We start from the raw sequence: 281,461 nt of genomic DNA on the forward strand, positions 1-281,461 counted from the left end.
TGACAAAACTAACTGCGCATCTGAGGCGCGAAAATAGGTCCCGCCCATCTCACTCGATGTTACCTCAGCCTTAATGAACTGCACCAGAGCAGTTATAACTAGCCATGTGGGTTCTAAGACCCAAAAGTTAAGCCATGTGTGCCCTTAATAAAGTTGCCCAAAACTTTTATTGCCCACAAAAACGTTAAAGCACTCCCAATCAAAAAACATTTGCTCATAAACATTTGCCATTCAGTGTCAACTATATTAGTAATTGGCCCCATATGCAAGCTAAGTAATGCCCTTCCTTTAGCTCTAGGATTACTGCTTACCCTCCTGGGTATAATGTCAGCCTTTCTGAAATACACAGTCTCTCCAGAAAAATATGACTGAACATACCTCATTGCTGCATAGCATGAAACCGTTCCTTACACTGAAGTTTCCTGTACTCCTCAGTCTCTGTGGGAACAGCAATGGACCTTAGTTACAAATGCTAAGATCATCATCCTCCAGGCAGCAGTCTTTATCCATCTGCTGCCTGAGAGTAAATAGTACACACCGGTACCATTTAAAATAACCAACTCTTGCTTGAAGAAATTAAAAACTAATATTTTATCGCCTCTTTCACTTTACCCTTCCTAGTACTTAGAGTAGGCAAAGAGAATGACTGGGGGTGGAGCTAAGGGAGGAGCTATATAGACAGCTCTGCTGTGGTGCTTTTTGCCACTTCCTGTAGGGAAGGATAATATCCCACAAGTAAAGCATGAATCCGTGGACTCGTCTTACCTTTATAGAAGAAATTTAGAAGAGGAGGAAAGACCAAGTTGCCAAACTTGCAAATCTGTTCCAAGGAGGCATACATTTTGAAGGCCCAAGAAGTACATATAGATCTAGTATAATGAGCAGTTACTCGTTTTGAAGGTAGTTTTCCTGTAACCAAGTAAGCCTTACAAATAATCTGCTTCAGCCATGATGCCAAGGCCACCCCTGTAGCCTTTTGACCCTTTCTGGAACCTGAAAAATGGACAAATAGGCTAGAAGTCTGTCTAAAATCTTTAGTAGTCTGAAGATAAAATTATAAGGCTCTGACCATATCCAAATTAAGTAGCAAGCGTTCCTTAGAATTAGAAGGATTTGGACATAGTGAAGGAACAACAATATCCTGATTAATATATTTTGACAACACTACCTTCGGAAGAAAAACAAAATTTATGCTTACCTGATAAATTTATTTCTCTTGTGGTGTATCCAGTCCACGGGTTCATCCATTACTTGTGGGATATTCTCCTTCCCAACAGGAAGTTGCAAGAGGACACCCACAGCAGAGCTGTCTATATAGCTCCTCCCCTAACTGCCACCCCCAGTCATTCGACCGAAGACAAGCAAGAAAAAAGGAGAAAATATAGGGTGCAGTGGTTACTGTAGTTTAAAAATAAAAAACACCTGCCTAAAAATGACAGGGCGGGCCGTGGACTGGATACACCACAAGAGAAATAAATTTATCAGGTAAGCATAAAATTTGTTTTCTCTTGTAAAGGTGTATCCAGTTGTGGGATACCAATACCAAAGCTTTAGGACACGGATGAAGGGAGGGACAAGGCAGGAACTTAAACGGAGAGCACCACTGCCTGTAAGACCTTTCTCCCAAAAATAGCCTCCGAAGAAGCAAAAGTATCGAATTTGTAGAATTTAGAAAAAGTATGAAGCGAAGACCAAGTCGCCGCCTTACAAATCTGTTCAACAGAGGCCTCATTTTTAAAAGCCCATGTGGAAGCCACCGCTCTAGTGGAATGAACTGTAATTCTTTCAGGAGGCTGCTGGCCAGCAGTCTCATAAGCTAAGCGGATTATGCTTCTTAGCCAAAAAGAAAGAGAAGTTGCCGAAGCCTTTTGGCCTCTCCTCTGTCCAGAGTAGACCACAAACAAAGCAGATGTTTGACGAAAATCCTTAGTAGCTTGTAAATAAAACTTTAAAGCACGAATCACATCAAGATTGTGTAAAAGACGTTCCTTCTTTGAGGAAGGATTAGGACATAATGAAGGAACAACAATCTCCTGATTGATATTCTTATTAGATACTACCTTAGGAAGAAACCCAGGTTTGGTACGCAAAACTACCTTATCTGCATGGAAAATCAAATAAGGGGAATCGCACTGTAAAGCAGATAACTCCGAAACTCTTCGAGCCGAGGAAATAGCTACTAAAAACAGAACTTTCCAAGATAAAAGTTTAATATCTATGGAATGCAAAGGTTCAAACGGAACCCCTTGAAGAACTTTAAGAACTAAATTTAAACTCCATGGCGGAGCAACAGGTTTAAACACAGGCTTGATTCTAACTAAAGCCTGAACGTCTGGAAACTCAGCCAGACGTTTGTGCAAAAGAATAGACAGAGCAGAAATCTGTCCCTTTAAGGAACTAGCAGATAATCCTTTCTCCAATCCCTCTTGGAGAAAGGATAAGATTCTAGGAATCCTGACTTTACTCCATGAGTAACCCTTGGATTCACACCAGTGAAGATATTTACACCATATCTTATGTTAGATTTTCCTGGTGACAGGCTTTCGAGCCTGAATTAAGGTATCAATGACCGAATCGGAAAAACCACACTTCAACAGAATCAAGCGTTCAATCTCCAAGCAGTCAGATGCAGAGAATTTAGATTTGGATGTTTGAAAGGACCTTGAAGTAGAAGGTCCTGCCTTAGCGGCAGAGTCCATGGTGGAAAGGATGACATTTCCACCAGATCTGCATACCAAGTCCTGCGTGGCCACGCAGGAGCGATCAAAATCACCGGAGCTCTCTCCTGCTTGATCTTGGCAATCAGCCGAGGGAGCAGAGGAAACGGTGGAAACACATAAGCCAGGCTGAAGGACCAGGGCGCTGCTAGAGCATCTATCAGTGCTGCCTTCGGGTCCCTGGACCTGGACCCGTAACGAGGAAGCTTGGCGTTCTGATGAGACGCCATGAGATCCAGTTCTGGTTTGCCCCATAGTTGAATCAACTGGGCAAATACCTCCGGATGGAGCTCCCACTCCCCCGGATGAAAAGTCTGCCGACTTAAAAAATCTGCCTCTACTCCTGGGATATGGATAGCTGAAAGATGGCAAGAGTGAACCTCTGCCCATAGAATTATCTTTGAAACCTCCAACATTGCCAGGGGGCTCCTTGTTCCCCCCTGATGGTTGATATAGGCCACAGTCGTGATATTGTCCGACTGAAATCTGATGAACCTGACCTCCGCTAGCTGAGGCCAAGCCTGAAGAGCATTGAATATCGCTCTTAGTTCCAGAATGTTTATCGGAAGGAGGGCCTCCTCCTGAGTCCACGAGCCCTGAGCCTTCAGGGAGTTCCAGACTGCGCCCCAGCCCAGAAGGCTGGCATCTGTCGTCACTATAGTCCATTCTGGCCTGCGGAAGTTCATTCCCCTGGACAGATGGACCTGAGATAGCCACCAGAGAAGAGAATCCCTGGTATCCTGATCCAGATTTAGCAGTGGGGACAAGTCTGTGTAATCCCCATTCCACTGACTGAACATGCAAAGTTGCAGCGGTCTGAGATGTAGGCGGGCAAACGGAACTATGTCCATTGCTGCTACCATTAAGCCGATTACTTCCATACACTGAGCCACTGACGGCTGAGAAGTGGAATAAAGAGCACGGCAGGAAGTTAGAAGTTTTGACAACCTGACTTCTGTCCGAAAAATCTTCATTTCTACTGAATCTATCAGAGTTCCTAGGAAGGAAACTCTTGTGAGAGGAGAGAGAGAACTCTTTTCTTCGTTCACCTTCACCCGTGAGACCTCAGGAATGCAAGAACAATGTCCGTATGGTACTTGGCGATTTGAAAAGTCGACGCCTGAATCAGAATGTCGTCTAGGTAAGGAGCCACCGCTATGCCTCGTGGCCTTAGAACCGCCAGTAGGGACCCTAGAACCTTCGTAAAGATTCTTGGTGCCGTGGCTAACCCGAAGGGAAGAGCCATAAACTGGTAATGCCTGTCTAGGAAGGCAAACCTGAGAAACCGATGATGATCTCTGTGTATCGGAATGTGGAGATAAGCATCCTTTAGATCCACGGTAGTCATATATTGACCCTCCTGGATCATAGGTAGGATGGTTCGAATAGTCTCCATCTTGAAGGATGGGACCCTGAGAAATTTGTTTAGGATCTTGAGATCCAAGATTGGTCTGAAAGTTCCCTCTTTTTTGGGAACTATGAACAGATTTGAATAGAATCCCTGCCCCTGTTCCTCCCTTGGAACTGGGTGGATCACTCTAATGACCAGAAGGACTTGAACACAACGTAAGAATGCCTCTCTCTTTATCTGGTTTACAGATAATTATGAGAGATGAAATCTCCCCTTTGGAGACGAGGCTTTGAAATCCAGAAGATATCCCTGGGAAACAATCTCCAGAGCCCAGGGATCCTGGACGTTTCTTGCCCAAGCCTGGGCGAAGAGAGAATGTCTGCCCCCAACTAGATCCGGTCCCGGATCGGGGGCTACTCCTTCATGCTGTCTTAGAGGCAGCAGCAGGTTTTTTGGCCTGCTTTCCCTTGTTCCAAGCCTGATTAGGTCTCAAGACTGGCTTGGACTGGGCAAAATTTCCTTCTTGTTTTGCAGCAGAGGAAGTTGAAGCTGCGCCACTCTTGAAGTTTCGAAAGGAACGAAAATTGGTCTGTTTGGTCCTTGATTTGTTGGACCTATCCTGGGGAAGGGCGTGGCCTTTTCCTCCAGTAATATCAGAAATGATCTCCTTCAATCCAGGCCCGAATAGGGTCTGCCCTTTGAAGGGGATGTTAAGAAGCTTAGACTTTGAAGTAACGTCAGCTGACCAGGATTTAAGCCATAGCGCCCTACACGCCTGAATGGCAAAACCTGAATTCTTAGCCGTTAGCTTTTTTAAATGAAAAACGGCGTCAGAAATAAATGAATTGGCTAACTTAAGAGTTTTAAGCCTGTCTAGGATATCATCCAACGGTGTCTCCACCTGTAGAGCCTCTTCAAGAGCCACTGAGCCAGAAAGCCGCTGCAGTTGTGACTGGGGCAATGCATGCAAGAGGCTGGAGAATAAAACCTTGTTGTATAAAGATTTTCTTAAGGAAACCCTCTAGATTTTTATCCATTGAATCTAGGAAAGCACAACTGTCCTCGACGGGAATAGTTGTACGTTTAGCTAGGGTAGAGACTGCTCACTCCACCTTAGGGACCGTCTGCCACGAGTCCCGTGTAGCGGCATCTATGGGAAACATCTTTTTAAAGGCAGGAGGGGGAGAGAACAGTACACCTGGTCTATCCCATTCCTTCGTAATAATTTCTGAAAACCTCTTAGGGATTGGAAAAACATCAGTGTAAACAGGCACATCAAAGTATTTGTCCATTTTACACAACTTCTCTGGGACTACAATGGTGTCACAGTCATTGAGAGTCGCTAAAACCTCCCTGAGCAACACGCGGAGGTGTTCAAGTTTAAATGCTGTCATTTCAGAGTCAGACTGAAGTAGCACCTTCCCTGAATCCGAAATGTCACCCACAGATAGAAGCTCTACTGCTTCGGCTTCTGTACATTGTGAAGGTATATCAGACATAGCTACTAAAGCGTCAGAAAGCTCTGTATTTATTCTAGCCCCAGAGCTGTCTCGCTTTCCTTGTAACCCTGGCAGTTTGGACAATACCTCTGTGAGAGTATGATTCATAACTGCCGCCATGTCCTGTAAACGCATTGGACGCACCAGATGTACTTGGCGTCACTTGAGCGGGAGTTATAGGTTCTGACACATGGGGATAGTTAGATGGCATAATCTCCCTTTTGTCAGTCTGAGAAACCTCTGGTGATAAATCTTTAAAAGCCATAATATGGTCTTTATAACTTATAGAAAGGTCAATGCATTTGGTACACATTCTAATAGGGGGTTCCACAATGGCTTCTAAACATAATGAACAAGGAGTTTCTTCTATGTCAGACATGTTTAACAGACTAGTAATGAGACCAGCAAGCTTGGAAAACACTTTAATAAATGTGAAAAGCAATTAAACAAAAACGGTACTGTACCTTTAAGAGAAAAAAACTACCATATAAATTGCAAATCAGTGTTAAAAAGCAGTAAACTCTACGAAATTGGGCCTAATAAAAGGGCGAATTGTCACCAAGACTTCCACAAACGTTTTAACATCAGATGGCATCTTTGACTCCCTCTAGTGGCCAGGAGTTGAATCCCAGGAGCAATGGGTCATGGACTCTCACAGTGAGAGTCTCACTACCTTATGAAAGAAAGCATGTTTATTATAAGCAATATTTTAAAGCATCAGTGCTTCCAAAGTGAGTGAATACATTCTTTTATCATGGCCTTAATCATTTTTAAATATATATATATGCACACACATGTTAGTCCCTTGGCTGAGAGAATAGCATTAGTTTACTAGAAGCAACTGGGTATAATTATGCTCTGAAGCAAATTATGACATAAAACTATGGGCAACAAGTAGTGAACTGATTTATATAATTATTATATAATTATTTATTTTCCATCATTGATTTTTCAGAAGATTTTAACTCCATTCTTATAGTGTTACAAAAGGTGAGTGCTTTCCTGGAGTTGTTTCACTTATTGAGTAACAGCATTTTTAAACATAATATCAATATAGGTCTACATTTATACATTATTTTTCACATAAATTACAAAATTTCTGTTTTATTTACAAACATAAAACTTGACACAGAGTCAAGACTTTTTTCACAGCTGCCACAAGATAAAACCCAACACAGAAAATGTTCCACCCTGTTTTCTTACTTATTCTTGACATCCGACTAATTACTCCCAGGTAATATTGTTTATATTTTATCTGACCTTGTCTAGCCAGAAACTGATAAACCGTTAAGCATTTCAGGAAAAAGATTGTATCCAAGAGATTCACTTGTCAATCTACAACCTTAGGCGTTTGATGTCTTCACTGCGGAAGTCAATTCGTAGGGCTAATACCTGCCTGACTTCTGCAGGTTTGAGTCTCCAGGTCAAGGGCCCGGAATTAGATCCCCAATAATCCAGGATTTCTGTGACCTGTAGAGGCAGCACATGAGAATAAGTCTAGAGGTACACATTGAAACCACATGTAGTCACAGCTATTAAGCAATATAATAGTTTTACGGTAACTTGGTGCTTTGATAGATTAAGAGGATAAACTAGAATTCCTTTACACTGGATCAAACATACAACACGAGGAAAGTCACACACACTGAGTTTCTTTACAAATTGCTACCGGGCTGGTACCTTTCTCCATGGGTAGATTCAGTGTCTCCAAAAAACAATCTCTAATAAACTAACACACCTATTCCCTATTTAAACCCTAAAAAGTGCTCAAATATCCGGTCAGTCAAACTAATGCGATCTCGCTATGTCACTAATGCCGTGCATATATTATAAGAATACAAGCGCATGGCTAATTACCATAACCACTCCTCTAGTGACAAACATCAAACTACGTCACCATCGGCTCTATTAGCTAAAGCGTAGATACGCCACTGACTGACTGATCCCTGGATGTTCTAATTTAAAAAGACAAAACACACTTATTCTTAGTGAGTTAAAATTATGCAGATATTCCACTGGTATGTTACACAAGCCGCTAAATTAAGCTAGCTATTCAACTTGACAGTACCTACATCCTTTCATGCCTAATGTAATATGGCAGAAACTTTTATTGGCAGAGCACACTCATTTGTTGAGCCCCCCCAAGAGAGTAATATATCGAAAATGGCAATGTGGCCATCCTTATTAATTCCAGAGGTGGTAACCTAGTATCCTTATATTGCCAGAAGTGACCTAGATCGTCCAATCATAGCCAAGACCAGCTATATGAACACATTATAATCCAATTGGATATTTAAACCTCTAGGAGTGACTGTAACAATAAATCCATGAAGCCTCAACTTGTAGTTCCGCCAATAAAGTTTCTGCCATAGTTTAATAGCTTGCTTAATTTAGCGGCTTGTGTAAAATACCAGTGGAATATCTGCATTATTTTAACTGGCAAAGAATAAGTGTGTTTTGTCTTTTTAAATTAGAACATCAGTCAGTCCGTGGCGTATCTACGCTTTAGCTAATAGAGCCGATGGTGACGTAGTTTGATGTTCGTCACAAGAGGAGTGGTTATGGTAATTAGCCATGCGTTCGTATTTTTATAATATATGCACGGCATTAGTTACGTAGCGAGATCACATTGGTTTGACTGACCGGTTATTTGAGCACGTTTTAGAGTTTAAATAGGGAATAGGTGTGTTAGTTTATTAGAGATTGTTTTTTGGAGACACTGAATCTACCCATGGAGAAAGGTACCAGCCCGGTACCGAAACGTCTGGGGGTAATATGTGCTACGATGAATTGATGTGAATAAACGACAATATTATTCAGACCGGTGAGTGCAGCATTTTTATTCTGTATGAATAATTGAACTTGGCTTATATGTGTTACGCAGCACCCTGGCAGTTGCTCGCATGCTCTTAGGGAGTGCAGCTGGAATTGGATTGGTGTGTGTATATATATATATATATATATATATATATATACACACACACACACACAGGCACGCCACTCTTAAGGATTGTATATACAGAAAAAACTCACCCTCTCCAGGTTGAGAATTGTTCCCATTTGTGAGAGTCGTGCAAATTTGTCCCTTATAGTCCAGGTGGTCACCGTGGTGAGATAAGCAATAAGAGATCGCAGCTCCTTGTCAAACTGCAGTCCACCAAGCTGTGAACATATGAGACACTAAAAACAGCTGTATGAGGGTCCAAAATAGGAACTCTGTTATATTATTTTTAAAGGTTATTTAATTTGGATTTGTTAGCTGAAATTGTGAGCTACCAAGCTAAAAATGTAAATCATGTATTGAAAATGAATTAAAAGAACACAAAACTAAAATGTGGATGAATGCATTTTAGTTTTGACGCAAAGCATTTTTTGCTATACACACATATTAGCAACAATGCTTATTATAAAGTATAACCACTGCTTTTAATGTGCACAGATTGTACATGCACCAAACAATGTACCTGCACAGAGAGCATGCCACTGCCAACCTTCTGAGCAGGTATGTTGATTAAATGAGGATGCACAGTAAATATGCACATATGCTCAGCACACAGTAAACATATATTATTTACCAGAGCATTTTTTTTTGTGCTAATACAAATGTATTGGAAAAATGCCTTAATATGCATTCCAGTTTTTAATTTTATGCCCCTTCAACCTAGTTATTTAAATTTAGTCATTTTTAGCTTAAGTATATTAAGAGCGGAAATTCACCAGTACTCTTTATTATACATTGGGTTCCATTCTTACCCTGCTGAAAGTTGACTTTAAAATCACTTTCTCCAACTCTATAGCGATCAGACTGGTCAATAAGCTGGTAAGATTTTCATAGATAACTGGGGACAGTCCAGTCTGAAAAGACAGAATAGTGATGGTTGCCACCAGCAAAAAGTGGATTTTGATGTAAGAAGGGGAAATAGCTTATATTTAGATTTAAATGACACATTCCCAACTAGAGAGAAAAGAAAGAGAAGAAAAAGAGAGGTGTAAAAAAGAGTCAAGATGAGACTAGGCACTAGCATGTGCATTGTCTTTTGCAGTCACTTCAAATATGAAGAAATTAATATATTAATATTAGTAAAAATGCGTTAATTTTTAGTTTCCTGGCAGCATATTCTCTGCTTTTAAAGCAGTACCTAAGAAAAGTGGGGTTATTTTGGGAGTGCATATAGTGGGTAAGTTAGTGTACTCAAAAACAGAGAATGTGCTGTGGCAAAAATCTAGAATAAACCAACAAGATAAATTGGTATTCGAAGGGACATGAAACCTAAATTTTATATTTAATTAATCAGATAGAGAATGCAAATTTAACTTTTTCAATTTACTTCTATTATTATATTTGCTTTATTCTCTTGGTATCCTTTGTTAAAACATAAATTATGCTTGCCAGATCATTTCCTTTCCTTCTGTATGGGAAGAGTCCACAGTTGCATTCCTTACTTGTGGGAAATACTGAACCTGGCCACTAGGTGGAGGCAAAGACACCCCAGCCAAAGGCTTAAATAACTCCCCCACTTCCTCAAAACCCCAGTCATTCTGCCGAGGGAACAAGGAACAGTAGGAGAAATATCAGGGTGAAAAAAGGTGCCAGAAGAATACATTTTAATTTAGGGCTGCCCTTTGGAGAACAAAGACTCTTCCCATACAGAAGGAAAGAAAATTATCTGGCAAGCATAATTTATGTTTTCCTTCTTAATATGGGAAGAGTCCACAGCTGCATTCCTTACTTGTGGGAAACATATACTCAAGCTCTAGAGTACACGGAATGCTAACGGGAGGGAAAAAAGAGAGGCCGACCCTAATCTGAGGGCACCACAGCCTGCAAAACCTCTCTCCCGAAGGCTGCTTCAGCAGAAGCATAAACATCAAACTTGTAAAATTTGGAAAAAGTATGTAAGGAGGACCAGGTAGCCGCCTTACAAATCTGATCCATAGAGGCCTCCTTTTTGAAGACCCAAGAGGAAACCACTGCTCTCGTAAAATGAGCCGTAATCCTCAGAGGAGGCTTATGTCCCACTGTCTCTATGCTAAACGGATGACACTCCTCAGCCAAAAAAATAAGGAAGTCGAAGAGTCCCTCTGACCCCTACGCTTCCCGGAAAAGAGAACAAACAGAGAAAGAAGTTTGCCTAAATTCCTTTGTGGCCTGAAGATAGAACTTTAAGGCACAAATCACATCCAGAATTAAGTTGTAAACTTTCCTTCGACGAAGAAGGATTAGGACATAAGAAAGGAACCACAATCTCTTGATTGATGTTGCTATTGACGCAACCTTAGGAAGAATACATAACTTGGTTCATAGAACAGCCTTATCAGCATGGAAAGACATATAAGGAGGGACACTTTGCAAGGCAGCAATCTGCACGCAGGAGCAATAGCCAGTAGAATGGAACCTTCCAAGACAACAATTTAATGTCTACTTCATGCATAGGCTCTAACGGAGCTCATTGCAAAACTTTAAGAACAAGACTTAAACTCCAAGGAGGAGGATTAGATATAAACACAGGTCTGATCCTAGCAGAGCCTTAACGAATGACTGTACATCTGGAAGCTCAGAGAACCTCTTGTGCAATAACCCAGACAGGGCCGAAATATGTCCCTATGATAGATGCGACAAGCAACCAGCTTACAAGCTTGAATGAGAGTAAAAATAACTCTCAGAAAACCCTCTCTTCGCAAGGACTAAGTGTTCAATCTCCACGCAGTCAGCCTCAGAGAATCTAGACAATAATGAACAAAAAGACCTTGGTCAACAGATCCCTGCGACAAGGTAACTTCCACAGAGATGATGACATCCCCACTAGATCCGCAAACCATATCCTTCACGGCCAAGACGGAGCAATCAGTATCACTGACGCCTGGTTCATTCGAGCCACTACACTTGGAAGTAGTGTAAAAGGGTGGAAAAGATAAATTGGATTGAACCTCCAAGGCTCCGCTAATGCATCTGCTATTTCCGCCTGAGGATCCCTGTACCTCAACCCATATCTGGGTCGCTTGGTATTGAGACGTCATAAGATCTTCCTTTGGCAAATCTCCTCAAACACTCGGGATGGAGAGACCATTTCCCCGGATGAAAGGATTGTCTGCTGAGGAAATCCGTTTCACATTTGTCCACACCAGGAATGTGGATTGCTGAAAGCGAACAAATGTTGGTCTCCGCCCACTTCAGAATCCGAGATACTTCCCTCATAGCTAGGGAGCTTCTCGTTCCCCCCTGATGGATGATGTAAGCCACCAAGGTTATATTGTCTGATTGGAATCAGATAAACTAGGGCGAACCCAGCAGAGGCCAAGCCTTCAGAGCATTGTATATTGCCCGAAGATCCAAAATGAGATCGGGAGGGAGCTTTCCTCCTGAGTCCACAGGCCCTGTGCCTTCCTGGCACCCCAAACAGCTCCCCATCCTGACAGACTCGCAACCGTAGTCACAATCACCCAGGATAGACTTTAAGACGGACGTCCCTCGGGACAAGTGATCCGGACAAAACCACAAAGAGAGGGATTCTCTCGATTGGTTGTCCAGAGAAATCTGTTGAGACAGATCTGAATGATAACCATTCCACTACTTTAGCATGTGCAGTTGCAACAGTCTGAGGTGAAACCTGGCAAAAGAAATTATGTCCCTGCTGGATACCATGAAACCAATCACCTCCATACACTGAGTCACAGATGGCCTTAAGGAGGTCTGGAGGGCAAGACATGTTAAAGCTAGCTTTTAACGTCTCTGGTCTGGTTAGAAATATTCTCATGTCTATGGAGTCTATTATAGTACCCGTGAATTCTACCCTGGTACTTGATAGAAGCGAACTCTCTCTAGATTTATCTTCCATCCATGGGATCGAAGAAGACAGAGGAGAGATTCCGAATAGTCCACTCTTCGAAAAATTTCTTGGAGCCGTGGCTAGACCAAACAGAAGTGCAATAGACTGGAAGTGCTGGTCCAGGAACGCAAACCTTAGGAACTGGAAGTGGTCCTTGAGGATTGGTACGTAAAGGGAGCATCCTTCAGATCTATCGTGGTCATGAACTGCCCTTCTCGAACAATGGGAAGAATGGACCCTATTGTCTCCATCTTGAACGAGGGGACATTTAAAAACTTGTTTAAGCACTTTAGGTCCAGAATTGGAAGGAAAGTTCCCTCCTTTGGGACCACGAAAAGGTTTAAATAATATCCCAAACCTCTCACAGCGATAGGCACCAGGACAAAAACTCCTAAGAGGACAGATCCTGTACGCACCCCAGAAAGGCTTCCCTCCTTTCTGGTCAGGAAGACAGGAGGGAGAGGAGGAATCTGCCCTTGGGTGGCTGACACTTGAAACCCTTCTTGTAACCCTGAGCTATGACCTCCTCCACTTCCCTGAACCAAGTGACTGAAAAGAGCGACAGTCTGCCCCCAACAAGATCCAGAAGAGGACCGGGGACTGCCCATTCATGCCGACTTAAACTCGGCAGGCTTCTTGCTCTGCTTGGATTTATTCCAGGACTGTGCCGGCTTCCAGCATCTCTTGGTTTGCTCTGGCCTAGCCGAGGACTGCTGACATGGGCTTTATCAGAAAGAAAATTGTCCCTTAGACTAGTTCATATTCTCTTGCAGTAGGAGGGCACCCTTGCCCCTGTGATTGTGGAGATAATTGAGTCCAGGCCTGGACCAAACAAAATCATTCCCCTAAAGGGGAGGGAAAGACCTCTAGACTTAGAAGTCATAACCGCAGACCATGACCGCGGCAACAGCCTCCACCGGTTGAAACAAATATCCCGTAAATTGAAACAACAGTCTTAACAGAGTCTCCATCTTTTATCCATGGTCTCTTTAAACGAAGAGCTATCCTCAAGCGGGATAGTAGTATGTTTAGCAAGGGTGAAGATAGCGCCATCCCCTTTTAGGGACGGAACCTCACAACTCCTTAGAGAGTCCAGGACCGGGGACAATTTCTTAAAAGGAGAAGAGGGGAAAAAGGGGGAATCCAATCCTGTCCCATTCATTCTTAATAATGTTCGCCATCTAAGAGAAGCGGGGAAGGATAAGGTACCACCGTGTCCTCAAACTCTATCCAATTTATGAATCAAAGATTCTTCAGGCAATTTGGCCTCTGAAACCTCTGAATTCGCCAAAAAACTTCCTTTAGAAGAAAGCGCAAATTCCTAAAATTAAAGTCTGGTTCCTATGCAGCCAGAGGTTTAGAGGCAGCAGACTCCGACCCAGAATGTTCATACTCTGAAGTCTCAGAAAAACTTCATCCTCGGATAACCCTATCGGTTAAATCCAATAAATTATCTAATGTACTCTGGGAAGGAGTGCAATATGTAACCTTTCGCTTGTGCTTAGCAGGGTGAGGTAAAGCATTAAAGGCCGCAGACACCGCCGTCTGAACTGCGCAGTAACGTCTGGTGAACAAAAGGCCCCCTCCAGATGGGGGATCAGCAATGCTATGGGAAACTGCATGTGTAGAGGGATAAGAATGTAGGGTACGCACCTCACTGGACGACAACTCCTCAGAGGTGGACGGCTCAGTGGTATCAAACATGTTTGATATTATCACATTATCAAGGCATATGGAACATAATTGAGAGGGCGGATCTAAGGCCTCCTCACAATATAAACAGGAATTACTCTTTAGGAATAGAGGGAGTACCCTCCAAAGTAACAGAATCCTCCATAGCTAGTGCAATAACTGGAGAACTATAGAAATAAAACAATCTTATTTTATTAAAAAAAATGGCACTTTTATACCCCAATGGCTGGGGCACTCACCACCTCCTATGACCCAGACAGTACAGAGATTTATGACTCCTCTCTGATAGACACCCGGTCAGGAAAGAGGGAATGAATCACATGGTGCACAATGCAGGACAATCTCTGCTATGAGAAAAAACATAATTTATGTAAGAACTTACCTGATAAATTCATTTCTTTCATATTAGCAAGAGTCCATGAGCTAGTGACGTATGGGATATACATTCCTACCAGGAGGGGCAAAGTTTCCCAAACCTTAAAATGCCTATAAATACACCCCTCACCACACCCACAATTCAGTTTAACGAATAGCCAAGAAGTGGGGTGATAAGAAAAAAGTGCGAAAGCATATAAAATAAGGAATTGGAATAATTGTGCTTTATACAAAAAAATCATAACCACCACAAAAAAGGGCGGGCCTCATGGACTCTTGCTAATATGAAAGAAATGAATTTATCAGGTAAGTTCTTACATAAATTATGTTTTCTTTCATGTAATTAGCAAGAGTCCATGAGCTAGTGACGTATGGGATAATGACTACCCAAGATGTGGATCTTTCCACACAAGAGTCACTAGAGAGGGAGGGATAAAATAAAGACAGCCAATTCCTGCTGAAAATAATCCACACCCAAAATAAAGTTTAATGAAAAACATAAGCAGAAGATTCAAACTGAAACCGCTGCCTGAAGTACTTTTCTACCAAAAACTGCTTCAGAAGAAGAAAATACAACAAAATGGTAGAATTTGGTAAAAGTATGCAAAGAGGACCAAGTTGCTGCTTTGCAAATCTGATCAACCGAAGCTTCATTCCTAAACGCCCAGGAAGTAGAAACTGACCTAGTAGAATGAGCTGTAATCCTATGAGGCGGAGTCTTACCCGACTCAACATAGGCAAGATGAATTAAAGATTTCAACCAAGATGCCAAAGAAATGGCAGAAGTTTTCTGGCCTTTCTAAAACCGGAAAAGATAACAAATAAACTAGAAGTCTTTCGGAAAGACTTAGTAGCTTCAACATAATATTTCAAAGCTCTAATAACATCCAAAGAATGCAACGATTTCTCCTTAGAATTCTTAGGATTAGGACATAATGAAGGAACCACAATGTCTCTACTAATGTTGTTGGAATTCACAACTTAGGTAAAAATTCAAAAGAAGTTCGCAACACCGCCTTATCCTGATGAAAAATCAGAAAAGGAGACTCACAAGAAAGAGCAGATAATTCAGAAACTCTTCTGGCAGAAGAGATGGCCAAAAGGAACAAAACTTTCCAAGAAAGTAATTTAATGTCCAATGAATGCATAGGTTCAAATGGAGGAGCTTGAAGAGCCCCCAGAACCAAATTCAAACTCCAAGGAGGAGAAATTGACTTAATGACAGGCGTTATACGAACCAAAGCTTGTACAAAACAATGAATATCAGGAAGAATAGCAATCTTTCTGTGAAAAAGAACAGAAAGAGCAGAGATTTGACCTTTCAAGGAACTTGCGGACAAACCCTTATCTAAACCATCCTGAAGAAACTGTAATATTCTCGGTATTCTAAAAGAATGCCAAGAAAAATGATGAGGAAGACACCAAGAAATATAAGTCTTCCAGACTCTATAATATATCTCTCTGGATACAGATTTACGAGCCTGTAACATAGTATTAATCACAGAGTCAGAGAAACCTCTTTGACCAAGAATCAAGCGTTCATTCTCCATACCTTTAAATTTAAGGATTTCAGATCCTGATGGAAAAAAGGACCTTGAGACAAAAGGTCTGGTCTTAACGGAAGAGTCCACGGTTGGCAAGAGGCCATCCGGACAAGATCCGCATACCAAAACCTGTGAGGCCATGCCGGAGCTACCAGCAGAACAAACGAGCATTCCTTCAGAATCTTGGAGATTACTCTTGGAAGAAGAACTAGAGGCGGAAAGATATAGGCAGGATGATACTTCCAAGGAAGTGATAATGCATCCACTGCCTCCGCCTGAGGATCCCGGGATCTGGACAGATACCTGGGAAGTTTCTTGTTTAGATGAGAAGCCATCAGATCTATTTCTGGAAGTTCCCACATTTGAACAATCTGAAGAAATACCTCTGGGTGAAGAGACCATTCGCCCGGATGCAACGTTTGGCGACTGAGATAATCCGCTTTCCAATTGTCCATACCTGGGATATGAACCGCAGAGATTAGACAGGAGCTGGATTCCGCCCAAACCAAAATTCGAGATACTTCTTTCATAGCCAGAGGACTGTGAGTCCCTCCTTGATGATGATGTATGCCACAGTTGTGACATTGTCTATCTGAAAACAAATGAACAACTCTCTCTTCAGAAGAGGCCAAGACTGAAGAGCTCTGAAAATTGCACGGAGTTCCAAAATATTGATCGGAAATCTCACCTCCTGAGATTCCCAAACCCCTTGTGCCGTCAGATACCCCCACACAGCTCCCCAACCTGTAAGACTTGCATCTGTTGAGATTATAGTCCAGGTCGGAAGAACAAAGAAGCCCCCTGAACTAAACGATGGTGATCTGTCCACCATGTCAGAGAGTGTCGTAAAATCGGTTTAAAGATATTAATTGAGATATCTTTGAGTAATCCCTGCACCATTGGTTCAGCATACAGAGCTGAAGAGGTCGCATGTGAAAACGAGCAAAGGAGATCGCATCTGATGCGGCAGTCCTAAGACCCAACATTTCCATGCATAAGGCTACCAAAGGGAATGATTGTGACTGAAGGTTTTGACAAGCTGATATCAATGTTAAACTTCTCCTGTCTGACAAGGACAGAGTCATAGACACTGAATTTATCTAGAAACCTAAAAAGGTTACCCTTGTCTGAGGAATCAATGAACTGATTGGTAAATTGATCCTCCAACCATGAACTTGAAGAAACAACACAAGTCGATTCGTATGAGATTCTTCGAAAATGAGAAGACTGAGCAAGTACCAAGATATCGTCCAAATAAGGAAATACCAAAACCCTATTCTCTGATTACAGAAAGAAGGGCACCGAGAACCTTTGAAAAAAATTCTTGGAACTGAGGCTAGGCCAAACGGTAGAGCCACAAAACTGGTAATGCTTGTCTAAAAAGAGAATCTCAGACACTAAAAGTGATCTGGATGAATCGGAATATGCAGATACACATCCTGTAAATCTTATTGTAGACATATAATGCCCTTGCTAAACAAAAGGCAGGATAGTCCTACAGTAACCATCTTGAATGTTGGTATCCTAACATAACGATTCAATAATGATAGATCCGGAACTGGTCTGAAGGAATTGACCTTCTTTGGTACAATGAAGAGATAAAATAAAACCCCAGCCCCTGTTCCAGAACTGGAACTGGCATAAATACTCCAGCCAACTCTAGATCTGAAACACATTTCAGAAATGCTGAGCCTTTGCTGTGTTAACTGGGACACGGGAAAGAAAAGAATCTCTTAGCAGGAGGCCTTAACTTGAAGCCAATTCTGTACCTTTCTGAAACAATGTTTCTGAAACCAGAGATTAAGAACGGAATTGATCCAAATTTCTTTGAAGAAAACGTAATCTGCCCCATACCAGCTGAGCTGGAATAAGGGCCGCACCTTCATAGGTACTTAGGAGCTGGCTATAGGTTTCTATAAGGCTTGGATATATTCCAAACTGGAAATAGTTTCCAAACTGATACCGCTCCTGAGGATAAAGGATCAGGCTTTTGTTCCTTGTTGTGAGGAAAGGAACGAAAATTATTATTTACCCTGGAAAGAAAGGGAAAGCAAAGTTGACTTAGAAGACATGTCAGCATTCCAAGTTTAATCCATAAAGCTTTTCTAGCTAAAATAGCTAGAGACATATACCTGACATCAACTCTAATGATATCAAAAGATGGTATCACCAATAAAATTATTAGCATGTTATAGAATAATAATAATGCTATAAAATTATGATCTGTTACTTGTTGCGCTAAAGCTTCTAACCAAAAAGTTGAAGCTGCAGCAACATCCGCTAAAAATATAGCAGGTCTAAGAAGATTACCTGAACATAAGGAAGCTTTTCTTAGAAAGTATTCAATTTTCCTATCTAAAGGATCCTTAAATTAAGTACTATCTGCCGTAGGAATAGTAGTACATTAGCAGGAGTAGAGACAGCCCCATAACCTTAGGGATTTTTGTCCCAAAAAACTCTAATCTGTCAGATGGCACAGGATATAATTTGCTTAAACGTCTAGAAGGAGTAAATAAATTACCCAAATTATTCCATTCCCTGGAAATTACTTCAGAAATAGCATCAGGGAGATAAAACACTACTGGAATAACTACAGGATATTTAAAAACCTTATTTAAACGTTTACATTTAGTATCAAGAGGACCAGAATCCTCTATTTCTAATGCAAATAACACTTCTTTAAGTAAAGAACGAATAAATTCCATCTTGAACAAATACAAAGATTTATCAGCATCAACCTCTGAGACAGAAACCTCTGAACCAGAAGAACCATTATCAGTATCAGAATGATGATGTTCATTTAAAAATTCATCTGAAAAAAGAGAAGTTTTAAAAGACCTTTATGTATACTAGAAGGAGAAATAACAGACATAGCCTTCTTAATGGATTTAAAAAATAAAATCTCTTATGTTATCAGGAACACTCTGAAAATTAGATGTTGACGGAACAGCAACAGGTAATGTAACAGTACTAAAGGAAATTTTATCTGCATTAATAAGTTTGACATGACATGCAATACAAATAACAGCTGGAGAAACAGATACCAAAAGTTTATAGCAGATACACTTAGCTTGGTAGCTCCAGCACTGTGCAGTGATTTTCCTGAAGTATCTTCTGACTCAGTTGCAACGTGGAACATCTTGCAATATGTAAAAGAAAAAAACAACATATAAAGCAAAATTGATCAAATTCCTTAAATGACAGTTTCAGGAATGGGAAAAAAATGCCAGTGAACAAGCTTCTAGCAACCAGAAGCAATAAATAATGAGACTTAAATAATGTGGAGACAAAAATGACGCCCATATTTTTTAGCGCCAAAAAAGACGCCCACATTATTTGGCGCCTAAATGCTTTTGGCGCCAAAAATGACGCCACATCCGGAACGCCGACATTTTTGACGCAAAAAAACGTCAAAAAATGACGCAACTTCCGGCGACACGTATGACGCCGGAAACAGAAAAAAAGTATTTTCTGCCCCCGCGAGCCTAACAGCCCACAGGGAAAAAGTCAAAAATTTTTAAGGTAAGAAAAAATGATTGAAACAAATGCATTTATCCCAAATATGAAACTGACTGTCTGAAAAATAAGGAAAGTTGAACATTCTGAGTCAAGGCAAATAAATGTTTGAATACATATATTTAGAACTTTATAAATAAAGTGCCCAACCATAGCTTAGAGTGTCACAGAAAATAAGATTTACTTACCCCAGGACACTCATCTACATGTTTGTAGAAAGCCAAACCAGTACTGAAACGAGAATCAGTAGAGGTAATGGTATATATAAGAGTATATCGTCGATCTGAAAAGGGAGGTAAGAGATGAATCTCTACGACCGATAACAGAGAACCTATGAAATAGACCCCGTAGAAGGAGATCACTGCATTCAAATAGGCAATACTCTCCTCACATCCCTCTGACATTCACTGCACGCTGAGAGGAAAACCGGGCTCCAACTTGCTGCGGAGCGCATATCAACGTAGAATCTAGCACAAACTTACTTCACCACCTCCATCGGAGGCAAAGTTTGTAAAACTGAATTGTGGGTGTGGTGAGGGGTGTATTTATAGGCATTTTAAGGTTTGGGAAACTTTGCCCCTCCTGGTAGGAATGTATATCCCATACGTCACTAGCTCATGGACTCTTGCTAATTACATGAAAGAAAGCATGCCAAGCTTGTAAGCTGCACAGCTCTCAAAGTGAAAGTGAAACCTGTATATTCCATAACATCTCACACATAAAAGCAGCATAAAATCAAATAAACATAAGATTATTCCCCACTGTTCAATAATCCCCCTCAGGAGATATTAACCCTTGATTCTATACAGATAAAAGGAGTCACACTGTGACCCTGTCTTCTTGCGTTATCATACATGTATAAAAAAATGAAACAATCTTACCAGAATTGATGCCGTAGAACAGTAACACGGTCCTTCAAGTTTGACAGATAGTAGCGTTGCTTCTGACATGGATTTGAGTGAAGAAAGCAGGCAGTGAAACTCGTCAACGCTGATTGTTTATGGATCTGTTAATATGAGTCGGGATGGTTTCGCAGAAAGACTCTCCCTGCATCTCCGGACTTTCATCCATGCTCTCACTAAGAGGCTGAAAGGACTACTTAAAACTCCAGTCCCATCTCGAAGAGTACTACCCTCCATAAGAGTCTACTCCGAAATCTTCTTACACTTCTCTGCCAACCTCCTGTGATGAAAGGCAAAGAATGGCTGGGGTTATGAGGAAGTGGGGGAGGTATTTAAGCCTTTGGCTGGGGTGTCTTTGTCTCCTCTTTGTGGCCAGGTTAAGTATTTCCCACAAGTAAGGAATGCAGCTGTGGACGCTTCCAATATTAAGAAGGAAAAGGACATGATACCCACATGTTGAAGCATTTGAAAGTGATGCAGCATAGCTATAAATATCTCCTGAACATCTCTATGTAATAAAGGAAATTTACCTCAAACTTTCCTAAATATTCACACCCCATTGTAAAGGAACTCTAAGCAGTCAATCAGGATACTAGTCCCAGGACTTGTAGGGAAGTGTGCATCTGGCAAGTGCAGGCACTGTCATATTTTTTTTAATAAAAATTATAATATATTACAGTGCTGTGACTTTAAACAATGTGACAATAAGAAATGAAAAAAAGTATACAACACTGTGCACTGTGTTATTTAAAAAGCAGATGTATGTCCATATGATTCTTCCATGTAACCTCAAAAAAGCAAAGAGAAACTCCCAGTGTAAAACTGTTTAAAGGGACATAATACTCCTATGCTAAATCACTTGAAAGTGATTAAGCATAACCTTAAAAAGCAGACAAGAAAATATCACCTAAGCATCTCTATGTAAAAAAGGAAGATATTTTACCTCAACATTTCTTCAGCTCACTAGAGTAAGTGCTGTGAAAACTGTTATACTTCAGCTGTTGTCCAGCTGAAGTTGAACCCCCCCCCAAAAAAACAATAGCCAATCAGCATTGAAATCTCATGAGGTTTCATAGAACTTAATTAAACTGAATAGGAAAAAACAGAATTTATGCTTACCTGATAAATTACTTTCTCCAACGGTGTGTCCGGTCCACGGCGTCATCCTTACTTGTGGGATATTCTCTTCCCCAACAGGAAATGGCAAAGAGCCCAGCAAAGCTGGTCACATGATCCCTCCTAGGCTCCGCCTACCCCAGTCATTCGACCGACGTACAGGAGGAAATATGCATAGGAGAAACCATATGATACCGTGGTGACTGTAGTTAGAGAAAATAATTCATCAGACCTGATTAAAAAAACCAGGGCGGGCCGTGGACCGGACACACCGTTGGAGAAAGTAATTTATCAGGTAAGCATAAATTCTGTTTTCTCCAACATAGGTGTGTCCGGTCCACGGCGTCATCCTTACTTGTGGGAACCAATACCAAAGCTTTAGGACACGGATGAAGGGAGGGAGCAAATCAGGTCACCTAAATGGAAGGCACCACGGCTTGCAAAACCTTTCTCCCAAAAATAGCCTCTGAAGAAGCAAAAGTATCAAATTTGTAAAATTTGGCAAAAGTGTGCAGTGAAGACCAAGTCGCTGCCTTACATATCTGGTCAACAGAAGCCTCGTTCTTGAAGGCCCATGTGGAAGCCACAGCCCTAGTGGAATGAGCTGTGATTCTTTCAGGAGGCTGCCGTCCGGCAGTCTCATAAGCCAATCGGATAATGCTTTTAAGCCAAAAAGAAAGAGAGGTAGAAGTTGCTTTTTGACCTCTCCTTTTACCAGAATAAACAACAAACAAAGAAGATGTTTGTCTGAAATCTTTAGTGGCCTCTAAATAGAATTTTAGAGCACGGACTACGTCCAAATTGTGTAACAAACGTTCCTTCTTTGAAACTGGATTCGGACACAAAGAAGGTACAACTATCTCCTGGTTAATATTCTTGTTGGAAACAACTTTCGGAAGAAAACCAGGCTTAGTACGCAAAACCACCTTATCTGCATGGAACACCAGATAGGACGGAGAACACTGCAGAGCAGATAACTCAGAAACTCTTCTAGCAGAAGAAATTGCAACCAAAAACAAAACTTTCCAAGATAATAACTTAATATCTACGGAATGTAAGGGTTCAAACGGAACCCCTTGAAGAACTGAAAGAACTAGATTAAGACTCCAGGGAGGAGTCAAAGGTCTGTAAACAGGCTTGATTCTAACCAGAGCCTGAACAAACGCTTGAACGTCTGGCACAGCTGCCAGCCTTTTGTGAAGTAAAACAGATAACGCAGAGATCTGTCCCTTCAGAGAATTTGCAGATAATCCTTTCTCCAAACCTTCTTGTAGAAAGGATAGAATCTTAGGAATTTTTATCTTGTTCCATGGGAATCCTTTAGATTCACACCAACAGATATATTTTTTCCATATCTTATGGTAAATTTTTCTAGTTACAGGCTTTCTAGCCTGAATCAGAGTATCTATTACAGAATCTGAAAACCCACGCTTTGATAAAATCAAGGGTTCAATCTCCAAGCAGTCAGTTGGAGGGAAACCAGATTCGGATGTTCGAATGGACCTTGAACAAGAAGGTCCTGTCTCAAAGGTAGCTTCCATGGTGGAGCCGATGACATATTCACCAGGTCTGCATACCAAGTCCTGCGTGGCCACGCAGGAGCTATCAAGATCACCGAAGCCCTCTCCTGATTGATCCTGGCTACCAGCCTGGGAATGAGAGGAAACGGTGGGAATACATAAGCTAGGTTGAAGGTCCAAGGTGCTACTAGTGCATCTACTAGAGTCGCCTTGGGATCCCTGGATCTGGACCCGTAACAAGGAACCTTGAAGTTCTGACGAGAGGCCATCAGATCCATGTCTGGAATGCCCCATAATCGAGTTATTTGGGCAAAGATTTCCGGATGGAGTTCCCACTCCCCCGGATGGAATGTCTGACGACTCAGAAAATCCGCTTCCCAATTTTCCACTCCTGGGATGTGGATTGCAGACAAGTGGCAGGAGTGATCCTCCGCCCATTGAATTATCTTGGTCACTTCCTCCATCGCCAGGGAACTCCTTGTTCCCCCCTGATGGTTGATATATGCAACTGTCGTCATGTTGTCTGATTGAAACCTTATGAATTTGGCCTTTGCTAGATGAGGCCAAGCTTTGAGAGCATTGAATATCGCTCTCAGTTCCAGAATGTTTATCGGGAGAAGAGATTCTTCCCGAGACCATAGACCCTGAGCTTTCAGGGGTTCCCAGACCGCGCCCCAGCCCACCAGACTGGCGTCGGTCGTGACAATGACCCACTCTGGTCTGCGGAAGCTCATTCCCTGTGACAGGTTGTCCAGGATAAGCCACCAACGGAGTGAATCTCTGGTCCTTTGATCTACTTGAATCGTCGGAGACAAGTCTGTATAATCCCCATTCCACTGTCTGAGCATGCACAGTTGTAATGGCCTTAGATGAATTCGTGCAAAAGGAACTATGTCCATTGCTGCAACCATCAATCCTATTACTTCCATGCACTGCGCTATGGAAGGACGAAGAACAGAATGAAGTACTTGACAAGAACTTAGAAGTTTTTGATTTTCTGACCTCTGACCTCATTTTCTAAGGAGTCTATTATTGTTCCCAAGAAGGGAACTCTTGTTGACGGGGAAAGAGAACTTTTTTCTATGTTCACTTTCCATCCGTGAGATCTGAGAAAGGCTAGGACGATGTCCGTATGAGCCTTTGCTTTTGACAGAGACGACGCTTGAATCAGGATGTCGTCCAAGTACGGTACTACTGCAATGCCCCTTGGTCTTAGAACCGCTAGAAGGGACCCTAGTACCTTTGTGAAAATTCTCGGAGCAGTGGTTAATCCGAATGGAAGTGCCACAAACTGGTAATGCTTGTCCAGAAAAGCGAACCTTAGGAACTGATGATGTTCCTTGTGGATAGGAATATATAGGTACGCATCCTTTAAATCCACCGTGGTCATAAATTGACCTTCCTGGATGGTAGGAAGGATCGTTCGAATGGTTTCCATTTTGAACGATGGAACCCTGAGAAATTTGTTTAGGATCTTGAGATCTAAAATTGGTCTGAATGTTCCCTCTTTTTTGGGAACTATGAACAGGTTGGAGTAAAACCCCATCCCTTGTTCTCCTATTGGAACTGGATGAATTACTCCCATCTTTAACAGGTCTTCTACACAATGTAAGAATGCCTGTCTTTTTATTTGGTTTGAAGATAATTGAGACCTGTGGAACCTTCCCCTTGGGGGTAGTTCCTTGAATTCCAGGAGATAACCTTGAGAAACTATTTCTAGTGCCCAAGGATCCTGAACATCTCTTGCCCAGGCCTGAGCAAAGAGAGAAAGTCTGCCCCCCACCAGATCCGGTCCCGGATCGGGGGCCATCCCTTCATGCTGTTTTGGTAGCAGTGGCAGGCTTCTTGGCCTGCTTACCCTTGTTCCAGCCTTGCATCGGTCTCCAGGCTGGTTTGGGTTGAGAAGTATTACCCTCTTGCTTAGAGGATGTAGAAGTAGAGGCTGGTCCGTTTCTGCGAAAGGGACGAAAATTAGGCTTATTTCTAGCCTTAAAAGACCTATCCTGAGGAAGGGCGTGACCCTTTCCCCCGGTGATGTCTGAAATAATCTCTTTCAAATCAGGACCAAACAGTGTTTTGCCCTTGAAAGGGATGTTAAGCAATTTTGTCTTGGAAGACACATCCGCTGACCAAGACTTTAGCCAAAGCGCTCTGCGCGCCACGATAGCAAACCCTGAATTTTTCGCCGCTAATCTAGCTAATTGCAAAGCGGCATCTAGAATAAAAGAGTTAGCCAATTTAAGTGCTTGAACTCTGTCCATAACCTCCTCATACGAAGAGTCTTTATTGAGCGACTTTTCTAGTTCTTCGAACCAGAAACACGCTGCCGTAGTGACAGGAACAATGCATGAAATTGGTTGTAGAAGGTAACCTTGCTGAACAAACATCTTTTTAAGCAAACCCTCCAATTTTTTATCCATAGGATCTTTGAAAGCACAACTATCTTCTATGGGAATAGTAGTGCGTTTGTTTAGAGTAGAGACCGCCCCCTCGACCTTAGGGACTGTCTGCCATAAGTCCTTTCTGGGGTCGACTATAGGAAATAATTTCTTAAATATAGGGGGAGGAACAAAAGGTATGCCGGGCCTTTCCCATTCCTTATTTACTATGTCCGCCACCCGCTTGGGTATAGGAAAAACATCGGGGGGCACCGGAACCTCTAGGAACTTGTCCATCTTACATAATTTCTCTGGAATGACCAAATTGTCACAATCATCCAGAGTAGATAATACCTCCTTAAGCAGTGCGCGGAGATGTTCTAATTTAAATTTAAATGTTACAACATCAGGTTCAGCTTGTTGAGAAATTTTTCCTGAATCTGAAATTTCTCCCTCAGACAAAACCTCCCTCCTGGCCCCTTCAGATTGGTGTGAGGGTATGTCAGAAATGTTATCATCAGCGTCCTCTTGCTCTTCAGTGTTTAAAACAGAGCAATCGCGCTTTCTCTGATAAGTAGGCATTTTAGATAAAATATTTGCAATAGAATTATCCATAACAGCCGTTAATTGTTGCATGGTAATAAGTATTGGCGCACTAGATGTACTAGGGGCCTCTTGTGTGGGCAAAACTGGTGTAGACACAGAAGGGGGTGATGCAGTACCATGCTTACTCCCCTCATCTGAAGAATCATCTTAGGCACTATTATTATCTGTGGCATTATTGTCCCTACTTTGTTTGGACACTATGTCACAATTATCACATATATTTAAATGGGGAGACACATTGGCTTTCATACATATAGAACATCGCTTATCTGATGGTTCAGACATGTTAAACAGGCTTAAACTTGTCAACAAAGCACAAAAAACGTTTTAAAATAAAACCGTTACTGTCACTTTAAATTTTAAACAGAACACACTTTATTACTGAATATGCGAAAAAGCATGAAGCAATTGTTCAAAGTTCACCAAAATTTCACCACAGTGTCTTAAAGCCTTAAAAGTATTGCACACCAAATTTGAAAGCTTTAACCCTTAAAATAACGGAACCGGAGCCGTTTTTACATTTAACCCCTATACAGTCCCAGGAATCTGCTTTGCTGAGACCCAACCAAGCCCAGAGGGGAATACGATACCAAATGACGCCTTCTATAAGCTTTTTCAGTGGTTCTTAGCTCCTCACACATGCATCTGCATGCCTTGCTTTCCAAAAACAACTGCGCATTAGTGGCGCGAAAATGAGGCTCTGCCTATGACTAGAGAAGGCCCCCATCTGAAAAAGGTGTCCATACAGTGCCTGCCGTTTTTTTAACAACAATCCCCAAGATTATAATAACTATAAAGAGTTATAATCTGCCAAATATGCTTAGCAAAGTAATCGTTTTAGCCCAGAAAAAAAATGTCTACCAGTTTTTTAAACCCTTATAAAGCCCTTTATTCTTTTACTTAATCTAAGAAAATGGCTTACCGGTCCCCATAGGGAAAATGACAGCCTTCCAGCATTACAAAGTCTTGTTAGAAATGTGGCCAGTCATACCTCAGGCAGAAAAGTCTGCCAACTGCTTCCCCCAACTGAAGTTACTTCATCTCAACAGTCCTGTGTGGAAACAGCAATCGATTTTAGTAACGTTTGCTAAAATCATCTTCCTCTTACAAACAGAAATCTTCTTCTCTTTTCTGTTTCAGAGTAAATAGTACATACCAGCACTATTTTAAAATAACAAACACTTGATTGAAGAATAAAAACTACATTTAAACACCAAAAAACTCTTAGCCATCTCCGTGGAGATGTTGCCTGTGCAACGGCAAAGAGAATGACTGGGGTAGGCGGAGCCTAGGAGGGATCATGTGACCAGCTTTGCTGGGCTCTTTGCCATTTCCTGTTGGGGAAGAGAATATCCCACAAGTAAGGATGACGCCGTGGACCGGACACACCTATGTTGGAGAAATAACATGACTGTGCCTGCACATGCCAGATGCACACTCCCCAGCTTGTCATGGGACAAGCATCCTGATTGGCTGCTTAAAGTCTCTTTATAGTGGGGTGTAAATACTTAGGAAATTTAGAGGTAAACATATTCCTTTTTTATATAGAGATGTTCAGGTAATATTTTCTAGTCAGCTTTTTACAGCTATGCTGCATCAGTTTCAAGTGCTTCAACATTTGAATGTACAGGAGGATGCAAAAAAGATTTGCAGCAGAGAGAAAAAGACTGCTGGTTACTGGACTGTTTCAATACTTAGAGCCCACTGTAGAAATATACTTCAATTCAGAGCAAAAGATTTAGATATTATAAAACATCACAGACATACCCATTTACACTAAATAACTTTATTGGGAGAAAAAAGTATATATGGTAGTCCAGCAGGACTAGTACTCACGCACACACACACATACAGTTAAAACTAGCTGAAACTCAGATGAAAAAATTATCTAGAATGCACCTGTGTAATGCTAGTTGGTCACTCACAGAGGATACATATAATATGTATGTTGATACAAAAATGATTGGCCTCCAGGAGTAAACAACAAAATTTATGCTTACCTGATAAATTTATTTCTCTTGTGGTGTATCCAGTCCACGGATCATCCATTACTTGTGGGATATTCTCCTTCCCAACAGGAAGCTGCAAGAGGATCACCCACAGCAGAGCTGTCTATATAGCTCCTCCTCTAACTGCCACTACCAGTCATTCGACCGAAGACAAGCAAGAGAAAGGAGAAACCATAGGGTGCAGTGGTGACTGTAGTTTAAAAATAAAACACACCTGCCTTAAAATGACAGGGCGGGCCGTGGACTGGATACACCACAAGAGAAATAAATTGATCAGGTAAGCATAAATTTTGTTTTCTCTTGTAAGGTGTATCCAGTCCACGGATCATCCATTACTTGTGGGATACCAATACCAAAGCTATAGGACACGGATGAAGGGAGGGACAAGGCAGGTGCTTAAACGGAAGGCACCACTGCCTGCAAAACCTTTCTCCCAAAAATAGCCTCTGAAGAAGCAAAAGTATCAAATTTATAGAATTTTGAAAAGGTATGAAGCGAAGACCAAGTCGCCGCCTTACAAATCTGTTCAACAGAAGCCTCATTCTTAAAAGCCCATGTGGAAGCTACCGCTCTAGTAGAATGAGCTGTAATCCTTTCAGGAGGCTGCTGGCCAGCAGTCTCATAAGCTAAGCGTATTATACTCCTTAGCCAAAAAGAAAGAGAAGTTGCCGAAGCCTTTTGGCCTCTCCTCTGTCCAGACAACAAACAATGGAGATGTTTGACGAAAATCTTTAGTAGCTTGTAAATAAAACTTTAAAGCACGAACCACGTCAAGATTGTGTAAAAAAGACGTTCCTTCTTTGAAGAAGGATTAGGACACAGTGACGGTACAACAATCTCCTGATTTATATTTTTATTAGATACCACCTTAGGTAGAAAACCAGGTTTGGTACGTAACACTACCTTATCGGAATGAAAAATGAGATAAGGAGAATCACATTGTAAAGCAGATAACTCCGAAACTCTTCGAGCCGAGGAGATAGCTACTAAAAACAAAACTTTCCAAGATAAGAGCTTAATATCTATGGAATGCAAAGGTTCAAACGGAACCCCTTGAAGAACCTTAAGAACTAAATTTAAACTCCAAGGCGGAGCAACAGGTTTAAACACAGGCTTAATTCTGACTAAAGCCTGACAAAACGCCTGCACGTCTGGAACCTCAGCCAGACGTTTGTGCAAAAGAATAGACAGAGCAGAAATCTGTCCCTTTAAGGAACTTGCTGACAAACCCTTCTCCAATCCATCTTGGAGAAAAGATAATATCCTAGGAATCCTGACCTTACTCCATGAGTAACCCTTGGATTCACACCAATGAAGATATTTACACCTTATCTTATGATAGATTTTCCTGGTGACAGGCTTTCGCGCCTGTATTAAGGTATCAATGACCGACTCGGAGAAACCACGCTTTGATAAAATCAAGCGTTCAATCTCCAAGCAGGCAGCCGCAGAGAAATTAGATTTGGATGGTTGAAAGGACCCTGAAGTAGAAGGTCCTGCCTCAGAGGCAGAGTCCACGGTGGAAAGGATGACATGTCCACCAGATCTGCATACCAAGTCCTGCGTGGCCCCGCAGGTGCTATCAAAATCACTGATGCTCTCTCCTGCTTGACCTTGGCAATCAGACGAGGGAGCAGAGGAAACGGTGGAAACACATAAGCCAGGTTGAAGTACCAAGGCGCTGCTAGAGCATCTATCAGCGCTGCCTTGGGATCCCTGGACCTGGATCCGTACAAAGGAAGCTTGGCGTTCTGGCGAGACGCCATGAGATCCAGTTCTGGTTTGCCCCAATGTTGAATCAACTGTGCAAACTCCCCCGGATGAAAAGTCTGCCTCCCAGTTCTCTACTCCTGGAATATGGATAGCTGATAGGTGGCAAGAGTGAATCTCTGCCCAACGAATTATCTTTGAAACCTCCAACATCGCTAGGGAACTCTTTGTTCCCCCTTGATGGTTGATGTAAGCTACAGTCGTGATGTTGTCCGACTGAAATCTGATGAACCTCACTGCCGCTAGCTGAGGCCAAGCCTGAAGAGCATTGAATATCGCTCTTAGTTCCAGAATGTTTATCGGAAGGAGAGCCTCCTCATGAGTCCATGACCCCTGAGCCTTCAGAGAGTTCCAGACTGCCCCCCAGCCCAGAAGGCTGGCATCTGTTGTTACTATTGTCCAATCTGGCCTGCGGAAGGTCATACCTTTGGACAGATGGACTCGAGATAGCCACCAGAGAAGAGAATCCCTGATCTCTTGATCCAGATTTAGTAGAGGGGACAAATCTGTGTAATCCCCATTCCACTGACTGAGCATGCAGAGTTGCAGCGGTCTGAGATGTAGGCGGGCAAACGGCACTATGTCCATTGCCGCTACCATTAAGCCGATTACTTCCATACACTGAGCCACCGAAGGGCGAGAAGTATAATAAAGAACACGGCAGGAATTTAGAAGTTTTGACAACCTGGCCTCTGTCAGGTAAATCCTCATTTCTACAGAATCTATCAGAGTTCCCAGGAAGGAAACTCTTGTGAGAGGGGATAGAGAACTCTGGAATTTGGAAATTTGACGCCTGTATCAGAATGTCGTCTAAGTAAGGGGCTACTGCTATGCCCCGCGGCCTTAGGACCGCCAGAAGTGACCCCAGAACCTTCGTAAAGATTCTTGGTGCCGTAGCTAACCCAAAGGGAAGAGCCACAAACTGGTAATGCCTGTCTAGGAAGGCGAACCTGAGAAACCGATGATGATCTTTGTGTATCGGAATGTGAAGATAAGCATCCTTTAAGTCCACGGTAGTCATGTATTGACCCTCCTGGATGATAGGTAGGATGGTTCGAATAGTCTCCATCTTGAAAGATGGGACCCTGAGAAATTTGTTTAGGATCTTGAGATCTAAGATTGGTCTGAAGGTTCCCTCTTTCTTGGGAACCACAAATAGATTTGAATAGAATCCTTGCCCCTGTTCCTCCTTTGGAACTGGGTGGATCACTCCCATAACTAGGAGGTCTTGAACACAATGTAAGAATGCCTCTCTCTTTATCTGGTCTGCAGATAATTGTGAAAGATGAAAACTTCCTTTTGGGGAAGAAGCTTTGAAGTCCAGAAGATATCCCTGGGACACAATTTCCAACGCCCAGGGATCCTGGACGTCTCTTGCCCAAGCCTGGGCGAAGAGAGAAAGTCTGCCCCCTACTAGATCCGTTACGTATCGGGGGCCAATCTTTCATGCTGTCTTAGAGACAGCAGCAGGCGTCTTGGCCTGTTTACCTTTGTTCCAAGCCTGGTTAGGTCTCCAGACCGGCTTGGACTGGGCAAAATTTCCCTCTTGTTTTGTATTAGAGGAAGATGATGCCGCACTCGTCTTAAAGTTTCGAAAGGCACGAAAAATAGTTTGTTTGGTCCTTAATTTATTAGACCTATCCTGAGGAAGGGCATGACCTTTTCCTCCAGTAATATCAGAAATGATCTCCTTCAGTCCAGGACCGAATAGGGTCTGCCCCTTGAAGGGAATATTGAGAAGCTTAGACTTTGAAGTAACGTCAGCTGACCAGGATTTAAGCCATAGCACCCTACGCGCCTGAATAGTAAAACCTGAGTTCTTAGCCGTTAGTTTAGTTAAATGAACAACGGTGTCAGAAACAAATGAATTGGCTAGCTTAAGCACTTTAAGCTTGTCAAGTATATCATCCAATGGAGTTTCTACCTGTAAGGCCTCTTCCAGAGACTCAAACCAGAAGGCCGCAGCAGCAGTGACGGGGCAATGCATGCAAGAGGCTGGAGAATAAAACTTTGTTGAATAAACATTTTCTTAAGGTAACCCTCTAACTTTTTATCCATTGGATCTAGGAAAGCACAACTGTCCTCGACGGGGATAGTTGTACGCTTAGCTAGGGTAGAAACTGCTCCCTCCACCTTAGGGACCGTTTGCCATAAGTCCCGTGTAGCGGCATCTATTGGAAACATTTTCTTAAAAATAGGAGGGGGAGAGAACGGCACACCTGGTCTATCCCATTCCTTAGTAATAATTTCTGAAAACCTTTTAGGTATTGGGAAAACATCAGTGTAAACAGGCACTGCATAGTATTTATCCAATCTACACAATTTCTCTGGCACTATAATGGTGTCACAGTCATCCAGAGTAGCTAAGACCTCCCTGAGCAACACGCGGAGGTGTTCAAGCTTAAATTTAAATGTTGAAATATCAGAATCAGGTTGAAGCATCTTCCCTGAGTCAGAAAAATCACCCACAGAAAGAAGCTCTCCTGCCTCAGCTTCTGCATATTGTGAGGGGATATCAGACATAGCTACTAAAGCGTCAGAGTGCTCTGTATTTTTTCTAGCCCCAGAGCGGTCTCGCTTTCCTTGTAACCCTGGTAGTTTGGACAATACCGCTGTAAGGGTATGATCCATAACTGCCGCCATGTTTTGTAAAGTAAACGCCATGGGCTCGCTAGATGTACTTGGCGCCTCTTGAGCGGGAGTCCCTTGAGCGGGAGTCAAAGGTTCTGACACGTGGGGCGAGTTAGTCGGCATAACTTCCCCCTTGTCAGTTCCCTCTGGTGATAAATCTTTTAAAGACAGAATATGATCTTTATAACAAAGTAAAATCAGTACATTTGGTACACATTCTAAGAGGGGGTTCCACAATGGCTTCTAAACATAATGAACAAGGAGTTTCCTCTATGTCAGACATGTTTAAACAGACTAGCAATTAGACCAGCAAGCTTGGAAAACACTTTGATAAATGTAAACAAGCAAAAAATAAAAACGGTACTGTGCCTTTAAGAGAAACAAATTTTGTCAGAAATTGAAAAACAGTGATAAAAAGCAGTAAATCTTACGAAATTTTTACAGTGTGTATAATAGACTAACAGAGCATTGCACCCACTTGCAAATGGATGATTAACCCCTTAGTTTCAAAACCGGATCAAAAAAACGATATAAACGTTTTTCAACAGTCACAACAAACTGCCACAGCTCTGCTGTGGCCCTACCTGCCCATATAACGACTTTGAAAGGCATAAAAACCCTTTAGAGAGGTCCTAAGTGTTCAGGGGACTCCTTCAGGGAAACTGGATGTCTCAAGCTGCAAAATCTAATGCGCATTTAGGCGCGAAAATAGGCCCCTACCAACCTGTATTCACAGTGAGAGGGCCTAACAAAACTATCCCTAGGCAAAATCTAGCCAGCCATGTGGAAAAAACTGGGCCCCAATAAAGTTTTATCACCAATATGTATAAAAAAACGTTTAAACACTTCCAGCAAACGTTTTATTTTTCAGTAATGTGAGAAAGTCATAAGAATATTACCTTTTACAGCAAGCATGATACTAGTCGTTATTAAATCACTGTAATCAGGCTTACCTTACATAAATCCGGTATTAACAGCATTTTCTAGCATATTCATTTCTCTAGAAAAATTTAAACTGCACATACCTCATAGCAGGAGACCCTGCACGCCATTCCCCCAGCTGAAGTTACCTCTCTCTTCAGTTATGTGTGAGAACAGCAATGGATCTTAGTTACAACCTGCTAAGATCATCAAAGACCACAGGCAGACTCTTCTTCTACTTTCTGTCTGAGGCTAAAATAGTACAACTCCGGTACCATTTGAAAATAACAAACTTTTGATTGAAGATAAACTAAATAAAAACACCACATCTCTAGCTACTTCCTTTCTTGTCGAGAGCTGCAAGAGAATGACTGATAGTGGCAGTTAGAGGAGGAGCTATATAGACAGCTCTGCTGTGGGTGGTCCTCTTGCAGCTTCCTGTTGGGAAGGAGAATATCCCACAAGTAATGGATGATCCGTGGACTGGATACACCTTACAAGAGATATTTCTTATCAAGCATTGTTGGTGCTTTTCAGTACAGGTTAACTACCATATTAGACTCTTTACGCTACCACTGTTCATGGTAATTTGTTTACTCCTGGAGGCCAATCATTTTTGTATCAACATATATATTATATGTATCCTCTGTGAGTGACGAACTAGCATTACACAGGTGCATTCTAGATAATTTTATCATCTGAGTTTCAGCTAGTTTTAACTGTATGTGTGTGTGTGCGTGAGTACTAGTCCTGCTGGACTATCATATATACTTTTTTCTCCCAATAAAGTTATTTAGTGTAAATGGGTATGTCTGTGATGTTTTATAATATCTAAATCTTTTGCTCTGAATTGAAGTATATTTCTACAGTGGGCTCTAAGTATTGAAACAGTCCAGTAACCAGCAGTCTTTTTCTCTCTGCTGCAAATCTTTTTTGCATCCTCCTGTACATTTTGATGTATATTACTGCTTTAGGTTCTGGAATTTAAGGATTACAAGTAACAAATATTTTTTAATTTATCCCTTAAATTGTGACCAATAAACCCACTCAAATTATCCCTCACCTTCCTTCCCCGCTTCAACATTTGAGTAACATGTCTCTTTAAGTATAATTGAAATGCTCAGCTTGGACTTGTACTCACAAAGCAAGGAACTTCATTAGCTGTAAGATAAGTGCCTGTAATAAATGGATCCAACTCTGTGTCTTGTACACAGTTAAAATACACACTGTATTAAAAACAAATAAGATGTAACAAAGTAGTCTTTTGTAGTCACTCTGGGGTTGTCTACACTGTCCTTACAGCATTTATGCTCTCAATAGCATTAGTATGTCTTTCTGATTACTTGTATAACATTCAAGTAATGATACAGCACCTGCTACTTTCAAACAAGCGATTCTATGTTAGATCAAGTGAAACCATCCTTGTGACTTTAGAAAGACATGCTAATGCTACTGAGCGCGTAAATGGTTTGTTACATTGTATTTGTTTTTAACATTGTAATACATTTGGAACACCCTGCAAGCCGCAGAGTTGGATCAGTTTATTACTTGGCACTTATATTAGAGCTATTGAAGCTCAATGCTGTGTGAGTACCAGTCCAATCTGAGCATTTTAATAAATACGTACTTTTTAAATAACAGTGCAGTGTTGCATACTTTTTATTTTTATTTCTTACAGCCATGTTATTTCCCTATTCAGTTTAAGGAAGTTTACTGTGAAATCTCATGAGATCGCAGCAAAGCAATGCATGACCACTGCTGATTGGCTATTGTGTTTTTTCCCAACTTGTAGCTGGAGATTATTACTGTTACCAGAGCACTTACTCTTGTAAGCTGAAGAAATTTTGAGGTAAAATAATTTCCTTTTTTACATAGAAATGCTCAGGTTATATTTCCTTGTCAGCTTTTTACATTTAGGCTTCATCACTTTCAAGTGATTTAGCACGTGAGTATTATGTCCCTTTAAAGTAGCAGCAATGCACTACTGGGAGCTGGGTGAACACATCTGGTGAGCCAATGATAAGAGGTAAATATGTGTAGCCACCAATCAACAGTTAGTTCCCAGTAGTGCATGGCTGTTCCTGAGCCTATCTAGGTATGCTTTTTAATGAAGGATACCAAGAGAAGGAAGCTATTTAGATCATATGAGTAAATTGTTTAAAATTGCTTGCTATGTAGGAATCATGAAAATGTAATTTTGACTTTTCTGTTCTTTTTTCAGCAGCGAATACAGAGCTCATTTGTTGAACTGACTGCTAGCCCACAAAAATGAATTTACTAGGAAATAGCACTGCAATTTTCTTGAAAGATGAAATAAATTACAGCAAATTGTGTAAAACATAACTTAGGAAAAGAAAGTTTAACAAAGAAAAGTATAGCAAAACTAGGGAGACTATTACTTTTTGGTAAGGACTATAGATAATAATAGGTGTATACCCACCTTGAATTCTGCCATTAGCTGCTCCAGGTTCACTATAAACTGTTGCACCCAGGGGTCGTTTGCCTCATAGTCATTAAACTCCTCCTGATAAAAATAAGATTGTGACATTTACCTTTCACTAGCAGTTGACCACAATTTTGTTAATCTTCTTTTAACTGTAGTTATGAGTCACTTTGGTTTTACTAACCTCCTCAATATTGTGTGAGATAGACAAGAAAAGGTTTATCCAGGGCTTGACCTGTGGTTTTACAGCCGTACTGTTAAGCTCCCCAAGACCTTCCTATCCCAGCAGAAAAAAAACATCATCATCAGGATGTATCTCTGGTTTCCCACCTCCAGATTACAGAATTACTGCATAAGCCTTCTCACCTGCAGAAGGTCTCTAAACTTATTGGACACTGATGCCATGTCTGTCAGGCAGCTATCAATCTTTGCTTTAGCGTGATCACCACCAAGGCCTTGGTTGAATAATTTGCTACAGTCATTCTGATGGCAGTACAAGGAGAGATATGGACAAATGTAATTGGTTCACAAAAAATAATATACATACAATATTTTGAGGAATAGGATGCTGTGCAAGAGCGTTGTATTCTGTAACTCTACAGTGTGGCTAATTTGTGGAAGACTTTGCTTCTAATTATATGTTTGACATAGGCAGATGACTAGAAACCCATTTTCATAAAGCAGAACATCAATCTTCTCATTACACACCGATACTGCACAATACCAGGATTCTCACTTAGAACATCATACTTGCTTTTCACTATGAAACACTCCCATACCTCAAGATTTTTCTTCAGGGTCATTATATTCTCACTGCAAACCTCCACATTGTTCAGTGAAACCTAAAAGATGACACAATGTTAAGTCATTGAGAAAAAAAAGCCAAAACCGTTATATTAATAAAAGCCCTTCAAACTGTCTCTCACAAGGAATGATGTCTTGGCCTCATCATTGCTTTCAATGCCTTTGGTATCAAACTTGCCCTGCTGCAAACTGCTCTGCATCAGGTTGACCGCACTTGTCACTCCTCTCTGGATATCCTGGAATGTTGTAGCTGGGAAGCCCATCCGCAGCTTATTACACAGAACCTCCCTGCAGGAAACAAAGAATAAAGAGTAACAAACAGTGATTAAAACAAGAATTTACTTATAGAGAAACTTCTTTATTATTTTTAAGTTAGAGTGACAGCATTAAGCAATACATAAATGATAAGTTTATCAGTAGAGAGTTCAGGGTATCAACGCACCCAAGATACAAACACTGCAAAACGTGGCATATAAAATCCAAATGTATTAATTCATTTAAAGCAGAAAATAGGAGAATCCAGACTCCAAGATAAAAACATCCAAAACGATACAGCAGGGAAGACCGAGGCTTCATGGCAGACGCGTTTTGTGTACATGCGCACTTGATCACTGAGAGCAGTGCACAGCATCCTATTACTTGGTCCTTCTCGGTGATACTCTGAACTCTCTACTTGCTGATTGGCGTGTGACGGACACGTCATCAACGGCACCTGTTACTCACACGCCCACTCCCCATAGTGCCTGCACGTAAGAAACCCTAGGGCAAGAAATTGTGCGCTTTACCGATCTGTCTCTGTTGCCTCTAGGTTTATCAGTACCTTGAAGATTGGAGAAGCTCTGCATTTTCATACTAGATTCTCCCATCTTGTATTCTTGCTCCCTGTTCTAGAATAGTGCACACTCACAGATGAGTGACTTTGCTGTCTTTTGGACAGCTATATTGCGCACTTCAGGTTTGTAATGCACAATTCCGAGTGCAGAGTGGGAGCTACATATTTTTACAGTGACTGCATTAACCCCTTAATGACCACACCGTACCCTGTACGACTCTGGTCGTTATCCCCTTAAGGACCAGTGACGTACCCTGTATGTCGCTGCAGTCCTGGGCTTCTCTCTTCCGCAATCTCGCTCAAAATAGCGAGATTGCGCTATTTCTGCATGACCCATGAGTGGGTCACTGCAGAAATAGATTTGCAGAGTTACTGATGCATCGGACAGCGGTGGTGCTGATCGTTGCTGGGTGGGAGTGTAAAGAGGGAGACGGGTGGGCGGCCCATCGCTGGAGGGGGAAGGACTGGGTGGGACCACCATGCCACGTAACACGTAAGTGAAAAAAAAAAAAAAGAGAGAGACGGAAAGTGAGGAGGGGGAGGGGCAATGAGGGGGATCCTATGTGGGATCCATTGAGGAAAAGGGATCTGGGAGGTGGTAGGGTAATGAGGTGGGGGCAGCTACACTACAGAAAAATGGTTTATGTATTTTTTTTTTTTTTTAAATAAGTATAAATTGAGGCAAACTGGGTACTGGCAGACAGTACCTAAGATGGCAGCAAATAGGTAGGGGGGGTCAGGGAGTTTGGGGGGTAAGGGGGGATCCTACATGGCAGAAAATATAAAATATATATACATATTTAAAAACGAACAAAACCCCCCCCCAGATTTTTATTTTAGTACTGGCAGACTTTCTGCCAGTTCTTAAAGTGAAGGTAAAGTTTGAACTATCTATAAACAATATTCAATTTTTAACATCATAAATAATCTAATCGCTAACTTCTTTTCTACATGTCATCATCTATTTCCCCAATAAACATGATTTATATTATCCCTACCGTGGTGTAACGGACTCCTCCCATCAGCCATTTCCTGATGTCTGACGTATAGAGCGGTCCCACTCGCTCAATACGTCTCTCTTAGGCTCGTTTACGTGGATCACAATAAGTACGCATGCGCATAAAGGCATTTCAGCCTCTGATCTTGGTTCCCATTTGGAGAAAGAAGCCTACGTATTGCAACAATTGCAATAGGCATGCGCAAAACAGGAGCGCTTTTCTTCCAAGGAAGAGAAAAGAATAGGAACGCATGCGCATATTGTCAAACAGGGCAATGACGTTGAATGACGGCCGATGACGGCCGCCTAACGGCCAGAATCTCAATTGGCTGCTGGAAAAACGTGACCAGCAAGTAAAAAAAAATTACATGAACGGGTTGAATTTACATATTGAAATAAAGTAAGTAAAAACGGCGAAAACAGACTTTAGAATAAAATTTAAAAAAATTGATGAATGAAAGTGCCATTCATTTAGGCTGGGCTGTATAATGCAATAATGAGATATAACGAACTTTACCTTCACTTTAAGATGGGGGAGGGAAGAGAGCTGTTTGAGAGGGGTCAGGGGGGGATGATGGGAGGCTGATCTCTACACTGAAGCTAAAATTAACCCTACAAACTAATTAACCCCTTTACTGCTGGGCATAATACAGGTGTGGCGCTCAGAGGCATTTAGCTGCCTTTTAATTACCAAAAAGCAATGCCAAAGCCATATATGTCTGCTATTTCTGAACAAAGGGGATCCCAGAGAAGCATTTACAACCATTTGCGCCATGATTGCACAAGCTGTTTGTACATAATTTTAGTGAGAAACCAAAAATTGTGAAAAAGTGAACAATTTTTTTATTTGATCTCATTTGACGGTGAAATGGTGGCATGAAATATTCTAAAATGGGCATAGATAAATAATTTTGGTTGTCTATTAAAAAAATATATATATTTCTGTTTAAATGTAGTGATGGCAAAAATGCTAAAAATGCTCTGGTCTTTTGGGGAAGTTTTTGTCTGAAATGCCCAGTCCTTAAGGGGTTAATCTATATTACATTTTTAAACTGTGTTAAAAGTTATTCTGAACTTCATATACCAATTTTAAAAGCTGACAACATCACTGCTTATGTCACAGGGTGTGGGAATAGCTAATATCTACCCCCTTAAAGTGAATGTTAACACGCCATCTTAACGGCATTCTATAGACTTTTAAAAATTAGCATACGTTTAATTCATGAAATTGTTTAAATTTATTTATTTTCTTACATTTTTATCTTTTAACCGCACCGCCGATAAGTGCAGCACTCACGCCCGCCATACTGTTTAATTGAGTGACAGATGACGATTCTTCAAACAATTAGAAATATAAGAACAGAGAATTCAAGGTAAGAGTAATACAATTTTATTAAGAGCACATAATCATATGCACTTAGTAGAAGTAAATTATAAAAACGCCTTTAAAAGGAATACAGTCCGGCTCCAGGCGGCTATCCAGGCATTCGCCCTGCTCGCAACTTTTTTTTCTTAATCCTCCGCTCAAGGCAAGCAATTTTTAAAAGTTCAAATTTATTGATCACTTCTAATGTGTCCTTAATATATGACCTGGTCTGTTTAACCATTGGTTGCAGATATGATTCTATGTATATGGATAAGTTGTTAGTGATGGAATTCATCGCTAATCAGTATACCATCATTTTTTGCTTCAGATATAATTTTCAGGAGGTTTTTATACTCTAAGGTTGGATCTCTTTGTAATTTAATATAGGTGGTAGTATCTCTAAGTAATCGATTTGCCTCACCTAAATAAACCTCTCTGTTTTGGACTTCAATTCCTCATCCTTTATCTGCCTGCCTGATAGTCATTCGGTGATCATCTTTCGATTTGTTCAAAGATTTTCTCTCATTAGAGTCTAGGTTATCTCTAAATATAATTTTTTTATTATAACTCCCTGAATCGAAATAATTGTTGAATTCCTCAGTTAAAATACAGTTGAAAACTGGAATGCATTCCCCTTGAGTGTGTATAGAGTTAAATGAAGAGGGGCACTTGAATGAACTGTGTTTGATCTCATTCTCTGTGTCATGTATACTGACTTCCAAAAGATCCTCAATATCTAAATTCAGTGAATCACTCTGTTCTCTAGTGGAGTCTAGTTGTTTAAGTATCCTTAGTGTGTCTGTCTCCCTTCTCCCACCTAGTGTATTTATTATTGCTTTTAGCTCTATAATTCTTGGCATAATATCTCTTTAAATTTAATTTCCGAACAAATTTTTGCAGATCTATACAAGTTTCAAATTTGTTCGGTAGCTTCTTAGGCGCAAATTGTAAGCCCTTATTTAAAGGGACACTGAACCCAAATTTTTTCTTTTATGATTCAGATAGAGCATGCAATTATAAGCAACTTTCTAATTTACTCCTATTATCAAATTTTCTTTGTTCTCTTGCTATCTTTATTTGAAAAAGAAAGCATCTAAGCTAAGGAGCCAGCAAATTTTTGGTTCAGGACCATGGACAGTACTTTTTTATTGGTGCTGTCCAATCAGCAAGGACAAGCCAGATTGTTCACCAAAAATGGGCCGGCATCTAAACTTACATTCTTGCTTTTCAAATAAACATACTAAGAGAATTAAGAAAAATTGATAATAGGAGTAAATTAGAAAGTTGATTAAAATTGCATGCTCTATCTGAATCACAAAAGAAAAAATGTGTGTGCCTTTAATAACAACATATCAGTATCAGTCAAGTCGACATTTGACAAATTAAAAATATTCTGTTTGGCTTTAATTAATAATTGTTCCTTTCCCTATGTCTTTTTGGCTCGTTGACCCCCTCTCGTTCCTTGTTTTGTTCACATTCTTTTTGTTCCCTGGGACGTTTCCTGATTTCTCTGTCCACTACTTCTAGATCTGTCCGTTCTACTCTCTCTATGGGTCTCCACGGTGGCTGAGGTCCCTGGCCCCTGTCTAAAAAATGTGTCTCTCTCCATCCATTTTGATGGTAATCCTGATACTGTCTATTATCATCATTAAGATGATGTGTGTGATAATTATTTTGTGTCGCTCTTTGGTTCCCATGGTACTGTTTGTTAGCACCACTCTGATAGGAACCCTGCTGATAAGTCTTACCCTGTTTCGGGGGATGTATTTGCTCTTTGGGTCTGGCACCCTTCTCACCCCACTCAGGATCAATGTCTAGTGCTGAAAATCTATTGGAGGTACAGGATTCTTGTCTCTGATGACCCTCTCCTATATTAAAAATCCTTATGGTTATAATTACCGTTGTCAGTTGGGCTTAACATTTATGTTCTGCTTAATTCTACCTGTATTGTAGTAACAATTTTGTTTCTGATTATAATTTTGGTTCTGATGTAAATTTCTTGAATTATTTCTCTGATAATTTTGATTACGGTACCTCTAGTTTTATTATAATTATAAACCTGATCATTCTTATAGTCCTCAAGATCTCTTCTAAGCTTGGTAGTTTTGAGAACTATAAGTTCCTGTTCCATTTTATTCACTCTGGTTTTTATGTCATCGTGATTTATTTTCTTCCACTTATCAATTGTTTTGTAGGGCACTCATTTATCGGATAACTCTTTAATGTCAACCTTTAATTTTTGTAGTTTGAATTCACTGTATTTAATGAGAATTTTAATTAATACTATTGAACAGTCATTTGATAATCGAGGCAAGACAAAGGAATGCACTCTGTCAGCGAAGCACTTTATTACAGCATCAGACAAAGAATAGTGTCAATCAAGGGGATCAGATTAATAACATAGATTTATCACCACAAATGGTGAAGGGGCGGGATTTATTAAGAAAATGCTACATAAACATTTTAGATACTTGAAGGCAGACCCTATTTTGAGGTAAGTGATTGACGATAAGCCACATGTAGTTTAAAAAAAAAAAAAAATTGCAACCTAAAAAAAGAAAATTTATGCTTACCTGATAAATTTGTTTCTTTTTAGATACGATGAGTCAATGGATCATCATTCTTACTTGTGGGATATCGCCTCCTGGTCAGCAGGAGGAGGCAAAGAGCACCACAGCAGAGCTGTTAAATAGTTCCTCCCTTCCCTCCCACTCCAGTCATTTGACCGAAGTTAGGAAGAGAAAGGAAAAGCCAAGGTGCAGAGGTGTCTGAAGTTTACAAAAAAGAACACCCTGTCTTAAAAAGAACAGGGCGGGCCATGGACTCATCGGGTCTAAAAAGAAACAAATTTATCAGGTAAGCATACATTTTCTTTTCTTTTTAAAGACACAATGAGTCCACGGATCATCATCCTTACTTGTGGGCTTACAATACCAAAGCTAGAGTACATGGATGATAAGGGAGGGACAAAACAGGGAACCTAAATGGAAGGCACCACTGCTTGAAGAACCTTTCTCCCAAATACAGCCTCAGCCGAGGCAAAAGTATCAAATTTGTAAAATTTAGAAAAAGTGTGAAGAGAAGACCAAATAGCAGCCTTGCAAATCTGTTCCACAGAAGCTTCATTTTTGAATGCCCATGAGGAAGCAACCGCCCTAGTGGAATGAGCCGTAATTCTTTCAGGAGGCTGCTGTCCAGCAGTCTCATAGGCAAAGTGGATGATACTCCTTAACCAAAAAGGAAGAGAGGTAGAGGTAGCCGTAGCTTTCTGACCCTTACGTTTTCCAGAAAAAATTACGAACAGAGAAGAAGACTGACGAAAGTTCTTAGTTGCTTTTAAGTAAAACTTCAAAGCACGGACTACGTCCAAATTATGCAGAAGCCTTTCCTTCTGAGAAGAAGGATTAGGACACAAGGAAGGAACAACACTCTCCTGATTAATGTTCCTGTCTGAAACAACCTTAGGAAGGAACCCTAGTTTAGTACGTAAAACTACCTTCTCCGAATGGAAAATAAGGTAAGGCGAATTGTATTGCAACGCCGAAAGCTCAGACACTCTTCGAGCTGAAGAAATAGCAACAAGAAATAAAACTTTCCAAGATAACAACTTAATATCTAAGGAATGCATAGGCTCAAACGGAGCCCCTTGAAGAACCTTAAGAACAAAATTCAGACTTCATGGAGGAGTAACTGGTTTGAACACAGGCCTGATCCTAGCCAAGGCCTGACAAAAGGATTGAACATCTGGGACATCAGCCAGATAAGGCAGAGATCTGACCCTTTAGGGAACTTGCCGATAAACCCTTCTCCAATCCTTCTTGAAGAAAAGACAAATTTCTGGGAATCCTAACTCTACTCCATGAGTAGCCCTTGGATTCACACCAATAAAGATATTTACGCCATATCTTATAGTAAATCTTTCTAGTTACAGGCTTACGCGCCTGAATCAAGGTCTCTATAACCGAATCAGAAAAACCCAGCTTGGATAGAATTAAGCGTTCAATCTCCAAGCAGTCAGCTTCAGAGAAATAAGATTTGGATGAAGGAAGGGTCCTTGAATGAGAAGATCCTTCCTCAATGGCAAGGATGACGTGTTCACCAGATCGGCATACCAAATCCTGTGAGGCCACGCAGGAGCAATGAGGATCCCTGATGCCTTCTCCTGTTTGATTCGAGCAATAACCCGAGGAAGAAGAGCAAACGGGGGAAAAAGATATGCTAGGCTGAAGGACCAAGGAACTGTTAGAGCATCTATCAGTTCCGCCTGAGGATCCCTGGACCTTGACCCGTATCTCGGGAGCTTGTCTTTCTGACGAGATGCCATGAGATCTAACTCCGGCCGACCCCATTTGAGAATCAGGTTGGAGAATACTTCCGGATGGAGTTCCCACTCTCCCGGATGAAAGGTCTGCCTGCTCAGAAAGTCCGCCTCCCAGTTGTCCATTCCTGGGATTTGGATCGCTGACCGATGGCAAGAATGGGCCTCCGCCCACCGGATTATCTTGGCTACATCTGTCATCGCTAAGGAACTCCTTGTTCCTCCCTGATGATTGATGTAAGCCACTGTCATTATGTTGTCCATCTGGAATCTGATGAACTGGGCCGAACCCAACTGAGGCCAGGCCAGAAGAGCATTAAAGATCGCTCTCAGTTCCAGGATGTTTATAGGAAGAACAGACTCCGCTGGAGTCCACACTCCCTGAGCCTTTAGAGGACCCCAGACAGCTCCCCACCCTAGAAGGCTGGCATCTGTTGTCACAATCACCCAGGATGGTCTGCAAAAGCATGTTCCCTGGGATAGATGATCCAGAGACAACCACCATTGAAGTGAATCCCTTGTCTCCTACTCCAGGGTTATTCGAGGAGACAAGTCTGCATAATCTCCATTCCACAGCCTGAGAATGTTTAACTGCAGAGGTCTGAGGTGAAACCGAGCAAACGGGATGATGTCCATTGCCGCCACCATCAGTCCGATTACTTCCATGCACTGGGCCACTGACGGCCGAGGATTGGACTGAAGGGCTCGACAGGTATCTAGAATCTTTGATTTCCTGACCTCTGTCACAAAAATCCTCATGGATATAGAATCTATTACAGTTCCCAAGAAAGTCACCCTTGCTTTTGGGATTAAGGAACTTTTTTCCAGATTTACCTTCCACCCGTGAGTTCTCAGGAAGGATAGTAGAATGTCGGTATGGGACCTTGCTTGTTGACAAGATGGCGCCTGGATTAGAATATTGTCCAGATAAGGCGCCACTGCAATGCCCCATGTCTTAAAACCGCCAGCAGAGACCCCAGAACCTTTGTGAAAATTCTGGGTGCCGTGGCCAGCCCGAAAGGAAGAGCCACAAACTGAAAGTGTCTGTCCAGAAAGGCAAACCTTAGGAACTTGTGATGATCTCTGTGTATAGGAACATGTAGATATGCATCTTTTAAGTCCACTGTCGTCTTAAATTCACCCTCCTGGATCAATGGAAGAATGGTACGAATAGTTTCCATCTTGAAAGATGGAACTCTGATAAACTTGTTCAGACTCTTGAGGTCTAAAATAGGTCTGAAAGTTCCCTCCTTCTTGGGAACTACAGATTTGAATAAAAGCCCTGCCCGTGTTCCTGAACAGGAACAGGAATATCACTCCCAGGGAGGAGAGGTCTCTTACACAATGTAAGAACGCCTCTCTTTTTATCTGGTTTGCAGATAATCTTGAAAGAAGAAATCTTCCTCGAGGAGGAAAATTTTTGAACTCCAGTTTGTATCCCTGGGACACTATTTCTATAGCCCAGGGATCCTGAACGTCTCGCACCCAAGCCTGAACGAAGAAAGAAAGTCTGCCCCCCCCACCAGATCCAGTCCCGGATCAGGGGCATGCCCTTCATGCTGTTTTGGAGTCAGCAGCAGGCTTCCTGGACCTTTTACCCTTGTTCCAAGGCTGGTTGGGTGTCCAAGTAGGCTTAGATTGCGAATAGTTTCCTTCCTGTTTAGAGGAGGAAGAGAAGGAATTGCCCTTGGAATTGCGAAAAGGAACGAAAATTACTTTGTATTTCCCTTGTAAGGAATAGCTAGAAGTTTAGACTTAGATGAAACGTCCGCAGACCAAGGTTTTAAGCACAAAGCTCTGCGGGCTAGGATAGAAAACCCTGAACTCTTAGCTGCTAATTTAGTAATTTGCAGAGAAGCATCCGTAATAAAAGCATTGGCTAACTTCAGAGCTTTAATCCTATCTTGGATCTCCTCCAAAGAAGTCTCAGACTTAAGAGACTCAGACAGAGCATCAAACCAATAAGCTGCCGCACTAGTGACAGTAGCAATGCACGCAGCCGGCTGCAACAGCAGACCCTGGTGAGCACAAATCTTTTTAAGTAGACCCTACAAATTCTTGTCGATGGGGTCTTTAAAAGCACAACTATCCTTAATAGGAATAGTAGTTCGCTTGGCTAAGGTGGAGATAGCCCCATCCACCTTAGGAACTGTTTGCCAAGTTTCTTTGATAGCGTCAGCTATAGGAAACATCTTCCTGAAAATAGGAGACGGAGAGAAGGGAATACCTGGTCTCTCCCATTCCTTAGAAACAATCTCCGAAGCTCGCTTAGGAACTGGAAAAACATATGAGAAAGTCGGAACTTCGAAATATCTGTCCAATTTACTCACCTTCACAGGAGCAACTACTACTGTGGAATCACAGTCGTCTAAGGTAACAAACACCTTCCTAAGTAACAGACGGAGGTGCTCTAGTTTAAATCGGAAAGAATCTGAAATCTCGCCATCTGATAAAACCTCTATACCCTCCATCTCAGTTCTCTGGGAGGGTACCTCTGAGACTGCCACCATGGCATCAGAAACCTCACTGATAACATGCTTGTCTTTCCTCTTGCGCTTGCCTTAAAGCATAGGAAAAGCAGACAGCGCATCAGAAATTCTGGAAGACATAACCGCCGCTATGTCTTTAAAAGTAACTCCAACAGGTGCTAGAGCAGAAGTGCAGGGCACTGCTGGTGGGGGCGTTAATTTTTGGGACGCTTGGGGAGAAAGTTGCGGCATAAATTGACCCTCATCAGAAGACTCTTGGACAACATCTGCCTGAGAGGAGATTGGCTCAGTAAAAATGTTATCCCTAAAACTAAAACAGTCCTTTCAATACATGTAGGACAGAAAGGGATTGGTGGTTCCACATTTGCATCAAGACATAAAGCACATGTAACTCCTTGCACCTCATCTTGATCCATCTTTACACAAAAATATTGATATTTTGCAAAAAAATACTGGAAATAGCAATAAAATAAAATGATCAAAAACCGTTACTGTCTCTTTAAATTCAAACGTTTTTTCTTTCTCAGACAAAAACGGCCACTTTTGCTGTAGTAATATAACACTACTAAAAAAAGAAAATAAGTAAAATAAGAAATAATTAAGCCTCTGCACCACAGCAACCTGCTGAGGTGCTCGTACCTTAACCAATGCTACCGGATCCCAGAAGACAACGATCCGTTACTGCAGTCTGTCTAAAATACCGGACTAGAAACGCATCTGTGCTAAAAGCGCATGAAAAGGTGTTTACATGCTGCTCTAGCCCAGAAAAACCCCAGTACAACCCAACTGAAAACCTGCAACTGCTTGGAAATAACGCTACAAGCAGAGGCGCCAAAAAGCAGGAAGTCCCGCCCTTCGTGGGCGTGCTGCAATACTATGTTTCCCTCTTAGAGAAAAAAGTGAAACCACCGGAACCCTACATTGTAAATAAAATGAGCAACCTAACTCCAGCCCCAGTGCCTGCACCAAATCACTGCCCAAATAAGACTTATTCAGAAAGTCTGACACTGTCCCCACATAAAGGCTCCCCATTAACCCCTTATGTGCCATAGTGCTAAGTTAACCAACACTGAGACTCCTTAAATCCCAGAAAAGGTAGCACTTACCTCAAACACTGCCTGGCAGGAAGGCAGTTCCCAAGCTTGAGAGGTCCTCTCCCTCACATTGGCCTGAAAGATAAAGTCATGCTGAGTCAGAAAGAAATTCAGGCTGAAGGATATAGGGCAGCTGAAAATTGGAGGCGCAGTGAGAATTATGTCCCACAAGGTCCCATAGCTCTAAAGCCACCAAAGCTCTACTGTAGAGACTGATATGGACTACAGCTACACCCCAGAACAAAGTAGCACTCTCTGGCACCACTTTAAAAATAACAAACTCTTGATTGAAGAATCTTTTCTAACACCTCACTTTACCTCTTCCTATCACTAACGTAGGCAAAGAGAATGACTGGAGTGGGAGGGAAGGGAGGAGCTATTTAACAGCTCTGCTGCGGTGCTCTTTGCCTCCTCCTGCTGACCAGGAGGCGATATCCCACAAGGATGATGATCCGTGGACTCATTGTGTCTTTAAAAAGAAACATTTTAACACCGTCCAAATTAAAGGGACTGATATTGCACAACAAGAATAAGTCTGGCACTTTGGATCAATGGGTCACAGGCCGACCATGAACCTACAAATGTGGTTGCAGCAATTGTTGTATGTGCACATCTATTAAATCGTGATTCCATAATGAATTGGAATAATACTAAAACAGTACCCATTAGATGTAGAGGTACCTGTCACTCCACATTAGTAGTTTATGGCCTCACCTGTGGCAGAATTTATATAGAAAGAACCAAGAAAAAGATAAAGAGACGTCATTACGAGCACATTAACAATACAGAAATTGGCCTAAAGACACATAGTGTGTCTGAACATTTTAGGGTCCACCATAGACAAGATCCTAGTAACCTACGAATCAGTATTTTAGAAGTTGTCCCACCAGGTGAAAATCCACACCTAAGACTCATCACACTTAGACAGAAGTAGACTAGGTGGAATCAAGAGTTAGACAGTCTTTCCCCCCAAAGGTCTAAATATAGACTTGGAACTTCAAGCATTTATGCAGTGATATTCTTTTTAACCTTGGGGATTGATTTGAGGGCTAAGTATCAGGGTATATACACATATATGTGTGTTTATCAGTTTATGTAGAGCTGGCATGTCACAAATGCCTATATGAATCATCACTTTTAGTATAGCAGAATATATATCAGGTGTAAGGCAATACATATTTTTAAGCTATTTTTAAACATTTTGACTTATGTATTAATTTATGTATTAATATAATTATTTTAGATATGTCAAATTATTGTACAGTTCATGTGTTATTCATCTTATAATGTATTTTTACGTACAGACTTTTTAGCTATTAATGTTGACAATTAATTAAATGAGTACACATATATACATATTGGTATGCCTAGCCGGGCGATTTGTTATGAAATTTAGGCAATCATCTCCTCATCCGCTTATAGCAACTCATTAAATGAAGTATGGACTTACTAATTTATGGAAGAAATGAATGACACGGAGCTTTGTTGTCACATTACATAATAATCAGCGTAATAGGAAGAGGCGGAGTCTTGGGAGGCATTTAAGGAAGGGGATCCTCACACTCATTACAGCTGAACTGAATGTCTTGAAAAAGTCTGCATAAGACAGATGAAGTGCGTAGACAAGGTCAGTCTACAGCTAATGTGCCACTTATTAAAGGAACTTTTAAGAATTACTTGCCTGGAGCGGAGGATTAAGAAAAAACTTGCGAGCAGGGCTAAATGCCTGGATAGCCGTCTGGAGCCGGACTGTATTTATTTTAAAGATGTTTTTATCATTTACTTTTAGTAAGTGCATATGATTATGTGCTCTTAATAAAATTGTATTACTCTTACCTTGAATCGAGGATGCGCTTCTCTGTTCTTATATTTCCAGTGTCTTTTTGACTGAGTACTCCTTAGTGCTCAGAGATCGTGGAAGCTGCACCAGAGATTCGTAAAGGGAGGACTATCCTATAACGAGGAAGTAGAGACGTCACACCTGTGTGATCTATCCATACTCCCAGAGCCACGAATGTGGGGGTTTAAAAGAGGGTCTTTATTAAAAGATTTATACCTTACAGTTGATTGAAGGAGCCGCTTATTGGGACTACCATTCTGGACTGTATGTAAATAGACTCAAGACTTTATTATACATATCTTATTCACTGAGAGTATTGTATTACCCTATTTTAACTGTTTACAATTAGTACCATTCTGTGTCTATTATTGCACCTCATCCTTGTGTAGCTCTGATTTTGCTCTGTCTTCAAACAACTAACCATGGTTTCCCCCCCGGGGCGTTCAGCTCCTTTGCATAAACGTCATGACCTGGGGGGAAACCATTAGTTGTTTGAAGAATCGTCATCTGTCAATCAATTAGACAGTATGGCGAATGGGAGAGCTGTGCTTATCAGTGGTGCAGTTAAAAGATAAAAATGTAAGAAAATAAATCAATTTAAACAATTTCATGGATTCAACTTATGCTAATTTTTAAAAGTCTATAGAATGCCGTTAATATTGCATGTTAACTTTACATCCACTTTAAAGGGACACTGAACCCAAATTTTTTATTTCATGATTCAGATAGAGCATGCAATTTTAAGCAACTTTCTAATTTACTCCTATTATCCATTTTTCTTCGTTCTCTTGCTATCTTTATTTGAAAAAGAAGACATCTAAGCTTTTTTTTTAGGTTCAGAACTCTGGACAGCACTTTTTTATTGGTGGGTGAATTTATCCACCAATCAGCAAGTACAACCCAGGTTGTTTACCAAAAATGGTCCGGCATCTAAACTTACATTCTTGCATTTCAAATAAATATACCAAAAGAATGAAGAAAATTTGATAATAGGAGTAAATTAGAAAGATGCTTAAAATTTAATGCTCTATCTGAATCATGAAAGAAAAAAAATTGGGTTCTGTGTCCCTTTAACCCCTTAACGACCGAGGACGTGCAGGGTACGTCCTCTAAAGGATGTCAGTTAACGACCAAGGACGTACCCTGCACGTCCTCAGTCTGGAAAGAAGCTGGAAGCAATCCTGCTCGCTTCCAGCTGCTTTCCGGTTATTGCAGTGATGCCTCGACATCGAGGCATCCTGCAATAACACTTTCTGGCCATCCGATGCAGAGAGAGCCACTCTGTGACCCTCTCTGCGCCGGACATCGATGGCCGGTATCGTTGGTGGGTGGGAGCCGACTTGGGAGGCGGGTGGGCGGCCATCGGTGAGCTCTGCAAGGTGGAGGGGGCGGGATCGAGGGCGGAGCCTTCGGGGGCGCGCGCGTGCACGGGGGGTGGCGGGCGGGCGCGTGCACGGGGCGGGAGCGGGTGGGAACCGCTACACTACAGAAAAAAAGTTACAAGTAAAATGTAAAAAAAAAAATGAAATAAACTTTTTTTTGAAAAGCATCTAAGGGATCTGGAAGGGGTGGGGGGTTGGTATTGGGGGGGGGGAAGCTACACTACAGAAAAGGGACATTTTTTTTTTAAAAAAAGCATATTTTTCACTAAAATGGGTACTGGCAGACAGCTGCCAGTACCCAAGATGGCGCACATTAAGTCAGAGGGGGAGGGTTAGAGAGCTGTTTGGTGGGGGATCAGTGAGGTTGGGGGCTAAGGGGGATCCTACACAGAAGCATATGTAAATATGCTTAAAAAAAATGCACAAAAAGGCCCAAATTTTCCTTTTATTTTAGTACTGGCAGAGTTTCTGCCAGTACTTAAGATGGCGGGGACATTTGTGGGGTAGGGGAGGGAAGAGAGATGTTTGGGAGGCTGATCTCTACACTAAAGCTAAAATTAACCCTGCAAGCTCCCTACAAGCTACCTAATTAACCCCTTCACTGCTAGCCATAATACACGTGTGATGCGCAGCACCATTTAGCAGCATTCTAATTACCAAAAAGCAACGCCAAAGTCATATATGTCTGCTATTTCTGAACAAAGGGGATCCCAGAGAAGCATTTACAACTATTTGTGCCATAATTGCACAAGCTGTTTGTAAATGATTTCAGTGAGAAACCTAAAATTGTGAAAAATTTAACTTTTTTTTTAATTTGATCGCATTTGGCGGTGAAATGGTGGCATGAAATATACCAAAATGGGCCTAGATCAATACTTGGGGTTGTCTACTACACTAAAGCTAAAAATACCCCCAAAAGCTCCTTACATGCTCCCTAATTAACCCCTTCACTGCTGGGCATAATACACGTGTGGTGCGCAGTGGCATTTAGCGGCCTTCTAATTACCAAAAAGCAATGCCAAAGCCCTATATGTCTGCTATTTCTGAACAAAGGGGATCCCAGAGAAGAATTTACAACCATTTATGCCATAATTGCACAAGCTGTTTGTAAATAATTTCAGTGAGACACCGAACGTTTGTGAAATAATTTGTGAAAAAGTGAACGATTTTTTGTATTTCGGATGTCTACTAAAAAAAAATATATACATGTCAAGGGATATTCAGCGATTCCTGAAAGATATTAGTGTTCTAATGTAACTAGCGCTAATTTTGAAAAAAAAAATGGTTTGGAAATAGCAAAGTGCTACTTGTATTTATGGCCCTATAACTTGCAAAAAAAGCAAAGAAGATGTAAACATTGGGTATTTCTAAACTCAGGACAAAATTTAGAAACTATTTAGCATGGGTGTTTTTTGATGGTTGTAGATATGTAACAGATTTTTGGGGTCAAAGTTAGGTAAGCATAAATTATGTTTTTCTGATAAATTCCTTTCTCCTGTAGTGTAGTCAGTCCACGGGTCATCCATTACTTATGGGATTATATCTCCTCCCTAACAGGAAGTGCAAGAGGATCACCCAAGCAGAGCTGCCATATAGCTCCTCCCCTCTACGTCATACCCAGTCATTCGACCGAAACCAAACGGGAAAGGAGAAACTATAGGGTGCAGTGGTGACTGGAGTTTAATTTAAAATTTAGACCTGCCGTAAAAACAGGGCGGGCCGTGGACTGACTACACTACAGGAGAAAGGAATTTATCAGGTAAGCATAAATTATGTTTTCTCCTGTTAAGTGTAGTCAGTCCACGGGTCATCCATTACTTATGGGATACCAATACCAAAGCTAAAAGTACACGGATGACGGGAGGGACAGGCAGGATCTTTACACGGAAGGAACCACTGCCTGAAGAACCTTTCTCCCAAAAACAGCCTCCGAAGAAGCAAAAGTGTCAAATTTGTAAAATTTCGAAAAGGTGTGAAGTGAAGACCAAGTTGCAGCCTTGCAAATCTGTTCAACAGAGGCCTCATTTTTAAAGGCCCAAGTGGAAGCCACAGCTCAAGTAGAATGAGCTGTAATTCTTTCAGGAGGCTGCTGTCCAGCAGTCTCATAGGCTAAACGTATTATGCTACGAAGCCAGAAAGAGAGAGAGGTAGCCGAAGCTTTTTGACCTCTCCTCTGTCCAGAATAAACGACAAACAGGGAAGAAGTTTGGCGAAAATCTTTAGTTGCCTGCAAATAAAATTTCAGGGCACGGACGACATCCAGATTGTGCAGAAGTCGTTCCTTCTTTGAAGAAGGGTTAGGGCACAATGATGGAACAACAATCTCTTGATTGATATTCCTGTTAGTGACTACCTTAGGTAAGAACCCAGGTTTAGTACGCAGAACTACCTTGTCTGAATGAAAAATCAGATAAGGAGAATCACAATGTAAGGCCAATAACTCAGAGACTCTTCGAGCCGAGGAAATAGCCATTAAAAACAGAACTTTCCAAGATAACAGCTTGATATCAATGGAATGAAGGGGTTCAAACGGAACACCCTGTAAAACGTTAAGAACTAAGTTTAACAACCACAGTCCTCTCACACGTCCTATCTATTAGTTAGGTGCAAGAGAATGACTGGGTATGACGTAGAGGGGAGGAGCTATATGGCAGCTCTGCTTGGGTGATCCTCTTGCACTTCCTGTTAGGGAGGAGATATAATCCCATAAGTAATGGATGACCCGTGGACTGACTACACTTAACAGGAGAAAAGTGTGTTTTTTTCAATTTTTCCTCATATTTTATAAAAAAAATTATAGTAAATGATAAGATATGATGAAAATAATGGTATTTTTAGAAAGTCCATTTAATGGCGAGAAAAACGGTATATAATATGTGTGGGTACAGTAAATGAGTAAGAGGAAAATTTCAGCTAAACACAAACACCGCAGAAATGTAAAAATAGCCTTGGTCCCAAACGGACAGATAATGGAAAAGTGCTCTGGTCACTAAGGGGTTAAGTACAGGATCTGGACACACACCCTGATTAAAGTCAATATTGTGATTAGCACATCTTGACTGGCTGCACTGTCCAATGACAAGGTCTGGAAAAAATGCTTGTGCAGTGAGGTGCTGGAACAGGGGGTTAGCTCTCATGTTTAGAGGGTAAAAACATAGCACAGAAGCAGTAGAATAACAATTATTACACTATACTGTGCCAAAAACAAAGCATTTTGTATGAATCAATTCTGATTTGTGGCACAATTGCACAATACCAGTCAGCATGTAATACACAAATAAGTAGGTCACTTTGATAAACCTTGCAAAAAAATAGATCCAATTACACTATATCACACCCCTGCACTAAAGTAAAAGGTAGTTTTACAAAACATTAAGCATCCGCTCCACATGAGTCATCTGGAGAGTTCCCTGAATACCTCTGTAATTGTGTGCTTCTATATACAGCATAAATGAGAAGTGCATGCAAATTAAATTGGTTTGTATAACTTCTTATTGCAGAATTTAAAGTGCTAAAAAATATAGCTGGAGATTGGTGGTTAAACGCATATTGCTCTTGGTATATCATTGGCTCACTGTTTGTGTTCAGCTAGGTCTCATAAGTGCATTGCTGCTCTGGGGCTGACTTTAACTATGTTTAACCCTTTTGCCCAGACATATTAGAGCATTTTCTTTTTGCACTATTGTCTCTCTTTAAGGGAATATAAGCTTAGAAACCGCAATAGTACAGCACTGCTTAAGGTTCCAAAATCTGTAATAAAACAGCCTAAGAATATATTTACACACAAACAGCAGTGCTCATTACATCACTGTAGAGTTTTTTATTATTGGAGTGTAGGTGGCGCTAGAAGTACACCAAGTATACCAAGCAATGGGTTAATAAACTAATTATCTAAGTCTATGTTATTCAGCCTCCAACGATTGGTGTCCCAAATTGTGTTGGTTAAGCTAATGCCATTTAGTGAACTGGGTAGTAATAGTGAGAAATGAAAGTCTAAAACTATTTACTAAATTTCATATCAAATTTATTCGATGATTCAAAACTTAAAATTCAACAAACTCAGTCATACATGTGGCCCACGCTATTCAATCAAAACACCTTTCAGATCACAATGATAAAATCAAACTTAATCAAAATGATGAAAAATACAGCAGCTTTAAATCAGTTAGCATATACGAATAATTAAGGCAATAAAAATGTTGAGGCAATCTGGCTTGGGTTATATTTGCCTTTAAAGTCTCTAGTGTTAAATTCTGATATGAGATAGTGTTTAGTCTATAAATATATTCCTTATAGCAGTCAGAATCAGGTAAACCTTATCTCAAGTGGGTTAGGGCAAAACCCTAACCCTCTTGTAATGTGCCCTGTAATAAAGGAGATTCCGGAATTTGCTTTATATTTTTTCGGCTCTCACTTCTTTTAAAAGGATTCCCAAGTTAGAACAACAGTGAAAAAGTCTATTTCAAATAAACTCCAACGGACTACCGTGGTCCGGTATAGATGTAACTTAGCAGGGGTAACTGATATCAGCACAGACACTCTCACCTGCTTCTCCTCGTCCAAGTATGTCGGCTCCTGTATGGGTTTGCTGTTTGGATGAGTCACGGACCTCCGGGTCCCAAATCGTAACTGTCTTCACTTGCACAAGTCTTATCTCAGTTACCTCCGTATCCGGACTTACAGCCTAAAGCGGACCCGGAGGTCCGTGACTCATCCAAACAGCAAACCCATACAGGAGCCGACATACTTGGACGAGGAGAAGCAGGTGAGAGTGTCTGTGCTGATATCAGTTCCCCCTGCTAAGTTACATCTATACCGGACCACGGTAGTCCGTTGGAGTTTATTTGAAATAGACTTTTTCACTGTTGTTCTAACTTGGGAATCCTTTTAAAAGAAGTGAGAGCCGAAAAAACATAAAGCAAATTCCGGAATCTCCTTTATTACAGGGCACATTACAAGAGAGGCTTGAATCACCGGGTTTTGCCCTAACCCACTTGAGATAAGGTTTACCTGATTCTGACTGCTATAAGGAATATATTTATGGACTAAACACTATCTCATATCAGAATTTAACACTAGAGACTTTAAAGGCAAATATAACCCAAGCCAGATTGCCTCAACATTTTTATTGCCTTAATTATTCGTATATGCTAACTGATTTAAAGCTGCTGTATTTTTCATCATTTTGATTAAGTTTGATTTTATCATTGTGATCTGAAAGGTGTTTTGATTGAATAGCGTGGGCCACATGTATGACTGAGTTTGTTGAATTTTAAGTTTTGAATCATCGAATAAATTTGATATGAAATTTAGTAAATAGTTTTAGACTTTCATTTCTCACTATTACTACCCAGTTCACTAAATGGCATTAGCTTAACCAACACAATTTGGGACACCAATCGTTGGAGGCTGAATAACATAGACTTAGATAATTAGTTTATTAACCCATTGCTTGGTATACTTGGTGTACTTCTAGCGCCACCTACACTCCAATAATAAAAAATCCTTTTGAAATCAGAACTACCTAGGAAGGAGGTAGTATAAGAGGTTGGCGACGTGGGTTGAGTCCAGCGCTCCACTTCACTGTTTTACACAATCACTGTAGAGTTGACAGAGGTAACTAGCTTTATTGATGGCAGGTATTTGTTACCAATATGATTCATCTGCCCATCTCTTTCAAACTTTGGTCTAGATTTATTAATTTGCGAATGGAGAGAGTGCATGTTGTTTAAATTTCATCGCAACTTGTTGGGCGCCTTTATTCCCGCCTGCCCTGGCGCAACCAATTACGTGAGAGCAGGGCTTTTCAATCACCCCATTCGAATGAGTATGGGGTGATTTTCATCTGGCAACTCAAAGTTGGCAGAAAGTGTTTTGGAAGCAGTGGTTTAAACTAATGTTTCATAAATATCAGTTGCAGGCTCAAATGAGTGAGCCTGGAACGGATTGGTACTTTCGCATTGTGATAAATCTACCCCTGTGAGTTAATTTTCCAAACCTCATATTAAAAGTATTATAGACTATTATCTTCACTGCCTGTAGAGCCCTTAGAGGACATAGGGATTCTGTGAAGATTTGCAACCCAGGTGCATGCAGAGAATACTAGAAGTCCAGACCAGGATCAATCAATGTTCCAAGCTACTTTACTTTGGGACCACGGTTAATTAATAATCCATAGACATGCTAGAGTGTGTGAGTTGCTAATTCTTAGGGGAAGGAAAATTATTCCATGGTCTGTCACTCTGAAATATGAAAAGTGAAATATGCCAAAAGTAAGTTATGTGCACATTTTCACTCTGGAAAACTGAAGCATGCTCACCTGAAGTCAGACTCCAGCATAGTCGTGGAGAGGTTTATCATGGCACACAAACAGTCAATGCTGGAGCTGGACAGCGCACGACCAATACACTTCTTCACTATGTAAAATACATCATCCACCATGCTGGAGGTAAGCTGGCCTCTCTCAAAGGTGTCCATGGCTACTGCCTGTAAGACGAAAAAAGAATTTTAGCACCTTTCAGTGCTAGATATATTAACTGCATACATTTGCATATTTTCAGAATTATAAAATGTAATGCACAGGGAATACCTATCAGGAGTATTGGTCTTGTGCGTAAATGATTCCCTCTGTGCATGAGATAAATATTATAATTTGTCTCTTTCTACTCTAGACTCCTTTGTGATAGAAAAAAGAATGTAACACACTGTTTAAATGTACAGTTTATGCTCTGATGATAAGGTTTTAGAATTAAATCTACCAATTGGCACTCTCTAAATAAATGACTATAGCACACACATATTTTGTCATTTAAAATAGCTGATTTTGCCTGTTGAAACCACTGCCTATAATAAAAATTTGAATGCTGCAGCACTGGCTATACAAACCTATGTAAAACACGAGGCAGCAAAATACATCAACCTGCCAGATGTTGGTGGATGAAAAAGAGACTAGAATCTCGGAAAGGGCGTTCCAGCAGCTGCTTTAAATACTATGAACTCTTATGAGCTGCTTTGTCTATTTAAGCTATGGGGAAAGAATTTTGGGATGGGGTAATGTTCCAATCTATCTAGGTGACAATCTATAACAGATATTTACTTAAAATGGCCAGTGGCACAAGGCCACATTAAGGCAATGTTGTAGGGTACCATATGGCTGCTGTTCTGCCCTACCGTGGCATCTTTTAAATTGTGGCCACATTGTTTGCCCAGCCCCTAGAAGTCCCCAAAGTACGGATTTTTAGTTCCACTTTTTCCTGCTGCCACAAAAACAAAAAAAAAAAACCTATAGTATACACTATTAGTTCTGCTTTTTTCCAGGCAGCTGCAAAAATTAGTGCAGAGGGCCAAATGTGGTCCACAGGCTTAGTAAGTCTTTAAACATGATTTGTTATTTTTGTTAACCCTATTAGTGTCATAAACCCATCTGTCCTGTCATATCCTTTACTTTAGTTCTCATATTTCTAAAGTCACATCACAGACACTTTACTGCAAATCACAATCATATCTCCTTTTAGTTTTACTAATTCTCATTTCATGAAATACCTCCCCAAATCAAACCTGACAAGCAAACCAATTTATTCAGGCACACAGTAATACATTTTGAAATGTCCTCTCAGAGTTCTCCTCAAAACTAATTTAGGGCAAGATTACAAGTGGAGCGCTAATTTAACGCGGCTGGTTAATGCTACCGCGACCATGTGGTAGCACTTTGAGATAAGAAAATTAACCAGAGGTCAGACCTCTGGGTAATTAAAAAATGTCCCCCAATTGCCCCCAAAATATAGTGTATAGTGCCTTTATATAAATAAAATATATGAGCATCTTTATTTTATTAAAAAATAACTGCACAAAGCATTTATAAGGGGTTAAAGTGAGCGGATGTGGCACTGAAAAATGCCTTTACATTGCAGTTTATATATACATATATATGTATGTGTTACTATGTGTATAAACATAAATATAATGTATTTATTAATTTACATTTTTAATATGCTGCCCAACGTTGCGCAACTTATCCCCTTCCCTGCGATAGGTTCTGTGCCATGACTATAGGCATCAGAATGAGGCTCCCATTGGAACCTATGGAAGCAAGCTCTCGTGAGCGCAAAGCTTCCATGCAATGTGAACGCAAGGTAGCATTCACATTGCGCTTTCACTTCAAATACCAGCGCACGTTTGTGTGTGCTGGTATTACAAGTGGAGCACAAATATTCCTCTCGGGAAAGTGCAATTTTGCGCTCCACTAGTAATCTAGCCCTTTTTTTTTACAATAAATATACCAAATATCACAAAGAAAAAAATGTGAAATAAATGTGATAACAAAAATCATAAAAGGAAAACCAAATAAAGTTCTGAATCAAGGATATGTCTGTGTCCTCTGGATGAGTTTTTCAGCTTGTTAGCATTCCTCAGTGAGATCCCATGAAAAAGGAAACAGAAAATTGCAACATAGTGTGAATCTGTAATGGCACTTTGAGGAAGTAGTTGTTTTATAACAAATGACTACTCACATTTGTTGGAGCTTTCGACTAAGCTCAACGATATGCGCACTCCCACTTTATACTGATGGGAAAACAGTACACTAGGCAAAACTTGGATACAAATTTATTTTAAAATATATAAAAGCGTCACATAAGCCTTGATAACACCACAATGTAAGGGTACAAAAGCAGATATGCTGTAATAAATGCTTCAAATCGCCAAACTTGCAAAGAGGTAAATGGATCAGCAGGAGTGTGACCGCCGAAACCAAAACCTCTTTAGTAGCAAGACAGTAGCGCTAAGCCCCCAGGTGTCCTGGCTAGTGTAGAGACGTGATAAAACTCAATATAGAACAGTTCAGTTCCGACGTACGTTTCGCAGGTATGCTTTGTCAAGGAATTCCTTGACAAAGCATACCTGCGAAACGTACGTCGGAACTGAACTGTTCTATATTGAGTTTTATCACGTCTCTACACTAGCCAGGACACCTGGGGGCTTAGCGCTACTGTCTTGCTACTAAAGAGGTTTTGGTTTCGGCGGTCACACTCCTGCTGATCCATTTACCTCTTTGCAAGTTTGGCGATTTGAAGCATTTATTACAGCATATCTGCTTTTGTACCCTTACATTGTGGTGTTATCAAGGCTTATGTGATGCTTTTATATATTTTAAAATAAATTTGTATCCAAGTTTTGCCTAGTGTACTGTTTTCCCATCAGTATAAAGTGGGAGTGCGCATATCCTTGAGCTTAGTCGAAAGCTCCAACAAATGTGAGTAGTCATTTGTTATAAAACAACTACTTCCTCAAAGTGCCATTACAGATTCACACTATGTTGCAATTTTCTGTTTCCTTTTTCATGGGATCTCACTGAGGAATGCTAACAAGCTGAAAAACTCATCCAGAGGACACAGACATATCCTTGATTCAGAACTTTATTTGGTTTTCCTTTTATGATTTTTGTTATCACATTTATTTCACAGTAATCTAGCCCTTAATGGGCAAACCACTGGGTTGATTTTACTGATCACCTGGCTGTAGTTTAAGCCAATATTAAGATAAAATTAGCTGTTAAAAGTTTTTCAATGTATGTTGCACAAATTATCGTGAAGTGTTACTATTGCATTATCACAGGAATAGTTTTTTTAAAAAAAATAAAGGGACATAATATTAAATGTAATATAAAAGTTTAATTATGTTTAGTAAAACATGTTTGCAGTATTCTTTCATTAGTCATTTTGTGCCCTATCTAATGGGACTCTGAAGACTGTGTTTTATTCAAGTAATAGAACTGGAAATGCACACTGCAAACACGCTTACTCCTGCCACTTATCTGTCATTTATGTCCCTTTTTAACACCATGAGTAACAATGACTTCATCTTGATTTGGTTAGTGTTAAAGCACTCAGCTAAAGGGAATGGACATAAAATTGGCTTTGCAATGCATTTTCTCTTCTGGCTGCTCATAATGGGATAGTATACGGATTGGTAGACCAGGCCTCATCCCCTTGATCTGGGGAAGGGAATACCAGCAGTATAAATATTTTTTTAAATATGCTTATTTAAAAAATAATCAGTAATTTTTTTTTTTTATTTTTTTTTACAAAATGCTTAACATATGGTAAGCTGCTATTGTTTGCTCCTATTCAGACTAACCCTTCCCAAGGTATAGACAACAAAATAAACAAATAGAAACAACGTAGAATAAGGAGCGCTCAAATAAAGAGCGACAGAGTACTGGAGTATGATAACAGAATTTATTGATTCTTTCAAAACCTTTATGTTAAAATTACTAAAAAAAAGTACCATATAGTAACTACAATTAAATCAGAGAGAAATTCCTATGTTAGGAGGGACGTCTCCCTTAATTTAAATAAACAGAAAAAAATCACAATTAATAGGAATATCAATAAAATCAGTTTAAAAAGCTAAAGTTTAAGAATGAAAAACACATAAAAGCGGTAATGCGCAAATATCTCTAAATGTCGTATAGCAGCAACTCTTTGTTAAAAGTTCCCAATGTTAATATATCCTGTAGCAAATGTTCAATGAGAATTGATAATCAGTCTAGTATAGCGCTATGGCTTAACAGCAAGTGTTTATAGCGGTAGATGTTTGCAAGGTATAGCAGACCACAGAGAGGATAAATGGAAATACCTGTCCCACTCATGTGTGGATAAAGCCTTACTTGGGTAGTTGGATATATAGCAATATTCTAGATTATATAAGATCACTTTTTAAGTTTTGATAACATATGTTGGTTTTAAGATCTGTTCATATTATATGTATCTTCTCCCTATATATTATGACATAGGGATGGTTTGTTTAGGAAACTGAACATGTAACTAAGGAAACACAGGTTTAGTTTCCCACCTGTGCATGCATTGTAAATAAATCACTTTTCAACCAAGACTTATAATGGATAGATTGCATAGAAATCTAGTCCACCTTAAACGGGCATTACACCATTAAATAGGAGTTCCAAATGGACCAATGGAAGACATGGGAGGGGTATTTAAAAGCCAGACACAGAGGACCAGAATTATGTTTTGATAAAGCCCTGTACTAAGGGCGAAACGCGTCAACTGGACACACGACTACGCCAGTGCTAACACTTTCCCTGACCTGAGTAGTCTGATATACAGACGGAGGTCTGAGGAAAGAGAGACTCTGAATGGCCGTTCACCTGCATTATTTTGAAGTGCTAACACCACGCTACTAGCGTGCTACAGGATCTTCGTTTGAAATCCGATGGACCAATAGCGAAGCTACACGTCACAGGACCGTCCCACTAAGTTGAAGTGAAGAAGGAAATGCCGGAGGGCGACGCCAAGGTAAGCCGCGACTGTGACCGAGGATACTTCACTATATATCCAACTACCCAAGTAAGGCTTTATCCACACTCACAAGTGGGACAGGTATTTCCGTTTATTTATCCTCTCTGTGGTCTGCTATACCCTGCAAACATTTGCCGCTATAAACACTTGCTGTTAAGGCATAGGGCTATACTAGACTGATTATCAATTCTTATTGAACATTTGCTACAGGAGATATTCACAATGGGAACTTTTAACAAAGAATTGCTGCTATACAACATTTAGAGATATTTGCGCATTACCGCTTTTATGTGTTATTCATTCTTAAACCTTAGCTTTTTAAGCTGATTTTATTGATATTCCTACGAATTGTGATTTTGTCTGTTTATTTAAATTAAGGGAGACGTCCCTTTAACATATTAATTTCTCTCGGATTTAATTGTAGTTACTATATGGTACTTTTTTTTTTAGTAATTTAACATAAAGGTTTTAAAAGAATCAATAAATTCTGATATCATACTCCAGTACTCTGTTGCTCTTTCTTTGAGCGCTCCTTATGCTACGTTGTTTATATAAATTGCTATTGTTTGCAGCTTCTCAATTTAATGTACGTAATATCCCTTTAATCAACAGTTATGTACAGTCACATGGGATATATGAGATTATAATGTGTTTAATCAAACTATTTATTTATTTTATAACATTGCAAAACATAATATACAACTCATGCAATTTTTTGTTAGGGTATTAGATATTTCTGTTCTCTATTTCCACTCAGCTGCCATTAACTATATTAGAAATGAGCTTTCAGAGGCTGCTGGATGAATAAATGATCTAAGCAGTGCTTGATGTTTGATTTTTCAGTGCTAATGTTCCTGCTATAATCACACCTTAATGCAGTGCAGTTTATATTTCTAACAAGTACAATCTGTTCTCTGCCTCACTGCTGCTGCAACAAGGACAGGCAGTTACTCGCAAGATCAGCAGGCACAATCAGCTCCGCAGCACTGGGGTTTCAGCTGGAGCTCTAGCAGGCTTGCTAGGATTGGCTGTTCTCTCCTATTGGCTGATTAATCTTGTTCCTCAGTCAAGTGTAGGAAGCAGGACAGGGAAGAGAGAACAGATCCTGTGGTGCAGGTACCACGTGTGAAGGATCAGTTAGAACAGTTATGCCAGTACTGTAAATGTATGTATTTGTCTGTGCTTTTGTTTCATGCGTGTATGTAGGTGTATGTGTGTGGTTTTAAGATCTCAGCTTCCGTCATGTAGAACCAGAGCAGGTAAATATGATGTGCAACAGATTTTCTCATGCTTTTGGCAATGTATATATGAACTTTTATCAGTATATAGCTGTGTCTGTCAGTGCATGAGAATATTCCTCTGTACAAATGTGGGTTTTTATGTATTTGCTAATGTTTAAAGCTGCCAGCTTGTGTCGTGTATGTTTTTTTTATTAAAAGGAAGAGTAAAGTCATTATGCTCTTCTTTTTTCTTGTGATACTTCCTTTGTTTTCTCCAATAAAAAAGAATTTACAAAAAAAGGAAGAGTAAAGTGATTTTTTTATTTATCAGAAATTATTCACTGCATTGCAAAATATCTGCATGCACAATAAATGTTTTGAAAGCATCTGAAAATCTCATGAATGTTGTTTATATCACTCCCTTTGCTGTGGCCAATCAGGGACTGATATTGACAAGCCCTGCACATATCAACAAATCAAAGCACATTATGTAAGAGTCTCCGGGGTTCTGCCTTCCATAGAATAATCTCCAACCTCTGTGAGGGTAGCATAACATTAAACAACAGGAACAGCAGGAAATATAAATAATGAAGGTATATTGCAATGTTGTTTAACTGACATTTTTACAATCTCTTTAATTATCCCTGTGCATTTATGGCTGGAGTGACCAACCAGTACCAAAAACGCAGTTTCTAATTACGTATCTGGTCCCACTAGCTATTTTACATTACTCCTCTATCAGCCCCAAATTTAAACACACATAATTCAATTGTCTTTCTATATTACAAACAACAGACAGTCCTGCCAGAGCCAGCACTGGCTTATATAAGTAAAATTAAAACCCTAATGCCACATGCTGCCTATGCACCCACCTGAGTCACTCTTAATACCAACGAGCTACTGTGTGTTCTAACATTCATGTGTACAACAAGCAGCTCTCTCCTGTTACACAGGTTGCCATTTAAACCCCTCCCCCCCCCCCCCCTGGACATTTTCTGCTGATCTAAGTTATGTGTACAAGAAGGAATGACGATTTCTTCCTAAATTTTGAAGTCACTTTAAGACACAGAGAAAGAGTTCTTAGTAAATTAAAAAAAATAGTTATGTCATTGTGTAATGAGCTGACCGGATGCACAGAAAAATCAACTTAAAAGGTCCCAATTTATGCTGCTCCTGCTTTATTTGAGGGGCTGATAGAATGTGCAAGAAAATCCTTTAAGGAGGATATCTACGCTATGTCACACTAGTATTACTTTTATCGTTTGCACAGTTAACCCCTGCAATTATGGAACTATATTTCCCAAGTATCTGAAACAACACACAAGGAAACCTTTGGGAAGATTCACATTTTCAGACGTTTTACCTTATTGACAGATTCTCTCATGTAGAACTCTTCCATTGTGATGTAGTATCCAATGAGTTCCTGTACAGATCGGCTAAGCAGACAAAGCTTCAGCAGTTTGTCCAGACTTTGCTGATGTTCTAAAACAATAAAAAATTCAGTGAGAAATGTTGTTCAAGGCTAATATACCTGTACATCCCTGAGTATTGAGCAGCGATGACGTGATAAAACTCAGATGATGGCCATAAAAGTCAAGGCACTTTAATATGCATCTACTTGCAAAACATATCAAAATGACCAGACTCCTATACACAACAGGCTTTGTTCCATGTAGATTATATGCCATCTTTGCCCAAAATATATATAATATATATATTGGTGTATAACTGTAGATCACAAAATTGTGTACTGGCTATATTCTGCATCCCTTAGTAGCAATAACACTTCAACAAATGTTAAAACCTGCTTTGCATACTTAAAGCTTTAAGCAGAAAACAACTGTTTAGTACGTTTTTTGTTTGTTTGTTTTTTAAAGGGGCAATGTAATATTCAGCCCAGACCAAGCACACAGTAGATAACACTGACAAACTTCACAAAACAATACACCCACTCTCTCTAAAGTAAGGTTACCCTTGTTGTCTACAATCCCGGACAGTAGCAACTAATAGGTTTCCATCTAAAGCTTCAAGGATCAGAGAGAAAGTTGTTTCTTTCCTAACATATGGTGAGTCCACGTCATTCAATTACTAGTAAGAATATCACTCCTGGCCAGCAGGAGGAGGCAAAGAGCACCACAGCAAAGGCTGTTAAGTATCACTCCCCTACCCATAATCCCCAGTCATTATCTTTGCCTCTGTTAATGGAGGAGGTAAAGTTTGGTATCTGAAGAAATTAATTATTTTTGGATACTTTTCCCTGCAAGCAAGGATTTGGGGTTTAGCTGAGTCCACGTCAATCTCTGCAGTAAAGTAGTGGTGGCTTTTACGCAGTTAGGAAGTTGTGAGGTTGTGCTTACTTTGTTTCCTAACATATTGCTGCCCTAGGTATAGAAAGCCAGAGTTAGGGTACTCTGTTCTTTCTTTTTTCTACAGGTCTCTGTAAGGAGTATGTGTCCTTTCACGCCTTATGAGCTGTCTTCCTGCTGGACAGCTAGATTGCAGGTAAGTGCTTTTTGTCTTCTAGGTATGGAGACTTGCACTTTACAGGATTCTGCTGCTTTATTTTATTGGGACACATTTAATCCTTTAAGGATTTTTTATTTGCAGGATGCAGGCACTTTTTTGTGACTGAGACTAAGGGGATTGATCTGTTTATGTGGGGGAGGATTCCCTTTAACATATATGTATGGGGCTCATTTTGTGTTTTTGTGAGGCTAAGTGTTTTTTAAAGATACCGTTGTCTTTTTATTTTATTTTAGTTGCTTCTGTAGGTTAGTGTGCACAGTCGCTGTTGCTTTATCGCTAGAGGATTTATCAGATGTTTTTTATTCAGCTGAGAAACGCGCGTTTTTGATTTTGGCGCAGTTTGTCTTTAGCCGATCATGTGACCCGCTGCACTTCCATTCTCAGTGTATGAGCGGAGCGGCGGTGTGTTTTTCAGTCGCTCTAGGAAGAGGAAGCTTTCGATCTTCTGGATTTCAGGGTTTCTTGTTATCGCATTCTTCTGAGGGGTCAGGTAGGGCACCTCAGCATTTACTGAGGTGTAGAGGGTCTTAGATCTGTTATTTTGCCCTCTGCATTTAACGTATTTTTGCTCTGAGAGAGACAGTAGTCTTATTGTAAAGTTGTTGTTTTGTTTTGGAACTTTTATTGAAGCTATTATGGACATGGAACAAGTTTCTTGTGACAAATGTTTATTATGCCTGGAGACACATATTGTTTTGCCTATGCAATTCTGTGCTGCTTGTTTAGCTAAAACTTTGCAATGTAAAGATAAATTGTTGCCCTCTGAGCCCAGTAAAGTCTCTCAGGATGAGGCTGTTCAGGTAATGCCACGTCTTTCACCTCAAACGTCCCTTTTAAGGATCCAATGGACAAGAAGCTGGAGGCTTATTTGAAGAAGATGTATTTCATCAAGGTCTTCAATGGCAACCTGCAGTTTGTATTGCCACAGTAAAAAGTGCAGCATCTAATTGGTGTGATGCTTTGTCTGAATCTATTTTAGAAGATACTCAGTTGGAGGAAATTCAAGATAGGATTATGGCTCTTAAACTAGCTAATTCCTTTTCATCTGATGCGAACATGCAAGTTATTAGATTAGGGGCCAAGATGTCTGTTTTTTTTATCTTGGCCCGCAGGGCTTTATGGCTAAAATCATGGTCAGCTGATGTTACCTCCAAGTCTAAGCTTCTGGCGCTTCCTTACAAAAGGTAAGACTTTGTTTGGACCTGGCATGGCAGAAATAATATCTGATATTTCGGGCGGAAAAGGATCTTTTCTACCGCAAGATAAGAAGACCAAACCTAAATGACGTCAAAGTAATTTTCTTTCCTTTCGAAGCTTCAAGGGTCAAAAGTCTTCCTCTTCTGCTTCCAAGCAGGAGCAGTCCAAGTCTTCTTGGAGATCCAGTCAGTCTTGGAACAAGGGGAAGTAATTAAGAAACCCACAGCTGACTCTAAGTCAACATGAAGGGTCGGCCCTGGTCCAAGATCGGATCAAGTGGGGGGCAGACTTTCCCTGTTTTGTAAGGTGTGTTTGCGAGATGTCCCAGTCCATTCTTCCTTTGGTCCAAGAGGGTCAGTTCATGACGACCATAGACCTGAAGGATGTGTATCTTCATGTTCCCATCTACAGGGATCATCACAGATTCCTGAGATTCGCCTTTCTAGAAAAACACTTTCAGTTTGTGGATTCTCCGTTTGGCCTTGCCACAGCTCCCAGGATTATTACAAAGGTTCTGTGGGCTCTTTTGTCAGTGATCAGGTCCCGAGGCATTGCAGTGGCGCCCTACCTGGACGACATATTGGTTCAGGCGCCATATTTTCAACAAGCAAACTCTCATACAGAGATCTTGTTGTCTTTTCTACGTTCCCACGGTTGGAAAGTGAATCTGGGAAAGAGTTCCCTTATTCCAGCTACAAGGGTACTCAGACAATGAGGTGACTCTGGTTATTCTGTGGGCAGAAGTCCACAATTGTTGTCTATCTACCATACACATTCTAGGAGTGGACAACTGGGAAGCAGATTTCCTGAGCAGAGAGACATTTCATCCTGGGGAATGGGCTTTCCATCCGGAGGTGTTCTCCAGGTCAACCCTCAAATCGGGGATACCGGAGTTAAATCTGATGGTGTCTCAGCAGAACGCCAAGCTTCCAAGGTACAGTTCAAGGTCAAGAGATCCGCAGGCAGCTCTGATAGATGCTCTTGAGGTTCCTTGGGTGTTTTGTCTAGTTTATTTGTTTCCTCCGTTTGCACTTCTTCCACGAGTCATTGCTCGTATCAAACAGGAGAAAGCATCGGTAATTCTTATAGCTCCTGCATGGCCTCCCAGGATCTGGAGGTTGCCTCTGAGGAGGGACCTTCTAACTCAGGGTCCATTTCTCCATCCAAATCTCATTTCTCTGAAGTTGACTGCTTGGAGATTGAACTCTTAGTTTTGTCTAAGCGTGGTTTTTCTGAGTCAGTCATTAAGACCATGATCCAGGCTCATAAGCCTGTCACTCGAAAAATTTACTATAAAAAGGTATGGCGTAAATACCTTTATTGGTGTGAATCTAAGAGGTTCTCTTGGAGTAGGGTCAGGATTCCTAGAATTTGGTCTTTTCTCCAGGAAGGTCTGGAGAAGCTGTTGTCAGTCAGTACTCTGTTCTGTTACATAAGCGATGTTCAATCCTTTTGTCAGGCCTTGGTCAGAATTAGGCCTGTGTTTAAATCTGTTACTCCTCCTTGGGAGTCTTAACCTTGTTCTTAATGTTTTGCAGCAGGCTCCGTTTGAGCCTATGCATTCCATAGATAATAAGTTGTTATCTTGGAAGGTTCTGTTTCTTTTTGTTATCCCTTCGGCTCGGAGAGTTTCGGAACTCTCGGCTTTGCAGTGTGATTCGCCTTACCTTATCTTTCATGCGGATAAGGTGGTCCTGCGTACTAGGTTGGGATTTCTCCCTAAGGTGGTTTTGGTTAGGAATATTAATCAGGAAATTGTTGTTCCTTCTCTATGTCCTAATCCTTCTTCTCATAAGGAGCGTCTGTTGCACAACATGGATGCTGTGCGTGCTCTAAAATTCTATTTACAGGCGACTAAGGATTTTCGCCAGTCTTCTGCTCTTTTTCTTTGTTTTTCGGGAAAGCGTAAAGGTCAGAAGGCTACTGCCACTTTGCTTTCTTTTTGGCTGAGAAGTATGATTCATTTTGCTTACGAGACTGCTGGACAGCAGCCTGCTGACAGAATTACAGCTCATTCCACGAGGGCCGTCTCGTCTTCTTGGGCTTCCAAAAATGAAGCTTCTGTAGAACAAATGTGCAAGGCTGCAACTTGGTCCTCTCTGCACACTTTTTCCAAATTTTATAAATTTGATACTTTTGCCTCGGCTGAGGCTTGTTTTGGGAGAAAGGTTCTTCAAGCGGTGGTACCTTCTGTTTAGGTCTGCCTGTCTTGTTCTCCCTCCCTTTTCATTCTGTGTCCTCTAACTTGGGTATTGTTTCCCACTAATAATTGAATGATGTCGTAGACTCTCCATATCATAGGAAAGAAAACAAAATTTATGCTAACCTGATAAATTTCTTTCTTTCCGGATATGGAGAGTCCACGACCCCACCCTTATTTATGACCGTTATTTTTGACTAAACCTCAGGTACCTCTACACCTTTGTGTTATTCATTTTTTCCATTTCCCTTCGGTCGAATGACTGGGGATTATGGGTAGGGGAGTGATACTTAACAGCCTTTGCTGTGGTGCTCTTTGCCTCCTCCTGCTGGCCAGGAGTGATATTCCCACTAGTAATTGAATGACTTTGTGGACTCTCCATATCCGGAAAGAAAGAAATGTATCAGGTAAGCAAAAATTTTGTTTTTATTTGAATTAGGGTCATGCTTTCAAGGAAGGGTTTGTACTTACTACATTCTCTGCTAAGTTTGTGGTGCTTGGGCAAAACAAAGATATGTTTTATTCATGCTGCCATTGCGCAGCCAATACCCTAATAGAATATTATAAAGTAGTATGAACAAAACTAGCATGCAGCAGTTATCATGCAAGTGATGACCTGCATGTCTTGCCTGAGGCTACATAAACCAGCTTTCATCTAACAACTTTATAATAGTTTACCACTAAAAATTAAAAATAAGGATCTAGCTTGCATTAAGAAGGCAGTAATTCAACTATGTTGGAAAAATAAAAAAGCTAGAATATCATATTCAAAATTGTCCATCGCAAATGATTGGGGTGGAATGGGGCTACCTGACCTAAAATTATATAACCAGGTGTTCTTGGTTAAAATAGTACTAGCTTGGATCTCTAATAATAACAGGATCGTAGACTTAGAATTAGAAGAAAACATAGTAAAACCTTATAGTCTAAACTCTTTAATACATATAGATTACAATAGGTTGCCAGATAGGGTGAAAAAATTGGATAACATAACGAATCTTATAATAGCTTGGCAAAAAATATGCAAGATTCTTAAAATAGATTTTCATTTTTCAAATTTCTTACCGTTAATAGGGAATCCTGAGGTAATGATTAATGCTGAAGTATGTCAACGTTGGCAGGAAAGAGGTTTTACCTATTTATACCAGATAATTGATAACCAGAAGAAATGTATTTGGGACTTCAACTACTTAAAAGATACGTATGGTTGGGAGAATTTACAATTCTTCATATATCTTCAGTTGAGACACTACTGTAACTCATTAGGAAGGGTTATTTACACGAAGGACAACTGGCATAATTTGACTCCCATATTGAATATATTCTCACAAGGGAACATTAGTTGTTCAGCATTGTATAACAAACTTAACAATCAAATTAGGATAAAAACAGAATTTATGTTTACCTGATAAATTTCTTTCTCCAACGGTGTGTCCGGTCCACGGCGTCATCCTTACTTGTGGGATATTCTCTTCCCCAACAGGAAATGGCAAAGAGCCCAGCAAAGCTGGTCACATGATCCCTCCTAGGCTCCGCCTACCCCAGTCATTCGACCGACGTTAAGGAGGAATATTTGCATAGGAGAAACCATATGGTACCGTGGTGACTGTAGTTAAAGAAAATAAATTATCAGACCTGATTAAAAAACCAGGGCGGGCCGTGGACCGGACACACCGTTGGAGAAAGAAATTTATCAGGTAAACATAAATTCTGTTTTCTCCAACATTGGTGTGTCCGGTCCACGGCGTCATCCTTACTTGTGGGAACCAATACCAAAGCTTTAGGACACGGATGAAGGGAGGGAGCAAATCAGGTCACCTAAATGGAAGGCACCACGGCTTGCAAAACCTTTCTCCCAAAAATAGCCTCAGAAGAAGCAAAAGTATCAAACTTGTAAAATTTGGTAAAAGTGTGCAGTGAAGACCAAGTCGCTGCCCTACATATCTGATCAACAGAAGCCTCGTTCTTGAAGGCCCATGTGGAAGCCACAGCCCTAGTGGAATGAGCTGTGATTCTTTCGGGAGGCTGCCGTCCGGCAGTCTCGTAAGCCAATCTGATGATGCTTTTAATCCAAAAAGAGAGAGAGGTAGAAGTTGCTTTTTGACCTCTCCTTTTACCTGAATAAACAACAAACAAGGAAGATGTTTGTCTAAAATCCTTTGTAGCATCTAAATAGAATTTTAGAGCGCGAACAACATCCAAATTGTGCAACAAACGTTCCTTCTTTGAAACTGGTTTCGGACACAGAGAAGGTACGATAATCTCCTGGTTAATGTTTTTGTTAGAAACAACTTTTGGAAGAAAACCAGGTTTAGTACGTAAAACCACCTTATCTGCATGGAACACCAGATAAGGAGGAGAACACTGCAGAGCAGATAGTTCTGAGACTCTTCTAGCAGAAGAAATCGCAACTAAAAACAAAACTTTCCAAGATAATAACTTAATATCAACGGAATGTAAGGGTTCAAACGGAACCCCCTGAAGAACTGAAAGAACTAAATTGAGACTCCAAGGAGGAGTCAAAGGTTTGTAAACAGGCTTGATTCTAACCAGAGCCTGAACAAAGGCTTGAACATCTGGCACAGCTGCCAGCTTTTTGTGAAGTAATACCGACAAGGCAGAAATCTGTCCCTTCAGGGAACTTGCAGATAATCCTTTTTCCAATCCTTCTTGAAGGAAGGATAGAATCCTAGGAATCTTAACCTTGTCCCAAGGGAATCCTTTAGATTCACACCAACAGATATATTTTTTCCAAATTTTGTGGTAAATCTTTCTAGTTACAGGCTTTCTGGCCTGAACAAGAGTATTGATAACAGAATCTGAGAATCCTCGCTTCGATAAAATCAAGCGTTCAATCTCCAAGCAGTCAGCTGGAGTGAAACCAGATTCGGATGTTCGAACGGACCCTGAACAAGAAGGTCTCGTCTCAAAGGTAGCTTCCAAGGTGGAGCCGATGACATATTCACCAGATCTGCATACCAAGTCCTGCGTGGCCACGCAGGAGCTATCAAGATCACCGACGCCCTCTCCTGATTGATCCTGGCTACCAGCCTGGGGATGAGAGGAAATGGCGGGAACACATAAGCTAGTTTGAAGGTCCAAGGTGCTACTAGTGCATCCACTAGAGCCGCCTTGGGATCCCTGGATCTGGCCCCGTAGCAAGGAACTTTGAAGTTCTGACGAGAGGCCATCAGATCCATGTCTGGAATGCCCCACAGGTGAGTGACTTGGGCAAAGATTTCCGGATGGAGTTCCCACTCCCCCGGATGCAATGTCTGACGACTCAGAAAATCCGCTTCCCAATTTTCCACTCCTGGGATGTGGATAGCAGACAGGTGGCAGGAGTGAGACTCCGCCCATAGAATGATTTTGGTCACTTCTTCCATCGCTAGGGAACTCCTTGTTCCCCCCTGATGGTTGATGTACGCAACAGTTGTCATGTTGTCTGATTGAAACCGTATGAACTTGGTCCTCGCTAGCCGAGGCCAGGCCTTGAGAGCATTGAATATCGCTCTCAGTTCCAGAATATTTATCGGTAGAAGAGATTCTTCCCGAGACCAAAGACCCTGAGCTTTCAGGGATCCCCAGACCGCGCCCCAGCCCATCAGACTGGCGTCGGTCGTGACAATGACCCACTCTGGTCTGCGGAACGTCATCCCTTGAGACAGATTGTCCAGGGACAGCCACCAACGGAGTGAGTCTCTGGTCCTCTGATTTACTTGTATCTTCGGAGACAAGTCTGTATAGTCCCCATTCCACTGACTGAGCATGCACAGTTGTAATGGTCTTAGATGAATGCGCGCAAAAGGAACTATGTCCATCGCCGCTACCATCAACCCGATCACTTCCATGCACTGAGCTATGGAAGGAAGAGGAACGGAATGAAGTATCCGACAAGAGTCTAGAAGTTTTGTTTTTCTGGCCTCTGTTAGAAAGATCCTCATTTCTAAGGAGTCTATAATTGTTCCCAAGAAGGGAACCCTTGTTGACGGGGATAGAGAACTCTTTTCCACGTTCACTTTCCAGCCGTGAGATCTGAGAAAGGCCAGGACAATGTCCGTGTGAGCCTTTGCTTGAGGAAGGGACGACGCTTGAATCAGAATGTCGTCCAGGTAAGGTACTACTGCAATGCCCCTTGGTCTTAGCACCGCTAGAAGGGACCCTAGTACCTTTGTGAAAATCCTTGGAGCAGTGGCTAATCCGAAAGGAAGCGCCACGAACTGGTAATGTTTGTCCAGGAATGCAAACCTTAGGAACCGATGATGTTCCTTGTGGATAGGAATATGTAGATACGCATCCTTTAAATCCACCGTGGTCATGAATTGACCCTCCTGGATGGAAGGAAGAATAGTTCGAATGGTTTCCATCTTGAAAGATGGAACCTTGAGAAACTTGTTTAAGATCTTGAGATCTAAGATTGGTCTGAACGTTCCCTCTTTTTTGGGAACTATGAACAGATTGGAGTAGAACCCCATCCCTTGTTCTCTTATTGGAACAGGATGAATCACTCCCATTTTTAACAGGTCTTCTACACAATGTAAGAACGCCTGTCTTTTTATGTGGTCTGAAGACAACTGAGACCTGTGGAACCTCCCCCTTGGGGGAAGTCCCTTGAATTCCAGGAGATAACCCTGGGAGACTATTTCTAGCGCCCAAGGATCCAGAACATCTCTTGCCCAAGCCTGAGCGAAGAGAGAGAGTCTGCCCCCCACCAGATCCGGTCCCGGATCGGGGGCCAATATTTCATGCTGTCTTGGTAGCAGTGGCAGGCTTCTTGGCCTGCTTTCCCTTGTTCCAGCCTTGCATTGGTCTCCAAGCTGGCTTGGCTTGAGAAGTATTACCCTCTTGCTTAGAGGACGTAGCACTTTGGGCTGGTCCGTTTTTACGAAAGGGACGAAAATTAGGTCTATTTTTCGCCTTGAAAGGCCGACCCTGAGGAAGGGCGTGGCCCTTACCCCCAGTGATATCCGAGATAATCTCTTTCAAGTCAGGGCCAAACAGCGTTTTCCCCTTGAAAGGAATGTTTAGTAGCTTGTTCTTGGAAGACGCATCAGCCGACCAAGATTTCAACCAAAGCGCTCTGCGCGCCACAATAGCAAACCCAGAATTCTTAGCCGCTAACCTAGCCAATTGCAAAGTGGCGTCTAGGGTGAAAGAATTAGCCAATTTGAGAGCATTGATTCTGTCCATAATCTCCTCATAAGGAGGAGAATCACTATCGAGCGCCTTTATCAGCTCATCAAACCAGAAACATGCGGCTGTAGTGACAGGGACAATGCATGAAATTGGTTGTAGAAGGTAACCCTGCTGAACAAACATCTTTTTAAGCAAACCTTCTAATTTTTTATCCATAGGATCTTTGAAAGCACAACTATCCTCTATGGGTATAGTGGTGCGTTTGTTTAAAGTAGAAACCGCTCCCTCGACCTTGGGGACTGTCTGCCATAAGTCCTTTCTGGGGTCGACCATAGGAAACAATTTTTTAAATATGGGGGGAGGGACGAAAGGAATACCGGGCCTTTCCCATTCTTTATTAACAATGTCCGCCACCCGCTTGGGTATAGGAAAAGCTTCTGGGAGCTCCGGCACCTCTAGGAACTTGTCCATTTTACATAGTTTCTCTGGGATGACCAACTTTTCACAATCATCCAGAGTGGATAATACCTCCTTAAGCAGAATGCGGAGATGTTCCAACTTAAATTTAAATGCAATTACATCAGGTTCAGCCTGTTGAGAAATGTTCCCTGAATCAGTAATTTCTCCCTCAGACAAAACCTCCCTGGCCCCCTCAGATTGGGTTAGGGACCCTTCAGAGATATTAATATCAGCGTCGTCATGCTCTTCAGTAACTAAAACAGAGCAGCCACGCTTACGCTGACAAGGGTTCATTTTGGCTAAAATGTTTTTGACAGAATTATCCATTACAGCCGTTAATTGTTGCATAGTAAGGAGTATTGGCGCGCTAGATGTACTAGGGGCCTCCTGAGTGGGCAAGACTCGTGTAGACGAAGGAGGGAATGATGCAGTACCATGCTTACTCCCCTCACTTGAGGAATCATCTTGGGCATCATTGTCATTATCACATAAATCACATTTATTTAAATGAACAGGAATTCTGGCTTCCCCACATTCAGAACACAGTCTATCTGGTAGTTCAGACATGTTAAACAGGCATAAACTTGATAATAAAGTACAAAAAACGTTTTAAAATAAAACCGTTACTGTCACTTTAAATTTTAAACTGAACACACTTTATTACTGCAATTGCGAAAAAACATGAAGGAATTGTACAAAATTCACCAAATTTTCACCACAGTGTCTTAAAGCCTTAAAAGTATTGCACACCAAATTTGGAAGGTTTAACTCTTAAAATAACGGAACCGGAGCCGTTTTAACACTTTAACCCCTTTACAGTCCCTGGTATCTGCTTTGCTGAGACCCAACCAAACCCAAAGGGGAATACGATACCAAATGACGCCTTCAGAAAGCCTTTTCTAAGTATCAGAGCTCCTCTCACATGCGACTGCATGCCATGCCTCTCAAAAACAAGTGCGCCACACCGGCGCGAAAATGAGGCTCTGCTTATGCTTTGGGAAAGCCCCAGAGAAATAAGGTGTCTAATACAGTGCCTGCCGATATTATAATATCAATATACCCAGATAAAATGATTCCTCAAGGCTAAATATGTTTTAAAAATGAATCGATTTAGCCCAGAAAAGTCTACAATCATTAATAAGCCCTTATGAAGCCCTTATTTACCATCGTAATAAACATGGCTTACCGGATCCCATAGGGAAAAATGACAGCTTCCAGCATTACATCGTCTTGTTAGAATGTGTCATACCTCAAGCAGCAAGAGACTGCACACTGTTCCCCCAACTGAAGTTAATTGCTCTCAACAGTCCTGTGTGGAACAGCCATGGATTTTAGTTACGGTGCTAAAATCATTTTCCTCATACAAACAGAAATCTTCATCTCTTTTCTGTTTCTGAGTAAATAGTACATACCAGCACTATTTTAAAATAACAAACTCTTGATTGAATAATAAAAACTACAGTTAAACACTAAAAAACTCTAAGCCATCTCCGTGGAGATGTTGCCTGTACAACGGCAAAGAGAATGACTGGGGTAGGCGGAGCCTAGGAGGGATCATGTGACCAGCTTTGCTGGGCTCTTTGCCATTTCCTGTTGGGGAAGAGAATATCCCACAAGTAAGGATGACGCCGTGGACCGGACACACCTATGTTGGAGAAATACATATATGAATCAATCAATAAATGGCTGAGAATTTTACCAGAGCTTGAAATAACTAAGGAGGATTTAAGAGGAAGTATAAATAGAACAAAAAAAGCCACTTTACTATCTAGCTGGAGAGAGTCACAAGTTAAAATACTACATCATGTTTACCTAACCCCTTATGTGTTAGCTAAGTGGGGTAATTCCCAAAATAGTTTTTGTAAGAGATGTAGATATGAAAGAGCAGATATAGTACATTGTATGTATTCTTGCCCCAAAATTAACACTTTTTGGCTAAAAATAACTTATTGGTTGAAAAAAAAATGTAAAATTAACGTGGACATCACTCCAAAGGAAGTTCTCTTTCTAGCAAAAGGGGTAGTATACGGGTCATGCACTCGTTTATTAAATACCATAATTTTAATTGTTAGGAATATGATACTATGTGAATGGAATTCCAAAAAGAACTTAAGTATAAAGATTTTCTTAAGGCGAATACAACAGCAAATGACTTACGAGCAATTTGATACAGATAGTCAGTCGGAAAAACAAATAGCAAAATTTATGACTAAATGGGAGTTATATATAAGATCGTTAGATCCTGCAATACAACAAATTATTATTAAACCATTTGAAAATTCTATATATATTCAAGAGGAACAACTCAGGGGGAGCTGGAGGGCGTAGGAGGGGAGAGGGATGAGCTGTAAGATTAACTCTTTTTTTGTTTTTTCTTCTTCCCTTTTTTCTTTTTTTTTTTTTTTTTTTGTTGTTGTTGTTATAGTGTATGAGATATTTAATAGTCAAACACATCAAGAAAAAGGATGTGTTATTAAGGCTTTTCTTTTTTTTAGTAACCTATTTAGAGAAACAACCAAGATTAACGTAATTAAAAAAAAAGGGAAAAAGGAAAAAAAAAAAAATGAGAATAGCACTGAACTAATCCATATTAACAAGAGTATAGCGGTTCACTCTGTAGAGGTAGTAAGCTGGATGAAAGAATGAACAAAGTATATATTGGATGTAATGTGAGGAAGCTAAACATCCCTGTACCATTTATGGATGTAAGAGGGGGAAAAAAAAAAAAATGGTGTAAACAAGTTATTTAATGCTGGATGTTATACAGTAAAGTATCACTGTACCAATTGCTTTGTGAAAATTGTAACAAAACTTTTCTCAATAAAAAAAAAAAACTTTATAATAGTGATGACTGGTTAGGTTCAGCAGTCAATCAGCAGCGCTAGTTATATAGATGAGACGTTTAACTAGCGCTGCTAATTGGATCAGCTTTTACGGTGTGTTGCACCATAACACTATTATATCTGGTGCCGAAAATAGCAGAATGCTGCTACCCATGGCTATATTTCGAATTTGTTTGACAAATAATGAATTTTGCCCATACCTACTGTATTGATCATAACAAACAGCATTTTTTTTTATTTACTATTCCAACTTAAGATCTGCACCTATTGTGACTCAGTACCAATTTACCAGGATAGCACTACACACCTTGCTTCACCTCCTCAGAAGCCATGGAGTCCCCAACCTCAAAATCGGAAGTAACACGACGTTTAATGAAGCGCAAGTACAATTCTGTGCGGGCACTAATCAACGCCACCTCGGCCAGGATTGGGTCCAGGTCCCTACAGGAGTAAAACAAGTGATTGTGGTTTCTATAAAGAGATACATGCTCAATATGGGTGCTAAACTATTTTATAAACTACTTCATAACTCTGCCATCATAAAAATAGAAAGAGATTTTGATGGCAGATAAGAACCATAGGCACAATAAATCTGGCCAAAATTTCCTTAATTAATTGTAAACTTATATAGTTCGTAGGATAGCGTTATGCTTATAACAGGCATTTTTTAAATCTCCTCCAGTGTTTGTCCTTACCACCTCTAATGGAAGTTTATTATATGAATAAAAACAAAATTCAACCCTTTCTGTGAAGAAGTGCTTCCACAAAATTACTCCTAAACTTTCTACACTTTTTTTGTGAAGAATAATCACTGCCTCAACTTTACAAAGCCTCTTAATATTTTTGAAAGTTGCTATCATATTACCCTCTTCCCCTACTCTCCTCTAAGATATACATATTTAGGTCATTGAGCCTTTCTTGTAAGTTTTTTTTTTTTTAATACCATGTGCCATTTTAGTAACCCTCCTTTGAATAGATTCCAGTTTGTTTATATCCTTCTGGAGATATGGCCCCTACACACAATGTTCAAGAAGAGGGCCAACTAGTGACCTGTAAAGTGGTATAAGAACCTTACTATTTCTGCTGCAAATACCTCTACCAATACAAACCAAGCTTTCTACTGGCCTTACTCGCTGCAATACTACTTTGTTTTCTTATTTTTAAAACATCTGAAATAATAATCCCTAAGCCCTGCTGCTCTTTTGTAATGGTTAGTAAAGTTATTAAACCTGTAATTAACATTTTCATTCCTGAATGCATAATTTTGCTCTTTTGCAATGTTAAACTTTACATTCCAGTAATTTTTCCAATCCTCCATTGTTTTGATATCACTTCTCATTTGGTCCAACCCCCTGGAACATCAGCTTTATTAAAAAAAATATATAATCTCCAAACAGACAAACTCTTATAATCTCCAAACAGACAAACTCTTCCATGTATCACTTTGCTGATATCATTGATAAATAAATATGTTAAACAAAGCAGGCACCACTGCCCCATTTACTAAGACAATCTGTTGTCTATCTTTAAAGGATTCTACCCAGTTCACAATTTGTGAGTTGACCAAGGAGATACATTTTATGAACTAGTTTGTTATGTGGGATGGTGTCAGAAGTTTTACTAAAATCTAGATATGCCACATTAACTGCTCCACCCTGGTCTAACACTTTAGTTAGATAATCAAATAAGTCATTTAGATTAGTCTGACATGGTGTTGCTGAAGAAAAAAAAAATGCTCATTAGGCCCTCTAAATTTGTCTTAATTTATTTATTTTAAAAGTTTCCATTACCACTGAAGCTAAACTGACTGCCCTGTAGTTACCAGAATCTTTTACTGCCCTTCTAATGAAGAGATACTACATTTGCTATTCTCCATTCAAGTGTAACAACTCCTGTCTAAAGTGAACGGTTAAACAGATTGGTTAATGGGGCAACTAGCACAGATCAAAGTTCCTTTAAATCCCTTGGATGAATATTATCAGGACACACTAACTTTTTTTAAATGTATTTTTGATAATGCCAAGAAAATCTCATTATCTCTATAAATATAAGTGATAGTTAATTTATTTTCAAACCTGTTGATGATACCTAGGTATCCAACTGTAGGGGGCGCTATTCACATATATTAGTTAGTTAACAACATTTGATGTGCAACAAAACAATAATAAATCTCAAACCATACACTTAGTGGAAATAACTTAGCTGGATTCTTTGCCTCAGCTATGTAACATGTACTGATACTCAATATAGTCCTGAAATCTTTAAGAAATTATTTTGGTAAAGTCCTGGTATGGTTGGTAGTATGATATTCACACTTGATAGAAGGCTTGATGGGCAGCTCCTCTTATAACAAACAAAGCAACTGAACATCTGTGGAAATTAATCACAAAGTAAAGAGGGCGCCTCCTAGTGCAATATTGCATGATAATAAACAAAAAATAGAATTTGTGCAAGAAAAATACTCACAAAATAAGCAGCACCTATGTGCTGATTGGGGCAGGCTGGGGAATCACAGTGACCCAGCGATTGGATGATGGAGCTTGAATGGAAACAAATGTAGAATCTGAACAAGAAATCAAAAAAGAGATGGGGGAGCACCTCCTAGTGCAATAATGTAATATAAATGGCACAAATGGACAAACTTGAAAATTGTATACTCACAAAGGGAGCAGCACCTATGTGCTGATTGAGGCAGGCTGGGGAATCACAGTGACCCAGCTACACTGATCCTGCAGCAGGATGATGGTTACCAATATCTCCAAACAAACAATCAGGCTTAGACTTCCATAAAAATAATTTGTTTAAAAATTCAAGGGATGTGAATTGACAACACCCCAATATATAAACAATTGTTTAAAAACAGATGCAACTAGTTTCTCAGCTACAAAGGCTGTTTCCTCAGGCTACTGAGGAAACAGCCTTTGTAGCTGAGAAACTAGTTGCAACTGTTTTTAAACAATTGTTTTTATATTGGGGTGTTGTCAATTCACATCCCTTGAATTTTTTAATAAATTGTTATTTTTATGGAAGTCTAAGCCTGATCGTTTGTTTGGAGATATTGGTAACCATCATCCTGCTGCAGGATCAGTGTAGCTGGGTCACTGTGATTCCCCAGCCTGCCTCAATCAGCACTTAGGTGCTGCTCCCTTTGTGAGTATACAATCGTCAAGTTTGTCCATTTGTGCCATTTATATTACATTATTGCACTAGGAGGTGCTCCCCCATCTCTTTGATTTCTTGTTCAGATTCTACATTTGTTTCCATTCAAGCTCCATCATCCAATCGCTGGATCAGTGTAGCTGGGTCACTGTGATTCCCCAGCCTGCCCCAATCAGCACATAGGTGCTGCTTATTTTGTGAGTATTTTTCTTGCACAAATTCTATTTTTTGTTTACTATCTTGCAATATTGCACTAGGAGGCGCCCTCTTTACTTTGTGATTAATTTCCACAGATGTTCGGTTAATTTATTTTCACAATCTTTTGTGAAGACAGAACAAAAGTAATCATTGAGACAGCCTGCAATTTGCAATTATATAATAGTATTCTACCATCAAATGTTTTCAGTTTTACTATTCCTTAGTTTTTTCCTTTTGTTAATATATCTAAAGGTTTTGTCCCATATCTGACTATATATCTTCTCTTACACATGAGCTTTAGCCTTCCTAATTAACTGCTTAGGCTTTTTTTGTTAGATTCTACATATTTGCATTTCATCATCTGACTTTGTTTTTATGATCAATATTTTTGTTGTTGTTACAGTATGTGCTACTTCTATGGAAATCCATATTGGTTTCCTCTTTAAATTTTACAGACATACCTAACAAAGTGTGCGGTTGCATCTAAAATGGCAGCCTTCCTGAAAATTATTTCTTTATCCTAACCACAATGTTAAGTAGGTAAATAATTTTTAATATTTAACATTGTCATCAGACTTTAAATGTGATTTAATTGCTTTATTTTCCCTGTTATGGTGCATTTCCTTAAAGGCATACTGAACTAAAAAAAAAATGTTTTACGATTCAGATAGAGCATGCAATTTAAATATCTGAATCATGAAAGAAAAGATATGGGTTCAGTGTCCCTTTAAGGTAATGCACCATAACAGGGCAAATAAATCACCTTTAAAGTCTGAGGACAATGTTAAATATTAAAAATGATTTACCTACTTAACGTTGTAGTTAGGATAAATAAATAATTTTCAGAACTCACATTTAGTTGTATCTTTTCTTTTTAACTTATTGTACTAACATCTGCATTCCACCTGTTTGTATATTAGGTGTCTAGAGAATGACAAAAACATAAATTATGTACAAATTTACCTGATAAATTCATTTCTTTCATATTGGCAAGAGTCCATGAGCTAGTGACATATGGGATATACAATACTACCAGGAGGGGCAAAGTTTCCCAAACCTCAAAATGCCTATAAATACACCCCTCACCACACCCACAATTCAGTTTAACGAATAGCCAAGCAGTGGGGTGATAAAGAAAGGAGTAGAAAGCATCAACAAAGGAAATTTGGAAATAATTGTGCTTTATACAAAAAAATCATAACCATCATAAAAAGGGTGGGCCTCATGGACTCTTGCCAATATGAAAGAAATGAATTTATCAGGTAAATTCTTACATAAATTATGTTTTCTTTCATGTAATTGGCAAGAGTCCATGAGCTAGTGACATATGGGATATCAATACCCAAGATGTGGAGTCTTCCACTCAAGAGTCACTAGAGAGGGAGGGAATAAAACAAAAACAGCCAATTCCGCTGAGAAAATAATCCACAACCCAAAAATAAGTTTATTTTCACTTTTGAAAGAAAAAAACTTAAATCAAAAAGCAGAAGAATCAAACTGAAACAGCTGCCTGAAGAACTTTTCTACCAAAAACTGCTTCCGAAGAAGCAAATACATAAAAATGGTAGAATTTAGTAAATGTATGCAAAGAGGACCAAGTGGCTGCTTTGCAAATCTGATCAACTGAAGCTTCATTCTTAAAAGCCCATGAAGTGGAGACTGATCTAGTAGAATGAGCTGTAATTCTCTGAGGCGGGGTTTGACCCGACTCCAAATAAGCTTGATGAATCAAAAGTTTCAACCAAGAAGCCAAGGAAATAGCAGAAGCTTTCTGACCTTTCCTAGGACCAGAAAATAAAACAAATAGACTAGAAGTCTTCCTGAAATTTTTAGTAGCTTCCACATAATATTTCAAAGCTCTTACCACATCCAAAGAATGTAAGGATCTCTCCAAAGAATTCTTAGGATTAGGACATAAAGAAGGGACAACAATTTCTCTACTAATGTTGTTAGAATTCACAACCTTAGGTAAAAATTGAAAAGAAGTCCGCAAGACTGCCTTATCCTGATGAAAAATCAGAAAAGGAGACTCACAAGAAAGAGCAGATAGCTCAGAAACTCTTCTAGCAGAAGAGATAGCCAAAAGGAACAACACTTTCCAAGAAAGTAGTTTAATGTCCAAAGAATGCATAGGTTCAAATGGAGGAGCCTGTAAAGCCCTCAGAACCAAATTAAGACTCCAAGGAGGAGAAATTGACTTAATGACAGGCTTAATACGAACTAAAGCCTGTACAAAACAGTGTATATCAGGAAGTATAGCAATCTTTCTGTGAAATAAAACAGAAAGAGCGGAGATTTGTCCTTTCAAGGAACTTGCAGACAAACCCTTATCCAAACCATCCTGAAGAAACTGCAAAATTCTAGGAGTTCTAAAAGAATGCCAGGAGAATTTATGAGAACACCATGAAATGTAAGTCTTCCAAACTCTATAATAAATCTTTCTAGAGACAGATTTACGAACTTGTAACATAGTATTAATCACTGAATCAGAGAAACCTCTATGACTTAGAACTAAGTGTTCAATTTCCATACCTTCAAATTTAATGATTTGAGATCCTGATGGAAAAACGGACCTTGAGATAGTAGGTCCGGCCGTAACGGAAGTGGCCAAGGCGGGCAACTGGACATTCGAACCAGATCCGCATACCAAAACCTGTGTGGCCATGCTGGAGCCACCAGCAACACAAAAGACTGTTCCATGATGATTTTGGAAATAACTCTTGGAAGGAGAACTAGAGGCGGGAAGATGTAAGCAGGTTGATAACACCAAGGAAGTGTCAGCGCATCCACTGTTCCGCCTGAACATCCCTGGACCTGGACAGGTATCTGGGAAGTTTCTTGTTTAGATGAGAGGCCATGAGATCTATCTCTATAAGCCCCCACATCTGAACAATCTGAAAAAACACATCTGGATGGAGAGACCACTCCCCTGGATGTAAAGTCTGGCGGCTGAGATAATCCGCCTCCCAATTGTCTACACCTGGGATATGTACCGCAGAGATTAGACAGGAGCTGGATTCCGCCCAAGCAAGTATCCGAGATACTTCTTTCATAGCTTGGGGACTGAGAGTCCCACCCTGATGATTGACATAAGCCACAGTTGTGATATTGTCTGTCTGAAAACAAATGAACGGTTCTCTCTTTAGTAGAGGCCAGAACTGAAGAGCCCTGAGAATTGCACGGAGTTCTAAAATATTTATTGGTAATCTCGCCTCTTGAGATTTCCAAACCCCTTGTGCCGTCAGAGACCCCCAAACAGCTCCCCAACCTGAAAGACTCACATCTGTTGTGATCACAGTCCAGGTTGGGCGAACAAAAGAAGCCCCTTGAACCAAACGATGGTGATCTATCCACCATATCAGAGAGTGTCGTACATTGGGATTCAAGGATATTAGTTGTGATATATTTGTATAATCCCTGCACCATTGATTCAGCATACAAAGCTGTAGAGGTCTCATGTGAAAACGAGCAAAGGGGATTGCGTCCGATGCTGCAGTCATGAGACCTAAAACTTCCATGCACATAGCCACTGAAGGGAATGACTGAGACTGAAGGAGCCGACATGCTGCGACTAATTTTAAACGTCTCTTGTCTGTTAGAGACAGAGTCATGGACACTGAATCTATCTTGAAGCCTAAAAAGGTGACCCTTGTCTGAGGAATCAAGAAACTTTTTAGTAAATTGATCCTCCAACCATGTTTCCGAAGAAACAACACTAATTGATTCGTGTGAGATTCTGCAGTATGTAAAGACTGAGCTAGTACCAAGATATCGTCCAAATAAGGAAACACCGCAATACCCTGTTCTCTTATTACAGATAGTAGGGCACCCAGAACCTTTGAAAAGATTCTTGGAGCTGTTGCTAGGCCAAATGGAAGAGCAACAAATTGGTAATGCTTGTCTAGAAAAGAGAATCTCAGAAACTGATAGCGTTCTGGATGAATCGGAATATGAAGGTATGCATCCTGCAAGTCTATTGTGGACATATAATGTCCTTGCTGAACAAAAGGCAGAATAGTCCTTATAGTCACCATCTTGAAAGTTGGGACCCTTACATAACGATTCAAAATTTTTAGATCCAGAACTGGTCTGAACAAATTTTCTTTCTTTGGTACAATGAATAGGTTTGAATAAAACCCCAAACCTTGTTCCTGAGGAGGAACTGGCATGATTACCCCTGAAGACTCCAGGTCTGAAACACACTTCAGAAAAGCCTGAGCTTTTACTGGATTTACAGGAATGCGTGAGAGAAAAAATCTTCTCACAGGAGGTCTTTCTTTGAATCCTATTCGATACCCTTGAGAGACAATGCTCTGAATCCAATGATTTTGGACAGATTTTATCCAAAAATCCTTGAAAAACCTTAATCTGCCCCCTACCAGCTGAGCTGGAATAAGGGCCGCACCTTCATGCGGACTTAGGGGCAGACTTTGGTTTCCTAAATGGCTTGGATTTATTCCAATTTGAGGAAGGCTTCCAACGTATTCTGACGAAAGAAACGAAAACGGTTAGAAGCCTTAGATTTACCCTTAGGTTTTTTTATCCTGAGGCAAAAAAACTCCTTTTCCTCCAGTGATAGTTGAAATAATAGAATCCAATTGAGAACCAAATAAATTATTACCTTGGAAAGAAAGAGATAGTAATCTAGATTTAGATGTCATATCAGCATTCCAAGATTTAAGCCACAAAGCTCTTGTAGCTAATACAGCTAAAGACATGGATCTAACATCAATTTTGATAATATCAAAAATGGCATCACAAATAAAATGATTAGCATGTTGCAGTAAGCGAACAATGCTAGATATGTCAGAATCCAATTCATGTTGCGCTAAATTTTCCAACCAAAAAGTTGATGCAGCCGCAACATCACCCAAAGAAATAGCAGGTCTGAGAAGATGACCTGAATATAAATAGGCCTTCCTTAGATAAGATTCAAGCTTCCTATCTAAAGGATCCTTAAAGGAATTGCTATCTTCCATAGGAATAGTGGTACGTTTAGCAAGAGTAGAAATAGCCCCATCAACTTTGGGGATCTTTTCCCAAAACTCTATAGATTTTTCTGGTAAAGGATACAATCTCTTAAACCTTGAAGAATGAATAAAGGAAGTACCTGGCTTATTCCATTCCTTAGAAATCATATCAGAAATAGCCTCAGGAATGGGAAAAACACCTGGGAAAACCACAGGAGGTTTAAAAACAGCATTTAAACGTTTATTAGACTGAACGTCAATAGGACTGGTTACCTCAATATCCAAATTAATTAAAACTTCTTTTAATAAAGAACGCATATACTCTATTTTAAATAAATAAGTAGATTTGTCAGTGTCAAAATCTGAGGAAGGATCTTCTGTTTCAGATAGATCCTCATCAGAAGAGGATGAATTATTATGTTGTTGGTCATTTGAAATTTCATCAGCTAAATGAGAATTTTTAAAAGACCTTTTACGTTTATTAGAAGGTGGAAATGCAGACAAAGCCTTCATAATAGATTCAGATACAAATTCTTTAAAATTTACAGGTATATCATGCACATTAGAAGTTGAAGGAACTGCAACTGGCAATGTACTATTACTGATAGAAACACTATCTGCATGTAAAAGTTTATCATGACAACTATTACAAATGACATTCGGTGGAATAATTTCTACAATTTTACAACAAATGCACTTAGCTTTTGTAGAACCCATGTCAGGCAGCAATGTTCCAGCAGAAACTTCAGAGGCAGGATCAGATTGGGACATCTTGCTCAATGTAAGAGAAAAAACAACATATAAAGCAAAATTATCTATTTCCTTAAATGACAGTTTCAGGAATAGAAAAAAAAATGCAAAAGCATAGGCCTCTTGAAAGAAAAGAAAACAGGAGGCAAACAACAATGGGGTATTGAAATAATGAAGAAAATATTGGCGGCAAGTATGACGCACAACGTAACGTAAACTTTTTTGGCGCCAAAAATGACCGGAAATGACACACTTGCGTCACTAATGACGCTGCCGTGTGAAAGGTCTCGACGTCACGTATGACGCCGGAAATGACGAAGTTGCGTCAAAAACGTAATTTCCCGCGCCAAAAATGACGTAATAAAGTCTTACATTTGACGCACCCGCGGGCCTAATACCCGCAAATGCAAAAAGTAGTCAAATTGAAAAAGACTAAACCCCAGGTAAGAAATAAATTTCTTAAAGTGTTTATATTCCCAAATATGAAACTGACAGTCTGCAGAAGGAAATACATGAACCTGACTCATGGCAAATATAAGTGCAATACATATATTTAGAACTTTATATAATTTGCATAAAGTGCCAAACCATAGCTGAGAGTGTCTTAAGTAAATAAAAACATACTTACCAAAAGACACCCATCCACATAAAGCAGATAGCCAAACCAGTACTAAAACAGTTCTTAGTAGAGGTAATGGTAAATTTGAGAGTATATCGTCGATCTGAAAAGGGAGGTAGGAGATGAATCTCTACGACCAATAACAGAGAACCCATGAAAAAGACCCCCGTTAGAGAAATCATCGTATTCAATAGGTGATACTTCCTTCACGTCCCTCTGACATTCGCTGTACTCTGAGAGGAATCAGGCTTCAACAATGCTGAGAAGCGCATATCAACGTAGAAATCTTAGCACAAACTTACTTCACCACCTCCATAGGAGGCAAAGTTTGTAAAACTGAATTGTGGGTGTGGTGAGGGGTGTATTTATAGGCATTTTGAGGTTTGGGAAACTTTGCCCCTCCTGGTAGGATTGTATATCCCATATGTCACTAGCTCATGGACTCTTGCCAATTACATGAAAGAAATATATACTAAACTATACTTTTTGAAGAAAAAAAAATAATTCAGAATGGATTTTACAGATCCCATAATGACGTTTTTTGCTGTTGTTTTTTACCTGGGCTCTATCTTTTCAGAAGAGGAAGCTCGGATCATGCAGTTCTGAACCTGTTGGAACTACAAAAATAAAAATGTAAAATTAAAATTTAAAGATCTGACACCATCCTCCTTTTATAACATCAGAATTAAATAACAACCACCTATGGGTTTACTTATCTGTTGAAGTCGTCACCGCAACAAGCTTTCATTTTGCTCACCTTCCTATGATAGTCTCTCTGCTGTATAAACTTGTCCACCACCTTCTCAGCCTGCCGGTCACATTCTGCCTGCAGGTGTTTAATAAGCATGTATAGTCTCCCCGGGCCATAATAGGTCTCCAGAATTGGTTGGTGAGTTTCAACTATCCTGGCAATGCCTGCCAAGAACACAAAGTTGTAGTCTGTGAAACTGGTACTTTATACTCAAGCACTCAGATGAGACAACAAAATTCTAAGTAACAAAATGGAGGAACGTGATGTAAAGATGTAGAAATCATCTTGTGCAAGCCTCCAGTAACCTACTGATATGCAGATATGCAATGTGCCTGGACAATTTCATTCTGCTTAGACAAAGCTGAAAACTCCTTTAACGGGACAGTTAACGTAGATATTAATGTTACATAATTATGCACTATACTGTACCTTTAAATATGATTGTGTAGAACTGGTTATTTTGTCCTAAACTGAATGTTGAGTTTTTCCTTTTTGATATTTACCACTGAGTTAAAGGGACAGTTTACTCAAAAGTTTTCTCCACTTTAATTTGTTCCCAATTATCCACTTTACCTGCTGGAGTGTATTAAATTGTTTACAAGTAGCTCCTTTACCCTTATATTGGCATTTGAAATAGTTGATTTAGCATGTGGTATCCCCACCTATTCTGAAAGTTAGTGGCCGCAGGTCCAAGCTATAGATAAGCTGTGTAAACACAACCAGCAGAAGAAATTACACTCCCAGTGGGATATAGCAGAGATAAGGTAATACAATGATGATTTTCCATTATTCTCTCTAAGTACTGGTGATTGTTTTATGGACAGATATAAGATAAATAAACATGTATATGTACACAATGTGATACAGTAATGAGATCTGATTATACCTACAAGCTCAACTCATTTTATTAGGTTGTGGCTTCAAAACACAAAATCAGAGCTTTAATATACACAAAAAAACATTTTTTTTTACTCTGCAGTTGGTAAAAAAAGAAGTTGTATACACATTAATGGAAAAACTATTTTTCAGTATACTGTCCCTTTAATATTAATTTTCTTTTATCTCAGGCTTATCAAGTACTTTTATCACCTGTTTAAAATTGTTTCTCTGTCCTAGTGTGATTAACATGGTTTTACAAGTATTTCTTAGAATTTTCATAACTTTTCAATTTTACTAAATAATCTGCAAGTTTCTTATATTCAGATCTCTCTTTAGATCTAGTCAAAGTAAGATTTTCTCTTCCTGAGAACCTTATTGATTTTAATAGGTTTTTTTTTTTCAAACTATGAATAATTTAAACATTCTGCTTATATTAAAAGTGGTAGTTTATTTTGCAATATTTTCACCAGCACAGTGTCTGGTTTCTTTATCTTTCTTGAGAGATTCCTTATCTTATTTTCTATTAGGATAAGGTATTTTTTTCTGTATTTTTTAAGTCAGGATGTTGTAGTTCACTTTCTTTGCCCTATTTCAAGAGCATTTGATTTGTTCTCATCCTACATAATTATTTAAAAAAAATAAAAATGTCCACGTATGAGTCAGGCGACTACAGTTGTCCCTTTAGCTTCTTTGTTAAAGTTCTCATTAGGCATAGCTTTATGGAAGTAGGAAATATTCTTCCTGAAACTTTACAGTTTTTTTTCTACCAGATTAGTTCCACTGTTATGTAGATTGCACAGCAGCAACTTGGTCTTCTTTACTCGCTTTTATTTTGTGATAGTTGTTGACAGGAATGTTCTACAATCTTAGTGGATGGTAAAAAGATGCCTGCCTGATTGTTGTCCCACACATTTACTCATGGACTCCACAGCTTGGGTATTAGATCCCATGAGTAATGGCTTGTGGACTCTCACCACCTTATGAAAGAAAAAACGTTTAAGCTTACCCGATAAATGTATTTATTTCATGGTGGTGAGAGAGTCTACAAGACCAGCCCTTTTATATTTTCCAATTGGCGGCAGTTTTAGTAAGCAGCTACCCTGCTTTGTATTTACTTCTCTATTTTTCTCGGCTATACTATAGACTGGGATACCAGAGAGGCGAGAGGGATTAAAAGCTTGTGGGATGTTGGTTATCTTTGCCTCCTCCTAGTGACCAGGAGTAATGGCTCTTGGACTCTTACCCCCATTAAAGAAATTAATTTCCAGGTAATCATAATTTTTTTTATTTGTTTTTTTACTCCCCTTTAATGTGTTCCCAGTGATCTATTTTACATGCTGGAGTGTAATAAATTGTTTACAAATAACTCTTTTACCTTATCTTAGTATTTGAAATAGCTGTTTTTTCCTGTTGTATCCCCACCTATTCTGAAAATGTGAGTACAGGAACACTAAAGTCAAAATAAGACTTTCATGATTCACATAGAGCACAACTTTCCAAATCACTTCCCATTATCTAAATGTGCACAATCTTTTTAAAATGCACACTTTCTGAGGCACCAGCAGATCATGTACTAGAACTCACAATATACGTATATGCATTTTGGGATTTGCTCATGGCTGTCACATGATGCAGGGGGGAAGGAAATGAAACATTTGAAATTTGTTTGAAAAAAAAAAAATCTACTTTTTTGCATTGTGTCTTTATTATAAATGTGTTGATTATGCCATTCTACTGTATTTAATCGTGCTTTAAAGGGACATTATTATACACTCATTTTTTTCTTTGCATAAATGTTTTGTAGATGATCTATTTATATAGCCCATAAAGTTGTTGTTTTTTAAAAAATGTATAGTTTTGCTTATTTTTAAATAACATTGCTCTGATTTTCAGACTCCTAACCAAACCCCAAACCAAGCCCCAAAGTTTTATGAGAATACCGTCAGCTACCTACTCCAGCTTGCTCCTGTTTGTGTAAAGGGTCTTTTCCTATGCAAAAGAAGGGGGAGGGGGGGAGTGTCTTATTTCCCACTTGCAGTGGGCTTTTCGCCGGCCTTTTCAACAGAGCTTCTAAGTAAGTTTTTAAACAGTTTTAAACTGGATTTTTATATCAGTATCTGTGCATCTTATTCTTTATAGTAGTGTCTATTACATGCAGTTCTATGAAAATGAGTGTATACTGTTCCTTTAAGTAATGGTTATAGAAAAACAAGAAGGTTTAGATGAAATCATGATCCCAGTGGGAGAGAGAGAGAGAGAGAGAGATACTAAAATTTCCATTGTTATATTTAAGCATTGATCTTTGAGTAAACAATGAGAAACAAGATAAGGAGACATAGTGTAAATACAGCTCAGACCATTTTATTGAGTTGTGGTTTCAGTTAGCAGAAACAGTTATTTCCACACACAAAAATAAACCTAAAAGAACAATTTCCTATACATTTTAAACTCTGCTGCTGGTAAAACAAATAATTGGAAACACATTAAAGGGACATTTAACACCTAATGAAAATAGCTGAAACCTACTTTTTCTTATTATTAAAAACAAAATCACTGCTGCCTATTTTATCTGTTCCTCTTACCCCAAACTGTTGAAGAAGATTGTTTTGAAGTACAGCATTGATCCAGTGCTTGATTCTCCTATGTAAGCTGCCATATTGTAACGTGCGTTACAGGGACACAGTAGTCACATGGTCATGATGCAGTCACGTCACACACAGCATATTTTCTGTTACATATACTTAGAGGAATCACATCTTCCTGCAGCGTGTGAGCTGCAGTATCTAAAGATACAAATTTATTTGTCATTCAGGGTATAAATATATTTGATTTCCCAACCTATGTATATACACATATTATGTGTCAGGATTTAAATAAAATGCTCAATAAGTACTGTGTTTATGTTTTTAACTCCCCCCACAGTTTTATTTTTCAAACTGCCAACAAGTTATATGTTCTAAGTAAAACCGGCTGCATTATTTGGTAGTGTGATCGGCACCTGTCACACCCTCTGCCGAGACACAGTCACTAGAGCAGAACTCGTGTGTGATCAGGTGGTGTGACAGGAGATCATACTGCTAAATAATGCAGACGATCTTTGCTAAACGATCACTAAGCTGGTAGGTGTCAGCCCTTAGAGCTTTACATATACAGGAGGAGAGGTCAGGAAAAACATAATTTATGTAAGAACTTACCTGATAAATTCATTTCTTTCATATTAACAAGAGTCCATGAGCTAGTGACGTATGGGATATACATTCCTACCAGGAGGGGCAAAGTTTCCCAAACCTTAAAATGCCTATAAATACACCCCTCACCACACCCACAAATCAGTTTAATGAATAGCCAAGAAGTGGGGTGATAAGAAAAAAAGTGTGAAGCATATAAAATAAGGAATTGGAATAATTGTGCTTTATACAAAAAAATCATAACCACCACAAAAAAGGGTGGGCCTCATGGACTCTTGTTAATATGAAAGAAATGAATTTATCAGGTAAGTTCTTACATAAATTATGTTTTCTTTCATGTAATTAACAAGAGTCCATGAGCTAGTGACGTATGGGATAATGACTACCCAAGATGTGGATCTTTCCACACAAGAGTCACTAGAGAGGGAGGGATAAAATAAAGACAGCCAATTCCTGCTGAAAATAATCCACACCCAAAATAAAGTTTAACAAAAAACATAAGCAGAAGATTCAAACTGAAACCGCTGCCTGAAGAACTTTTCTACCAAAAACTGCTTCAGAAGAAGAAAATACATCAAAATGGTAGAATTTAGTAAAAGTATGCAAAGAGGACCAAGTTGCTGCTTTGCAGATCTGGTCAACCGAAGCTTCATTCCTAAACGCCCAGGAAGTAGATACTGACCTAGTAGAATGAGCTGTAATTCTCTGAGGCGGAATTTTACCCGACTCAACATAGGCAAGATGAATTAAAGATTTCAACCAAGATGCCAAAGAAATGGCAGAAGCTTTCTGGCCTTTCCTAGAACCGGAAAAGATAACAAATAGACTAGAAGTCTTACAGAAAGATTTCGTAGCTTCAACATAATATTTCAAAGCTCTAACAACATCCAAAGAATGCAACGATTTCTCCTTAGAATTCTTAGGATTAGGACATAATGAAGGAACCACAATTTCTCTACCAATGTTGTTGGAATTCACAACTTTAGGTAAAAATTCAAAAGAAGTTCGCAACACCGCCTTATCCTGATGAAGAATCAGAAAAGGAGACTCACAAGAAAGAGCAGATAATTCAGAAACTCTTCTGGCAGAAGAGATGGCCAAAAGGAACAAAACTTTCCAAGAAAGTAATTTAATATCCAATGAATGCATAGGTTCAAATGGAGGAGCTTGAAGAGCCCCCAGAACCAAATTCAAACTCCAAGGAGGAGAAATTGACTTAATGACAGGCTTTATACGAACCAAAGCTTGTACAAAACAATGAATATCAGGAAGAATAGCAATCTTTCTGTGAAAAAGAACAGAAAGAGCAGAGATTTGACCTTTCAAGGAACTTGCGGACAAACCCTTATCTAAACCATCCTGAAGAAATTGTAATATTCTCGGTATTCTAAAAGAATGCCAAGAAAAATGATGAGAAAGACACCAAGAAATATAAGTCTTCCAGACTCTATAATATATCTCTCTGGATACAGATTTACGAGCCTGTAACATAGTATTAATCACAGAGTCAGAGAAACCTCTTTGACTAAGAATCAAGCGTTCAATCTCCATACCTTTAAATTTAAGGATTTCAGATCCTGATGGAAAAAAGGACCTTGAGACAAAAGGTCTGGTCTTAACGGAAGAGTCCACGGTTGGCAAGAGGCCATCCGGACAAGATCCGCATACCAAAACCTGTGAGGCCATGCCGGAGCTACCAGCAGAACAAACGAGCATTCCTTCAGAATCTTGGAGATTACTCTTGGAAGAAGAACTAGAGGCGGAAAGATATAGGCAGGATGATACTTCCAAGGAAGAGATAATGCATCCACTGCCTCCGCCTGAGGATCCCGGGATCTGGACAGATACCTGGGAAGTTTCTTGTTTAGATGAGAAGCCATCAGATCTATTTCTGGAAGTTCCCACATTTGAACAATCTGAAGAAATACCTCTGGGTGAAGAGACCATTCGCCCGGATGCAACGTTTGGCGACTGAGATAATCCGCTTTCCAATTGTCCATACCTGGGATAAAAACCGCAGAGATTAGACAGGAGCTGGATTCCGCCCAAACCAAAATTCGAGATACTTCTTTCATAGCCAGAGGACTGTAAGTCCCTCCTTGATGATTGATGTATGCCACAGTTGTGACATTGTCTTATCTGAAAACAATGAACAACTCTCTCTTCAGAAGAGGCCAAGACTGAAGAGCTCTGAAAATTGCACGGAGTTCCAAAATATTGATCGGAAATCTCACCTCCTGAGATTCCCAAACCCCTTGTGCCGTCAGATACCCCCACACAGCTCCCCAACCTGTAAGACTTGTATCTGTTGAGATTATAGTCCAGGTCGGAAGAACAAAGAAGCCCCCTGAACTAAACGATGGTGATCTGTCCACCATGTCAGAGAGTGTCGTAAAATCGGTTTAAAGATATTAATTGAGATATCTTTGAGTAATCCCTGCACCATTGGTTCAGCATACAGAGCTGAAGAGGTCGCATGTGAAAACGAGCAAAGGAGATCGCATCTGATGCGGCAGTCCTAAGACCCAACATTTCCATGCATAAGGCTACCAAAGGGAATGATTGTGACTGAAGGTTTTGACAAGCTGATATCAATGTTAAACTTCTCTTGTCTGACAAGGACAGAGTCATAGACACTGAATTTATCTAGAAACCTAAAAAGGTTACCCTTGTCTGAGGAATCAATGAACTGATTGGTAAATTGATCCTCCAACCATGAACTTGAAGAAACAACACAAGTCGATTCGTATGAGATTCTTCGAAAATGAGAAGACTGAGCAAGTACCAAGATATCGTCCAAATAAGGAAATACCAAAACCCTATTCTCTGATTACAGAAAGAAGGGCACCGAGAACCTTTGAAAAAAATTCTTGGAACTGAGGCTAGGCCAAACAGTAGAGCCACAAAACTGGTAATGCTTGTCTAAAAAGAGAATCTCAGACACTAAAAATGATCTGGATGAATCGGAATATGCAGATACACATCCTGTAAATCTATTGTAGACATATAATGCCCTTGCTAAACAAAAGGCAGGATAGTCCTACAGTAACCATCTTGAATATTGGTATCCTAACATAACGATTCAATAATGATAGATCCAGAACTGGTCTGAAGGAATTGACCTTCTTTGGTACAATGAAGAGATAAAATAAAACCCCAGCCCCTGTTCCAGAACTGGAACTGGCATAAATACTCCAGCCAACTCTAGATCTGAAACACATTTCAGAAATGCTGAGCCTTGCTGTGTCAACTGGGACACGGGAAAGAAAAGAATCTCTTAGCAGGAGGCCTTAACTTGAAGCCAATTCTGTACCTTTCTGAAACAATGTTTCTGAAACCAGAGATTAAGAACGGAATTGATCCAAATTTCTTTGAAGAAAACGTAATCTGCCCTATACCAGCTGAGCTGGAATAAGGGCCGCACCTTCATAGATACTTAGGAGCTGGCTATAGGTTTCTATAAGGCTTGGATATATTCCAAACTGGAAATAGTTTCCAAACTGATACCGCTCCTGAGGATGAAGGATCAGGCTTTTGTTCCTTGTTGTGAGGAAAGGAACGAAATGATTATTTACCCTGGAAAGAAAGGGAAAGCAAAGTTGACTTAGAAGACATGTCAGCATTCCAAGTTTAATCCATAAAGCTTTTCTAGCTAAAATAGCTAGAGACATATACCTGACATCAACTCTAATGATATCAAAAGATGGTATCACCAATAAAATTATTAGCATGTTATAGAATAATAATAATGCTATAAAATTATGATCTGTTACTTGTTGCGCTAAAGCTTCTAACCAAAAAGTTGAAGCTGCAGCAACATCCGCTAAAAATATAGCAGGTCTAAGAAGATTACCTGAACATAAGTAAGCTTTTCTTAGAAAAGATTCAATTTTCCTATCTAAAGGATCCTTAAATGAAGTACTATCTGCCATAGGAATAGTAGTACATTAGCAGGAGTAGAGACAGCCCCATAACCTTAGGGATTTTTGTCCCAAAAAACTCTAATCTGTCAGATGGCACAGGATATAATTTGCTTAAACGTCTAGAAGGAGTAAATAAATTACCCAAATTATTCCATTCCCTGGAAATTACTTCAGAAATAGCATCAGGGAGATAAAACACTTCTGGAATAACTACAGGAGATTTAAAAACCTTATTTAAACGTTTACATTTAGTATCAAGAGGACCAGAATCCTCTATTTCTAATGCAAATAACACTTCTTTAAGTAAAGAACGAATAAATTCCATCTTGAACAAATACAAAGATTTATCAGCATCAACCTCTGAGACAGAAACCTCTGAACCAGAAGAACCATTATCAGTATCAGAATGATGATGTTCATTTAAAAATTCATCTGAAAAAAAGAGAAGTTTTAAAAGACTTTTATGTATACTAGAAGGAAAAATAACAGACATAGCTTTCTTAATGGATTTAAAAAATAAAATCTCTTATGTTATCAGGAACACTCTGAAAATTAGATGTTGACGGACAGCAACAGGTAATGTAACAGTACTAAAGGAAATTTTATCTGCATTAATAAGTTTGACATGACATGCAATACAAATAACAGCTGGAGAAAACAGATACCAAAAGTTTATAGCAGACTTAGCTTGGTAGCTCCAGCACTGTGCAGTGATTTTCCTGTAGTATCTTCTGACTCAGTTGCAACGTGGAACATCTTGCAATATGTAAAAGAAAAAAACAACATATAAAGCAAAATTGATCAAATTCCTTAAATGACAGTTTCAGGAATGGGAAAAAAATGCCAGTGAACAAGCTTCTAGCAACCAGAAGCAATAAATAATGAGACTTAAATAATGTGGAGACAAAAATGACGCCCATATTTTTTAGCGCCAAAAAAGACGCCCACATTATTTGGCGCCTAAATGCTTTTGGCGCCAAAAATGACGCCACATCCGGAACGCCGACATCTTTGACGCAAAATAACGTCAAAAAATGACGCAACTTCCGGCGACACGTATGACGCCGGAAACGGAAAAGAATTTTTGCGCCAAAAAAGTCCGCGCCAAGAATGACGCAATAAAATGAAGCATTTTCAGCCCCCGCGAGCCTAACAGCCCACAGGGAAAAAAGTCAAATTTTTGAGGTAAGAAAAAATATGATAATTCAATGCATAATCCCAAATATGAAACTGACTGTCTGGAAATAAGGAAAGTTGAACATTCTGAGTCAAGGCAAATAAATGTTTGAATACATATATTTAGAACTTTATAAATAAAGTGCCCAACCATAGCTTAGAGTGTCACAGAAAATAAGACTTACTTACCCCAGGACACTCATCTACATGTTTGTAGAAAGCCAAACCAGTACTGAAACGAGAATCAGTAGAGGAAATGGTAAATATAAGAGTATATCGTCGATCTGAAAAGGGAGGTAAGAGATGAATCTCTACGACCGATAACAGAGAACCTTATGAAATAGACCCCGTAGAAGGAGATCACTGCATTCAATAGGCAATACTCTCTTCACATCCCTCTGACATTCACTGCACGCTGAGAGGAAAACCGGGCTCCAACTTGCTGCGGAGCGCATATCAACGTAGAATCTAGCACAAACTTACTTCACCACCTCCCTTGGAGGCAAAGTTTGTAAAAACTGATTTGTGGGTGTGGTGAGGGGTGTATTTATAGGCATTTTAAGGTTTGGGAAACTTTGCCCCTCCTGGTAGGAATGTATATCCCATACGTCACTAGCTCATGGACTCTTGTTAATTACATGAAAGAAAGCAGAAATCTTCTGCATGGAGTATTTGCAGTGTGAGAGCTTCCCCCCTCCCTCTCCCCCTCCCAGAAGTTGTCAGTGATTTATAATGATAATAGTGCCTTAAGCCATGCACTGCAAACGGCTTTGCTTAGAACATAAAACTTGTGGGCAGTTTGAAAAATAAAACTGTGGGGGGGGGGGGAGGGGTTAAAAACATAAACACAGTACTTATAAAGCATTTTATTTAAATCCTGCCACATAATGTGTATATACATAAATTGGGAAATCAAATACACTGCTCAAAAAAATAAAGGGAACACTTAAACAACACAATGTATCTCCAAGTCAATCACACTTCTGTGAAATCAAACTGTCCACTTAGGAAGCAACACTGAGTGACAATCAATTTCACATGCTGTTGTGCAAATGGGATAGACAACAGGTGGAAATTATAGGCAATTAGCAAGACACCCCCAATAAAGGAGTGGTTCTGCAGGTGGTGACCACAGACCACTTCTCAGTTCCTATGCTTTCTGGCTGATGTTATGGTCACTTTTGAATGCTGGTGGTGCTTGCACTCTAGTGGTAGCATGAGACGGAGTCTACAACCCACACAAGTGGCTCAGGTAGTGCAGCTCATCCAGGATGGCACATCAGTGCGAGCTGTGGCAAGAAGGATTGCTGTGTCTGTCAGCGTAGTGTCCAGAGCATGGAGGCGCTACCAGGAGACAGGCCAGTACATCAGGAGACGTGGAGGAGGCCGTAGGAGGGCAACAACCCAGCAGCAGGACCGCTACCTCCGCCTTTGTGCAAGGAGGAACAGGAGGAGCACTGCCAGAGCCCTGCAAAATGACCTCCAGCAGGCCACAAATGTGCATGTGTCTGCTCAAACGGTCAGAAACAGACTCCATGAGGGTGGTATGAGGACCCAACGTCAACAGGTGGGGGTTGTGCTTACAGTCCAACACCGTGCAGGACGTTTGACATTTGCCAGAGAACACCAAGATTGGCAAATTCGCCACTGGCGCCCTGTGCTCTTCACAGATGAAAGCAGGGGCACACTGAGCACATTTGACAGACGTGACAGTCTGGAGACGCCATGGAGAACGTTCTGCTGCCTGCAACATCCTCCAGCATGGCCAGTTTGGCAGTGGGTCAGTAATGGTGTGGGGTGGCATTTCTTTGAGGGGCCGAACAGCCCTCCATGTGCTCGCCAGAGGTAGCCTGACTGCCATTAGGTATCAAGATGAGATCCTCAGACCCCTTGTGAGACCATATGCTGGTGCGGTTGGCCCTGGGTTCCTCCTAATGCAAGACAATGCTAGACCTCATGTGGCTGGAGTGTGTCAGCAGTTCCTGCAAGATGAAGGCATTGATGCTATGGACTGGCCCTCCAGTTCCCCAGACCTGAATCCAATTGAGCACATCTGGGACATCATGTCTCGCTCCATCCACCAACTTCACTTTGCACCACAGACTGTCCAGGAGTTGGTGGATGCTTTAGTCCAGGTCTGGGAGGAGATCCCTCAGGAGACCATCCGCAACCTCATCAGGAGCATGCACAGGCGTTGTAGGGAGGTCATACAGGCACGTGGAGGCCACACACACTACTGAGCCTCATTTTGACTTGTTTTAAGGACATTACATCAAAGTTGGATCTGCCTGTAGTGTGTTTTTCCACTTTAATTTTGAGTGTGACTCCAAATCCAGACCTCCATGGGTTGAAAATTTTGATTTCCATTTTTTAATTTTTGTGTGATTTTGTTGTCAGCACATTCAACTATGTAAAGAACAAAGTATTTAATTAGAATATTTTATTCATTCAGATCTAGGATGTGTTATTTTAGTGTTCCCTTTATTTTTTTGAGCAGTGTATATTTATACCCTGATTGACAAATACATATGTATCTTCAGACACTGCAGCTCACACGCTGCAGGAAGATGTGATTCTTCAAAGTACATGTAACAGACAATATGATGTGTGTCACGTGACTGGGTAACCATGTGACTACTGTGCCCCTGTAATGTATGTTACAATATGGCAGCTTACATAGGAAATCAAGCACTGGATCAACACTGTATTTAAAAAAAAATCTCATTCAACAGTTTGGGGTAAGAGGAACAGATAAAATAGACAGCAGCAATTATTTTATTTTTTCTTAATAAGTAAAAGTAGGTTTTAGGGAATATTAGAAGGCAGGTGTTAAGTGTCTCTTTAAGGGGAAACAATTTTACAGTACACTTAACCTTTAAAAGCATTATTGCAAAACTACTGCCATATAGTGATGCACACGTTTAAGTTGCTGTATGTTAAATAACATATTGTTAGACCCTATCTTGTGGAACTCTCTGCCTCGCTCCATAAGACTCTTCCCTAGTTTTCAGTTTCAAATGCTCCTTAAAGACTCTTCTGATCAGGGATGCATACAATATACTCTAACATTTTCTTACCTCAGTTCCTCCTTTATTCATCCCCTGAACCCTGTCAGCATGTGTAAGCCCAGCTATTTTGTAGATCACCTTCATGAGAGCCGATTTACAACAGTGCAATTCTTGGCACGGCCCTCTACTCATTTGTCTCCCGTAAAAGCCACCTTTGCATATCATACCTATGTTTATAGCGCTGCAGAATCTGTTTCCGCTCTACAAACAACTGAATTTATATCATGTTGGTAAGCTATGAGGATTTTATATTTGTATTTTAGTAACTTAATTGAAACGTTTCAATTTAATTTCTAAACGTATAGTCTTGCTAGGTCAACCGACTGTGCTAGATTACAAAAACAGCCATGTTTTGCCCTAAAAGTGGATTTATTTGCAATAAAGAGAGTCAGGAGCATATTTTATATTTAATATTTATTTTATATATTTTGAAAATAACTACTTTATGCTTTCACCTAAAACATTTTTTAACCTTTTGTTGGTAAATTAAGAGCTCCCAGATAAGTTAGTAGCTGTTTTTGCATGTAAAGTACTGGGAGGGAAATGCTGAGTTTACGTGCGTTTTCCAGTAATAACAGAAATCTTCCTGCTCTATCGTTAAAGGGACGGTATACACCAATTTTCATTTAACTGCATGTAGTAGACACTACTATAAAGAATAATATGCACAGATACTGATCTAAAAATCCAGTATATAACCGTCTAAAAACGTACTTAGAAGCTCCCAGTTTAGCTCTGTTAAAAAGGTTAGCTGGAACGAACAACCAATGAAAGTGGTTCTAGAGCACAAAAAAAAGCAGATACTCCCCCCTCCCTCTGCATATGAACAGACTCTTTACACAAACAGGAGCAAGCTGGAGTAGGTTTACATCGGTATTCTCCTAAAACGTTGGTTAGGAGTCTGTAAATCAGTGCAATGTTATTTAAAAATAAGCAAAACTATACATTTAGAAAAAGAAAAAAAGCTGTATGGGCTATATAAATGGATCATCTACAAAACTTTTATGCAAAAAAAATCTACTGTATAATGTCCCTTTAATGCAATTTAAATAAAATAAATAAAATCTCTCTACCACAGGACATCTCCCAGCTCACCTTCAAACAAAAGTGTAAGAGTGTCAGCGAAGAGGAGTGCTGCTCGACGCTCAGTACTTTCTGACCCCAGAGCAAGTTGCAGATTCTCCTCAGCTTTCATAGCTACCTGCAAAATAAAGTAGACCCCTGCAGTCAATGTCAGCAATTTCAGGACTGTATTGGTGTACTACATATTACATTACAGGAACTGTAAAGTCTATATCTCATAAGCTATCTCTAATTTTGATAAGATTTTTTTTTTTTACATTTCATAAGAACATCATGTACAGATAAAGACAATCCATCAGAGACACATGTTAAATGTGTTCATAAGCAAACTGTTCACTAAACTTTTGTTTGTTCTTATAGTGCAAACAAAAAATAATGAGCTGGGAACCTCGGACCGATAATGCAAGGGTAGTATTGTTAAAAAACAGAAGTGCTAATTGCCTTGAGTAGGCCAATAACCTGCGATGTTCAGTTCAGCAGAAATGTACTCTAAATGCACTCTAGCTGAACACGTGGTAATCACTTCTGCAGTTTTCCATTTTCTAGTTCTATTATATAGAGAAATAGACACTTAGTTCTTTACTGACACCGGCAAATGTGTTAAACATATTGAGGAATTGATTTTCCTTAGAGATTTGTTTGTGCTTAAATCACGTCATTTTAACATAGAATGTTTTTATTACTGTAAAAAAAAAAAAAAGTTCAAGATTCTATTTTTCCTTTTAAATTAACCCACTATTAGATGTCATAAATGCCAACTAGGCTGATTTTTACCCTTACAGTTCTAATGTGTAATGTGACTAGACCAGTACTCTAAACTATGCATCAGACATTTCATTAGTTATGCAACCTCAATGTAGCTGCCATATTTCTTATAAGAGATCAATAACATTTTTGAATGAATAATTTATTACAGAAATCTTATTACAATTTTAATTATAATAAGAAATGCTGTCAATGAGTAAAAATTGGGGCTTTTTTCTAATTTACATGAAAGAATATTTTAAGCGGAAAAGAAATTTCAAGCTCATGTGTCCCCTGTGTACGTAGCTACCTGTTTGCAGAGGTACTCTGAGAATTTGCTAATTCCCTCCTCGTGAAGACCAAGCAGAGGAAAAATCTTGAAAAACCGCTCTACTTGAGGTAGGTCACCAGCTTTCGTTGCCACCTCAAACTTTTCGCTCACCAGGACTTTCAGATGCTTTTCTGCTTCCTGAAGGAGATGTAGGTTGGCATCAATCATAGAACCTTGTTGAGCAGAAAAAACAACAACATACAATCAGTGCCTCACATTATGGTTTCTGATTTCACCACCATATGTTAGAAGATTACGACCACAACAATGATTACATTATTCCTCATTAATAATTTCATACTGAAAGTCTTTTGTTCATACAAAAAATATTTTAGACTACAATATCTCTATAAAAGTAAACTTGAAACTAGAAAAAGAAAATGCATGTTTGTGCATGACTGATAATGGTGTATACATAATCATTAGTACACAGTGACAGATCCCACAGCGGTATTGGTTCACATTATCGCACAAGTATGAAATACATATTAACCCCTTAAGGACCAAGGACGTACGCCACACGTCCTCAAAAAAAAAATAGTTAATGACCGAGGATGTGTGGCGTACGTCCTTGGTCTGGAAAGCAGCTGGAAGTGATCCTACTCGCTTCCAGCTGCTTTCCGGTTATTGCAGTGATGCCTCGATATCGAGGCATCCTGCAATAACCCCCCTTGGCCATCCGATGCAGAGAGAGCCACTCTGTGGCCCTCTCTGCACCGGACATCGGTGGCCGGTATCGTTGGTGGGTGGGAGGCCATCGGTGTGCTGGATGAAGTGGAGGGGGGCGGGAGCGCGCACGGGAGCGAGCACGTGCACGGGGGGCGGCAGCGGGAGGGAACCGCTACACTGCAGAAAAATAAATGGTAATAAAAGAAAAAAAAAAAACACATTTAAATAAATAAATAAACAATCTAAGGGATCTGGAAGGGGTGGGGGGTTGATCTGGGGGGGGGGGGGGGAAGCTGCACTACAGAAAAGGGCAATTAAATAAAAAAAATAAAAACACTTTTTTTTACTAAACTGGGTACTGGCAGACAGCTGCCAGTACCCAAGATGGCGCCCATTAAGGGGGAGGGTTAGAGATCTGTTTGGTGGGGGATCAGTGAGGTTGGGGGCTAAGGGGGGATCCTACACAGTAGCATATGTAAATATGCTAAGAAGAAAAAAACCCAAATATAGCTTTTATTTTAGTACTGGCAGAGTGTCTGCCAGTACTTAAGATGGCGGGGACAATTGTGGGGTGGGGGAGGGAAGAGAGCTGTTTGGGAGGGATCAGGGGGTCTGATGTTTCAGGTGGGAGGCTGAGCTCTACACTAAAGCTAAAATTAACCCTACAAGCTACATAAATAACCCCATCACTGCTATCCATAATACACGTGTGATGCGCAGCGGCATTTGGCGGCCTTCTAATTACCAAAAAGCAATGCCAAAGCCATATATGTCTGCTATTTCTGAACAAAGGGGATCCCAGAGAAGCATTTACAACCATTTGTGCCATAATTGCACAAGCTGTTTGTAAATGATTTCAGTGAAAAACCTAAAATTGTGAAAAATGAAACGTTTTTTTAATTTGATTGCATTTGGCGGTGAAATGGTGGCATGAAATATACCAAAATTGGCCTAGATCAATACTTGGGGTTGTGTACTACACTACACTAAAGTTAAAATTACCTCTAAAAGTTCCCTACATGCTCCCTAATTAACCCCTTCACTACTGGACATAATACACGTGTAGTGCGCAGTGGCATTTAGCAGCCTTCTAATTGCTAAAAAGCAATGCCAAAGCCATATATGTCTGCTATTTCTGAACAAAGGGGATCCCAGAGAAGAATTTACAACCATTTAAGCCATAATTGCACAAGCTGTTTGTAAATAATTTCAGTGAGAAACCAAAAGTTTGTGAAAAAATTAGTGAAAAAGTGAACGATTTTTTGTATTTAATCGCATTTGGCGGCGAAATGATGGCATGAAATATACCAAAATGGGCCTAGATCAATACTTTGGGATGTCTACTAAAAAAAATATATATACATGTCAATGGATATTCAGAGATTCCTGAAATATATTAGTGTTCTAATGTAACTAGCGCTAATTTTGAAAAATAATGGTTTGGAAATAGCAAAGTGCTATTTGTATTTATGGCCCTATAACTTACAAAAAAAGCAAAGAAGATGTAAACATTGGGTATTTCTAAGCTCAGGACAAAATTTAGAAACTATTTAGCATGGTTGTTTTTTGGTGGTTGTACATGTGTAACAGATTTTGGGGGTCAAAGTTAGAAAAAGTGTCTTTTTTTTTCCATTTTTTCCTCATATTTTATAAAAAAAATTTATAGTAAATTATAAGATATGATGAAAATAATGGTATCTTTAGAATGTCCATTTAAAGGCGAGAAAAACGGTATATAATAATATGTGTGGGTACAGTAAATGAGTAAGAGGAAAATTACAGCTAAACACAAACACAGCAGAAATGTAAAAATAGCCCTGGTCCCAAACGGACAGAAAATGGAAAAGTGCTGTGGTCATTAAGGGGTTAAATTTAATTAGCACTGTTTGTTTGTTTTTTACCAGCAACAAAAAACAGAATTAACTACTTCAATGTCTGCTTTATTATGGCTTGTGATTTATTTATTTTTTACAATTGTGAGAGGGATGGACGTCGATTTACATTACATTCTTTATAATAATCTCAAGGATGAATACCACCATGAGTAAGCGTTTCATGTTTGAATTTTCACTTTAAAAAACACATAAATTGGAATGTAGTGATGTACTGTATTCACGGATGCCACTACAATAGTAAACATTCTAAAATGCATTTGTTAAATTCTGGTCAAATTAATCACTCCTCCAAAAAGCTTAGCTTTTTTTTTGTAGTTACTATATTCCACCTCCACCTTATTACCTTCCTTCCCCTGCCTGCTGAGCTCTATCACAGATTTATCCAAACACAGGTATCGGTGTATATGTGCTGCTGCCTGTTCATATTCTTCATTCTTCAGAGAGGTCTGTACACCATCCATGCAAAACTTAAGATCCAGAATGTCATCTGCTCTCTGGATGGCCTGATAAAGCCGACTCTAAAAGAAAAGACTTTGCTTATATAAACACAATATAAACTTACAGGGCATTAGAAATGTGGGTAGCTATGCAAAGCTGCCATAATTCAGAGCTCTCACAGGCTGTTTTTACTGGCATGTAAAATGTCTGCTATCTCAAATGATTTGGATTGACCATAGGTAATAACAATTATCCCTAAACAAATTAATTCAAAAGTTTCCCTTTCAGATACTATTTACATATCCCTGCCTGGTACTATTGAGAAAAGAACATTTCTTTAAACAAGTGACTACTTGGTCCACGCATTGCCACAATTTATTTTAACATCAGATTAGCACCCTCTACATGCCCCAAGTGGTGATCTGGCAGTGAACACCTTGTAATTACAAGAGATTTCTGTTGCTTTGCTATATAATAATACATCAGCCAAGTCTGTTTTTAAAACAACTTAACATCTTTTATTGCAATTTTTCAATAGCCAAACTCCACACACCATTTGCCTTATTTTTAGGAGCCAATCTAGGCTTTAGTCAGCAGACTAACAAAAAAAGTAAACAAGCACATCTTCTGATAAAATCCTTGGCTTTCTTTTTTTTTTTTTTTTTTTTTTTTTTATATGTAAATCTTTATTTGAGGTTCAAAAGAAGGTATACATAGAATATATAATAGAGTAACATAGTAAGCATATCGTAATGTAAACAATATTGAGCAGAGCATTGTAAATTGGTGTTATGCATTACATAAAAAGGTAAAGAAGAAAAGGACTTAATATGTACATACTGTAGTATACCAAATATGCTATATACCTCCACAATGATAAATGAAGCCACTTTTGGACCTCCAGTTTATGTGACAATGTTATTGGGGGTAAGCACCAACTAAGGAGACCACTTTTGGATCTCCACTGAACAACCTCATGTTTTATCTATATTATAACATAAGCATAGTCAAATATAACCATAGTAACAGTAAGCAAAATAGCACATTCTTTAGACTCTAAGGATGCCATTATATGAAATAAGGGAGTAACTGTTAGTTACTAAGTAAACAGATATGGGAACAAATTCGCATGAAGCTTGCGAGAGACACACACACTGACCTTAAAGGACCATATAACCGGAGTGAAATTTACACGTAGAGATATATAAATATAAATGTGGCGCACTCGTGAGTAGTAATCACAAAGAGGATATGTAGATATCCTGTCTAATACTATTTGCCTATATGGTAGTTGTCAACTTTGTGAGCAGAATAATTAATATTGGCAGTGGTACGCCCAATCAAGTAAGGTTGTGTGTTGCATCCCTGCAGGGCCTCTCATGCTAGATAATACTAGTCTGTAAAGGGGTTGTAGTGGAAAACATTTGTTAGTATAGGCTATGAGCCCTTGAACTATAAACAGTATTTATGTTGGTAGCAAAAAGTTACTCCACATTAAGGAACAAACAACACACTAGCACTCCGTTCAGTAGAGCTGGCTGCTATAGAGAGTCCATGGAGTCGTAAGCCACAAGGCAGTGTTTCATGAGACCGCTGTGAGACATAAAAATTAATTTCACACCCAAATGTTCTCATATATCAATCTTCCCTATGTGAAACTGAACAGAAACACTTATATGTCCCAACATTTAGCACAAGTCATCAATAAAGGCTTCTCAGTAAGCAGTCTCCCCGCATGGGGAGACAGCCATATAGCAAACTCTTAACAATTACAACCGGAGCAGTAAAGTTGCCTCCATACCTCCCAAGTGTCCTGAATTACAGATCGTATCAATAAAGTCCAGGTCTATATGCTTTAGAAGGTTGTGTCTCTAGTATGATCAACCAGCAGGGCAGTACTAAGTATTTAGTAATTCTGTCGGCAAACAGAGTAGTGTCCCAGGCTAGAAAATCAGTCCGGTAAGAAAAGGCTCTACCCTACCCCTGTTACCGGTATTCGGCTATCTGGACGGTCTTGGTTCAACCAACGACAGGGCCATCGCCTTTGAGGAGCGCAACTTTCCAAGCTCCCTGCCTTATTTAGTGTGAGTAGCTTGTGTAGCTGAACAGTGGGATGCCATCGGTCCGGTGAGTCGCAAGGTGGGGCAGAACAGTGCAGCGTTTTTTTTTCTTGTCTACTCACGGCACTTCCAGGGATTCCCAGGCCCCTCTGTTTCAACCCCAGAACACTGCGTGTCCACTCAGGAGACCCCGAGCAGACTACAGGTCTGTATGCTTCTTCCAATGTGGGACGTTCTGCCAAAGGTTGTCGCCAGTCCCCAGAGGCATCACTCCGGTCGGTCTCTGCGACAGTTCCGTTGTCATCTGCCGCTACGGAGCCCGGCACCAGGTATATCAAGTAATCTCCACCCATTGGGTCTGCTATAGTTGCGGGAGAAGTATCATCCTGCCTGGCTGTTAGAGTAAAGTGATTTGTAGGCCGCACAGTGGGTTTTCGCTCCAATGGAGTTGTTGTATGCATCCGATTCTCTCTGATGGCTATGCATATCTGTGAAAGTGTCCCAAAGCTGTCTGCAATGAGATCCGACAAGTTCCGAAAATGCTTGTCAAGTAGATCCGCCACTGAGTTCTCAAGGTGCTGCCACTTAGGTGTCATAGTGCTGTTGTCTAGGCGGGTAATAGAAGATATGAGAGTATATCCCCTAGAGTCTATGTGCTGTTAGATAGAGAGGGAAAAGAACAGCTTTCAATATCTTTTTATAGGATCCCGTAACCCCGGTAATGGGGGGGGTAATAATGCGGCAGTCCCAGTCCTGCGTTCCGTGGTTCCCACAGCGCTTAATGTTCGTAACATGCAGCTGCTTACAATATGGCTTCCAGGCCTGTGAGAATGTCTGTCACGCAGCTGATCCCAAAGAGCATAGGCAATAATATAGTCAGAGAATCCACTCTTGAGGTAAATCTAGGCTCCAAACATACAGAAATGCAGTCTGATAAATTAAGACAAGATTTTGTAGGTTTTGGTATCAACAAACTGCCAAATAATAACTTAAACTCAGAGAGCTTCATTGAGACACATCTTGCCGCTTTGAGAGTAGACTCCGCCCCCCCATCCTTGGCTTTCTTAATCACAAATAAAATGGTATGGCTGGAAATACATCTACTATATACAATATACTCCTGATTGGTTCTCAGTGAGTCACATGTATATCATGCCACCCGGACATGGGAAAGCTTAGTGAACACGTTGATGTCTCTTAAGGGATTGGATTTTCACACTGGTGTCTATATTGCAGCAGTGTTGCTTTGAGGTAGCAACTTGGGACAATTTTCTCCACTATCAAGCCTTATGACCAATTGAGGGATACCTCGCTCCACTGCACAGCTCATGAAAAGTGAACGGTTTGCAGCGTTGAGCAACAGACCTCACAGTGTGTCTTTTTAGGCATGAGTAATATAGGAGACTGCTACTGTTATACTTTGCCAGTACTTACACTATGGAAGCTGACATACAGTTCAGTATCACATTTGGAGACGCTTGTATTATTCTGTACTTCAGTCAGCAAACTACCATGCTAGTCAAATCATAAAGTTAGTACAAAGGGCGTGTCTGACCAGCGATCAGGTGAGGTCGCATCCTTCTGAGCTCTGGCTGAGTTCTTTATATACCACCGAATAAAAGGAATCTTTTACAGCAAACCTATTTGATTTTGGCACCTGGTTAGCAGGCTAACCTGCAGCATACTTCACGCTTGACTATCCGCTGTATTCTTGAAACTGGAGGTTGGAAACCAACGATAAGGGACTTGTGCGGCGGCACTTCATAGGCAACACCACCCCCCTCAATAACACAAGGGTTCTTGCCTTACTCTGCCACAATACCAACATGGCTCCTATTAACGCAACAGAACAATAAGTGATGAGGACTAACCGAGAGGGGTGAAAGAGAACGGTTTAATAAAACGTTACAGCTAAAATGGCCCCTGCTGAGGTAACAAATTCAATGGACATTTTTGGCACTCACTGGCACAAACTAGAGTTGATATTTCAAAATCTTATTGACCGTGCCCCTTTGGATTTCTTATTGAACCTCTGCCATAAAGGAGATCTACCTGCCACAACTGATGGTGTGATCATAGAGATTAAATTTAATAACCTAAATTATCAGAAGGGAGAGCCAACATACCTGAAATCCACTTACACCGCAAAGCATAGATCTCAACTGGAAAAAGCGCCATTGATAATGTTGAGCAAAGCACCAATAAAAAAAAAAAAAAAAAAAAAAACAGCTCACTGAGATCACCGCAAACAGCCAAACAATCGCACGGCATACAAAGCAAACTATTGCGGAGGGGAAAACTTCTGGTATAAGCAATATCCACACAGAGGCTGGGGAGGACCTCCTGAGAAGACAATATCGAAAACCAGACGGGCCTCTCATCTGTAATCATAGACCTGTCGAGTACCGGCGAAACAGCCAACAGCCAGCTGATGATCAACTTGCACAGAAATTTGAAAGTTGCACAGAAATTTGTACCTTGTGGACTCATTTGGAGGGACACTAAAGACAACTAACACTGGACTTAACCATATATTGATGCAGAGTGACAACCGATTGCACGACAATATATAAACACCAAAATGGACGCTCTCCCTTCCAAAATCAAACCCAGGTGCCGGGGGAAGGAAACAAAAAACCCTATACCATGTTACCTTCATTATTAGTATTTAGGAAAGATTAGCAATATATCTAAGCTAATCCCATTTCATACTGTTAGTTAAATCATTCATAGCGTAGTTTGTTTACTTCAGTTGATTAGTGTAAATAGGTTTAATTGTTTAAAATTTTATTTCAACACTTAGCTACTACGCTGCATTACTAAACTCCACAAGCATTCATTGCAATACTGTAGGAAACCCTTGTATTTCACTGTTATACTTCTGCTGATGGAGGCACTGTTATTTTCACAATGCTATTACTTTAAATGTTTTCTTGGGGGTATGTGGGGAGACTAATTCACGCGGGAACTTGTTTCCTTCACTCATATTTATATGCTTGATAATTTTCCAAATTATCCCTCGTGGCCAGCGGCCGAGGCCGCGTGGGAGATACATGTAAGATACACCTTGCTCTTAGCAAAGAGAACTAAGCTTTTGCGAACACAAAGTATTTTAAGGGGACAATATACCCTATTACAATGATAGCTATCTTCATACACACAATCCTTCTGTGGAGTACAAAGTCAAGCTTACACAGACTAAGTACAATTGCTTATAACAAATAGATCAGGAATCTTTCTTGCTATAATATTCTCACCATGACATCTGCTATGTAATCCCTCTAGCTAATATTAAACATAGAGATTATGTTTTCTTCTGAATGTTATTAGAAGGCTTAGTTAAGGCTTTTATCTATTAAAAAAAAAAAAATCCCTATATATTTACAATTTAACATTTATAAAGATCCAAAAGTGATCCACATTCATTGTATTAGGGACTAAAATGAGGAATATCAGCTAAGATATACAACTTTGTTTTATATTAAACACCTGCATTTCTGTTCAATGTATATTCTTTTTTTTATTATTAAAGGACAAAAGATAAATGTACAGAACATATGAAACACAAGCATTACATCAAATATTTGCATCTTCATCATACTTGATGTACATCAAAATGCATGCTTGGTTACATTTGTCCTCATTTTTTACCCTCATGGTTACATTTCGATGCAAGCCACTCTTGGATCTACAACATTGTTATGTCGAAGTTGTTTCAGATCAGAGTCAAGAGTGATATAACATTGGGGGAACAAACAAGGAAAGGTGCATCATTTGTATGCCGAAGACACCCAAATCTATCTCTCTGCCCCAGAACTCCTTCCTTGCTAACCCGAGTCACTAACCGTCTCTCTCATATCTCATCTTGGATGTCCTCTCAATACCTCAAGCTAAATCTCTACAAAACTGAACTCCTTATTTTCCCCCATTCTTCCAAAATCTCCACCCCCCATGTCTCTATAACTGTTGATAACTCCGATGTCTACGGGTCATACTGGACTCAGATCTTTCTTTCACTCCTCACATTCAGTCCTTGGCTAAAGCCTGCCGTTTCCACCTTAAAAACATTGTTAAAATTAGACATTTCCTTACACAAGACACAACAAAGATTTTAATCCACTGACTCATCCTTTCCTGCCTCGACTACTGCAACTCTATTCTCTCTGGTATCCCTAGGTGCCGCCTAGCTCCTTTACAATCCATAATGAATGCCTCTGCCAGGCTCATCTTCCTTGCACGTCGCTCTTCACCTGCCCCACCCTCTCTGCCAATCTCTTCACTGGCTTCCTCTTGCCTCCAGGATTAAACACAAAATTCTCACTCTGACACACAAAGCCCTCAATTGCACTGCTCCCCCCTACATCTCAGACCTTGTCTCCAGATACTCTCCCTCCAGTCCCCTTCGCTCCACTCATGATCTCCTACTCTCCTCCTCTCTTGTTACCTCCTCACATTCCTGTCTACAAAATTTCTCCAGATTGGCTCCCATCTTATGGAACTCACTGCCTCGCTCCACAAGAATCTCCCCTAGTTTTAAAAGCTTCAAGTGCTCCCTGAACTCTACAATTCAGGGATGCTTACAACCTACACTAACCTTCCTATCTACACTGCTATCCCCTAAAACCCCATAGCATGTAAGCCTATGAGCCCAGCTGTTTGTAGTTCACCTTCATAAGAGCCGACTACAACAGTGCAACTCTCGGCAGGACCCTCTCTCCCCATTTGATCCCTGTAATCGTTTTTATATACCACCTATGTTCATAGCACTGCGGAACCTGTTGGCGCTCTACAAATACCTGATGATGATAATGATAATAATAATAATAATAATAATAATACTTATCATACTTTGTTAAAGAACAAAAACAGTTATCTTGCTCTCTTTTCCCTTTAAGAGAGCGGATGCAGTAGCCAGAACCGAATACACAACTATTTTTTAAAGATAACTCTACTCATACATTCTGAAATTGCTATATAAACAGTTTCAAACTTATATGTAAAAAAAGCAAACTTTTGAGGATTAAACTAAATCAATGGACACTTAGTGATTTCAGTTGTTTTGGTAGTTAAAATATATAGCTGTGATACTAGTGACTTAATTCCGGGAGAACCATGTGAAAATTGTTAATATTGGGGGTTTTAAGTACAGTGTTGTGATAGATCTAATTTGTATAATCAGTTCTAGGAAGTATCTGGATATAGGAGCTCACTGTTCATGCAGTATTCTTAGGGGATCAATAAGCCTTTTTCACCTCCAAGAGCGTAATGATAAGCTATGCTCGTAGTGTTATGGTCTGTCCTCTATGTGGCTTCAGCCGCTAGCCGCAGTTTGAGTAACAGGGTGTGTGTTTAGTTTCTAGTTTATTTAAGGGTGCTTAAGCTGAATATGCTGTAATCGTGGGCTTGGAATATTTGTAATTACTATTTAGGTATCTGCTCCTATACTGAGAATTTGGTACCCCAAACGGATATTTATATAAAGATATATAATCAATATAGCCATTTGTATCTTAAATATTTTCTGGGACCAGGCAAGTTACACATTATTTAACCCCACATTTAGTTTGCATATGTTCTCTGGGCTAGATTGTGGAATTTAGGTGTGTTACATGCATATCCTCTATCCACTAAATTTGCTAGTAAATATGGCAAAGTCCTGGTATCTGTAAAAGGAGAGGATCCTGAATATAGGTGGTGTCTTTTAGCAATATTTTTGGTAGGCACTTACTCCATTGTGGAACCTGCAATGTGTTAAGATTTCCTACCTACGGAATAGGGTCTAGATCAGTTGCAATACTGATTGTCAGGGGACATGAAATATTCCGGCAGCAGCGGCCCGCATGGCTGTCCGGTAGATATTGTGGTCAGTGTTGTAAGTAGAAGTGCGCCTCTCTCGTTGGTGTTAATGTGTGCCGGAATTTTTTGCGAGGCATCATTTAGAAGATCGTTCAGCATTTCCATAGGAGCCAATTTACTATATTCGGCAGTGTTTTTCCGCATCATTGCTTTTGTGTAAAATGGTTGTGGGTAGCTTGACAACCATGTCGGTCTATATCTTCTTTTGTGGTATCCTCATTATCTGGTGTCATCACAGAAAATGGTGGTTCCGTGCAGGTATTTAATGACTTGTTCTCACCATCAGATTCAGTGTCAAATCGCAAGTTCTCTGTAGGCTGTAATGTCTTGACAGGTTCATCCACCCTCCAGTGTTGCTTTGGCAGCTCAGTACCCTTTACCGGAGTGATTCTATCAATGAAGGCTTGGATGTTTTATTTGGTGGGTAGTTTATCTATCAGGGCTTGGAACATGGCTTCTATTTTTATAAAGAGAAAGTCCTGATTGACTGTGGAGCCGGCAATCCGCATGGCTGTAGGTTGATATTGCATTGTCCCTTTCTATATAATGTGCACTCCGCAGGATAATAGGTATAATTAGTAGAAGTTTGAATGAGTCTATTATGTAGCGTAGAAATTAGATGTGATCCGTTCTGGCTAATCACCCAGGGGGGGGGGTGCGCTACCTGTATGGTTGCCACCGCTACAGGCCTCAATTGTCCTACTCCGACTCCTGGGTCATGAATACAGCAGCTCAGGATGAAGGTAGCTGTAAGTATTTCTGGTTACGATGTTAGTCGTAAGGTCGTTGGGTGCTGTGATTTTTAAACAATAATCAGCGGTTTATTGTTATTTCTCCTGAAGTTCAAGAGAGATGTGACTGATCAGAGTCGCTGTGGACATGCCCCCCAATGTATATTCTTATAAAAAAAAAATTGTAATGTTCAACTCCTCAATAAAAATAAAATAAAGTTAGTACAAAATGCATTTATTTGCATTTGTTCTCAGTTAAAGCAAATTAGGGACAGATATCTAGCAGAGTTTTATTAGAAATTGTGGAGCTAAACTAAATAAAAAGGGGGCAAAATAAATTATGAAAATATATAGCCAAAATAGTTTCATTATACATAACTAAACATTTTACATAAAAATATCAAGACTAGTACACATGCATCAAGAGCTGCAAAATCTGTTGGTGCTCTACAAATAAATAACCAATAATAATCATCATCAAAAGCACACTTAAGTAGCAACTTAAGTCCCTTAGGTCATCACCAGGAGGAGAAGGTACTGCTATGATGTTGTAGGACACAGAGAGGTCAAAATATATTTATTGATAATATGCTAGGAGCCAAATAGCGTCGATTTTATAATCAGTAAAAAGTCTAAGACTGAGCAACTTATCTCATTTTACTAATAGCATATGCACACTTGTTTTCATGTGTCCCGTCTGGAATACAGCTGGTATGTATGCTCAGGTTTCACAAGCCCACAGAAAAATAACAATGTATCTCTTTGCCAAGGTGTAATTAATACAAATATTATTTTATTCAGCATTTGCTATTTAATTACTATTCTAGTAATTATTACATTGATATTACCAAAAAAAACAGTTCAAAGTGTAAGGTGACTTCTATAGTTTAAGAATTGTGATTTTCTTTATATTAAAAACTAATCATGCTCTAGTGCAGTTTTATATTTCTTCTTTAAAGACATCAGCTAATTTTACTGAGGGCATCAGATGTAATACAAGATCATGTGAAACATCAACAGGGGTCTGCATTCAGATCCTTTGTTAGGATCCAAATGCGGAAGAAAGTGGCAGCTCATGAGATTCAACTCATTTCAAAGCCACATTTATTCTTGTTAAATTGACAGTCTACACCAGAATTGTTATTGTTTAAAAAGATAGATAATCCTTTTATTACCCATTCCCCAGTTTTGCATAACCAACACAGTTATATAAATACACTTTTTTTTACCTCTGTGATTATCTTGTATCTAAGCCTCTGCAAACTGCCCACTTATTTCAGTCCTTTTGACAGACATCCATTTTAGCCAATCAGAGCTGGCTCACCTGAACTCCATGAGCACAGTGTTTTTTTTTAATATATATATATATATATATATATATATATATATATATATATATATATATATATATATATATATATATATATATATATATATATATCACACATGAACTAACATCCTCTAGTGGTGAAAACTGTCAAAATGCCCTGAGAGAAGTTATCATATGAACCTCCTATGTTTAGCTTTCAACTAAGAATAATAAAAGAACAAAGCAAAATTGGTGATAAAAATAAATTGGAAAATTGTTTAAAATCACATCACACCTGAATCATGAAAGTTTATTTTGGGCTGGACTGTCCCTTTAAAGTTCAACACACTAGGATCTGGATTTGCACAAATCCTAGTGTGTTGATCTTTCACAAGAATAAATGCGGCTCCAAAAAGAGCCGAATACCACGAGTTATTGCCTTCTTCCACATTCAGATCCTAACAAAGGATCTGAATTCACACCCCTAAACATCAACAATGTGACTAGATTGTTAGAGCCCAAACCTAATATAATACCACCTTAACTTAAAAAATAAAAAAATGTAGGAGAGACATGCATTATCTAGCTATACATGAAAAATATTAATCCCATGACCAGGTCTGCAGTTACAGAAATGATTATTTATACTCCATCTTGTCATAAATATAATTCTATTAATCAAATAAAAACTGATATAACTGCACCTAGAAACTCACTTTTGTCTATGACAGAGTCCTGATAGGAAATCTGCAGAAAAAAAAAAATCTAATAAAGTTTATTGATAATTAAGATATGGATAGGGTATTAATGGAGCCCATATCTTTCACCCTACACTGCAAAAGTTAACAATCCAAATATTGAGCGACTTCTTGTTGGTAAAAGGTATTGCCAATTGGATTTTTGCCTTTTTGGGGAATTTTGTACACTAGAGATATATACTGAGTTCATACTTTATATACAGTTTTAGCTTGTTCTTTGTTTCAGTTTTAAACCCTCACTTCCAGTTAATAGCGCAAAGAGGTTACCTTTCTTGCTATTAAAAACGTCGGTGAGATTCTTAAAGTGGTAAATTATGTGTCTTGACTCATATATGCTAGTGAGGAGATATACTGGAGCCACCTGTCTTTAAAATCCCAGTGGGGTTTATTTAAAAGGGACATTCTACTTTATTTTTGTTTTATTATCTAAAAAAATAGATAACACCTTTACTACCTCCAATTCCTAGCTTTGCATAACCAACATTATTATATTAATATACTTTTTAAACTCCAAGTTTGCCTGTTTCTAAGCCCCTGCAGACTGCCCCTTATGCCAGTGCTTTTTAATAGCTTTATAAATCTTGCACAAAAGCCAGACAGTGCTAGTTCATGTGTTCCATATAGATAACATTGTGCTTACTCCCGGGTGAATGATAATGGTTATACAAGAACCAGCACGGATTGGCTTAAATACAAGAATGTAAAAAGCACTGAGATAAGGGGCAGTCTGCAGAGGCATAGATACAGGTAACCAGAGGTAAAAAGTGTATTTAAGGGATACTGAACCCAAATTTTTTCTTTCATGATTCAGATAGAGCATGCAATTTTAATCAACTTTCTATTTTACTTCTATTATCAATTTTCTTCGTTTTCTTGCTATCTTTATTTGAAAAAGAAGGCATCTAAGCTAAAGAGCCAGCAAATATTTGGTTCAGAATCATGGACGGCACTTGTTTATTGGTGCTGTCCAATCAGCAGGGACAACCCAGGTTTTTCACCAAAAATGGGCCAGCATCTAAACTTACATTCTTGCTTTTCAAATAAACATACCAAGAGAATGAAAAATAAAAAATGCATCTACATATTATTCTCAGAATAATCTTTTCTTTGAATGCATTATTCTATCTAGCATTTATTTAGTGTTTAACGTCCCTTTAGCTATTTGCAGGCAGTCTGTAAACTAGGTAAAATATTGCACTGGATTTATCTGAATTCTAAGAAGAAAGTTTATACAGTAATTTACTACTAATATCTAGAGATATGGCATCTTAATATAACCATGTTGTCTGTGCAAAACTGGGGAATGGGTAATAAAGGGATTGTCTTTATTTTTAAACAATTACAATTTTCAAGTAGACTGACCCTTTAATTCAGAGATTGTATCCTTTAAATCATGTCACAAGAGTGAGTAACATCACAGATTTGTATTTTATTCTCAAGTGATAAGTAGAAATTGAGGTCCCTTCAAGCACACAGGTATGAAATAAAAAAAATGTAAATCTAATTAGCACAGGTTTGGTTTTTTTTGTGTTAAGATACAGAAAAGAAAAACAGAATGAACTCCTGTTTAATTTATTATTGCTTCTGTTTTGACTTTCGTGTCCCTTCTTCAAGCATGTAAGCAAGCTAAGACCCTCTCTGGGAACAATGTATAGTAACACAGTAATAAGACAATTACTACACGTTCCACTAGATGTCTTCCTAACATGCTGTAGTACACAGTACACCCATTATTTCAGTTGTAAAACCACATCACAGTTTATTATCATCCCAATAAGATCAACACAGAAAGCCAGAGAAGAGTTTAAGGAAAATACCTTGGCAAGGTCCAGTTGCCTCACTTTGCTGCTCACATTCTCTGCCAAATTACAGGTAAATGTTATCATTCCTGACAGCTGTTGTGCATCGCCTTCAATCAGTTGCAAGTTTGGGCTGATATGAAGAAAGAATGATACTTTGCTTTAATTACTGTTAAATTAACATCTCAAACCCTCTCTAACCTGCCCTGAGAGTTAAAGGTAGTAGCTGAAGTACATTAACAACACATTTAGCATGATTAGAGAAATAAAAGTAAATTATGCCAAAACCTACAATAGCTCTGTACAAATGTGATTATTGTGGCAAGCATAGACACATTACACAAACGGAAGCACAATATGATATTGAGCTGCATATCTAGACAGACATCACCACAAATAGCCGACATATAGAATACACCATCATACCAACCCCATACGTTGAAGGGCCTGCATCTTGTTTTCTACTGTACTTTGTTGGCCAAGCAGTACCTGAAGCTCTGCTTCCACCTCTTTCTACGAAATAAGACAAAAAGAGACGTTAGAATGGTGCATACACACCATATACCACAAATGTTTCATTGGGCATTCAAAAGATAACAAGTCAAGCTTCCTGCATTTAAAAATAGATATATAAATTTAAAGTGATGATAAATGTTAGCATTTTTGAAACACTAGCCTGAGTCTACAGACTAAACTAAATGGACCTTAATTCATGATTTTGAAGTGATTTTGCACTCAAAGGGATAATACACCCAAGTTTTTTATTTCATGATTCAGCATGCAATTTTAAGCAACTTTCTAATTAACTCCTCTTTGTTCTCTCGCTATCTTTATTAAAAAGCAGATCTAGCTGCTGATTGGTGCCTGTACACATTCATCTCTTGTGATTGGCTAACTGTGTTCAGCTAGCTGCCAGTAGTGCAATGGTGTTCCTTCAGCAAAGCATAACAAGATAATGAAGCAGATCTGATAATAGTAGTAAACTGGAAAGTTGTTTAAAATTGTATGTTGTATCCAAATCATGAAAGAAATTTTTTGGGGTTCCTGTCCCTTTAAGGTCCATTTAATTTAGTCCATAGATCGAGGCTAGTGTTTGAAAAAGGCTAAAATTTGCCATCACTTTAAAGGCACAAAAAAAAAAAAACAATGTACCTATATTCCATATTGTTTACAAGCTTTTTTGAAATACAGAGTTATTAACAAAAATGCTTCTAGTTAAAATGATCACTGTTTCAGATAAAGCTTACTGTGCAAGAAGCATAAAGGGACATTAAACACTAAACAAATGCTAGATAGAATGATGCATTCAAAGAAAAGATTAGTATGAGAATAATATCTAGATTTATTTTTTAAAGTTTCATGAGCTGTTTAAATATTGTCAAAATAAGTGTAAAGTTTTAGTGTCTATAAAACAACGGGAGCTCCCATGTTGTAACTTAGGTTACTTTCTCTGCTGTGGCCAATTAGGGACAGTTATAAATAGGCCACTAGAGTGTGCAGCCAATGGCTGTGTGGAATATAACCGTGTTCTGCACTTCCATTTCTAACAGGAACTGAAAAGCTAACAATTTCAGAATGGAATTACAGGAAAATGGGACAAAATAAATAATGAAAGTATATACATATGATTTATCATTTTATATTACTATCTCAAAGTGTTTAATGTCCCTTAGACAAATGTCCCTCATTGAAACACTGCACCTGATCAGTTTTATAGAAATTGTTCTTCATCTAAAAAGAAAAATATCTTATGCCCCTTTTACCATCAATTATCCGGTGGGTATTATTTTGCATAATTTCTTTTTGAATAAGCATGAGGATACACAGATGGGCTGAACATATGGACGCTAAGTGTAGGAAAATACACTTGAAAGTACACAACATTTATTTTGTAATCTTGCAGTTAGTGTATTAGTGAACTAGGGATATGATCACACAAAAAAGAAACAGTATTTGGCTAAATATGATTGTTTTTCAAAATCACGTGCATCTGTAGTACTAATCAGCATTGATGGCTAGCCCAATATTCACTTATCAGTGCCTCAATCACTGTATCTAACTCAACTGAGAGCCACAAGTCAGCATACTTACTATGCTAGGAGACAGTTACTTATATGAATATAGTTTTGAAATGTCTATACAAAATAACAAGTGCGGAGCTCAAGAAAGGAACAAATGCATATGTTTAAACTCATCCCTTGGGATTGTGACCAACCAGTGTGGACCAATTAAAAGGGACACCTTTACAGGTTGTTACATAGAGATAACTATGGAATGATTAACTATCCGCCTCCCCTCACAACACCCCACACCTCCTCGGCGCATAGCTTCTCATACGCCTCTTCTAACTCCTGTAGGTCTGTGAGTGAACGGAGCTGTTCCATACTAAGACTAGATCCCCCTGCTCCCACTGAGCTGGAACCAGCCATATTGACATTTCATGTCACATCCGGTTTTGATATATGTTTCCACATCACTTCCGGGAAGTCTTGCTTCGTCCTCTCCAGAGCTCACTCGCATACTGCCAGAGTAAAATGATTTTGGGCAAGAATTGAAATATCCGTAACCATATGCAACCACTAACTGTTTAGCGCGGACTGCGTATAAAGTAAAAGATAAGCGTTTTACGTCTTGTCTCAAAGTCAGGCAATACATTGGACAGACCTAACCCGTCCTCCCAGGACCCTGAATCAGAGGTTGTGCTGAACGCCGAAACTAAATCGTGAAATGGCGCCTTAGCGGTTATTCGGCGTTATTTTTTTATCAATATCATCGCCATCTTCCAGTATTCCTTGATTGAAGTTATTTTACTGCGGTCAATCTACTTCGAGGATTGTAATCTGGACGATATTACCGAAAGGTAGGAAGTGTGACTCACGTTATTTGCTTTTTACACGGTGAGGTTTATAAACCGTATATCTATAACCGTGCTTACATTGTTTCCAGTTCATTGCCAAATAATGGAAATATTTAAAATGTATCCCTCCAAACTATGCATATAGTATTCAATGTGATGCACGTACAGGACTTAGGCTTTTATATTTTGTATAAAGGGGACAAGTGTAACCAAGAAGGCTGATGAAAGCATTTTAGAAACATTGATTTGCCCAAATATCAAACGCACAACACTGATCTTTTATCGCAGGATTTGAAATAAAAATTTTTGCAATTCACTTCCTTTAGCAAAAATGGTTCTAGTAAGTTATTACCATTTAACTGAGGCAAACACACATATGCTGTATAGGCCCTTGGCCTTGCACCAGTATTCAGACACCATGCTCTCAGAGAGCTGGGGTTGGTGCCATACAAGTTACTGCTGGCCCACTGATGGGGTGTGATTTTTGAATACTGGTGCACGGGCCCTAACAGTATATTTGCATATGCCGTAGAAAAACAGTAATAGCTTTTACTAGAAGCATTTTTGCAAATCGAAGTATATTACAAAAATGCTTCTATTTCAAACTGAAATGCACCCATGCACATTTAAAGGGACAGGAAACCCTGAATATTTTGTTCTATTCATGTAGAATAAATCATTTTTAAACAACTTTCAAATTTACATTTATTATCAAATATGCTTCATTTTCTTGTTATCCTTTGCTGAAGGAACAGCATTGCCCTACTGGCAGCTAGCTGAACACATCTGGTTAGCCAATAACAAGAGTTAAATGTATGCAGGCTTGGTAGCTCCCAAGTAGAAATATCAGTAGCAAATATTAAACAAGAAGTTTATTTCTTCACATCAAACAGGTACAGCACATGGAATTGACGTCTGACGTGTTTCGTGCCCCCTAGTGGTGCTTCATCATAGACTGAGTTTAATATTTGCTGCTGGAATTTCTACTTGATCCCTTTACTGCAGTTGGTTTACTGCTTTTCCCGGCATTGCACTTGGCCCATGTGCGTCAATACATCTGCCGTATGGACTTGTGGCGTCTGACATCACCAGTGAGAGCTGATCAGGAGCGCCCCATGGTGAGTTCGGAGCGGCCACTTCGGAAATTTCTATTGGTAGCTCCCACTATTGTAGAATATGTGGTTATTTTTCAACAATGGATAGCAAGAAAACAAATCTCAATTGAAAATAGTGATTTTAATAGTGTCTTTGGATTCTTGCAAGTTTAATTTGGACTTTCCTATCCCTTTTGACTTTTCTGTCCCTTTAAGCTTGAGCAAGTGCACAAAACATATCCACAAAGAAGTAAATGTGAAGAAAAGAGGAAGAGCATGTATAAAATACTCACTGAGAAGTGATAGTAAATCCTAGCATTTCTGAAACGCTATGATTTAGTGGAACATGGAATTTAAACATTAAGTATTTTTATGCTTCATGACGTAAAGTTCCTTTGTTTGTATGAAGCGTTTGCCGCGCTGTGCTCCTCAGGAAGCCCACGGCAAAACACTATTTTTCAGTGAGGTGGCATTTCCACCTCTTAACCAATAGCCGAGTGGGCCAGTTGGCATTATGCTGGATAGCTAGCATGCTATTGGCTAAAATCACCTCAGTGATAAAATAGTGTTACTGTGTGGGTACTTTGAGGCGCTCAGTGAACGATACAGACAAATAAAGGAACTTTCAGCATTAAATAATTTATACTTCATGACTGAATGTCCCTTTTATTTGTTCTACTGGTAAATTCCTAGCGTTTATAAAAACGCTACAATTTACTATCACTTTAACTCTTACTAAACCTGCTAAGCCTTTTCACACCCCTTTAAGCACAATTGTAAGTCAAATTTCAGCGAGTGACCCACATACATTATATATTTTTTGTTTCAGCAGGGCAGCAGGCCCAGCAAACAGAATATACTATATTATTTATGTCATGGTACTTGAGAAGGATGCAACAAAAGATGTAAATTTAAAAAAAAAAAAAAAAAAAAAAAATTTTTTTTTTTTTTTAAGATTTTAGTAAATTTATTTTGAAAATTGTCAGATGACCACTGCTTCACCTTAGAAAATTGTCATCAAAGGTAGACACAGGTAAAATAGGGACTCATACATGCTTTTGGAGGTTATACTATAAACTAGAGGCCTCTTTATGCCTTTACTTTAAAAAAGTTTTTGGTACAGACAATTCTCATTTAAATGAGGGTCATGTAATATTAAAGAGATAGTAAAGTCATAAGTGATACTTTGAAATTCTACAACCTATTTTATGTCCCTTTAAGGAAGCAGAGCAATCATGTAAGTTTGACCATGTGTGTATTTGGGTGGCATTTTGTCTCTTGTGCAAATAGTTTTGTATACTGGTGAAGACTTATGTATTGTTTCATGTTTTGATTTTTAGCTTGTATATTGCTAAACTTTCTTTTATTGTTTAGGAATATTGGCGTCCTATCCTACTAAAAAGAAGCCTTGATCATCCTGATTGATAACATCCATCACCATCATGTTTCTCTACAACATTACCCTACAGAGAGCTACAGGCGTCAGCTTTGCTATCCATGGCAATTTTTCAGGTAAAGTAGTATTGCTACAGTGTAAATTTCTCACACTGACAAATGGGTTATAGTAGTAATATATTAACGGGATGTTATAGACCAATTTTCATATAACTGCATGTAATACACTACTATAAAGAAGAATATGCACAGATACTGATGTAAAAATCCAGTATAAAAACTTACTTAGAAGCTCCCAGCTTAGCACTGTTAAAGAGGTTTGGCTGGGACACCTAGTGAAAGGGCTTCCACCCCCCCGTGCCCTCACCTGCATATGAATGAAAAGACAGATTCACACACAGGAGGAAGCAGAAATCTGTAGACTTAAGTCTACATCTAATGTTTTGGGGCTTGGTTAGGAGTATTAAAATCAGCACAAGGTTATTAAAAAAAAAAAAAAAAATTATAATACATTGTTACAGAAACTCCCAGATGGGCTTTTATAAATTTAATAATCTACTGAACATTTATCCGAAGAAAAATCTAGTGTATCTTGTTTCTTTTAAAATCGGTAATTTGTGACGTGGTTTATAAATCATTTCACTTAAATTGTATAGGTGCAAGAATGTATTATATTAATGTGTTCACTCTAACATTAATTTTGCCTTCTGCCATACTATATAAGGGACAGACCTAAAAGTCACTTACAAGTAACTTGGACAAAACTCCTGTTAAGTTACTATTTTCAAAATGTACTAAGATTTATTGTTTTTGTTGCACAGGTACCAAGTTACAGGAGATTGTTGTTTCCAGAGGGAAAATCATAGAATTGCTCAGACCTGATGCTAATACTGGTAAAGTGCACACTCTGCTGACTGTAGAAGTGTTTGGCATCATCCGTTCCCTCATGGCTTTCCGTCTTACCGGTGGAACCAAGGATTACATAGTGGTGGGTAGTGACTCGGGCAGAATTATCATCTTAGAGTACCACCCTTCTAAGAACATGTTTGAGAAGATCCACCAGGAAACATTTGGAAAGAGTGGGTGCCGCAGGATTGTGCCTGGCCAATTCTTAGCTGTTGACCCCAAGGGCAGAGCTGTGATGATTAGTAAGTTATATTTTTATTAATGTATTTTGTTTCATTGTGAAACTTTTGTATAAAAAAGCCTTTGGTATAGGTATAGATTTAATTACTGAAGTTTTTTGTTTTTTTTTAAATAAATTGTCCCAATGCCACATTTCCTAGCAGCCTTGAATGATGATAACCTTTCATGTCTCTTCTCTGACACAGATAATGGAGAGAACATTGTTTCTGACAAGCTGCATTAATATACATATTTTAGGATATTTTGTTCCAAATGGGTTAAACACACAGTCCCTCTCAGGAGCCACAGAGACCTGCTGGTCATGAGGCTGAAGCAGCTGGTAACCGCAATCACTGCATTGTTTTTTTTCCAGCTCAGGAGCAGCAGTGCTTGTGGCTCTTGTGGGACTTTATATGTTTAATCCCATCTGCAGAGTTCCAGGGTGCGTAGTGAAATTGCATGTTAGAACAAATTAGAGCATGTTTTCCTCTACAATATCTCTTTAAAGCAGTCATTATGATTAAAGGGACACTGTACCCAAAAAATTTTCTTTTGTGATTCAGATTGAGCCTGAAATTTTAAGCAACTTTCTAATGTACTCCTATTATAAAATTTTCTTGGTATCTTTATTTGAAATGCAAGAATGTAAGTTTAGATGCTGGCCCATTTTTGGTGAACAACCTGGGTTGTCCTTGCTGATTGGTGGATAAATTCATCCACCAATAAAAAAGTGCTGTCCAGAGTACTGAAACCAAAAAAAGCTTAGATGCCTTCTTTTTCAAATAATGATAGCAAGAGAACGAAGAAAAATTGATAATAGGAGTAAATTAGAAAGTTGCTTAAAATTGCATGCTCTTTCTGAATTACAAAAGAAAAAATTTGGGTACAGTGTCCCTTTAAGGCAAATGGTGGTCATACCAATTCTAAAACAAATAACTGTGGTAACTAGTCTGTTACAATTATAACTGAGCTGTTTGTTTTCCTGCTCATTATTGTATGTTGAATTAACAGGTGCAATTGAGAAGCAGAAACTCGTGTATATTCTGAACAGAGATGCAGCTGCACGACTCACCATTTCCTCTCCACTTGAAGCTCACAAAGCTAACACTTTGGTGTACCATGTGGTGGGGGTTGATGTGGGTTTTGAGAATCCTATGTTTGCTTGCCTGGAGATGGACTATGAGGTAAGGCTTTCCCTGTTCCATTAACCTGTGGTACTTGATTATTTGTATTCAATGTTAGATAATTCTGCAGCACAGAGTGATGAGTTTTTCATGTCTCTTCTCTGAAATGCTTTGGAGAGAATCATATTTCTGATGTGCTTGTTAGGGGTTTGTAAACGATAAAAACAGAACTTCAACTAGGAGTCTTTAAGCTTGAAATGTTAATTTTCTTTTTATACAAACGAAAATGTATATAGAGCAGGATGTTTCATTGTCGCCTTTAATTTTTGAATCGTGGATACATTTAATTTAAAATGCTATTTTCTCAGTGTTGGTTTTTTGTTTTTAAAATTTTGAAGACTTTTTATTTACTTTAAAAAAAAATATATATATTATTCCTTAGGAGGCAGATAATGATCCAACTGGTGAGGCAGCAGCCAATACACAGCAGACCTTGACTTTCTATGAGTTGGACCTTGGTCTTAACCATGTTGTGCGGAAATATAGTGAACCCTTGGAGGAGCATGGAAACTTTTTAATCACAGGTTAGTATGTTTAGAAAGGATCTTAGCAAGGGTCAGATATGAGTGCGCAATTATTTTCAACCAGTCATAGGACTTTACAGAATCCTCAGGGTTTTGCAGAGAATTGCATGAGTAAGTTTATGAAATATTACATCATTTAAATTTTTTTCACTTTACCTGTAGAGGTTTTTAACAGTCAATCACAGAGTAAGCTTGTCATTGCAAATATGGGTACCATCTGGAGACAGTATATATGAGACTTCTTCCTTATCTCGGTTCACAATGCACTGCACTAGGGTGTGTGACTGAGTTAAAGGGACAGTCAAGTCCAAAAAAAACCTTTCATGATTTAAATATGGCATGTAATTTTAAACGACTTACCAATTTACTTTTGTCACCAATGTTGTTTAGTTGAAAGCTAAACCTAGGAGGTTCATATGCTAATTTCTTAGACATTGAAGACTGCCTCTAATCTGAATGCATTTTGACCACTAGAGGGCATTAGTTCATGTGTTTCATATAGATAACATTGAGCTCATGCATGTGAAGTTACCCTGGATTGAGCACTGATTGTCAAAAGAACCAAAATAAGGGTGCAGTCTGCAGAGGCATAGATACAAGGTAATCAGAGAGGTAAAAAGTGTGTTCCTATAACAGTGTTGGTTATGCAAAACTGGGGAATGGGTAATAAAGGGATTATCTCTTTAAACAACAAAAAAAAATCTAGTGTTGACTGTCCCCCTTTTTTTTTTTTTTTTTTTTTTTTTTTTTTTTATCTAAATTTAATGTTTTTGAGATTAATATTTAAGTGCATTTATAGACCTGTTTGGCATTTCTTTTCCATGCAACAAAACGTGATGAGTTTTCATGTCTCTTCTCTGATGTAAAAGCAATGGAGAAAGATATATCATTCTGATCATTTTGCTTGGATTCCAAATTTTACAGTCTCTTCTGTCTTGGTCACCTAAATGCTTGTTTTTGTAAAAGACATAGATTGATCACAGAAAGTTTAAAAGTAAATATTTCTTTCTAATGACATGGTGAGTCCACGGATCATCTCTAATTACTATTGGGAATATCACTCCTGCCCAGCAGGAGGCGGCAAAGAGCATCACAGCAAATCTGTTAAATATCCCCTCCCTTCCCTCTAACCCCAGCCATTCTCTTTGCCCACATTAAGATCAAGGAGGTGGTAAAGTTTAGGTGTCTGGAAGAAGTTTCTTCAATCAAGATTTTATTATTTTCTAGCAGTGCAAGTTTGTACTTCTCCTTCATGGGGTTTAGCCGTAGCCCATGTCAGTGTCTTCAGTAGAGCAGTGGTGGATTTTAAGCAATTGGGAACTTGTGGGTTATAATCCTCACTGTGCCTCCCAAACAGTTATTGCTGCCCTTACTTGAAAGCCTGAGTGAGATCACTCAGTCTTTTCCTCTTCTTTTTTTTTTTTTTTTTTTTTTTTTTTTTCACGGGTCCATGTTAGGGAGGATGCCTCTCAAACCTAGTGAGCTGCCCTGCTGCCAGACAGATTACATATAGATAAGTGCTAATTTTATTTTTTTAGAGAGTATACAGAAAAATATTAGCACTTTAACTAGGGATGCACCGAAATTTCGGCCACAGAAAGTTTCGGCCGAAAATTGCATTTTTGGCTATTTCGGTTTTCGTTTTTTTTGCCTGTTATTTTCGGTAAAATTATTGTGTAGCATGTTTAAAATTTGATGCTAGCCTAGAGCTGCAGTTTAAGTTTATTACTTGAATTACTGTTTTGCATATGAGTTTTCTAAGACTATACTTTATTTGGATAATTGGTAAAAAAAAAAAAAAACTGATTCTGTTACATAGAACTAAATGAAGAATAATACAGTATGTTGATATTTATAATTTTTTTTAAGCAGGGATGCACCACCAAAATTTTGGTTGCAGAAACATTTTGGCCGAAAATGGCATTTTTTGCCTTTTTTTTTTTTTTTTTTTTTTCTTGGTAAAATTGTGTAACATATTGTTTTATTTAAAGTAACACTAAAATTGGACAAAAATATCTTAAAAGTGTGGGCTTTTTTATTGTCTCTAATTATGCAAAAAAAAAAACTAAACAAAAATAATTTGAGAAAATACATTTTCATTATCAGTTTTGGTTTTCGGATTCGGTTTCGGCCCAGAATTTCCATTTTGGTGCATCACTAACTTTAACAGTTAATTCTCTTTGGACATCACTCATTTACCCTATTGTGAGGTCATAGGACAATGCGAGACAGTTTGTGCAGGCACTGGGGACGAGAGGAGCAGGGACTATAAAATCAGTGGGTTTTTTTTTTTTTTGTTTTGTTTTTTTATTCTGGTCTGAGTGGCTATGTTTGTGTTACGCCTGGTGGCTTTTCCTTCAGAGTGAAAATAAATGCCAGCCGGGAGGTTCAGATTGTGACACCCACGATGGGCAGGGCTGTTTAGAAGCGGCAAAAAAATTGCATGTTTTTTCCTTACTCATTTCCGGAGTCTCGGATGTGTCCTTCCTTGTTGCTGTTCCACTTTTCTGTTTTAGCGGTCTCTGGATACCAAGTTGAGCCGAATATCTCTAACAATATTATCTCCGGCGGTCAGCAGGACAGGTAGGGACCTCAGGTGTAGAGGCTGTCTGGGGTGCTCTTAAGACATACGTTTATTTTTTGCAAGATAAAAAATTGCTGTTTTTAAAATTTTCAAGGGACAGAAGCGTTTTTTGTGGCATAATTTAAAAGACAAGTGTTATTTTTATTTAATTTTTGGTAAAGATGGACCAAGAGGCCCTGCAGAATGTTGTTCTTTGATTTGATGCTAATGTAGAACCACCAGTTCCTTTCTGTTCCTCATGTATTGAGACAACATTAAATTACAGGGATAGAATTTTTGATTCTGAGCCAGCATTGTCTAAGGCAGATGCTGTTAAGGGGTATCCTGAAAATGTTCAAGATATGCTGCAGCTTTCTCCTCAAATGTCCCAAAATTTATCGTCCACAAATGCAGTGCCCTGCGCTTCCTCTCAAACTCCGGTTGGGGTTTCGTTGCAAGACATAGCTACCCTTATGTCTTCTGCGGTAACTGATGCGCTGTCTGCCTTTCCCATGCTGCAGGGAAAGCGCAAGAGGAAATCTAAAGATTCAGTGAGTAAGGTTTCTGACAGTCGTTGCTTTTCCAAATGTTTCTTTGCAGAAATCTGAGTAGGAAGAAACTTCGGTGGCATCTGAGGGTGAAATTTCAGACTCTGATAGTGTAATTCATTCTGATGTGGAAGTCGTATCTTTTCAGATTCAAGCTGGAACACCTCCTGTTTGTTACTTAAGGAGGTTTTGGCTACCTTGGACGACTCTGACACTACTGTCGTAGTCAATCCTAAGAAGTCTAGTAAGCTTAAACAAGTATTTTGATGTACCTTCCATGGTGGAGGTTTTCCCTGTACCAGACCGAGCTAGAGATTATTGCTAGGGAATGGTAGACCTGGTATCTCCTTTTCTCTATCCCCAATTTTTAAGAAAATGTTTCCAATAGCTGAGTCTATCAAGGAGTCTTGGCAAACAGTCTCCAAGGTGGAAGGGGCAATTTCCACTTTGGCTAAGAGAACTACTATTTTTATAGAGGCTAGCTGTTCCTTTAAGGATCTTATGGATAAGAAGTTGGAGGGGTTGCTTAAAAAGATGTATGTACACCAAGGTTTACAATGGCAACCTGCGGTGTGTATTGCTACTGTCACCAGCGTTGCGGCATACTGATTTGATGCGTTATCTGATTCTATTTAGTTGAAATAATTTTTATTGCAAAATATATAAAGAGTACATCACACCTTTTACATTTCTCATTCAATACCTTCGTCTCTTTTTCTGTTTGATAAAAGTCCATTAGTTAAGAGTCTATGATAGTTGGTATGATTCCACAATCTAAGTTTGTCAGGAGATGGATCTACCAATTGAGTAGCTGGTAATTGGTTATGTAGACCAGCAAAATCTAACAATCAGTGTGACTTAACATACAATCATTAATAGCGACAAGGATTGGGAAATGCAGCAGATCAATAACAGAAGACAAGAAATTTTCCATGGCATTCCCTTCCTCTCCGTGTCGCTTCGTTGTGTTTTCTTAAAACTTTTTTCCCTCTTCCCCCCCCACCCCCCCCTTTAAACTGTAACAATAAACTCCCCCACACACACACACACTCAATATAGCATCAAACATCAACTTGCCTGTTCATTCTCATTACCTGTCGTCGATCCGGGGAGAGAACCCCACCTCCTTCAGACATTTATAAGTGCCTACAGTCAATTGTTGTCTTTTTAATCTTCTACATGGTTCAGTTCCTGCCCCCGATCTAAAGTGATAGGAGGACTAGCTTTTCATTCTGTATCTAATTAGTGTCCACTTAGAATCCAATAATTCCAGACTTTTAAAAACTGTTCATGGTTGGCTTGTATAAATGAAGCTGATTCAGATAGCTTGTATATTGTCTCAATTTTCCCTATTACCTCTCCCCATGAGGGTATCCCTACCTTCCAGTAACGCGCCACACATATCCTAGTAGCTGTACATAAAATGTGTATGAAAATGTTTGTGGCTGAGTTGAAGGGTTTTATATGTTCATTTAACAAAGCTTGGGTCTTTGTCAGGGTAATATTTTCCGCGAGCACCTCACTCAACAATTTAGATAAGTTAACCCATATCTGTTGTACCTTAGGGCATTCCCACCACATATGGATATATGTTCCGGCCTCCTCACAGCCTCTGTAGCAATTTCTACTGCCGTTTTGAGTGTAGTGTGATGTGATCATCGGAGTAAGATACCATCTAAAAGCAGTCTTAGCGCAGATTTGAAAGAAAACTGCATTGATCATACCCTTACCCGAGTATCTGATTCTATTTAGAGTGACACTCCCCTTGAAGAAATCCAGGATAAGATCAAGGCCCTTAAGTTGGCCAATTTTATTTTATTACGGATGCTTCCCTACAGGTTAAGTTGCAAGCGTAGATTTCTGATTTTGCGGTCCTGGCCTGCAGAGCCTTATGGTTAAAATCCTGGTCTGCGAATGTGTCATCTTAGTCTAAGCTTTTGGCGATTCCCTACAAGGGTAAGACCTTGTGTGGGTCAGGCTTGGCTGAAATGATTTCCGACATTACGGGAGGAAAGGGTAATTTCCTCCCTTAGGAGAAGAGGAATAAGCAGAAAGGACGTCAGATTATTCAGTGGTCAGAGACCCACAACTGCTGTCTGTCTGCGATCCACATTCCAGGAGTGGACAATTGGGAAGTGGATTTTCTGAGCAGACAGACCTTTCACCCGGGGGAGTGGGAACTTCATCCAGAGGTATTTGCCAACTTGATTCTCAAATGGGGACAGCCGGAGCTGGATCTCATGGCATCTCGACAGAATGCCAAGGTACATGTCGAGGTCAAGGGATCCCCTGGCTGTACTGATAGATGCTCTGGCGGTTCCTTTAAATTTCAGTCTAGCATACCTATTTCCTCAGTTTGCTCTCCTTCCACGGTTTATTGCTTGAATCACACAGGAAAAGGTGTCTGTGATCCTCATTGCACCGGCGTTGCCTCGCAGGATCTGGTATGCTGACCTAGGGGAGATGTCTTCCCTTCCACCTTGGAGACTTCTACTGAGGAAGGATCTTCTACTAAAAGGGCCCTTCCTTCATCCAAATCTCATTTCTCTGAAGCTGACTGCTTGGAGATTGAACGCTTAATTTTATCTAAGCTCGGGTTTTCGGTGTCTGAGACCTTGATTCAGACTCTTAAGCCTGTAACTAGGAAAATTTACTGTAAGATATGGCATAAATATCTGTATTGGTGTGTATCAAGAAGCTATTCTTGGAGTAGAGTTCGGATTCCTAGAATTTTGTCCTTTCTCCAAGAGGGTCTGGAGAAGGGCTTATCTGCAAGTACTTTGAACGGTCAAATATCTGCTTTGTCTATTTTGTGGCATAAACGTCTGGCGGATGTACCAGACGGGCAATCTTTCTGTCAGACTTTGGTCAGAATCAGGCCTGTGTTCAAACCTGTTACTCCTCCCTGGAATCTTAACCTTTTGTTCTTAAAGTTCTTCAGCAGTCTCCGTTTGAGCCTATGCATTCCTTAGATATTAAGATGTTATCTTGGAAGGTTTTGTTTCTTGCTGCAATTTCTTCTGCTCGTAGAGTCTCAGAGCTCTCGGCATTGAAGTGTGAATCCCCTTACCTTATTTTTCATTCGTATAAGGTAGTTCTGCATTGGGATGCACCGAAATTTCGGCCGCAGAAAGTTTCGGCCGAAAATGGCATTTTTGGCTATTTTGGTTTTCGTTTTTTTTTGCCTGTTATTTTCGGTAAAATTGTGTAGCATGTTTCAAATTTGATGCTAGCCTAGAGCTGCTGTTTAAGTTTATTACTTGACTTACTGTTATGAGTTTTCTAGGACTATACTTTATTTGGATAATTGGTAATAAACAACAACTGTTAAATATGATTCTGTTACATAGAACTAAATGAAGAATAATACAGTATATTGATATTTATAATTGTTTTAAGTAGGGATGCACCAAAATTTTCGTCGCAGAAACATTTTGGCCGAAAATGGCATTTTTTGACTTTTTTTTTTTTTTCTTGGTAAAATTATTGTGTAGCATGTTATTGTTTTAAGATATTTTTGTCCAATTTTAGTGTGTTACTTTCAATAGAAGTGTGGGCTTTTTTTTATTGGCTCTAATTATGCAAAAAAAAAAAAACTAAAAAAAATTAATTTGAAAAAATACATTTTCGGTATCCGTTTCGGTTTTCGGCCAAGTGCATCCCGGATTCGGTTTCGGTCCAGAATTTCCATTTCGGTGCATCACTAGTTCTGCGTACTAAGTTAGGGTTCCTCCCTAAAGTGGTTTCGGATAGAAACATTAATCAAGAAATCGTCGTTCCTTCCTTGTGTCCTAACCCTTCTTTTAAAGAAATGCGGTGCGTGCGTTGAAATACTATTTACAAGTGACTAAGGATTTTCGCCAGTCTTCTGCTTTGTTTGTTTTTCTCTGGGAGTCACAAGGGTCAGAAAGCTACGGCTACTTCTTTGTGGCTGAAGAGTATAATTTGTTTGGCCTATGAAACTGCTGGACAGCAGCCTCCTGAGAGGGTCACGGCTCATTCCACGAGGGCTTTCCTCTAACTGGGAATTTAAAAAAATAAAGCTTCTGTGGAACAGATTTGCAAGGCTGCAACTTGGTCCTCTCTACACACTTTTTCAAAATTCTATAAATTTGATACTTTTGCCTCGGCTGAGGCTTCTTTTGGGAGAAAGGTTCAAGCAGTGGTGCCTTCTGTTTAGGTTCCCTTTCTTGTCCCTCCCTTATCTGTGTCCTCTAGCTTGGGTATTGATTCCCAATAGTAATTGGAGATGGTCCGTGGACTTGCTGTGTCATTAGAAAGAAAACAAAATTTATGCTTGCCCAATAAATGTATTTAACACGGTTAGTCCACGGCCCGCCCTGTTTGTTTAGATTTAGTTTTTTTGTTGTAAACCTCAGGCACCTTGTTGCTTCCTTTTCTCTTTTTTTACTTCGGTCGAGTGACTCGGGTGATATTTAACAGCTTTGCTTTGGTGCTCTTTGCCTCCTCCTGCTGGCCAGGAGTGATATTGCCATTAGTATTTAGAGATGATCCGTGGACTCAACGTGCCAAGAAAATACATTTATCAGTTAAGCATACATTTTTTTTTTAATTGGGGAAATAAATTGTTTAAACGGACATTGTACAATAAAAACGATTGTTTTATTAATTCCAAATCTGTAATTATTACATTCTGTTAATTTCTGTTGTTGGAGTGTAATGCATGCAGTCTTTTATTTACACTATACCTTTTTATCCTTTAGGCTCATTTATTCCCTTATATAACTGTACATTGTCCATTTTAATAAAAATTCATTTAACTTTTTCTTGATAGTTCCTGGTGGATCAGATGGCCCCAGTGGAGTGCTCATTTGCTCTGAAAACTATATAACATATAAGAACTTTGGTGATCAGCCAGATATCCGTTGCCCCATCCCTAGGAGACGGGTGAGTTTGTGTTTCTCAAGATACTAGGGGGAACCCATTAAAAACAGGTCAGATTCTTGATATCAGAACACAGAGAGCCTGAATTAAAGGGATTTGAAACCACAGAAAACATTTTTTTTTTTCATGATTCAGATAGCACATATAATTTTAAAGCGACGGTATACACCAATTCAGTATTCCCCCTGCATATGAAAAGACACATTATACAAACAGAAGCAATCGGAAGTCTGTATACATTAGCATACTTTTAAAACTTTGGGTCTTGGTTAAGTCAGCACAATGTTGTTTAAAAATAAGCAAAACTATACATTTTTACAAAAACACCCCAGGTGCTCTATATAAATGGATCTAATGAACATTTATGCAAAGAAAAATCTAAAGTAAGTCTCTTTAAGCAACTTTCCAATAAACTTTTATTTAATTGGCTTCATTTATTTGGTGTCCTTTGAAAAGCTGACCTAGGTAGGGTCAGGAGCTGGGAGCTAGCTGCTGATTGGTAGCTGCACATATATCTCTTGTTGGCTTACTGATGTGTTCAGCTAGTTCCCAGTAGTGCAATGCTGCTCCTTTAATAAAGGATACCAAGAGAATGATGCAAAATTGATCATAGTAAATTTTTAAAATTGTTTATAATTGTATGTTCTTTCTGAATCCTAAAATATATTTTTTTTTTACTATTCATACTGGCAGTGAACTATTTCTGTTCAAAGTTAATAAATGTTTAATTCTCGGCCACACCAGCAGTTTTTCATGCCTGTATATCCTGATCAAGTGGTGGTTTAGTGACTGTGGAATTAGTGCTTTGTAGCTTATATTTGCATTGAGGGAAATTCGTTTGCTTGTTGCAGAGCTCAATGTGTTATCCACATTGTAAACCATATTCTGTTTCTCTGTAGAATGACTTGGATGATCCTGAGCGAGGCATGGTGTTTGTCTGTTCAGCCACACACAAGACCAAATCCATGTTCTTTTTTCTGGCCCAGACTGAGCAGGGGGACATTTTCAAGATCACACTGGAAACTGATGAGGATATGGTAAGAGAGCTATTCCATGTGGGTGACTGAACTATTTTGTGCCTTAGAAGCTCCTGGCAGAGGTTACACCTATGATTCTATACCATGTATTCTCAAATATACCTTTTAAAAGTTGTGTTTTTTTTTTTGTTTTTTTTTTTCCTGCTTGTATTAGTATTTTTAAAATCTATTTCTTTCAGGTAACAGAAATTCGCCTGAAATATTTTGATACTGTTCCTGTGGCAACAGCTATGTGTGTACTGAAAACTGGCTTCCTCTTTGTAGCCTCAGAGTTTGGCAATCAGTAAGTAAAAATTGATTAGTATGTGTTTTGTTTTGTTTTTTGTGTGTGTGTTTTTTTTCTGTAATTATATTTGTGGTCTACTTTTCATACTTTAAGATCATACATAACAATAGATAGATAGATTCAGCTTTTATTGTAAGAAGGTCCTTAAATCAGTGGTCAACAAACACTGGCACCTTAAAATTTAGGGCTTGGCGCCTAGGTTCGCATGCCCCAAAATTCTCCACTTGCAGCTGCCAGCCGCACCTAATATTTACCCTGGTACATTTTGGCGCTTCACTTCTGGGCACTACATTTAGGGTTGCCACTTTGGCCATGTTTTCCTGGACACTTACGAGTTACACATGCTGTAGGGTGTGCAGGGAGGAACATGTATTTTGCTGTTCATTGGCACTCTTCATGTTATGTCCGGTGGCACAATTAAAAATGTTCTGCCCTGCTTACCTCTGCAGCATGTGTAACTCATAAGTGTCCAGGATAATATGGCTAAGCTGGCAACCCTAACTACTATACAAACCTGGTCTCGCGTACAGATGCCTTACAGTCTACTCCTGTTCCAAGGTGTTGTTTGATACTTTAGCATTTACCTGTACACAGGCAATCTTGGTTAATTTTGCAGTATGCACTCCAGATCTGTTGAACATGTCAAGGCTAATTGCAGAGAAAGAAGGCAACATATAGCAAATTAGAGATTTTGGGTTCTTGTTTAGTGCTCCTTTCAAATTTTTGTAGCCTAATTTAGTGACAATTTAAATGTAATCACAGATTTGGTTGAATTTAATGCTGCATTTTAAACTTTTCCATTTCTTGTGAGAATTGTTGTGTGTCTCCTTGGCAAAAACATGATGATATTTCATGTCTCTTCTCTGATACAAGCCATGGAGAAGAAAATTTGTCTGAATTGCTAGGAATATAAACGGTCAAATTTTTTAAAATTGTGTTTTCCTTGATTTATTTACACTTTCAATGCGTCTTCTCTCTCCTTTTCCTTCCAGTTACCTATACCAGATTGCTCACCTGGGTGATGACGACGACGAACCAGAGTTCTCCTCTGCCATGCCCCTAGAAGAGGGAGACACCTTCTTCTTTCAACCACGTCCTTTAAAAAATCTAGTCCTTGTTGATGAATTGGATAGTCTTTCCCCAATCATGTGCTGTCAGGTAATTGCACAGATGTAACTCAATTGTTCTTCATTAAACTTTTTTTTTTTTTTTTTTTCAAATTTTTTTATTTTATTTTTTCACTGTGCCACCAGCTTGCTTACCTACCTGTTCATATGAAGTGTTTTGTTAAACTAACTACTTTTCTAAGTTGTGAGGGCATTAAAGGGATAGTCAACACTAAAGATAAGAACGCCTTTACTACCCATTCCCAGCTTTCCACAACCAACATTGTTATATTCATATACCTTATAATTTTCTGCCTGTTTCTAAGCCACGACCGACAGCCTCTTATTGCATGTTTTTTTTTTAATTAGTTTTCACAACAGGAGACTGTTAGTTCATGTGGGCCATATAGATAACATTGTGCTAATGCCAATTGAGTTATTTAAGAGTTAGCACAACACTGTACTCATTTGCTAAAATGCAAGTCAATAGTGATTAGTAGCTGGCATAAGATGCTTAGATGGGATACAAGGTAATCACAGATATAAAAATGTATTAATATAAGTGTTGCTTATGCAAAACTGGGGAATGGGTAATAAAGGGATTATCTATCTTTTAAAACCATAACAATTCTGGTGTAGACTGTCCCTTTAAAATTATCCATTCAACTGTGACCGTACATGTTATACTTTTTCTTATATTATATTTTTTGAACACTAACTTTCAATAATACGTTTATCTTGATGTATGTGCAAAAGAAGTTCCTTCTTGAAATAAAATTGTCGCTAGGGTTTGTGTTCTGTACAAAAAAAAATATCTGACCTGCCAAAGTTATCTGTTTCCCTTTTTCAGATAGCTGACTTGGCCAATGAAGATACACCCCAGCTCTATGTTGCTTCTGGACGTGGACCACGCTCTTCTCTTAGAGTCTTGAGACATGGGCTTGAGGTAACTTCTGACTTGTATTTTAATTAGTAACTATCCTTTGAGACCTCTGATAGCCAAAATGAACAAAGCATTGTAAGTATATAACTAGCATTCTGGTGTTATTTTCTTAAATCATTGTATTGCATGCAGCTGTCAGGCACACAGCAGTTTTGTGCCTAAGAATCCTTATTTAAAATTTCCGTTGCAAGTGCATTTTCATGTTCTGTTCAGTACATATGTATGGCAAAAGCACAATGTGATGAGCTTTCATGTCTCTTCTCTGATGTTCTCCATGGAGAAGACCATCTCTCTGAGCTATTTTACTTAATTAAACAACAACATTCCTCTGTTGTTGGTCTTTTCTTATACATATTTTCTTAATTTTCCATTTTAGGTGTCTGAAATGGCCGTGTCAGAACTTCCTGGTAACCCCAATGCTGTGTGGACAGTGAGAAGACACATTGAAGGTATATTGCCTATAATTTAGCATTTTTACCTTTTTGTCAGACATAATACACTATATAAATTATTTAAATGAATGATGGAGGTTAATGTTAAATGTAATGGATACTACTTTCTTCTTACCTCTGCAACATTGGTAAAATGTTAAAACTGAATTTCTATTTTATTAAAATAAATATGCATGTACCTCACACTTTTTACCTTCATGAGGGAACGGTTTGCACTGCATTCCTGTCGTGTTGACTTTTATATTCATAAGTCTCAGTCCACCTCCATGTTAATAATTTTCCTTTTGATCCCTGTTGCTTTTCATATTATATATTGGCTGTAATTAATATAAAATGTACTCCCTTTAAAGCGATTCATTTAAAAAGATGTATGTAAAACACACACACACACACATTACAGCTATTTAGGTTTTTATTTATATTATGGTACTCCATTTCCTTTAGGAACTTAAAGGGACAGTATACACCAATATTACACACAGAAGCTTGGATTTCTTCTACTCTGATAAGTCCTTAAAACATACTCCAAATTTTCCCTCATTTCTTTGTAGGTTGATTCTTTTGTATGTTTCATGAAGTTTACCGATTTGAAATGGCTGCCAGACTCCTCCAATCTAATGCGTCAAATGCTTATTGATTTATTTATTTTTTTGTGGTGAGTCGAGCACATCTTTCCATGCTTGTTCATGGCGACTAGCGCAGGCGTTACATTTGTTTCACTCTGCGTTTTTAATTCCCAGAAGAGAGGGTCGCATTTTAATGATGGACACCACAGGGAAATATTTATTACTGAAGTGGATGTTCTACTGGATTATTTAAACAATAGTTTAAACTATTGGTGTATAGCCATTTTGATCATGTATCTGTATTTTTACTTTTGCTGTCATTGTGTATCGCACAGCAGAATATAGCATAATGACAATGCTCTTGTACTTAGTTGCATTAATAAGTGGCCAGTGATTGAAAAGAGGCTTCTAGTGGTGCACAATTAGACACTTAAAATTCACCAGTGATTGCAGGGTTATAATTTAGGGTTACAGAACGAAGTGCATGACCTGCTCACATTCTTATTAAATAATCTGGTGTCCTAGTGCTAGCTGAAACTCGTAGGCCACGGTGCTCCATACACCACCTTGCATCTTCTGCAGCATCCTTCCCTTCACGGCACACAGAAGCCGGAGTACACCCACACATACCCATACAGTTCCTCCCACCAGATGCTTGTGCCCCAGTTTTACTCTGCATCCTCCCCAACAGTATATATAGTGGTGCTGCAATTGCCCTGTGTGTCCCATGCCCTGTTTAAGACACTACTGCAAGTGTAGCGCATGGGCAAAGCAACCACCTTGGCTCCGGAGCGAGTGTTAGGGAAGCAACAAAAATCAATAAGGACATGACGTATTGCATAGTCTGGCCATTTCAAATTGGTAAACTTTGTGGGACAAGGAATTCAAACTGGTAAGTGTATTATTGGTGTACACTGTCCCTTTAAGTAAATTTTATAATTGATCTCTTTGCTGCAACATTTATTGAAGATTTAAACTTTGTAATGTTTAACTCCCCTTCCTAAATAAGTGTTGCGTTTTTTTTGTTTGTTTTAATAGTTTGTGATTCTTTTAAAGCATATAAGTAACACTTTATATAATACTGCACTTTGATAGAATTCCGAGTTTTGTAATTGTATCATTAGAGAGTGCACCTAAACTGCAATGACAATATAATACATTCAAAACTGACCACTGTTCTAGGGTTGTGTGTTTGTCACCCAAAAAAAGTTAGTTAACAAAGATATAGTCCTTAGCATTCAGGAATAGGAATCATTCTTCGTCTGGGACTTTACCATTAAATGTGACCGTGGCGAGTACATTTTCATACTAGTTCTTGACCATCTTTTAAAGGGCCATTATAGTTGAGAAACAACATCAATTTGCTAGAGCATATCATTTTAGAGGGATCTGAAACCCCAAAAAATGTTTTTCATGCTTCAGAGAGAGTATGCAATTTTAAACAACTTCTTTTTTTTTTTCCCCCCCAATGTATATTGTATCTAATTCTGTTTTGTTATGTTGGTATCCTTTTTTTAGAAAGCATGACTATGTAGGCTCAGGCGCTACTGATTGGTGGCTGCACATTTCTTATTGTCTCACCTATGTACATTGCTGTTTAACAAAGGATACCAACAGAGTGAAGCAATTTAGACCATAAAGTAAATTTGAAAGTTGTTTAAAATTGTATTCTCTATCTGAATCATGAGAGATGTTGGGTTTTTATGTCCCTTTAAGACTAGCAATTCTGCACCCCTCTTTTTAACCCCCTGCAGTGTTGTTAAACACACAGTAGAAGTAGTGTTTGGCACCTGCGAAGCACTGCTGGTCCAGAGCAGAAACTACCGCTGAAGCAATCAGCAGCGCTAGACTCGCAACTCAGCTGTCTAACTGCGCTGTTGATTCTATCAGTGGCATATTCAGATCGGCTCCAGTAGTGCTCTACAGGTGCCAACAATACTTCTACTGTGTGTTTAACCACTTCAGGGGGTTGAACACGGAGGTGAAGGGTCGCTAGTCTTAAAATTACATGCTGTAATGATTTAGAGCTTCTTTTTTTCTTTTTCTTTTTTACATCCTTTTGAATAGTACACTAATTTGGACACTTAAAATTTCAGTAAATGTATAAATCATTGTGGCACTGGTAAAGGGACATTCTGTTGTAGTAATGCTGCAATTCATTGGAGCACTTTAGTATTAAACAATTGCTAGCAATGAGTGAAAGGGACAGCTTGAGGTTTGAATATAAATGTTTAGTGATGCATGGTAAAACCACTTTGCATGATACTTTATTATTTGCCTCCCTTTCATCTAATTTAGCTCTGACAGTTGTGTATTTTCTATTTCTCAGAGCTTGTAAAGCACACTGTAGACTTCTCAAGGCTAACCCTGCTACATATACATCCATAATTGGCTATAATGGAAAACTTCAAAACAATTTTACTTTATACTAACATTGTGACATGGCTAGCCTTGTCTTGTAGACTCAAGCCCAGATTGGCTTCTATAAATAGTTTTGGGAGGCTAGTGATAAACGGTTGCAGCACATTTTTAGACTTTAATATATGCTATAGCAGCACAATATAAATGGCTTATAATTACAAGGTGTTTACTGCCCCCTTTTAAACACATAATTATAGCTGTGTTTAGGGTCCTCAATACATTACATGCCACAGTTGGTGAGCAAATCAGGAGCAGCATACGCATACATTCACCAATAGTCAGTCTCCTGTATGATTATTACACAGGTGTACTACTGGGGCTAAACACACAGCATTGGGCATTTGTTAAATATTAAAATGTTCTTTTCAATTTGCATTTTATTATGATAGACTGTCCGTTTTTACGTTTTCCAGGTTTTTTAACTGAATACTTTGTTGCTCTTGTGTGTGTTTTTGTTTTTTTTGTTTATTCTTAAGATGCATCTTGGAACTAGAATTACAATACTGTTCTCAAACTGGCTTTATCTTGAAATATTTTATTTTATGCAGTTAAGTACTATGTCCCTTTTTAAGTTTAAATTTTATTTTGAAACCATTTGACAAATTATTAAAGGGACATTGTACCCAAATTTTTTCTTTTGTAATTCAGATAGAACATGCAACTTTCTAATTTACTCCTATTATCAATTTTTCTTCGTTCTCTTGCTATCATTATTTGAAAAAGAAGGCATCTAAACTTTTTTTTGGTTTCAGTACTCTGGACAGCACCTTTTTATTGGTGGATGAATTTATCCACCAATCAGCAAGGACAACCCAGGTTGTTCACCAAAAATGGGCCTGCATCTAAACTTACATTCTTGCATTTCAAATAAAGATACAAAGAGAATGAATAAAATTTGATAATAGGAGTAAATTAGAAAGTTGCTTAAAATGTCATGCTCAATCTGAATCATGAAAGAAAAATTTTGGGTACAGTGTCCCTTTAAATTCTCATTTTTCTACATCCCCCTCCCAATAAATAATGGTCTTTTTAAATGGCATACGTTTGCTTTATATTTATTTCAAAAAAAGCCAAGGATGAAAACTGAGCATTTTATTTTCCCTCCACATTGCTGCTCTTGGGTTAAACTCCTTTTGTATTGCTGGTGATGATGGGTCCTTCACAACACCTTTCATGTCATCTGTTACATAATCTTGTGACAGCTTATACTAACTCTGGCTGGTACTTGGTGATACACACTCCCAATACCAAGCCTTTCTTTTTCTTCCACAGGTGGCTGGTGGTGGAGGAGGTGCTGATTTTTAACCCCCCTCCACACACGCAGGTGTGTATTTGAGCCATTCTCTTCTGATGTCCACAATTCTGGATTTCCTTGTACTACTTGAAGCTGAAACCTTCACACTCCCTGACTGCTTAAATAATACTGTAAATCCTCAGAGCTATTGTAAACATTCTAGAGTAACCAATTTGATTTGAATCTCATACATGTTGCACGTTTTTTTTTTTTTTTTTTTTAAATTAGTGAGTCAAGGCAATATAAAACCTCTAACCTGATGACCACGAGAGTCCAGATCATAGTGCCATGTCCAATCTGTTGGCCATTTCAAGGGAAATTTAAAACCCTACATTTTGACTACATCATATACTGTTAGATTTTTATTTTTTTCTGTTCCTTTTTGCTGAATATTCACCCACCGTGTTCTCCACAAATTTTGTTTAATGATAATTTGTGCAATAAACATTGATAAATGTTATTAGATAATTTTAGTTTAATATTGATTGAAATTTTAGCTGTGTGTTCAGTAAAATCAGCCAGGTTGTGGACCCATTTAAAAGGTCCTGAGGAGAACACTGACCCCAATATCTGTCAAGTTGGGTGCTTGGCCATATTAACTATTAGGAGCTATGCAACAGCATTATGTAAGTAGGTGGGTACTATTATATTTTTTTCCTTTTAAGTATATTTTAAATATGTCATGAACAGTGGTCTAAAATAATCATAGCAAGTTTTAAGTTCCATGTCCCTGTAAACGTCAGCTTCCTGATTTTTCTGATATATTGACTAGGCAGAACAATAGACTGTCTTCTCAGACTGTGAAAATGGTGTGCAGTGAGTAAAATTCCATTACCATTTTCTTAGAAATGGTTTACATAATTCTAGTGTCTGGTGAAAGTTCTTGCTTTAGAAATGGTTGTGTACTACTGTAGTACTGTAGTGGTTTGCATAATTGTAAAACGCCACTTAAAGGGATACTAATCCCAGATATTTAATGATTCAGATAGAGCATGCAATTTTAAGCAACTTTTTATTTTACTCCTATTATAAATTTTTCTTGTTTCTCTTGCCATCTTTATTTGAAAAACAGGAATGTAAAGCTTAGGAGCCGGACCATTTTTGGTTCAGCACCATGGATAGCGCTTGTTTATTGGTGGCTACATTTAGCCACCAATAAGCAAGCGCTATCCATGGTGCTGAACTTAAAATGGTCCGGCTCCTAAGCTTTACATTCCTGCTTTTCAAATAATAAAGATGGCAAGAAAGAAAAATTTATATTATGAGTAACATAGAGAGTTTAAAATTGCATGCTCTACCTGAATCATTAAAGAAAATATCTGGGTTTAGTATCCCTTTAACTTTTAGTGTTAAAAGTATTGCACAGCTGGTAGGATTAATGCTTAAATAGATACTGAACACACATTTTTTTCTTCCATGATTCAGATAGAGCATGCAATTTTAAGCAACTTTATAATTTACTCCTATTAATTTTTCTTCGTTCTCTTGCTATTTTTATTTGAAAGTGCAGAAACCCTGGACAGCACTTGCTTATTGGTGGATGGATTTATCCACCAATCAGCAAGAACTCGGGTCGGTTACCAAAAATGGTCCGTCATCTAAACCTACATTCTTTTCAAATAAAGATACCAAGAGAATGAATAACTTTTGCTATTAGGAGTAAATTAGAAAGTTGCTTAAAATTTCATGCTCTATCTGAATCACAAAATAAAAAAAATTGGGTTCAGTGTCCCTTTAAGCTGCTTTTAGTGTTCATTGATAATGCTGATTCTTTTCATAAATAAACTGAATTATGTCAGTAGGAATTGAGTATTTGTGGAGCCTTATCAGCCAGCAAGGCACAACTTATATCTGTGTTTTATTGTGTTATAAGCATGGTAAATCTATTATGCATTTAATGTCTCTTTAGACTTGGCCATTACAAAAATATTCATTGCTGGTGGTTGGTTTTCACACAGCACCTAGAAATTTGTAAGGGCGTAAATCATTCTAGTCTTACATTTGCCTAAGGCAGGGCATTAAAACTCTAGTCTTATAATGGGTTAATATTGATAAATTGGGTCTCCCTTCTAGAAATAGCATCTAGTGAATCTCCACTATTGATGTTAGAGCAGCACATTGTGATTAAATTTCCTGATACTTTATGGATAATATGTACCATTGTGTTTCTGTTTACAGATGAGTATGATGCTTACATCATTGTGTCCTTCGTAAATGCCACCCTGGTACTTTCTATTGGTGAGACTGTGGAAGAAGTAACAGATTCTGGTTTTCTTGGGACTACTCCAACTCTGTCCTGCTCCCTGCTGGGTGAAGATGCTTTAGTGCAGGTATGTGTGTTTTCTTCACCTATAGTCTGTTCATGGCGCAGAAAAGGTCTAGCTAAGAGGATGCTGTCTGCAGGAGGCTAGTGCACATCCTTTGTTGTAGATCGTAATTCTCCTTCAATCCTGAATAACGTTTTGTTTGTGTTTTCAACTTGTAGTGTAAAAAAAAGTATTTAAACTTGAAAATAAATATCTAGCTGGTAAATAAAGTTGTGTGGCGCAACTTTCACTTTCTGCAGGTATATCCAGATGGAATTCGACACATCCGAGCAGACAAGAGAGTAAACGAGTGGAAAACGCCTGGAAAAAAGATAATTGTGAAGTGTGCTGTTAACCAGCGTCAGGTTGTTATTGCACTGACTGGGGGAGAGCTGGTGTACTTTGAGATGGATCCAGTAAGTAGCTAAAGAATGGCACATTTAGTTTGTTTTTTACTTCTTATATTACATGTATTAAAAGTTGTTTCCCCCCCCCCCTCATTATTTGTTATAGCTATTCTTTTGTTTTAAATGTTTAATTTCTATTATGTTATGTATATTTTTATTTTATTTTTTATTATAAAGTCAGGCCAGCTGAATGAGTACACAGAGCGAAAGGAAATGTCCGCTGATGTTGTGTGTATGAGCTTGGCTAATGTTCCTCCTGGAGAGCAGCGCTCCCGTTTTCTGGCTGTCGGGCTCGTAGATAACACTGTCCGCATAATCTCCTTGGACCCATCAGTAAGTGAACAGTCATTTATTTAATAATTAACTGTAACATGTTCAATAGGTATAAAGGGATGTTAATAAATGTTAGACGTGATGTTTTATAGGCACAAATACGGCTTTGAATAATATGTAGATCTATTTTTATCATTTTGTTTAAAAATTGAAAATAAGTGTAAAGTTTTATTTTCTATAAACTAATGGAAGCTGCCATGTTCAAACAAAGCTGTGTGGGAATTCCTTTTACCTTATACTATGTTCTACACAGCCTTGTTGAAGAGTATTTCTTTCATATAATTGGCAAGAGTCCATGAGCTAGTGACGTATGGGATATACAATCCTACCAGGAGGGGCAAAGTTTCCCAAACCTCAAAATGCCTATAAATACCAGACATCCCAACTCTCCCGGAAGGTCCGGGAGTCTCCCGCACTGAAAAAGCTGCTCCCTGACACCTGCAAATGAAACATAATCTCCCGGAAATAGCGGTACCAGATAAAATCAAGTGTGCCTGCACTTTTCATTTCTACCTCTAGGTGTCACTGTTCCGTTATAGCTCAATATAAATAGTTACTGTGTTCCTCTCTAGACTTTTTCCCTCCTTCCTGATCTCTACTCTAGTGCGGTGCAAGACAGCAGCAGACCTGATATATTCATACCTCCAGGTTCCCATACTCTTAAGAGGTCAGGTGGCTGTGGAGCAGTTGATGCTGTGAGGCGTGCGGCCTGACTGGCAACAGCCGTGGAACCGGCTAAGAGACCGGAAATGACACCGGTCTAACAGATTTCAGGTTCAACCCACCTGGAAAACGGAGTGCCGTAGCTGTGGCGAAACCAAGCCACAAGTCCAAATCCAGAGTACAAGTAGTAAGCAGGCACTGCAACGAGGGTTTCTTATAAATAAAAAATATCCTTTATTGAAAAAACAAGGTTAAAAAGATTTTAACCAGCTACAAACGCTGGATAACACGCTAAAAAAGACAATGGCAGGAGTGTATGTGGAGCAACCTATGCCTGTAACAGAGAGGAGGGTGTAATGGTGAGAGAAAGGTAATCTAAAAAATGTTTTCTAGTTCAGATTTACAATTTCTGCCATGAACTGTATAAAAAAAAAAATATATATATATATTCTTTTAAAAAAAAAATATAATTTGGTCCGGTAACAATTTAAAGGAACATGAAACCACTTTTTTTTTGGGGTGGGGGGGGGGTTGAGCGCAAGCCGGTGTAACCACCTCCCTGAAATGAGTTTTTGCAGGTTGGGATGTCTGAAATGACTATTACTTCTATGATGAGTGCTTTTTAAGCATTCTGAAGCCCAATTCCTCTCACAGTACAGTGTTTGTCAGAGGGATGTGAAGAGAGTATCGCCTATTGATTTTATGCTTTCCCTTGCGGGAAATCTTTTGAAGGGTTCTCCGTTATCGGTCATAGGGATTTATCTCCTACCTCCCTTTTCAGACCGATATACTCATATACCCAATACCTCAGCTGATAGCCAAACCAGTACTGAAAACTATCTGCTTTATGTGGGTGGGTGTATTTTTGGAAGTATGCATCATTATTTAAGACACTCTCAGCTATGGTTTGGCGCTTTATGTAGTAATATAATATTTTAAATATATGTATTTTACTTATATTTGCCATGAGTCAGGTCTATGTATTTCCCTTTGCAGTCTAAACAGATTCAGTATAGGAATCATGTTTGAGAAGTTTATTTAAACTTTTTTCTTACCTGGGGTTCAGTCTTTTTCAATTTGACTTTCATTTTTTCAGGGGGGCAAATCTAGGCTTTTGAGGGTGCAAAATGCTGTTTTTTATTGCGTCGTTTTTGTCGCAAAATTTTTTGGCACAAAGTTCGTCATTTCCTGCGTCTTTGATGCTAGTTGTTTTGGCGCGTTTATGACGCAAGTAGTCATTTCCTGGTGTTAGTTTTGGGCCAAACTTTTTTTAACTTTTTGCGTAATGCTTCATTCTTGGCACCAAGTTTTAGTAGTTTTACTCCTCTCCCTCTATTGTTTGCTGTTTTCATGAACTTTGAAAGCTATTATGCCTGCTTTTTGTTTTTCTCTACTGAAACTTACTTTTTGGAAATTGAATGTTTTGCGAGATGTCTCATTCTGATCCTGACTCTGATGTTACTGTAGAAACTATGATGCCCTGGAACACAATTCTACAAAGCTAAGTGTGTTCTTTTCATTTTTTAAGCTGTTATTTCTTCAGCTCAATTATGTTGCATTTATTTGTTTTATGCTAGCAATGTTTCTACATGTACAATAGCATTTGCTGTTTTTTTTTTTTACATATTCAGTTCGTGTACTTGATGTCGTCTGCAAATATCACATGTTGCTTCGATAATAAAAGGCTATGACTGCTATTATGCCTTTAAGTAAACCTACCAGGTCTTTTCAAAATTGTTAAGATTTAATTAATTTTGTTCTGACTGACAGCATATTTAAGTTTATTCTACTGATGACTGTTTCTTTGGCTCAAAGGATCATGTATCATACAGTTTGTTAAAATTTTCCTTATTTTTCATATGAACATTTTTTTTATTTTTTTTTTGTTCTTGAAGGACGTTTTCTTTTTATAGTTTTTAGGAGTCTAGTCCTATTAACTATGTTAATAATCCTTTTCAAATCTGGATTTTAACGTTTTTGCTTTTGAGGTTTTTTCCTATTTAATATACTATCTGTATTATATTCTAGAGAATGGTTATTCTGATTCCCTCTTGGGACTGTACTACTATTTCTATGGAAATTGGTACTTTGCTTTTAGGATTCTTTAGAATTTTAAATATAACCTTAGTAGAGCATATTCATGTACTGTTTATATTTCTAGCTCAGCTTTATGTGTGGCTGACATTACTGTTCTCTCAACCTTTGTTGAACAGTTAGTTATATACTTGAGAATCTGAAACTGCTTATTCTGTTTACTTAAGATGTATTCAATTAATTATGTTTACTATATTTAGTATTTCAAATATATTTTATTATCCCTATCTTGTTAGGATAATAATTTGTTTGATTTCTATTATCTCCACTATTTCTGGAGGTTTAGAGGGTTTTTTTTTGTGCCCTACTTTTAGTCCGGTGATGTAGATCAGTTGGTGAATGTCCTGACAAACACTTGTTCTAGATCTAAGGGTCATAGATTCATTTCCTGGCAGGGTTAATACAGCCCTTTAACATTTGAGGTCAATTTATTGTATTCCATTTATTTGGGTAATAACTACTGTTTTTATCAGCTGATAATTTGGTTAACTCAGAGTGTAAGCACTGTAAAAGGCGGACAGATAGCTCAGCATGCTAATGCACTGTGGCTGAGCTCTGTAGCAACCTGAGGGTTGCAGGTTTGATTTTCGGCGAGGTCCTTTCATCCTTCCGAGGTTGATTCAATGAGCAGCGTCTTCAGTCCCTTACGGGTGATTAGACGCGCTTTACAAGTACCCAATACATACATACATATGAAAGAGCAGTATTCAAATATATGGACTTTTTCTTTTTGTGGAATCCCTCATTAATCAACTAAGTTTTGTTTCTTCAAGACATGGTTAGAGGATTTAATTTACCTAAGAGTTTTGGGATTTTTCAGATAAGGGTCACTTCTTTTTGGGTTTCTAGATGGATTCTGTGTTCATGTATTTGTCTTTATTGGACAAAAGTAAATTGTAAGTGGTGTTAGCCTGTCTAACTTACTGTCTAGAACACTTTTCAGTGGCTATGTGCATGGAAGTTTTACTGCAGCATCGGGCGTGGTTCCCTTTGCTCATTCTGAGATCTTTTTTTTTTTTTTTTTTTTTCTCATACTGAATCAATGATGCAGGGATTGTTTTTAGATATCACAGTTGATATTTTTAAATACTAACACTCTTCTCTCTCTGTTTTGGTGATTAGTCTATCATATTTTTCTGGGGCTTCCTTTTATTCATCTGTCCTTCCCAGACTGTGTTCTTAATGGATGCAAGTTTTCCAGTTTGGGGAGCTTTCTGAGGGTCTTTTGACAGCACAAGGGGTTTGGAAACTTCAAGAGGTGAGGTTTCCATTAGAACTCTGTGCTATTTTTTCAGAGCTCTTTCAGGCTTGGTCTCTTATAGGAGATAACTTTCATTTTTTGCTTTCAGACAGACAATATCACAACTGTGGAATATGTCAATCAATAGGGACTCGTAGTTCCTTAGCAATTAAGTATCTTGAATACTTGGATGGAATTCATCTCCTGTCTATTTTCTATGATTTAGGAGGTGGATTATCTCAGCCACAAGTCTTTACATCCGGGAGAGTGGTGTCTCTATACAGATGTGTTTTCTCAATTTCCCAGGTACCTTTTTCAGGTCCAGGGATCCTCAGGTGGAGATGGTGGCTGCATTAGCAGTGTCTTGGTTTTGCAACCTGACTACATCCTTTCGCCTTTTTTTTTTTTTTTTTTCCAACTGATTTCCAAGATCGTATTGGAACATTGTCATGTGTTTGATAGCATCAGCATGGCCTCTTCTGTCTGGTATGTGGATCTTGTTCAGATGTCAAAGTTGCCGTCCTTGGCCGCTTTCTTTGGCCAGCCCTCTTGTTCTAGGGTTTATTTCATTCTAATGACACGGTGAGTTCACGTATCATCTCTAATTACTATTGGGAATATCACTCCTGGCCAGCAGGAGGAGGCAAAGAGCACCACAGCAAATCTGTTAAATATCACCTCCCTTCCCTCTAACCCCAGTCATTCTCTTTGCCTGTAGTACAAGGAGGAGGTGAAGTTTGTGTCTGGTGAGAGGTTTTCTTCAAGATATTTAAAAAAATTTTTTTTTTTTTTTTTTTAGCAGTGTAAGCTTACTCTGTTCCTTTCTGGGGTCTAGCCTAGTCCACATCAGCCTCTTCAGTAGGGCAGAGGTGGCTTTTGAGAACTTGTGAGGTACAATCCTCACTGCGTTTTCTCAAGTATCTGCTGCCCTAACTAGAAAACCTGAGTAGGTTTACTCAGTTTTCCTCTCTTAACAGGTCCATGTGAGGTCCTGCACCCTCTCAAACCAGGTGAGCTGTCCTGCTGCCGGACAGCACTTTCAGGTGCCTTTTTAATTTTCTTTTCCAAGGAGATTGCTGGCACTTGTTACAGATAAAAGCGGTCTTATTTAATATGGGACTTTATATAACCTTCATGTTTGGGGTTTCTTTTAGGCAGTTTGGGCATTGAGACTGAGGTGATTTATGATGGCTCAGCTGTGGCGAGGTGCAGGGGCCTGGAGTGTCATAAAAATTGATCAAAATTGATGAAAAGTGATATATAACATAAACAAACAAGCGGAGCAATATTAAGTTAATTTGGGCGCATTTTTTATTGCTGCAAACGTTGTTTTGACTGATAACAGAAAAATTGTTGCGCTTTTATTTAAAGGCGCAGTACTCTTTTTGTCCCTCATGTACTGAAAGGGCCTTACATTGTAAAGAACAGATTTTCTTTAATGCAAATATGTCTAACGATGCTTCTCAGACTGATGAGAATCAGGGTGTGCCGCTACTTTCTCCCCAAGCGTCACAACCTTTAACGCCCACCCAAGCGACGCTGTGTTCTTCAACCGCGTCCACTTCATTTACTCTGCAGGATATGGCTGCAGTTATGTCATCTACCCTTACAGAGGTTTTATCTAAGTTGCCAGTGTTACAGGGCAAACGCAGCAGGACAGAAGCCAATCCTAATCCTGCGACTTCTGATGTTTTGATGGCTGTTTCTGATGTACCCTCACAGGGATCTGAATTGGGGGTCAGGGAACTTCTATCTGAGGGGGAACTTTCCGACTCGGGAAGTGTTACCTCAGACGATCTCGGACGTAATGTCCTTCAAATTTTAAGCTCGAACACCTCTGCCTGTTACTTCGGGAGGTTTTAGCGACTCTGGATGACTGTGACTCTATTGTGGTTCCACCAGAGAAATTGTGTAAGATGGACAAATATTTAGAGGTGCCTCTGTTTTTCGGGTTCCTAAGAGAATCTCGGAAATTATTATGCGGGAATGGGAGAGACCGGGTATCCTGTTCTCACCTACTCCTAATTTTAAGAAAATGTATCCCATAGCTGACACTGTCCGGGACTCTTGGCAAACAGTCCCTAAGGTGGAGGGAGCTATATCTACCCTGGCTAAGCGTACTACTATTCCTATTGAGGACAGTTGTGCTTTCAAAGACCCTATGGATAAAAAGTTGGAGGGTCTTCTAAAAAAGTTATTTATTCATCAGGGTTTTCTTTTACAACCGACGGCCTACATTGTGCCAGTAACAACTGCGGCGGCCTTCTGGTTTGATGCCTTAGAAGAGTCTCTTAAGACTGATACTCCTTTAGAGGATTTTTTTTTTTTTTTAATTGGAAAAAGTTTATTAAAGCCAATGAATATATACATGAGAAGCGCTGTATCAGTTATTACTTGGTCCAATAAAAGGGCAGTTAAAAGACATGAAACCCATATTTTTTTAATGATTCGGATAGAGCATGTGATTTCACACAAGTTTCCAATTCACTCCCATTAACCAATTTGCTTTGTTCTCTGGTTTTCGGCTGTTGAAAAGCATACCTAAATAGGCTCAGAGCAACAATGCAGTACTGGGAGCTAGCTGCCAATTAGTGGATGCACGTATGCCTCTCTTGCCATTGGCTTAGCGGATGTGCTCAGCTAACTCCCAGTAGTGCCTTGCTGCTCCTTCAACAAAGGATGCCAAAAGAACAAAGCAAATGTGACAAAAGGTGTAAATTGGAAAGTTTATTAAAACTGTATTCTCTATCTGAATCATTGTTGGGTTTCATGTCCCTTTAACAAAAATATCAGTTTCAAACAATGTAATATTTTTATATATATATATATATATATTTTTATATATATATATATATATATATATATATATATTTTTATATATATATATATATATATTTTTATATATATATATATATATATATATATATATTTTTATATATATATATATATATATATATATTTTTATATATATATATATATTTTTATATATTTTTATATATATATATATTTTTATATATATATATATATTTTTATATATATATATATATATTTTTATATATATATATTTATATTAATTAATATGGAGCGCAAGCTTCTCTTTTATTGTCTTCCCAATGTTAAGGTAGTAAAATAAGAGGATGTGAAGTAATGCAGTTTAAACTTTATTTTGATAACAATGGTTCATTTTAGTTACTGGAGTGTATTTAAATGTTTGCAAACAACGCATTTACCTTTATTTTGTGATTTAAAAGAGCTGATTTTGCCAATATAAACCACCACATATACTGAAGATATGAGTAACAAAAATAAAAATTCTAATACAAGACAATAACACTATTTAATCCCCGTGTGTGTGGGGTGAGAGATTTTTGTATCTGAAATAGCTGGATGAACTCCCCAAACATAATTAATATTTCAATACCTAACTATGAGGATGTTTTTTTTTTTTTGTGTTTTTTTATTAGTACATAAATATCATTAGCAGCTCAGCTCATTTATATATATATATATATATATATAATTTTTTTTTTTTGTGGGGGTGAAGTTGCAATATTTTTTAATATTTTTTTTTTTTTTTTTTTTTTTAATTTTCAAAGCTTTATTGAGAAAACAATCTGCAATACAAAGAAATAAGAAATGTAATTCCCACATGCAGTAGGATAAGTAAAGTCAAACATAAAACATCGTATTACAAGTGTAGAAAATCCCAAAATACATTAATTATATCAGGAGATACCGTGACAAACACGGTTCAAATAAGAACGAGAAGATGTTGTAGGCTGATAATAGCAATAAGGTGAAAAGAGGGAAGAAAGAAAAGAGCATGAAGAAGGAAGGGAGAGAAAAGAGACTCTTGTGTAAAGGACAAACGAGTAGGATGGGCTTAAGTTGGCCATCTAAAAATCAGACCTAGGGAGCCAATTGGGGCTAAATAAGTTAGACAAATCTTCCCCTATCATTTCGAAGAGATCGATTTTATCTAGAGTATAAAATACATCATGTTCCATAGAATTAATATAGGCCATGATGTCTAAGACAGCCGACCAACTCGGGGGAAATTGACTCTTCCATTCCCTAGTAATTTCCAATCTGGTGGCTGAGAAAAGGTACACACAAAAGTAACACTGGTACTTAGGAAAGGAGTGTAAGCCCACATGTAGAAAGGCTGTTTCCGGAGTTTTTAGGATATGTATATTTAATTTAGTTAATAGGGTGTACACCTTGTGCCATAGAGGTTTGAGTTTGGGGCAGGTCCACCAAATATGGAGGGAATCACCTGGTTTCCCACAAAGTCTCCAGCACTGGGACGTAGAGATCAGGTTAAGTTTTTAAAGAGCCTCATTGGGGTAAAGTACCAGTGGGAGAGCAATTTATAGTAGGATTCGAAGAGGGTCGTGCAGTGTATGGCTTTTGTCAATTCAAAGGCCCTAGTCCAAATAAGTTGAGGAAAGTGCACATGTAGGATATCCTCCTATTTCATAATATGTAACGCCTTATCAGGGGTTGCCCCCTCCAAAAGCCAATAGAAATGGGTTAGGGGTCTTCTAATTTTCCCGCCTGATTTCCACATAGTTTCCCAAACAGTCAAGGGGCGGGGTGTTGACGGGGTAAATCCCCAGGATCTCAAACTTTTAATGCGGGTATATTCGAAACCTAGTCTAGGAGGAGTGAACTGAGTGCCAGTAAGTTGGGTCAAGGGTAAGTATGTGTCTGGAGGGTGGGGAGATGTTAAGTCAGAGACCAAAGAAAGGCCCAAATTGGACCAAGCATTAGGGTGCGCATCCGGGAGACCCAACAACAGACCAGCGAGGGAGTGGATTGGTGAGGGATGGGGGGATACTCTCGAATAGTGTCTGTTTGTCCCAAGAGCTAAGACATTCTCTAATTATACAATTTTCGATATTGAAGGTGCGTCTTTAGAGGAAATTTTAGATAGAATTAAGGCTCTTAAGCTGACTAATTCTTTTATTACGGATGCCGCCATTCAGATTGCCAAATTGGCGGCTAAGAATGCTGGATTTGCCATTTTAGCGCGTAGTGCGTTATGGTTAAAGTCTTGGTCTGCTGATGTGTCATCCAAGTCAAAGCTTTTAGCTATTCCTTTCAAAGGAAAAACCCTATTCGGGCCTGACTTGAAATAATCATTTCTGACATTACGGGAGGTAAGGGTCATCTCCTACCTCAGGATAAAGCGGCTAAACAGAGGGGTAAACAAAATTTTCATTCCTTTCGGAATTTCAAAGGAGTCCCCGCTTCTTCTTCCGCTAAACAGGAAGGGAATTTTGCTCAAGCCAAGTCCGTCTGGAGACCCAACCAGGCTTGGAACAAAGGTAAACAACCCAAAAAGCCCGCTGCTGCTCCCAAGACAGCATGAAGGGGCGGCCCCCGATCCGGGACCGGATCTAGTAGGGGGGCAGACTTTCTCTCTTTACCCAGGCTTGGGTAAGATATGTTCAGGACCCCTGGACACTGGAAATCGTGTCCCAAGGGTATCAACTGGAATTCAAAAATTCTCTCCCAAGGGGGAACGTTCAGGCCCATTTTAGATCTCAAGAGTCTAAAGAAGTTTCTCAGAGTCCCATCCTTCTAGATGGAGACTATTCGAACAATTCTATCATTGATCCAGGAGGGTCATTATATGACTACTGTGGTCATGAAGGATGCATATCTTCATATTCCTATCTACAAGGATCATCACCAGTTCCTAAGGTTTGCCTTCCTGGACAAACCTTTTCAGTTCATGGCTCTTCCCTTCTGGTTGGCCACAGCACCCAGGATCTTCACGAAGGTTCTAGGGTCCCTTCTGGCGGTTCTCAGGCCGCGGGGTATTGCAGTGGCGCCTTATCTAGACGATATTCTGATCCAGGCGTCGTCTGACCATCTGACAAAGTCTCATACAGACATGGTTCTGTCCTTTCTGAGGACTGACGGGTGGAAGGTGAATCTAGAAAAGAGTTCACTAATTCCACAGACAAGGGTTCTCTTCTTGGGAACTGATATTCCATATCCATGAAAATTTTCTTGACAGAGGTCAGAAAGTTAAAGATTCTGAATACATGCCGAGCCCTTCAGTCCAATCCTCGGCCATCAGTGGCTCAGTGCATGGAGGTGATTGGATTGATGGTGGCGGCAATGGACATCATTCCGTTTGCTCGCTTTCATCTCAGACCACTACAACTGTGCATGCTCGGGCAGTGGAATGGAGATTATGCAAATGTATTTCCTCAGATTAATCTGGATCAGGAGACAAGAGACTCTTCTTTGGTGGTTGTCGCCGGATCATCTGTCCAAGGGACGTGCTTCCGCAGACCCTCTTGGGTAATAGTGACAACGGACGCCAGTCTACTAGGCTGGGGTGCGGTCTGGAATTCCCTGAAGGCTCAGGGGTGTGGACTCGGTCTGGGTCTCTACTTCCAATCAATATTCTGGAATTAAGAGCAATATTCAATGCGCTTCAGGCTTGGCCTCAGTTGGCTTCGGCCAAATTCATCCGATTTGTCGGACAACATCACGACTGTGGCTTACATAAATCATCGGGGAGGAACGAGGAGTTACTTAGCGATGACATAAGTATCCAAGATAATTTGGTGGGCGGAGACTCACTCTTGTTATCTGTCAGCAATCTACATCCCAGGAGTGGACATCTGGGAAGCGGACTTTTTAAGCAGACAAACGTTTCATCCGTGGCAGTGGGAGCTCCATCTGGAGGTCTTTGCCACCCTGATTCTCAGATGGGGCAGACCGGAATTGGATCTGATGGCGTCTTGTCAGAATGCCCAGCTCCCGAGATAGGGATCCTCAGGCCGAACTGATAGATGCCTTGGTCGTTCAACCTAGCTTATACGTTTCCACCGTTTGCTCTCCTTCCCCGGGTGATTGCACGGATGAAACAGGAGAGGGCTTCAGTAATTCTAATCGCGCCTGCGTTGCCTCGCAGGACTTGGTATGCCGATCTGGTGGACATGTCCTCGCTGCCGCCGTGGAAACTTCCATTGAGGCAGGACCTTTTCATTCAGGGACCCTTCCATCATCCGAATCTTGTTTCTCTGCAGCTGACTGCTTGGAGATTGAACGCTTGATTTTATCTAAGCGGGGGTTCTCTGATTCGGTCATTGATACTCTGATTCAGGCACGTAAGCCTGTCACTAGAAAGATCTACCATAAGATATGGCGTAAATATCTTTATTGGTGAGAATCCATGGGCTACTCATGGATTAGTTGGGATTCCCAGGATTTTATACTTTCTCCAAGAAAGATTGGAGAAAGAGTTATCGGCAAATTTCTGCTTTGTCAATTTTACTACACAAGCGTTTGGCAGATGTTCCCGATGTTCAGTCTTTTTGTCAGGCTCTGACTAGAATCATGCCTGTGTTTAGACCAATTGCTCCACCCTAGAGTTTGAATTTAGTTCTTAATGTTCTTCAAGGGGTTCCGTTTGAACCCATGCATTCCATAGATATTAAGTTGTTATCTTGGAAGGTTTTATTTTTGGTTGCTATTTCTTCTGCTCGTAGAGTTTCTGAGCTTTCAGTGTTACAATGTGACTCTCCTTATCTTATTTTCCATCCTAATAAGGTGGTTTTACGTACCAAACCTGGTTTTCTTCCTAAAGTTGTTTCTAATAAGAATATTAATCAGGAAATTTGTTGTTCCTTCATTGTGTCCTAATCCTTCTAAGAAGGAGCGTTTGTTGCATAGCTTGGACGTGGTCCGTGCCCTGAAGTTTTACTTGCAGGCGACTAAAGAATTTCGTCGATCATCTTCTTTATTGTTTTTCCTGGAAAACGTAGGGGCCAGAAAGCTACGGCTACCTCTTTTTGACTGAAGAGTATTATCCGTCTGGCATATGAGACTGCTGGACAGCAGCCTCCAGAAAGAATTACGGCTCATTCCACTAGGGCTGTGGCTTCTTCATGGGCATTTAAAAACAATGCTTCTGTGGAACAGATTTGCAAGGCTGCAACTTGGTCGTCTCTTCAAACTTTTTCCAAATTTGTTACTTTTGCTTCATCTGAGGCTGGTTTTGGGAGACAGGTTCTTCAAGCAGTGGTGCCTTCCGTTTAGGTTCCTGTCTTGTCCCTCCCTTTCATCCGTGTCCTATAGCTTTGGTATTGTATCCCATAAGTAAGGATGAAATCCGTGGACTCGTCATATCTTGTAAAAGAAAAGGAAATTTATGCTTACCTGATAAATTTATTTCTTTTACGATATAACGAGTCCACGGCCCACCCTGTTGGTTCTAAGACAGATATTTACTTATCTTTGTTCAACTTCAGTCACCACTGCACCTTTGGATTTTCCTTTCTCTTCCTAACTTCGGTCGAATGACTGGAGTGGGAGGGAAGGGAGGAGCTATATATATACACAGCTCTGCTGTGGTGCTCTTTGCCACTTCCTGCTGACCAGGAGGCGTAATCCCATAAGTAAGGATGAAATACGTGGACTCGACATATAATAAAAGAAATACATTTATCAGGTAAGCATAAATTTCCTTTTTCAAGATGGTTTGGATATGTTTGCTAATTTTTTGAAGGGACAAATCTCTGTTCTTTCTGTTTTATTTTCTAGAAAGCTTGTTTAAACTTCCTTATATTCACTGTTTTGTTTAGGCTTTGGTTGGTATCAAGCCTGTTCCAATTTTTTTTTATTTATTTTTTTCCCTTTTTGGAGTCTTATTTGGGTTGAAGATTATTTACTTTCTTGGAAAGTGTTGTTTCTTTTGACTATCTCTTCTGCTATAAGAGTCTGAATTTGTCAGCTATCTTGTGTGTCTCCTTATCTAATTTTTTTTTTTCATCTAGATAAGTTGTTTTGTGAGCTTCTTTTTTTCCTAAGGTAGTGAATATGTACAACATTAGTAGAGAAATTGTTATTTCTTTGTGTCCTAATCCTAAATAATTCTTTGATAGTTCTTTACATCCTTTTGGATGTGGTAAGAGCTTTATAATTCTATATTGAGGTTACTAGGATTTCAGAAGACTTCTAGTCTATCTGCTGTTTTCTGGTTCCAGAAAAGGTTAGGAAGCCTCTGCCATTTCTTTGGCATCCTGATTAAAGCTTTTGTTTTTCAAGGCTTATTTTGAGGCAGGGCGGGCTCCGCCTCAGAGTTTTACAGCTCATTCGACTAAGTTCAGTCGCCATTTCTTGGGCTTTTCCAGAATGAAGCTTAGGTTGATCAAATTTGCAAATCAGTATTTTGGTCTAATTTGCATACTTCTATTGTTTTTACCATTTTGATGTATTTGCTTCTTCTGAAGCAGTCTTTGGTAGAAAAAGTTCTTCAGACAGCTGTTTTTTTTATTCTACTGCTTTTGATTTAAGTGTTTTCAAGGGATAACTTATTGTGTGTATTTAATTTATCAGTGGAAATAGCTGTTATTTTATCCCTCCCTTTCTAGTGACTCTTCTGTGGACTTTCCACATCTTGGGTATTGCTATCCCATACGTCACTAGCTCATGGACTCTTGCCAATTACATGAAAGAAAACATAATTTATGTAAGAACTTACCTGATTCATTTCTTTCATATTCGCAAGAGTCCATGAGGCCCACCCTTTTTATGGTGGTTATGGTTTTTGTATATAAGCACAATTATTTTTCCAGTTCCTCTTTTTGTATGGTTTTTTTTTTTTGTTTTTTTTTTTTCTTTCCTCTCATTTTATCACCCCACTACTTGGCTATTAGTTAAACTGAATTGTGGGTGTGTTGAGGGGTGTATTTATAGGCATTTTGAGGTTTGGGAAACTTTGCCCCTCCTGGTAGGATTGTATATCCCATACGTCTCTAGCTCATGGACTCTTGCCAATATGAAAAATTAATTTATCGGGTAAGTTCTTACATAAATTATGTTTTTGTGCAATATGTAAGTATTTGACATTTTCAGTATAGATGGAGTTACAACAGGCAAAAGCAATTATTTGCCAAAATAAGGTAAAGGATCTATTGTAAACACCTGAATACACTCCAGCAGGTAAAATGGATCATTGGGAACACAAAGGGTAGAAAATGTTACAGTAGACTGCCCCTTTTAAAAAAAAATAAATAAATAAAAAAATCACTCATTTAGATGGTTCCCATATCCTTTATAACCACATCACAACAGAAAGAACACGTCCAAAACAAGTATAAGTCTGAGTAGTATAACATTTGAGGTGTTCATATTGTATTACTATCAATCATCGTTTTATAGTACAGGGAGAAGTGCACTTAGTTAATGTGTGTGTTTTACTGGCTAGAACAGAACATTCAGTAATTGGTACTATACTAGTTTATTGGGATGTGTGTGTGCACTCATTCTTAATATATCATATGTTTCTGATAAACCTCAATCCTAACACTCTCTCAGAAGTCTGTGTGGTGTTCTACATTTTGTTGATCAATTTTGCTACTGTACAATAGTTAACTCAAGTTTTGTTATCCATAGGACTGTCTGCAGCCACTCAGTATGCAGGCCCTGCCTGCTCAGCCAGAAGCTTTGTGTATTGTGGAAATGGGCGGTGCAGAGAGACAGGATGAGCTGGGAGAGAGAGGTTCTGTTGGATTCTTGTACCTGAACATAGGACTGCAGGTGAGTTAAATGCACCATCACTGTCTTGCTACATTAATTGTGTTTGTAAGATTCATATTCAAACACTGATATCTGTATATAAAGAATAAGCTTGAAAATGTCTAATTATCTGTTACAAGAGAACCCTTTTTTTTTTTTTTTAAATAAAGTATATCAGATACTATGGCCAGCTTGGGGACTCTGTTCTTGCACGCTCACACAATTCATCTTTTCAGAACAATATAAGTTTGTATTTTCCATATGTAGGGACCCATTGAGGGGATTTTATAGTTTATGTAAAGGACTCTGTTCACCAGTGTATGACAACTCTGCCGTTAAGGGAATTGATTTAAGGGACTATATAGATTAGGGCAGTTTAAAGTGGTGACGGATGCATATAATTGCAGGATCTGCAGGGAAAGTTTGAGGTTCCAAATTTCCAATTAACCTTCAAGTTAGACATTCTAAGGGAGGGTCCGGCTATGAGGACCCGTTTCAGCAGGGACTTTGTTCTATATCCCCAATATATAGTATGTTACGACATGCTTTTGATGCATTAGCCTTGGAAACTATACAAAATAAGTGGAACAACATTTTGGAACATGATGTAGAGCTTACTACCATTAATCATAGTATCGCAAACACTTTACAATGTACACTAGCAGTTGAATTATGCAAAGCACTATACATTTGTGCATATGGCTTATATAACTCAAAGTATATAGTAAGTGTGTCCCAGACTCCTCTGAGTGCAGAAAGTGTGGGTATTCGTCTCCCTTTTTACTTCATTTACAAGGACAGCCTTCTCCCAAAATGTTTGTTTATAAAGAGATATCAGTTTATAACTGTTATATTAATATACTTTCTAATGACATGAGTCCATGGATCATCTAATTACTATTGGGAATATCACTATTATACTATACAATATTATACTCATTGGGTATAAATTTCCCAACAGTAAGGAATGAAGCCGTGGACTCTCCTTTATATTAAGAAGGTAACAAAAAATGATAGTCGCACCATAAAGTTACCAAAATAAAGTGCTTTTATTGAGCCAAATTCCAAAAAATCAGCAACGTTTCGGACAAGTGTCCTTAATCATGCATAGTTAAACAGACACTGATTCCATTCTTAAATACCTAAACAAGTCCCACCTTCCAAACTAAAAACAGTTTTTAGTTTGGAAGGTGGGACTTGTTTAGGTATTTAAGAATGGAATCAGTGTCTAACTATGCATGATTAAGGACACTTGTCCGAAACGTTGCTGATTTTTTGGAATTTGGCTCAATAAAAGCACTTTATTTTGGTAACTTGGTGGTGCGGCTATCATTTTTTGTTACCTTTACTTGGGGGTATTGTGCAGTGCCCCTTAGTTTGCACACTGTGTGAATCCCAGGTGCTGGATCTTTGGAACTTTTTTCTTATATTAAGAAGGAAAACCTACAGAAGTGAATGAAATTATCTGGTAGCTTAATTTATAAGGACTGTTCTCTGATGGGCGTCGCCCTAAATTATATTTCTTTTTAATGACACAATGAGTCCACGGATCATCTTATTTACTAATGGGATATTCACCTCCTGGTCAGCAAGAGGCAGCAAAGCGCACCACAGCAAAGCTGTTAAATATCACCTCTCTTCCCTCCAACCCCAGTCATTCTCTTTGCCTACGTTAGAGCAAGGAAGTGGTAAAGTTAGGTGTTAGAATGAAGATTCTTCAAGCAAGATTTTATTTTTTAAGTGGTGCAAGATTGTGCTGCTTTGTTATAGGGTGTAGTCGTAGTCCATATCAGTCTCTTCAGTAGAACAATGGTGGCTTTAGAGCAATGGGAACTTGTGGGGTATAATCGTCACTGCGCTTCCCATATACTCATGCTGCCCTATTTTCTAAGCCTGAGTAAGATTATTCAGTCTTTGAATTTTTCTCTGCGGGTCCATGTGAGGAATCGTGCCTCTCAACCCAATTCTCTTACAACTTGGAGAATTTTTATTACGGGCAGTAATAGCAGGCACTAGGGACGAGGAGAAGGCTCAGAGGTGGTGTGTTTTTTTTTTGTTTGTTTTTTTTGTTTTTGTTTTTTTTAACTTAAACAACAATAAAACGGCATTACTATGATTTTGGCCTCGGAAGTTTTTTCTGGTAAAGCCCACGATGGGTAGGGCTAACGGAAGCGCCAAATTTTGTTGCGCACTTCTCCCTCATAGTTCCTGTGTTCTGTGGCAAGGAAGACTTAGTCACAGTTTTTGGCCATATTACGGCCTTCAACTGACAGATGATCCGGACTCAACCTATTTATTCTAAGTCTATACAGTCAGGCAGGTAAGCACCTCAGCAAAGTTAAGCTGAGGTGTAAAGTTGTCGAGTGCGTAATTTTTTGTTTTATTTTCTTGCTTAAAAATAGTTTTATTTTAAAAAAGTTAAAGAAACAGTAACTTTTTTTTTTTTTTTTGAGATTTTTTTTAATAAAATAGTTATCTATTTATTCAGTTTTGTGGTGAATAAAGATGAACCAAGAGGCCTTGCAAGATGTTATATGTTCTTTATGTTTTGATGCTACTGTTGAACCACCAATCCCTTTCTGTTCCTCATGTATTGAGAGAACTTTACATTATAGGGATAGACTTTTCTGAGTTAACATTATCTAAGATGGATGCTGTTCAGGAGTCTTCTGACAAAGTTCAAAATATGCCGCAGCTTTCTCCTCAAGTGTCCTCCACTACTCCACCTGGAGTTACCTTGCAAGACATCGCTTCCCTCATGTCCTCTGCTTTTCCCATGCTGCAGGGAAAGCGCAAGAGGAAAAGGAAACAATCAGTAAGTGAGGTTACTGACACAGTTGTTGCTATTTCAAATGCCCCCTCCCAGAAGCCTGAGGTGGAGGATACTTCGGTAGCATCTGAGGGGGAATTTCAGACAGTGTAATTCCTCCTGCTGATACTGAAGTTGTATCCTTCAGGTTTAAGCTAGAGCACCTCCGTCTGTTACTCAAGGAGGTTTTAGCTACATTGGACGACAGCGACACTTTCAGACCAATTTTAGATCTCAAGAGTCTAAGCAAATTCCTCAGAGTGCTGTCCTTCAAGATGGAAACTATTCGTTCCATTCTTCCTTTGGTCCAGGAGGGTCAATTTATGACAACGGTGGATTTAAAGGATGCGTACCTGCATGTTCCCATCCACAGGGCCCATCACAAGTTTCTAAGGTTTGCATTTGCATGGCATCGCGGAAGAATGCCAAGCTTCCGAGATTCGGGTCGAGGTCAAGGGACCCTCAGGCTGTATTGATAGACGCCCTGACGGTACCTTGGAATTTCAGTCTCGCATACCCATTTCCTCAGTTTGCTCTTCTACCTCGGGTCATTGCTCGAATCAAGCAGGAGAGGGCGTCAGTGATCCTCGTTGCACCGGTGTGGCCTTGCAGGATTTGGTATGCAGACTTGGTGGACATGTTATCTTTTCCATCTTGGAGACATCCGTTGAGGAAGGACCTTCTACTTCAAGGACCCTTCTTTTATCCAAATCTAGTTTCTCTGAAGCTGACTGCATCAAGATTGATCGCTTAATTTTATCCAAGCGTGGAGTTTCGGAGTTGGTCATTGAGACCATGATTCAGGCTCGTAAACCTGTGACTAGGAAAATTTACCATAAGATATGGCGTAAATATCTGTATTGGTGTGAATCCAAGGGCTACTCTTGGAGTAGAGTTAGGATTCCTAGAAGTCTGTCTTTCCTCCAAGAGGATTTGGAGAAGGGTTTATCGGCAAGTTCCCTAAGGAATGCTTTGTCTATTTTGTTACATAACCGTCTAGCGGACGTCCCAGCCGTGCAATCGTTTTGTCAGGCCTTGGTCAGGATCAGGCCTGTGTTCAAGCCAGTTACTCCTCCCTGGAGTCTTAATTTGGTGCTTAAGGTTCTTCAAGGGGCTCCATTTGAGCATATACATTCCTTAGATATTAAGTTGTTATCTTGGAAAGTTTTGTTTCTTGTTGCTGTTTCATCTGCTCGTAGAGTGTCAGAGCTCTCGGCATTACAGTATGAGTCCCCTTACCTGATTTTTCATTCGGATAAGGTAGTTTTGTGTACTAAGTTAGGGTTTCTCTCTAAGGTAGTTTCAGATAGGAAACATTAATCAGGAGATTGTTGTTCCTTCCTTGTGTCCTAATCCTCCTCCTCAGAAGGAACGACTGCTGCACAATCTGAACTTGGTGCGTGTATTAAAATTCTATTTTGCAGAGGCTTGGATACAAGGTAATCCCAGAGGTAAAAAAAAAATTTTTGCTTGCTCTGCTTCTTCCTAGGGTTTAGCTGTAGTCCATGTCAGTCTCTTCAGTAGAGCAATGGTGGCTTTTAAGCAATTGGGAAATTGTGAGGTATAATCTTCACTGTGCCTCCCAAATAGTTGTTGCTGCCCTATCCTGAAAGCCTGATTAGGATTATTCAGTCTTTCCTATTCCTAATGTTACCACGGGTCCATGTGAGGGAGATGACCTCTAATACCATGTGAGCTGCCCTGCTGCCGGGCAGATTGATCTTCAGGTAAGTGACTAGTTTTATTTTCTTATGGAGAATATGGCACTTTAGCAGTTAAGTCTGTTTTTGGGACGTTCAGCACTAATAATCCTATGTGGGGTTAATAGGATTTTAGTTGGCAGTGTGTGCAGGCACTGGGGATGTACAATCTTTTGGAGAGGCTAAAAATGTTCTGGTTTAATTCCGGACTTTGTGGGAGATGGTTATACTGTGTGCAACGGCTCTGGAGGCTCAGATTTAGTTAATGATTCGGTTTAATTCTGGACTTATTCCTTTTGGCACCCGGCTCCTAGCTTAAGCATTGGATAGAGAGTACTGTTTAAAACCGTTTTTTATTGTCCTAGAGCAGGGGTATCAAACTCAAAGTATCTGGGGGTCCACTGACCAAGTGTTGTTCTCCCATGGGGGCCGCTTGAACTGAGTAAGTGCTCCGAAACTGGATATTCTAGGAAATGGAAGTGACATCCAAGTAGTAGTCAATAGTGGGCGTTGTATATTTATCTTGTGAGTACCAATCATTTTGGAACTGTACAGCAACGTAAAAAGTGACATTTACCCAACGCAGTGTGTGATAGGAGTCTACACTTGATGCCTTGTCTTTATATTTGTCTTGTGCGTGCCTATATAGAATATCAACTAGTTACACCTCTTAGAACCCTAAAAAAAAATTGACAGCTCAAAGTAATGGTTTACCTATTAAACAAGGGAGGGCCATGTGAAACTATCTTGAGGGCCGCATTTGGCCCTGGGGCCTGTACTTTGAGACCACTGTCCTAGAGGTTCTTGAAACGCTTAGGTTTCTTATGGGAGCGTGTGATGCAAAAAAATGTATTAGATTTCAGATGCGCAGCTGAGTTGATTGCACGCTATTTTTGTGGAGTACATTTGTTCCAGCCCTCTTCTGTCTGCAAGGCGGATAAGCGCCGTTTTTATTTCAGAACGGAACGATGTGTCTGAATAGGGACACGCCTTCCTCTTGTTTCTCCGTCATAACGGAGTTTGTTTGCTGAACGTACGTTTGGTTTTACTAGGAGCTGGGGTTTTTATTATGTTAAGCTACTTTACTGTAGAAATGCAACTAGGGAAAATTTTAAAGCTAAAATTTTGCAGGCTGACGATGTTAATCGAGTTAATAGTCCCAGAGGACAAGGTCTGGGGTACCTTTCAATAATCTGGTGGCCTTTAGAAGGTGCTACAGATTTCAACATCTGTTTTTCAATCCCTTAATGTTGCAATAAACATCCAACAGTTTAATATATTTTTTTTTTGCCGACTTAGTATTGTATCGCAAGTAGAGTTCTTGCCCACTAATGTTAATGAGGCTACTCACTTAGTTATACGTTGCTTCAACTTTAATGCAGCAAGTATATGCCCTTTCTGAGGTTTATAAGTCTTTACAAATTTTAACCCTTATGTCTCTCTGGATGATACTGTTTAGGCTGTGCCACTTTTTTTTTTTTTTTTTTTTTTTTTTTTTTTCAAACGTCCCAAGCCTTTGTATGGCATACATGCAGTGCCCTGTGGTTCTCCTGATTCTCCTGGTGGAGTTATTTGCTTGCAGAATTGTCTTTGTGTATATCTGGCATTTTCTGCTTTTCCTATTTTAAAGGGAAATCGCAAGAGGAACATTAACAAATCAGTAAGGTTTCTGTGCCACTTTCTGCTACACATATTGCCCCTCCTATAGTGAATGAGGAGGATAGTCGGTAGCATCTGAGGATTTAAGCTCAGATTCGGTCAGTATAATTCCTTCATTTGGCGCTGAAGTAATTTTCTTCAGAATCAAGCCTGGACTCCTTTGCATATTACTAGGAGGTTGGCTTCCAGCTAGACCTCGGCTCCCCTGTCATTGTCAATCCTCAGAATTTAATGTATACTGGGATCCAGCTGTAAAGATTTTTCCTGTACACAACCTTGCTAGGAGAATTTTCTCCCTTCTCCTGTCAGTAATAAGCTGTCTCCTTTAAATTTCATGGCACATGATGCTTAAAGTAGTAGGGGTCATTACTATTCTGGTTAGAGATCTTCAACCCGTATAGAGGGTAGATGCTCTTAAGTCTTTATGGACAAGTGCATCATCTCTTTGGAGCGACGCCTTGTCTGGATCCATTTCGAAGACTGCATCAGGAGATCCAGATCAGAAGGGCCGTAAGGCCAATCTTTTATGTTGCTTCCTTCATAACTTCAGGAAGTCTTCCCCTTTGGGTATCCAAGAGGACTTGAACTGCTCCAGCTTGGAAGACAGTCTTGGATCAGGGGGAAGTAATTATGGAAATCTCAAGGTATGTTTCATTCAGCGTGTAGGGTTTGCCCCCGAGCCAGGATTGGGTCCTGTGGGGAGCAGTTTCTATCAGTTTTTATCATGCCTGGATACAGGATGCCCTGGATCCCTAAAGGACTGTAGATATAGTATTCCAGGGTTAAGAATTGGAATTCAACCTCTTCCTCCTAGGAGCAGGTTCCACTTAAGATTATCTGTGGACCAGATTAGAGGCATTCTTGAAATGTTTTCAGTATCTTCCACCATGGGAGTAATTGTTCCTGTTCTAGTTTTGGAACAGGTTTTAGTTCCTTTTTCATGTAAAAAGGAAGGAATTTTTAGTCCTATTTGGACTGTAAATGTCTAACCAAGTTTCTCAGAGTGCCGTTTCTTACAGATGGAGACTATTCGCTCCTTCCTTGGTGCAAGAGGGTCAGTCTATATTGACCTTTGACTTTAAGGATGCATATCCTTAGGTTCCCATTCAATTTTCTAATAATTTGAGTTTTGCCTTCTGGCCAAGCTTTTTCAGTTGTGGGCCAACAATGGTTTTGCCACAGATCCCAGTATTTTCTCATTCTGGACTGCAATTCGATTCCGGGATTGCAGGGGTGTCCCTCCTGGATGTCCTATTGGTATCTTTCTACAAACAAGATCTCATTCAGATGTTTTTGTTGTCTTCTTAGTTCCATGAATGGCAGTGGAGCTGGAAAAGAAGTTCCCTTTTTCCAGTTACTGGGGTAGGGTGTTTAGGGACTATAATTTCTTTCATGTAATTAGCAAGAGTCCATGAGCTAGTGACGTATGGGATATACATTCCTACCAGGAGGGGCAAAGTTTCCCAAACCTCAAAATGCCTATAAATACACCCCTCACCACACCCACAAATCAGTTTTACAAACTTTGCCTCCTGTGGAGGTGGTGAAGTAAGTTTGTGCTAGATTCTACGTTGATATGCGCTCCGCAGCAGGTTGGAGCCCGGTTTTCCTCTCAGCGTGCAGTGAATGTCAGGGATGTGAAGAGAGTATTGCCTATTTGAATTCAATGATCTCCTTCTACGGGGTCTATTTCATAGGTTCTCTGTTATCGGTCGTAGAGATTCATCTCTTACCTCCCTTTTCAGATCGACGATATACTCTTATATATACCATTACCTCTACTGATTCTCGTTTCAGTACTGGTTTGGCTTTCTACTACATGTAGATGAGTGTCCTGGGGTAAGTAAGTCTTATTTTCTGTGACACTCTAAGCTATGGTTGGGCACTTTATATAAAAGTTCTAAATATATGTGTTTAAACATTTATTTGCCTTGATTCAGGATGTTCAACGTTCCTTATTTTCAGACAGTCAGTTTCATATTTGGGATTATGCACAGGGCCGGACTGGGAAATCAGACCGGCCCTGGAAATTTGTATGGACCGGCCCTGCCCCGTTCCCTCCAGCCTGGCCCCTCCCCCTCCAGCCTAGTCCCGCCCCCCTCCAGCCCCAGCCAACTATGCCCCCTGGTTTTATTCAAGACGGCAAAGCATCGCCAGTAGGACAGCAGCACAATGTGAAGCCACTAGCTGCAACTCTGATATGGGCTTTGCTGTGATAGAAACTGGATGGCTAGGCTACTTTACAGTCACAGTGCATAATCATGATCTGCAATACATATAAGGACACCAATCCCTTTCAGAATTTTCATCAAGTATACACGTGCCCATATACCCACACTTGAACCCAGCACATGGTTAGTACCTGCGTGGCTAATGAAGACTGATCCTTAGAAACTATTAGAGTAGATCCCCTCTCTGTCAGTCTGTCACATTGAACCAGGTGTCAGTAAGTGTACTGTTTGATGCCTGGCAATTAGGACATTTAATTATAACATCAAAATGTCTCTTTAAGGGATTGGAATGTAACTAAAGCTCATATTGCTCATATTACAGTTTTACCTAAATGCCCTGACAAACTGATTACTGGTGGCATGGATTTAATAAAATAATATGTAACAACTAAAATGCTATTGCCTGCAAAAGACTAATACATATTTTACGGTTTTTCTTTTTTCCTAAACAGGATTCAGCCAGGATACAGTTACATTACTGAAAGCTAACTTTCTGAACTAATATGAAAACAGGCAAATCAGAAATAAATACATTTCATAGACGTTTATTTACATTTTTATGTATATTATATATTCTTCCCTCTCTAGCAGTCTGTCAAGAGGTTAATCCTTCATTGAGTAAATGAATGTGGGATTTCATTTATGCATAGTTAGATGCAAGTGCAGCCAAATTAAGCATGTTATTATTTGTGTAGGAAAATAAACTCACACTGCTTTACTTTACTGCTTTCACTTTGCTGCTTCCCTTGTGTCTGTGCAGCTCCGGAGCCTGCCCTGAGCATTGCAAGTGAGTAGAGTGACTGTAAGTTGTATTTCATTGAACATTCCTTATCCCCAGCAGATCCGACCTGAGTGAATTCCTCATGAACGGAAGTGGAACCAGCATTCGTTCTAAACCCCTCCCTTCCCTGTCACTGCCTCCTGCTTTGTTCTGTAGTCTTAAGGTGGACTCTTAAGGTGGATCACCCCACATATTAAACAATGCGGCATAAATCAAATGCAGGCAAATAGCAGCCAATCTCGACTCCCCACCAATCCCTAACAGCGCTGCTCAGCTGCACTCATACACTGCTGCTGCTACTAACCTCCTCCTGACTATGGCGCGCTCCCAAACAAGTTTGTCACAAGTTTGCTGGCTGCTCTGCACACACTTCTGCAGCTGCCCAGCCTCTGCCGGCCCACCGGGATTTTTCCCGGTATCCCGCCGGCCCAATCCGGCCCTGATTATGCATATGAATAATTCAATTTTTTTCTTACCTTTAAAATTTGACTTTTTTTCCTGTGGGCTGTTAGGCTCGCGGGGGCTGAAAATGCTTCATTTTATTGCGTCATTCTTGGCGCGAACTTTCTTGGCGCAAAAATTTTCTTGTCATTTCCGGCGTCATACGTGTCGCCGGAAGTTGCGTCATTTTTTTTACGTTTTTGCGACAAAAAAAATCGGCGTTACCGGATGTGGCGCCATTTTTGGCGCCAAATAAAGTGGGCGGCTTTTTTGGCGCTAAAAAATTTGAGCGTCATTGTTGTCTCCACAATATTTAAGTCTCATTATTTATTGCTTCTGGTTGCTAGAAGCTTGTTCATGGGCATTTTTTTCCCATTCCTGAAACTGTCATTTAAGGAATTTGATCAATTTTGCTTTATATGTTGTTATTTCTATTACATATTGCAAGATGTCTCAAATGGACTCTGAATCAGAAGCCACTTTTGGAAAATCGCTTAACTGAGTTTCAGTTCTACCAAAGCTAAGTTCATTTATTTTAAATGTTATAAATGTTTATCTTTAGCTATGGTTTGTAATAAGATATTATGTTATACTTTTACATGCGGAATCCATTAGTATTTATGCTTTATATATTTTCTTTTCTTACAAGAAATATTTAGAAGACTTATAAGAAAAAAATTTCTGATTCTATGTTAAAGGCTTTGTCTGTCTTCGTGCCTTCTAATAACATTTTTAGTTCTTTTTCACTACTTTTTTTTAATTATTGAAGTTTCAAATGACCAACAACATACTGATTTATCTTTCTCTGATGATGTTTTTTTCAGAAATTTTCTTCATCAGATATTGAAACTAACAAATCTACTTTTTTATTTTTCAATTATTAAAGTACATTTGTTCTTTGTTGAAAAGGTGTTGATTATTTTGGATATTAAGGTAACTAGTTCTTTAAGACTAGCTGACATTATTTCTGCCTATTTATTTCTTTAGAGGTTTTCTTTCCAATTCCCTATACTAGGGAATGGAATAGGCTGAGAATTTTCTTTTATTCCTTCTTCAAAGGTTTTAAACTATATTCTTTGCCAGCAGTTAAACTCAATTTGGAGGGTTCTCCAATTTATTGGGGCTATCTCTAATTCTACTAATTATGCTATTGTTTCTATAGCAAAATAGTATTTATTTTCCTTTAGATAGTTGTATCTTATTTATGGAAAATTAGTTAGTTTCAGGTACTTTTCTTGGTCCTGTGATTTATTTGGATATTGCAATTGCTTCATTTTCTCTGTTTACTTTAAGATCAAGTATCAGATTATGATTTATTTTAGCATTGTTAAAGGGACAACATTTACTAGACTAGGTGCTGTTGCATTTGTCTTGTTTTGCATTTATTGATTATGCAAGTCCACTGTATTGGCTGGTCCTTTAAACTGGACTATCATGCTAATAATTTCATTTGTGTCTTCATTTTATTGAATATTTTCGCAAATGAGGGTTAATCTATGTCTTTAGCTTTTTTAGCTAGAAGAATTTTGTGATTTTTAAAAAAAAAAAAAAATCCATATTTCCTTTCTTCTAAGATAATCAATTATTTGTTTTATAATTGGATTCAATTCTTAACTGTTACTCTGGGCTTCAAGGTTGAGTTCTAAGACTAAAACTTTAAGCTTATACTAGTTTGGTTGTTCTTATTAAGGAACGAATTCCTGAGTTCTTTCCCAAGTAACATGTCTATAATTGGAGTTCGAAATCAGCTCCCTAATTTTGCGATGTACGTGCCGTATTCCAGCTTGGCTGGTAAGGGGCAGGTTAAGGCTTCTTTGAAATTTATTTTGTCCAAATTTCTTTGATTTTATTCCAGCAAGGCTAACGCTTTCTTTAACTGTGTTTCTGTCCTATATATTTTGGGTACTGTTGAAGGGCTGGGCACCCATGGGGTTCAAGCGCTGCTCTGACCTGGAATCTTCTGTGGTATTTCTTCCAGTTTCTTTTGAGGAACCGGGTTTTGGAGTTTTATTCAAACTATTTTGCCTTTTTATGGTCTTTGATAGCATTTGTTTTCATTAGATACAATAAATGCATATTTTCATTTTTCTGTTTTCATTCAGATTATTTTCTGAGGATGCGGAATCTCATATGATTCATTTACTCTTCAGGACATAGTTAGAGGATCTTCTTTTCTAAAGCTCTTGATTCCTCACACAAGGGTCACCTTTTTTAGGTTTCCAGATGGTTTGTGTCACTGTCCTTGTCTCTATCAGTCAAGGGATAATGTTATTGGGTTCCGTCTATCGCTACCTTTAGTCTCTATTTCCTTCAGTTGCTATATATGCATAGAAGTTTTAGGTCTTATGGCCACAGCATTGGATTCAATTCCCTTTGCTCATTTTCTCTAGAAAGAACCTTTCCAGTCTTTTATAAGTGTTGTTTCTTCAAGAACATGGTTGGAGGATCAATTTACTAAAAAGTTTGTTTGATTCCTCAGACAAGGGTAACCTTTTTAGGTTTCCTGATAGATTCAGTGTTCTTGATTCTGTCTCTGACGAACAAGAGGCGTCTGAAATTGGTTTCAGCTTATCGAAACCTTCAGTCTCAATCATTCCCTTCGGTAGCCTTATGCATGGAAATTCTAGGTCTTATGACTGCTGCATTGGACGCGATTCCCTTTGCTCGTTTTCACATGCGACCTCTTCAGCTCTGTATGCTGAACCAGTGGTGCAGGGATTATACAAAGATATCTCAATTAATATCTTTAAAACCGATTGTTCGACACTCTCTGACGTGGTGGACAGATCACCATCGTTTAGTTCAGGGGGCTTCTTTTTGTTCCTCCAACCTAGACTGATCTCAACAGATGCAAATCTGACAGGTTGGGGAGCTGTATGGGGGTTTCTGACAGCACAAGGGGTTTGGGAATCTCAGGAGGTGAGATTACCAATCAACATTTTTGGAACTCCGTGCAATTTTCAGAGTTCTTCAGTCGTGGCCTCTTCTATAGAGAGAGTCGTTCATTTGTTTCTAGACGGACGATGTCACAACCGTGGCATATGTCAATCATCAAGGAGGAACTCAGTCCTCTGGCTATGTTAGAAGTCTCTCGAATACTTGTATGGGCGGAATCCAGCTCCTGTCTAATTTCTGCGGTTCATATCCCAGGTATAGACAATTGGGAAGCGGATTATCTCAGTCACCAAACGCTACATCTGGGCGAATGGTTTCTTCACCCAGAGGTATTTCTTCAGATTGTTCAAATATGGGGACTTCCAGAAATAGATCTGATGGCTTCTCATCTAAACAAGAAGCTTCCCAGGTATCTGTCCAGATCCAGGGATCCTCAGGCGGAAGCAGTGGATGCATTGTTACTTGCTTGGAAGTATCATCCTGCTTATATCTTTCCGCCTATAGTTCTTTTTCCAAGATTCTAAAGGAACGTTCGTTTATTCTGCTGGTGGCTCCAGCATGGCCTCACAGGTTTTGGTATGCGGATCTTGTCCGGATGGCCACTTGCCGTGGACTCTTCCGTTAAGACCAGACCTTCTATCGCAAGGTCCTTTTTTCCATCAGGTTCTCAAATCCTTAAATTTGAAGGTATGGAGATTGAACGCTTGATTCTCAATCATAGAGGTTTCTCTGACTCTGTGATTAATACTATGTTACAGGCTCGTAAAACTGTATCTAGGAAGATATATTATCGAGTCTGGAAGATTTTCATTTCTTGGTGTTTTTCTCTTCATTTTTCTTGGCATTCTTTTAGAATTCCTAGAATTTTAGTTTCTTCAGGATGGTTTGGATAAGGTTTGTCTGCAAGTTCCTTGAAAGGTCAAATCTCTGCTCTTTCTGTTCTTTTTCACAGAAAGATTGCTAGTCTTCCTGATATTCATTGTTTTGTACAAGCTTTGGCTCGTATAAAACCTGTTATTAAGTTAATCTCTCCTCCTTGGAGTTTGAATTTGGTTCTGGGGGCTCTTCAAGCTCCTCCGTTTGAACCTATGCATTCGCTGGACATTAAATTACTTTCTTGGAAAGTTTTGTTTCTTTTGGCCATCTCTTCTGCTAGAAGAGTTTCTGAATTATCTGCTCTTTCTTGTGAGTCTCCTTTTCTGATTTTTCATCAGGATAAGGCGGTGTTGCGAACTTCTTTTAAATTTTTATCTAAGGTTGTGAATTCTAACAACCTTAGTAGAGAAATTGTGGTTCCTTCATTGTGTCCTAATCCTAAGAATTCTAAGGAAAACTCGTTGCATTCTTTGGATGTAGTTAGAGCTTTGAAATATTATGTTGAAGCTACTAAGGATTTCCGAAAGACTTCTAGTCTATTTGTTATCTTTTCCGGTTCTAGGAAAGGTCAGAAGGCTTCTGCCATTTCTTTGGCATCTTGGTTAAAATCTTTGTTTCATCATGCCTATGTCGAGTCGGGTAAATCTCCGCCTCAAAGGATTACAGCTCATTCTACTAGGTCAGTTTCTACTTCCTGGGCGTATAGGAATGAAGCTTCAGTTGATCAGATTTGCAAAGCAGCCACTTGGTCTTCTTTGCATACTTTTACTAAATTCTACCATTTTGATGTGTTTTCTTCTTCTGAAGCAGTTTTTGGTAGAAAAGTACTTCAGGCAGCTGTTTCAGTTTGATTCTTCTGCTTATAATTTCAGTTTTTTTTCATTATAAGATTTAAACTTTATTTTGGGTGTGGATTATTTTCAGCGGAATTGGCTGTCTTTATTTTATCCCTCCCTCTCTAGTGACTCTTGCGTGGAAGTTCCACATCTTGGGTATCTGCTATCCCATACGTCACTAGCTCATGGACTCTTGCTAATTACATGAAAGAAAACATAATTTATGTAAGAACTTACCTGATAAATTCATTTCTTTCATATTAGCAAGAGTCCATGAGGCCCACCCTTTTGTGGTGGTTATGATTTTTTTTGTATAAAGCACAATTATTCCAATTCCTTATTTTTTTATGCTTTCACACTTTTTTCTTATCACCCCACTTCTTGGCTATACGTTAAACTGATTTGTGGATGTGGTGAGGGGTGTATTTATAGGCATTTTGAGGTTTGGGAAACTTTGCCCCTCCTGGTAGGAATGTATATCCCATACGTCACTAGCTCATGGACTCTTGCTAATATGAAAGAAATGAATTTATCAGGTAAGTTCTTACATAAATTATGTTTTTTCCTTATCAATGAAACTGTTTGACGGATATCAGAAGAGCCAAGATCCTTCTTTTTGCCTCTCTCTTCAGACTACTGTTTGACAATCAGTGGCTCTGTGTAGGGAGGTGATTGGTCTGATGGTGTTTTCTATGGACATCATTCTCTTGCTCAATACAGTTTGAGAGCTCTGCAGTTGTGCATTCTCTGGCGGTGGAATGGGGATTGTCTCAGAGAATCTAGTTGTCAACAAGGGTCTCTTTCCGTGATGGTTCTATCTGGAATCGGTCTCAGGTCACATGCTCCGGAGACTTTTCTGCGGCCACCGGCTGGACTGGGGAGGAGCCTGGTTTTCTTTGAAGGCGCATGGATTATGGTCCTGGGAGATGTCTGTTCTCCCCTTCACATTTGTAGTTGATTTATTTATAATGCTCTGATGTTTTCGGGTTCCTGTCAGACAACATAGCCCCTGTGGCTTCATCAACCTCCATGGAGGGAACTCTTGAGTTCCTTAGTCATGAGGGACATGTTCAGGTTTTTTCTGTGCTCAGTTACTGTCTTTCAGTCATCCACATTTCTGAAGCGGATTCTGAGCAGACATTCCCATTCCGGGGAGTGGGAACTCCATCCAGAAGTGTTCTCCGGCTTATCTAACAAATGGGGGTACCAGATTGAGTTCTAATGGGCGTCAGAACATCAAGTTTTCAAGTTCGGCTTGAGATCAAAAGAATCCTCTAGCCTCTCTATTCGATGCTCTGGCAGTTCCTTGGAACTTCAGGTTAGCGTATTCTCCCTCTCTGTTTGCCCTTCTTCCGTGAGTCATTGTTCGGATCAAGTAGGAGAGAGCATTGCTTTTCTCCTAAGCTGCTGCTTGGCCTTGCATGATATGGTAGGTGGATCTAGTAGAGATGCTGTTTCTACTTCTGTGAAAACTTCCACTGAGGAAGGATCTTCTATTTTAGGGGTCCTTCCTTCATCTAAATATCGTTTTTGAGGCTGACTGCTTGGAGATTGTTAGCTTGGTTTTAGCTAAACATGGGTTTTTGGAATCGGTCATTGAGACCAATTCAGATTCGTAAGCCTATCACTAGAAAGATTCTATAAGATGTGGCAGGATCCCATGGCTCTTATCTTTTCTCCAGGTGGGTCTTGAGTAGGGGTTATCTGTTGGTACCCTCAAGAGTCAGTTTTGTCTCTTATTTGGCTACTCAAGCGTCTTTCGGATGTACCGGATGTCTAATCCTTTTATTAGGTCCTGGTTCGTATCAGGACTGTGTCTAAGTTAGTAGTTCCCTGGGAGTCTTTATTCTTAAAGCTCTTCTTCAGGCTCTGTTTGGGTCTAGGCTTTCCTTAGATATTTAGTTATCTTAGAAAGTTTAAGTTTAATCTGCTCGGAGGGTTTCAGTACTCTCAACTTGCAGTTTGTTTTTCCTTATCTCGTATTTCTGGCAGATAAGGCAGTTCTTCATTCCAAGTTTGGGCTTTCTTCCTAAGGTTGTGTCGAACAGAGATTTTATTCAAGAACTGGTTGTTTCTCCTTCCTGTCCTAAGACTTTCTCATAAGGAACATGTGTTGCACAACTTAGATGTTGTGCGGGCTCTTAAAATTATTTTCAGGCTATACAGGTCTTTTGTCAGTCCTCTGGATTGTTTGTGGTTTTCTGGATAATCAGAACGGCTAGAAAGTGTCCACCACTTCTTTCTCTCTCTAGTTGAGAAGTGTTAGTCGTAGGACTCAGGAGCCTGCTGGAGAGCAGCCTCCTGATCAAATTACTGTTCACTCCACTAGGGCAATGTTTTCGTATTGAGCCTTCAAGAAATAGGTTTCTGTAGAACAGATCTGTAAGGCGACGACTTGGCCTTCCTTGCTCATTTTTTCTAAAGTCTATAAATTTAGTTCTTTTGCCTCGGCTGAGGTTTCTTTTGGAAGAAAGGGTCTTCAAGTAGTGGTGCCTTCTGTTTAGGTTACCTGTCTTGTCCCTCCTTTATCTGTGTCCTCTAGCTTGGTTATTGGTTCCCAACAGTAATTGATGATCCGTGGACTCACTGTGTCATTAGAAAGAAAACAATTTATTTTACCTGATAAATTTCTTTCTTTCTTGACACAGTGAGTCCACGGCCCCTCCCTGTTTTTTTACAGTTTTTTTTTTATATATAAACCTCAGGCACCCTCTGCACCTTGTGTTTCATTTCTCTCCTTTTCCTTCGGTTGAATGACTGGGGTTTGTGGGAAGGGAAGTGATATTTAAAAGCTCTGCTGTGGTGCTCTGTGCCTCCTCCTGCTGGCCATTAGTGATATTCCAACAGTAATTGATGATGATTCGTGACTCACTGTGTCAAAGAAATTTATCAGGTAAGCATAAATTTTGTTTTCTTTCCTTAGACATGAAGAGTCCATGACTTCATTCCAGTTACTAGTGGGATATTCAACTCCTGGCCAGCAGGATGAGGCAAAGAGCACCCCAGCAAAGCTGTTAAGTGTAATTTTGCTTACCTATAATCCTCAGTCATTCTCTTTGCCTCTGTCAATGGAGGTTGTGTGACGGTGTCTGAAGTTTTTAATCCTTTCATGGGTATTTTTCCCTACAAGCAAGGATTGGGGTCTAGCTGTGTCCATGTCAATCTCTTGCGTAAGAGTAGTGGTGGCTTTTAGCAGTTAAAAGGCTGCAAGGAAGTGTTTTTTGCTTTACTTTTAACACTTTGCGACCTCTTTGTTGAAAGACAGTTGGTTACTCTGTTTCTTTTCCTACAGGTCCATGACAGGGAGTGAAGCGCCTGCCACACCTAAGGATTAGCGTCTATCATGCAGTTGGATCCAAGGTAAGTGCCTTTTAGGTACATAAGGACAACGGCACTTAAGAGGTTAACCTTTTTCTGATCCTTTTTCTGGGACATAATAATCCTTATCTTTTAAAGGATTCATATGGGGACAATATATATCGCACATAGTATGAGACTTGACATTTGGACAAGGGATGTTAACGATATCCTTTAATATTTAACCTAACTCCTATATCTTTATTATTTCTAAAGCACTTGTATTTGAGACTCCTATGGACAATTAGGGGCCTATTTGCTTTATGTGTTTATAACAGGAGATACGTTTTTAAAACTATCTCTTTGTGCCTTTTTTTTACTCTGGTACAAATATTGCACCGTTTATTTGGTCCTGCTCACGTGACACCCGCACTTTCGGTTTAGCGGAGCAGTGCTGTTGAGCCGACAAAAGACTTGACGTATCTGCTTTATTCACATCATCTACCCGGATTGTTTAAGAGGAGAGGATCTCTTCATGGAGTCAGTTTTTTCCTCTGACTAGTGGGGTAGGAGCCTCAGGCAATTTGAGGTTTTTTTTTTTTGCCCAAGGAGTCCTTCTACGTTAATTTAACATTTGAATTTTATTTTTCATTGATTATTCTAAAATTTAAATTGCTTCACTTTGTTTTTAAGTTTCTTAATTTTGTCATTACTTGTAGGACCTGTTGCATGTTAAATGTTTACTTTGCTTAGAGCCCCAAATTGTTCTGCCTATGCAGTTTTGCTCCTCTTGTTTAAAGGGACAGTCTAGTCCAAAATAAACCTTCTTTATTCAGATAGGGCATGTAATTTTAAACAATTTTCCAATTTACTTTTATCACCAATTTTGCTTTGTTCTCTTAGTATTTTTAGTTGAAAGCTTAACCTAGGAGGTTAATATGCTAATTTCTTAAACCTTGAAGGCCACCTCTTTTCAGAATGCATTTTAAGTTTTTCACCACTAGACGGTGTTAGTTCATGTTTTTCATATAGATAACTTCACGTGCACGAGCACAGTGTTATCTGGGAGCCAGTACTGATTGGCTAAACTGCAAGTCTGTCAAAAGAACTGAAATAAGGGGGCAGTTTGCAGAGGCTTAGATACAAGATAATCAGAGGTAAAAAGTATATAAATATAAATGTATTGGTTATGCAAAACTGGGGAATGGGTAATAAAGGGATTATCTATCTTTTAAAACAATATAAATTCTGTGTAGACTGTCCCTTTAACTAAGACTTTAAAATTTAAGGACAAATTGCTCCCTTTTGAGCCTACTGTCTTAGGATAATGCTGTGCGTGACATGCCTCAGCTTTCTCCTCAAACGTCCAAAGCCTTAATTGTTTCTCATAATGTACCTTCTGCGTCCTTTCATCCACCTGGGGGTGTTTATTTACCTGGGGTTTTTTCCGCTTGAATTTCTTCTGCAGTAATAGCGACTTTGTCAGCTTTCCCTTCCTTGGGTAAGCGTAAGAGAAAATCTAAACATCTGCCCGATAGGCTTCTTACCGTAGGTCTGCATTAGCGACTCTTTCTCAGATGTCTGATGATGAGAGAATACTTCAGTAGCTTCTGAAGGTGAGATCTCAGACTCCGATACTTAAGCGGAAAAAGCTTCAGAAACTGAAGAGGTTAATTTTATATTTAAGCTTGAACACTTCTGGTTACTACTGAAAGAGGCTACTTTAGATTACTCTGAACCTTTTGGTTGCTGTCAGCCCCATAAAGTCTTCTAAAATTGGATAGTTTGATTCCCCCATCTTCTCAGGGAGGTTTTCCTGTCCCTAGGAAGATGTCTGAAATTATTGCTCAGGAATGGATAAGCCAGGGGTCCCCTTTTCCCCTTCCCCTGTTTTTTTAAGGAAGTTTCTTGTTGCTGAGACTATTCGTGACTCATGGCGCACTGTTCCTAAAGTAGGAGCTATTTCTACTCTTGCCAAGAGAACTACCATTCCTATAGAGGATAGATGCTCTTTTAAGGATCCAATGGATAAGAAGCTAGAGGCTTACTTAAAAAAAATGTATATCCATCAAGGATTACAGTGGCAACCTGCAGCGAGTATTGCAACGGTTGCAGGAGCAGCATATTGGTGCGATGCCTTTTCTGATCTCATTTCAGAGGAAACTACGGTAGAGGAGATCCAAGATACGATCAAAGCTCTCAAACTGGCCAGTACCTTTATCTGTGGTGCTAACATGCAGATCATTAGACTTGGAGCTAAAATGTCTAGTGTCACTGTGCTAGCCTGCAGAGCTGAGGTTAAAATCTTGGTCGGCTGATGTTGCTTCAAAGGCCAAGCTTTTCGCTTTACCTTTATAAGGGTAAAACTCTGTTTGGACCTGGTCTGGCGGAGATCATTTCAGAGATTACGGGTGGAAAGGGATCTTTCCTACCTCAGGACAAGAATAGACCTCAGGGCCGACAGTCTTCTAATTTTTGTTCCTTTCGCAACTTTAAGGGACCAAAGTTGTCCTCTTCCAGACCAATCAAGGTCCACTTGGAAATCCAGCCATCCCTGAACAAGGGAAAACCAAAAAAATAGCCTTCCGCTGACCCTAAATCAGCATGAAAGGTCTGCCCCCGATCAGAGTTTTGGATCAGGTGGGGGGCCAGGCTTTCTCTTTTTCGACAGGTTTGGATACGCAATGTCTCAGATCCATGGGCAGTGGACATAGTATCCCAGGGTTACAGAATAGGATTCAAGTCTTGCCCTCAAAGGGGCAGATTTCTCCTGTCAAGATTATCCTCAAGCCAGGTAAAGAGGGAGGCCTTCTTAAATTGCATGAAGAACCTATTCTCCCAGGGAGTTATTGTATTTCCTCTTAAAAGGACAGTATAATATAAATTGTTTTTCCTTAATGTGTTTCCAAATTACTTTTTTTACCAGCTGCAGAGTATAAAATGTATGATTTGCTTTTTTAAGGCTTATTTGTGTATATGAATTAGCAGATTTTGCATTTTGAAGCCACAACCTAATAAAATGGGTTGAGCTTGTAGGTATAATCAGATCCCATTACTTTATCACGTTGTGTATATATACTTGCTTCTTTATCTTATATCTGTCCATAAACCAATCACCAATACTTGAGAGAACAATGGGGAAATTAACATTTTATTACCTTATCTCTTCTATACCCCACTGGAGTGTAATTTCTTCTACTGGTTGTGTTAACACAGCTTGGCCTTGAGGCCAATAACTTTTAGATTAGGTGGGGATACCACAGGCTACATAAACTATTTAAAATGCCAGTATAAGGGGCTATGGAACAATTTTAATACACTTCAGCAGGTAAAGTGGATCATTGGGAACAAATTAGAGAAGGAGAAAATTTGAATAAACTGTCCCTTTTAAAGAACAAGGACTAGGATTCTATTCAAATCTATTTGTAGTTCCCAAAAAGGAGGGAACTTTTCATCCCATCCTACATCTAAAGTGTCAACAAATTCCTCAGTGTTCCGTCCTTCAAGATGGAAACTATTCGTTCCATTCTTCCATTGGTTCAGGATTGTCAGTTCATGACGACCATAGACCTGAAGGAAACGTATTTACACATTCCCATTCACAGGGATCATTACCAGTTTCTAAGGTTTGCCTTTCTGGACATGTATTTCCAGTTTGTTGTCCTCCTGTTTGGTCTGGCTACAGCTCCCAGGATATTCACAAAGGTTCTGGGATCCCTTTTGGCAGTGATCAGATCCCAGGGAATTGCTTGTGGCGGCCTTATCTAGATGACATCTTGGTTCAGGCGCCATCTTTTCAACTAGCAAAATCTCATAAAGAGATGTCTTTTTACATTCCCACAGGTGGAAGGTGAATCTGGAAAAGAGTTCTCTAGTTCCACTCTACAAAGGTGTTTCTCCTAGGGACTATAATAGATTCCCTGTCCATGAAGATTTTCCTGACAGAGGTCAGAAAACCCAAATTTCTTGCTTCCTGCCTTTCCCTTCAGTCTGCTTTTCATCCATCAGTGGCTCAATGCATGTAGGTGCTTGATCTGATGGTGGCTTCCATGGGACATCATTCCTTTTGCTCGGTTCCATCTACGGACTGCTGCAGCTTTGCATGCTCCGTCAGTGGAATGGAGACCGTTCAGATTTATCGCAGAGGATAAATCTGGACCTCCTAACAAGAGACTCTCTCTTGTGGTGGATTTCACAGGAACATCTGTCTCGGTGCACTTCCTGAGACCCTGGGTTATTGTAACAACAGACTCCAGCTTGTCTGGTTTGTTAGCTGTTTGGGGTTCTCTGAAGGCTCAGGGCCTGTGGTCTTGGGAAGAGTCTTCTCTTCCTATAAATATATTTGCCTTGAGAGCAATCTTCAATGCCTTGACAGCTTGGCTTCAATTATCTTTAGTCTGGTTTATCAGATTCCAGTCAGACATCACCTCAGTGGCTTACATCAATCATCAGGGAGGAACTCAGAGTTCCTTGGCCATGAAGGTGACTCGGTGTTCTGCAGTGAGTGGAAACTCACGACTGCCATCCACATTGCAGAAGTGGACAATTGGGAGGCGGATTTTCTGAGCTTTCATCCACTGACAGACCTTTCATCCACTGGAGTGGGCTCTCCATCCGGAAGTGTTCTCTCAGATAACCCTCAGGTGGGGGTTTTCAGGGTCAAGAGATCTTAAGGCCGTTCTGATAGATGCTCTAGCTGTATCTTAGATGTTCTCTCTGGCTTACCTGTTTGCTCTCTTCCACGAGTCATTGCTCGTATCAAACATGAGAGAGCATCGGTAATCCTAAAAGCTCCTGCATGGCCTTGCAGGATCTGGTTCGTGGATCTGCTACGGATGTCATCACTACCTCCCCTGGAGGTTACCTCTGAGGAAGGACCTTCTAATTCAGGGTCCTTTCCTCCATCCAAACCTAGATCTGAAGCTGACTGCTTGGAGATTGAACGCCTAGTTGTGTCTAGACGTAGTTTTTCTGAAGCGGTCATTGAAACTTTGCTTCAGGCTCGCAAACCTGTTACTCACAAGACTTACCATAAGGTATTGCGTAAATATCTTTTTTTGTGAATCTAAAGGGTTCTTCTGGAGCCGGGTGAGGAAGTCTTTTCTTGAGGATGTCCTGGAGAAGGGTTTATCGGTCAGTACTCTAAAGGGTCAGATTTCTGCTCTATCCTGTTGCACAAACATCTGGCAGACTTACTAGATGTTTAAGCCCTAGTTAGAATCAGGCCTGTGTTTAAACCTGTTGCTCCCCCGTGGAGCCTTAATCTAGTTCTTAAACTTTTTTGCAGCAGGCTCCATTTGAGCTGAAGCATGTTGTTTGATATAAAATTATCTTGGAAGGTTTTGTTTCTTCTTGCTATTTATTCTGCTCGCAGAGTGTCTGAGCTTTTCAGCTCTGCAGTGTGATTCACCGTACCTTATTTTTCATGCAGATAAGGCAGTCCTTCGTACCAAATTGGATTTTCTCCCTATGGTGGTCTTGGATCGAAACATTAATCAGGAAATTGTTGTTCCTTATGAGGAGGATTAGGACAAAAGGAACATCTTTTGCATAACTTGGATGTTGTGCAAGCTCTAAAATATTACTTACAAGCTACTAAAGATTTTCGGCAATCTTCTGCCTGTTTTCTCTGGAAAATGTAAGGGTCAGAAGGCCACTTCTACTGCGGTCTCTTTGGTGGAGGAAGTTTGATTCGTTTGGCTTATGAGACTGCTGGACAGCAGTCTCCTGAGAGAATTACGGCTCATTTCACTAGGGCTGTCTCCTCTTCTTGGGCTTTCAAAAATGAAGCTTCTGTGGAACAGATTTGCAAAGCGGCTACATGGTCCTCTCTGCATACTTTTTCCAAATTCTAAAAATTTTTATACTTTTGCCTCGGTTGAGCTTCTTTTAGGAGAAAGATTCTTCAAGTGGTGGTGCTTCTGTTTAGTTCCTCCTGCCTTTTTATCCCTCCCTGTTTATTCTGTGTCCTCTAGCTTGGGGTATTGGTTTCCACTAGTAATTGGAATGACGTTGTGGACTCTCCTTGTCTTAGGAAAGAAAACAAAATTTTTACTTACCTGATTTCTTTCCGGACATGGAGTCCGCGATCCCGCTCTTTTTTTTTTTTTTTTTCTAATTCGGCAGGGTTTGTTTTGGAGGTAAACCTCAGGCACCTTTTTCACCCTTGTGTTTTCTTCTTTTTCCATTTTCCATCGGCTGAATGACTGGGGATTATGGGTAAGGAAAGTTACACTTAACTGCTTTGCTGGGGTGCTTGTTGCCTCCTCCTGCTGGCCTTAACTTTTTTTAAACTATACTTGTATATTAGAGAAGCAATTGGGGGAAAAGTGGCAGGTTTTAGCCATTATTTGATCTGTAAGTTAAGATGTTTTCTTTCTAATGGCAGTGAGAGTCTGTGAATTCATGGGTGGACCACTCATGAATTACAGGTATACCCCGCTCATACAGCGGGTTAGGGACCGGAGCCCCCGCTGTAAAGTGAAAACCTGAAACAAGGGCAGTTTTAGCTTTCTTTTCAGCTTTTTAAAATCCTGAAATCCTGAAAACATGTTTGAACTAACATATATTAGGGGTGCAATAGTACTATGTTTAGTTTAACACTAGCACAGCAAGTATTGAATTAGTATTCAATAAATACTGTACCTGTAAAAATTGTGACAATTACTGTAGTAAAATTTGCCCAGACTATAGCACTGGACACAGATTGCACTGCAATGCTATAAACAGAATGAACTAAGCATAAACAAATGGTGCCATTCACTTTTCTAGCAATCTCACAATGATTTTAGCACTGTTTCAAAATCCTTGGAGGTTGAACTTCAGCTCCACAAAGCGCTGTATTAGCGAATCGCTGTAAAGTGAGGTATACCTGTATATTGCTGTTGCCTAAATGATGGGAAGTTTTAATAAGATCATCCATGCAGGGACATTACAGGAGCAACTAAATGGCCCTAGATGTTGGGGCATCCTGGCTTTGGCAGAGACTAGCTGGAAAGAGTGGCTCCTGTCGACACTGAGGTGGGGGTTTAATTGGTGTGGATAGGGAGGTTAAAGTTGCAACTGAAAATGTGGGAAGGGATCAAGTTAATTACTTCTTGAGTAGGCATGGTTGGGAGTGTGACTTTCAACTATGCTTTGTATGTAAATTAATGCTGTAATGCTTTTCTCCCAAATAAAGACTAGTTTAACTGATTTCAGGTTAATTCCTTTAATATTACCTAAGTGGAATTTGGTATGTTGAGTTACGTTTGAGTCTTCTCTCATAACGCAATTTTAAAGTATAATTTAGCATTTAATTCATTGTATACTTGAATAATTCACATCTTTCATCCACAGAATGGAGTGTTGCTTAGAACTGTATTGGATCCAGTTACTGGGGACCTGTCTGATACCAGAACACGGTATTTAGGATCACGTCCTGTGAAACTTTTCCGGGTTAGAATGCAGGGTCAGGAGGCGGGTAAGTACATATTGGGTGTTTTTATATGGTTCTAAGGAAACAAAAGCAGTTAAATTGAACCCTGTAATTGTGCACCACATGCAGAATTAGTAATCACAATGTTGTTGTTTTTTTTTTTGCATTATACTTCCATTGCGTATTTTACTCCTTTTTTTATTGCAATTTAATCTGAAAATTTAGGGATTTCCAATTCCATTAAGTGTTTTATAAAAGTAATAGGTGCAGATGTCTTGAAACCTAGGTTTTCCTTTATCATCTTTTGCATAGGACAATTAGGGGCAGATAAACAGTTCAGTGTTTGGACACTTGCCTGTTTTATCTATGTTTCTAATTGTACTCTGCAAAAGAGATTAGATAATAATGTGAAACCTAACTTTTCAAGATGGCACCCATTATTCTTCTAGAAAAAACTTTCTGCTAAATATTTTCAAAACTTTATTTACATATTCTTAGTAAATAAATGCTAGATGTAGTAATTTTTTATAAAATTAGTCTCTTAAAGATTGTTCATGGCGTGAAATAAGTTTGATATTCTCTTGAAGGTCCTGGCCATGTCAAGCCGCTCCTGGTTAAGTTACTCCTATCAGTCCCGTTTCCACCTCACACCACTTTCATATGAGACATTGGAGTATGCATCTGGTTTTGCCTCTGAGCAGTGTCCAGAGGGTATTGTAGCGATTTCTACAAACACCCTGAGGTAAAGTATAATATTTGTTGGTTGTTTCCACCTGTCCTAGGTTTGATTTATTTGAGATTACAGTAGTAACTTTACTTTTCAGGATTTTGGCATTGGAGAAGTTGGGTGCAGTATTCAACCAGGTGGCTTTTCCACTTCAGTACACACCACGCAAGTTTGTCATCCACCCAGAGAGTAGCAACCTTATCATTATTGAGACTGATCATAATGCTTACACAGAGGCCACAAAAGCGCAACGCAAGCAACAAATGGCGGAGGTATGCTACAGTTCAGATGCAATCCTAATCTGAAACTTTCAGACTACTTTTGCACTAAAAAAATTCTTACTTTCTGTAGGAAATGGTAGAGGCAGCTGGTGAGGATGAACGAGAGCTAGCTGCAGAGATGGCAGCTGCATTCCTTAATGAGAACTTGCCAGTAGTCCAATTTTTGGGGCACCTAAAGCTGGAAATGTCAGGTGGGCATCGGTCATCCGTGTAATGAACCCTATTCAAGGAAACACCCTTGACCTAGTGCAACAATAGCAGAATGAAGCTGCTTTCAGGTTTGTTAGACTTCCTCTACTGTGGTGTTGTTTTTTTTGGGGGGGTGGGGTTTGAGGGAAAAAACATTCAATAAACTGGTTTTCAAATGCACCAAATGACTCAGATTGCTAATCTAGATATGTATGTTCTAATCTCTGTAATTGCATATTTGATCGTCTAGGGATAATAAGAATGTGTTCCCAGTCAGATATAACTTTTAATCTGTCAGCAGATTTAATTTTATTTATTTTTTGACATTTCAGCTTTTTTTGGCAGCTCTGCCGCTATTTGAATCCACTTATGTAATTAAACCCAAAGTCCCCCCCTGTTCCCTACAGTGTGGCTGGTGTGCCGCTTTAGTAACACAGGAGATGATTGGTATGTTTTGGTGGGCTTGCCAAAGACCTGATTCTTAACCCTCGTTCTGTCGCTGGTGGATTGGTTTACACCTACAAATTGTGTGAACAATGGGGAGGAAGCTGGAAATTGTTCACAAGGTAAGATTTAGATTTATTTTCTGAGTTTTCAAAGACCTAAGGGTTAAAATTTTATTGACTTATGCATTTTTTTTTCGGTCTGCAGACATCTGTTGAGGAGGTCCCAGCTGCTATAGCACCTTTCCAGGGCCGGGTTTTTAATTGGAGTTGGTAAATTATTACGAGTGTATGACCTTGGTAAGAAGAAACTCCTAAGAAAATGTGGAAAATAAGGTATGATTTAAAATTAATTTGCCTACTTCTAATATGTACTCGTATACAACTTTCTTCCTTTGTAATATTCTAAAAAATGTCTAAGTTTTACAGAAGATACAAAGTCATATTATGATATACTTTTTTTTTTTTTTTTTTTCTCTCTTTTTTCCCTCTGTCATGCATAGCACATTGCCAAACTTTATTGTGGGCATTCAAACTATTGGACACGGTCATTGTGTCAGATGTGCAGGAAAGTTTTATATGGGTTCGCTATAAACGTAATGAGAACCAACTTATCATATTTGCTGATGACACATATCCTCGCTGGGTCACAACAGCCACCTTACTGGACTATGATACTGTGGCCGGAGCTGACAAGTTTGGAAACATTTGTGTGGTAAGTCTTGGTCCATGGAAAGATCAAGGCTAAGAGAATTTACTTGGAGTGAATAGTGAATCTGTATAAAAAGTTATCTTTTCTGTATTTGCCTTCTATACTAATGGTAAAGTCTCCTTAAATAAAGTATTTTGTTATGTGAACTGTATGCCTACAATTTTTCAGTGCCCTTTGAACTGGTTTGGCAGGTTCGGCTGCCTACAAATATTAATGATGATGTTGATGAAGATCCTACCGGTAAGCAAGGCATTGTGGGACAGGGGACTTCTAAATGGAGCTTTCTCACAGAGGTAAATGCATGTTTGCATTCAGTAAACACTGACATTTCAGGAGTTAACTACCTTTTTAATTACGGATAGTTTGGTTCTTTCAGGCGGAAGTAATCATGAATTACCATGTGGGAGAAACTGTACTTTCACTGCAGAAGACCACTCTAATTCCCGGTGGATCAGAATCCCTTGTGTACACAACCCTATCAGGAGGCATTGGGATTCTTGTTCCTTTTACATCGCATGAGGGTAATTAATGTCTCCTGATCTGTCACAAAAATATAGTGAAAACATTGATCTGTTTATGGAACATTGATTGCAATTTAGTTGTACTAGTAGACTATTTCTTAGTAAGGCCTGCTTTTCTTGCAAGTCTGACAAAATAGTCTCTTGACTTGGTAAGGATCTTTTTGGCTCTTACGGTTTTTATATTCTTAAGATCTCTTGCACTGGAGCAAAGACTTATTTTGCAATTGATTATTTTTTTTTCTTAATCTCTCTACTTTTCTGAAATTATAGGATCATGACTTCTTCCAGCATGTGGAGATGCACCTGCGCTCAGAGCACCACCTATCTGTGGTTAGAGACCATCTCAGCTTTCCGCTCATACTTACTTTCCTGTGAAGGTGTGTAATGTGTGTCCTATTAAGTGCCAACATTGAAACCAAGAAATTGAGAGATTGTATTTAAAGCAAAAGTAGATTTTAGTATAAAGAATTTGCATATTTGTTTATCCAAAGAAACATGGTCGCTCAAAAACAACTAAAGGGTTTTTTTTTTTTTGTTTTATTTATTAGACTTTAGCGAGCCACCTCCATTGGGTTCAGTGCTTGCAGAAACGGTTAAAGTCAAAGATAGGCTTTCGTGATTCTGATAGTGCATGCACTTTTAAAACAACTTTCCAATTTACTTCTACAAACTAATTTGCTTTGTTAACTTAGTGTCCTTTGTTGAAAAAATACATAGACTCAGGAAGCAGCAATAGAATGTAGCTGAATATATAATGCCTCTTATTATTGGCTCAACTGATGTTTAGCTAGCTCCTATTGGTGCACTGGATACTAAGAGCGTGAACTAAATTTGATAATAGAAGTTAGAAAGCTCGTATAAAATTGTATACTCTATCTAAATTGGGGGGGGGGGGGGGGGGTTGGGTTTCAGTGTTCTTCGATAGCCAGATCGGAGCACTAATAAATTGGCCATATTGCCCTGACTGTCAAATAGAGAACAAAAATGGCAGTGGCTGTTCTCAATCTTTGAAGTGTTACTTGGGTAACTATATATTTAAATTCTGCAGTGGGATATCCGTTAACTCAGCACTGGCGTTAGTAATGTATTTATTTTATAGTACATCTTGATAAGGTTTACTTTCCCTTTAAAGACTCTAAATACTTTAATTATAATGGTGTAGTAAAATAATATTGCAAAGTCATTGGTTGTGGATTCTGGTGGCAAATTTATTACGGTCTCCAGTTGTCCAGCAGAAAGAAACCTTGTTTACAACATGGTGGCACCCAATGGTGTATGGGACACTTCAGCCATTGCTTATTTCTCTTGTAAGGTGTATCCAGTCCACGGGTTCATCCATTACTTGTGGGATATTCTCTCCTTCCCAACAGGAAGGAGAATATCCCACAAGTAATGGATGACCCGTGGACTGGATACACCACAAGAGAAATTTATCAGGTAAGCATAAATAGTTTTTTTTTCCATATATTTAAAAAAAGGTTTTAGAAATATATCTATTATTCACTTGCTGATTTTGATTTGGTTCACCCCTTCTATCTAGCATTTCTTTAGTGTATAATCCCTGTTTTAATTTCTCAACTTTTTTTTTTTTTTTTTAGAATGTAATTGATGGAGACCTGTGTGAACAGTTTAATTCCATGAGCCAACCAAACAGAAAAGTGTTGCAGAGGAACTAGACAGGACACCACCAGAGGTTTCAAAGAAACTTGAAGACATCCGTACCCCGCTATGCCTTTTAATTATGTTTTATATATGGATTCTGAAATACTCACTCCATTGATTGCTAATGTCGCAGTAAATAAGTCACAGCTGACATTTTGATATCTGTTGTTCAGTGTGAAATACTGAGTCTTGTGCTGTCCATGGTGAATCAAGCAACTTGGTGGCACCAGCTGTTGATTGATGAGACTAAAATACCTTTTATGAGCAAGAAATATCATCAGGCGGGTCACCAGATCCCAAGAAAATGCATTTGATGGATTTTTCTTTCTATAACTCCATGAAATATGCATTGTTGTCACGCTACTCTAGACTGCCCAACAGTGATCGTTTGTTCAGAAAATTACTTTTGCTTGGACATACAGTGAGAAGAGGAACTTTTTGATCTCGACATTCATGGTTCTAATGTCCTCTCATCTTGCTTGTAAATATCGATTTGTATAATAGTATGTTTTTTTTATGTTTTTTTTTGTAGAAATTTTGGATTCTGTTTGACCTAAATTTGCTCATCAAACTGAATCCTGTGATCCAGCACCAATTAAAGTATTTTTTATTTTAAAAACCGTTTATTGCCTTTTCTTCTTAGCTGATGAGTCCATAGCTTCATAACAGGTGGCGGCCAAAACCCTCACTGAGCTTTAGCACCTTCCTCTCCCTCTCCAGTTCTTGGCCTCTGAGGAGAGAGGTTGATTATCACAGGTGCTCTACTTTTAAGAGTTTATTTCTTTTCTTTTTTTATGACCACTATGAGTCCACGGATCATCTTTATTACTAATGGGATATTCACCTTCTGGTCAGCAGGAGGCGGCAAAGAGCAGCAAAGCTCTTTACCTACGTAAGTGATAGGATGTGGTAAAGTTAGGTGTTAGTTTAGATTCTTCAATCAAGAGTTTATTATTTCTCTTGTTAAGTGTGTTCAGTCCACGGGTCATCCATTACTTATGGGATATATTGTCCTTCCCAACAGGAAGTTGCAAGAGGATCACCCAAGCAGAGCTGCTATATAGCTCCTCCCCTCACATGTCATATCCAGTCATTCTCTTGCAACCCTCAACAAAGAAGGAGGTCGCGAGAGGAGCTGGAGTTTTTACTTATCTATTCTTCAATCAACAGTTTGTTATTTTAAATGGCACCGGAGTGTGCTGTTTTTCTATCTCAGGCAGTATTTGGAAGAAGAAACTGCCTGCGTTTTTTTCTATGATCTTAGCAGGCGTAACTAAGATCCACTGGCTGTTCTCGACATTCTGAGGAGTGGGGTAACTTCAGAAACTGGGGATAGCATGCGGGGTCCTCCGCAAATGAGGTATGTGCAGTACTTTATTTTCTGGGAATGGAATTGACTAAGAAAATACTGCTGTTACCGTATGATGTAAGTACAGCCTTAAATGCAGTAGTGGCAACTGGCATCAGGCTGATAAATGTATGCGCAGTCGAGTTATTTTCTAGGGACTAGAATTTGACTGAGAAAATACTGTTAAAACTGAAATAATACTTAAGCCTTATCTGCAGTGTAGCGACTGGTAGCAGGCTTAGTGATAACTTTGCATGACATTGGAAAATGTTGTTTTTTAATAAAACGTTTACTGGCATGTTATTCGTTTTTGTGAGGTACTTTGGTGATAAATCTCTTTGGGCATGATTTTTCTTCTGTTAAGTGTGATCAGTCCACGGGTCATCATTACTTCTGGGATATTACTCCTCCCCAACAGGAAGTGCAAGAGGATTCACCCAGCAGAGCTGCATATAGCTCCTCCCCTCTACGTCACTCCCAGTCATTCTCTTGCACCCAACGACTAGATAGGATGTGTGAGAGGACTATGGGTGATTATACTTAGTTTTATATCTTCAATCAAAAGTTTGTTATTTTAAAATAGCACCGGAGTGTGTTATTACCTCTCTGGCAGAGTTTGAAGAAGAATCTACCAGAGTTTTGCTATGATTTTAGCCGGAGTAGTTAAGATCATATTGCTGTTCTCGGCCATCTGAGGAGTGAGGTAAACTTCAGATCAGGGGACAGCGGGCAGATGAATCTGCATAGAGGTATGTAGCAGTTTTTATTTTCTGACAATGGAATTGATGAGAAAATCCTGCCATACCGATATAATGTCATGTATGTATACTTTACACTTCAGTATTCTGGGGAATGGTACTTCACTAGAATTACACTGTAAGAAATACATAAAGCTGTTTAATAACTAGAGATTATGTTTAACGTTTTTGCTGGAATGTAAAATCGTTTTCATTTGCTGAGGTACTGTGTGAATAAATGTTTGGGCACTATTTTTCCACTTGGCAGTTGCTTAATCTGTTTTTCTGACAGTTTCTGTTCTCCCTCACTGCTGTGTGTGTGAGGGGGAGGGGCCGTTTTTTTGGCGCTTTTACTATGCATCAAATATTTCAGTCAGCAACTCATTGTATTCCCTGCATGATCCGGTTCATCTCTACAGAGCTCAGGGGTCTTCAAACTTATTTTGAGGGAGGTAATTTCTCTCAGCAGAGCTGTGAGAATTATAGTTTGACTGAGATAAAAAAACGTTTATTCTGTAATTTGTTTCCTGCTTTCAGAATTTGTTATCTTTGCTAATGGGATTAAACCTTTGCTAAAGTTGTGTTTGTTTACAAGGATTGAGGCTATACTGTTTCAATTTATTAATTTTCAACTGTCATAGATCTGTGCTTCTTAAAGGCACAGTACGTTTTAATATTCTAATTGAATTGTATTTCCAAGTTGCAAGTTTATTTGCTAGTGTGTTAAACATGTCTGATTCAGAGGATGATACCTGTGTCATTTGTTGCAATGCCAAAGTTGGAGCCCAATAGAAATTTATGTACTAACTGTATTGATGCTACTTTAAATAAAAGTCAATCTGTACAAATTGAACAAATTTCACCAAACAACGAGGGGAGAGTTATGCAGACTAACTCGCCTCACGTGTCAGTACCTACATCTCCCGCTCAGAGGGAGGTGCGTGATATTGTAGCGCCGAGTACATCTGGGCGGCCATTACAAATCACATTACAGGATTGGCTACTGTTATGACTGAGGTTTTTGGCTAAATTACCAGAACTAAGAGGTAAGCGTGATCACTCTGGGGTGAGAACAGAGTGCGCTGATAATATTAGGGCCATGTCAGACACTGCGTCACAGGTGGCAGAACATGAGGACGGAGAACTTCATTCTGTGGGTGACGGTTCTGATCCAAACAGACTGGATTCAGATATTTCAAATTTTAAATTTAAACTGGAAAACCTCCGTGTATTACTAGGGGACGGTGTTAGCGGCTCTGAATGATTGTAACACAGTTGCAATACCAGAGAAAATGTGTAGGTTGGATAAATATTTTGCCTCGCGAGGTACCGACGAGTACTGAGGTTTTTCCTATACTAAGAGGACTTACTGAAATTGTTACTAAGGAGTGGGATAGACCCGGTGTGCCGTTCTCACCCCCTCCGATATTTAGAAAAATGTTTCCAATAGACGCCACCACAAGGGACTTATGGCAAACGGTCCCTAAGGTGGAGGGAGCAGTTTCTACCTCAGCTAAGTGTACCACTATCCCGGTGGAGGATAGCTGTGCTTTTTCAGATCCAATGGATAAAAAGTTAGAGGGCTACCTTAAGAAAATGTTTGTTCAACAAGGTTTTATATTGCAACCCCTTGCATGCATTGCGCCGATCACGGCTCTGCAGCGGCATTCTGGATTGAGTCTCTGGAAGAGAACATTGGTTCAGCTACTCTGGACGACATTACGGACAGGCTTAGAGTCCTTAAACTAGCTAATTCATTCATTTCGGAGGCCGTAGTACATCTTACTAAACTTACGGCGAAGAATTCAGGATTCGCCATTCAGGCACGCAGGGCGCTGTGGCTAAAATCCTGGTCAGCTGATGTTACTTCTAAGTCTAAATTGCTTAATATACCTTTCAAAGGGCAGACCTTATTCGGGCCCGGGTTGAAAGAGATTATCGCTGACATTACAGGAGGTAAGGCCATGCCCTGCCTCAGGACAAAGCCAAAAGCCCAAGACTAGACAGTCTAATTTTCGTTCCTTTCGTAATTTCAAAGCAGGAGCAGCATCAACTTCCTCTGCACCAAAACAGGAAGGAGCTGTTGCTCGCTACAGACAAGGCTGGAAACCTAACCAGTCCTGGAACAAGGGCAAGCAGACTAGGAAACCTGCTGCTGCCCCTAAAACAGCATGAATTGAGGGCCCCCGATCCGGGATCGGATCTAGTGGGGGGCAGACTTTCTCTCTTCGCCCAGGCTTGGGCAAGAGATGTTCAGGATCCCTGGGCGCTAGAGATAATATCTCAGGGATACCTTCTGGACTTCAAATACTCTCCTCCAAGAGAGAGATTTCATCTGTCAAGATTGTCAACAATCCAGACAAAGAAAGAGGCGTTTCTACGCTGCGTACAAGAGCTCTTGTTAATGGGAGTAATCCATCCAGTTCCACGATCGGAACAGGGACAGGGGTTTTACTCAAATCTGTTTCAGACCAATCCTGGACTTAAAGATCCTAAACAAATTCCTAAGAGTTCCATCGTTCAAGATGGAGACTATTCGGACAATTTTACCTATGATCCAAGAGGGTCAATACATGACCACTGTAGATTAAAAGATGCTTACCTTCACATACCGATTCACAAAGATCATTATCGGTACCTAAGGTTTGCCTTCCTAGACAGGCATTACCAGTTTGTGGCTCTTCCATTCGGATTGGCTACAGCTCCAAGAATCTTCACAAAGGTTCTGGGTGCTCTTCTCTGCGGTACTAAGACCGCGGGGAATCTCGGTAGCTCCATACCTAGACGACATTCTGATACAAAGCTTCAAGCTTTCAAACTGCCAAGTCTCATACAGAGTTAGTGCTGGCATTTCTAAGGTCACATGGATGGAAGGTGAACGAAAAGAAAAAGTTCACTCGTTCCACTCACAAGAGTTCCTTCCTGGGGACTCTTATAGATTCTGTAGAAATGAAGATTTACTGACAGAGGACAGGCTAACAAGACTTCAAAGTGCTTGCCGCACCCTTTCATTCCATTCAACACCCCGTCAGTGGCTCAATGCATGGAGGTAATCGGCTTAATGGTAGCGGCAATGGACATATTATACCCTTTGCACGCTTACACCTCAGACCACTGCAACTGTGCATGCTAAGTCAGTGGAATGGGGATTACTCAGACTTATCCCCTTCTCTGAATCTGGATCAAGAGACCAGAAATTCTCTTCTATGGTGGCTTTCTCGGCCACATCTGTCCAGGGGGATGCCCATTCAGCAGACCAGACTGGACAATTGTAACAACAGACGCCAGCCTTCTAGGTTGGGGTGCCGTCTGGAATTCTCTGAAGGCTCAGGGACAATGGAGTCGGAGGAGAGTCTCCTGCCAATAAACATTCTGGAATTGAGAGCAGTTCTCAATGCCCTCCTGGCTTGGCCCCAGTTGACAACTCGGGGGTTTCATCATGTTTCAGTCGGACAACATCACGACTGTAGCTTACATCAACCATCAGGGAGGGACAAGAAGCTCCTAGCTATGATGGAAGTATCAAAGATAATTTGCTGGGCAGAGTCTCACTCTTGCCACCTGTCAGCAATCCACATCCCGGGAGTGGAGAACTGGGAGGCGGATTTCTTAAGTCGTCAGACTTTTCATCCGGGGGAGTTGGGAACTTCATCCGGAGGTCTTTGCCCAAATACTTCGACGTTGGGCAAACCAGAGATAGATCTCATGGCGTCTCGACAGAACGCCAAGCTTCCTCGTTACGGGTCCAGATCCAGGGATCCAGGAGAAGTCCTGATAGATGCTCTGACAGCACCTTGGGACTTCAGGATGGCTTACGTGTTTCCACCCTTCCCGTTGCTTCCTCGATTGATTGCCAGAATCAAACAAGAGAGAGCATCAGTGATTCTAATAGCACCTGCGTGGCCACGCAGGACTTGGTATGCAGACCTGGTGGACATGTCATCCTGTCCACTAGGTCTCTACCTCTGAAACAGGACCTTCTGATACAGGGTCCCCTTCAAACATCAAAATCTAACTTCTCTGAAGCTGACTGCTTGGAAATTGAACGCTTGATTTTTACTTCAAGACGTGGATTTTCTGAGACAGTTATTGATACCTTAATACAGGCTAGGAAACCTGTTACCAGAAAGATTTACCATAAGATATGGCGTAAATACCTATATTGGTGTGAATCCAAAGGTTACTCTTGGAGTAAGGTAGTAGGATTCTAGGATATTGTCTTTTCTACAAGAAGGTTTAGAAAAGGGTTTATCTGCTAGTTCATTAAAGGGGACAGATCTCAGCTCTGTCCATTCTGTTACACAAACGTCTGTCAGAAGTTCCTGACGTCCAGGCTTTTTGTCAGCTTTGGCCAGAATTAAGCCTGTGTTTAAAACTGTTGCTCCACCATGGAGTTTAAACCTTGTTCTTAATGTTTTACAGGGCGTTCCGTTTGAACCCCTTCATTCCATTGATATAAAGTTGTTATCTTGGAAAGTTCTATTTTTAATGGCTATTTACCTCGGCTCGAAGAGTCTCTGATTATCAGCCTTACATTGTGATTCTCCTTATTTGATTTTTCATCGGATAAGGTAGTCCTGCGTACTAAACCTGGGTTCTTACCTAAGGTAGTTACTAACAGGAATATCAATCAAGAGATTGTTGTTCCTTCTTTATGCCCAAATCCTTCTTCAAAGAAGGAACGTCTACTGCACAACCTGGATGTAGTCCGTGCTCTAAAATTTTACTTACAGGCAACTAAGGAATTTCGACAAACGTCTTCTCTGTTTGTCATTTACTCTGGGCAGAGGAGAGGTCAAAAAAGCTTCCGCTACCTCTCTTTCTTTTTGGCTTCGTAGCATAATTCGTTTAGCTTATGAGACTGCTGGACAGCAGCCTCCTGAAAGAATTACAGCTCATTCTACTAGAGCTGTGGCTTCCACTTGGGCCTTCAAGAATGAGGCCTCTGTTGAACAGATCTTGCAAGGCTGCAACTTGGTCTTCGCTTCATACTTTTTCCAAATTTTACACATTTGACCACACTTTGCTTTCATCGGAGGCTATTTTTGGGAGAAGGTTCTTCAGGCAGGGTTCCCTTCTGTATAAGAGCCTGCCTATCCCTCCCGTCATCCGTGTACTTTTGCTTTGGTATTGGTTATCCCAGAAGTAATGATGACCGTGGACTGATCACACTTTAACAGAAGAAAACATAATTTATGCTTACCTGATAAAATCCTTTATTCTGTAGTGTGATCAGTCCACGGCCACCCGCCCTGTTTTTAAGGCAGTTAAATATTTTTTTAATTTATACTCCAAGTCACCACTTCACCCTTGGCTTTTCCTTTCTCGTTGGTCCTTGGTCGAATGACTGGGAGTGACGTAGAGGGGAGGAGCTATATGCAGCTCTGCTGGGTGAATCCTCTTGCACTTCCTGTTGGGGAGGAGTAATATCCCAGAAGTAATGATGACCCGTGGACTGATCACACTACAGAAGAAAGGAATTTATCAGGTAAGCATAAATTATGTTTTTTCCACATGGCTAACATATTTTTCTTCATGGAAACCGTTATATCAGGGCTCCCACTGTTGTGATAGGAGTGGGAGGGACCTTGTTTTAGCGCCTTGTTGCGCAGTTAAAATTCTAGCACAGTCTTCCTGCTTCTTCCTCCTTGATCCAGGACTCTCTAGAGAGCTCAGGGAGTCTGCAAAATTAATTTTTGAGGGACGTAATCAGTCACAGCAGATCTGCTGACAGATGTGCTTGACTGTGATTAAAGCGTTCTAATCTTAATTGATATCTGTTTTATCCGTTTTGCGGGTGAGGGTTAATCATCCTTTTGCTAATGGGTGCAATCCTCTGCTAATAATACTCTTCTTGTTAAGAATTGTTTAATTATATCTGTATTTTTGAAGCGCTGCAGCGTTTTTTATATTGCTTGTAAACTTATTGAAAGTGATTTCCAAGCTTGCTAGTTTCATTGCTAAGTCTGTTTAAACATGTCTGATTCAGAGGAAACTGTTTGTTCATCATGTTCAAAAGCCAATGTGGAGCCCAATAGAACGATGTGTACCAATTGTATTGATATTGCTTTGAATAAAAGTCAATCTGTACTGATAAAGAAACTATCACCAGACAACGAGGGGGAAGTTATGCCGCCTAACTCTCCTCACGTGTCAGTACCTGCGTCTCCCGCTCGGGAGATGCGTAGGATTGAGACGCCAAGTACATCTAGGCCCTTACAAATCACTTTACATGATATGGCTAATGTTTATGAAAGAAGTATTATATAATATGCCCGAATTAAGGGGCAAACGCGATAGCTCTGGGTTAAGGACAGAGCGCGCTGATGACACGAGAGCCATGTCTGATACTGCGTCACAATTTGCAGAACATGAGGACGGCGAGCTTCATTCTGTCGGTGACGGTTCTGATCCGGGGAGACCGGATTCAGAAATTTTAAATTTAAGCTTGAGAACCTCCGTGTGTTACTAGGGGAGGTATTAGCGGCTCTGAATGATTGCGACACGGTGGCAATTCCAGAGAAATTGTGTAGGTTGGATAGATACTATGCGGTACCGGTGTGTACTGACGTTTTTCCTATACCAAAAAGACTTACAGAAATTATTAGTAAGGAGTGGGATAGACCCGGTGTGCCTTTTTCCCCTCCCCCGATATTTAGAAAAATGTTCCCTATAGACGCCACCACACGAGACTTATGGCAGACGGTCCCTAAGGTGGAGGGAGCACTTTCTACGTTAGCCAAGCGTACCACTATCCCGGTGGAGGATAGCTGTGCTTTCTCAGATCCAATGGATAAAAAATTAGAGGGTTATCTTAAGAAAATGTTTGTTCAACAGGGTTTTATATTCCAGCCTCTTGCATGCATTGCGCCTGTCACGGCTGCAGTGGCATTCTGGTTTGAGTCTCTGGAAGAGGCGATTCGCACAGAGCCATTGGATGAGGCTTTGAGCAAAGTTAGAACCCTTAAGCAAGCTAATGCGTTTGATTCAGATGCCGTAGTACATCTTACCAAACTTACGGCTAAAAATTCTGGATTCGCCATACAGGCGCGCAGAGCGCTCTGGCTTAAATCCTGGTCAGCGGATGTAACTTCCAAGTCTAAGCTACTTAACATTCCTTTCAAAGGGCAGACTTTATTCGGGCCCGGCTTGAAGGAAATTATTGCTGACATTACGGGAGGTAAGGGCCACGCCCTTCCCCAGGACAGGGCCAAACCAAAGGCTAAACAGTCTAATTTTCGTGCCTTTCGTAACTTCAAGGCAGGAGCAGCATCGACTTCCTCCGCTCCAAAACAGGAAGGAACTACTGCTCGTTACAGACCGGGTTGGAAAGGCAACCAGTCATGGAACAAGGGCATGCAGGCCAGAAAGCCTACTCCCGCCCCTAAGACAGCATGAAGACAGGGCCCCCTATCCGGCAGACGATTTTGTGGGGAGCAGACTTTCTTCGCCCAGGCTTGGGCAATAGATGTGCAGGATCCCTGGACGTTAAAGATATCTCAGGGATACCTTCTGGATTTCAAAACCTCTCCTCCACAAGGGAGGTTCCATCTTTCGAGGTTATCGACAAACCTAGTAAAGAGAGAGGCATTTCTACAATGTGTACAAGACCTCTTAATCATGGGAGTGATCCACTCAGTTCCACGATCGGAACAGGGACAAGGATTTTACTCAAATCTATTTGTGGTTACCAAAAAAGAGGGAACCTTCAGACCAATCTTGGACTTAAAGATCTTAAACAAATTCCTAAGGGTACCATCGTTCAAGATGGGAACCATTCGAACCATCCTACCCATGATCCAAGAGGGTCAATATATGACCACAGTGGACTTAAAGGATGCCTACCTTCACATACCGATTCACAAAGATCATTATCGGTACCTAAGGTTTGCCTTTCTAGACAGGCATTACCAGTTTGTGGCTCTTCCCTTCGGGTTAGCCACGGCTCAGAGAATTTTTACGAAGGTTCTGGGCTCACTTCTGGCGGTACTAAGACCACGAGGCATAGCGGTGGCTCCGTACCTAGAAGACATTCTGATACAAGCGTCAAGTTTTCAGAATGCAAAGTCTCATACAGAGATAGTTCTAGCATTTCTGAGGTCGCATGGGTGGAAAGTGAACGTGGAAAAGAGTTCTCTGTTACCACTCACAAGGGTTCCTTTTCTAGGGACCCTTATAGATTCTGTAGAGATGAAGATTTACCTGACGGAGTCCAGGTTATCAAAGATTCTCAATGCTTGCCGTGTCCTTCATTCCGCTCCAAGCCCATTCGGTAGCTCAGTGCATGGAGGTAATCGGCTTAATGGTCGCGGCAATGGACATAGTGCCATTTGCGCGCCTGCATCTCAGACCGCTGCAACTATGCATGCTCCAGTCAATGGAACGGGGATTACTCAGATCTGTCCCCCTTTGCTAAAATCTGGACCAGGAGACAGAGATTCTCTTCTCTGGTGGTTGTCACCGGTTCATCTGTCCAAAGGAATGACCTTTCGCAGACCAGATTGGACGATTGTAACAACGGATGCCAGCCTTCTAGGCTGGGAGCAGTCTGGAATTCCCTGAAGGCTCAGGGATCGTGGACTCAGGAGGAGAAACTCCTTCCAATAAACATTCTAGAATTAAGAGCAATATTCCATGCTCTTCTAGCTTGGCTCAGTTAGCAAAACTGAGGTTCATCAGATTTCAGGTCGGACAATATCACGCACTGTGCTTACATCAATCATCAAGGGGGAACCAGGAGTTCCCCTAGCGATGTTGGAAGTCTCGAAGATAAATTCGCTGGGACAGAGTCTCACTCTTGCCACCTGTCAGCGATTTACATCCCGGGCGTAGAGAAACTGGGAGGCGGATTTCCTAAGTCGCCAGACTTTTCATCCGGGAGAGTGGGAAACTTCACCCCGGAAGGTATTTGCTCAAACTGATTCGTCGTTGGGGCAAACCGGATCTCATGGCATCTCGCTAGAACGCGAAGCTTCCTTGTTACGGATCCAGGGACCCGGGAGCAGTGCTGGTAGATGCATTAGCAGCCCCTTGGGTTTTCAACATAGCTTATGTGTTTCCACCATTTCCGTTGCTACCTAGACTGATTTGCCAGGATCAAACAGGAGAGGGCATCGGTTTAATTCTGATAGCACCTGCGTGGCCACGCAGGACCTGGTATGCAGACCTAGTGGAATGTCGTCCTGTCCACCATGGTCTCTTCCTCTGAGGCAGGACCTTCTAATTCAGGGTCCTTTCAACCATCCAAACCTAATTTCTCTGAGGCTGACTGCCTGGAAATTGAACGCTTGATTCTATCAAAGGTGGGTTTTCGGATTCGGTTATTGACACATTAATACAGGCTCGAAACTGTGACCAGAAAAATTTACCATAAGATATGGCGTAAATATTTATATTGGTGCGAATCCAAGAGTTACTCATGGAGTAAGGTTAGGATTCCTAGGATATTGGCTTTTCTACAAGAGGGTTTAGAAAAGGGTTTATCCGCTAGTTCGCTAAAGGGACAGATTTCAGCTCTGTCTATTCTTTTACACAAACGTCTGGCAGAGAATCCAGACGTCCAGGCCTTTTGTCAGGCTTTGGCTAGAATTAAACCTGTGTTTAAAGCTGTTGCTCCTCCGTGGAGCTTAAACTTGGTTCTTAAAGTTCTTCAGGGTGTTCCGTATTGAACCCCTTCATTCCATTGATATTAAGATTTTATCTTGGAAAGTTTTGTTTTTGATGGCTATTTCCTCGGCTCGAAGAGTCTCTGGAGTTATCTGCCTTACATTGTGATTCTCCTTATCTGATCTTCATTCAGACAAGGTAGTACTGCGTACTAAACCTGGGTTTTTGCCTAGGTTGTTTAAACAGGAATATCAAATCAAGAGATTGTTGTTCCATCATTATGTTCTAATCCTTCTAAGAAGAACCTCTTTTGCATAATTGGACGTGGTCCGTGCTCTGAAGTTCTACTTACAGGCAACTAAGGATTTTAGACAAAATTCTTCTTGTTTGTCGTTTACTCTGGACAGAGGAGAGGTTCAAAGGCTTACGGCTACCTCTCTCTCTTTTTGGCTTCGTAGCATAATACGTTTAGCCTATGAGACTGCTGGACAGCAGCCTCCTGAAAGAAATACAAGCTCATTCCACTAGAGCTGTGGCTTCCACCTGGGCCCTTTAAGAATGAGGCCTCTGTTGAACAGATTTGCAAGGCTGCAACTTGGTCTTCACTTCATGCTTTTTCCAAATTTGACACTTTCGCTTCTTCGGAGGCTGGTTTTGGGAGAGAGGTTCTACAGGCAGTGGCTCCTTCTGTTTAAGGTTCCTGCCTTGTCCCTCCCATCATCCGTGTACTTAGCTTTGGTATTGGTATCCCATAAGTAATGGATGACCCGTGGACCTGAACACACTTAACAAGAGAAAACATAATTTATGCTTACCTGATAAATTTTTTCTCTTGTAGTGTGTTCAGTCCACGGCCCGCCCTGTCTTTTTAAGGCAGGATCTAAATTTTAAAATTATAACTCCAGTCACCACTGCACCTTATAGTTTCTCCCTTTCTCGTCTTGATTCGGTCGAATGACTGGATATGACACTGTGCGGGGAAGGGGCTATATAGCAGCTCTGCTTGGGTGATCTCTTGCAACTTCCTGTTGGGAAGGAGAATATAACCCATAAGTAATGGATGACCCCGAGGACTGAAACACACTACAAAAGAAATAAAATTTATCTGGTAAGCATAAATTATGTTTTTTTAAAGTAGTACAGATTGTGCTGCTTTGTTCTAGGATGTAGCCGTAGTCCATATCAGTCTCTTCAGTAGAGCATTGGTGGCTTTAGAGCAATGGGAACTTGTGGGACATAATTCTCACTGCACTTCTTATATATTGAATGCTGCCCTTACCAAGAAAATCTGAGGGAATTACTCCGGACTTTCGTTATATATTACAGGTCCATGGGAGGGAGAGGACCTCTTAAACCTGGAACTGCCTTGCTGTCAGGCAGAAAATGAGGTAAGTGCTGACTTTCTTTCTGTTGAGTGGAAGTAAACCTCAGAAAAAGGTTAGACACTTATTTTTTATTTATACCCTCATTAAATTTGGTCTCCTTTATTAAGTGTTAGAGTTAATTTCTCCTAGACGTTTTAGGGGACACCTTGGACATTTGGACGCAGGCACTGGGGCTGTATGTGATACATTAAGGCTCTCCTCCCAGCGGTATTTTAATAGCTGACCGGGACATTGCATATTGAAATAAGCTTTTACTGCAAGTCAATGTGAGGTGCTTCCATGTTTAAACTGTATGTCTGGGACTGACAGCAATCAATACATTGCATATTGATGTAGGCTGATGCTGCATGCTCAATGTGAGGTGGTTCCACGTTTTTAAACTGTATGTCTAGGACTAAAGCTACCCAATACATTGACATGTGATGTGGGCTAGCTGCTGCAGGCTCAAGGTGGGGTGGTCCACATTTGCACCTGTCTGTCTGGGACTGACAGCTACCCAATACATTGCAGTTGATGTGGGCTAATACTGCAAGCTCAATGTGAGGTAGGTTCCATGTTTAGGCTGTATGTCTGGAATGGCAGTGCCCAGTACATTGCATGTTGATATAGGCTAGTGTAGCGGGCTCCAGTGTGAGGTGTTCCACATTTGGACTGTGTGTCTGGGACTGACAGCCACACGGTTTGAGGCTGGAGCGGTCTGTTGTTGGTCTCCCGGCGCTTTCATTTGTAAAATATTAATGGCAACTAGTGATGTCCGGTTCATGAACGAATCGTTCATTTGAACCGGATCTTTTCACTGAACTGAATGAATCAGTACATCAGACTGAACTGATTCGTTTGAAACAGTTCAGTTCCTGAGTCATCAGCAGCACTGGTAATACGATCCTAGAGTGAGTTCTGCTCTGCTAACTCCTCCTTTAATGAATCACACAGCAGAATCTCACTCTAGGATCATATTACCAGTGTTGTTGAATCAGTGTACTGTTAGTTAACTCGTATGCAATGAATCAGTCTGTTAACAGTTCACTGATTCAAAAGAAGTGAACTGTTAGCAAACGACTCAGTGTACTGTTAACAGACAGATTCATTGCATACGAGTTAACTAACAGTACACTGATTCAAATATCAGGTCACACTCACAGCAGTTCTCAACAGACCCCTGCATTTACATTAACCCATTCAGCATCCCATGTTTGTGTATGTATATATATATATAATATATATATATATATATATATATGTATATATAATTTGTTGTTCTTCCTCTATATCTAAGCTAACTTTTACTTAGCAACAGCTACAAATTATATACACACAAACATGGGATCCTGAATGGGTTAATGTAATTGCAGGGGTCTGTTGAGAACCGCTGTGAGTTATCTAAATGATTCATTAGAGTTACAGTACACTGAGTCATTTACATACAGCACTGCAGGAAATGAATCTGCGGCTCTACAGTTCACCTACTGAACATGAGGTAGAGCCTCTACCTCATGTTCAGTAGGTGAACTGGTGAATCGGTTCATGAACCGGTTCAGTTAATCGAACCGTCCGAAATGAACCGATTCACCCAAAAGAACCGAACTGCACATCACTAATGGCGACCGGGAACTGCTTTTGGTAACACCCACGATGGGCGGAGTTTTGTGTGGCGCCAATCTTGTTGGGCACCACTTTGCTAATACTTCCGTTATCGGAAGGAACAGGAGAAATCTAGGTGTTTGTTCTTAGTACCGGACAGTACTATAGCAATGAGTCCGGAATTTTTGCGAAGCAGCAGGGCTGGCAGGCACCTCAGCTAGGTTTAGCTGACGCGTAGAAGGGATTGCAATATCGTGTACTGAATCGGACCTGTTTACACGAGCCCAAGTAGCTCACAGTGATAATTCATAAGGGATACACTTTAAAAGTTAGAGACACATTAAAGTGTATAAAAAAGTTACTTTAAAAATTAGACTAACATTTTTTCTGTTAGTTTTTTATTTGATAATCACATATATGTGAGTCAGATTGGTCCCAGGGACCCTACATAGTGTTTAATTTTTTGAAAACAAATGTACCACCAATCCCTTTCTCTATTCTTTATGTTGTGAGATTTTTCTATATGGATATAAAAAAAAAAAATTGATAGCCCACACATGCAGTGCCCTGCGCTTCCTCAAACTCCACAGGGAGTTACTTTGCAAAACATTGCCTCCTAATATCATTGAAGCGATATCTGTTGCTTGGTTTGTTTTTCTCATGCTGTAGGGAAAACAATTGAGGAAATGTATTTAATCAATTAATTTTGTTGATACTGTAGTAGCTATTCCGAATTTTCTTCCATGAGGCCTGTAGAGGAAGATACTTTGGTAGTATATAAGGAGGAAATCTCAGACTCTGGGTAATTCCTTTGTTTAGTACTGAGGTTGTTCAAGCTTAAACTAAGATTGTACACCTCCGTTTGCTACTTAAGGAGGTTGGTGCTACCCTAGATGTTGGTCAATCCTAATAAGTCCAGTAAGCTATATAAACAATTTGACGTGCCCTTCATGGTAGAAGCTTTGTACCAAATAGGGCTACAATGATTGGATAGGGGGGTTCCCCCTTTTCTCCAAACAGTGATGTTTGTTCAGAAAATTACTTTTGCTTGGACATACAGTGAGAAGAGGAACTTTTTTATCTCGACATTCATGGTCTAATGTCCTCTCATCTTGCTTGTAAATATCGATTTGTATAATAGTATGTTTTTTTATGGGGGTTTTTTGTAGAAATTTTGGATTCTGTTTGACTAAATTTTCTCATTCAAACTGAATCCTGTGATCCAGCACCAATTAAAGTATTTTTTATTTTAAACCGTTTATTGCCTTTTCCTTCTTAGCTGATGAGTCCATAGCTTCATAACAAGTGGGAAATATTCCTGCCTATCAGGAGGCGGCCAAAACCCCTCACTGAGCTTTAGCACCTTCCTCTCCCTCTCCAGTTCTTGGCCTCTGAGGAGAGAGGTTGATGATTTCACAGGTGCTCTACTTTTAAGAGTTTATTTATTTTCTTTTTTATGACACGATGAGTCCACGGATCATCTTTATTACTAATGGGATATTCACCTTCTGGTCAGCAGGAGGCGGCAAAGAGCAGCAAAGCTCTTTGCCTACGTAAGTGATAGGATGTGGTAAAGTTAGGTGTTAGTTTAGATTCTTCAATCAAGAGTTTATTATTTTTAAAGTAGTACAAATAGCAGATCCTATCAAAGGATGCTTGTCCGTCAGAGGTTAAAATTACCTACGCTTTGTATAGTTCTCTTACCAGTGGCGACGTACTGGTTGATGCATTGTCTGATTTTATATTCGGACAGACACTCCTCTCGAGGAATTCCAGGATAGGATAAAGGTGATTCGGCTAACCAACTCCTTTATTTCAGATGCTCCCCTTCAGGATTCTAGGCTGGGAGCTGAGATTTCAGGCTTTGCCATATGGCCGCAGAGCGTTATGGAAAGGTCTTGGTCTGCGGATGCCTCATCTTAGTATAATCTTTTGACTATTCCTTACAAGGGGAAGACCTTGTTTGGACCTGGCCTGTCGGAGATGATCTCTGATATCACGGTAAGGGTCATCTTCTCATTCAAGATAAGAGAAACAAACAAAAAAGGACAGAGCAATTTTCGTTCCTTTCGAAATTTCAAGGGAAATTCTTCCTCTGATGCCTCCAATCAGGAACAGACTTCACCTGCATGGGGACCCAATCAATCTTGGAATAAAAGGAAAACAATCCAAAAAGCCTGCTGTCAATTCAAAGACAGCATGAAGGGCATGCCCCCGATCCGGGGCCGGATCTTGTAGGGACCAGACTTCCTTTGCTCAGGCTTGGGTTAGAGATGTTCTGTATCCCTGGGCAATAGAAATAGTGTCCCAGGGATACAAACTAAAGTTCAATTGTTTTCCTCCCAGAGGCAGGTTTCTACTTTCAAGATTATCTGCAGACCAGACAAAGAGGCCTTCCCAACCTGGGAGTGATTTTCTTTTACAAGATACGATAAATCCACGGATTTCATCCTTGTGGGATATCGCCTCCTGGTCAGCAGGAGGAGGCAAAGAGCTCCACAGCAGAGCTGCATAAATAGCTCCTCCCTTCCCTCCCAACGCAGTCATTCTCTTTGCCTGTGATAGTGATAGGAAGAGGTAAATTGAGGTGTTAGTTTAGATTCTTCAATCAAGAGTTTATTATTTTTAAAATGGTGCCAAAGTGTACTATTTTACTATAGGGTGTAGCCGTATTCCTTGTCAGCCTCTAGAGTAGAGCTACAGGTGCCTTTAAGGCAATGGGAACTGGTGGGGTTTTAGCCTCACTGCGCCTCCCATACTTGTGCTGCCCTTCTGTTGATGGTCTTAGAGAATTTTAACTAAGACCCTTCTGTCTTCACAGGACCCCAGGAGGAAGAGAGGACCCTCCTGATGTGCTGTGAGACTCGTGCTGTTCTTCAGCATGGAGGTAAGTGCAGTCTTCTATTTCTGGGGCTCTGCAGCATATCTCAGAATTGGCTGTGCTCTGCCTTTCTGTTGGGGGTTATGGGCTCGGGTAAGGGCTTCCCTCCTAACAGATGTGGGTTATCATTCTTTTAAAGAAAATGGGTAACAAACATATTGATTATCTCCCCAAGTCATTCTGGCATTTAACAAATTAAGCCTAGAAACCCTGGGGCCTGTATGGGGTTCAGTTGCTGGACTTTGCAACGGGCGATTCTCTAATTTATTTTTATTATTTATTGAATGTGGGGCTGACGCTGGGAGTATATATTGGGCTGATTACCTGTTAGGATTTGTAGCCATAATTTTCTGTGACATGACCAAGTTGGCTTTTGCTTACTGTTATCATGGATGATCTTGAACACAGTACCTGTCCTTTGTGTTTAGATGCCATTGTGGAACCCTCAGTTAAGTTTTGTCCCTCATGTATTAAGAGGGCTCTACAGTGTAGAGAAAAGATTTTCTTTAATAAAAATATATCTAAGGATTGTTCTCAGACTGATGAGATTCAGGGTATGCCGCATCTTTCTCCCCAAGCGTCACAGCCTTTAACGCCCGCTCAGGCGACGCCGTGTTCTTCAACTGCGTCTGCTTCATTCACTCTGCAGGATATGGCTGCAGTTATGTCATCCACTCTTTCAGAAGTTTTGTCTAACTTGCCAGTGTTACAAGGCAAGCGTAGTAGGAAAGAGACCCATGTGGTCCATGTGACTTCTGATGCTTTGATGGCAATTTCCGATGTACCCTCCCAGGGCTCTGAATTGGGGGGTACGGAGGCTCTGTCTGAGGGGGAACTTTCTGACTCGGGAAGTGCATTGCCCCAGTCTGATTCGCACGTGATGTCCTTCAGATTTAAGCTTGAACACCTCCGCCTGTTGCTACGGGAGGTTTTCGTGACTCTGAACGACTGTGATTCTATTGTGGTCCCTCCAGAGAAATTGAGTAAGATGAACAGATATTTGGAGGTTCCTTCTTATTCTGATGTTTTTCCTGTTCCTTAGAGAATTTTGGAAATTATTGCTAGGAAATGGGAAAGACTGGGTATCCCGTTCTCTCCTCCTATTTTTAAGAAAATGTACCCTATAGCTGACACCGTTCGGGATTCCTGGCAGATGATCCCTAGGGTGAAGGGAGCTATTTCTACCCTGGCTAAGCGTACGATTTTCCCTATCGAGGACAGTTGTGCTTTCAAAGACCCCATGGATAAGAAGTTGGAGGGTCTTCTCAAAAAACTCTGTTCATCAAGGGTTTTTATTGCAACCGGCGGCCTGCATTGTAACAGTCACGACTGCGGCTGCTTTGTTTTCCAAGATATGCCGAGTGCACGGGTTTCATCCTTGTGGGATTTTTCCTCCTAACAGGAAGTGGCAAAGAGCACCACAGCAGAGCTGTTACATAGCTCCTCCCCCAGTCATTCTCTTTGCCTATGCTAGTAATAGGAAGGGTAAAGTGATAGTGGTGATAAAATGATAGTTTTATTTTCTTCAATCAAGTTTTTTATTTTAAATGGTACCGGTGAGTACTATTTGGCTCAGGGGAGATATGGAAGAAGATTTCCCCCTGAATTTGATGATTTTAGCAGCAGTTACTAAGATCAATTATGGTTCCCACAGATCTGAAGGTAATATGGGAAAATTCTTCAGTGTGGAGAACAGTCTCATGCAGCAAGCAGCATTTGAGGTATGTTTCTCTTGTTAAGTGTATCCAGTCCACGGATCATCCATTACTTATGGGATATTAACTCCTCCCCAACAGGAAGTGCAAGAGGATTCACCCAGCAGAGCTGCTATATAGCTCCTCCCCTAACTGCCATTACCAGTCATTCTCTTGCACCCAACGAATAGATAGGATGTGTGAGAGGACTGTGGTGATTATACTTAGTTTCATACCTTCAATCAAAAGTTTGTTATTTTATAATAGCACCGGAGTGTGTTATTCCTTCTCTGGTAGAATTTGAAGAAGAATCTACCTGAGTTTTTCTATGATTTTAGCCGGAGTAGTTAAGATCATATTGCTGTTTCTCGGCCATCTGAGGAGAGGTAAACTTCAGATCAGGGGACAGCGGGCAGATTAATCTGCAAAGAGGTATGTAGCAGCTTATTATTTTCTGACAATGGAATTGATGAGAAAATTCTGCCATACCGATATAATGTAAACTCAGCCTTAAATGCAGTAGCAGCAACTGGTATCAGGCTGTCATGTATGTATATTTTACACTTCAGTATTCTGGGGAATGGCACTTCACTGGAATTATACTGTATGCATAAAATTTTAGCCTAATTTGCAGGGACTAGCAACAGGCTTTTTAATAACACTCAATTTATTAATGTTAAACGTTTTTTGCTGGCATGTAAAATCGTTTAATTTTCTGAGGTACTGGGTGAAAAAATGTTTTGGGCACTATTTTTTTCCACTTGGCAGTCGTTTTATTTAATTTATGACGGTTTACTGATCTCTCTCACTGTTATGTGTGAGGGGGAGGGGCCTTTTTTGGCGCTTTTGCTACGCATCAAAAAATTCAGTCAGAAGTTTATTGTCTTCCCTGCATGATCCGGTTCATCTCTACAGAACTCAGGGGTCTTCAAAACTTGTTTTGAGGGAGGTAATCACTCACAGCAGAGCTGTGAGATTGTAGTTGACTGTGATAAAAAAACGTTTATTTCTGTATTTTTTTTTTTTTTTTTCTGCTATCAGGGTTAGTTATCCTTTGCTAATGGGAGCAATCCTTTGCTAAAATTGTGTTTTTTACAAAGATTTGATGCTATAACTTTTCAGTTTATTAATTTTCAACTGTCATAACTTTTTCTGTGCTTCTTATAGGCACAGTACGTTTTCATATTATTGTAAATTACTTGAAAAGTATTTCCAAGTTGCTAGTTTATTTGCTAGTGTGTTAAACATGTCTGATTCAGAGGAAGATATCTGTGCTATATGTGCTAAAGCCAAAGTGGAGCCCAATAGAAATTTATGTACTAACTGTATTGATGCTACTTTAAATAAAAGTCAATCTGTACAAATTGAACATATTTCACCAAACAACGAGGGGAGAGTTATGCCGACTAACTCGCCTCACGTGTCAGTACCTGCATCTCCCGCTCGGGAGGTGCGTGATATTGTAGCGCCGAGTACATCTGGGCGGCCATTACAAATCACATTACAGGATATGGCTACTGTTATGACTGAAGTTTTGGCTAAATTACCAGAACTAAGAGGTAAGCGTGATCACTCTGGGGTGAGAACAGAGTGCGCTGATAATATTAGGGCCATGTCAGACACTGCGTCACAATTTGCAGAGCATGAGGACGGAGAGCTTCATTCTGCGGGTGACGGTTCTGATCCAAACAAACTGGATTCAGATATTTCAAATTTTAAATTTAAGCTGGAAAACCTCCGTGTATTACTAGGGGAGGTGTTAGCGGCTCTGAATGATTGTAACACAGTTGCAATACCAGAGAAAATGTGTAGGTTGGATAAATATTTTGCGGTACCGGCGAGTACTGACGTTTTTCCTATACCTAAGAGACTTACTGAAATTGTTACTAAGGAGTGGGACAGACCCGGTGTGCCGTTCTCACCCCCTCCGATATTTAGAAAGATGTTTCCAATAGACGCCACCACACGGGACTTATGGCAAACGGTCCCTAAGGTGGAGGGAGCAGTTTCTACTTTAGCTAAGCGTACCACTATCCCGGTGGAGGATAGCTGTGCCTTTTCAGATCCAATGGATAAAAAGTTAGAGGGTTACCTTAAGAAAATGTTTGTTCAACAAGGTTTTATATTGCAACCTCTTGCATGCATTGCGCCTGTCACGGCTGCAGCAGCATTTTGGTTTGAGTCTCTGGAAGAGACACTTGATTCAGCTCCATTAGATGAGATTACACACAAGCTTAAAGCCCTTAAGTTAGCTAACTCATTTATTTCAGATGCCGTAGTACATTTAACTAAACTTACGGCTAAGAATTCCGGATTCGCCATTCAGGCACGCAGAGCACTGTGGCTAAAATCCTGGTCAGCTGACGTTACTTCTAAATCTAAATTGCTTAATATACCTTTCAAAGGGCAGACCTTATTCGGGCCCGGGTTGAAAGAAATTATCGCTGACATTACAGGAGGTAAAGGCCATGCCCTGCCTCAAGACAGAGCCAAACCTAAGGCTAGACAGTCTAATTTTCATTCCTTTCATAATTTCAAAGCCGGAGCAGCATCAACTTCCTCTGCACCAAAACAGGAAGGAGCTGTTGCTCGCTACAGACAAGGCTGGAGACCTAACCAGTCCTGGAACAAGGGCAAGCAGGCCAGGAAACCTGCTGCTGCCCCTAAGACAGCATGAATCGAGGGCCCCCGATCCGGGAACGGATCCAGTGGGGGGCAGACTTTCTCTCTTCGCCCAGGCTTGGGCAAGAGATGTCCAGGATCCCTGGGCGTTAGAGATCATATCTCAGGGATACCTTCTAGACTTCAAATTCTCTCCCCCAAGAGGGAGATTTCATCTGTCAAGGTTGTCAACAAACCAAATAAAGAAAGAGGCGTTTCTACGCTGCATACAAGATCTTTTATTAATGGGAGTGATCCATCCGGTTCCGCGGTCGGAACAAGGACAAGGGTTTTACTCAAATCTGTTTGTGGTTCCCAAAAAAGAGGGAACTTTCAGGCCAATCTTGGATTTAAAGATCCTAAACAAATTCCTAAGAGTTCCATCGTTCAAAATGGAAACTATTCGGACAATTTTACCCATGATCCAAAAGGGTCAGTACATGACCACAGTGGATTTAAAGGATGCTTACCTTCACATACCGATTCACAAAGATCATTACCGGTATCTAAGGTTTGCCTTTCTAGACAGGCATTACCAGTTTGTAGCTCTTCCATTCGGATTGGCTACGGCTCCGAGAATCTTCACAAAGGTTCTGGGTGCTCTTCTGGCGGTACTAAGACCGCGAGGAATTGCGGTAGCTCCGTACCTAGACGACATTCTGATACAAGCTTCAAGCTTTCAAACTGCCAAGTCTCATACAGAGTTAGTACTGGCATTTCTAAGGTCGCATGGATGGAAGGTGAACGAAAAGAAGAGTTCTCTCTTTCCACTCACAAGAGTTCCCTTCTTGGGGACTCTTATAGATTCTGTAGAAATGAAGATTTACCTGACAGAAGACAGGTTAACAAAGCTTCAAAATGCATGCCGTGTCCTTCATTCCATTCAACACCCGTCAGTAGCTCAATGCATGGAGGTGATCGGCTTAATGGTAGCAGCAATGGACATAGTACCCTTTGCACGCCTACATCTCAGACCGCTGCAATTGTGCATGCTAAGTCAGTGGAATGGGGATTACTCAGACTTGTCCCCTACTCTGAATCTGGATCAAGAGACCAGAAATTCTCTTCTATGGTGGCTTTCTCGGCCACATCTGTCCAGGGGGATGCCATTCAGCAGGCCGGACAATTGTAACAACAGACGCCAGCCTACTAGGTTGGGGCGCTGTCTGGAATTCTCTGAAGGCTCAGGGACAATGGAATCAGGAGGAGAGTCTCCTACCAATAAACATTCTGGAATTGAGAGCAGTTCTCAATGCCCTTCTGGCTTGGCCCCAGTTAACAACTCGGGGGTTCATCAGGTTTCAGTCGGACAACATCACGACTGTAGCTTACATCAACCATCAGGGAGGGACAAGAAGCTCCCTAGCAATGATGGAAGTATCAAAGATAATTCGCTGGGCAGAGTCTCACTCTTGCCACCTGTCAGCAATCCACATCCCGGGAGTGGAGAACTGGGAGGCGGATTTCTTAAGTCGTCAGACTTTTCATCCGGGGGAGTGGGAACTTCATCCGGAGGTCTTTGCCCAAATACTTCGACGTTGGGGCAAACCAGAGATAGATCTCATGGCGTCTCGACAGAACGCCAAGCTTCCTCGTTACGGGTCCAGATCCAGGGATCCGGGAGCGGTTCTGATAGATGCTTTGACAGCACCTTGGACCTTCGGGATGGCTTATGTGTTTCCACCCTTCCCGATGCTTCCTCGATTGATTGCCAGAATCAAACAGGAGAGAGCATCAGTGATTCTAATAGCGCCTGCATGGCCACGCAGGACTTGGTATGCAGATCTAGTGGACATGTCATCCTGTCCACCTTGGTCGCTACCTCTGAAACAGGACCTTCTGATCCAGGGTCCCTTCAAACATCAAAATCTAATTTCTCTGAAGCTGACTGCTTGGAAATTGAACGCTTGATTTTATCAAAACGTGGTTTTTCTGAGTCAGTTATTGATACCTTAATACAGGCTAGGAAGCCTGTTACCAGAAAGATTTACCATAAGATATGGCGCAAATACTTATATTGGTGCAAATCCAAGAGTTACTCATGCAGTAAGGTTAGGATTCCGAGGATATTGTCTTTTCTACAAGAAGGTTTAGAAAAGGGTTTATCCGCTAGTTCCTTAAAGGGACAGATTTCAGCTCTGTCCATTCTTTTACACAAACGTCTGTCAGAAGTTCCGGACGTTCAAGCTTTTTGTCAGGCTTTAGCTAGGATCAAGCCTGTGTTTAAAACTGTTGCTCCACCATGGAGTTTGAACTTAGTTCTTAATGTTTTACAGGGGGTTCCGTTTGAACCCCTTCATTCCATTGATATCAAGTTGTTATCTTGGAAAGTTCTGTTTTTAATGGCGATTTCCTCGGCTCGAAGAGTCTCTGAGTTATCTGCCTTACATTGTGATTCTCCTTATCTGATTTTTCATTCAGACAAGGTAGTTCTGCGTACTAAACCTGGGTTCCTACCTAAGGTGGTCACTAACAGGAATATCAATCAAGAGATTGTGGTTCCATCTTTGTGTCCTAATCCTTCTTCGAAAAAGGAATGTCTGCTACACAATCTAGATGTAGTCCGTGCCCTGAAATTTTATCTACAGGCAACTAAGGATTTTCGACAAACGTCTTCCCTGTTTGTCGTTTATTCTGGTCAGAGGAGAGGTCAAAAAGCTTCGGCTACCTCTCTCTCCTTTTGGCTTCGTAGCATAATACGGTTAGCCTATGAGACTGCTGGACAGCAGCCTCCTGAAAGAATTACAGCACATTCTACTAGAGCTGTGGCTTCCACTTGGGCCTTTAAGAATGAGGCTTCTGTTGAACAGATTTGCAAGGCTGCAACTTGGTCTTCTCTTCATACTTTTTCCAAATTTTACAAATTTGACACTTTTGCTTCTTCGGAGGCTGTTTTTGGGAGAAAGGTTCTTCAGGCAGTGGTTCCTTCCGTATAAAGAGCCTGCCTGTCCCTCCCGTCATCCGTGTACTTTAGCTTTGGTATTGGTATCCCATAAGTAATGGATGATCCGTGGACTGGATACACTTAACAAGAGAAAACATAATTTATGCTTACCTGATAAATTTATTTCTCTTGTAGTGTATCCAGTCCACGGCCCGCCCTGTCACTTTAAGGCAGGTAATTTTTCCATTAAACTACAGTCACCACTGCACCCTATGGTTTTCCTTTCTCTGCATGTTTTCGGTCGAATGACTGGTAATGGCAGTTAGGGGAGGAGCTATATAGCAGCTCTGCTGGGTGAATCCTCTTGCACTTCCTGTTGGGGAGGAGTTAATATCCCATAAGTAATGGATGATCCGTGGACTGGATACACTACAAGAGAAATAAATTTATCAGGTAAGCATAAATTATGTTTTCAGCCTTTTTACTTCTGAGGAGATTTAATATATCAGAACTGGCTGATTGGGTTCCTCATAGTGGGAACAGGGTAAGCAGTAGTCCTATATGCAAAAGGGTGTTACTGTACTCCTGGGTGTTTGTTTTCTAATACTAATGCAACTCAAAGGCAGCATATAATTAAGACACTGGGGTATATTACTAATTTTGTATTATATATCTAAACAAAAGGATGGCTTTTATTGTGTTTTGGGGACCACATGGCAGTTTAAAACCGTTTTACATGAGGTAGTTTAAATTTCAGTGCGACGTCCATTGTGGGCGGGGCCTATTTTCGCGCCTCAGATGCTCAGTTTACACTGAAGGAGACAGCAGACATTTGGGCCCTATCAGGGTCTTTATTTAGCAAAGTGTACATTTTTTTGCTTAAATGTTCCTCTAATCTTACCAATGATCCAGGAGGGTCAATACATGGCCACTCTGGACCTAAAGGATGCGTACCTTCACATTCCTATCCACAAGGATCATCATCAGTTTCTAAGGTTTGCCTTTCTGGACAAGCATTATCAGTTTGTGGCCCTTCCCTTCGGGTTGGCTCCCAGAATCTTCACAAAGGTGCTAGGGTCCCTTCTAGCGGTTCTCAGGCCGCGGAGGGAAAACAGTGGCGCCCTATCTGGACGATATTTTGGTTCAGGCGTCAACTTATCTGACCAGATCTCACACGGACATCGTGTTGTCATTTCTAAGAACTTACGGTTGGAAAGTGAATATAGAAAAGAGTTCACTTGTTCCACAAACAAAAGTTCCATTCTTGGGAACTCTGATAGACTCAGTAGACATGAAAATATTTCTGACGGAGGTCAGAAAAATCAAAGATTCTAAATACTTGCCGAGCTCTTCAGTCCATTTCTCGGCCATCAGTGGCGCATTGTATGGAGGTCATTGGATTAATGGTAGCAGCGATGGACATCGTTCCGTTTGCTCGCTTTCATCTCAGGCCACTGCAACTGTGCATGCTCAGACAGTGGAATGGAGATTATGCAAATTTTATCTCCTCAGATAAATCTGGATCAAGAGACCAGAGACTCTCTTCTTTGGTGGTTGTCACAGGATCATCTGTCCCAGGGAATGTGCTTCCGCAGACCATCATGGGTTATAGTGACAACTGACAACTGGAATTCTCTGAAGGCTCAGGGAACTTGGACTCCGACGGAGTCTGTTGCCAATCAATATTCTGGAACTGAGAGAAATATTCAATGCGCTTCAGGCGTGGCCTCAGTTGGCACTGACCAAGTTCATAAGATTCCAGTCGGACAATGTCACGACTGTAGCATATATCAATCATCAGGGGGCAACATCAGCAATCTATATCCCAGGAGTAGAGAACTGGGAGGAGGTTTTTCTAAGTCGTCAGACTTTTCATCCAGGGAAGTGGGAACTCCATCCGGAGGTGTTTGCATCGTTGATTCATCAATGGGGCACACCGGAATTGGATCTGATGGCATCTCGACAGAATGCCAAACTTCCACGCTACGGGTCCAGGTCAAGGGATCCCTAGGCTGTACTGATAGATGCTCTAGCAGTACCTTGGTCGTTCAACCTGGCTTATGTGTTTCCACCATTTCCTCTCCTGTCTCGAGTGATTGCAAGAATCAAACAGGAGAGAGCTTCAGTAATTCTAATGGCGCCTGCGTGGCCACGCAGGAATTGGTATGCGGATCTAGTGGACATGTCATCTTTGCCACCGTGGAAACTGCCATTGAGACAGGACCTTCTCATTCAAGGTCCGTTCCAACATCCAAATCTAAATTCTCTGCAGCTGACTGCCTGGAGATTGAACGCTTGACCTTATCTAAGCGAGGATTCTCTGAGTTGGTCATTGATACTCTGATTCAGGCTCGCAAGCCTGTCACTAGAAAGATTTACCATAAGATATGGCATAAATATCTTTATTAGTGGTGAATCCAAGGGTTACTCATGGAGTAAGATTAGGATTCCTAGGATCTTGTCCTTTCTCCAAGAAGGATTGGAGAAGGGATTATCTGCTAGTTCTTTAAAAGGACAAATTTCTGCTTTGTCAATTTTATTACACAAGCGTCTGGCGGATGTCCCAGACATTCAGTCTTGTTAAAATATTTTGAGATATGTTTGACATTTCATAAAGAGAAGAGAAGTTGTATATACTTTTATGGATCCTTCAATGTCATTGAGCCATGCTCAGATGGTAAGATCTTGCATATTTATAAGAAATAAAGTTATTTTAATTTATTTTATAAAAGATCAGAATCATAGTGAGAGGAGGAAGGGCAAACTGCTTAGTTATTAAAAAAGAATATATATATATATATATATATATATATATATATATATATCTCGTTTGCTCCAAAATTTGAGCATAGAGAATACAAAATCCCAATAGAAACAATTTGGACTTAGTTGTCCATCTATATGATATGTAAAATTAGTTATATGTATATAAAGATATAATCAGAATCAAGCCTGTGTTTAAAAGTTGTTGCTCCACCATAGTCAGAATTTAGTTCTTAATGTTCTTCAAGGGGTTCCGTTTGAACCCATGCATTCCAGAGATATTAAGCTGTTATCTTGGAAGGTTTTATTTTTAGTTGCTATCTCTTCTGCTTGAAGAGTTTCTGAGCTTTCTGCTTTACAATGTGATTCGCCTTATCTTATATTCCATTCTGATAAGGTGGTTTTGCATACTTAACCTGGATTCCTTCCTAAGGTTGTTTCAAATAAGAATATTAATCAGGAAATTGTTGTTCCTTCCTTGTGTCCTAATCTTTCTTCTAAGAAGGAACGTCTATTACATAACTTGGATGTGGTCCGTGCTTTGAAGTTTTACTTACAAGCGACCAAGGATTTCAGACAAACATCCTCTTTTTGTTGTTTATTCTGGAAAGCGTAGGGGTAAAAAAGCTACGGCTACCTCTCTCTCTTTTTGTCTGAAAAGCATCATCCGCCTGGCATATGAGACTGCTGGACAGCAGCCTCCTGAAAAAATTACGGCTCATTCTACTAGAGCTGTGGCTTCCACATGGGCTTTCAAAAACGATGCTTCTGTTGAACAGATTTGTAAGGCTGCGACTTGGTCTTCCCTTCATACCTTTTCCAAATTTTCCAAATTTGATACTTTTGCTTCTTCTGAGGCTATTTTTGGGAGAAAGGTTCTTCAAGCAGTGGTGCCTTCAGTTTAGGTTCCTGTCCCTGCCTTTTATCCGTGTCCTAAAGCTTTGGTATTGGTATCCCACAAGTAAGGATGAAACCCGTGGACTCGGCATATCTTGTAAAAGAAAAGGAAATTTATGCTTACCTGATAAATTGATTTCTTTTACGATAGGCCGAGTCCACGGCCCGCCCTGTCATTTTAAGACAGGATTTATTTTATTTTTCAAAACTTCTTTCACCTCTGCACCTTTCGGCTTTATCTTTCTCTTCCTATACCCTCGGTCGAATGACTGGGGGGAGGAGCTATGTAACAGCTCTGCTGTGGTGCTCTTTGCCACTTCCTGTTAGCAGGTGGATAAATCCCACAAGTAAGGATGAAACCCGTGGACGGCATATCGTAAAAGAAATCAATTTATCAGGTAAGCATAAATTTCCTTTTTTAGTTTGACGCCCTAGAAGAGTCTCTTAGGACTGAGACTTCTTTGGAAGAAATTCAGGATAGAATTAAGGCTCTTAAGTTACGGATGCCTCCTTTCAGATCAAGTAGTAAGAAGTGAATACAGCGCCAACAAGAGGCCAAGGGATAAATATACTCACATAGAGATAAAAGAAGATTATTTAATGAACCATGTTAAAAAGCATCAGTAATAAAAGACTATATATAAAAAATGTAAAAAGCACATATAAATAAAATTACAAATACAGGAATATCTTACAGAAGCGGCTCAAAGGGCCAAAGCTGATAATTACAATAAAAACAGAGGTAATAACAGGTGATCAGTGTGAGTGGTACACCAGAATAAGAGTGTATACTAATAAAACAGAATTAGCCTAAGTACAACTGTAGCAAGTGCATCAAGCAAAAAACTAATAAACAATAATACAAACAATAGTGTTCAAAATTAGTGTTACAAAAATAGTGTTCCAAAAAATAGAAAAATGTACTGCAGTGCAAAAAAAAGGGGGGTAGCAAAATAATTGTATAGATACAATCAAATAGTGAGTGAGTGCAAATGGATATAAAAATGCTAGCTACTTAATCCAGTGAGGTTGAGATATAATTAAATAAAATACACAATATGCAATAACATAAAAAATAAAATATAATCCAAAAAAGTGTTCAAAAAGTTGATCAACAAATGTTAGTGAAGAACAAAAATAAGTCAATCAAAACTAAAAATGGAAAAAATGGGTGATGAAAAGCAAGGTGAAAGTGAGGAAATTGATTCCTTCCAATGTTAGTTACTTTAACAGATCCAAATTTCTGAGTGTGGTTGCTGAAGTAGCTGATTGGATCCTAGCACCTGTCAGCTGCTCCTATGGTATCCTAAAAAGTGTCCCTGTAAAAAAAGAAATTCACAACATAGTGTATCCAATATGAGAATGAAGTAAAGATTAAAGTAATGCTTACCAATATGTCAACGCGTTTCTGCCCTCAAAAAAGGGCCTTTCTCAAGACTAGAATATTGGTAATGGCAGCTGGCCTTATATACAGTTTAGAAGTAGCCTATATGGTAGTTTAATTGATTAATTGTATTGTTTGGGCGCCAAATCCCTCCACTTCCTGTGTAACATCTAAAAGATTCCCCCATAAAGTGTAGCATCACTTCCTGTGTAACATCTAAAAGATTCCCCTCCACTTCCTGTGTAACATCTAAAAGATTCCCCCATAAAGTGTAGCATCACTTCCTGTGTAACATCTAAAAGATTCCCCTCCACTTCCTGTGTAACATCTAAAAGATTCCCCCATAAAGTGTAGTATCACTTCCTGTGTAACATCTAAAAGATTCCCCTCCACTTCCTGTGTAACATCTAAAAGATTCCCCCATAAAGTGTAGCATCACTTTCTGTGTAACATCTAAAAGATTCCCCCATATGGCAAACCGGAAGTATATAAATGTTCCCGGATTAATTTTATACATATCTAAATATATAGGTCATTCAAAAGGCATGTATATGGCCTTAGATTTATCCAGTTGTTTCTTTCTCAATTGCCGGTATCTTTGTTTTGGCTTACCAGTTTCAAGCCCAATATCGGAGCTACCCGGTAGTGACGTAACCGTTGACGTCACTTCCGGTCCGGCGATATTACATAGACAAGCCGCTAGCAACATTAGCATGCTGTACAATGCTAATATATGCGGCTGTCAGTTACGCCTCCCATCTAGTATATTAAATCCTTAGAGAGCCCTGGGGATAAAGATGTCAGAACAATGCCCACCAATGTGTCAATAAAGGGGATAAGTGTCAAGGCACTATTGGCCCCCAAACGTTATAACGATAGATAAAGGCTATGTAATCACAAACATTGAGATTTACAAAAAACTAACACATATTTTATGTCAGTGGGACAAAGGAAACAATAAAAACAATAACGGCAAGTATTTTTGGAAATTAAATAACGGTTTTGTTATCTATTTCTCTTAAGTCCAAAGGGGTCAGATAATATTTTCTTTCTATAGCCATATTTTATATATCCATCATTATACTAGTAGATGGATTGAATGATCTCAAATATTATAATATGTGTTAACATATTGTCAAAGTGTGTTTAAGATACACTGGTAGTGGATTAAGTGATCTTAAATATTATAATATGTGTTAACATATTGTTAAAATATTTTGAGATATGTTTGACATTTCATAAAGAGAAGAGAAGTTGTATATACTTTTATGGATCCTTCAATGTCATTGAGCCATGCTCAGATGGTAAGATCTTGCATATTTATAAGAAATAAAGTTATTTTAATTTATTTTATAAAAGATCAGAATCATAGTGAGAGGAGGAAGGGCAAACTGCTTAGTTATTAAAAAAGAATGTATTTATATATATATATATATATATATATATATATATATATATCTCGTTTGCTCCAAAATTTGAGCATAGAGAATACAAAATCCCAATAGAAACAATTTGGACTTAGTTGTCCATCTATATGATATGTAAAATTAGTTATATGTATATAAAGATATAGATAAAACCAGGACATGGTATCTCATATTTAGCGAGAAATAAAAGGGATATGTACCTGATTCTGGTCGCATAAATATATTAGATTACAACGCCATCATAGTAATTGAATAACGAAACTAGTGATAGCTGGACAAGTCCAGTGTATAAATTTCTATGTCAGAGAAAGAAACATTCAAGTGTATGCTCATGAATGTAATTAAGGGTATATATATAAAAGGGTATATAAATAGGAAACAGTCTACATTTGCTGTTTAATAGTTGAGAACTAGAACAATAGAGGAAAATAGAGGAAAAAGCCTTCTTCTTATGTTAATAGGATAACTGTATAGATGTCCACACTAATTGCTTTGAAGATTGAATCTGCAAAACCTACTTTTAAATCATTCTAACCCACAATTATATAGTATCGTGGAGCTTAGATTTTAATGGTGATCAGAAGATCAAACAGAAGATGGTAAACAAATATGTGGTAGGGTGAAGGGTAACCTTAAGCAGACAAAAATTGATACGCAATTAATGAGTAAAAATAGATGAACTTCTATATATTTGGGTGGAGGGCTACAATGCCTATATAATGAGACTTTGGATTGGATATATACGATACCGGACCTTCTATAAATTTAGGTCTTTATAAAGGCTAAATTGTGTAATAACCCAGAAGCTTTAAAACAGCGGGTTTATAGAATTCTAAATGATACAGCACTATCTTATAAGTCTAGCTTGTGTCTTTATATAGACTAGTTGTTCAATAGCCCAGATGATTCAAAGGTCTTTTTGTTTTTTTAAAAAGTCTTTGGAGAGGAATTTTATACTGTCCTATGACCCTTCACCCTACCACATATTTGTTTACCATCTTCTGTTTGATCTTCTGATCACCATTAAAATCTAAGCTCCACAATACTATATAATTGTGGGTTAGAATGATTTAAAAGTAGGTTTTGCAGATTCAATCTTCAAAGCAATTAGTGTGGACATCTATACAGTTATCCTATTAACATAAGAAGAAGGCTTTTTCCTCTATTTTCCTCTATTGTTCTAGTTCTCAACTATTAAACAGCAAATGTAGACTGTTTCCTATTTATATACCCTTTTATATATATACCCTTAATTACATTCATGAGCATACACTTGAATGTTTCTTTCTCTGACATAGAAATTTATACACTGGACTTGTCCAGCTATCACTAGTTTCGTTATTCAATTACTATGATGGCGTTGTAATCTAATATATTTATGCGACCAGAATCAGGTACAAATCCCTTTTATTTCTCGCTAAATATGAGATACCATGTCCTGGTTTTATCTATATCTTTATATACATATAACTAATTTTACATATCAGATAGATGGACAACTAAGTCCAAATTGTTTCTATTGGGACTTTGTATTCTCTATGCTCAAATTTTGGAGCAAACGAGATATATATATATATATATATATATATATAAAAATACATTCTAGGACTTTTTTAATAACTAAGCAGTTTGCCCTCTGTAAATAATTCATCACAGGTTAATTTCTTCCTCCTCTCACTATGATTCTGATCTTTTATAAAATAAATTAAAATAACTTTATTTCTTATAAATATGCGAGATCTTACCATCTGAGCATGGCTCAATGACATTGAAGGATCCATAAAAGTATATACAACTTCTCTTCTCTTTATGAAATGTCAAACATATCTCAAAATATTTTAACAATATGTTAACACATATTATAATATTTAAGATCACTTAATCCACTACCAGTGTATCTTAAACACACTTTGACAATATGTTAACACATATTATAATATTTGAGATCATTCAATCCATCTACTAGTATAATGATGGATATATAAAATATGGCTATAGAAAGAAAATATTATCTGACCCCTTTGGACTTAAGAGAAATAGATAACAAAACCGTTATTTAATTTCCAAAAATACTTGCCGTTATTGTTTTTATTGTTTCCTTTGTCCCACTGACATAAAATATGTGTTAGTTTTTTGTAAATCTCAATGTTTGTGATTACATAGCCTTTATCTATCGTTATAACGTTTGGGGGCCAATAGTGCCTTGACACTTATCCCCTTTATTGACACATTGGTGGGCATTGTTCTGACATCTTTATCCCCAGGGCTCTCTAAGGATTTAATATACTAGATGGGAGGCGTAACTGACAGCCGCATATATTAGCATTGTACAGCATGCTAATGTTGCTAGCGGCTTGTCTTTATTATATTCTCTTTTTATTGAGTTTCCGCATAATTACAAACAAATACTTTGTCCAAATACGGTGACAAAAGAAAAAAGCAAAAAACAAAAACATACATACAATAATCAAGTTAATATCGTACACCATAGGCTATACATTTTGTGAACCAAAGAAAAACATATTCATCATAAGTCCTTAGCGGGGGAAAAATGAATAAAGTGCTGTGTAAAAAAACCCCACTATATAGAAACATATATGTCCGTGTATTAAAATATGAGAAAACATTTACACTAAACAAATTACCTTCTTTCTTAACCTAAAAGTAGTAAAAAACAGTGATTATACACAAATCCATACATCATTAGATATCAACAACAACTAAAAACCTAACCAAAGAGCCAATAGTGTCCGTGGCTAATTAAAAAACAGTTCTTATTACCCTCTATTAAAGTGAACATTAAGAGTTGGCTGAAATTGTGTAGTATAACCAACTAGCCCTGGGTAAACTAGTTATGCTTTCTTCGACTCAGTGATTATCTCGTCTTCTATCCCCACATTATATGCACGGTGACCAAATATACAATATAGCCAGAAAGTCAAGTCCCCCAACCCAACACACAAAACAACAAAAAACAAAAAAAAACAAAAACAAAAACAAAACAAAAAAAAAAAAAAAAAAAAAAGGGGGAAACGGGAGACGCTCCTCTCTACCCCCCACCCCCATCCCCACCCCACCCCCAAGCACTCACTCAGTGTCCATTGCCCATTCGCCAGGGAAGTGACCTGCCAAGATGTTCACCTGTAAATATTCCGAATTACTAAAAGGTTTAATTAATTTTTTTTGATGCAATAAGGGTAGTGATCTTAAAAATATCTCCCATTTCTTGAAGAATACTACTAGATGTTTTTCTTGTGGGTAGGGTAAGTTAATTTGTTCTATTATGAACTGATCAGTCAAAGCCCTTTTAAATTGTGCCATTGTAGGTAAAGCAGCTGCTTTCCATGTCTTAAAAATAAGACTCCGTGCAGTTAGTATGATAGTATTTATCAAGTTATGATTCTTAATTGTATGCCGATATTTTACCAGAAAAAAGATCTCGATTGGGGATATTTTATAATCCACCTTCAAAACAACTGTCATCCAAAATATGATTTTCCCCCAATATTGCAATACCTTAGGGCAACTCCATAAACAATGGAAGAGATCAGCACCAGTATTTGAACATCTAGGGCAAAGAGCTTTTATTTTATACCATTTAGCTAACACCGCGGGCGTAAGATATCTCTGTAACCCGATTTTTATATGGGACTCTCTCCAAGATGTCGGGACCCAGGGCTGTTGCGTTATTTTAAAGCTCTCTATAATACTCTGCTCATCTAAATCCGAGAATAGGTTAGCCCATCTACCAACCATCTCGTCTACTTGCGCTTTTGATGATTTCTGCTTTAATAGTAAATATAAAGGGGAAATTGCATATATTCCTGCGGCGTACATTGAAATCCTAGACTGCAGCTCACCCAGGGACCAATCATTCCCATATTTCGTGATTATCTCTTGGAGAAAGTGTCTAACTTGGAGGTAGGCATAGAACTCCCGTGGCCCTATATCAAACCGAGATACAATTTCTTGGAATAATAATGTATGCCCTCCCGTGTCCTGCATCTGACATAAGGTTTGGAGGCCTTTAGATTCCCAGTCTATGAATATCCGGTTCAAGAGGCCAGGACTAAATTCTGGGTTCCCCGCTATAGGTAGATATTGTGAAACATAGGGTGAGTTGCCCATTTCTGCGCATAGTCTTTGCCAGGCAATAATGACGTTTTTCAGGGTGTCTAAGTAAAATATATTAGAAGGAAGTGAGGTAAGTGGACAGTGTAACAGAGCTTTCAATTTAGATGGGGCCACGAGCTGTGATTCCCACATAAATGACGTGATTTGCTCCTTCCCAGTCAACCAATCAAATGCGAATCTAGCTATTATGACCAGGTTATATGTCTGAATATCGGGGAGTGCCAAACCTGCTGATGTCTTAGAGTTCATAAGCCTACCTACAGCAATCCGCGGTCTTTTGCCATTCCATAAAAATTTGGAACAGGCCTTATTATATATAGTAATGTCTCTCTTATGTAGGAACCATGGAATGTTTTGCATAATATAGAGGAGCTTTGGAAAGATGATTGTTTTAATCAGCGTCACCCGGGCTGTTAGTGAAATAGGAAGCCTAGTCCATTCATCTAGTTTACTCTTACAGGAGTCCAATACTGACCTATAATTTAGTCCATACCATTCCTCCGGGTTCCTAGATAGTCGTAAACCCAAATATGTAATCTGCGGGACTTCCCTAAAAGGGTGATTCAGCTGCAGTGCGGGATTTTTATCTATCCACATAAGCTCAGATTTAGATGTATTAATCTTAAACCCTGAGATTTCCCCGAACTCTTGGGTGATACTCTGTAGGATAGGTAATGACACTGCAAGATTAGATAGGAATAGGAGGAGATCATCTGCGTAGAGAAGAAGAATCAACTTCTCGCGCGCTAATGAAATACCCTCTAGTTCTTGCCGTATTAGAATAGCCAGTGGTTCTATACTGAGATTAAACAAGAAGGGGGAAAGTGGGCAGCCCTGTCTAGTCCCTCTGAATAAATTGAATCGCTGAGTAGAGGTATTATTAATAATTACCGCAGAGGAGGGGGTACTGTAGATTAAACGTATATAATTGTTAAAAGGACCCGAAAACCCAAATTCGTCCAATGTAGAAAACAAATGATCCCAACTGACCCTGTCGAAAGCCTTTTCTGCGTCAACTGTCAAAATAGCCTTGTCAATGCTTCCATAAGATTCCTTAGTTTTATATATATTCCAAAAAGATTCAATCAGGATTAATAATTTCCTTATATTCCTTGTCGACTTACGACCATGCATAAAGCCAGACTGATTCTCATGAATTAAATCGCCCATATAAGGTTTCAATCGTAGGGCTATGATAGACGCAAGCAACTTGTAGTCGGTATTTAAAACCGAAATAGGTCTATAGGAACTTGGTAATTCAGGGTCTTTCCCCTTTTTAAGGATCAGTGAGATATTTGCAGCTGTGAAGGATGTGGAACATCTCGTATTCTCGGAAAAATAAGAATTAAATAACTTAACTAATATAGGAAGCACCTGGGGTTGGAGGATTCTATAGTATTCTATAGGTAGGGCATCTGGACCAGCTGCTTTATTAGGTTTCGCGTTTTTAATTGCCCACACTATTTCTTCTTCCGTTATAGGAGCATTGATGGCATCTCTAGCTTCTATAGATATACGTGGGGTTTTAATCTTCCCCCAAAATGTCTCTTTTTTCTGTAGATTAATAGGCTCTTGAGTATATAGATCCTGGAAAAAGTCAAAGAATACTTTTTCTATATCAGTATGACTTGTGTATCTCAAGGTTCCTTGTTTAATAGCGGTAATTGCGTATCTCGGAGAAGATTTAGTTAACCTTGCTAGAAACTTTGCTGATCTACCCGTGAACCCTCCATACCTTGCTTTCATTCTGAGTTCTTCCTGGGCACTAACCTGTTTCAGGAATAAATCCCGGAGTGTCTTCGCTGTGACATAGGCATCCCAACACTCTTTCGTGTGCCTAGTAATATACGCTCTATATGTATTCTTCACGCGGTTAGCTAATTGTCTAGCCCCTATACTACTACTTTTTGACAGGTAAAGTGTATAGGACTTAATCTCTCCGCGTAGAACGGCTTTAGAAGCCTCCCAGAATATCTCAGTCTTATCTATATAATTATGATTATTATTGAGATATTCAGCCCATTTCAATCGAAGAAAATTCTGAAATTTAATATTATTACTCAGATATCTAGGGAAAGAAATGTAGTTCTGACCAGGCCGTCCTCCTGCGGCCCTAAGCCCCAATACAATAACCGCATGGTCCGAAATAGCTATGTCTTCAATTCTGGTGGTCCAGCTCTGCGTTAGCATGGTTTCTGAAATCAAAAAATAGTCTAGTCTGGAAAAAGATCGCTGCGCATGCGAAATGCACGTATAAGAACGCACATCCGGATTCTGAACTCGCCATAAATCAACCATCCCCAGATGAGAACATAATCTCTGAAATATTCTCATTTTTTTACCTCTGCTGTTTATCATCTTGTTATTAGAGTTATCCAGAAAGGGATCTGCTAGTAAGTTAAGATCACCTGCGATAATTAAATTCGCTCCTATGAAGCTGTGTAATTTTACCAATAGGACGGACCAAAAAGTTTGGTCAACTTGATTAGGGCCATATATATTACAAAGTGTATATTTAATGCCTTAATTTCCAACTCCAATATTAAAAATCTCCCTTCAGAGTCACGTTCAACATTACCTATCCTGTATTCTAGCTTACGACTCAATAATATTGCCACCCCCCTCTTTCTGGAAGTAAATGGCGCTGCCACCACTTCTCCTACCCACTTAGATTTAAGTTTAGGTATTTCACTAGCTTCAAGATGCAATTCTTGTAGAAAGACTATATCCGGATTGAATTTACCCAAGTGTTTTATTACAGTTTTTCTTTTAATAGGTGAATTGATGCCCCCTATATTCCAAGACAAGAAGCTAAGATTAAACATCATCAGTACTATTCATCATCATCGGTACTATTCATCTTACTGATCTAATATCAATCATGGTGGGAAAAAAGGATTCACAGCATTTTTCTTCCTAATGCAATGGAGACCCATCCCCACAATGGACCATGACCAAAACCCAGGGAGGGGGAGGGAGATAAGTGAGGGAGTAGGGGGGAGAGAGAGAGGAAGCAGAGAGGGAGAGAGAAAAAAAAAAAAAAAAAAAAAAAAAACCAACACACAACAATTGGACACGACCCGCACCCACACAGACCCCGAGACCAACATAAAAAATACCATTTCTACAACTATCCTATTCTTAAACTCCAGAACCATACTACTCATTCCATTAACTCTTAAATAATAAAAATATTCAGATTCTATGAACAAAAACCTTCTTCCCATTGTGTTCAAGACCTACTCATGGGACCCCTGCCTCCCTACAAAAGGTCTCGGCCTCCATGACATTGTTAAGAGTGTGTGTACTGCCGTCTTTCTGCACTATTAGCTTTGCTGGGTAAATTAACCTAATATTGTAGTTCTCTTTCTGTAGCCTCCCATAGAAAAAGGACATATCTCTTCTTTTGGTTAACGTTTCTGAAGAGAAATCCTGAAACAATAATAGTTTGTGTGAGCCCAGAGAGAGAGAACCACATTTCCTGTAATGCCTGAGAAATATTAATTTGTCCTGAAAATTGACAAATTTAAAGATTACTGGCCTAGGTCTCGAGACCTCAGTCTGTTCGCGCCTTTGGCCTATCCTATGAACCCTTTCAATCAGAAAGGGAGCAGCAGGAGCCGGGATCTGCAGGGCCTGTGGTAGTGTGACAGTGACAAAATTCATCAAATCTTGAAACTCAGAGGACTCGGGCAAGCCAATTACTTTGAGGTTATTACGCCTCGAACGATCCTCAAGATCTTCCACTTTGGCTTGCAACGCGAGAATATCTTTGCTATGCGTGTCCATTATCGGATCACTGACATTAAGTCTATCTTCTAAATCTGAGATCCGATTTTCTATTTCATCTAGTCTAGATGAAAACTGTCTAACCTCCAAAGTGAGGCTTGATATCTCATTTCTGATCTCCTGTTTGATCAAATCAAATTGCGGCGTCAATATCTTAGCTACTTCAGCTGCAAATTCCATCAAATTATTGGGGGAGGGATTGGAGACACTCTTATCCAGAGGGGATACCGCGCTAGAGTCCAAGTTCCTGCTGCTCCCCTTCTTTTCTCTAGATTTGGGGGGCATATTGGAAGGAGAACTCCTTTGCTGCATGTACTTATCCATGAATAGAGCACAACCAATGTTTATCTGAGAAGCGCTAGGTATCTAACTGGAAGATTTGGCACAATGGTGCAAAAAAAAAAAAAAAAAAAAAAAAACACACACAAACTAACAATACCTTAGTAGCTTGTCTTTAAGTGAAACTCTTTGTGTAGCCCTGCTTTGAGTACTAGCTCTTAGTATATATTATTACAATTTATTCTCCAGAAAGTGATACAATATTTTAAATCAAGAGTCGCTGTTAATCTTCAAATCTCAATGTTTTAATTTAATCCGGGGTGTGGGAAAATTATCCTTTACTTCTAAACCCTTTTAATTAAGTGAAACAGAAGCCAAAAAAAAAAAAAAAAAAAAAAAAAAAAGTATGTGTCAATGTGAGTACCCAGTTTCCAATCTATAACCCCACAATAGATGATACCCAATACAGATTGTGTATGTCTGAACACTCTAATATATCATTCTAAACTTAATTTGCTAAGATGTGGACCAATGCCTAATATTTAAGGTTATTAATTCTTCAAGGATACACCTGTAGAAGCCTTGGTGATATTAGGAGAGAGTTACATATAGCCACTGTATTCTAATAACTATTGCCCTTCTGTAATCACCTTTTTATGTTTATATTATCTCCCTTCAGCCTGCAGTCAAACAAAAGCAGTAATTTGAGACAAGAGATGGTTTGTACTTGCTACGGGGTATATATAGATAATATATAGATAATACCAAAAAACATCTAGATAGAGAGAACTGTGTTAAGGCAGACTATGCATGCATAAACGGTCCTCAACTTTCTCCTAGTGCAATTCAGTTCAGATTATGATATTTTTACAGCAGAGTCTTTACTGCCTTCACAGTCAATCTTTTCAGACGGTCTTAAGCTGTCCAAACACTCTGTGGCTCCAACCACAAGGCCCAATAGGTCGAATGAGAAAGGCTTTAGGACACTTAAGCAGGCTGTATATGTACGTTCAGTGTACCCATAGAAATTAGTCCGGGCCAGCATATATTCAGAAATGTCAAAGTACAGTACCTTGCCGCTGTTACTCTGCCCAGGTGCCTTGCCGGTCTGTTCAGACTTCGATGCCCTGCGCTCACAGCAAACCCCCACTGCTTTCCAATCTGACAAACCTCTGCAAGGGGAAACTTGCAGCCTGACAAGCGAACAACCCTGGTACTCCTCCACAGCAGAGGTGCCGGTCCTCGGCGAGGGGGGGACCGAGCACACCACAACCAGGGCCGATGTACTGCGTCGCCCCTCGATGACTCGGGTTGAAGGGGGCGGGATCACCTCCGCTGTCTGCCCAACCAGGGGGCCGAGATTCCTTGCGTCGGTCTCCAAGCCGCCACCGCTCCGCTCTCAGCCCTAGAGGGAGACTCCCTCCTCGCCTGCACCGGGAACTCCAAATGCCCCAGACAACACCACCAACTAGCGGAGAGACCGCCGCCAGGTACACCGCGCACTCAACCAGGTGAGTGCCAGGATCCTCGATCTGTGACCTGTATGACGGCGTGAAGGTATGCTCAATCCAGAAGACAGCTCTTGTGCAGGTGAGCTTAGAGTCTCTCCACAGACGGCCTTTAGGTGTAGGGTATAGTAGGTAAAGAAGTTGACAATCACTGGTGTAAGGCCTTAGATATAAGAGAGGGTTTATCTTGAAATAGTGATATTTTATCAACTGGGAGTTTTTTGTAGAAATGGCGTGCACCAGCCACCGTGCACTTTTAGGCTGCAACTCGGACTTCCCATGCTGGATCGTAATCCATGTTCCCAAGCCTGGATATGGCCAAGGGAAACCAGTGCATCTGTTGGAAATTGATTTGGGCCTCTCCCAGAGGCACGGAGCGTCCTCAGCACCTGCAGCTACCTGCAACCACCTGCATGCCCCGCCTCCAACAGGAAGTCGCTAGCGGCTTGTCTATGTAATATCGCCGGACCGGAAGTGACGTCAACGGTTACGTCACTACCGGGTAGCTCCAATATTTGGCTTGAAACTGGTAAGCCAAAACAAAGATACCGGCAATTGAGAAAGAAACAACTGGATAAATCTAAAGGCCATATACATGCCTTTTGAATGACCTATATTTTAGATATGGTATAAAATTAATCCGGGAACATTTATATACTTCCGGTTTGCCATATGGGGAAATCTTTTAGATGTTACACAGGAAGTGATGCTACACTTTATGGGGGAATCTTTTTAGATGTTACACAGGGAAGTGGAGGGGAATCTTTTAGATGTTTACACAGGAAGTGATGCTACACTTTATGGGGGAATCTTTTAGATGTTACACAGGAAGTGGAGGGGAATCTTTTAGATGTTACACAGGAAGTGAATGCTACACTTTATGGGGGAATCTTTTAGATGTTACACAGGAAGTGAGGGATTTGGCCCCAAACAATACAATTAATCAATTAAAACTACCATATAGGCTTACTTCTAAACTGTATATAGGCCAGCTGCCATTACCACATATTCTAGTCTTGAGAAAGGCCCTTTTTTGAGGGCAGAAACGCGTTGACATATTGGTAAGTATTACTTTAATCTTTACTTCATTCTCATATTGGATACACTATGTTGTGAATTTTTTTTTTACAGGGACACTTTTTAGGATACCATAGGAGCAGCTGACAGGTGCTAGGATCCAATCAGCTACTTCAGCAACCACACTCAGGAATTTGGATCTGTTAAAGTAACTAACATTGGAAGGAATCAATTTCCTCACTTTCACCTTGCTTTTCATCACCCATTTTTTCCATTTTTAGTTTTGATTGACTTATTTTTGTTCTTCACTAACATTTGTTGATCAACTTTTTGAACACTTTTTTGGATTATATTTTATATTTTATATTTTATTTTTTATGTTATTGCATATTGTGTATTTTATTTTTTATGTTATTGCATATTGTGTATTTTATTTAATTATATCTCAACCTCACTGGATTAAGTAGCTAGCATTTTTATATCCATTTGCACTCACTCACTATTTGATTGGTATCTATACAATTATTTTGCTACCCCGCCCTTTTTTTGCGACTGCAGTGCATTTTTTCTATTTTTTGGAACTACTATTTTTGTAACACTAATTTTGAACACTATTGTTTGGTATTATTGTTTATTAGGTTTTTGCTTGATGCACTTGCTAACAGGTTGTACTTAGGCTAATTCTGCTTTTATTAGTATACACTCTTATTCTGGTGTACCACTCACACTGATCACCTGTTATTACCCTCTGTTTTTATTGTAATTATCAGCTTTGGCCCTTTTGAGCCCCACTTCTGTAAGATATCCTGTATTTGTAATTTTATTTATATGTCTTTTTACATTTTTTATATATAGTCTTTTATTACTGGATGCTTTTTTAACATGGTTCATTTAAATAGATCTTCTTTTATCTCTATGTGAGTATATTTATCCTTGGCCTCTTGTTGGATCTCTGTTTGGATACAGCTTGGGGGATTACCTTAGCGCTTGTACACACACCCTTTTTCATCTATTGACTTGCCTCCTTTCAGATCACCAAATTGGCGGCTAAGAGTTCAGGATTTATCCATTTTATGCCGAAGCAGAAAGAGGCCCTTATGGTTAAAAATCTTGGTCTGCTGATGTGTCCCTCTAAATCCAAGCTTTTGGGCTATTCTTTCAAGGAAGGACCCTGTTCGGATCCTGACTGGAGAAGAGTTAATTTTCTGACATTACAGGAGGTAAGGGTCCACCTCCTCCCTCAAGATATATAACATCTAAGCAAAGGGGATGACAGAGTAATTTTCGTTCCTTTCGAAATTGTCAAGGGAGTCCTCTCTTCCACTAAACAGGAATGGGATTATTCACTAAGCCAAATCCACCTGGGAGACCCAACCAGTCTTGGAACAAGGGTAAACAATCCTAGAAGCCTGCTGCTACTACTCCAAGACCACATGAAGGGGTGGCCCTGATCGGGACCGAATCTAGTAGGGGGCAGACTTTCTCTCTTTGTCCAGGCTTGGATAAGAGACGTTCAAGATCCCTGGACACTAGAAAATCGTGTCTCAAGGGTATCCATTTGGAGTTCAAAATTCCTTCCCCAGAGGAAGGTTTTCTTCTTCTCACCGATTGTCTATCGACCATATAAAAAGAGAGGCGTTCTTACGTTGTGTAAGAGATCTCTCTTCCATGGGAGTAATATGCCCCCGTTCCAATTCAGGAACAGGGGCAGGGGTTTTTACTCCAATCTCTTTGTAGTTCCCAAAAAAGAGGGAACGTTCTGACCCATCTTAGACTCAAGGGTCTAAACAAGTTTCTCAGAGTTCCATCCTTCAAGATGGGAAACGATTTCGTACCATTCTTCCATTGATCCAGGAGGGTCAATTTATGACTACTGTGGATCTGAAGGATGCATATCTACATGTTCCTATCCACAAAGATTCATCACAAGTTCCTCCGATTTGCCTTCCTGGACAAACATTTTCAGTTTGTGGGCTCTTTCGGGCTGGCCACAGCGCCCAGAATTTTCACAAAGGTTCTGGAGGTCCTCTGCTGGCAGTTCTCAGGCCGCAGGGCATTGCAGTGGCGCCTTATCTGGACGATATTCTGATCCAGGCGTCGTCTTACCAGCTAACACAGTCTCATACCGACATTGTTCTGTCCTTTCTAAGGACTCACGGGTGGAAAGTGAATCTAGAGAAAAGTTCGCTAGTTCCGCAGTCAAGGGTTCCTTTCTTGGGAACTCTAATCGACTATCCATGAAGATCTTTTTGACAGAAGTCAGAAAGTTGAAGATTCTGAACACATGCCGAGCCCTTCAGTCCACTCCTCGGCCGTCAGTGGCTCAGTGCATGGAGGCAATTGGATTGATGGTAGCGGCAATGGACATTATTCCGTTTGCTCGTTTTCATCTCAGACCTCTGCAACTGAACATGCTCAGACAGTGGAATGAAGATTATGCTAATTTGTCTCCTCAAATAGAGCTAGATCAGGAGACCAGGGACTCTCTTCTATGGTGGTTGTCGCTGGATCATTTGTCCCAGGGGACATGCTTCCGCAGACCCTCATGGGTGATAGTGACAACGGATGCCAGTCTGATAGGATAGGGAGCAGTCTGGAACTCCTTGAAGGCTCAGGGTGTATGGACTCGATCAGAGTCCCTTCTTCCCATCAACATTCTGGAGTTGAGAGCAATATTCAACGCGCTTCAGGCTTGGCCTCAGTTGGCTTCATCAGATTCCAGTCGGACAACATCACGACAGTAGCTTACATCAATCATCAGGGAGGAACAAGGAGTTCCTTAGCGATGACAGAAGTAGCCAAGATAATTCAGTGGGCGGAGACTCACTCTTGTTATCTGTCGGCAATCCACATCCCAGGAGTGGACAACTGGGGGCGGATTTTCTGAGCAGACAGACGTTTCATCCGGGGGAATGGGAACTCCATCCGGAGGTATTTGCCAACTTGATTCTCAGATGGGGCAGGCCGGAGCTGGATCTTATGGCATCTCGTCAGAATGCCAAGCTCCCGAGATACGGATCCAGGTCCAGGGATCCTCAGGCTGCACTGATAGATGCCTTGGTCGTTCAACCTAGCTTATGTATTCCCTCCATTTGCTCTCCTTCCCCGGGTGATTGCTCGAGTCAAACAGGAGAGGGCTTCGGTGGTCCTCATCGCTCCTGCGTGGCCTCGCATGACTTGGTATGCCGATCTGGTGGACATGTCATCTCAGCCACTGTGGAAACTTTCATTGAGGAAAGACCTTCTCATTCAGGGACCCTTCCTTCATCCGAATCTAATTTCTCTGCAGCTAACTGCTTGGGGATTGAACGCTTGATTTTATCTAAGCGAGGGTTCTCTGATTCGGTCATTGATACCTTGATTCAGGCACGTAAGCCTGTTACTAGAAAGATTTACCATAAGATATGGCGTAAATATCTTTTATTGGTGCGAATCCAAAGGCTACTCATGGAGTAGGGTTAGGATTCCCAGGATTTTATATTTTCTCCAAGAAGGATTGGAGAAAGGGTTGTCAGCAAGTTCCTTAAAGGGACATATTTCTGCCTTGTCTATTTTGCTACACAAGCATCTGGCAGATGTTCAATCTTTTTGTCCAGGCTCTAACTAGAATCAGGCCTGTGTTTAGACCAATTGCCTCCTCCTTGGAGTTTGAAATTTCGTTCTTAATGTTCTTCATGGCATTCCGTTTGAACCTATGCATTCCATATTATTAAGTTATCTTGGAAAGTTTAGTTTTTTGGTTGCTATTTCTTCTGCCCACAGAAGTTTCTGAGCTTTCGGCATACAATGTGATTCTCCTTATCTTATTTTCCATGCGGATAAAGGTAGTGTTATGTACCAAAACCCTGGTTTTCTTCCCAAGGGGTTTCAAATAAAAATAATAATGACAGGAAATTGTTTGTTCCTTTATGTGTCCTAAATCCTTCTAAGAAGGAGCGACTGTTACATAATTTGGACGTGGTCCGTGCCTTTGAAGTTTTACTTACAGGCAACTAAGGGAGGTTTCTGAAAAAAAGAAAAAAAACAGAGGCGCCACCATGGCCTAGTACCCACCAGAGCACAAGTATATACAACAAAGCAGGTGGATGTGGAATACTCACAAACGTGAAGCACCCAGCTGGTGCTAGTAGAGCAAGGCTGAAACTTCACAGTAGTCCAGCACAGTGTTTAACCTCAACGTAGGAATCAGTCAGATATCTTCTGAAATACCAGTGTTCATATGCCTAGAGGAGCAGAAAAGGGCAAGCCAACATGGCCCAATATCATCTGGACAAAGAAAAATGTATAAAACCAAAATGCTTGTACTTACAGGGATAGCAGGCACCTGTAGGTGCAATATCAGCAAACTGGAACCCAAACGTCGCCCAGTAGACTGAACATTAGACAGCTCCTCAAGCAGGAATCCAGGATACTAGGAGTGTAATTTTCACAGAAGGTGATATACCACACAAACAAGGCAATGTCTTATAGATACAAAATAACTTTAATAACACAGCGACGCGTTTCTCAGCCTACTCTGGGCTGTTCAGTCAGGCTATAACAAACATTAAGATACACTATGCTATTTAACATAAATCAATAGGACTAAAGAAACCCTGTGATTGGATCGATCAATTTAGTCTTTTGATTTATGTTAAATAGCAAGTGTATCTTAATGTTTGTTATTAGCCTGATTGAAACAGCCCAGAGTAGGCTGAGAAACGCGTCGCTGTGTTATTAAAGTTATATTTATATCTATACACTTGCTGTTGTGTGGTATATCACACCTGTGAAAATTTACACTCCTGTTTCCTGGTTCTGCCTGAGGACTCTCTAATGTTTAGTCTACTGGGCGACATTTTGGTTCCAGTTTGCTGGGGAATATTGCACCTACCAGGTGCCTGCTATCCTGTAGGCTACAAGCATTTGGTTACATTTTTCTGTGTCCAGATGATATTGGGCCCATGTTGGTTTGCCTTCTTCTGCTCCGTCTAGGCATATGAACACGTGGTATTTTCAGAAGATATCTGACTGATTCTACGTTGAGGGTTAAACAGTGTGCTGGGACTACTGTGAAGTTTCAGCCTGCTCTACTAGCACCAGCTGGGTGCTTCACGTTTGTGAGTATTCACATCCACCTGCTTTGTTGTATATACTTGTGTTGGTGGTACTAGGCCATGGTGGCGCCTCTGTTTTTTTCTTTTTTCAGATTTTGAATACCAGGACACCTATCCTTTGACAGAGTGCTGCCTTGACGTCCGGATTATCTTGTCACCTTGGTTTTTATGGACTTTGTTTATTATTATTATTATTTTTTTATGTTTTATTATTTCTTTTAATACTGTTGCTATTATTATGTTTGTTGCTTAGTATAGAATACAGATTGGTATTTCCAACTTTATATTTATTTAGTTTGTATATTAGTCTTTTGCTATTGAGGAAGCGCCCCCTAAGGGCGTGGTGTGTTGTGTACACATCACTCTCTACATTTAAACTAAGGAGTTTTGTCAATCTTTTTTTCTGGGAAGCGTAGGGGTCAGAAAGCTACGGCTACCTCTCTTTCTTTTTGGCTGAAGAGTATCATCCGTTTTGCATATGAGACTGCTGGACGGCAGCCTCCTGAACGAATTGAACGGCTCTATTCCACTAGGGCTGTGGCTGACTCATGGGCGTTTTAAAAATGGATGCTTCTGTGGAACAGATGTTGCAAAGCTGCGACCTGGTCTTCTCTTTCAACTACTTTTTTGAAAGTTTACAAATTTGATACTTTTGCCTCGTCTGAGGCGGTTTTTGGGAGTTAAGGTCTTTCAAGCTATGGTTGCCCTTCCCGTTAGTTGGCCCTGTCGTGTCCCTCCCTTGTCTCCGTGTCCTATAGCTTTGGTATTGGATCACACAAGAAAGGATGAGTGTTGTTACTCCAATCTGTACGTGGTTCCCAGAACAGAGGGAACCTTCAGACCAAATTTAGAATCTCAAGAGTCTGAAACAAATTGTTTTTCAGAGAACCATCCGTCAAGATGGAAACTATTGTTCATTCTTCCTCTGAGCCCTAAGAGGTCATTTTTGACAGTGGGACGCGTACCTGCACGTCAACATTGACAAGAATCATCACAAGTTTCTAAGGTTTGCCTTTCTGGACAAACATTACCAGTTTGTGCTCTTCCCTTCGGTCTTACCAACAGCTCCTAGAATTTTCACAAAGGTTCTGGGATCACTGTTGCAGTTCTTCAGTTAAGGGACATTGCAGTGACGCCCTAATCTGGACGGACATTCTAGTACAGTCGACCATCATTAGAACAAGCAAGATTCCACACGGACTTGATGTTATCCTTCCTGCGATCTCACGGGTGGAAGTTTATTAGGACGAGAGTTCCTTAGTCCCAAATACAAGGGTAACTTCTTGGGAACTTTAATAGATTCCCTATCAATGTAGATTTTTTCTGACGGAAGTCAGGATAATCAAAGCTTATCGATACTTGTCAATTCCTTCAGTCCACGTCTCGGCCATCAGTGGCTGTGCATGGAGGTAATCTGGCTGACGCTGGCGGCAATGGACATCTTCCCGTTTGCTCGGCTTCCACCTCAGATCTCTGCAGATTAAGCATTGCTCAGGCAAATGGAATGGAGATATGCGGATTGTCTCCTCGATATACTACTGGAGCAGGAGACAAGGAATTCTCTTCAATGGTGGTTGGTCTCTGGATCATCTTTCCCAGGGAACCTGCTTTCGCAGACCATCTGGGGTGATTGTGACAACAAGACGCAGCCTTCTAGGGTGGGAGCAGTCTGGGGTTCCCTAAAAGCTACAGGGAGTGTGGACTCAGTCAGAGTCTGTTCTTCCTATAAACATCCTGGAGCTGAGACGGATCTTCCATGCTCTTCTGGCCTGGTCTCAGTTAGCCTTGGTCCAGTTTATCAGGTTCCTGTCGGACAACATAACTTCAGTGGCTGACATCAATCATCAGGGAGGAACGAGGAGTTCCTTAGCGATGAAAGAGGTAACCAAGATAATTCAGTGGGCGGGGGGGCCCATTCTTGTTGCCTGTCGGCAATCCATATTCCAGGGTGGACATCTGGGAGGGCGGACCTTCCTGAGCAGGCATTCTTTTCTTCCGGAAGTTTTCTCCAGCCTGATTCTCGCAGGATTTGGTATGCAGATCTGGTGGACATGTCATCTCTGCCATCTTGGATACTTCCGTTGAGGAAGTACCTTCTAATTCAGGGGCCCTTCCTTCACCCAATCTAATTTCTTAGAAAAGCTGACTGCTTGAGAGATGAACGCTTACTTCCTAACCAAGCAAGTTTTTCTGACTCTAGTCATAGAGACTATGATTCAGGCTCGTAAGCCTGTATCTAGGAAGATTTACCATAAATATGGAATAAAGTATCTCTATTGGTGTGAATCCCAAGGGGCTACTCATGGAGTAGAGTTAGGATTTTCCTGATTCTGGAATTTGTCTTTTCTCCAAGAAGTTTGGTGAAAGGCTTTATCGACTAGTTCCCTAAGGGTCAAATCTCGGCCCTTATCTATTTTCTTTGACAAACGTCTGGCGGATGTTCCAGATGTACAATCATTTTGTCAGGCCTTGGTCAGGATCAGTGTTTAAACCAGTTACTCCTCCATGGAGTCTGAATTTAGTTCTCAAAGTTCTTCTAGGGGCTACGTTTGAGCCTATGCATTCCTTAGATATTAAATTATCTTGGAAAGTTTTATTTCTTGTTGCTATTTCTTCTGCTCGTAGTGTCAGAGCTCTCGGCATTGCAGTATTGAGTTTCTTTACCTTATTTTCCTTTCAGATAAGGTAGTTTTATGTACTAAATTAGGATTTCTTCCTAAGGTTGTTTCTGATCGGAACATTAATCAGGAGATTGTTTGCTTTCCTTGTGTCCTAATCCTTCTCAGAAGGAACGTCTTCTGCACAATTTGGACGTGGTCCATGCTTTAAACTTTTACCAGCAGGCGAGCAAGGACTTTCATCAGTCTTCTGCTTTGTTTGTGGTTTTCTTAGGAAAACGTAAGGGACAGTAAGCTACGGCTACTTCTTTCTTTTTGGCTGATGAGTATCATACGTTTTGCATATGAGACTGTTCGACAGCAGCCTCCAGAGAGAGTTACGGCTCATTCCACGAGGGCTGTTGCTTCCTCATGGGCATCAAAAATGAAGCTTCTGTGGAAACAGATTTGCAAGGTTGCAACTTGGTCCACTTTTTCAAGGTTCTACAAATTTGATACTTTTGCCTCGGCTGAGGCCGCTTTTGGGAGAGAGGTTCTTCAAGCAGTGGTGCCTTCCGTTTAGGTTCTCTGTCTTGTCCCTCCCGTATCATCTGTGTACTCTAGCTTGGGTATTGAATCCCATTAGTAATTAAGATGATCTGTGGACTCATCGTGTCATAAAAAAGAAAATTTATGCTTACCTGATAACATTTTCTTCTTTTGACACAAGTCCACGGCCCGCCCTGTTCTTGAAAGACAGGTTGTTGGTTATTGTAAACTTCTGACACCTCTGCACCTTGGTTTTTCCTTTCTATCCTTAACTTCGGTCGAATTACAGTGGGGGGGGAAGGGAGGAGCTCTTTGCCGCCTCCTGCTGACCAGGAGGTGAATATCCCATTAGTAATTAAGATGATCCGTGGACTTGTGTCAAAAAAGAAATAAATTTCAGGTAAGCATACATTTTCTTTTTAATGACACAAGTCCACGGATCATCTTAATTACTAATGGGATATTCACCTCCTGGTCAGCAGGAGATCGGCAAAGAGCACCACACACAGAGCTGTTAAATAGCTCCTCCCTTCCCTCCCACTCCAGTCATTCTCTTTGCCTACGTTAGTGATAGGAAGTGGTAAAGTGAGGTGTTAGAAAAGATTCTTCAATCAAGAGTTTATTATTTTTAAAGTAGTGCAAGATTGTGCTGCTTGGTCCTAGGGTGTAGCCGTAGTCCATATCAGTCTCTTCAGTAGAGCTTTGGTGGCTTTAGAGCAATGGGAACTTGTGGGACATAATTCCCACTGCGCCTCCCATGTAATTTTTGCTGCCCTTACCAAGAAAATCTGAGGGATACTACTCAGAACTTTCGTTTTAAATTACAGGTCCATGGTGAGGGAGAGGACCTCGCAAACCTGTGAACTGCCTACTGTCCGGCAGAAGATGAGGTAAGTGCTGACTTTATTCTGGGGGTTGAAGTAAGGAGACTCGGAAAAAAGTTGGGCACGTAATCTTTATTTATATCTCATTGGATTTGGCCTCTTTGTCAGAGACGTACAGATAGATTCCCCCAGAGTTTTAGGGGTCACTTTGGGACAGTTAGACGCAGGCACTGGGGCTGTATGGGACTTGTGCTCTCATCTCATAACTTCTCCTGGCAGTTTAATAGCCGACCAGGAGATCACATGTTGATATAACTGAGGAGCTATGCAATAGATAAAGCTCAGTGTGAGGTGATGCATGGGCCTTGTGTTCTCATCTCCCGGCGGTTTAATAATAGCCGACCGGGAGATCACATGTTGCCATAACTGAGGAGCTATACAATAGTTAAGCTCAGTGTGAGGTGATACATGGGACTTGTGTTCTCATCTCCCGGCGGTTTAATAATAGCCGACCGGGAGATCACATATTGCCATAACTGATATGTTGCCATAACTAGTGAGCTATACTACTGTAAGCTCAGTGTAGGTGATTCCATGTTTAAATTGATTTCTGTTGGACTGACAATCTGACCAGTCCATTATACTCCCGGCATTTTTCACTAAGTAAAGGTGCCGACCGGGAGATGATTATGCCAACGCTCACGAGGGGCGGCATTATGTTTTGCGCCAATTTAATTGCGCATCACTTTGTTCTTCCTGGTATCGGAAGTTATAGGGGGAGAGTGGTTACTCCTAAAAGTGAAAGTAACGGACCGGACCGTGTTTTTATCAACCATGTCTGCAGTTTTAATTTAAGAATTGAAAGTGACAGTAACGTTTTAAAAAAAAAAAATTACTCTTTAAAATTTATAGAGACAGTAACGTTTTTTTCTGGGTTGGTTTTTCTTGGATGGTTCACCCATGTGTGGCAAGGTGGTCCAAGAGACCCTACAAAGATCACCCTATGTTTTTGAAATATTGTGAGAGATCTTTACTATATATAAAAAAAAGTGCCCAAATAATTTTTGTAGCCCGCACATGCAGTGCCCTGCGCCTCTTCTTCCTTCCTTCCTTCCTAGGTTGATAAAATGAGCAGCGCCTTGAGACCCTTACGGGTGATTAGCCGCGCTTTACAAGTACCCAATACATACAAACCACCTGGGATTATTTGACAAGACATTGCTTCCTATAAATCATTGAATCGATATCTGATGTATTTCAGCAGTGAATGTTGCTGATATAGTAGTAGCTTTGCCGAATTATCCTCCCGGACGTCTAAAGTGGGGGATACTTCGGTAGTAAATAAGGGGGAAATCTCAGACTCTGTGTATTTTCTTTGTTTGATACTGAAGTGTTTTCTTTCAACTCCAACATTACCGGCGTAGTCAATCCTATTAAGTACAGTACACTTTACAAAGCCAGGGAGAAACTGGGTTTCCCCTTTTCTCCAAATATAGCAGACTCTATCTAGGAGTCTTGTCAATAGTACCCAGGAAATGGGTGTGCGTCAGTGTTTACTACTACCCGCGGTTTCTATTTCTTTGTAATCAGTGCAGTTGCGTACTGTTTTGATGCGTTGTTTGATCTATCGGACAGACACTTCTCTCGAAGAAATTCGGGATAGGATTAAGGCAATTAAGTTAGCCAACTCCTTTATTTCAGATGCTCCTCTTCAGGGTTTTTAAGCTGGGAGCTAAGTTTTCAGTTTTTTTGCCATAGGGCCACAGAGCGTCAGGAAAGATATGGTCTGCGGATACCTCATCTGAGTATACATTTTTGGGTGATTCCCTACTTTTTTTGGACCTTTTTTTATCGGAAATTCTCTCTGATATTTCAAGAGGAAATGGACATTCCTTCTCTCAGTATAAGAAAACTTGGAATGGGGGAGAGCAAGTATCCTGCTAGGAACAGCAGGGTAGGCCTGCCCCCATTCCGGGAGGACTCCGTATCCCTGGGATACAATCTACAATCTGTTCGGATCAGGAACAGGGTCTGGGATTTTTTCCAACTTGTTCGTGGTTCCCAAAGGGTGGGAACCTTCAGTTCTGTTTTAAGATCTCAAGAGTCTAAATACATTTCTAAAATTTCCGTCCTTCAAAATGGAAGCTATTCCGCTTTTCCTTGTTTCAAGTGGGTCAATTTATGACAACTGGGAATAGAGGACGTGTATTGCATGTTCCCATTCATAGGGATCATCACAACTTTCTAAGGTTTGCCTTTCCTAGACAAACTTTCCATTTCGTGGCTCTTTCCTTCGGTCTTACCACAGCTTCCAGAATTTTCTTAAGGGTTCTGGGTTCGCTGTTGGAGGTGCTTCGTTTAAGGGGCATTGCAGTGACGCCTTATCTGGCCGACTCATAGTCCAGGCGCCATCCTTACAACAAGCAAGATCCAACGCGGAAATGTTGTTATCCTTCCTGAGATCTCTCTAATGGAACATAAATTTGAAAAAAGAACTCCTTAGTTCCAAATACAAGAGTAACTTTCTTGGGAACAATGATAGATTCCCTATCAATGAAGATTTTTCTGACAGAAGTCAGGTATTCTAGGATTTCGATATTTGTCTAGCTCTTTAGTCCACCCCTCGGCCATCAGTGAATTAGTGCATGGAAGTATTCGGGCTGATGGTGGTGATGATGGACATCATGCCGTTTGCTCGGTCCCACCTCTGACCTCTGCAGTTAAACATGCTCAGGCAAGGGAATGGAGATTATGTGGAATTGTCTCCCCAATACTACTGGAGCAGGCGACAAAGGATTCTCTTCAATGTGGTTGTCTCTGGATCATCTCTCCTAGGGAACCTGCTTTCGCCGTCCATCTTGGGTGATTGTGGCAACAGATGCCAGCCTTCCAGGATGGGGAGCAGTCCTGGGGCTCCCTAAAGACTCAGGGATTTTGGACTCAGCCAGAGTCTGTTCTTCCTAGAGCTGAGAGCGATATTCACTGCTCTTCTGACTTGGCCTCAGTTAGTCTTCGGTTTCAGTTCATCAGGTTCCAGTCGGACAACATAACGTCTGTAGCTTACATCAATCATTGGGGAGGAACGAGGAGTTCCTTAGCGATGAGAGAGGTATCCAAGATAATTCAGTGGGCGGAGACCCACTCTTGTTGTCTGTCGGCGATCCACATCCCAGGGGGTGAACAACTGGGAGGGCGGACTTCCTGAGCAGACAGTCTTTTCATCCAGGAGAGTGGGAACTTTATCCGGAAGTGTTTTCCAGCCTGATCCGCAAGTGGGGTGAGCCGGAATTAGATCTCATGGCATCACGTAAGAATGCCAAGCTCCCGAGATATGGATCGAGGTCCAGGGATCCCCAGGGGGAAATAATAGATGCCTTGGCGGTTCCTTGGACCTTCAGTCTAGCATACCTATTCCCTCCGTTTGCACTTCTTCAAGTTATTGCTCGAATCAAGCAGGAGAAGGTATCAGTAATTTTCATTGCACCAGCCTGTTCTCGCAGGATTTGGTATGCAGATCTGGTGGACATGTCATCTCATCCACCTTGGAGTCTTCCGCTGAGGAAGGACCTTCTAATCAAGGACCCTTCCTTCATCCAAATCTGGTTTCTCTGAAGCTGACTGCTTGGAGATTGAACGCTTAATTCGGTTTAAGCGGGGTTTTTCTGAATCGGTCATTGGGACCATGATCCAGGCTAGTAAACCTGTGACCAGAAGGATTTATTATAAGATATGGCGTATATATCTACATTGGTGGGAATCCAAAGGTTTCCCATGGAGTAGAGTTAGGATTCCTAGGATTTTGTCTTTTCTCCAAGAGGGTTTGGAGAAAGGTTTATCGACAAGTTCTTTGAAGGGTCAGATCTCTGCCTTATTTATTTTGTTACATAAACATCTAGCAGATGTTCAATCTTTTTGTCAGGCCTTGGTTAGAATCAGGCCTGTGTTCAAACCAATTACTCCTCCATGGAGTCTGAATTTAGTTCTTAATGTTCTCCGACGGCTTCCATTTGAGCCTATGCATTCTTTAGATGTTAAGTTGTTATCTTGGAAAGTTTTATTTCTTGTTGCTATTTCCTCTGCTCGTACTCTCGGTTTTGCAGTGTGAATCTCTTTACCTAATCTTCCATTCGGATAAGATAGTATTGCATACTAAGTTAGGATTTCTTCCTAAGGTTGTTTCTGACAGGAACATTAACCAGGAGATTGTTGTTCCTTCCTTGTGTCCTTATCCTTCTTCTCCGAAAGAACGGCTTTTGCACAATTTGGACGTGGTCCTTACTTACAGGCGACTAAAGATTTTCGTCAGTCTCCTTTTTTGTTTGTGGTTTTCTCAGGAAAACGTAAGGGTCAGAAAGCTACGGCTACTTCCCTTTCTTTTTGACTGAAGAGTATCATCCGGGAGTATCATCCGGTTTGCATATGAGACTGCTGGACAGCAACCTCCAGAAAGAGTTACGGCTCATTCCATGAGGGCTGTTGCTTTCTCATGGGAATTCAAGACTGCAGCTTCTGTGGAACAGATTTGCAAGGCTGCTACTTGGTTTTCTCTTCACACTTTTTCAAAGTTCTACAGATTTAATACTTTTGCCTCGGCCGAGGCAGCTTTTGGGAGAAAGGTTTTTCAAACAGTGGTGCCTTCAGTTTAAGTTCCCTGTCTTGTCCTTCCCGTATCATCTGTGTACTCTAGCTTTGGTATTGGATCCCATTAGTAATTAAGATGATCTGTGGACTCATTGTGTCATTAAAAAGAAAACAAAATGTATGCTTACCTGATAAATTTATTTATTTTTTGACACACTGAGTCCACGGCCCGCCCTGTTTTTGTAAGACAGGTTTTTGGGTTATGTTAACTTCAGACACCTCTGCACCTTGGCTTTTCCTTTCTTTCCTTAACTTCAGTCGAATGACTGGAGTGGGAGGGAAGGGAGGAGCTATTTAACAGCTCTGCTGTGGCGCTCTTTGCCGCCTCCTGGTGACCAGGAGGTGAATATCCCATTAGTAATTAAGATGATTCGTGGACTCATTGTGTAAAAAAAGAAATAAATATTTCAGGTAAGCATAAATTTTGTTTTTTCTTTTCAATGGCATGGAGAATCCACAATTTCATTAATTACTGTTGGGAAATTCACCACCTGACCACCAGGAGGAGGCAATGACACCCCAGCCAGAGCCTAAGTATCCTCCCATTACCCAAACCCCCACAGTCATTTTTTGCCTCTGTAACTAGTTGGAGGTGAAGATGGTGCTCTGAAGAAAATTGAGTCCTTTAATGGGTATACTATTTCCTTAATATAAGGAGAGTCCACGGCTTCATTCCTTACTGTTGGGAAATACTGAAACTGGCCACCAGGAGGAGGCAGACACCCCAGCCAAAGGCTTAAAGGGACACTGAACCCAAAAAATTATTTTGTGATTCAGGTAGAGCATGCAATTTTTAGCAACTTTCTAATTTACTCCTATTAGCAATTTTTCTTCTTTCTCTTGCTATCTTTATTTGAAAAAGAAGGCATCTAAGCTTTTTTTCTTGTTTCAGAACTCTGGACAGCACGTTTTTATTGGTGGATGAATGTATCCACCAATCAGCAATGACAACCCAGGTTGTTCACCAAAAATGGGCCGTCATCTAAACTTACATTCTTGCATTTCAAATAAAGATACCAAGAGAATAAAGAAAATTTATTAATAGGAGTAAATTTGAAAGTTGCTTAAAATTTCATTCTCTATCTGAATCACGAAAGAAAAAATTTGGGTTCAGTGTCCCTTTTAATACCTCTCCCACTTCCCCCAGTCATTCTTTGCCTTTTGTCACAGGCGGATGGCAGAGAAGTGTGAATAGATTTCTGAGTTGTTCCTCAGGAGGGGTGTCTGCCCTTCGATTTGGGAATGGAGTTTTAAAGGGACAGTCTACACCAGAATTTTTATTGTTTTAAAAGATAGATAATCCCTTTATTACCAATTCCCCAGTTTTGCATAACCAACACAGTTATATTAATATACTTTTAACCTCTGTGATTGTCTTGTATCTAAGCCTCTGCAAACTGCCCCTTTATTTCAGTTCTTTTGACAGACTTGCAGTTTAGCCAATTAGTGCCTGCTCCCAGATAACTTCACGTGCACGAACACAGTGTTATCTATATGAAACACATGAACTAACACCCTCTAGTGGTGAAAAACTGTTAAAATGCATTCTGAAAAGCGATAGCCTTCAAGGTCTAAGAAATTAGCATATGAACCTCCTAGGTTAAGCTTTCAACTAAGAATACCAAGAGAAAAAAGCAAAATTGATGATAAAAGTAAATTGGAAAGTTGCTTAAAATTACATGCCCTATGTGAATAATGAAAGTTTATTTTGGTCTAGAATGTCCCTTTAAGTAGTCTTGTCAGCCTCTCAGTGAGCGCATTGACGAAAGTCTGGAGATGCAGGGAGAGTCTTTCTGTGAACCCATCCAGACTGCCTGCTAACAGCTCCTTAAGCAATCAGTGTTAAGTTTCACTGCCTGCTCGTTTTCTTCACTCAAGTCCATGTCAGGAGCGATGCTACAAGACTGTCACACTTGAAGTTATGTTTCTGTTCCACAGCATGGATTCTGGTAAAAAAATAATAATTTTTACATATGTTGAAAACGCTAGAAGACAGGGTCACAGTGTGACTCTATTTATCTTAATAGAATCATGGGTTAATATCTCCTTAACGGGCTTATTGAACAGTGGGGATTAATCAAATGTGATGCTTTGATTTTATTCTGCTTTATGTGTGAGATTTCATTGGACTCATAGACTTATGTGGCTGGAACACAGGTTTTTACTTTCACTTTGAACGCTGCGCAGCTTGTAGCTTGGCAAGCTTTTTCTCATAGCAAGGGCGGTTGTGCCTTGCGCACCACGTAACCGGTAGTGGTCGCACTTTCATTTCCTCTTTCCTGACCGAGCTAGCTGTCGGAGAAGATGATTTTTTCTCTGTATTGTCTGAGTCTAGGAGGTGGTGAGTGCCCTAGCCATTGAAGTATAAGGGTGCCGTTTTTGTGAGAAATAAAGATAATTTCTTTTTAATGACACAATGACTCCACGGATCTTTTTAATTGCTAATGGGATATTCGCCTCCTGGTCAGCAGGAGGAGGCAAAGAGCACCACAGCAAAGCTGTTAAATATCACCTCCCTTCACTCCCAACCCGTGTGGGATCTTGCTTGTTGTAAGGATGGCGCCTGGACTAGGATGTCGTCCAGATAGGGCGCCACTGCAATGTGTCGTAACCGAAGCACCGCCAACAGGGATCCCAGAACCTTTGTAAAGATTCTGGGAGCAGTGGCTAGACCAAAAGGAAGAGCCACGAACTGGAAGTGTTTGTCCAGAAAGGCAAATCTTAGGAACTTGTGATGATTCCTGTGAATGGGAACATGTAGGTACATGTCCTTTAAATCCACTGTTGTCATAAATTGACCTTTTTGGATTCTTCAAGCAGTGGTGCCTTTCGTTTAGATGCCCTGTCTTGTCCCTCCCGTATCATCTGTGTACTCTAGCTTGGGTATTGATTCCCATTAGTAATTAAGATGATCCATGGACTCATCGCGTCATTAAAAAGAAAACAAAATGTATGCTTGCCTGATAAATCTATTTCTTTTATGACACAATGAGTCCACGGCCCGCCCTGTTTTTTGTGAGAGACAGGTTGTTGGGTTTATAAACATCAGACACCTCTGCACCTTGTTACTTCCTTTCTCTCCTTGACTTTGGTCGAATGACTGGGTTGGGAGTGAAGGGAGGTGATATTTAACAGCTTTGCTGTGGTGCTCTTTGCCGCCTCCTGCTGACCAGGAGGTGAATATCCCATTAATAATTAAGATGATCCGTGGACTCCTACTGTCATTAGCTTAAAGGGACAGTCTAGTCAAAATTAAACTTTCATTATTCAGATAGGACTTGTAATTTTAATCAACTTTCCAATTTACTTTTATCATCAAATTTGCTTTTTTCTCTTGGTATTCTTAGTTGAAACTAAACCTAGGCAGACTCATATGCTAATTTCTAAGCCCTTGAAGGCTGCCTCTAATCACATGCTTTTTAAATTCCTTTTCAACAAAAAGATAGAAAGTACACGTGGGCCATATAGATAACACTGTGTTCAGGCACAGGAGTTACTTAAGATTTAGCACATTACAATGCTAAATGCAAGACAATAGATAATAAACAGTCACAGTCATGTGATCAGGGGGCTGGAAGCAGGTTCTTAGATACAAGGTAATCACAGAGTTAAAAAATATATTAATATAAGTGTGTTGGTTGTGCAAAACTGGAGAATGGGTAATAAAAAGATTATCTATGTTTTAAAACAATAACAATTCTATAGTAGACTGTCCCTTTAAGCTATGGAGGATTCTGATACTCAGCCCAGTTTATAAGGTTCCAGTCAGAAAACATAACATCTGTGGCTTACATCAATCACCAGGGAGGAACTCGGAGTTCCTTAGCCATGAAGGAGCTTACTCGGATTCTTCAGTGGGCAGGGACCCACAATTGATGTCTATCTGCCATCCACATTCCAGGAGTAGACAACTGGGAAGCGGATTTTCTGAGCAGACTTTTCATCCCGGGGAGTGGGAACTCCATCCGGAGGTGTTTTCCAGCTTAGTCCTCAAATGGGGGGTGCCGGAGTTAGAGTTGATGGCGTCCCGTCAGAACGCCAAGCTTCCAAGGTACGCTTCCAGGTCAAAAGATCCACAGGCCGTTCTGATAGATGCTCTGGCAGTTCCTTGGGTTTTCAGGTTGGCATACCTGTTTCCTCCGTTTGCTCTCCTTCCACGAGTCATTGCTAGTATCAAACAGGAGAGGGCGTTGGTGATTCTAATAGCGCCTGCGTGGCCTCGCAGAATCTGGTTTGCAGACCTAGTGGAGATATCATCTATCCCACCTTGGAGACTATCTCTGAGGAAGGACCTCCTGATTCAAGGTCCCTTCCTTCATCCAAATCTCGTTTCTTTGAAGCTGACTGCTTGGAGATTTAAAACTTAATTCTGTCTAAGCGTACTTTTTCTGAGTTGGTCATTGAGACCATGATTCAGGCTCGAAAGCCTGTTACTAGAAAAATTTACCATAAGATATGGCATAAATATCTTTATTGGTGTGAATCCAAGGGCTACTCTTGGAGTAGAATTAGAATTCTTAGAATGTTATCTTTTCTTCAGGAAGGCCTAGAGAAGGGATTGTCAGTCAGTACCCTGAAGGGTCAGATTTCTGCTTTATCTGTTTTAGTACATAAACGTTTGGCGGATGTGCCAGATGTGCAATCTTTTTGTCAGGCCTTGGTAAAAATCAGGCCTATCTTTAAGTCTGTTGCTCCTCCTTGGAACCTTAACTTTGTTCTTGAAGTTTTACAGCTGGCTCCATTTGAGCCGTTGCATTCCATAGACATTGTTGCTATATCTTCTCGAAGAGTCTTGGAACTCTCAGCTCTGCAGTGTGATTCCCCTTATCTTATTTTTCATGCCAATAAGGCGGTTCTTCGTACTAAGTTGGGTTTCCTTCCTAAGGTTGTTTCTATCAATCAGGAAATTGTTTCCTCTCTGTGTCCTAATCCTTCTTCCAAAAAACGTTTGTTACACAATTTGGATGTTGTACGTGCTCTTAAAGTCTACTTACAGGCGACTAAGGATTTTCGCCAGTCCTCAGCCCTCTTTGTCTGTTTCTCAGAAAGCTACTGCTACTATTCTTTCTTTTTTGGTTCCAAAGTATAATTCGTTTGGCTTATGAGACTGTTGGACAGCAGCCTCCTGAGAGAATTACAGCTCATTCCACAAGAGCCGTTTCCTGTTCTTGGGCTTTCAGAAATGAAGCTTCTGTGGAACAAATTTGCAAGGCTGCAACTTGGTCTTCTCTACATACATTTTCCAAATTTGATACTTTTGCCTCAGCTGAGGCTTCTTTTGGGAGAAAGGTTCATCAAGCGGTGGTGCCTTCTGTTTAGGACCCTTCGATCGAATGACTGTGGGTTGTGGGTAAGGTAGTGATACTTAGCAGTTTAACTGTGGTGCTCTTTGTCGCCTCCTGCTGGCCAGGAGTGATATTTCCAACAGAAATTACTCAAGCCGTGGACTCACCATATCTGGAAATATATTTATCAGGTAACCATAAATTTAGTTTTTTCCTACCCTTACCACTCCTTCCTTGTGTAATGGCCCGCATCAAGCAGGAGCGGGCATCAGTGATACTGATAGCTCCCTTGTGGCCACGAAGGATGTGATTTGCGGATCTGGTGGGGATGTCATCTTTTTCTCCATGGAAATGACCTTGTTGCAGGGATCTGCTGGAACAAGGTCTTTATGTTCATCAAAATCTAGATTCTCTGAGGCTGACTGTATGGAGATTGAATGCTTAGTCCTAGCCAAGGTTGCCAGGATCCTATCGTTTCTCCAGGATGGAATAGAGAAGGGTCTTTCTGCCAGTTCCCTGAGGGGACAGATTTCGGCCCTGTCTGTTTTACTGCACAAGAGGCTCTCGTTCCAGATGTACAGTCTTTCTTTCATGTAATTGGCAAGAGTCCATGAGCTAGTGACATATGGGATATACATTCCTACCAGGAGGGGCAAAGTTTCCCAAACCTCAAAATGCCTATAAATACACCCCTCACCACACCCACAATTCAGTTTTACAAACTTTGCCTCCCATGGAGGTGGTGAAGTAAGTTTGTGCTAGATTTCTATGTTGATATGCGCTTTGCAGCAGGCTGAAGCCCGGTTTTCCTCTCAGAGTGCAGTGAATGTCAGAGGGATGTGAAGAGAGTATTGCCTATTTGAATACCATGGTCTTCCTCTAGGGGATCTATTTCATAGGTTCTCTGTTATCGGTCGTAGAGATTTCTTCTCCTACCTCCCTTTTCAGATTGACGATATACTCTTATATACCATTACCTCTACTGATTCTCGTTTCAGTACTGGTTTGGCTATCTGCTATATGTAGATGAGTGTCTTAGGGTAAGTAAGTCTTATTTCTATTCATGACACTCAAAGCTATGGTTGGGCACTTTATATGTAAAGTTCTAAATATATGTGTTAAACTTATATTTGCCATGATTCAGGATAATCAGTATTCCTTTTTTCAGACTGTCAGTTTCATTTTTTTGGGAAAATGCATATGAATTATATTTTTTCTTACCTTAAAAAATTCAATTTTCAATTGACTTTTTTTCTAAATTGCGGGCTGTAAGGCTCGCGGGTGCAGAAAATGCTTCTATTTATTGTGTCATTCTTGGCGCAAGACTTTTTTTGCGCAAAATTTTCATCATTTCCGGCGTCATAGTTGGCGCCGGAAGTTTTCACGTGATTGCATCATTTTTTACGTATGTGTGTTGCGGACGTTTTTTTGACGCCAAAAAATATGGGCGTTATTCTTGGCGCCAAAATATGTGGGCGTTATACTTGGCGCCAAAAATGTGGGCGTCATACTTGGCGCCAGTTTTTTTCACATTATTTCAGTCTCACTTTTTAGTTGCTTCTGATTTCTAGAGGCTTGTTTTGTTTTGCATTTTTTCCCATTCCTGAAACTGCCATTTAAGGAATTTGATAATTTTGCTTTATATGTTGTTTTTTCTATTACATATTGCAAGATGTCACTACCTGACCCTGGATCAGAATCTACTTCTGGAAAGACGCTGCCTGATATCGGTTCTACTAAAGCTAAGTGCATTTGTTGTAAACTTTTGGTAACTGTTCCTCCGGCTGTAGTTTGTGTTAGTTGTCATGATAAACTATCAAACGCAGATAATATTTCCATTAGTAATAATCCATTACCTGTTGTTGTTCCTTCAACATCTAATGTTCAGGATGTTCCTGTTAATGTAAAAGAATTTGTTTCTAATTCTATTCGGAAGGCTCTGTCTGTTATTCCTCCTTCTAGTAAACGTAAGAGGTCTTTTAAAACTTCTCATATTTCAGATGAATTTTTAAATGACCGCCATCATTCTGACTTATCTATTTCTGATGAGGATCTATCTGGTTCAGAAGATTCTGCCTCAGATATTGACACTGATAAATCTTCATATTTGTTTAAGATGGAATTTATTCGTTCTTTACTTAAAGAAGTGTTGATTGCATTAGATATGGAGGAGTCTAGTCCTCTTGATATTAAAACTAATAAGCGTTTAAATTCAGTTTTTAAACCTCATGTAGTTATTCCAGAAGTTTTTCCAGTTCCTAAAGCTATTTCAGAAGTAATTTCTAGGGAATGGAATAGTCTGGGTACTGCATTTACTCCTTCTCCAAGGTTTAAGAAATTGTACCCTTTGCCTTCTAATAGTTTAGAGTTTTGGGAAAAAATCCCCAAAGTTGATGGGGCTATCTCTACTCTTGCTAAACGTACTACTATTCCTACGGCAGATAGTACTTCTTTTAAAGATCCTTTAGATAGGAAGCTTGAATCCTTTCTAAGGAAGGCTTATTTATGTTCAGGTAATCTTTTTAGACCTGCTATTTCTTTGGCTGATGTTGCTGCAGCTTCCACTTTCTGGTTGGAGGCTTTAGCGCAACAAGTGTCAGACCATAATGCTTATAGCATTGTTAAACTTCTTCAACATGCTAATAACTTTGTTTGTGATGCCATTTTCGATATCATTAGAATTGATGTCAGGTATATGTCTTTAGCTATTTTAGCCAGAAGAGCTTTATGGCTTAAGTCTTGGAATGCAGATATGACTTCTAAGTCAAAGTTGCTTTCTCTTTCCTTCCAAGGTAATAAATTATTTGGTTCTCAGTTAGATTCAATAATTTCAACTGTTACTGGGGGGAAGGGAGCCTTTTTGCCTCAGGACAAAAAATCTAAAGGTAAATATAGGGCTGCTAATCGTTTTCGTTCCTTTCGTCAGAATAAGGAACAAAAGCCTGACCCTTCCCCTAAAGGAACAGTTTCCGTTTGGAAACCTTCTCCAGTCTGGAATAAATCCAAGCCTTTTAGAAAGTCAAAACCAGCTCCCAAATCCGCATGAAGGTGCGGCCCTCATTCCAGCACAGCTGGTAGGGGGCAGGTTACGATTTTTCAAAGATGTTTGGATCAATTCGATTCAAAATCACTGGATTCAGAACATTGTTTCACAAGGGTACAGAATAGGTTTCAAGGTAAGACCGCCTGTGAGAAGATTTTTTCTCTCACACATTCCAGTAAACCCAGTAAAGGCTCAAGCGTTTCTGAAATGTGTTTCAGATCTGGAGTCAGCTGGGGTAATTGTGCCAGTTCCAGTTCTCGAATGGGGCCTGGGGTTTTATTCAAATCTGTTCATTGTACCAAAGAAAGAGAATTCTTTCAGACCAGTTCTGGATCTAAAAATATTGAATCGTTATGTAAGGATACCAACATTCAAAATGGTGACTATAAGGACTATTCTGCCTTTTGTTCAGCAAGGGCATTATATGTCCACAATAGACTTACAGGATGCATATCTTCATATTCCAATTCATCCGGACCACTATCAGTTCCTGAGATTCTCTTTTCTAGACAAACATTACCAGTTTGTTGCTCTTCCTTTTGGCCTAGCAACAGCTCCAAGGATCTTTTCAAAGGTTCTCTGTGCCCTTCTCTCTGTAATCAGGGAGCAGGGTATTGCGGTATTTCCTTATTTGGATGATATCTTGGTACTTGCTCAGTCTTTACATTCTGCAGAATCTCACACGAATCAACTTGTGTTGTTTCTTCAAAGACATGGTTGGAGGATCAATTTACCAAAGAGTTCCTTGATTCCTCAGACAAGGGTAACCTTTGTGGGTTTCCAAATAGATTCAGTGTCCATGACTTTGTCTCTAACAGAAAAGAGATGTCTGAAATTGGTTTCAGCTTGTCGAAACCTTCAGTCTCCATCATTCCCTTTGGTAGCTTTGTGCATGGAAATTCTAGGTCTCATGACTGCTGCATCAGACGCGATCCCTTTTGCTTGTTTTCACGAGACCTCTCCAGCTTTGTATGCTGAACCAATGGTGCAGGGATTATACAAAGATATCACAATTAATATCCTTAAATCCCAATGTTCGATCTTCTCTGACTTGGTGGTTGGATCACCATCGTTTAGTTCAAGGGGCCTCTTTTGTTCATCCAACCTGGACTGTGATCTCAACAGATGTGAGTCTTTCAGGTTGGGGAGCTGTATGGGGATCTCTGACAGCGCAGGGGGTTTGGGAATCTCAGGAGGTGAGATTACCAATCAACATTTTGGAACTCTGTGCGATTTTCAGAGCTCTTCAGTTCTGGCCTCTTCTGAAGAGAGAATCTTGTTTTCAGACAGACAATGTCACAACCATGGCATATCTCAATCATCAAGGGGGGGACTCACAGTCCTCAGGCTATGAAAGAAGTATCTCGGATACTTGTATGGGCGGAATCCAGCTCCTGTCTAATTTCTGCGGTTCACATTCCAAGTATAGACAATTGGGAAGCGGATTATCTCAGTCGCCAGACGTTACATCCGGGCGAATGGTCTCTTCACCCAGAGGTATTTCTTCAGATTGTTCAAATCTGGGGACTTCCAGAAATAGATCTGATGGCCTCTCATCTAAACAAGAAACTTCCCAGATATCTGTACAGATCCAGGGATCCTCAAGCGGAAGCGGTGGATGCGTTGGCACTTCCTTGGAATTATCAACCTGCTTATATCTTTCCGCCTCTAGTTCTTCTTCCAAAAGTGATTTCCAAAATCCTAATTTAGCGTTTATTTGTACTGCTGGTGGCTCCAGCATGGCCACACAGGTTTTGGTATGCGGATCTCGCTCAGATGGCCAGTTGCCAACCTTGGACACTTCAGTTAAGGCCAGACCTTCTATCTCAAGGCCCATTTTTCCATCAGGATCTCAAATCACTAAATTTGAAGGTATGGAGATTGAACGCTTAATACTTAGTCATAGAGGTTTCTCTGACTCAGTGATTAATACTATGTTACAAGCTCGTAAATCTGTGTCTAGAAAGATCTATTACCGAGTCTGGAAGACTTACATTTCTTGGTGTTCTTCACATAAATTCTCTTGGGATTCTTTTAGAATTCCTAGAATTTTACAGTTTCTTCAGGATGGTTTGGAAAAAGGTTTGTCCGCAAGTTCCTCGAAAGGACAAATCTCTGCTCTTTCTGTACTTTTTCACAGAAAGATTGCTAATCATCCTGATATTCATTGTTTTGTACAGGCTTTGGTTCGTATTAAGCCTGTCATTAAGTCAATTTCTCCTCCTTGGAGTCTTAATTTGGTTCTGAGGGATTTACAGGCTCCTCCTTTTGAACCTATGCCTTCTCTGGATATTAAATTACTTTCTTGGAAAGTTTTATTCCTTTTGGCCATCTCTTCTGCTCGAAGAGTTTCTGAGTTATCTGCTCTTTCTTGTGAATCTCCTTTTCTGATTTTTCATCAGGATAAGGCAGTGTTGCAGACTTCATTTATTTTTTTACCTAAAGTTGTGAATTCTAACAACATTAGTAGAGAAATTGTTGTCCCTTCTTTGTGTCCTAATCCTAAGAATACTCTGAAGAGATCTTTACATTCTTTGGATGTAGTTAGAGCTTTGAAATATTATGTTGAAGCTACTAAAGATTTCAGGAAGACTTCTAGTCTATTTGTTGTCTTTTCTAGTTCTAGGAAAGGTCAGAAGGCTTCTGCCATTTCTTTGGCTTCTTGGTTAAAGTCTTTGATTCATCATGCTTATGTGGAGTCGGGTAAATCCCCGCCTCAAAGGATTACGGCTCATTCTACTAGGTCAGTTTCTACTTCCTGGGCTTTTAAGAATGAAGCTTCTGTTGATCAGATTTGCAAAGCAGCAACTTGGTCTTCTTTGTATACTTTTACTAAATTCTACCATTTTGATGTTTTTTCTTCTTCTGAAGCAGTTTTTGGTAGAAAAGTACTTCAGGCAGCTGTTTCAGTTTGATTCTTCTGCTTATAATTTCAGTTTTTTTTCATTATAAGATTAAAACTGATTTGGGTTGTGGATTATTTTTTCAGCGGAATTGGCTGTCTTTATTTTATCCCTCCCTCTCTAGTGACTCTTGCGTGGAAGCTCCACATCTTGGGTATCTGCTATCCCATACGTCACTAGCTCATGGACTCTTGCCAATTACATGAAAGAAAACATAATTTATGTAAGAACTTACCTGATAAATTCATTTCTTTCATATTGGCAAGAGTCCATGAGGCCCACCCTTTTTGTGGTGGTTATGATTTTTTTGTATAAAGCACAATTATTCCAATTCATTGTTTGATGCTTTCGCTCCTTTCTTATCACCCCACTTCTTGGCTATTCGTTAAACTGAATTGTGGGTGTGGTGAGGGGTGTATTTATAGGCATTTTGAGGTTTGGGAAACTTTGCCCCTCCTGGTAGGAATGTATATCCCATATGTCACTAGCTCATGGACTCTTGCCAATATGAAAGAAATGAATTTATCAAGTAAGTTCTTACATAAATTATGTTTTTGTTAAGGCTCTGATTAGGATCAGACCCATGTTCAGATCTAAGGCTCCTCCTTGAAGTCTGAATCTTGTTAAGGTTTTGCAGCGGGCTCCATTTGAGCCTATGCATGAAATTGACATTAAGTTGTTATCCTGGAAGGTTCTTTTTCTACTGGCTATTGCTTCTGCACGCTGAGTATCTGAGATTGCCGCCTTGCAATGTGAGCCTCCTTATCTGGTGTTCCATTCTGATAAGGCTGTCCTACTTACTAATGTAGGGTTTCTCCCTAAGGTCTTATCAGACCGCAACATCAATCAAGAGATTGTGGTTCCTTCCTTGTGTCCTAATCCTTCTTCTTTGAAGGAACGTTTGCTTCATAATTTTGACGTGGTTCGAGCCACGAAGTTCTATCTTCAGGCTACTAAGGATTTTAGACAAACTCCTTCCATGTTTGTTGCCTATTCTGGGAAGCGTAAGGGGCAGAAGGTCTCTGCTCATTCTACTAGAGCAGTGGCTTCCTCTTGGGCCTTTACCAACAAGGCCTCTATGGATCAGATTTGTAAGGCGGCTACGTGGTCCTCCTTACATATCTTTTATAAATTTTACAAGTTTGATGTTTTCGCTGCAGCTAAAGCAGCCTTTGGGGGAGAGGTTTTGCAGGCTGTGGTGCCCTCAGATTAGGGTCCACCTCTTTTTGTCCCCGTTATCATTCAGTGTCCTCTGGAGCTTGGGTATAAATTTCCCAACATTAAGGAATGAAGCTGTGGACTCTCCTTATATTAAGAAGGAAAACATAAATTATGCTACCAGATAATTTCATTCACTTCTGTATAAGGACTGTGTTCTCTAATGGGCGGCACCCTAAATTATATTTATTTTTAATGACACGATGAGTCCACGGATCATCTTAATTACTAATGGGATATTCACCTCCTGGTCAACAGGAGGCGGCAAGGAGCACCACAGCAAAGTTGTTAAATATCACCTCCCTTCACTCCCAACCCAGTCATTCTCTGTGGCTACGTTAGTGATAGGAAGTGGTAAAGTTAGGTGTTAGTTATGATTCTTCAATCAATAGTTTATTATTTTTAAAGTGGTACAAGATTGTGCTGCTTTGTCCTAGGGTGTAGCCGTAATCCATATCAGTCTCTTCAGTAGAGCAGTGGTGGCTTTAGAGCAATGGGAACTTGTGGGACATAATTCTCACTGCGCCTCCCATGTATTTCATGCTGCCCTAACTCCTATAGCCTGAGGAAAATTTTACTCAGCCTTTTATTTCTCCACTGGTCGATGTGAGGGAGAGGACCTTTCAAGCCTGTGAGCTGCCTTGCTGTCAGGCAGATGTACAAGGTAAGTACTAACTTTATTATTTATGGGGACAAATAATACTCAGAAGAAAGTAAGCACTACATTACTGGCAATGATACATATGATCAAGGGCTCAGATTAAAGAGGGGCTCTTTATTGTGTTGGGACATGTAAACTCTCCTAGATGGAGAGGACTGTTGGCAGCCATTTTCATGCAGACACTGGGGCTAGGAGACAGTTATTTTAAATGGCTCTGGTGGTATCTCCCGGCGGTTTAACTTAAAAATATACCGACTGGAGATTGTTCCGTTTTGGTGACGCCCATGATGGGCGGATCTTAGTATTGCGCGTCACTTTTACTGCGCCTTCGTTGTGAGATACATGGAACAGACATCTGCACAATCTACCTACAAAAACATGATTAGCGCATAGACATGATTTTCTAGGATCGGAGGAACGCTTGTTTTATCCTCCTGCTGAGTTCCGGATCGTCTGCTGATAAAATAAAGGCAGAATAGCCCTGGTACAGCGTGGCAGGTAGGCACCTCAGCAAAGTTGCTGAGGTGTAGAGGTGTCTAGAAAGTCTTCAAATTGTGTATCTATTAATTTGTCAAATTCAGTAAAAAAAGTTACATGTTTAAATTTTAATGAGACAGTAACGTTTTTTCATTCTAAATTTTTTTATTAAAAATGTAAGTTTCTCTTGTTAAGTGTAGTCAGTCCACGGGTCATCCATTACTTATGGAATATATCTCTTCCTAACAGGAAGCTGCAAGAGGATCACCCAAGCAGAGCTGCTATATAGCTCCTCCCCTCACATGTCATATTCAGTCATTCTCTTGCAGCCTAACTAAAGATAGGTCGCTGTGAGAGGTCTGTGGTGTTTTTTAACTTAGTTTATTTCTTCAATCAAAAGTTTGTTATTTTAAATGGCACCGGAGTGTGCTGTTTGTTCTCAGGCAGCATTAGAAGAAGAATCTGCCTGCGTTTTCTATGATCTTAGCAGACGTAACTAAGATCCACTGGCTGTTCTCATCTGAGGAGTGAGGTAACTTCAGAAGAGGGGAATAGCATGCAGGGCCCCCCTGCAAACGAGGTATGTGCAGTAAATTATTTTTCTGAGGAATGGAATTGACTGAGAAAATAATGCTGATACCAATGTAACGTAAGTTCAGCCTTAAATGCAGTGATAGCGACTGGTATTAGGCTGATGAGTGTGTGTACACTGAATGTATTTTTCTAAGGAATGGAATTGAAAATACTGTTAATACTGAAATAATGTATGAGCCTTAACTGCAGTAAAAGCGACTGGTAGCAGGCTTATTAATAACACTTCATAACTTTTAAAATTTATGTTCAAAACGTTTAATGGCATGTTAATCGTTTTTTGTGAGGTACTTGGTGATAAAACTTATTGGGGCATGATTTTTACCACATGGCCATCTTTGTTTTCTGCATAGAAACAGTTATCTGAGCTTCCCCACTGTTTTAATATGAGTGGGAGGGGCCTATTTTAGCGCTTTTTTGCGCAGTAAAAATTCAGTCACAATCTGTCTACTTCATCCTCCATGATCCAGATCGTCTCTAGAGAGCTCAGGGGTCTTCAAAATTCATTTTGAGGGAGGTAATCAGTCACAGCAGACCTGTGACAGTGTGTTTGACTGTGATAAAAACGTTAATTATTAAATTGTTATCCGTTTTTGGGTATTAAGGGGTTAATCATCCATTTGCTGGTGGGTGCAATCCTTTGCTAACTTAATACATTTACTGTGAAAAATTGGTTGCTATAACTATTTTGGTTCATTGTTATTTCAACTGTGACAGCTTTTTGTGCTTCTTAAAGGCACAGTAGCGTTTTTTATATTGCTTGTAAATTTATTTAGAAAAGTATTTCCAAGCTTGCTAGTCTCATTGCTAGTCTGTTTAAACATGTCTGACTCAGATGAATCTCTTTGTTCACTATGTTTAAAGGCCAATGTGGGGCCCAATAGAAATTTGTGTACTAATTGCATTGATGTTACTTTAAATAAAAGTCAATCTTTACATGTAAAGAAATTATCACCAGACAACGAGGGGGAAGTTATGCCGACTAACTCTCCTCACGTGTCAGTACCTTCGCCTCCCGCTCAGGAGGTGCGTGATTTTGTGGCGCCAAGTACATCAGGGAGGCCCTTACAAATCACTTTGCAAGACATGGCTACTGTTATGACAGAAGTATTATCTAAATTGCCAGAATTAAGAGGCAAGCGCGATAGCTCTGGGTTAAGGACAGAGCGCGCGGATGAGGTGAGAGCCATGTCAGATACTGTGTCACAGTTTGCAGAACATGAAGACGGAGAGCTTCATTCTGTGGGTGACGGATCTGATCCAGGGAGACTGGATTCAGAGATTTCTAATTTTAAATTTAAGCTTGAGAACCTCCGCATATTGCTAGAGGAGGTATTAGCGGCTCTGAATGATTGTAACACGGTTGCAATTCCAGAAAAATTATGTAGGTTGGATAGATACTATGCGGTACCGGTGTGTACTGAAGTGTTTCCTATACCTAAAAGGCTTACAGAGATTATTAGCAAGGAGTGGGATAGACCTGGTGTGCCTTTTTCCCCTCCTCCCATATTTAGGAAAATGTTTCCTATAGACGCCACCACACGAGACTTATGGCAGACGGTCCCTAAGGTAGGTGGAGGGAGCAGTTTCTACTTTAGCTAAGCGTACCACTATCCCGGTGGAGGATAGTTGTGCCTTTTCAGATCCAATGGATAAGAAATTAGAGGGTTACCTTAAGAAAATGTTTGTTCAACAAGGTTTTATCTTACAGCCCCTTGCATGCATTGCGCCTGTCACTGCTGCGGCGGCATTCTGGTTTGAGTCTCTGGAAGAGGCCATTCGCACAGCTCCATTGGATGAAATTATGAACAAGCTTAAAGCACTTAAGCTAGCTAACGCATTTGTTTCTGATGCCGTCGTACATTTAACCAAACTTACGGCTAAGAACTCCGGATTCGCCATCCAAGCGCGCAGAGCGCTATGGCTTAAATCCTGGTCAGCTGACGTGACTTCTAAATCTAAATTGCTTAATATTACTTTCAAAGGGCAGACCTTATTCGGGCCTGGCTTGAAAGAAATTATAGCTGACATTACGGGAGGTAAGGGCCATGCTCTACCTCAGGACAGGGCCAAATCAAAGGCCAAACAGTCTAATTTTTGTGCCTTTCGTAACGTCAAGGCAGGAGCAGCATCAACTTCCTCCGCTCCAAAACAGGAAGGAGCTGTTGCTCGTTACAGACAGGGCTGGAAAGTTAACCAGTCCTGGAACAAGGGCAAGCAGGCCAAGAAACCTGCTGCTGCCCCTAAGACAGCATGAAGAGAGGGCCCCCTATCCGGAAACGGATCTATTGGGGGGCAGACTTTCTCTCTTCGCCCAGGCTTGGGCAAGAGATGTCCAGGATCCCTGGGCGTTGGAGATCATATCTCAGGGATATCTCCTGGACTTCAAAACTTCTCCTCCACGAGAGAGATTTCATCTTTCAAGGTTATCAGCAAACCAAATAAAGAAAGAGGCATTTCTACGCTGTGTACAAGACCTCTTACTAATGGGGGTGATCCACCCAGTTCCGCGGACGGAACACGGGAAAGGATTCTATTCAAATCTATTTGTGGTTCCCAAGAAAGAGGGAACCTTCAGACCAATCTTGGACTTAAAAATCCTAAACAAATTCCTAAGAGTTCCATCATTCAAAATGGAAACTATTCGAACCATCCTTCCCATGATCCAAGAGGGTCAGTACATGACCACAGTGGACTTAAAGGATGCCTACCTTCACATACCGATTCACAAGGATCATTATCGGTACCTAAGATTTGCTTTCCTAGACAGGCATTAACAGTTTGTAGCTCTTCCCTTCGGATTAGCTACGGCTCCAAGAATCTTTACAAAAGTTCTGGGCTCACTTCTGGCGGTACTAAGACCGCGAGGCATAGCGGTGACTCCGTACCTAGACGACATTCTGATACAAGCGTCAAGTTTTCAAACTGCCAAGTCTCATACAGAGATAGTTCTGGCATTTCTGAGGTCGCATGGGTGGAAGGTGAACGTGGAAAAGAGTTCTCTATTACCACTTACAAGGGTTCCCTTTCTAGGGACTCTTATAGATTCTGTAGAGATGAAAATTTACCTGACGGAGGCCAGGTTATCAAAACTTCTAAATGCTTTCCGTGTCCTTCATTCCATTCCACACCTGTCAGTAGCTCAGTGCATGGAAGTAATCGGCTTAATGGTAGCGGCAATGGACATAGTACCATTTGCGCGCCTGCATCTCAGACCGCTGCAATTGTGCATGCTAAGTCAGTGGAATGGGGATTACTCAGATTTGTCCCCCCTGCTAAATCTGGATCAAGAGACCAGAGATTCTCTTCTATGGTGGCTTTCTCGGCCACATCTGTCCAAGGGGATGACCTTTCGCAGGCCAGATTGGACGATTGTAACAACAGACGCCAGCCTTCTAGGCTGGGGCGCAGTCTGGAACTCCCTGAAGGCTCAGGGACTATGGACTCAGGAGGAGAAACTCCTCCCAATAAATATTCTGGAATTAAGAGCAATATTCAATGCTCTCCTAGCTTGGCCTCAGTTAGCAACTCTGAGGTTCATCAGATTTCAGTCGGACAACATCACGACTGTGGCTTACATCAACCATCAAGGGGGAACCAGAAGTTCCCTAGCGATGTTGGAAGTCTCAAAGATAATTCGCTGGGCAGAGTCTCACTCTTGCCACCTGTCAGCGATTTACATCCCAGGCGTGGAGAACTGGGAGGCGGATTTTCTAAGTCGCCAGTCTTTTCATCCGGGGGAGTGGGAACTTCATCCGGAGGTCTTTGCTCAACTGATTCATTGTTGGGGCAAACCAGATCTGGATCTCATGGCGTCTCGCCAGAACGCCAAGCTTCCTTGTTACGGATCCAGGTCCAGGGACCCGGGAGCGGTGCTGATAGATGCTCTGACAGCCCCTTGGGTCTTCAACATGGCTTATGTGTTTCCACCATTTCCGATGCTTCCTCGTTTGATTGCCAAGATCAAACAGGAGAGAGCTTCGGTGATTCTGATAGCGCCTGCGTGGCCACGCAGGACCTGGTATGCAGACCTAGTGGACATGTCGTCCTGCTCACCGTGGTCTCTGCCTCTGAGACAGGACCTTCTAATTCAGGGTCCTTTCAACCATCCAAATCTAATTTCTCTGAGGCTGACTGCATGGAGATTGAACGCTTGATTCTATCAAAGCGTGGCTTCTCGGAGTCGGTTATTGATACCTTAATACAGGCTAGGAAGCCTGTTACCAGAAGAATTTACCATAAGATATGGCGTAAATATTTATATTGGTGCGAATCCAAGAGTTACTCATGGAGTAAGGTTAGGATTCCTAGGATATTGTCTTTTCTACAAGAGGGTTTAGAAAAGGGCTTATCTGCTAGTTCGTTAAAGGGACAGATTTCTGCTCTGTCTATTCTTCTACACAAACGTCTGGCAGAAGTTCCAGACGTTCAGGCTTTTTGTCAGGCTTTAGCTAGGATTAAGCCTGTGTTTAAGACTGTTGCTCTGCCGTGGAGCTTAAACTTAGTTCTTAACGTTCTTCAAGGCGTTCCATTTGAACCCCTTCATTCCATTGATATCAAGCTGTTATCCTGGAAGGTTCTGTTTTTGATGGCTATTTCCTCGGCTCGAAGAGTCTCTGAGTTATCTGCCTTACATTGTGATTCTCCTTATCTGATTTTTCATTCAGACAAGGTAGTTCTGCGTACTAAACCTGGGTTCTTACCTAAGGTAGTTACTAACAGGAATATCAATCAAGAGATTGTTGTTCCATCACTGTGTCCTAACCCTTCTTCAAAGAAGGAACGACTTTTGCATAATCTGGACGTAGTCCGTGCCCTGAAGTTCTATTTGCAGGCAACTAAAGATTTTCGTCAAACTTCTTCCCTGTTTGTCGTTTACTCTGGACAGAGAAGAGGTCAAAAGGCTTCGGCTACCTCTCTCTCTTTTTGGCTTCGTAGCATAATACGTTTAGCCTATGAGACTGCTGGACAGCAGCCTCCTGAAAGGATTACAGCTCATTCTACTAGAGCTGTGGCTTCCACCTGGGCCTTTAAAAATGAGGCCTCTGTTGAACAGATTTGCAAGGCTGCAACTTGGTCTTCACTTCACACTTTTTCAAAATTTTCAGGCAGTGGTTCCTTCTGTTTAAGGTTCCTGTCTTGTCCCTCCCTTCATCCGTGTACTTTAGCTTTGGTATTCCATAAGTAATGGATGACCCGTGGACTGACTACACTTAACAAGAGAAAACATAATTTATGCTTACCTGATAAATTTATTTCTCTTGTAGTGTATTCAGTCCACGGCCCGCCCTGTCTTTAAGGCAGATCTAAATTTTAATTAAACTCCAGTCACCACTGCACCCTATGGTTTCTCCTTTCTCGTCTGGTTTTGGTCGAATGACTGAATATGACATGTGAGGGGAGGAGCTATATAGCAGCTCTGCTTGGGTGATCCTCTTGCAGCTTCCTGTTAGGATGATATATATTCCATAAGTAATGGATGACCCGTGGACTGACTACACTACAAAAGAAATAAATTTATCAGGTAAGCATAAATTATGTTTTTTATTAATTAGACCATTGTGAACCAGTATGGACCAAGAGGCCTTGCAAGAGGCCACTTGCTCCTTGTGTTTTGATGCCAATGTGGAACCACCAATCCCTTTCTGTTCCTCATGTATTGAGAGGACTCTAAATTATAGGGGGAAAACAAATTCTGAGCCAACTTTTCCTAAAGTGGATGTTGTCCAGGAGTCAAATGATGAGGTTCAATATATGCCGCAACTTTCTCCTCATGCGTCCCAAATTTTACCGTCCTCACATGCAGTGCCCTGCACTTCCTCTTTAACTCCCGCTGGAGTTACTCTAAGGGACATCGCTTCTCTTATGTCTTCTACAATTTCAGATGCTCTGTCTGCTTTTCCAATGTTGCAAGGGAAGCGTAAGAGGAAAATCAGACATTCTGTAAGCGAGGTTTCTGACGCTGTTGTTGCTATTTCGGAGGTCCCCTCCCAGAAGCCTGAAGAGGGCGATACCGTAGTAGCATCTGAAGGGGAAATTTCAGATTAAGACAGTATAATTCCTCCTGTTGATTCTGAAGTGGTATCTTTCAGGTTTAAGCTAGAACACACCCATCTATTACTTAAAAAGGTTTTAGCTACTTTGGACGACAGCGACTCCACGGTAGTCGTTGTTCCTAAAAAGTCCAGTAAGCTGAACAAATATTTTGAGGTTCCTTCCTCGACAGATGTTTTTCCGGTCCCAGATCGAGCTTCTGAGATCATTACTAAGGAGTGGGAGAGACCGGCTATACCTTATTCTCCATCCCCTATATTTAAAAAATTGTTTCCCATAGCCGATTCTGTTAAGGAGGCTTGGCAAGCAGTCCCAAGGTTGGAAGGAGCCATTTCCACCTTAGCTAAGAGAACTACTATTCCCATAGAGGATAGTTGTGCCTTCAAAGATCCTATGGACAAGAAATTAGAGGGTTTACTCTTTTAAAAATGTATGTACACCAGGGCTTGCAATGGCAGCCAGCTGTGTGCATTGCTACCGTCACTAGTGCGGCGGCATATTGGTTCGATGCGCTGTCTGATGCTACCAGGACAGAAACTTCTTTGGTTGAAATCCAAGATAGGATAAAAGCTCTTAAACTAGCTAATTCCTTTATTACGGATGCTTCCCTTCAAGTTATCAAACTGGGAGCAAAGATTTCGGGTTTCTCTATTCTAGCCCGCAGAGCCTTATGGTTAAAACCTTGGTCTGTGGATGTGTCCTCTAAGTCTAAGCTTCTAGCTATTCCTTACTAGGGGAAAACCTTGTCTGGACCTGGCCTGATGGAAATTATCTCTGATATCACGGTAGGTAAAGGTCATCTTCTCCCTCAGGATAAGAGAAACAAACAAAAAGGACAACAGAGTAATTTGCGTTCCTTTCGAAATTTCAAGGGAAATTCTTCCTCTACCGCCTCCAAGCAGGAACAGTCCAAACCTGCATGGAGACCCAATCAGTCTTGGAATAAGGGAAAACAATCCAAGAGGCCTGCTATTGAATCTAAGATGGCATGCCCCTGATCCGGGACTGGATCTTGTAGGGGGCAGACTTTCCTTCTTCGCTCAGGCTTGGGTTTGAGATATTCAGGATCCCTGGGCAATAGAAATTGTGTCCCAGGGATACAAATTGGAATTCAAAAATTTTCCTCCCAGAGGCAGGTTTCTGCTTTCAAGATTATCTGCAGACCAGACAAAGAGAGAGGCGTTCTTACACTGCGTAGGAGACCTCTCCGATCTGGGAGTGATTGTTCCAGTTCCAATACAGGAACAGGGTCTGGGTTTTTAATTCCAATCTGTTCGTGATTCCCAAAAAAGAGGGAACTTTCAGACCAATTTTAGATCTCAAGAGTCTAAACAAATTTCTCAGAGTACCGTCCTTCAAAATAGTAAAGAATCATCACAAGTTCCTAAGGTTTGCCTTTCTGGACAATTACTTCCAGTTTGTGGCTCTTCCTTTCGGTCTTGCCACAGCTCCCAGAATTTTCTCAAAAGATCTGGGATCGCTGTTGGTGGTGCTTCAGTTAAGGGGCATTGCAGTGGCGCCCTATCTGGACAACATCCTAGTCCAGGCGCCATCTTTACAACAAGCAAGATCCCACATGGACATGGTGTTATCCTTCCTGCGATCTCACGGGTGGAAGGTAAATTTGGAAGAGTTCCTTAGTCCCAAATACAAGGGTAACGTTCTTGGGAACCATCATAGATTCCCTATCAATGAAGATTTTTTTGGCAGAAGTCAGGAAATCAAAGATTATCGATACTTGTCTAGTCCTTCAGTCCACTCCTCGGCCATCAGTGGCTCAGTGCATGGAGGTAATCGGGCTTATGGTGGCGGCAATGGACATCATCCCGTTTGCTCAGTTCCATCTCAGACCTCTGCAGTTAAACATTCTCAGGCAATGGAACAGAGATTATGCCAATTTGTCTCCTCGAATTGATTCCCATTAGTAATTAATATGATCCGTGGACTCATCGTTTCATTAAAAAGAAAACAAAATTTATGCTTACCTGATACATTTATTTCTTTTTTGACACGATGAGTCCACGGCCCGCCCTGTTTTTGTAAGAGACAGGTTGTTATAAACTTCAGACACCTCTGCACCTTATTACTTCTTTTCTCTCCTTTACTTCGGTCAAATGACTGGGTTGTTAGTGAAGGGAGGTGATATTTAACAGCTTTGCTGTGGTGCTCTTTGCCGCCTCCTGCTGACCAGGAGGAGAATATCCCATTAGTAATTAAGATGATCAGTGGACTCATCGTGTCAAAAAAGAAATACATTTATCAGGTAAGCATAAATTTAGTTTTTTCTTGTGGCACCTTTTATACCCTGATATTTCTCCTACTGTTCCTTGTTCCCTCGGCAGAATGACTGTGCGATGGGGGAAGTGGGAGGGGTATTTAAGCCTTTGGTTGGGGTGTCTTTGCCTCCTTCTGGTGGCCAGGTTCAGTATTTCCCAACAGTTAGGAATGAAGCCGTGGACTCTCCTTATACAGAAGGAAATTAAATTATCTGGTAAGCATAATTTATGTTTTTCCTTTCAAGATAGGACTGGGGTTAATGCTGTGTCCATGTAAACCTCTTAGTAAGCATATTGGTAGCTGTTAGCTGCTGGAGGTCGCAGGGAACTTCTCTGTCCTCTCTCCAGCAATCTGTGCTAACACCCCCATCAGGCAACCAGTGTTAAGCTTACACTGCTTTCCTTTCTACCTCAGGTCCCTGTCAGACCTGGAAGGCTGTGTCTGCCCCACATCAGAGGCTTAAAAGGCAAGTGCCTTTTCTTTTATGCAAATTTATGGTACATTCAGGAATTTTGCCTATTTCTAAGAAACTTTTATTGAGCCTGGGAACTTTAGTTTAGCTCCAATAGACTTCTGTGAAAAGGAATCACAAACAACGACGTAACACTGATGATATGTGAGATTGGTATATACTTATCAAAACATACTCACAAGTGTGGCAACATCAAATTGTGCTTAGTGGGGCGTACTGGGAACTCTGTGTCCCAGCTCACTGATCCAAAGAGCAGGGGAAATCCTCTTGACTGCTCCTATTGCTGTGAGCTGGATAATTAAAGCTCAGACTTCCAAACATCTCAAAAAATAAGATTTTATTTTACAAATTAGTTTTAAAAAACAAAAGAGCACAACATGTACCCTATGTATATTAAACAAAACAGTAGTGCAACACATTTCTCAGCTCTCCTGGCTGTTTCCTCAGGCTTCTGTTCTCTGGAAGTACTGGCTTTTAAATGAGACTATCCAATCACCAAACATTTAGATACCCCACCCTCTAATACAGGTGTGTTACCTTAATTACCTCCTACCTTAAAACCACAACTTATTCTCCTAATGTCAGATGTTATGTTAGATTTATTTGTATACAATATTAGCACACATGTATAATTCACAATCCTATTAATGATAACTTAATAAATATATATATATATATATATATATATATATATATTCATATAACCGTAACTGTCAAACAGTCCACATAGATGTTTACAAATCTACTATTCTTCAGCTGTAATAATCACGTCCCCCATCATGTGCTTGATATCTGTCATTAAAAATAACCTTTTTTAATAACCATGATCGGAATTACCAAGAATCTTGTGTATTTTTATATCTATGTTGCCCTCAGTAAAAATAAAAAAATAAAATGTTTTTAAATAGGGGTATTTTGACTGCATAGATGTTACCTGCCCTCATTGGCTAGCTGAGTCAAGCCTTTATGGATGTCGCAAAAAAAAAATGTATCAGTTATTGCTTGAAAATAACCATGTATTATTCTAGTGATAGTCTAGGTGTGTGAGTGAATCATATAGTGTTAATTTTGTGAATACTACCAAAAAGTGTCTAAAGAGGTTTATATACAAATATTTTAATCGTGCAGACCTTTAATGGTCACGCTTCTAATCCCCCCAAAAATAAAAAAAATACTTGCAATATTTACCAGTTATCAGTATTAATAAGATGTTTCACCAGTGTTATTTATGTGTGATCGTGGCACTAGTGTTGTGTATTGTGCTACATTACGCGCCTAACCTACGTGTAGGATTATTAGGTATATCATTATAAAAATGATGTTGTATTACCCTAACCGTATCAATTATTGCATCTATATAAAGATGTGAATGGGAGTGTACAGATGTTCATAATTCTAGTGTAGTGTCAAAAATATTAAGGGGGGGGGGATAGTGAGGTGTGTACTCCAACTCTATCTAATACTATATTGAAGATACATCTTTGCTATGTGTGTTATTCAAAAATCTGAAAGTCTAAAATAATATATCTAACAAAATATGCTAAAAAATAAAATAAAATCTAAAACTAAGGAGTGGATAATCAATGGAATGTTCTATAATTGATGTGACTAGTATGTAAGTTATGGCACACTATCTGGATTCTATGATCAAAAAATATATTGGCTCTCAACTGGAACAAGCGCCCTAAATGCATATACAAATTTACAAACTTTAGCCCTTATGTTAAGGGACTTACTATCAAGGCAGTTTCTAATCTAGTTCACTGCATACTACTTGCACAAGATCCTTTATTGAGGATAGTTACTGCAGAGGGTCTGAGGCTGTCTGGGCTTTTGGGGCTTTTTCTTTTATTAAGGGTTAATAAACTATGAATCATAATCTTAATTTATGATGTGGATTTGATTTGGCACTGTTCTTAAGGAGGGTCAGTTCATGAGTATTTCACGATCATGCAGGGAAGGAAAGTGCTATTATTTTTTTACTAATGATCAGTCAGTTTATATGGCGACGCCTTCTTTATGTGACGTACTTTATAAACGTACTGACAGATTTGGCACCATTTTTATCTTAAAGGTACAGTCAACACCAGAATTTTTTATGTTTTAAATTAAAAGATAGATAATCTCTTAAAGGGACAGTCAAGTCCAAAAATAACTTTCATGATTTAAATAGGGAATGTAATTTTAAACAACTTTCCAATTTACTTTTATCACCAATTTTGCTTTGTTCTTTTGGTATTCTTAGTTGAAAGCTAAACCTAGGATGTTCATATGCTAATTTCTTAGACCTTGAAGACTTCCTCTAATCTGAATGCATTTTGACCTTTAGAGGGCATTAGTTCATGTGTTTCATATAGATAACATTGAGCTCATGCACTTGAAGTTACCCTGGAATGAGCACTGATTGGCTAAAATGCAAGTCTGTCAAAAGAACTGAAATAAGGGGGCAGTTTGCAGAAGCTTAGATTCAAGGTAATCACAGAGGTAAAAAGTGTATTTATATAACAGCGTTGGTTATGAAAAACTGGGGAATGTGTAATAAGGGGCTTATCTTTCTTTTTAAACAACAAAAATTCTGGTGTTGACTGTCCCTTTAATGACATATTCCCCAGTTTTGCATAACCCACACAGTTAAAATAATACACGTTTTACCACTGTGATTACCTTGTATCTAAGCCTCTGCAGACTGCCCCCTTATGTCATTACTTTTGACAGACTTGCATTTTAGCCAGTCAGTGGTCACTCCTCGGTAAATTCACGTGCATGAGCTCAATGTTATCTATATGAAACACATGAACTAACACCCTCTAGTGGTGAAAAACTGTAAAAATGCATTTATATTAGAGGTGGCCTTCACGGTCTAAGACATTAGCATATGAACCTTCTCGGATTAGCTTTTAACAAAGAATACCAAGAGAACAAATCAAAATTGTTGATAAAAGTAAATTGGAAAGTTGTATAAAATTACATGCCTTATCTGAATCATTGAATTTTTTTGGGGACTTGACTGTCCCTTTAAGCTCCTTTTAGCACTCTGAATTTGTATAGATCACGTGAACGCTATAGCGCTTCTCTCGCTTCAGTTTTTTCTTACTGATCACAGAGATTGTGAGGTTGTGTGCGCTCCTGTTATCGCTGGTAATTCTCTTCAGTACTTGGAGGTGGTAAGTTCCCCAGTCATAGCTGGGGAGTATCTAGGTGCCGCAAATAAATGTAATTATTATTATTTATCCAGTATCTGTCAAAAGGGATTACTTTATTAATTAAGGGAATCAGAATGGGCAAGGATATCAATATTTCACCATTACCTCTGGAGGACTAATGTTTATTCTGTGAAGAGGCTCATGTAGTTTGTCTACTATGTTACAGTCAAAGTCTAAAAAAATCTTTGTCTGCTTTTTTAAAGAAATTTAACCCCTCATAGCCTTCTTCTTCTAAGGACTCTGTTGCCTTTGACATGCCTCAACTTTATCCTCAGTCCCCATCCTTAGTAGTGGCACCGGCAGTGCCCTGCGGCTCAGTTCAACCTCTTTCTGGGGGAATTTTTTTACCAGCAGATTTTGCAGCACCGCTTCATTCTGCCGTATCTGCTGTATCTAGCTTACTAGTGGGAATGTCACTCCTGGCCAGCAGGAGGAGGCAAAAAGCACCACAGCAAAGCTGTTAAGTGTCAATCCCCTACCCATAATCCCCAGTCATTCTCTTTGCCTCTATCAATGGAGGAGGTGAAGTTTGGTGTCTGAAAAATTAATTACTTTTTCAGTTACTTTTCCGTGCAAGCAAAGATTTGGGTTTAGCTGAGTCCACGTCAATTTTTTCAGTAGAGTAGTGGTGGCTTTTATGCAGTTAGGAAGTTGTAAGTTAGTCCTTGCTTTGTTTCCTAACACATTGCTGCCCATGATACAGAAAGCCAGAGTTGGTTACTCTGTTCTTTCTTTTTCTACAGGTTTCTGTAAGGAGTATGTGTCCTTTCACACCTTGTGAGCTGTCTTCCTGCCGGACAGCTAGACTGCAGGTAAGTGCTTTTGTCTTCTAGGTCTTGGAGACTTGCACTTCAGAACAATGTCTTATGCAGTAGATGGGGACATTTTTAAAATCCTTTATACAGGATTTTCTTTGGCAGTGGGCAGGCACATTATATATATTGAGACCAGGGGTTAAGCTTCCCTTTATTGGGACGTTTTTCCTCTTTGGGCTAATTTTGTTGAAATACTTTATTAGTATGTGTGTGGCTTATGTTTTATAACATAATTTATGTAACAACTTACCTGATAAATTCATTTCTTTCATATTAGCAAGAGTCCATGAGCTAGTGACGTATGGGATATACATTCCTACCAGGAGGGGCAAAGTTTCCCAAACCTCAAAATGCCTATAAATACACCCCTCACCACACCCACAAATCAGTTTAACGAATAGCCAAGAAGTGGGGTGATAAAAAAGTGCGAAAGCATATAAAATAAGGAATTGGAATAGTTGTGCTTTATACAAAAAAATCATAACCACCACAAAAAGGGTGAGCCTCATGGACTCTTGCTAATATGAAAGAAATGAATTTATCAGGTAAGTTCTTATATAAATTATGTTTTCTTTCATGTAATTAGCAAGAGTCCATGAGCTAGTGACGTATGGGATAATGACTACCCAAGATGTGGATCTTTCCACGCAAGAGTCACTAGAGAGGGAGGGATAAAATAAAGACAGCCAATTCCTGCTGAAAATAATCCACACCCAAAATAAAGTTTAATGAAAACATAAGCAGAAGATTCAAACTGAAACCGCTGCCTGAAGTACTTTTCTACTAAAAACTGCTTCAGAAGAAGAAAACACATCAAAATGGTAGAATTTAGTAAAAGTATGCAAAGAGGACCAAGTTGCTGCTTTGCAAATCTGATCAACCGAAGCCTCATTCCTAAACGCCCAGGAAGTAGAAACTGACCTAGTAGAATGAGCTGTAATCCTTTGAGGGGGAGTTTTACCCGACTCGACATAAGCATGGTGAATTAAGGATTTCAACCAAGATGCCAAAGAAATGGCAGAAGCTTTCTGACCTTTCCTAGAACCGGAAAAGATGACAAATAGACTAGAAGTCTTACGGAAAGACTTAGTAGCCTCAACATAATATTTCAAAGCTCTAACAACATCCAAAGAATGCAACGATTTCTCCTTAGAATTCTTAGGATTAGGACATAATGAAGGAACCACAATTTCTCTACTAATGTTGTTGGAATTCACAACCTTAGGTAAAAATTCTAAAGAAGTTCGCAACACCGCCTTATCCTGATGAAAAATCAGAAAAGGAGACTCACAAGAAAGAGCAGATAATTCAGAGACTCTTCTGGCAGAAGAGATGGCCAAAAGGAACAAAACTTTCCAAGAAAGTAATTTAATGTCCAATGAATGCATGGGTTCAAAAGGAGGAGCTTGAAGAGCCCTCAGAACCAAATTCAAACTCCAAGGAGGAGAAATTGACTTAATGACAGGTTTTATACGAACCAAAGCTTGTACAAAACAATGAATATCAGGAAGATTAGCAATCTTTCTGTGAAAAAGAACAGAAAGAGCATAGATTTGTCCTTTCAAGGAACTTGCGGACAAACCTTTATCTAAACCATCCTGAAGAAACTGTAAAATTCTCGGAATTTTAAAAGAATGCCAGGAAAAATGATGAGAAAGACACCAAGAAATATAAGTCTTCCAGACTCTATAATATATCTCTCTAGATACAGATTTACGAGCCTGTAACATAGTATTAATCACAGGGTCAGAGAAACCTCTTTGACCAAGAATCAAGCGTTCAATCGCCATACCTTTAAATTTAAGGATTTGAGATCCTGATGGAAAAAAGGACCTTGTGACAGAAGGTCTGGTCTTAACGGAAGAGTCCACGGCTGGCAAGAGGCCATCCGGACAAGATCCGCATACCAAAACCTGTGAGGCCATGCTGGAGCTACCAGCAGAACAAACGAGCATTCCTTCAGAATCTTGGAGATTACTCTTGGAAGAAGAACTAGAGGCGGAAAGATATAGGCAGGATGATACTTCCAAGGAAGTGATAATGCATCCACTGCCTCCGCCTGAGGATCCCGGGATCTGGACAGATACCTGGGAAGTTTCTTGTTTAGATGAGAAGCCATCAGATCTATTTCTGGGAGTTCCCACATTTGAACAATCTGAAGAAATACCTCTGGGTGAAGAGACCATTCGCCCGGATGCAACGTTTGGTGACTGAGATAATCCGCTTCCCAATTGTCTATACCTGGGATATGAACCGCAGAGATTAGACAGGAGCTGGATTCCGCCCAAACCAGAATTCGAGATACTTCTTTCATAGCCAGAGGACTGTGAGTCCCTCCTTGATGATTGATGTATGCCACAGTTGTGACATTGTCTGTCTGAAAACAAATGAACGACTCTCTCTTCAGAAGAGGCCAAGACTGAAGAGCTCTGAAAATTGCACGGAGTTCCAAAATATTGATCGGTAATCTCACCTCCTGAGATTCCCAAACCCCTTGTGCTGTCAGAGACCCCCACACAGCTCCCCAACCTGTAAGACTTGCATCTGTTGAGATTATAGTCCAGGTCGGAAGAACAAAAGAAGCCCCCTGAATTAAACAATGGTGATCTGTCCACCACGTCAGAGAATGTCGGACAATCGGTTTTAAAGATATTAATTGAGATATCTTTGTGTAATCCCTGCACCATTGATTCAGCATACAGAGCTGAAGAGGTCGCATGTGAAAACGAGCAAAGGGGATCGCGTCAGATGCAGCAGTCATAAGACCTAGAATTTCCATGCATAAGGCTACTGAAGGGAATGATTGTGACTGAAGGTTTCGACAAGCTGAAATCAATTTTAGACGTCTCTTGTCTGTCAAAGATAGAGTCATGGACACTGAATCTATCTGGAACCCTAAAAAGGTTACCCTTGTCTGAGGAATCAATGAACTTTTTAGTGAATTGATCCTCCAACCATGATCTTGAAGAAACAACACAAGTCGATTCGTATGAGATTCTGCTAAATGTGAAGACTGAGCAAGTACCAAGATATCGTCCAAATAAGGAAATACCACAATACCCTGTTCTCTGATTACAGACAGAAGGGCACCGAGAACCTTTGTAAAAATTCTTGGAGCTGTAGCTAGGCCAAACGGCAGAGCCACAAACTGGTAATGCTTTTCCAGGAAAGAGAATCTCAGGAACTGATAGTGAGCTGGATGAATCGGAATATGCAGATATGCATCCTGTAAATCTATTGTAGACATATAATGCCCTTGCTGAACAAAAGGCAATATAGTCCTTACAGTTACCATTTTGAATGTTGGTATCCTTACATAACGATTCAATATTTTTAGATCCAGAACTGGTCTGAAGGAATTCTCCTTCTTGGGTACAATGAAGAGATTCAAATAAAACCCCAGCCCCTGTTCCAAAACTGGAACTGGCATAATTACTCCAGCCAACTCTAGATCTGAAACACATTTCAGAAATGCTTGAGCTTTCACTGAGTTTACTGGGACACGGGAAAGAAAAAATCTCTTTGCAGGAGGTCTTATCTTGAAACCAATTCTGTACCCTTCTGAAACAATGTTCTGAATCCAAAGATTGTGAACAGAATTGATCCAAATTTCTTTGAAAAAACGTAATCTGCCCCCTACCAGCTGAGCTGGAATGAGGGCCGCACCTTCATGTGGACTTAGAAGCTGGCTTTGCTTTTCTAGAAGGCTTTGATTTATTCCAGACTGGAGATGGTTTCCAAACTGAAACTGCTCCTGAGGATGAAGGATCAGGCTTTTGTTCTTTGTTGAAACGAAAGGAACGAAAACGATTATTAGCCCTGTTTTTACCTTTAGATTTTTTATCCTGTGGTAAAAAAGTTCCTTTCCCACCAGTAACAGTTGAGATAATAGAATCCAACTGAGAACCAAATAATTTATTACCCTGGAAAGAAAGGGAAAGTAGAGTTGATTTAGAAGACATATCAGCATTCCAAGTTTTAAGCCATAAAGCTCTTCTAGCTAAAATAGCTAGAGACATAAACCTGACATCAACTCTGATAATATAAAAAATGGCATCACAGATAAAATTATTAGCATGTTGAAGAAGAAGAAGAATATTATGAGAATCATGATCTGTTACTTGTTGCGCTAAAGTTTCCAACCAAAAAGTTGAAGCTGCAGCAACATCAGCCAATGATATAGCAGGTCTAAGAAGATTACCTGAACACAGATAAGCTTTTCTTAGAAAGGATTCAATTTTCCTATCTAAAGGATCCTTAAAGGAAGTACCATCTGACGTAGGAATAGTAGTACGTTTAGCAAGGGTAGAAATAGCCCCATCAACTTTAGGGATTTTGTCCCAAAACTCTAATCTGTTGGACGGTACAGGATATAATTGCTTAAAACGTTTAGAAGGAGTAAATGAATTACCCAAATTATTCCATTCTCTGGAAATTACTTCAGAAATAGCACCAGGAACAGGAAAAACTTCTGGAATAACCACAGGAGATCTAAAGACCTTGTCTAAACGTTTAGATTTAGTATCAAGAGGACCAGAATCCTCAATTTCTAATGCAATTAGGACTTCTTTAAGTAAAGAACGGATAAATTCCATTTTAAATAAATATGACGATTTATCAGCATCAACCTCTGAGACAGAATCCTCTGTATCAGAAGAATCATTAGAATCAGAATGATGATGTTCATTTAAAAATTCATCTGTATAAAGAGAAGTTTTAAAAGACTTTTTATGTTTACCAGAAGGAGGAATAACAGACATAGCCTTCCTAATGGATTCAGAAACAAAATCTCTTATGTTATCAGGAACACTCTGAACATTAGATGTTGATGGAACTGCAACAGGTAATGGTACTTTACTAAAGGAAATATTTTCTGCATTAACAAGTTTGTCATGACATTTAATACAAACAACAGCTGGAGGAACAACTACCAAAAGTTTACAGCAGATACACTTTGCTTTGGTAGTTCCAGCACCAGGCAGCGATTTTCCAGTAGTATCTTCTGACTCAGTTGCAACGTGGGACATCTTGCAATATGTAATAGAAAAAACAACATATAAAGCAAAATTGATCAAATTCCTTAAATGACAGTTTCAGGAATGGGAAAAAATGCCAGTGAACAAGCTTCTAGCAACCAGAAGCAACAAATAATGAGACTTAAATAAAGTGGAGACAAATTTGACGCCCACAATATTTGGCGCCTAAATGTTATTAGCGCCAAAAATGACGCCACATCCGGAACGTCGACATTTTTTGGCGCGAAAAACGTCAAAAATGACGCAACTTCCGGCGACACGTATGACGCCGGAAATAGAAAAAAAATTTCGCGCCAAGAAAGTCCGCGCCAAGAATGACGCAATAAAATGAAGCATTTTCAGCCCCCGCGAGCCTAACGGCCCACAGGGAAAAAGTCAAATTTTAAGGTAAGATAAAAATGATATATTCAAATGCATTATCCCAAATATGAAACTGACTGTCTGAAATAAGGAAATGTTGAACATCCTGAGTCAAGGCAAATAAATGTTTGAATACATATATTTAGAACTTTATAAAAAAGTGCCCAACCATAGCTTTAGAGTGTCACAGAAAATAAGCCTTACTTACCCCAGGACACTCATCTACATGTTGTAGAAAGCCAAACCAGTACTGAAACGAGAATCAGCAGAGGTAATGGTATATATAAGAGTATATCGTCGATCTGAAAAGGGAGGTAAGAGATGAATCTCTAAGACCGATAACAGAGAACCCATTAAATAGACCCCGTAGAAGGAGATCATTGAATTCAAACAGGCAATACTCTCCTCACATCCCTCTGACATTCACTGCACGCTGAGAGGAAAACCGGGCTCCAACCTGCTGCGGAGCGCATATCAACGTAGAATCTAGCACAAACTTACTTCACCACCTCCATAGGAGGCAAAGTTTGTAAAACTGATTTGTGGGTGTGGTGAGGGGTATATTTATAGGCATTTTGAGGTTTGGGAAACTTTGCCCCTCCTGGTAGGAATGTATATCCCATACGTCACTAGCTCATGGACTCTTGCTAATTACATGAAAGAAATAGGGATTTATGTATAAACTTAAAATTTGGCAGTTGGTTTTCTTTGCTTGCTTAGCTAGAACAGGCTAACTGACAGACTGCTTGAGCATTTGTGTAAATTTAAGCTCCGGTGTTGTAGGCAGAGGGAAACGCACGACTTTTACTTGCTGTGTAGTTTCCTCTCTCTGCCGGTCATATTACTTCTCTCTGCTGTTGGATATTCACGTGAAGTGGTGTAACTGAATTTTAGTCTCTTCAGTGTCGATCTACTAGATGATGGCAGCCAAATTCTGTATAAGTGTTACAGTAAGGCACCTCATCCTGTCTGAGTTGAAGGGGGCCTGATTGGTTTATTATTTTAAAGAATGTTTGTATAACGTTAAGCAGCTGTGGTATTAAAAATTCTTAAAGTGACAGTGTATTTAAAAAATTTCTACAATTTGGGGAATTTTTTATTTAGTATTATGGACATGGACCAAGACTCTGTGTTTTTTGACAAATGCTTGTTATGCCTAGAGGAACAAATTGTTTTGCCTATGCAATTCTGTGCTGCATGCTGTGCTGCATGCTTAGCTAGAACACTTCAATTTAAAGATAAATTGTTGCCGCCTGAGCCCAATGTCTCTCAGGATGATGCTGTTCAGGCAATGCCACAGCTTTCTCCTCAAATGTCCCAAGCCTCTATGGCATCACATACAGTGCCCTGCAGTTACTCTCAGCCTCCTGCAGGAGTTTATTTGCCTACAGATTTTGCTGCACAGGTATCTTCTGCGGTATCTGCAGCATTATCTGCTTTTCCTATGCTGGGAAAACGCAAGAGGAAAATTAGACATTCAGATAGTAAGATTTCTGTTCCACCTACTGCTATGCAGGTTGCCCTCCCTCATAAGTCTGAAGAGGAGGATACGTCGGTAGCCTCTGAGGGTGAAATCTCAGATTCGGACAGTATTATTCCTTCATCTGATACTGAAGAGGAAACTTCAGATTTAAGTTTGAACACCTTTGTGTACTGTTAAAGGAGGTATTGGCTACTTCTGTCATTGTCAACCATCAGAAGTCTAGTAAACTTAACAAATACTATGATGTTTCTTCTTCTGTGGAAGTTTTTCCTGTCCCAGACCATGTGACAGAGATTATTTCACAGGAATGGGAGAAGCCAGGGATTCCTTTCTCCCCGTCTCCAGTATTTAAAAAGATGTTTCCTGTTGCTGAGCCATTAAAAATTCTTGGCTCATGGTGCCTAAAGTAGAAGGGGCTATTTCTACTCTGGCTAAGAGAACTACGATCCCTATAGAGTATAGCTGCTCCTTTAAGGATCCCATGGACAAAATGCTGGAAGCTTATTTGAAGAAGATGTATGTTCATCAAGGTCTTCAATGGCAAACTGCAGTTTGTATTGCCACAGTAGCAAGTGCGGCATTGGTCCAACGTGTTGTCTGAATCAATTTTAGTAGAGACTCAGTTGGAGGAGATACAAGATAGGATTAAGGCTCTCAAACTAGCCAATTCCTTTATTTCTGATGCTAACATGCAAGTTATTAGACTGAGAGCCAAGATGTTTGGCTTCTCTGTATTAGCACCTTAGGGCATTGTGGCTAAAATCTTGGTCAGCTGATGTTACCTTTAAGTCCAATCTTCTGGTGCTTCCTTACAATGGTAAGACCATGTTCGGACCTGGTTTGGCAGAAATAATTTCTGATATTACGGGTGGAAACGGGTCTTTTCTACCGCAAGACAAGAAGAACAGACTCAAAGGACGTCAAAGTAATTTTCATTCCTTTCGTAACTTCAAAGGTCAAAAGTCTTCCACTCTCTCTTCCAAGCAGGAGAAGTCCAAGTCTTCTTGGAAGCTCAATCCGTTTTGGAATAAGGGGAAGCAATCAAAGAAACCCTAAGCTGAGTCTAAGTCAGCATGAAGGGTCAGCCCCGGATCAAGTGGGGGGCAGACTTTCCCTGTTTTGTCAAGCGTGGAGACGAGATGTCCCAAATCCTTGGGCTGTGGACATAGTATTTCAGGGTTACAAAATAGAATTTAAAACTTTCCCTCCCAGGGGCAGAATCCACCTCTCAAGATAATCTGTAGACTAGGTAAAAAGAGAAGCAGTCTTGAACTGCATTCAGGACCTTTCCTCCCTGGGAGTTATAGTTTACAGTTCCAGTAAGGGAACAGGGTCAAGGATTCTATTCAAATCTGTTCGTGGAACGTTTCGACCTAAAGTGCCTCAAAAAGTTTTTCAGGGTACCGTCCTTCAAAATGTAAACCATTCGTTCCATTCTTCCTTTGGTCCAAGAGGGTCAGTTCATGACGACCATAGACCTGAAGGGTGCGTATCTTCATGTTCCCATCCACAGGGATCATCACAAATTCCTGAGATTCGCCTTTCTATACAAACACTTTCACTTTATGGCTTTTCCATTTGGACTTGCCACAGCTCCCAGAATTTTCTCAAAGGTTCTGGGGGCTCTCTTGGCAGTATTTAGGTCTAGGGAATTGCAGTGGCGCCATACCAGGATGACATATTGGTTCAGGTGTCATATTTTCAATAAGCAAACTCTCATACAGAGATCTTGTTGCCTTTTCTATGTTCCCATGATTGGAAAGTGAATCTGGAATAGAATTCCCCTTTTCCAGCTAAAAGGGTGGTTTTCTTAGGGACCATAATAGATTCCCTATTAATGAAAATGTTTCTGACGGAGGTCTGAAAATCCAAAATTCTCTCCTCTTGCCTCTCTCTTAAGTCTACTGTTCGGCCTTCAGTGGCTCAATGTATGGAGGTAATTGGTCTGATGGTTGCTTCCATGAACATCATTCCTTTGCTTGATTCCATTTGAGAGCTCTGCAATTATGAATGCTCAGACAATGGAACGGAGACCATTCAGATCTGTCTCCGAGGATAGATCTAGACCAGATCTAGAATAGATAGATCTGCTTTCCTCCTTCATGTGAGACTCTGATGACCCACTGGATGCGCTTGAGGAGTGACATTAGATTCAGAGGTGGTTCATTTTAGATTTAAGATTGAACATTTATTAATCAGAGGTTTTAGCTACCTTGGATGTTTAGGAGCCCAAGCCATCTTAGGCTCCTAAAATTTATAAGTTGATCAGAGTTTATGATTTCAAACCCAAGTCTGTGGAAGTTTTTCCTGTTCCAGCTCGCATGTCTCCCATAATTTCTAAGGAATG

General features: G+C 40.0%; 2 protein-coding genes across 3 annotated transcripts; one reads left to right on the forward strand and one right to left on the reverse strand.

Annotated features, from left to right (window-relative positions):
- Window positions 1-6,456: 6,456 nt before the first annotated feature.
- COG4 (component of oligomeric golgi complex 4) lies at window positions 6,457-120,634 on the reverse strand. 2 transcript variants are annotated; one of them, XM_053702261.1, is made up of 19 exons: window positions 120,502-120,634; window positions 118,620-118,702; window positions 118,208-118,322; window positions 105,582-105,756; window positions 102,654-102,847; window positions 101,612-101,717; window positions 88,289-88,446; window positions 88,090-88,148; window positions 78,143-78,276; window positions 64,838-64,956; window positions 57,259-57,425; window positions 36,744-36,909; window positions 36,597-36,659; window positions 36,184-36,300; window positions 36,002-36,094; window positions 35,815-35,898; window positions 9,321-9,422; window positions 8,601-8,729; window positions 6,457-7,037 (listed from the first exon to the last, which is right to left on the reverse strand). In XM_053702261.1, the coding sequence occupies exons 1-19, from the start codon at window positions 120,616-120,618 to the stop codon at window positions 6,903-6,905; spliced, it is 2,316 nt and encodes a 771-aa protein (XP_053558236.1). In that variant the 5' UTR covers window positions 120,619-120,634; the 3' UTR covers window positions 6,457-6,902. The 2 variants fall into 2 exon arrangements, with proteins under 2 accessions (XP_053558236.1, XP_053558246.1); XM_053702271.1 differs by having other exon boundaries at window positions 118,620-118,698; window positions 120,502-120,630.
- An 80-nt stretch (window positions 120,635-120,714) lies between these two features.
- On the forward strand, window positions 120,715-189,833 carry SF3B3 (splicing factor 3b subunit 3). The gene is given in 35 exon segments (XM_053702283.1): window positions 120,715-121,049; window positions 121,940-122,164; window positions 123,515-123,652; window positions 124,357-124,683; window positions 125,672-125,844; window positions 126,227-126,368; window positions 134,275-134,387; window positions 135,284-135,421; window positions 135,601-135,704; window positions 136,700-136,865; window positions 137,664-137,759; window positions 138,133-138,205; window positions 144,668-144,819; window positions 145,056-145,211; window positions 145,380-145,535; window positions 159,955-160,098; window positions 184,941-185,062; window positions 185,606-185,761; window positions 185,844-186,018; window positions 186,098-186,178; window positions 186,181-186,305; window positions 186,604-186,677; window positions 186,680-186,753; window positions 186,756-186,782; window positions 186,868-186,918; window positions 186,920-186,989; window positions 187,159-187,204; window positions 187,206-187,374; window positions 187,563-187,613; window positions 187,615-187,674; window positions 187,748-187,889; window positions 188,161-188,243; window positions 188,246-188,269; window positions 189,491-189,527; window positions 189,530-189,833. Coding segments are annotated over 33 exon segments (3,720 nt in total). The 5' UTR covers window positions 120,715-121,049; window positions 121,940-122,164; window positions 123,515-123,582; the 3' UTR covers window positions 189,673-189,833.
- Window positions 189,834-281,461: the final 91,628 nt, after the last annotated feature.

This window comes from Bombina bombina, chromosome 1, assembly GCF_027579735.1.
Source record: "Bombina bombina isolate aBomBom1 chromosome 1, aBomBom1.pri, whole genome shotgun sequence".
NCBI lineage: Eukaryota > Metazoa > Chordata > Amphibia > Anura > Bombinatoridae > Bombina > Bombina bombina.

Coding starts and splice junctions, on each gene's coding strand:
- COG4 (XM_053702261.1), bottom strand. CDS start 120,618: ATGGCTGGTTCCAGCTCAGTGGGAGCAGGGGGATCTAGTCTTAGTATG. Junction 57,426..64,837: donor TGAGAGAATCTGTCAATAAG/GTAAAACGTCTG, acceptor TTCGTCTTACAG/GCAGTAGCCATGGACACCTT. Junction 7,038..8,600: donor CAATTCTCAACCTGGAGAGG/GTGAGTTTTTTC, acceptor CTGCCTCTACAG/GTCACAGAAATCCTGGATTA.